We start from the raw sequence: 238466 nt of genomic DNA on the forward strand, positions 1-238466 counted from the left end.
CTGCGGGCCCTACCCCAGGGGGAGTATTCCGTGTCGCGCCCCCCAGCACGCTGGGAAGTCTCAGAACCCACTTTTCTGCCTCTGGAAATCAGACCAAACTTCTATACAAAAATCTTATATATACAGGGATAAGTCTTCTGTGCACCTTAGAATAAAGCAACGCATTTCAACTACTAAGAGATGACTGATAAAGCCAACGACACGGCAGCTAAAGGGAGAGCCTTGCGGGGGGCCTCGGACAGACCCCTCTGTGTGGCCCTGATTCTGCACATGGGGAGGGGAGCACAGCACGTCCAGGGGGCGTGGTGGAGCGGCTCAGCAGGGGACCCATCATCTGAAGCAGGCAATGGAGGGGCCCACACACCCATTCATCTGACCTTAGTTCTGGAAATGCATTCCGTGGAGGCATGCACCAGCCCTGGGGCCCAACACTGGCTGGGGGGTCGGGGGACCTCCAGTCTGTGTGACCTGTCCCAGCAACAGGGCTGTGCTTTGTTTGGTGACACTGCCAGACCGGCTGCTGTCACACACACACACACACACACACACACACACACACACACACACACACGAAGCCATCATAAAAACGAACTGAGTTTTGGGACCCGGTCTTTGGCTGGCAACGTCGCTCAGATCATACCAAGCCTTCCATCGCCTCTCCCGTCATCCCCAAGATGCGCGTGCAACAGCTCAGACGACGCGTGCTCGTCTCTGGAACATTCCAAGGAGGCATCCCACGAGGGAAAGCGTTCCGGCACTGGCCGGGTGGGTGACTACAAGGCATGTATTTGCTGCACTTGAGAGGAGACCGTAAGGTAATGGCCGAGAGTTGAGGAGGTAGAGGGGGGGACACAGGAGGGGAGGACGTGGAGAAAGGAGAGAGCCCGCCAGGCCCACTTCAAGGTCAGTGCCCAAGAGGGGCGGGCGGAGGCAGAGGGATCCAGACTGATGGCCACTTTCACGCCAGGGGAGCCGCAGGCCGGACGCCTGCCATCAGGGGTCAGTCCTGCCATCAGGGGTCAGCCCTCGCGGGTCACCCCTCACAGGGGTCAGTCACTCCCCCGCTGTGCCTGGCACAAACCCGGGGAGAAGAGCCGTGGTTCCCAGACACCAGATGGGAGACGAGGGGGCGGCTGCAGAGTCTGCAGGAAAGAGGTCACACGGCGTGCGAGCTAAGGAGCCTCACACCTGCCACCAGAAGCCGCCCCTGCCCGGCTGTCGGTAACACTGGCACAGATTTCTCCATCATCTTTGTCTGCTTTCGGAGAGCGTGGTGGTCTCGCGGCCTCCAGAGAAACCTCTCTTTTCTGGGTCTCTTCACGGGACACACAGCCCATGCTTCCCCCAGGGAGTGAGCGGCAGAACCTTCTCTGCTTCAGAAGGAAGCCATCGGCCGAGCAGGCACGCTGCAGACACGTCCGTGCTGGTGTGGCTCTAACACAGCCGCGCAGAGCCTGCGAGGTCCCCAGGGTGCCCACAGCCCTGACCGGGCCTCCCGCATCCAGGGAAGAAGGTCCTGGCGCCGCTCTCCCTCCCTCCCTAAAACAGAAAGGGTCTCTTTCCTCCTGGAGCTTCCTGTGACTCCAGTCCCCGTCACACGGTGGGGACCCGACAGAGAGGCGGCGGGAGCCCCGGACCCACCTGGCCCGCCCTGAGAGACCCACGGCCCCCTCGGCCCCCCCACTGTGGGAGCACCCCCTACTCCGTCCCACTGCTGAAGAAAAGGCTCCCAGATGGTCGCCAGTGACTGCCCGGGGTCACTGGCCAGCTCGTGAGGTCCTTCTCTGCATCCGCATGTGCACCCCACCCTCTCTCTCTCTCCTGCCCGTCCGCTTGGTCCTATGTCACAGGCCTGACACTCAGGAGTACGGACAGTCACCTTGGATTTAGCCATGTAACCCCAGGGACGCTTTGGCATGTGGATGGGGGGAGCATTCAAGGCAGAGGGTGGGTGGGGAGGTCGGGCAACCAGATTCTTCTAACTGCTAGTTCTAGAGCAGCGTGGAGTGGCTCTGGGTGCTGCTGATGTCATGCAGGGTCATCGGGTGGGGTGACAGCCAGTCACTGGCCCAGGAGAGTGGCGGGTACCCTCAGTCCTCCTGGGGGGGTGCCTCGGGCGACCTCCCGTGGCCTACTCAGCGGTCATCTGCTCGATGTGGTCGCTCAGCAGCTTGTACTGCTCTGCAAAAGAAAACAACGTTAATTCTCAGAAGAAAGACGTCGACACGGGCAGGGAGGTCCTGCCCCCCTCATCGACCAAGCAGGCTCTCGCCAGGAACGGCGAACACTGGCTTCTGAAGACGGGCAGGGCCACCGAGCCCTTGGCGGCCAGCACACTGCACGTCTGGCTCCTGGAAGGGGGCTTCTCGGAAAGCGGGTGCCTCTCCTCGTGGAAATGACGTTGAGGCCGGGGAAGGCACCGTGCTGCTGGACGAACGGCACCGGGGCACCCAGGCCCGAGTCCCACCCACCGCACAGCGCTGCCTGGCGGGCAGGGGCCAGTGTGCTTGCCCAGCCCCGTGGGGCTGATGACAACATTCCGGGACGTTCCAGGGAAGCACTGGGCATTCTCCTGCCTCCTCAGGCCACTCCTCTGTGGCCCCTTTAATTTGGTGCAGGATGGAGGGCTTTTGTTTTTGTTTTTGTTTTAAAGAATCCCGGGTGAATCCAAATTCGTCTAAGTACTTAAGTGGAAGGCTTTTTAGGCCGCGAGGGAAAGTTTTGGTAGCAGGTGGGATGACCCACAGAGGCTGTCTGCACTAGCGGATTAGGGGAGCGGACATGTAACGCAGCCTCTTTCGTTACAGAGGTCAGAGCTTCTAGAGAAACCTCGAGACCCCCTAAGCCCGCCCCCGCCTTCTCCGCCTGTCCCCATACCTCTCATGGCAGTGTGGCTCAAGAAACAAAACCGGGCATACGGTGGCCGCTTAGGGGAGGCAACTCGGGGTCGGAGCTTGGCCACGGTCAAGTTCAGAGTCCGAGCGCCAGGTTACGTCTTGGTCTTTGGCGCTGTTCGTAAACACTGAGCTGGTAAGCGCCCCCCGCCCCGACCCCAGCCCACCCCACCCCACCCTGGCCAGTCCTGCTTAGCAGAAGTGGGTTTCCCGATGCAGTGACAAGCGTCCCACGCCTCTGCACAGAGAGGAGAACAGGACCGGTGAACCTGCCGGACAGTTTAGCACATTTCTAATTGAAACAGTGGCAACGCTTTGAGCGGGGTGGGAAACTCCCAGCAGGCAGAGCGCTTGTTCCTGAAACCTGACGCCCCCGCCCACCTCCGGCTCCCCCCCCCCCCCCCCCCCCCCCCCCCCCCCCCCCCGCTCACCCTCGTCCAGATTGCCGATCACCGCCTGCTTCTTCAGGAAGTCGCTGCACAGCTTTTGGTTCAGTCCGAACGCCAGCATGTTGTGAGTGAACGTGCTGGGGGAAAACACCCGTGAGCTAGCACCCTTCCTGTTCCCCAGGGGGAGGAGGGGGAGCCGGGGCCCCGACACGCAGCCCCCCTGAAGGTGCTAGAAGCGAGACTCAGCGGTGGCGTCCCCGGCCAGCCGACACCCTCGCCGCGAGACCGGGGTTAGGAGGTGCGTTCACTAGGAACCGGAATCCAGCCTCAATGTCACTCGTCGTGTGCTTTCGAGCCATTTGAGGACACGCAGCTACGACGACGTGGTGTCCCGGAGGCGTGACGCCGTCGGGGACGGCGCCCCCTCTGCCAAGCGTCTCCTCTGGGGGCCCCTTGTCACCGCAGCTGGGCACCACGAGGACGGGTCTTCCCGCAGGAGAGAAGCCCAGCTCGGCCCCGCCCGCCCCCACTCAAGTCAGGGTCCCCCCGCGGTCCCGCGTGGGGTGGCCGTCCCGGGCCCTCACCCCAGCTGCCCGAAGGTGATGTTCTCGTTGAAGCGCAGGCTGTCGTTTCTCTCCTCCTGGGTCATGTGGCACCACTTCTCCCTGAAAGCACAGGTGACAGGAGAGGGTCTCGGGACCCCGTCGCATCCCCAGACGCTCGCCCCCTGCCCTGGTCTACAGGTGCTGCCGGTGCCCGAGCGCGGCCTCCCTGACGCGGACAGGGAGCCCCGTCCCCAAAGAGCCGCTTGCTCTGCGTTCGCGCGACGCCTGCCCGGGTTCTGACACGCTGCCTGGGGAGCCCAAACACACACTTAATCGCCTCGTCCTTCCCGGGACGAGGAGACCCCAAAGCTCACACGCTTTCTACTGACCCAGAGGTGACGTGTGCTTTGTGCTCGCCCAGAACGTTCTCTAGGAGACGAGAACACCACCCTCCGTACCCTTCTCCGTGGTTCACGGATGGGAGGTCCCGGGCCCATCCGACAGGCAGAGAGATGGGCAGAGGGGACAGGGCCCTACCGGCGCCCCGGGGGAGCGGGCGTACAGAACCCATCGGGGAGGCTCGCAGGCTGGCGCCATGTCTCCAGGCCTCCCTGGCTCTTTGGTGGGGTCCGCACAGCCTCTCGTGGCCAGGAGGCCCGGGGAGCAGGGGAGGCTGGACGCGCCGAAGGCCACGCTGCCCTGTTAGGCGGGGTCTTGGCGCTGCTGCCTTTCCCCGCCCTGGCTTCCGTGTGGCCAAGGTTTAGGCTCCATGCCCCTCCCCAGAGCACACAGATAAGAGCCCGGTCTGTCGGGGGCCCCCGCACACCCACCGTCCCCCACGACCACCGTGAAGAGGCACTAGGCCTCCGGCACCAAGTGAGAGAGTAACGCGGTGTGCGTGTGGCTGCGCACGTGGAGGCCTGAGGACGGAACCGCCCGTCCCGTGGGGGGGGCACAGACACCAGCCCGCACAGCGTCTGGGGTGGGGAGGGGGTTCTCTGGGCGGCATTAATCCTGTGTCGCGACTGAGAGCCGTCTCCAGCAGCTCTCTGCAGTGTGCCGTCTCCCCCTCCCCTGGCGGGGCGCCCCTGTCTCCAGGGGACCGGGGTCCGTCCAGCCCCGGCACGGACCACTCCGTGCCCGGCCCCTCGGGCTGCCGGCAGGGGCAGATGCGTCTGTGGAGGAGACGCGCGTTTAAGCCCATCTCCCCTTAAAACTTAAGCTCTGGGTGATGAGTCTGACTCGACCAAGGTTAGGAGAGAGAGAGAAGCGGAGGGAGAGAAGAGGCGGAGTGAGGGAGTGAGGGGTGGGGGCAATGGAGAAGCCAAAGGAAGAGCAAAAGAACCAAGAACATCGAATCTTCGCTGCTCCCCACCCGCCGGGCCCAGGGCCACTCCGGCCGCTGCGGCTTAGTGGGAGGCCACAGGACATCAGGGGCACGAGAGCCGTGAGGGGCGGGGTCACTCCCCGTCTCCTCGTGCCGGTGACAGGACGCCCATGAAGAAACCCAGGCATGATGCTCATCCCATCCTGTTCTCCTTCCCACCCTTTCCCTCCAGTGGTCACCCTTAGGATTGTCCAGGCCCACAAATCCCCGTTCCACCATCGGGCCTGCCGTGTAGTTGCACAGGCTGTGCAGTGCACAACCCCACACCATGTAGGAATGACTCAGGGGCTCTGACCCTCCTGACCTGGATGCGAAGGTGATTCTTTTTGCCATGGCTAGGGCTAGAAGTGGCACATTTAATCTGACCTCTGAAGAACGAGGTGGGAGGTCATGAGCAATCCACTCATCAGGTGACGCCCGCAATCAAACCAATTCCTTACAATGGAGTTCAACACCCAGTGCTGGTCGAGGTCTCACAGCACACGGAGGGCAGAGCGTGTGTCTAAACTGCCACAGTGGGAATTTGGAGGTGAGCAACAGACACCTTTGGAAAAGGAGGCTTTTCCGCCTCGGAGTATCATCAGCCGAGTTTACCAGAAAGCAGATGGAATGCTGGAGGCCGCAGGTTGCCCAGGGACCCAGAGCCCACCCTCCCACCCCGATCTCGAAGGAACACTCGCCCTTCGTCCGGGTGAGGCCCGGGGCGTGTGTGTGCGGTGGGGGCGGGGGACAGGTCCTAGATGCGTGGGGTCCGACCACGTCTGCTCTGGGTGAGAGGGCCCAGGGGGCCCGGAGGCCGGCATCCCCTGGTGGGCTCCGTGCCGACCAGTCTGGAGGTGGCCGGGATGTTCCAGCCCTGCTGGGCCTCAGGCGCGGTGCTAAGAAGCCTTGCCCTCGGGAGGTCGTGGCTAGTCGCGCCCCCACCCACAGAGACTGGGGGAGTGCGGGGGGCTTTGTCCTAACGGGGGCATCCCAAGCCCAAGTGCTTCTTTTAAAGCCATCATAAGGCTGCCCAAGAAACAAGATTTCTCATAAAACAATAAGCACTAAAAATACATCACCGATTAAAGGAAGCACACTTTGGGAAGTTTCCAGCAAAGAAACAATCATTGTATCAGAAACCGTATTTTGAAGAGGCAGGCCTTTCACTCTGAAAATATATTACAAAACATCTCTGACAAATACGAAGGTCAAACGATTCAAGTCAGACCCCACTGTGGCTTGAAGGAAGCAGCCCTGTTCTAGGCCTTTCTCTTCAGGGACCCCCCCCCCCCACACACACACACGCACACACAGACTCCATGCCGCATGGTGGCCGGGAAGGAGGGGGCGGCTGTCCTCCCTCCCTGTGGCCCCTGCACACCTGGGCGCCTGGCCACAGAGAGGCAGGCGCTCCGCACCATCCATGGCTTCAAGCCGGGACCGGGTTCCCCGGCGTGAAGTCAAGGCGGGGGGCTCGAGGGCGGCTTAGGAAGGGCCGGAGTGGCCAGGGCAAGGCTGGAGTCGCACAGAATCGGACTTCGCGGCTCACTCTCTGAACCGACCCCGGGCCTTCTGGGGTCTCGAGTGCCCTATCTGTTTCCTCTTCCTGGTGCTCTGTCCTCTGCGACCTCCCACCCGTCGCCCGGCCTGTCCCAGGGCCGGGCGTGCCCCCGAGTCTGGGCTCCGCCCCCCGCGGCAGCTAGCGGGCAGCTCCCGCCCTGAGGCGGCCCTGGCGGGGACCCCGGCCCTGTTAACATGAACAAAGTCACGTGGACACACACCTCTTCTTCTCCTCCTCTCCAGCATCCCCTCTGGAGCGGCAGCAGAAACAGGTAAACAGAGGAACATGTCAAAGTCATGCAAGATATGTGGATGGAAAAAAGAGAACAGCGAAAGGGGAGCGTTATTACAGGCAGAAACAGAGAGACGCAGAGAGACGGGGTACTCGAGACCGTTCGTCCGCTGGGGGCCCGACAGCTACACAAGCGGCAAGAGGAGACCCCGTCCGCCTACAAGCATCTAAGCATTTCCTGCAGCCTGGCTTCCTGGCAGAGCGTGGAATTCTCTCTCTAGAATCTCCCGGATGGTTCCAGCATCTCCCCGCTCAGCGTCCTCCCTCCGCCTCCCTCGGGAAAGGCAGCCGCAGCACGCCGCAGGCCACCCCGCCCCGTCAAGGTGAGCTGCCCCCCAAAAAGAAAGGCTGCACTTGGGATCCCCCTGGTGCTAGCGGACCGGTCTTAAACGGCACGCACGTGCTCCCTCCTGCCAGGGAGAGTGACTGGGGGTGGGGTGGGGGTCTCCCCCGGTTAGAGAGGTTCAGGGGCTTCAGGGTCCCATGACTGGGGAGGGGGCCAATAAGGGGACGCGGGACGGGGAGGGCTCCGCCGCACTTTCCTGCCCAGCCGCCATACACAGTGGGCAACGTTGGCTCCCTGTGGCCAGAGAGGCAGTGACCTCCGGCCTCGGTGCCTCCGTGGAATGGTTTACAAAAGGGGTCTCCTGACGTGGCAAGACCGCCCTCGGGGACGCTGGGGAGGTCTGTTCAGGCTGCAGACCAGAGGTGCAAGCTGAACGTAGCAGCTGTGTCTCCAGACATCAGCTCTCTGAGCAGAGTCCGCGGCGGGGGCGGCCAGCCCTGCGCCCCACGGTCCTGTGGCCGCGGTTCGTGCTCAGGATTCTGATTTCTTACAGCGACAGGCAGAGCGGAGCCTGGGGGGTCCCGATGGTTTCATTCTGGGGGAGTAGGCGGTTTTTAGGAGGGTCAGGGCAAGTCATGCCAGAGCCCAGGGCAGAAAGCGCTCATGCAAGCTGCGGACCCCCACCCACGAAGCTGTGCGTGCCCAGGACCCTCCAGGCAGCTTGCAGGGCACCGGGGTCAGAAGGAGCTGAATGAGACACAGACGCCATGGACTCAGCCATCCTGCTTTCCTCTTCAGAAACCGGAAAATAAAGCCACTCCCTGGTCTTCTCCCCCAAGGCGAAGCGAGCCCAGGCGTTGCCCTACCTGGTGGTGGGAGACCGTTTTCTCCTCTCACAGTGCACAGCGTCAAAGAAAGCCGCGTTCCAGAACCTCAGCGTGTGCCTGCGAGACAGAGGTGTGCGTAAGTCCTCTCCGGGGAGGGCTGGGAGGCGGGTCTCAGCACACGGGAGGGGTAAGGACGCAGTGTCCCGCATCTGTAGGGGTTTCTGATGAGCCTCAGACGCGGAGCAGAGAAGAAATAAAACAAGCATCCGCCTTTGTCCCAAACCGAGGTGGCGCTCCTGGCTTCCGGCCAAGGGTCACGACAGCACCTGCACCCCTCTCCCAGGACAAAGGCGCAACGCGGGCGGTGTGTGGGCAGGACGGCGGCCGGGTGGGCGAATCCTGCATCCATCGGGCCAGAGCTGAAGTTACCACCCGCGGGGCACGGACGAAGGCCGTCTTCCGCTTCTGCACCCGCGCTGGGCCTCCCAGAGGAAGCGGGGCATTTGGGGGCACCTGCTGCCTTAGGTCAGGGTCTAGTAACATAAATGGGAACCCGGCACTGACAGGCCACGTGCAGAGAACAGACACGTTCCCAGGGACACACGAGTCAGAAACGTTCTCCTTAAAGAACCACGTGTAGGACGTGTGGGCCAAATCCGGCCACTGCCCCTGTTGGTGTCAGTCAGGTTCTACCGGAACACAGCCGTGCCCGGGCACGTTGTCCGTGGCGGCTTTTGCACAGCAACAGCGGAGTTGATTACTTGCCCGCAAAGCCTGAAATTTTTGTCGCTTGGCCCCTTCTAGAACGGGGTGCCAAGCCCGCTGCAGGTGATAAGGCAGCAGCCGAGCCGCAGCCCAGAAGGCCCGCGACAGAGCCCCGGACAGGTGTGACGTGGCCGGTAGCTTCTCCCTGCTTCCGCGGAACCTGGCCACGCTCCTGTGCCAAGTTCTCCCGGGGCCACACGGCGGTCTTCGAGGGAGGGGCGCGTGGGACACCCCGAGGGCTCTAGGTGCTGCTTCTCTGCCCGCTTGTGAGTGAACACAACCCAGGGACGGGGAGGCTCCGGAGGGACTACAGCAGCACAAGAGGTCAAACAGAGCAAATGACAGAAGGCAAGGTTTCCCCTGACCACCGGTCTCTCGTTGTAATGACGACTTTCGTCTCTACACGTACGGAGGAAATAGCTTTACTGGGATAGAAGTCACATACCGTGAACTCAGTCTTTTAAAGCAGACAGTTTCACAGTTTCTAGTGTATTTGGAGTTGTGCCACCATGACCACTAGCTACTTCCAGAACACTCCTCATGCCCCGTCCGGCACCCCCGTCCCCATTAGCAGTCTCTCCCCCCCCCCCCCCCCACTCACCTACACTGCCTCCGGGGACGTGCCTGACCTGAACCGTCTCCTACGAACGGCATCAAACACCAGCTGGTCTCTTCCATCTGGCTTCGTCACCGGGCTAACTATTTTCCAGGTCCCCCACGCTGTCACCTGTCAGTGACTCTTTACGTGGCTGAATACCGCGTGTCGCATTTCGCGTGTCCACGTGTGGACACTTGGGCCCGCTCCACCCTTCGGCTATCACACACCCATGTGCGTAAGGTTTGCCTTGAGGACCCATCTTGACTTGTTCTGAGCACACCGTCGCTCACTGGGTGACTCGACGCGTAACACTTTGGGGAACTGCCAGGCCGTTCTACACGGCGGGCGGCCCGGTTTACATTCCCACCGGCGCCGGAGGAGGGTTCTGATCTCCCCATGGCCTCACGGACACCTGCCGCTGTTCGCCTTTTTGATTGTGGCCCCCCTGGCGGGCAGTGACCGCGGTTTCTGGGGGAGACAACGGTGCCGGGGCTGCGGCCTTACCAGATGGGCTGCTGCTTCAGGTGCGTGTACAGGTAGATCTTTTCCCCCTTCCTCTCTTCCTCCGGGCTGCACACGGTCACTGCGGGGCGGGAGGCCGGGGTGAGAAAGGCCGACCATGGCTCTGGCTGCAGCCACGCGTTGGCGAGCCCCTCGGGGACCCTCCCGGACAGGGAGTTTGGTTCCTGAGTCCTCTCCCCAGAGAGGCTTTCCCCAGAAGTCCAACACGAAATGACCGACCGGGTGGAGAGAAGTCAGGGGTCACGCACGGCATCATATGCTGCCGGGGGGGGGGGGGAGGGGGGGGAAGGGGCCCAGATATTCACGGGCCACTCGGTGGGGCTGCTAATGCCCAGTGGCCGGGTCACAGGACCAGGGGCGCTGTGGTGGCCACACCCGGGCCCCCGCCGGGAGCACTCACCGGTCTTCTGCGGCTTCTCCTTGGGCTTGCCCTCCTCCTCCCTGGGGGAGAGACACCACAGCGGTGACAAAGTGACCCCCTGCACATTTTCTCAGCTCTACACTGCTGAGCCCGGATTATGTCTTGTAAGCGATGGGTACGTTTACTGCGACTGTCTCTGAAAAAGTGTCATTAAAGCAACCCTACGTTTACCAATTGCCCATCTTCCAGAATTAAGATGCGGCATTTAGGCTACCTTGCCCCATTTTCTCTGAATCCAAAGCTGCCTGCACCAGACGAGGAACGGAGCCAAGTCATGGTGGAAACCCGCCATCGGAGGTGACAGTGGGGACTGCAGGGGGTGGACGGGCACCGGGAACCCGGGCACTCTCTTGCTGACGTGCCCCCTTTCCTGGGAGGTCTTCACTTTGACACCCCGTTCTCAAGTGTCCCGACCCAGAAGGCTCCCAAGCTCCTGTGGGAGAACAGCTGTCCCGGGGACAGTGGTCTCTCCACCGCCCACTGACCCTCACCAGAGGGCTTGTGATCCCGCTCCTGCCCTCAGGCAGTTTCCGCACGCTCCCCATCAGTCCCCCAGGGGACACCTCTGCCCAGCAGCCAACCCAATGGCATTTGCAAAGCACAGAAAACTCGGGGTGAGGACTCACACGGGGCCGGCCGCCACGCTTCCTGGGAGCGGCTGGCAGGCCCCCAAGGTCACCAGACCCCCCCCTGCCAGGCCAGGGCCTCCCCGCCACCGCCACTGGCGGGCCGAACGCGCCCTCTGCCGTGGGTCCCAGAGGGACGCACACCCGGCGACACCTACTCTGGTTTCCTGACCAGGGGTCCCTTCAGCTTGGTCTCCAGCCCCCCGAAGAAGCCCTTGACGTTCTCTGTCTTGGCCGACGTGTTCTTCAGCAGCCGCTCGGCGATGTCCTTCTTCTCTGCCAGCCAGCTGTTGGCGGACTTGAGGTAGGAGTCGATGCTCCCCGCGGGTTTCTCCTTGGACTCGGGGGGCAGCAGCTGCGGCTTGCCTGGAGGGGGGAGAGGCGGGAGGGGGCAGGGATGGAACCACACTGCGTGGCAGGAGCCGTTCTGTGGCGGCGGCCGCGACACGCAAAGGCCCCCAGACGCCCGGGAAGGCGGAGGGTGACGCCTACTGTGTACGAGAGGGCAGCCAGGCACACAGGGGCTAAAAGAAACAGGTGAGGAGCCAGCCCCGAAGAAGCTGGAGGGCCTGAACCAGGAGCGTGGCTTCCCGGGAGACGACGGTAAATAGGCCAAGGCCCCCTGCAGCAAAGGGTCTCCTGCAGGACACGGCGCCCCCTACAGGCAGAGGGTCTACCAGAGGTCAAGGCGCCCCCTACAGGTCAATAGGTCTCCTGCAGGTCAAGGCATCCCCTACAGGCAAAGGGTCTAGTCGAGGTCAAGGCGCCCCCTACAGGCCAAAGGGTCTCCTCTGAGTCCAGCTGCCCCCTTCGGGTCAAGGCACGCCTATAGATCAAGACCCTACCTCAGTCAAAGATACCCACTTTGGGGCAAAGTGCCCCCTCAGGCTAAGGTGCTGAGTGTCCCCTACTAATGTAAGCTGCTCTGTGCACAGATGTGACTCAGACGAGCCGCGTCCGCTGTTCTTTGAGAAGGAGGAGCCACGGTTTGGACCAGGGGATCCCGTGGATGGAGAGCCCGCCCAGTGCTGGCCTGGCCTCGAGCGGAGGCCGCCTGACCAGCTGTCGCCAGCAGAAGCGACGCATGGCGAGGATGGGCAGCTGGGAGCGGAGAGAGGGCGAAGCCACGCTGCAGAGGACGTGGGGTTACAGCACGAGAGCAGACCCGTGTGTCCTGGGGGGGTGGGAAGGGAGGCCAGGCTTAGCGCTGCCCTGACCTGGCTCTGGTCCACACACAGGCCCCAAGTGGCCTTCTGCCTACGGCGGCCTGAACGAGTCCCTCTGTCATGCCCAAGGAACTTCACACAGGGAGCCTCGAGCTCCGATTACCAGAAAGTTCTAGCGCAATGAGCCAGAAGAGCTGTCAGATCTCGGGATGAAGAAGAACCCACACTCTTCGTGAGGGCCTCTCCAGCCCACACCCAGGGACGCTTTCCTCCCTAAGACCCTGGCCCGCTCCCCCCATCTCTCTTCAACAGCCATCCACCTCACATTTTGCTAAAACATGAAACTGATGTCCTCACATCCTGCTATTCCCGAATAGCAACGTCCCGCCAAACGAACCTATTCTCTCTCCCCCGAGCTGCTGGGTGGTCTCCTCCCTACCATGACCCTCGACACAGACCGCGTCTTCTCCTGTTTTAGGAATCTCACTCATCAGGTGCGATTGTTTTCTGGAAGCCTCACGCCTTTGCCTTTAATCGGGAGGAAACCCTCACTTGCTGTCACGTTACAGGTTGACAAGTCTGGGGTCTCCACGTTTGTCCCCACGGCCGCCGCGTCCCTGGGCCTTACCGATGTGGTAGTAGGTGAAGCACATGGTCATGAGGTTCTTGGCAGGCCCGAAGTCGTCCATCTGGTGGCACCTGATACGGGAAACGAGGCTGACTGAGTAAAAAATTGTTGTGCCCGGTTTTCTCCCTGCAAGTTCATGAAACAAGACCTGGACGTTTTGTAAGCACGTCCAAATTAATACTTCACTCCCCAGATGCTATGGAGAGGCAACAAAGATAATCCTCAATTAGGTGAGTTACCCACGGGCACACAGCTGGGGACGGCTGTGATCCTGGGCGGGAAGGCGTTCCTGGCCTCTCCCTCAGCCTGGCCTCCCTCCCTTCGAGGCAGAACAGGAAAGGCTCAGGACGCTTAATCCTACACACAGGAGCAGCGCCAGGACTGGAAGTCGGGCCTCGGGTCTCAGGCCAAAACCACTGGCCCCAGGCCATGCGGCCCTCCAGCCCCTAGTTCTCAGGAATCAGCAGTGAGTTAGAGGGTCCATGCTGTCCGTGGTTTTCGGTTACATCAGAACTGAAGTTACAGACACTGAAGTTCCTGAGTTAGGTCGGAATGACCGCGAGGGCAGTTAAGATGTGGACTACTGAGGGGCGCCTGGGTGGCGCAGTCGGTTGGGCGTCCGACTTCAGCCAGGTCACCATCTCGCGGTCCGTGAGTTCCAGCCCCGCGTCGGGCTCTGGGCTGATGGCTCAGAGCCTGGAGCCTGTTTCCGATTCTGTGTCTCCCTCTCTCTCTGCCCCTCCCCCGTTCATGCTCTGTCTCTCTCTGTCCCAAAAATAAATAAAAAACGTTGAAAAAAAAAAATTAAAAAAAAAAAAAAGATGTGGACTACTGGGCCCACCCCCAGAGTCTGGTTGTGTGGGCCTGGGGCAGTTGGCCTAAGAACTCGCATTTCTAACATACTGCCTTGTGAAGCTGATGTTCTGATGCTCCTGGGCCTCGGGACAGCACTTTGAGAACCAATGGGAATATGAATATCTCCCTGCCCTACGTCACTTGCTGAAAAATCTAATTAGTATACACAAGAACCTTTCTATACTCAAAAATGTTCTCCAGATGTAAAGGATTATCATTATTGTATTGTTCTTACTATGTTAAGATGTATGAGCTACACAGAGGTCCGGTCAACTCAGCAAGCGAAAGGGGGGGGGGGGGGCGGGAAATCTTCAAACAGGGGCCCCGTCTGCCGCTAGGAATGTGCACCGAGACAGCTGCAGATGTGACGGTGACGTCTAGCAGCACGTGAGCCAGGGCAGATGAGGGAGAGGAACAATCTACCATCCAGAGGGCATGAGTCGGAGAAACGCTGATATGTTCAGGTATCAGAACATCACAGAGCCGTCACAAATGCAGAAGTGCATGTGGGTGCAGTGCCTTTCCTGGAAAGACACAGAGTCTCTGGGGTGCACACCATCCACAGGAGTCATTGTCAGGGGGAAGACCGCAGGAGGCAGGGCAGGGCTGTATAAAGGGGATCCCCTCTCCATTTTAGGCGCTGTGCCTCCCTATCCTGTGCTTCTGCACTTTTCTTTCCCGTTTAGTTCCTAACCTTGGATGAGTATTATTTAAAAAAAAAAAAAAAGTCGATGGACTTTATCTAGACAGTAGGGTCAGGGCCAGTTAGCTTTCAATATAAAAAGAATATAAAACTTCACTAAACTGCCAATAAAATCATAAAAGACTATAAATAAAAGTAAAAACGAAAGACATTCATAAGCTAGATATTTTAAAAAAACTCATAAACTTTAAAACTTAGTAAATATTTAAAACATATTACAAGGTTTCTTTCTTTTCTCCCAACCACACACAAAAATATATACACTCGCAAAGCAATGGGGGAGATTCTGTGTTTCGGTCCGGTTGGAATTTGAAGGGAATTTCCTCCCCCCCCACCCCAATTTTATTTAAGGGAAAATTCAAAGGAAGTGGAGAATGAAATACTTCTGTCACCAAGCGGAACAGGTGCAATCTCTGTAAAATACGGATTCGTGAGAATTCCTATCGATGTGACTGGAAGCTGAGTGGTCTCAGTGCCGGTGAGCCTGTTGTGCACAAGACAGCTGGGCCTGCTTGGAAACTGCCCCCCCCCCCCACCGCCCCTTGCCAGCTCCGAGACCCAGAAGCCCCCCACGGGAGCCTGTCTTCAACTTGGGACATTCTGAGCAAGCGCCGGAAACATGGGGATCCTCCTTTTTACGGTCTTTCCCCTCCAGTCCGTGCTCCACGTTCGTGGGGGAACAGAGAGAGGTGAGGGGACATCCAGACACAGGGGGGCTAAGGGTCACAACAGCAGCTTTCTGCGGGGAGGAGGGAGTTTCCAAGCCTGGAAGGACAATGGGGACATGGGGACAAGCCACGGGGCTGCTTTGAGGCCATGATGACGGAAGGAGGGTAAGCGGGGGCACAAATGACTGTCAGATCGGGGCTTCCCCCCCACCCTGTCCTTTCCCACCCACGGTGCCTTGCCTCCCCTCCCCCGCATCGGTAAAGCTGCTGTCCCACGTCTCCAAGGCAGAGCCACACCCCCTCCATTTCATGCTGGGGGGAAGGAGGGGGGGCTGTCGCCTGCTCTGACGCAGGTCCAGGATGGATGACGTGGGTCTGGCAGCCCTAGAGCCCCGCGGCCTGAGGGGGAGAGAGCCCGTGACTCACTCACGTGGCTGCCTCCCCCACGCACACCCCCTGCGGGGACTACTGTGCTGTCTGTGATAAAAGGCTCCAGCGGGGCCTAATTAGCACGCAGGGCAGGCTGCACTCATCGGGTCCGATCCGATCATTAGGTGCGCGGTTGTCTATCTAGTTGGAAGCACTTCACGGCAGGAAATCAAGAAAACGCCACCGCCCTGCACAGGAGGGCAGGGTCAAGTGCGTGTTATCCCAGCCTGTCCCGAGGGCCCTGGCGGAGGGATCTGCTCAGGCCCGGGTGCAGTCCCCTAACCTCTCCTGCGGGGGGCCTGGGGGAAGGACCCAAACTCCCTCCCGCGAGAGGCCGGCACGGCCTTGCCTCTCGGTGGATGCCGGGATTTCCGAGCAGGTGCTGTAAGGCCTGGGTTAGGACGGGGCAGGACGGGGGTCGGGGGGAGACACGCTCGTACGACAAAGGCTGTGAGCAACAGCACGACTTACTCGAACAGGACGACGGCGAAAGACTGCACCAGGCGGTAGAAGGTCGCCTCTGAGACGCACTTGGAATTGCAGCGCTGTCCAGGAACAGGGCAGACGCGTCACGGGGGCGCACGTGGCACAGGGCTTACCGCGCCGGGCTCCGCTAGACACAGCTGGGCCCGCGAGCCCCCGGCGGTAGCAGCCCCGCCTGCGCTACGGAAACCGGAAACCGGGACCCCGAGCAGAGCGCTGGCCCAGACACACGACCGTCGCTCGGCAAAGCCCAAGCCGACGTCTTCCCACGTCTCCTCGGAAGTGTTAAGTCTAGGGATGCGACACATCCGCCCACACAACACAGAACAGTTTGGAGGGACTAAACCCCCCCAAAGGCAACACGGCCGATTTCTGGGTTGTAGATTTATGGGTCGCTTCTCTATTTTTGCTGATCTGCATCTTCTAATTTTTCTTGGAGCCACTAAATTGTGATAAAGACACTTTAAAAGCCGGGGCGCCTGGGCAGCCCCATCGGTGAAGCCTCCGACTTGGGCTCAGGTCATGATCTCATGGTTTGTGGGTTCAAGCCCCGCATCTGGCTCTGCGCTGACGGCTCAGAGCCCGGAGCCTGCTGCGGATTCTGGGTCTCCCTCTCTCTCTGCCCCTCCCCTGCTCACGCTCTGTCTCTCTCTCTCCTTCAAAAATAAACATTAAAAAAAAAAAAAATTAAAGTAAAAAATACTTTAAAAGCTAAGAGTTTAAGACACTTTACAGAAAAAAAAGGACCTAGCAGGTATCTACAAAAAAAAAAAATTCTTTTCTGAATTCACATGGCTGTCACTGCCTTGATGATGTTTGTAAAAACTGAATATTATGGGTTATTGAATAAAACTATGCATGGACACGGTCCACAAGCTTGCCCTTAAAAAACGTGTCCCGGGCACCTGGGTGGCTCAGTCGGTTGAGCGTCCGACTTGATTTCGGCGCAGGTCACGATCTCACGGTGGTAAGATCGAGCCCCACGTCAGGCTCCGCACTGACTGTGGTGCCTGCTTGAGATTCTTTCTCTGTCCCGCTGCCCATCTCCCCCACTCGCTTGCTCTCTCCCTCTAAAATAAAATAAATTGTAAGCAAAACACAACAAAGCTAACTTGTCTGTCAGTTCCCGCACTTCAAAGACCAGTTTGCTCACGTTTCTTTCTAGCGGGGGGCATCTACACGAGCTACTTTTCCCACCTCCCGCCATTCTAACTAGGCGTTTTCAGAACATCTTTGAGTAAGTTTTACTTGTTTTCCTGCTGGGTCATCTCCCTGGACTCTTTCCTCCAAAGTGGGTGAGGCAGACGTGGCCGGAGTGTCCCACATCGCCAGCACCTGCCGTCACCACCCCTCACCTGGGCGCTCACGTATCGAGCAAACCACTCCCGGCCTTTTCCGTTCTCACTGCTACAGTGCTCCCCAAACTTGGCTTTCTCCTCCTGGTCCAAGTCCTCCCTGAAAGGAACAGAGGAGAAGAAAGCAACTTTCAGTCCTCTGGAACAAACACGGCCACAGCAGGGGACAGGTGGGGAGGAGAAACGAGTAAGTACTGCCCTGCCCCCCCCACCCCTTTCCCAGCCCCGGCTCACCCCACCCTCAGGCGACCCCCACGAGGAAATGGGGTCGTTTCTATTTCAAAGACAGGAGACTGGCTCAGGGGACCAGACACAGCAGGCGAGTGGCAAATGGGAGCTCCATCCAGGCGTCCCGGCTCCAAAGCCCGTGTCCCATCCCCTCGGTCCCGCCTCCCGTGACATGGGAGCACCGGCCGGGGTCACGCGACCCTCTGAGGGCCTGGTTCTCTAGCTCAGCCGCCTTCCCACTCATTGGTGAAGTCAGCACAGAGCCACAGCACATTCCAGAACACCTAACTTGCTCAGCCCCAGCAGGACACACTGCCTTGATGCGGGGGTGACGGTCAGCTACCATGAGGACCCAGCCTGCTCCCCTCTCTGACGATCCTGGCTCTGTGTGTGAGGGAGACTGGGGGACCCTGGAGGGGGTGGGGGAACCGAACGCTCCCCCAACCTCAAACCACTTCTGATCACTCTTCGTGGAAAGCCGATACGCTACCCCACATGTAGAGGCAAAACAAAGGAGCGGCAGAAGGCTGAGGCTCAATCAGCTCGTGCGATTTTTCATTTATTTAAGGTTTTGTGGGAAACATCTTGGTCTCACTTATCCCAAAATACCAACACCAGATGAAACAGGAGAAGGTGCCAGCCGGTTTGCAGCGATTTCTGGAATGCTCTCGAAGACGCGTCCAGCTCAGCTGTCCTTGCTCCGCACTGCTGACGGGCTGTGGCAAATATAGATCGGCCTTCCCGACAGATTAGCAGGCTTCTGGGCTTTCTCCCCTTTCATTAACTGGGTGTGCTCAGAGGAAGCTGACTCATTCCAGTGTTAGTCAAACAGAATTAGGAGGGAGCCAGATCTGCTCTCCCAGAATGCGTTCAAAATCGAACACGAATGCATGTTGGGAGAGTCCGATATTCGGATTTCACTGAGCTCTTCCCTTTTTTCTTTTTCCTTTTCTTCATGTTTTATTATTATGTGTTTCAGAAATTTAAAAAGATTTATTTATTTTTGAGAGAGAGACAGAGCACGAGCAGGGGAGGGGCAGAGAGAGCCCGAGACAGAATCTGAAGCGGGCTCCAGGCTCCGAGCTGCCAGTGGAGAGCCTGATGCCGCGCTCGAACCCACGAACTGTGAGATCATGACCTGAGCCGAGGTCGGGCGCTGAACCCACTGAGCCACCGGGGGCCCCTGGTCTTCCCCCCTCTTCTAACTGCGAAGAAAATGGAGACACACCTGGCAAAGGCAGGCGTCAACCTTGCCAGATTACAAACAAGGGACCCAAAGCGCGGTAGGAAATAATGCCTCTCTGCACTGTGTCAACAGGCAGAAGTTCCTACTGTGTTAATAAAACTGGAAACTTGTCCTGTGGGGTCCTCAACTCCTCTCACCGAAGGGCGTGTACAGAGAGTGCAGAGGTCTGGTTAGAATGGAGATTCAGACTCAGTGGGCCTGGCTGGGGCCCGAGACCCGCACTTGCCCCAAGCTCCCGGGACGCTGACTCTGCGGGTCCACAGACCACAGACGGGAGGCAAGGCCGCCAGGGACTAGCGGACGGCCGGGACGCAAGGCAACGGCTGACGTCGGAAGCCCAGGGCTTTGGGTTTGCGCCCCACCCCCACGTGGAGATACGGACAAGTGGGGGCCCACCCACAGACACCCCCTCCTCCGCCTGATCCCAACCCCCCTCCGCTCCGTGTGTTCCCTTGCCAGGGCGCCTATTAACACGCCAAAAAACTGCGAAGGAAAGGCAAGAGAGAGGAGCAAGCGGGGCGCCTGGGGGGCTCGGTCGGTTGGGCGCGTGACTTCGGCTGGGCTCATCATCTCGCAGTTTGTGAGTTCGAGCCCCGCGTCGGGCTCTGTGCAGACAGCATGGAGCCTGCTTGGGATCCTCTCTCCCTCTCTGTCCCCTCCCGCACGCGGGCTCTCTTTCTCTTTCAAAATAAATAAATTAAAAAAAAAAAAAAAAAAAGAAAGAGGACCAAGGAAGGGCCCCCACCCTGGCAGCTGCTGAAGGCCCCGCTGCCCACGAGCATGAAGGGGAGTCTGGGAAACGGAAAGTTTCCGGCCTCACCGGCAGGTGCGGGAGCACAAGCCCCACCCCGACGGAGAGCCGCGTCCCGGGGGCTCACCCTCCAGAGAAGATCTTGTCCACGTAGCCGCGCATGAATTCCCGGAGCTCCTGGGTCTCCTCGTCCTCGGCTGACTCGGCGCTCTGGTTGGAAGAGAAGGACTCGTTGGAGGAGGAACGGCGGTACTGGTCCCAGGACGGGTGTGAGGGCAACTCGCCCATGTCATTCTCGCTGTCCGCGGACTCCGTGGTCTCGCTCTCCGAAGCCCCGTCGCCCTGCGAGCTGTCCCCATCCTGCAGCTTCGGAGGCAACGCCTCCAGGGGCGAGGGCGCCGCTGGCTCAGTCCCGAAGTCAAGCAGCGCGCCCACGGGCACCTCCGGGGCCTCCATGGTTTGGGGGGGATTCCAGGCGGACCGCGTTCCCGGGGACGTCAGTGGGAGCTCGAGGCCACGCCCACGAGCTGCTCGGGCGCTGCTGGCCACCAGGCGTCCTCTGGGGCGGCTCTCGCGCCCTAAGGCATCTAGAAGGGAAGGCACATCAGCGTTACCGCTACGCCCGCGTAAGGGGAACGCAGCTCTGAGACTCCAGACTCCACCGAACCAGCGAGGCCCCAAGATTCCCTGGATAGGGAACAGGCTCCAGACGTCCAGAATTCGGGACGTCTCTATATGGACATCATTTCGTCACCATCTACTTTGCTGCTACACGCCTGGCACGTGGTAGGCACTCGGTAACTCTTTGTCGAATAAACGCACGAATAAACACCAACGATCGGGATTCCTCCAAGCCCAACAGACTTCCGAGGCACCGGGCCTGCTGGCCCTCCCCCTGCTCTGGGCCGCCAGAGTGATGCCACTAAACAAAAAGGCTGACCCCGGGCCAGAATCAGAACATCACCAAGGACACACGGGCCCGCTCCCTGCCGTTGGAGTCAGCGGCCATGGGAGATGGTGTCGCCCAGCTCGGCGGGAAAAGCCGCCTCTGCTAAGCACGTGGGGCCCCTCGGCTGCCGGCCTGGCGTCTCTTCCCTCCCGGGCTCCTTTCTGAGGAGTCTTCCGCTCCAGACCCAGAACCTCCGCAGGCCGCCACACAGACGTCCCTTCTCGCGTCCCTCGCACCACCTCCGATGACTTCTGAGTATCATGTGCTGCCCCCTCCCTGCACACAGCGGGCTGGGGGACGGCGTGCATCTGTGGCGCCCGTTCCTTCTGCCGCTCCCCCTTCCCGCTCCGTGCCTTCTTCCCGCCTCCCCCTGCCCGGATGCCGTCCATCGCCCCGGGCTGACACAGCCCCACCTCTCCCGAGCAGCTCACGCCACCCCTGTTCAAAAGTATTCAGCGATTCCTCTGCGCCCCTCCGTATTTTATTTGCACCCGTTTGCAATTCCGTTAGCTTCACGGGTAGATATTAGCATTTCTGCTTATCCCTCTGGAGTAAGAGCCCCTGGAGCACCTGTGTAGCGATCCAGCCTCCAGCACGGTCTCGACTAAGGGAGTGTTGGCCGCACGTCTGTGAATGGGTGGACACAGCTGCCCGTGAATGTGCTCGAAGGGCCGGGAGGGTCCACGATGGGACCGGAACCTTCGCACCTAAACGGGGTCTCCTGGCTGCCAGCTGGGGAGTCACCCTCCGGTCCTGCGACCCTCCCTCCTGGGTGAGGAGCGGCAGACAGCTCAGCAGGAAGCGAGATCTCGCCCTCCTGCCAGGTCAGCTCCCCCAGACAAGAGCGACCTCAAGACTGGACACGTCCTTCTCCTCACCCTCGGCAGACCCCAAGCATCTAGCCGACAGGTGGCCAGCGACACGGCCGCAATGCGTCTCCTGAGTGTAATTCAATATCAGAACCGCCTTTGCTGCCTGTTAAGAGCTTGATGCTCACAAATCGATCACGGGCTCCTCCGAATTCCCCAGCCCAGGATATTTTTAAATGCCCTGAGTCAGGGAGATGGAACGCTGGCTCCTTGCTCTTGGAGTAACAACGACACATCTTCGGTAGAGTCCTACGAAGCTTGCGCTGGCCCAAAAAAGAGAAGCGAACATCTCCACTTAAAAGAACTTTCTGGGCCAGGGGAGAGCAACGTGGGGTTTTTAGGGGTTCAGGAGACAGCGCTACCACTCAGAGAGGCAGAGACTGAGGAGTGATGGTCTGGAGCTGGGGGCGGCCCTGACTCCCCTCCCACCACCTGTGCCCACGGGCTCTGCTCTCTGGGCCGGGGTCTCCCCGACTGAGACACTGTGGTCTAGCTTGAATTCTTTTTTTTTTTAAGTGGGCTTCATGTCCGACATAGAGCCCCAAATGGGGCTCAAACTCATGACCCTGAGATCAAGACCTGAGCTGAGATCAAGAGTCAAGATGCTTAACCAACAGAGCCCCCCCCCCAGGTGCCCCAGTCAGGCTTGAATTCTAAGATCCTTCTGGCCACGACCTCCTCAGATTCTCCAAAGCACAGAAGACCACCCCTGTAACAACACACTGGATGTTAAAAATGGAAAAATCACACACTGGCAAAATGTGTGCAGTCAGGATGACAGAATTGGGTCAGTAATATCTGTATCAGAAATCCACCCACCCCAACCCGACCAAAAACTCTGTATTCGAGTAGATACACAAACTATTCAAATAGGCAAGTCACAAAGGAGAAATACTATTGCTAAATGCTTAGGCCGTTCTTCAGCCAACACTAATAACCACACAGGCAGATAAGCAAATTAAAACAATTAGGTGCCATTAGGTACTAAGTTAGCAGAAACTTTAAAATGCAATCTAAACGCTGATGAGGATACGGTCAAGTTAATACCCTCAAGTAACCCTGACAATAGGGAAAAATAAGGCTCTAGAAACTATTTTCATTTATGTATTTATTTATTTGTCTGTTGGTTGGGTTATGTAATCTCCGCACGCACCGTGGGGCTCAAACTCATGACCCCAAGATCAAGAGTGCTGTGTTCTTTCGACTCAGCCAGCCAGGTACCCCCGGAAAGTATTTTCTATAGCTCTTACTTTTCTATTCTCTGATCCAAGAATTCAAATGCTAGGAATGTATCCTAAGAAAATAATTCAACTCAAAGCTAGTTACGTGGAGAAAAATGCTCCCTGTAATAGCAGTATTTCTTTTTTTATTTTATGTTGATTGTTGAGAGACAGAGAGAAAGAGACAGAGCTCGAAGAGGGGAGGGGGAGAGAAAGGGGGGGAGGCACAGGATCCGAAGCACGTTCTAGGCTCTGAGCTGTCCGCACAGAGCCCGATGCAGGGCTCGAACCCGTGAACCGTGAGATCATGACCTGAGCCGAAACTGGAGACTTTACTGACGGAGCTACCCAGGGACCCCAGCAACAACAGTATTTCTAATCCTGATAAATTGGGGGGGGGGTGGGATCTAAATACAGGAAACTGGCAAATAAATTCTGACAAAGTGATGCAACAGTAATCAGTGATGATGCAGTTGGAAACAATTAGAACGTGAGTGAATGATGTTCACTTCACAGCCAAGTAAACAAAACGGTCTGCAGTCAAAAATATTTCCTGAGCGCCCCGCCCCCCCCCCCCCCCCCCAACCCAGCATGCCGTCCTCTGGTCTGGCTGCTGCGAATATTGTAGGGCGTGAATTGCAATCTTCTTATGTAACAGTGAAGCATACGTACAGAAAAGGGCTGGAAAAGAAGACAAGTGCATTATAGTCCTGGCACCTTTCGATTTTGTTCTACATCACAGGGATGCAGTCTGTGAACAAGTAAAAATTCCGAGGGAAAGGGAAACAAACTTCCGTACCTTGAGACAGTGTCACGCGGTGGGACAGGCTGCACCCACGTACCCAAGCAGAACCCCCAGCTTCGGGGCTTGGTGATCAGATCGAATTATCACAGCTATTTCTGGTCCGGCCTGAGGCTAGCAAGCGGCTCTCCCAGCGTCTCCCTAGCTCGAAATTCTGGGAGTAGGTCATCCTTTCCCAGAAGCCTCCTCCGTGGGCTCAGGAAGGAGGGAGAGGCACAAAGGGGAGGGAGAAGTGGCGGGGGACCCAGTCCTGGCGCGTGAGGGCGCCGTGGGCCACAGCGTGCAGACCCCGGCCCGCTGCAGAGCAGGGCACAATCACCGCACACTGCCGGCCCCCAGGGCCCTCAGCCCAGGGATGCCGTCCCTCGTGGCAGAGAAGGCAGGGCTGCCGAATCCGGCCACAGAGCTCAGACACCAGGGAGAAGCAGCCGCCGGTGGTAAGGGCCTCGGAAGCATCCGTCTTCTTTCAGGAAGGACGCATAATTATGAGCCTCCGTGCAGGACAAGGGGACGGTCGCTCTGAACACACAGGATCCCACACCTCGCGTGACCGCCTATGTAGGGCCGGCCAGAGGGAGTGGGCCCCTCGGGAACCAACCGCACCGTCCCCGCTCAGAGCCACCAGGTGCGGCACTCGGGAGCGCGGACCCGGTGGCACCAGATCTAAAGAGCTTTCCGAAAAACTGCTGAAATGTACTACGTGAAATCCTCCAATTCCCCAAGGCGGGCAGCGAATTCGAATTCATTTCAAAACACCTCGTGGGCCAAAGAAAACACATCTGTGGATCGTGCCCCAGTGCCTTTGGAGGCTCCCGAACCCACTCCAGGGCCGCAGACTCTGAGACCTGGGGTTTTAAATCACAGCAGCATCGTTCCAACTACGCCGCGTGCACATTGAAAGTGCTTTTCTGTGGCCTTGAAGTAGAACAAGCCTTCCTCCGATCGTACTTACACTTCACTTCCTGGGCCTTGGGGCACAAAGTTTCCACCAATCAAATTAGGCTAAAATTCTAATTCGGGGGCACCTGGGTGGCTCAGTTGGTGGAGCATCTGACTCTTGATTTCGGCTCAGGTCACAATCTCATAGTTCGTGGGATCGAGCCCCATGTCAGGCTCGGGGCTAAGAGCACCGAGCCTGCTTGGGATTCTCTTTCTCGCTCTCTCTGTCCCTCCTCCGCTGGCACACACCCTCTCTCTCTCTCTCTCTCTCTCAAAAATGAATAACAAATAAGCTTAAAAAATGCATAAAAATAAGTAAATAAAATTCTATGTCAACCTATAACCCAAAGGCCTTAACCACCCAACCTGCTCATCCAACAGATATCTCTTTTCTTTTCGCTTCTTAGGTAGGTTTTACGTCCCACCCTGAGGTGGAGAGTCACACGTGCTACTCACGGAGCCAGCCGGGTGCCCTCAACAAATACTTACTGAGCAGCTACTATGCGCCAGCCGGTGCGCCAGCAGCTGGGGGGCCAGTCACGGATGAGGCTGTAAGGAGGATTTGGTGTTGGGCGGGCGCAGGCTAAGAGATGGGGCGGAGGAGATAAGGGGACGGGAGGGTAAGAGACACTTGATGAAACAGAAACCCAAACAAGAGCTTCAGAAGTACTGAGCGCTGCTGCGAGTCCCCAGGCGATGTCCCCGAGAGCGACGAGAAGGGCTTCTTTGGAGACGCGAGGGTCCTCTGACACAGGAGAGTGGTCCAGGCAGAGGGGACTTTGGAAAGTTCGGGAACCGGGAGGCTGAGGGACAGCTGTGGTAGGAGTTTAGGCACAGGCATCTGTATGCACAGGACGGGAGCAAAGGGGCAGGCGGGGGCAGGCCAAGGTCATCATGTTCTGACCTCCCCCCCCCCCCCCCCCCCCCCCCCCCGGCTTTCCCGCCCTGCCCTGCGGCCCCAGCTGCAGAAGGAACTCGGAAGGAGATTGCTTTCCTGTGGCTGCTCAGCCACATCCCCACGGGGCTTTGCTCAAACTCTGATTTCCCCAACCCGAGTCAGGACTTCTCCAGTAGGTGCACCTTGAGCAATCAGACGAGGCTCCCTGGGGGAGAATCCGGAACTTTCTGTAACTCTGCCCCTGGCCATCCACCTCAGGCAACTCCCTCTCTTTCAATGTCCCCGAGAACTAGCAGACGTGCTGCTCTTACAAAAAGAGAAGGGCCTGCAAAGTCTCGCTCACTCGGCGTCCGTGACAGGCTGTCTCACAATCACGTCCATCCAGCTCGTCCCTCATCACGCGACGTCAGCAAATCAAGCCTTGGAGACTTACTCCCAAGCACATAGCTAGGAAGCGACAGCGCCCACAATCCAACCGCAGGACCACTGCTCTTGACCACGAGGCTGGCCCCCTACAGCTCCCTCTGGGGGTACACTTCTGGAAGTGGGGTTGCTGGGTCAGAGCTTCGCACATTACTAAGGCTGACGATGGGTGCTACCAAATCACCTTCCCCGAAGTCTGTTCTGTGGCCACACACACTCGGTGGTTTTAGATCTGCACCCTCCTTCCACGTGTAAGGTCGAAACCCCAACGAGCCCCCAAATTCAGAACTCTGACTCATCTGTTTCACTCCGGGTTAAGTGCGGGGCAGCGTGCAAGGAAGGGTCCCCACACCAGGGAACTGGGACCCACGAGGCCAGCTGTGCCCCTGCAGCCAGATCGTCCCACAAGCCCCAGCCTCTGACGAAGGCGTCTGGTTTGAGTCCTTTGCCTGACGACTGACCCAAACAGAGAAAGCCAGCCTCCTGCCTCAGGGTCCAGCTCCCATCAGACTCACACTGGGAAAGTCATTCATTTTTTTTAAGTATTTTTTTAAATGTTTATCTGTTTTTGAGAGAGAGAGAGAGAGAGAGAGAGAGAGAGAGAGAGAGATCGAGCGAGCAGGGCAGGGGCAGAGATAGAGGGACACACAGAATCCGAAGCAGGCTCCACGCGCTGAGCCCTGGGCGCAGAGCCCGACCCGGGGCTGGAACTCTCGAACCGTGAGATCGTGGCCAGAGCCGAAGTCGGACGCCCAACCGGCTGAGCCCCCCAGGTGCCCCACATCCATTTTTTAAAAGATTTTCTTTTTAAGCAATCTCTACTTTGATTGAGTAGAGCGGGGCTCACAGAGAGGGGTTCTCGTCCTCCTGGCCCACGATGAGAGGGTGAACGAGAGCCCTGCTGTGGCAACGGTGACACGGACAACAAAGGACATCGAGGCCAATATTATCAGAAGAGCTGACGCTTTCCGAGGCACAAAAATACGTAAAAACGTTGTTTGGGACCATTCTGTCACGCAGTTGGGCAGTACTCTGTTTTTACTCCTACTTTAGAGACGGAAGTCTGGGGCTGGGGGAGGCAGGTGCATGGCTAAGCGAGGTCACGGGGGGGGGGGGGGTGTGGAACAGGACTACCTGCTGTTCTAGGAGCAGAGGTCAAAGGTCCCTCGCAGCTACTGCCTGAGCTCCTGGGACATTTTGACCTCTCTCCAGCCACAACTTGAATGTCACCTGCTGGCACCTCCCGTAAAGTAGTGAGCTAACCTCCCCACAGAAAATCTGCCTTGCTTTGCCTAAGGGCTTGCTTTGCAGAGGGCCAGTGCAAATCAGGAAAACTGCACACCCCTGACGGATGCTGACTGCTTTACTGAAAGTCCTTGACCCTGAGACTCAAGTCCTAAGACTTTCAAGCCCACCTGCTCTGTGCGAAACAGAGAGTCCAAACAGAGAGAAGGTGAGGGTCTTGGGTGAGAAGCAGAATATAAGGAACTCCCTCCTGCAGTCATCAGACTCACGTAAGCTCCAGGACTTAACCCTCTAATGATGGTTCACTCCCCAGACATGGGCATCCCATTGAATTCACACAGCCTTCTTCGCCTAGCATCAACTGGATGCCCTCTAGGCCTTTGTATTAAATTTTGTTAAGAAAATACAACCGAATAACCCAAGAAAAGTGTCCTTTCCTCCCCTGTGGTTGTGGACACAGGGTGCCCTGAAGCACCTGACTGCAGGAGCCAGAATGGGAGGGCAGGGTCAGTGTGACCGGCTAAGGAGGCCAGTGGCCCTTAGCCCCTCTGCACCGGGCCAGAAACGGGGCCAGGGCTCGGCTAGGAGTCGACCGTGGGTCCGACGGCCTCTTCAGACTTGGGCACCACGTTCTTTTCTGGAGCCACGTCTTAGCCGAATGCTGCCCGCCACTAGAGGGGACAGCCTAGCTAAGGGGGGGGACCCCCAATCCTTCCCACATGAGGCACAGCCCAAGGAGCTGAGCCAGGATGCTTTTAACCTGCAGCTGCGGTTCCCAAGCTGGTGCCGGGGCACCCCGGGATACCTGAGCAAACTCACAGAGGTCCTGTGGGATATTTCAGTATTTCGAGGAAAATACAGCAATACTGGACATCTTCCAGAGACAAAGCAAACTACTGGCCCGAAGCAGTTCACAGCTTCACCGTTAGCTCATGCTGGATTGCTTCCCGTGACCTCGTATCTTTGTGAAGCTGAATTTTCTGCAGTCTACCGCAACGAAAAGTATTGCGCAAAAGTCGACACGGGACAAGAAAAGAGAACGGCCACGTCCAGCGAAGAATGAAATAAAAAATAGTTTTTCTCATGGTGTAGTATGCTAACCAGTGGTCCCCCCTAAGTGTTCACGTCCTCACCCCCAGAACCTACATACACGGGACCTTACATGGCAAGTTGGGGGCCCTGAGTAGGGGAGATGGTCCTGGATGATCCAGGGGGGCCCACGATAACCACAGGGGTCCTCAGAAGAGGGAGGCAGAGGGGTCAGAGTCAGGGAAGGAGCTGGAACAATGGTCTTTTGCAGATGGAGGAGGGGCGTCGAGCCGAAGAATGCGGGCACCTCTAGAAGCTGGAAAACTCTAGAGACTTCCCTGGGGCCTCCAGAAGGAACCTGCCCTGCCCACACCTTGACATCGGCCCCATCAGACTGCCCCCAGAACTGTGGGACAGTAAATGTGTGAGGCTGTAAGCCACTGAGTTTGTGTAACTCGTTCAAGGGGCCGTAGGAAACTAACACAGACAGCCAGAATGCTGTTAGGACCTGAGGACCCACTGGGGTGCCTGGTGTTTGTTTTAGCCTAGGAGCGTCAGGACAAAATGAGCGAGACACTAAAGCGCTGTGAGCGTGGGGACCTCGGGCCCCGGGCCTGTGCACCAGCCACGTGAGCCTCGAGCCTGACGTGGGCCTCACGTGGATCCCTATGAACCCGACGTTTCCAGCCCTCAGTCGGGCTTGTGGGGCTCATTGGTGCCCATTTCCATCCATCACGAACACAGCATTACAGAGAAGTCTGGAAACAGAAGGGGGGATAAAGCCTCTTGAGGCCACGGCGCCCACAAAGCCCACGTCCGGGTCCGTGTATCCCTCTCTGGTTCTTCCATCGGTACCACAACCACACGAGGGAAATCTCGACGTTTGCTTTGCACCTAGCGCCTGGCTGTCCCTCTCCCGCCTGCAAATGAGCTGGTGACCTTGCCGAAGAGTCCCCTCTGGTCCACCGCACAGCCTTTATTTCAAGGTGGCCTCGCGGGAAGATCGACGGGGTTTGGCAGGAGCCAGACAAACCTCAGCTGAGGTTTCTGGTCTCCAGGGTGGTCTTGACATCGGTGAAGCAGATCAGCTATCAGATTACTGGCTCCCGGGTTGGTTCCCCTATGACGCGATATGATAACAGACGGTTTCCAGGAAGACTGTGCCTCCCTGAAGCTGCCCGAGCGGAGGACAGGGAGGAAGAAGAGAGAGCTAAACGCGGTCACCCTGTGGCGAATGGGCCTGCCATGAACACCATGGCTGGCGGTGCGAACCCCCCTCACCTCTCCGCTCGGGAGATGCTTCCAGATCCCCCCTCGTGCACCCTGCCTGCCACAAACAATCGGCCTCAGGGCCAGGGCTCTCCCTGCGGCTCAGGCTGCGTTTGCTCAACACCGTGCGTGCTCCCCCACGCGCCCCAACCCCCGCGGTCCCGAGTCAGAGAAGGACCCAGCGGGCCGGCCCTTGAGCCCCTCCGCACAGCTCGGTCCTCCGGCGCCCCAGCCAGACCTCGGCCACCAGCCCAGGCTGGTAGAAAGCACGCTTCCTGTTGCTCAGAACCTTTCACACACAAGACCACAACAAGGACTCTGTGTGCCTCTCCAGGGGCTGAGCAGCCCCAGGGCTTCTGACAAGCGAATCCGTTCATCGTCTTCGGGTGATCACCGACTTTGCCTCTGAACCAGGTAGAGAATTTTGGGCCTCTTGGCCGCGAGGCCAGAGTCATTTCAGGGAACAAATACATGTCAAGGAAGAAACGTCACCAATGTCCACTTAGATGTCGCTGCGTTTGGGCAGCTGTTCAGACGCAGATTTTCTCCTGGTCAGTGTGGACCCAGGGCAACTTACAGGCCCGTGGAATCAAGGGAACAACGACCTACGTTGGGCGAGGAGCTCAGGGGGGCTTCCTGGAGCGAAAGCAAAAAAGGGAACCTCGCTGGGCCATACAGTTCTTTTCGTTCTGACAGAGGCATCTGCAGGCTGACCTTTTCCCAGACACCGGTTTTAAAAATAAAACTGTCAAGGAGGTCCTCACGTGAACAACGCTGACGACTGTAGAGAGATCTGTAAAAGGCCTGTAGGCACTACAAGGCTCCGTAACAGAAGCAGAGATGTTGGAACGTGTATTTCTAAAGGACTCTCCATGAGACCATGACCTGAGCCAAAGTCAGAGGCTTAACGCGCTGAGCCACGCAGGCGCCCCGCTAAAGGACTCTCCAAAAGTCTGAAGGCATGCACTGAAGCAGCTGGGCACAGGTGTCCGTGTGCTTGGGGCACACGCCCCTGCAGGGCGAAGACAGGACGTTCCTGGCGACACAGGGAGGAAGCAGCACGAGCCTGGGGACGTTGTAACCAAGGTGCGCACGGGGGCCCCTTTCCCTCAAGGACCAGATGTGCCAACGGGCTTTGGGCAAGCACCAGACCACCAATCGCTCTGGCCGAATTCTCTCAGACGCCAACGTTCCGATTTTACAACCGGAATAGGAGCCGGGTGCTGCCGCTCCCAGTGGGGAGAGGACCGTCCTCCCGCTGACTCCCTCCCTCGGACGCGGGCAGCCGCGACCTCTCAGGTGGCCGCAGGGGCTCCGCTCGTGACGACGAGGACAGTGGCAGCTCCTGTTACGTCTCCGCAGCCGTGCGCGGTCCCACCTGGCTCCCACCCAGGACGGGGCGCTCACGGGCAACCCTCTCCGAGGGTGCGTCCGAGCCGGGCACCTGGCAAGAGCGTTCTGGCCCCTGCGTGTCCGGGCGACTGTCTCGTCAGCTGTGCCCCTTCACGGCCCGGGCTTGGTGACCTCAGGACCGCGCTCCCCCAGGGGGGCTCCCTGTGTGCCAGCAGCCTTGTCTGCTTTCCTCACTGTAGGGTCCTCGGGGCCAGGGCAGTTGTGGGGATCTCACAGGTCAGAGTTCAAAGGTGATCACAGGGCACAGGCTGCATGTGCCCAGGCAGCTGGCCCACCCACCCGGCCCTGATCACCCGCAAACACTTCCTCCAACGCCCTTGGCCTCCCTGAAGGGAGGAAGCAGCTGAAGAAAAACACCGCTGCCGTGTTTGTTTGTTTTTTTTCAATTTTTTAATGCTTATTCTTGAGAGAGAGAGTGTGTGTGTGTATGAGCAGGGGAGGGGCACAGAGAGGGAAACACAGAATCGGAAGCAGGCTCCAGGCTCCGAGCGGTCAGCACGGAGCCTGACGTGGGGCTCGAACCCACGAACCGCGAGATCGTGACCCGAGCCGAAGTTGGACGCTCAATGGACTGAGCCACCCAGGCGCCCCTCACTGCCCGTATTTTTACAGCTAATAGGAGGAAACGCGGTAGGATCACTACTGACTTTTCAGTCAATAAAGTTAATGAGGCGCCTGGGTGGCTCAGTCGGTTGAGCGTCCGACTCTTGGTTTCAGCTCAGGTCATGATCCTACGGTTCGTGCATTCAAGCCCTGCATCAGGCTCTGCACCGACAGCACGGGATTCCCTCTCCCTCTCTCTCTGCCCCTCCCCTGCTCATGCTCTCTCTCTCTCAAATAAATACAACTTAAAAAAAAATAAAAATTAAACATAAAGTTTATGTTTAATAAACTTTCTGAGCCTTTCTGCTAGGCTGCACGGTGGGGGAGGCACCCACCCCCTTCCTGACCTCAGTGGGCTTCCAACATAACCCAGGAGGCGAAGAAAATCGCATTCCACCAGCCAACTGAAACGAACAAACCTGTTTTCCGTGTTAGGTGCCCAGAGGAGTTCCCAGACCCAGTCTTTACGAAGTGCACACCTATTAGGGAAAAGAGGACAAGGATCTAACCGACTGTGTGGACGGGCAGGGGGCACGAGCACCACATCGGGCACGGGGGCCGGAGGACGCCCAAAGGCAAGGACAGTCTCGGGAGGCCGGGTCAGTTTCTGCTACGTAGAGACGGGAGGACAAGCACCCCGGGAGAGCGATCCTGTCGGCAGGGTCCTGACGTTTCCCGTGGGGTGGACCGTGGAACGCAGCCAGCTGCCACTGCAGCGTGACCCCGGGGGACACTTAACACCGCCTGGTCCAAATCTGAAACCGGAGGCTTCCGAGGCGCTCAAACCGAGGGGCCACGTGTCCAGAAGCGGCCTCCTTGGAGGTGGGCTTTTGTAATACGTCCCTGACCAGAAGAGTGCAGGGTGGAGGTCTGGGGAGGGGCAGAGGCGCCTGTGGCCATTCGGGATCCACATTCCAGATCTGGGATCCCAACCACACACCCTCCAGCCGTCCATCCAACGCAGCCCCCAGCTCCCCTGGGCTAGGACGTACCTGGCACGCTACAGGTGACACTGGACGGCTGTAGCTCCCGAGAGAGCCCAGGCTAACAGTGGACTCGGGGATCATGAGGCAGGAGCACGTGTGACACACAGGACCGCTCCGAGGGCAGAGGAGGACAAAGCTGAGCGCTGGCTACGGGGGGTGCGTGTAGGAAAGGGGCACCGGCGGGTGTGGGAAAAGAGCGTGGGCTCAGCCCAAGGCCCCGCACAACGCACACGCTTAGGGGTTCTGATGGGGCTGAGAGCCCACGCCGGTCCAGGGAACCGAGACTGAGCGTGTGGCTGCCAAGCGACGGATTACAGCTCCCAGCCTCTCCAGGGGAAGCCTCCGCCATCTCTCGTCTCCCAAGAAGCGATGATGACAGGCGGGGGAGGTAAGACAAGGACAAATGTCAACCCCACTTCTGGAGGGGAAGGCGGAACACGCTGTGAATGCATTAAGTGAGATGGCCGTGCCAGGGAACAGCGAGCGGTTACTAACGGCGTCGCTGTGGGAGCACCTCGAGGGGGAGGCGGTGAGGTCACGGTCTAAGCCAGCCTCATCACGGGCGCTGTTTGTGTTCCTTTCCTACTCGTAGATCCGGGGGTCACTGTGCTAAGTGTGCATCGGGGTTGACCTTCAGCGAGGTACTTGACAAATTCATCACAGCTGTGAGGGCGAAACGGACAGACGTGTCGGGGACACTGTGTGATTAGGCAGATGTACAAAGGCTGTGTTTCTTTGCCCCGAAAGGCATGTTTTTTTGCATTTTAAGATCTCTGAAATTGGATGTCTCATCAGTGCCCTCAGGCAGGCTTATCATGATCCACTGTCATTGTCTGGAGACAAGAGTGGACCCGCTTTTATTTTTCAAAGTAACTAAAAAATAAACTAAAAGAGTGCATAAATCGTAATCGTGTCCCTCACTGAATTCCCCCAAAGTGAACAGCCCCGTGTAACCACACCCCCCTCAGGGAGTGGAGCAGCATCGGTCCTCCTCCTGCCCCTCCCTCGGTGCTCCCGTCCTCCCCAAAGGGACACGGACGGGGTGCTCCATAAAGAGCATGTTGATGGCAGAGAGGATGATATTTTACAGAAACCCATGGACTTCAGAGGAACGGGTCTCTGCACGTAAAGGAGTTTCGGAAGTCCTTGAGCCAACATGCTCTGCTTCCGTCCCCCTCCTTGTAATGGACGAGAGCGATACGTGACGATAATCTATGTCGACGTAATTTTATTTTTTTCAACATTTATTTATTTTTTGGGACAGAGAGAGACAGAGCATGAACGGGGGAGGGGCAGAGAGAGAGGGAGACACAGAATCAGAAACAGGCTCCAGGCTCTGAGCCATCAGCCCAGAGCCCGACGCGGGGCTCGAACTCACAGACCGCGAGATCGTGACCTGGCTGAAGTCGGACGTTTAACCGACTGCGCCACCCAGGCGCCCCTGTCGACGTAATTTTAAAGGCATGCTTTCAATAAGGACAGAATAGAAAGTCTAAGTGATAAAAAGCATTGTGTGACAGTATAAATGGCAATGTGACCTTTCCTCATTGTGCATAAAATAACGGTGACTCTTAAAACCGATGAGGTCTTAAACTCAACGACACGTGGTGGCTGGGCGCACCACCCAGACGGTGCACCTGGAAGATGGTCTACCACTCCAGTCCGGGCTCTAACCTACATCTTCATCAATTACTCAAGCTCGAAGGTAAATAACGTGGTGACGGAGAATGTGCAGAACCCAAAGCCAGCTACCACAGGGGACGACACAATCGGGACCCAAAAAGCTCTCGGCAGACCTCAGTGGTGGGCTGCGTCTTAAGAGATGCCTCTCGATAATAAATCTGTTCGCTTTCTGCCCTTGAATAACTCACGAATTACTGGTGAGGGAGCCTGACATTTTGACAGAAACGTGCCCGATCCCAATCCCAAGAGGCACTGCATGCCGCAAGTCTACGTGTCTGACGCTAACGACAATAAAAAGCCGTGTTGAAGACAGTGGCGGACCCAAAGCAGGAGTGGTGGTTTCGCCACACCCTGCTTCCACTGGTCAGGATGCTCTCAGAACGTCGCATCCAATCCTACACCGCGAAAGGAATAATCAGCCCCTCTTAGGGCAGCAACGGCGGGTAAACACGTCCAAGAGCCCACGCGCGTTGTTCTGTTCAATCACGGAGTCCAAAGCAACCCATGAGGATTCCTTGTGTGGGGAAAAAATAAACTGGCAAAGGCATTTTTAATTCGATAAATGCAAATGCTTGTGAAGTCTTTAAAAAAAAAAAGAAAACGGAAGGAAAGAGAACAGCTGAAGATCTGGACAGGGTCCAAAAAAATAAAGACGAAATCGAGAGCCCACCTGACGATCGTGTCACGTGAGCAGCAGCGGGAAAGTGGAGGAAACGTACCCGGGGAGTAAGTCACGTGTGGGGGACAGGACAGGGGTCTTCAAATGTGTGAGGAGTGGGCACCTGCCCGAGGGACCAGATTATGTCTACGCGGCTCTGGAGGGAAGAAGAGAGTCTAATGGGGGAGGTCCACCAAAGCAGCAGTCTCCCCGGCCCGATGGTGCCCCCAGCCTCCTTCCCAGGGCAGCCGGAAGCAGAGGGCAGACGTCCGCTCGTCAGCAGGTTATCAGCAGGAGAGGCCCTTGGACCTCCAGGATTCGTGCCAGTGCCATTCCGAGATAACGTTTTATGACGCTTAATGCGGGCCTTACCCCACTGCAGCTGTCATAAAGGTTACATCCAAAGATGACCCGTATTTTATGACCTCCGGGAAGAAAGAATCATCTAAAGTGCCCACAGTGAACAGGAAAAAGACATGAGGGACCATCTGCTGGTTCCCCAGTGTGGTGAGAGGGTGAGACGGCTTTAGTTCTCCACAAAGACCTCCCCACGAAACCGTGACTCGGCCGTGTCGAATTCGATCCACTGTGACGGGCCAGGCGCTGTGTTATGTGTGGGGAAGAGCCATGGAAGAGACAAATGTCCGGCCTCGTGGAGCTTGCAGAAGGCTCCAGAACCGATTCCATTTCACCACACTGCCCCAAACAACCTAGTATCCAGGAGTTCCATTAGCCCCCCCGGGGGGGATCAGGGAGGCAGCGAGGGAGCACTCGGATTGCCCACCAAAGGCCCCTCCACAGTCCAGGATGCTAAATCTCGCAGTTCCTCACGAGTGGCCCTGAGTCCCGACACCAAAGTCACCTCCCACGAGCATCCGGACGGACATTTTGCACTTTGCTACCGTCTCATTGGTCCCAGGCACCTCCTCTGTGAACCGGTGAGCACTCTCATTTAAGGCGACGAGGAGGAGTTCGGTGACAGGCGTCTCCCATGAAGTTTCACTACTGATTCACTGAGTTGGTTCCAATATAACCAAATGTCAGAATTTACTGCAAAGCACACCCCTCCCTTGGTGAGCAGCTGTGCTTCTTTAATAAAAGGACACGGCTGACAATTTGGGGACAGCTGGATTCAATTTGGATACAGCCGGACACGGCCTTCCATCGTTTTGGACAATCTGGCCACATAAATTCGTGCTGCTCCGACCCCCGGCACGGAGAGAGCCACACTTAATCGCTGGATCGGGACGGGCTCCCTAAGAGATCTGGGACTTGGCCCCTCTCCGAAGAAGCCGGGGGAGGGGAGGGATGAACTGAACAAACGCCCGCTGTCTTCGGGCTTGGGGCTTCGCTCCCGTTGGCCCAAAGAAGAAACACGCACGCTGGACATCTGTGTCTCCGGGAGAAAGGGCTCTAGGCAAATCCTCCTGGACGCGGTTCACCTGGCTGGCGGTCACGGCGCTCTGCAACGTGGAGCTGGTCAGGGCTGCCCACACAGCTCTCCAACGGCCGCGTGCAGAGGGGACACCGCCGTTGGTCACAAGCAACCTGGCACAAGTTTCCTCCCCCTCCCCCTCCCGCCCCCCCCCCACACACACACACAATGCCTGCGTTAATACTTTCTTCATTTCCCTATACAAACACCTGCCTCCCTCTGGCTAAATCTCTTGACACATCCTGAACCTGCTCTTCAACATGGAGAAATCTGGAATTGGCCAATGTGTTATGCGGCCGTGTGTTCTAGAGGTCATTCGTGCTCTTTTGAAATCCTCTGTAATGTTGAAACGTGTTTAACAATATTTTAAGAGTCTATTTAGTTTGTCCTAAGGAAAGAACCCAAAACATGGCCAAGGAACCTACGCGCAGCAGGATAACAACGCAACAAAAGGAGCGACAATGTGACCGTAACCTAAATGCTCGGTGAGAAGGAAACTGTGCCAGTTCTGCTGCCTCACGGAAATGTCGCGGGCAGCGACGATGGCAGCGTGGTGTCGGGAAAACGCTTACGGTAAACGAAAACGACACGCAAAACGGAAAACCGAGACATAAATTATTCTCTCTGGGACTACAACTCTGCAAAAATAACGCAGGACGATGCCACGGCTACCCCGTCTGCCCTACGCTGTTGCTGGTGACGTCCGACGAGCTAACAACGCAAAAACAAAAACAGAGACCCAGAACCAAAACACAAGTCTGAGGCACAAATGGTGAATGGTATTCGCGTCAGGCATCTGCAGAATGTTCGGCACACGAACCCACAGGGAGACGGAAACCCTGAGGGCACGTCGGCATCACAGACCCGGGAAAGAAGCCACATCAGAAGCTGTGCTCTACAGTTCACACCTGGTCTCTGTTTTCATCTGGGTCAACGTGTGCAGATGGAAATGCGGTGAGACCGTTACGGGCATCAACGTCTCAGCAAAACAAGAGTTATTCTCGCAATAGAGGCTGCGCTTTATTTGAGTGAGCGAGCGAGAGAAAAGGAGACAGACACAGGTTTACTCTATGGGATTGGCTTCCCTATCGAGACGGAATCCGATGGCACCGCACGAGGCCACACACGCTGGCGACAGCCTGGGCACAGACACCCGATACCCCGGAGTACAGACTCTTTCCTCAGGCAGAAATCTCTCTCCGTGTGTACTTTTCCCAACAGCCCCGCGTGGACATGAAAGCTCCTTTGCTTCTGGCCAAACGAAACCGTTCCCTGCAACCCGGCAGGCTGAGCGGGGGCCGAGGAACCGCCTTGTCACTCCGTAAGGGCAGACACTTCCCAGACACCGAGGGATGGAAGGAGGAAATCTCGAGGGAGGGGGCCCCCTGCCTCCCTCACGGGACCCTGCAGGTCGGCTGCTTCTGTTAACATCTACCCACTCCTTCAACCTTTGTTCCCCTCTTTCTCCACACAAACCACAATTTTCCTGCACCGGATACACCCCGATTTCCTCACTCCTCGGTTTGATCCAGATTTCATTGTCGAATGCTTCTAGAACACACGTCTTCTGGCTTCCCCGTGGTCGCGAGATGAAGTGAGCACACCATGCCGTCTCACCCACCGAATGTGCCTCTGACACCCGGCCGGGAAGCATGAGCAGAGCGGCTCTCCGAGGTCTCTGCGAGGTCTCAGTGGCAGGTAGATGAGGGAAGCGCCAGCAAAGCAGGGGGGAGTCTGCCGGCTCCCCACGCCAGGACCCCTGCCTGGACGCGCAGGGGTCCTGTGTAGACAGCAGAGCCCCAGGGGAAGTCATGGGGTCCTGCTTGAGGAGCAGGGAAGGGGCCCCTGGTTCTCAGACACAGTGAGCCAAATCCCAGGGTGTTCCTTGTATCATGCCTCTGTCTTCTTGGCTCTTTGCACCCGGCCCCCCAGCGACTCGGCAGGAGCGGTGACAACAGCAGCTGAGGGGTCCACAGATGCCCAAAACGCTGGAGGCAGGAGCCTTCCTGTCCGTTGCAGGTGCCGCGCTCTCAAGTGGGTGAAAACCCACCGGATTTTTCTCTCTCGACCCTCCTCTCGCTTAGTCGCAGACACGAGCTAAGTTGCGGGGAGAGTGCAACAGAGCAGGAGAAGTAACACCCCCGCTTTCTGGTGCAAGGACCAAGGGGAGGAGGGTCCTGGAACTGGAAAGTCCTGGGAACATCAGGAAGAGGGAGGAGTTCAAGGGAACCAGCCCATAAAGCTGCGGATGTGCTCCTGGGCTCACCCCAAGAGCCGCACACATCCAGACAGAATCCGCAACAGCACATCGTAGACTCTGGGCGCTGAGGTTCCGGAGGGACCGCTGCCAGAGATCGCTGGCCACGGGGTGGCACGTGAGGCTTTGAAAACACAACTGATACTGAGGCCCACAAAAGCCGGTAGGGACTCAGAATCTGAGCACCTGGGCCAGAGTTTCATAATGTAGTATCTGAACAGTCCGGATGAATCCAAGAATGAGGAAAGTCCTCAACTCACATGGGAAAAGGGAATCAACAGATGATGCCAAGGTCAAGGTGACACACTTACTGGAATTAGCTAAGACTTCAAAGCAGTTGTTATGAAAAGAAAAAGAAAAAAAAACTCCAAAAGCGAGGAGTTTGGGGAATGAGGGGAATGATAAAAAGTCTCAGCAAAGGAACAGACGATACAAAGAATCAAATGGAAATTTCAGAACTAAACAAAATACAGTAACTGAAAAATTAAAAACCACTGGCTATGCTCAACAGCAGAATTAATAGGACAAAGGTAAAAATCAGTGACCACGAGAAGCAATCGGTGAAAATGACCTAATGTGAATAACGATGAGAAAAAAATGATTTTTTTTAATAAAATGAACAAAGCCTTGGGGACTTGTGGGACAATACTGAAAGACCTAGCGTTTGTGTCATCAGAGTCCCAGGAGGAGAGGTGAAAGAAGGCAGTGCAAGAAATCATTGGAGGGAACGAATGAAACTCCCCAAATTTGGCAAAGGACACAAGCCATCAGACTTCGGCAGCAATGTTAACACAGAAGAAATCCACAGCCACGTGCATCGCGATATACATCCTGAAGACGAATGACAAAGGACACATTGTGAAAGCAGCCAGAGAAAAGCAACACGTTACTCAACGGGGAATAAGGATTTGGTGAGTGTAGATTTCTCAACAGAAACTGGGGCAGCCAGGAGGGAGGGAAGCGTCGGTTTTTAGGTGCTGAATGAAAAGAGCTGCCAGGGTAGAATTCTATATCCAGCAAAAAAAAAAAAAAAAAAAAGGTTCTGGAATAAAGGCGAAGTGCAAACAGTCTCGAGAGAGTTTGCTGCCAGCAGACCTGCTCTTCAGGAAGTTATAAAGAAACTTCTTTGGGGCGCCTGGGTGGCGCAGTCGGTTGAGCGTCCGACTTCAGCCAGGTCACGATCTCGCGCTCCGTGAGTTCGAGCCCCGCGTCGGGCTCTGGGCTGATGGCTCAGAGCCTGGAGCCTGTTTCCGATTCTGTGTCTCCCTCTCTCTCTGCCCCTCCCCCGTTCATGCTCTGTCTCTCTCTGTCCCAAAAATAAATAAAAACGTTGAGAAAAAAAAAAAAAATTTAAAAAAAATAATAAAAAAAAAAAAAAAAAAAAAAGAAACTTCTTTGGGCAGAAGGGACCTAACACCAGAAGGATGAGGGCCATCAGGAGTGGAGCAAGTGAACAAAAACAAAAAAAAGGGAGGAAATCTGAGTAAATACAGGAAATTATTCTCCTCCTCTTGAGTTCTTTGAAATACGTTGGACAGTTGAAAGCAAAAATCGTAAGATTGGCTGATGAGGTTTTCAGTGTAAATGGACGTAACATGTAGACAACTACAACATGAAGGGAGAGAATAAAGACCCCTACCTCGTGGTGAGGTTTCCACTTCCCCCCTGAAGTGGTCAGATATTGATTCTAAAATAAACACGAGAAATTAGGTGTGCATACTGTAATCCCCAGAGAAAACACTGAAAAACTCAAAAGAAGCAAACAAACAGCTATGGTTCACCCTTGAGCAGTTCAGTGTGAATAGCAGGGGTTCACTCATGCACAGGTTTTTTCCAATCAGCACAGGACAGTATTGTAATATTGTCTTTTCTTTGTGATTTTCTTAATAGCGTTTTCTTTTTTGTAGCTTACTACGTCGTGAGAATACGATATATGATAGATATATAAACTATGTATTAATCAACTGTTTATGTTGTCAGTAAGGCTTCGGGTCAACAGTAGGTTATCAGTAGTTTGGTTTTGGGGGAGTCAAAAGTTATATATGAGTTTGTGTGCAGGGGGTTGGTGCCCCTACTCCCCATGTTGTTAAAGGGTCAACTGTATAAAGTTAAAAAACTCAATAGATAAAATGGGATGTTAAAACATTCAAATAATCCTGGAGAATACAGGAAAAGGGACACAGAGGAGAGAAAACTACATGGAACAATGAGAAAACAACAATAGAATGGGAGACCGAAATCCAAACTTATTAATAATCAGGTCAGGTATAAATTGTGCACACACACACCAATTAAATAACAGAGACGATCAGAATGGATAAAAAGACATGACCTAGCTACATGTTACCTACAAGAAATTCACTTCAAATATAATCCTATTAGATTAACAATAGAAGGAGACAAAAGAAATATGCAAATGCTAATCAAAAGAAAGCTAGAAAGGCTGTATTAGTAACAAAGTCTAGGCTAGAGCTAGGAGAACTGCCAGGAATAAAAGGGAACATTACATAATGATAAAAGTGTCAAGGCGTCAGAAGATGCAACAATCCTAAATATGCAGGCACTTAACAACAGAGTTTCAAAATACATGAAACAAAAATGGACAAAACTGAAAGGAGAAAGAGACAAACCCACAGTTGAAGCTCGAGACTTGAGGACTCCTCTCTGACTCGTCTATGGAAGCAGTAGACAGAAAATCAGCCGGGATACAGAGGAGTGGATCAATATCAACCACCTGGATCTCACTGACATTTATAGAACATTCCACCAAACAGCAACAGAATAAACATTCTTTCCAAGTGCACACAGCATATTCCCCAAGATAGTCCCCATCATGGCTTCTAAAACAAACCTTAGCAAATCTAAAACAACTAAATCACACAAAGCATGTTCTCTGACCATAACAGAATTAGACTAGAAATTAACAGAAGCACAGCAGGAAAATCTTCAAACATTCAGAAATGAAACGGCACACCTCTACACAATCCACTGGTCAAAAAGAAAGTCTCCAAGTACACGAGAAAGTGTATCAAACTAAATGAAAGTGAAAAACAACTAATTAGAGCCTATGAAATGTAGCTAAGCCAGTGCTAAAAAAAAAAAAAAAAAAAAAAAGACATTTACAAATGAAATTCTCATGCTAGATAAGAAAGGTCTCAAATCAATAGTTTATGCTTCTTTCTTAAAAACTAGAAAAGGAAGGGGCGCCTGGGTGGCGCAGTCGGTTGAGTGTCCGACTTCAGCCAGGTCACGATCTCGCAGTCCGTGAGTTTGAGCCCCGCGTCAGGCTCTGGGCCGATGGCTCAGAGCCTGGAACCTGTTTCCGATTCTGTGTCTCCCTCTCTCTGCCCCTCCCCCGTTCATGCTCTGTCTCTCTCTGTCCCAAAAATAAATTAAAAACGTTGAAAAAAAAATTAAAAAAAAGAAAAACTAGAAAAGGAAGATCAAAATAACCCAAACTGGGTAGAAGAAAGGAAATAAAAAAGAGCAGAAATCAATGGGGTTAAAAAAGAGAAACAACAAACCAATAGAATCAAAAATGTCTTTTTGATCATTCAACGTGATAACCCTCTAGCAAGACAGATCAAGGAAGAAAGATAGAAGACACAAATGACCAAAATCAAGAATGAACGGGAGAGACATCACTGGAGGCGTTGAAGACTTTACAAGGATGACAGGGGCACACACAAAGCCAAGAAGCTAGATGAGATGGCTAATTCCAATTCCTTAAAAATCATAAACTACACCTAAACTCACCCAAGATGAAACAGACAACCTAAATAGTCCTGTAACAATGAAAGAAATTGATAGACCCTTCCAAAAAAGGAAATCTCCAGGTCCAGATGGTTTCGCTGGCAAATTCTACCAGGCATTTAAAGAAGCAGCCCCAGGGGCGCCTGGGAGGCTCAGTCCATTAAGCATCCGACTTTGGCTCAGGTCATGATCTCGTGGCTCGTGAGTTCGAGGCCCGCATCGGGCTCTGTGCTGACAGCTCAGAGCTTATTCTAAAGCTTATTCTAAAATTTGTATGGATAAAGAAACAACACCAATTCTACACAATCTCTTCTTGAAAATGCGTCAGGAGCTAACGTGGTCCAATTCATTTGAGGCCAGCATTCCTCCACCAAATCAAAGACAGTGCAGTACAAGAAAGCAAGCCAGTATCCTGCACGAACACAGAGGCAAACATCTTAAACGTTAACAAATCTACCACAGGAAAAGAATGATTACGACGAAGTAGAGTTTATCCTGGGAATACCATGCAAAAATCAAACAATGTGATCTGCTTCGTGGACAGGAAACAAAGGATCAGATCAAGCAATGCGGAAGAACAGACCTGACAAGGTTCCATCCCCATTCGTGATCACTCCCATAAACATGGCAGAACACGGAAGCCTTATCTAGCGCAATGAGGCCAGGCAAAGGTATCAAAAGGCCTTGGGAAAAAATACTGGGACGGAGAAAACAATCCTTTTTATTCATAGATGACATACTGTTTAAGCAGAAAATTCCAAGGAATCTTTTTTTTTAAAAAGCATTTGTTTGTTTACATCATCTCTACACCCAACGTGGGGCCCAAACTCACGACCCCAAGATCAAGAGTCTCATGCTCCTTCGACTGAGCCCGCCAGGCGCCTTCTAAGGAATCTTTTTTTAAAAATCCCTAGGATTTTTGACTTTTGCAGGATAGGTGACTTTTGCAGGTTTGCAAGATACAAAGACAACATAAAATTCAGTCATATTTTCACATATTAGTAATGAACATTCCGAAACTGAAGTTAAAAACAGGATAGCATTTACAATAACTCGAGGGGCGCCTGGGTGGCTCAGTCGGTTGAGCGTCCGACTTTGGCTCAGGTCACGATCTCGCGGTTCATGGGCTCGAGCCCCGCGTCGGGCTCTGTGCTGATGGCTCGGAGCCCAGGGCCTGCTTTGGATTCTTTGTCCCCCCCCCCCCCCCCCCCGCCTCTCTCATACTCTCTCTCTCCTTCAAAAATAAACATTAAAAATATTAAAATTTATATGGATAGACAGAGGAACTAGAAGAGCTAAGACAACTTTGAAAGAGTCAAGTTGGAAGAATCATACTCTCTGATTTAAGACTTACTATGATATGTGTGGTAATCAAGACAGTGTGATGTCAGTGGGTGATAAACACACAGATCAATGAAACGGGACAGTGTCTAGAAACGGCCCCATACGAGTACAGCTGATTTGCTTTTGACAAAAGCAACTCAATGGTACAGCGATAGTCATTTCAGCAAGTGGAGTTCAAACAACTGGGCACCCATGGGCAGACAGAGACAGATAGATGATAGACACATAGATAGATAAATACAGAGACATAGACAGAGATAGACAACAGATAGATGAGAGAAGGAGAAGGATATATGACGGGGCGAAGAGTTCTTAGCCGTTCTTAGCCGTAACATCGACAGCACCATCCGTCAAAGGGACAGTTGGCAAACTTGACTTCATGACGATGAAAAGATCTTGCTGTGTGAAAATTGCTGTTCAGACAACGAAAAGGCGAGTTACAGACCGGGAGAAAATACCGGCGGGTCGCACGGCCAACGATGGACTTGCGGCCGGGATGTGGACAGAACCTCCAAACATCCCAGTGAGAAGCAGCGGCCGACTCAGTGGCACGGGGCAGGGGGCCAGACACGACGCGAAGACCACACGGAGGGGGAGTCGGCACGTGAAAAGGCCAATGTTTCAGCCGACGGGGAAAGGCGGGGTGCAACCGTGACGAGCTAACATCCGTTAAAATGGCTAAAACAGACGATCCTGAGAGCCCCAAGTGTTGACGACGCCGAGTAACTGGAACTCCATGTGGTGCCGGTGGGGATGCCAAACAGTTTGGCGGCTGCTGTGTGTTTTCTTAATAAACTTTTAGAGGGTTGAATGGTTTTAGATTTATGGAAAAGTCACAAAGATAGTGCCGAATTCCCACACAGCCCACATCAAGTTTCCCCTACCGCTAGCACCGTAGTTCAATGAGGCGCATTTGTCACTGTTCATGAGCCTGTACCGGTCCGTTCTGATTAACCAATGTCCCTGTTTTATTCCTATTTCCTCGGCTCTTCCCTAACGTCCTTTTTCTGTTCCAGGATCCTGTGTTAGTCACCCCGTCTCCCGAGATTCCTCTCGGCTCTGACAGGTTCTCACACCTCCCTTGGCTTTGAAGACCTGGACGGGTCTGAGGAGTGTGTGTTGGGTATTTCCTAGAATGTTCCTCAATTGGGATGTGTCTGCCATTTTTCTCGTGGCTACACTGGGATTACAGGTTTTGGGGACAGGACAAGAGGTAAAGGGCCACTGTCATCAGGTCATATCAAAGGCATACGCCATCGAAAGGACTTTGTGCCGCGGACCCTGGTCACCTGGCTTGGGCAGCCCCTATTTAAGAAGTGGGTAGTTACACTCTACCTGCTTCAGGGCAGAGGACCCACACACATTATTTGGAGTTCTGCATAGGAGATTCAGGTCGCTTCTTATAAAGTTAAACATCTATGTGCAACACGACCCATCAACGCCACTCCTAGGGTGTATTCAGTGAGAGCTTAGGTGACACAAAAATCTGCATGCAAATGTTTCTAGCAACTCTGTTGGTAATCGTCAAAGACTGCCACAACCCAGCGTCCATCAGCAGGTGGGCGGATAAACGAAGTATGGTTGCTTCTACGAGGATCTACCTCTTGGCGATAAAATCCCACTGCACGTAACGCCTTGGGTGAACCCCAGGTGCACTTCGCGGAGGGAAAGAAGCCATTCTCCGAAGTTCGCCTATGGTATGATTCCAGTTATAAGACGTGCTCCCAAACAGGGGCTTCGTTGGTTGCCAGGAGTTAGGGATGGAGTGGGTATGCCCCTTGGGAGAACCCAAGGAAGTTTGGGGGGGGGACGGAGAAAACGTTTTGTTACCTAATTGAACGCGGTAGCGGTTACACAAATCTACGCAGTTTACAACTTACAGAAATGTACTCCAAAAAAAAAAGGTGAATTTTACCATGTGTTAATGAAAAGGAAAAATAAAAGAGGTGGAAACAGCCAGCTGAGTTGCCAGAACGTAGTAGGGGCTAAGTAAATGTTAGCTCCGTTTTCTTATAAAAAAAAGTTGGGCCCGAGAGACCCAAGCCTTCAGCTGCTTGGCTGGCGCTCGCCCATCGTCCAGCCTGCTGTGGGTCCCAGAAGCCTCGGTTTCTCTGCCCACACTTCTCCCAGGCATCTGTTAAGGACTACACACCCACATGCAGGTTCTGACCCCGGGTCCCTGGGGCAACTGAGTCAGCCACCTCAATCTCTACCAACAGCCAACCCTAAAAGATGGCACCCGTCTGCAGGTAGGCTGTCTGTCCTCTGCAGTTTTTGCGCCAATACTCTCTCCCTTGGGGAAGGAATGGTCTCTCTTGCGTTGTGAGGAAAGCAAAAAACAACTGAGGATCCCGTACGCAGAGAGAGGCCAGACATGATTAAGGCAGGGGAGAAGGGCCTCCAGTGGGTAAACTCTCCAATTCTTGGGAGACAGGGTTGAGCATCAGGAAAGGAGCCAGAGAAGTGGGGAGGTCTACAATGCCAGAGTCCCTGCTTTTTCTCTGATTTTTTTCACGCTTCGTCTCCATGGAGGAAGCACTCGCGCATGTAGAAAGTACTCCGTGTGAAGTCAGCTTTGTTTTAAAACTAAACAGGCAAGAAAGACACTATTAGGAGAGTGGCCACACGTAGCAGGCGTGACCGCACGGTGGAAAGAGGCACAGGGCAAGAAAGATTTAATGAGGAAACCCACAGACATGACTCCTGCCAGATTCTCTACATAAAGCGCTAACAGCCTGAGACCAAAGTGAAGTTAAAAGCGACTCCCTGTGTCGGAGAAGCTAGAACACAGCAGTACCGAGCCGAGGGGTCCGGCTCGCTTCCCGAGGGCTGCCCGGCACCTGCCAACACTTCCTTCTAGACCCTTCCCTAAGTGGGTACCCCTGGAGGACGTGCCTCACCTGTCAGGGGTGCAGCCGTGCGCCCGACATGAGTACAAAGAGCCCAAGCCAGACGGAAGGATCAAGGTCAGTCATGCAGAGGCTCCATAGAACCGTGAGCTGACGGCTGGTCTGAGAAGGTGACGATTGTCTGTGCAGCATAAAGAGGCTAGAGCACAGGCCCACACACACAGGGCAGAACCCGGTCACCTCGTCTGAGGGAACAGTGACTGAGGATCGCGGAATCCTTGAGGTGGAACCCAAGGTCGGGAACTCCCTCCGCTGCGGTCTTAAAACAAGGTCACGGGCCTCTGCTCAAGCATCACACATAAGGGCTCTTTCTCTCCCCAAAGAACCGTGCTCATCAACACCCCTGCCCAGCTCCGGACCAGCCGTGGGGCAGTTCTGTCCCTCTCCTCGCACTGTCACGCCAGACCCATCCAGAAGTGCACCTGTTAGAGACCATCTACAGGAGTAGAGACGGAGAATTCCTTTCTTCGTGACCTTGTAGCAGTGGTAGGAGACAGACTGCTTCCAGAGCGGTGGGTAAAGTTGAGGTCTCACCCTTCAGCATCGCAACAAAGTCAACGCAGTCAAAGCCGCCCCGTTCGGGGCGACGAGGGAGAGGCCTGGTTTCTGAGTCACTGCCCTGAAAGCCTGTGACTTGCCCCGGGTGATACAGGAGACAACCACCCCGCCTCCCTGGGGGCCCACAGTCCTGGTGTGCACCGTGGCACGGGGTCGCCGCCTTCCTTCAAACCCACGTCAGCATCCGGCCCCTTCAGTACGACCAGACAAAGGCACTGAGCCGCAGAGAACCCGCCAAGCGAGCAGGAGGAAAAAAGACAAGCCTTCTGTAACCAGGGCCTCCTTCCTTCTGCACCGCTGGGGTTTTAAGGAAACAGAGATGAAAAACTTGCATACCTTCCTAAGGACACAAAGGTCCACTTTCAGGCAACTAGATGGACGTCCACCAGCTCTTGGCAGAACTAACCAAGCAGACAGAAGAGAGCGTGGCTTGCGAGCCATCAAGGGCAGCGCCCGCGTCCTCGGAGGCAATGTGGCTGTGGGGTCAGGGGTCACACTCTCCTTGCTCGGCCACAGCCTGACCCAAACCTCTGCCAGTCATCAGCCCGTCCCTCCACCTCAGGGCCTGGGCCAGGGACAGTCACACAGCAAGGCTCAGGAGAAGCCAGGGATGGCGGTCCCGGTTCCCCTGCCGGGACTGGGGATGAGCCAGGACCGTTTCCGGACCGCCACCGCCTCCACGGCCTGCTTTGTTTGTTTTCTTTCCCGGAGTGATCTGCCCCACTTCCTAACTGCTGTTCCTTTACTGAGCAAATAAGAATATCTTCCTAAAATCCCATTCCAGACTCTCAGTGTCAACCTGAGAGATCAAGTATGCTTTTTTTGGACTCAGAATCCCCGAAAACATGACACGGAGGAAGGTGTCATTTCAGCGAGTGCCTCTGGCCAGACCGTCCCTGCTGGGCTGTTCCAATGATCAGAGAGAGACAGAGAGACAGAAGGACAAACAGAGGGGGAGAGAGGGACAGGGAGACACACACACGAGGACATTCCATGCTGGATCTAATGACAGAGCGTCATTGATTCTGCAAAGTCTGAGATGTGAAACGAGAGGTCTTGCTTTCAAACATTTTAAAGGTTTTTTATACCACCCATTAGAGAAGCTATACCGAATCACATTTTTCGAAAATTTCTTCCTCTCACAAAGTTTGTATTTGAATAAAAGGATGGTATTTTCAGGGGCGCCCGGGGGGGTTCAGTCTGTTGAGCATCTGACTCTTGATTTCAGCTCAGGTCATGATCCCGGGGTCGTGGGATCAAGCCCTGCATCAGGCTCTGTGCTGAGTGTGGAACCTGCTTGAGATTCTCTCTCTCTCTCTTTCTCTCTCGCTTGCTCGCTCTCCCTCTGCCCCTCTTCCCAGTTCGTGCACACTCTAAAAACGTTTTTTATTAAAAAAAGAAAAAAAGGGGGCGCCTGGGTGGCGCAGTCGGTTAAGCGTCCGACTTCAGCCAGGTCACGATCTCGCGGTCCGGGAGTTCGAGCCCCGCGTCGGGCTCTGGGCTGATGGCTCAGAGCCTGGAGCCTGTTTCCGATTCTGTGTCTCCCTCTCTCTCTGCCCCTACCCCGTTCATGTTCTGTCTCTCTCTGTCCCAAAAATAAATTAAAAATGTTGAAAAAAAAAAGAAAAAAAAAAAAAGAAAAAAAGGATGGCATTTTCAGACACCTCAAAAGTTACCACTCTTGCCTCTCCTGTGCACACGTGGGTGTCCTGCCACACCTGAGTGCCGCTGTGGTTCCGTGTCCCGTGCTCTCTAGAAGGTCAAAGCCACACTTCCTGCTGCTGCTTTAGTTAATGCAATGGCGTGAGAAAGCCAAGCTGGTTTGGGCTGTTCTTTGCCACAATGCTAAATATTACCATTATGTAATGCTTTTTGATAATTACATGACAATTACAACTAACATTCATCGTGTGTTCACTACCCACTGGGCGCTGAGCTAACGCTCTCTGCGATAACCTGACCTAACGCTCCCGTAACATGTGGGCTAGGTCTGTTAGTATTCCTGTTTTTTTTGGTTTTAGAGACTTCAAGGCTTAGGAAGGTGAAACAGCTGTCTAAAGTCACAGAGCCAAAATGAAAGAGGCTAGATAAACCCAAGCAGAGCCAGACTCCACAGCCTTGCTGTAATGCAAGCAGGGAAGTGGGCCAATGTGGGGTACAGATGAGGACCCTCCAGACATCTGCAGGACACCGGTGTGGATCAACCCTCTCTTACCCATCTCTACGGGAGAAGATGAGGCAGGCGACGTCGGATTTAGATATTTATTCCACAGCATTTAAAGGGGTTGCCTAATTCCTATTTCAGGAGAGATCAGCAAACAAGGAAGGTTCAGCACTGTTCACCCACAAATGCTAGGTTTTCCGTGCCTACAGGAAAGAAAGCGAATGACTGAAAAATCCCAATACTAAAGGAGATGCTTAGAAAGCAGCGGGAACAGGGGCGCCTGGGTGGCGCAGTCGGTTAAGCGTCTGACTTCAGCCAGGTCACGATCTCGCACTCCGTGAGTTCGAGCCCCGCGTCGGGCTCTGGGTTGATGGCTCAGAGCCTGGAGCCTGTTTCAGATTCTGTGTCTCCCTCTCTCTCTGCCCCTCCCCCGTTCATGCTCTGTGTCTCTCTGTCCCCAAAATAAATAAACGTTAAAAAAAAAAATTTTTTTTTAAAGCAGCGGGAACAAAAGAGTTATGCCCTAAATAATTCTAGACCTTGTTTTGCTCAAATAAAATTCCATGATGTGAGGGGCACCTGGGTGGCTCAGTCGGTTGAGCGGCCGACTTTGGCTCAGGTGGTGATCTCGCGGTTCATGGGTTCGAGCCCCGTGTCGGGCTCCGCGCTGACAGCTCGGAGCCTGGAGCCTGCTTCGGATTCTGGGTCTCCCTCTCTCTCTGCCCCAACCCACTCGCATTCTGTCTCTGTCTCTCTCAAAAATAAATAAACATTAAAAAAAATTTTTTTTTAATTCCACAATGTGAGAGGGTCGGATGAAACTTTAGATTTCCGGGAGCTGGTGGGGGGATGGCAGACAGACAAGAAAGGGACAGGGAGGGAAGCTCAGGCAAAACACGTAAAGATCTAATAGAAGCCTGCTGGTCAGACAAGGGAACGTACCCCCAGCAGAGAACACAGCACCAAGCAGCAGGCGATGCCCCTCACACACACAGCTAATTAGACAAATTCAGATCTCGCTGGAGACGCAGGTAGGGTAACAAACATCGCCGACTCTGGTACAACTTTGGCTTGTATTTGCAGGTACGGGTAGTTGACTCTTTTTTAAATTTTTTTTTTTCAACGTTTATTTATTTGTGGGACAGAGAGAAACAGAGCATGAACGGGGGAGGGGCAGAGAGAGAGGGAGACACAGAATCGGAAACAGGCTCCAGGCTCTGAGCCATCAGCCCAGAGCCCGACGCGGGGCTCGAACTCACGGAGCGCGAGATCGTGACCTGGCTGAAGTCGGACGCTTAACCGACTGCGCCACCCAGGCGCCCAACGGGTAGTTGACTCTTAAACCAAATGGCGGGGGAGGTGGGGGCAAGGGCCGACCCCTCACGCGGTTGCAAATCTGCGGTTAACTTCTGACTCCCCCAAAACTTAACGACTCATAACCTACTGTTGACCAGAAGCCTTACTGATGGCGTAAACAGTCTACTAACATGTGTTTTATATGTTATGTGGATCATACGTACTCCTTTTTTTTAACTTTTTTAACGTTTATTTATTACTGAGAGACAGAGAGAGACAGAGCATGAGCATGGGAGGGGCAGAGAGAGAAGGAGACACAGATTCCGAAGCAGGCTCCAGGCTCCGAGCTGTCAGCACAGAGCCCGACACGGGGCTCGAACTCACAGACTGCAGGATCGTGCCCTGAGTTGAAGTCGGACGCTTAGCCGACTGAGCTACCCAGACGCCCCAGTGGATCATATATACTGTTCTTACAATAAAGTTAGTTAGATAAAAGAAAACACTATTTAAAAAATCATAAAGAAGAAAAAATAGTTATGGTACTGTACTTGTTTAAAAAAATATATATATATATACACATAGATATGTATCTGCATATATGTAACCGGTTCAGTTCAAACCCATTGAACCTGCTGTTCAAGAGTCAACGTATTCCCCAAAACCTGAAAATTGATATGTATATAGTTCATCACTTTTCTACCCCCAATAATAAGGGAGCTGAATTCTCTTATTTGGGGGGAGGGGACTTAATGTATCACGAGAATTAAAATGCATATAATTCTGTGCTCCAATCCTGCTTTGGAGTCTAAATGAGTATTTTTTCAAAGCGTAGCTGGCACATGTTTACGCGCATGTAACTGAAAAGAAATCAGTTTCTGCGCGGCTTTGCTCAGAACGTATCCAAATAGCTTTCAGGGGTCGCTTTGAGCGTATTGATCCACGGTTCTCGAGACACAGGCTTTTCCAGATGTCTGCTCTGCAGAATGCTAGCTCCCGATTTCAAAGGGAAGCTGATTTTCTTTCCTCTCAAGTGCTCTCACCGAGGGCAATTTTGTTGCATCTACACTTGTAGGAAAAGAACCAATAAGCAGGGGCAGGTTGAACCTGAGAGAGAGAAGGGAACAAAAAGATGGGGTCTGCACAGAATCTGTCTCGTCTGCAGAGACTCATACCCTTCCTGACGTTATCAGAGGCGACGCAGATGCACTGACCTACAGCAGGCCTTCTCGACGGCAGGGCCATCGGCGCTCGGGCGGGTCACTCCTCGCCGCGGGGGCTGTCCTGTATGTGTGCTGCAAGGTGTCTGCAGCATCTCTGGCCTCTACCCCTGGATGCCAGACGCACCCCGCGGGTGGGCCGGTCAAAAATGTCTCTAGATGTTTCCCCAGTTGAAATCTCTGATCTATATCAACTCCGAGCACCAAACATCGCCAAAGAATCTCAATCGGGTGAAAACCCCTCCTAGTGAAAAGCTTTGCTCTTTGGTTATCATGGTACCCCACCCCTCCCCCAAACAAACCCAATAAGAAGTGATCACAGGAGACCTTGGACAGACAATACATAAGTCTCTGTGCAAACAGTTAATATTTTTGGTCACAGGAAACCTTGGGCATCGAGTTCCTCTGATTAAAACTGGCGCCGGGGGCGCCAGGGTGGCTCAGTCGGTTGAGCGTCCGACTTCAGCTCAGGTCACGATCTCATGGTTTGTGAGTTCGAGCCCCGCGTCGGGTTCTGTGCCGACAGCTCGGAGCCTGGAGCCTGCTTCGGGTTCTGTGTCTCCTTCTCTCTCCACCCCACCCCTGCTTGTGCTCTGTCTCTCTGTCTTTCAAAAAACGAATAAACATAAAAAAAAAAAAAAAACTGGCTCCAAATGCACTGGTTACATGACTGGCTCTGAACGGTAAGGTGAGGGTCTCACGCATCCTGTCACAGGCTTGCTCAATCATTCAACAAATATTGCGCATGTGCCGTGGGCTAGGCATTGTTTCAGATGAACTAGACAAACAGTAGCCTAGCCCTCAGGGAGCTTGTGTTCTAGGCAGAGAACAAAGAGAATAAAGATATTATTACAGCCCATCGTACGTGCTGTGAATAACATAGAGCATAGCACCGTCTAACATAGTAGCCGCTCGCTACACGTGGCTAGTAAGCCCATGAAACTGTGGCTCACTGAGCTGTGCTGACCACATCAGATTTCAGACTTAGTGTGAAATGAGAATCTAAGATGTCTCGCTAATAATTTTTATACTGATTAGGTATGGAAGGGATAGTTTGGATACGGTGGGTCGAACAGAATCGATTATAAAAATTAAGTGAGGCTGTTTTCTTTGTTTAGTGCGGCTGCTAGCAACTTAATATAATACACGCGGCTCGCCCTGTATTTCTATTGGGCAGCGCTGGGCCAGGGAAACCAGATGGAGGTAGGCAGCTCCTTCGGCCTGAGGGGCCAGGGAGGGTCATCCTACCATCTGGAGGATCAGCATCCCAGCCCGAGGAAATGGCTCTGCAGTGGCCGTGAACCTGGCCCATTAAAGCAGGAGTGCGGCAGTGTGGCTCGGCGGGGGAGACCCAGGGAGGGAGGGAAGGGGCTGAGGCTATGGCACGGCTGCAAGCCAGGCACGAGGCAGGGGCTTGGAGGCCAAACTAAGGGGCTGGGATTTCATCCCAGGAGCAGTGGGAGAGCACTGGAGGGTTTACCTCCGGGGAACATCACGATCTGATCTATGCTTTGCAAAGATGCTACATCCTGGTGGCGGTGTGGGGACAAGAGTTGCGTTCGAGCAAGAGGAGAAGGGGTGGGTGGCACCGATCCCGTGGGACCCCTCGGCGTCTGGCCACCCGGGGCCAGCTGGCAGGATTCCTTAGAAGAGGCGAGGACGTGACATCAGAGATGCTACTCTTCTCCCATAGGAGAGATAAGTCTGGTTAATCCTACTTACGCGGAAATTTCGATTATATGTAATACCTCTTTCCTCCATAAGAGCAGATAAATGAGGTATTTTTGTATTATCCAAATGGAGCATCAGGATTCTCAGAGCGATCCTGCTGCTTAATGAAGTTCAGCTAATCTGCCCCCTCTCGGAGGAGGGAGGGTATTAGACTAGCTTGCCTCGGCTAACTGGTTTCCTACCTCCTCGTATCACCACAAATTGAGTTTTTAAAATCGGTTTGTTGGGGCGCCTGGGTGGCTCAGTCAGTTAAGCGGCCGACTTCGGTTCAGGTCATGATCTCGCGGTCTGTGAGTTCAAGCCCCGCGTCGGGCTGTGTGCTGACAGCTCAGAGCCTGGAGCCTGTTTCAGATTCTGTGTCTCCCTCTCTCTGACCCTCCCCTGTTCATGCTCTGTCTCTCTGTCTCAAAAATAAATAAACGTGGGGCGCCTGGGTGGCGCAGTCGGTTAAGCGCCCGACTTCAGCCAGGTCACGATCTCGCGGTCCGTGAGTTCGAGCTCCGCGTCAGGCTCTGGGCTGATGGCTCAGAGCCTGGAGCCTGTTTCCGATTCTGTGTCTCCCTCTCTCTCTGCCCCTCCCCCGTTCATGCTCTGTCTCTCTCTGTCGCAAAAATAAATAAACGTTGAAAAAAAATAAATAAACGTTAAAAAATTAAAAAAAAAAATAAAATAAAATTGGTTTGTTTGGTTTTTCTAGGTTTGTCGTTGTTTTGATCACATTCAACGTGTGTACTTCATTCCTGATATTTACTATTAACTCAAAATTGGGTTTTCTGTTCTCATGAGGCTTTCACCCCTTTTAACTGGGCCCTATTTTTGTATCTCGGCCACATGGGTTCGCCCCCAAATCCCCTCGCTCAACGGTGTCAGCAAACGGCAGCTCGCGGAGTTCATTTGCTCTGGTATTTTCCGTTTGCCGCCTGCTCCGCTGTTGCTAGGTTCTCGTCTTTTCCCCAGCTCGTTGGTCATATTTGCCACCGGTGAGTCATTTGCTCTGAGTCATGCCTGGCTGTGATACAAAGGCTAGGAAAATGCCTCCGAACGCACCTGCTTTGCGAAAGGACGTCACGGAGGAATATGGTGTTCTCCTAAGTGGACTCGGTGATTAAGAGAAAAACACCCCCCGCCCTCTCTCTCCCCTCCAGATGTGCCATTTCCTCCAGCACGTGCTGTAGATTATTCCTATGGTGGGACGGGTCTTGGTCATTCGTCTTGGGCGCCGAGAGGCCAGAGACCATTTCTGGAACGAGCCCAGAAAAGCCGAGGAGGAACGCAGGTGCTCCCGACGTAGCGCACCTGCTCCGTGGAACAAGGCCAACCCCCACGTGCAGGCCACACATGAACGCTCCCGTCCAGAGCTAGGAAGACACTGCTTTACCCGGGACTGCTACGCCATACATAACACGAGGGAAGGGGACAGCCGTCCCCGACCAGAGGAAACCAGGGAGACAGAGGAACCTAACGGGGGGCCCGGACCGGACGCTGGGACAGAAACACAAGCTGCCGGGATCTGCACGCCGACTCGGCCCTTGCAGGCGGCCTGACGGCAGGCCTCAGTTTTCTCATCTGTGCCGCTTGCCTCAGAAGCCCACGTTTCACATCACAGACACGTTTCTTCCGAGCACCTTCCTTCCACATATAAAACTCGTGGCAGAGGTGCCGTCATCAGCTCCTGACACATGGGACCGAATCAGCCCGTCAGGTGCCCACGAAAAGGGTTCTGGAAACACAGGAAGAAGGAATAGGAAGCGGGGACGAAAGCACAGCCCTCAGGGTGTGTGTGTGTGTGGGGGGGGGTGGCAGTCAGGGACATTACAGGGGCATCAGATCTGGAAGGGGACAGAGGAAACTGGTGGTGATGGGTGCCCCTGGGGAGGGGGTCGGGGAGGCAGAGGGAAGAGCCACTTTGCACCGGACATCTTTTTTTATCGTCTGAATTTTGTCCCATCTGCATGTATTACCTAGACCAAAAATTAATTAAATTAAATAAGGGAGAGAATGTCTCCCCGAATAAGGTGAGACAGAGCCAGAAATAAAAAGGTCTCGAAAGGCAAAGGTGCAAATGATTTCAGACATTTTGCTGGCAGCCTGCCCTGCTTTCACGCACCTTCCCCACCCCCCCCACCGGCCCTCAAAATGAAAGAAGTTTCTCTGCGAATTCCTGGATGGCTCATGCTCAGGACATCAGCAATACTTTTTCAGGCCATAATCTAAGGCACTCAACACCAGAACTCGTGAAGCCTTATGGAAAAGACTTTGGATCGCTGGAAAAGCCCGACAAGGGGAAATGCAGGTTCTCCTAATGTTGCGGCATGCATCCAAGCTGGCCACGGGCGGTCTAGTGCTGGGGTGACAGGGCTCTGCTGCCCCCCACATTTCTCTGTGCCATCGTGACAAGGACAAGGGAGGAAATGGTCCCTCCAGGGCTCCTGCAGGGCCATCAGGCATCCCCCGTCCTACCCTGGGCTTGCACTGCTAGTAAGACCTGTCCCAGCAGGCAAGGGAGGGCTGGGGAGGCCACGGGCCTTGCAATCAGATGCAGGAGATTCACCTTGTCCTCATGACCTCCGGCAAGTCACACAATTGCTCAGACCCTCGGCCTCCTCACCTGGGACACATGCAGATCACCTCTTAGCTTGCAAGTTGTAAGGACCATGATGCTTTTTTTTTAATACTTAAAAAATTTTTTTGTGTGTTTATTTATTTTTGAGAGACAGAGACAGAGCATGAGCCGGGGAGGAGCAGAGAGAGAGGGAGGCACAGAATCCGAAGCAGGCTCCAGGCTCTGTGCTGTCAGCACAGCGCCTGATGCGGGGCTTGAACCCAGAGACTGTGAGATCATGACCTGAGCCGAAGTCAGGGGAGGGGCAGAGAGAGAGGGAGACAGAATCCAAAGCAAGCTCCAGGCTCCGAGCCGTCAGCACAGAGCCTGATGCGGGGCTCGAACTCACGAACTGTGGGATCATGACCTGAGCTGAGGTCAGACGCTCAATTGACTGAGCCACCCAGGTGCCCCAGGACCATGATGCTTTATGTAAAAATATCCAAATCCATGCCATTATCCCTAAAAAGAACCCAGCGCCTCCTGCCAGTTTCTCCCTTTCAAATGTCACTGGATCTTGAAGTGAGAAGGTGTTATGCATTGAATTGTGTCCCCTAAAAAGATATGTTGAAGTCCTAACCCCCAGAACCTGCGAACATGACCTTATTTGGAAACAGGGTCTTTGCGGATGTAATTAAGATAAAGTCATAATGGAATATGACCAATTTGATGGTATCCTTAGAAGAAACAGAAACAGACACACACACACACACACACACACACACACACACACACACACAGCGAGAAGAACGCTCCAAGGCTAGACACACCAACGATTGCTGGGACCCACAAGAGGCTGAGAGGGAGGCACAAACAGATCCTCCCTCTGAACCCCCAAAAAGGAAGCAACCTTGTCAGCGCCTTGATTTTGGACTCCTAGTCTCTAAAACTGTGAGAGAATAAATATATGTTGTCTTAAGCCACCAAGCTTGTGGTGCTTTGTTACAGCAGCCCCAGGGCACTAGCATAAGTTATCTGGTTTTCCTAGTTATCTAATGCTTGAATTATCTTGCCCAATGGCTGGCTAGTCGGCCCGTGTCTGTCTCTAGCACAAGAAAACCAACTTGGTATCTACCAAGGCAGCAATCCCTCCCATCTTTGAAAAGATCTGTCACAAAAATCATTCATTCAACAAATTATCAATTGAACACCTACTATATGCCAGGCACGATTTGGGGCACTGTTGATACAGTGCTAAATGGGCAGCACGTAATAAAAGCATTCTCAAAGAAGGACATCTGTGATACTGTTATGAAGAAAAGAAAACACCATAAAGTAATAAAGTGGGTGGGCTGGGGACCAGGCAGAAACTATTTTAATTGTTAGGGAAGTTCTAAGGATGTGACATTAGAGCAGTTGACTTGAATGACAGGGAGCCAGCCATGGGGAAATCTGGCAGAAGGAACAGTGAGTGCAAAGGCCCTGAGGCAGTTAGAGTTTTCCTCGTCCGCCACCCGGAAGAGAAATGCGGTGGTTGTGAAACCCGAGGAGCTGACCCAGTAGTTTTGTTTATTTGACGCGGTATTTTATACGTGGCATCGTCTGGGTTATGGCGACTTTTATTTTATTTTATTGTTTTTTAAACAGGGCACAGTTGTTCTCATTAGGAAAGAACAAGCTCTAATCCCGCCTTCTAGATCTGGGCAGCGAGAACCGGAAAAGGACTTCAGGGTGGGTAGAGTGAGGCAGAGTGAGCTGGATGTGTGCAAGGCACAGGAAGAAGGTGGGACTTTTGTGAGTGGTAAGTGATGAAGCTGGAGACTCAAGCGAGGTCAACTAGCACTCACATAGCCCCCCCAAGTAGACCACGGTGAGAAGTTTGAATTCGCTCCCCAGAGTACTGGCAGGCCACTGGGGAGGGCTATGGTTCAATTCTGGCACGATAAAGGCCTTAAAACTGAAGTCTCTCTAACTTTAGACAGAGAGCTTGTGTCCTTGGGTTCTTGGGCCCCTATAAAACAAGTTTAATAAATGACAGCCCTAAACCTTCTGGGATCATGGCTCCCCAGGTTCTCAGGCTTACCCAGCCATGATTCATTCACCACTGTAGCAATTTCCAAGGACTACTCTTGATTTTTTTTTTCTATGCCCTTTGTTAAATGTGATGTCCAGAAAAGAACACGATGTCCTCAGCATGGAGTAGACTGGACCTCTATCACCTTTCTTCTTCAGATCTGTACATCTACTGTTGTGCCCTTTTAATTGTCATTCTGTTTTGTGCCACTGCCTGCTGAAACCGATCTCAGATAACCCCCCGCCCCCTCCCCCAAAGTCCTTTTCCGGATCTCACTGCCCAGATCTAGAAAGCGGGATTAAAGCTTGTTCTTTCCTAATGAGAACAGCTGTGCCCTGTTTAAAAAAACAATAAAAAAAAAAAAAGTCGCCATAACCCAGACGATGCCACATATAAAATACCGCGTCAAATAAAGAAAACTCCTGGGTCAGCTCCTCGGGTTTCACAACCACCGCATTTCTCTTCCGGGTGGCGGACGAGGAAAACGCTAAGGGCAAGTTTCCCTAGAATTGCCTTGCTCTCTGGCCCCACCCGGCTGAAGACACCTAGCCTATTTGGAAACACCAAGCCATGGAGCAAGAGGTCCCTTGCAATCATACTTCCTACTAGATTTCTCTAAGACGGATAAACAAATCTGAGTAGATGCGGACCCTCAGGCTTGGGGGGGATGTGGTGAAGGACACGGGAGCTAAGCTGACTCCGTGACTGAGACGGGCGGTGGGAGAGGACGCGCGGCCAGCCCGCGTGCCAAACCCGTCCCCCCACCATACCCCACTCCACAGGCCGATGGCAGGCTACTGCATCTGGCGTCCGATGGCTGGGTCTAACATTTCACTCTGCCCCCTTGTACCTAAGAGACTTTGGGCAGTCGCCTGGTCTCAGTTTCCTCATCTGTGACATGGGCACGAAACACCACCTATCATGCCAAGTTTATTGCGAAAATCAAGCGAGATTCTGTGCCAGAGCCCTTTGTAAAGTACTCTGTCACATCAAAGTGAGGGGTTATCATCAGCAACAGGGTTTTACTCCTCCCTTTGCATGTTTTTCCCCCGCTGCTGGTTGAATTTTCATGACTTTGTTGTTGTTGTTTTTTTTTAGATCTTCCCAGGTTGCTTTTGATGTTTCTTTCAACCTGATTATTTTCTTTTTTGAGGAAGGAAGGGAGGGGGGGAGCATGTAGAATGAGTCATTCCATCCTAAACCTTTCATAGGGTTTGTCCTAAAAGGTGTCCTCTCTTGGAGTCCCCATAAATCAATTTGCCTCTGAAGAACCAAAGTTAATTGTCATAGAGGGAATCACTCTTCTTCACTTTCTAGAATTCTGTAGCAAACTATTTAAGGTTTGTAATTTATTCACGTCACTGAGTGGTAGCTTTTGTCACTGCCCTTAGGTGTTACATTCTCAAATAATTCAGACTATCTGCACGTTGGCTGACGCAGGCCATACAAAAGACAAACACTGCAAAAACAAAACAACAACAACAAAACCCACGGAATGTATCCCAGAACCGCGCAAGAGGCTAGAGACGATCTGCTAATCACTAAGAGTGCTACATGTGAGTCCTAGCCCATCTTCAGTTCTTTTATGGAAAAAGAAAATCTCGCGAGGCAACTTTTTCACTGTCAATTGATCTCAGAAGCCTTTCGCCCCCTGTCCACAGGCGTAAGCAGTCCTACTTCTGAACAAAAGGTAACTAAAAACAGGTGACAGTGGAAGGGAGCGACTCTGAACAAAGCGAGCACATAAACTTCCACACAGAAACGTGTCAAAGACCTGGAGAAGCGCTCATGCACAACCAATCGCAATCTTCCTTGTGTTTTTTTCTTTGCTTAATTCCGCGGTTCTGTATCTTGGCTCCCCTGGCTCAGGTTCCGGGAGCGGGTGCCTCTCACCAAACGAATCAGAAACATTAGCGTTAGGTGACAGTGGCCTGGGGGGGGGGGGGGGGGGGGCAGCCTGGTCCCTGACAGCGGTCTGCGTGCCTCCAGCCCTGACTCACCTGTGCCAGCTCAGAGGCGAGCTCCTGCTCAGTCTGCAGCTCGGCACCCGTGCCCCACGCTGACCCACGGAGTTCCAGGAGCTGGCTGGCGCCCACCGCCAAGTCCTCCTCCCGAGTGCAATCCGGGGGCAACCTCGCGAAGCACAAACCCCCGGACGCGCGGGAAAACGCACCCGGCTCCAGGAAGACCACCGGCCGTCCCTTCCGGTCCCGGGGCTTCTGGTTCAGTCCACCCCGAACCAGCCCAGCTGTTGGAGCTCCTAGCGCTGCGCCTGGGCTGCCGTGCCCTCTGCAAACCTCTGTGCCTACTGACCCGCACCGGGGGACGGCGGAGCGCCGCGAAGGCACGCGCACAGTTGTCACCCCACCCCCACCCCGTCCAGAGCCCCAGACCCTATTCTCCCCCCCCCCCCCCCACACCGTACCTCCCCCGCCGGCCACCCGGGAGCAGAGACGCAGCCAACTCAAGACTGAACACACAGCTCGACTTGGCAAATGCCTTTCCCCTCCTGGTTCCGGGCACCCCCCTCCCAGGAGTCTGGGGGCTCTTCTTCCCCCAGAACCCAGGGGCCGACTCCACCCCAAAGCCACCTGGCGACAACCATCTGCCACCGGGGGGGTGGGGACCCCTTGTCCATCCTCCCCCAGGCGCTGCACTGCTCCCCCCCCCGCGGGCTCCCGGCTCCCCTCCCACCCTCTCCCCCCGGCACGCGCGGACCCCGCAAAAGCTCCCGACTCCCGACCCGGCGTCATCCGGCCGCCCCCTCCTCCTCCCAAGCCCCTCACCCGCCGGCCCTCGGAGAGCCCCGCGCCGCCCGGATAGCTGACGCGTCTCCCCCTCGCAGGCGCTGGCGGGAGCCTCTCTCACCGCGGCGGGCGCCGGCCGACCGGTCGGACCGGGGAGCGAGCGGGCGCCTCCGGGCTCCGCGCTGCGGCCACTGCGCGGGCCTGCGAGCCGGGTCCTTCCGAGGCGACAGCCGCGGGAGCTGTCAGTCAGCCGGCCGTGCCCGCCCTCTCCCGGCGCCGTCTGCGCAGGCGCGAGAGCGGCCCCGCCCCCGCCCCGCGCGCGCGACCCGAGAGCGGGTCACGTGACGGGGAGGGGCGGATGCTGGCTGCTGGCGCCCGGCGCCCGGGGCGGTCGGGGTCCCGACTCCGGCCCCGGATATCTCGGGGCCTCGACTGTGACTGGACGGGAGGCCTGGGCCCGACGTCCCCGGAAGCACGCTCGGAGTCCAACTGTGGATCCCGTTTCCTGGATCTGCTCAAAACTAGGGTTCCCCCCTGGGGGCCGGCCGTTCCGCGAGCGCAGGAGAGGGGGATTTGGTGATTTGGGTGGGGGGACCGGGAAGCCCTGGCAGGGAGCGGGGGGGGGGGGGGGCGGGTAGGGGGGGCGGAATAAGGCCTGGCTCTGGTTGCTTCCGGGCCTGGATCGTCTCCACCTTTAAGACGAGGATGTCATTTGCCATTTCCTGCCCGCCCATGCCAGAGTTAGGGTGAAGTCTTGACGTTAATGAACACACTTTTCAAACAAGTCAGGCAACGGTGCATGGTACATACAAGGGCAATCTGAGGCCTGATTTATTTTTTCAAAGGGGTCATCTTAAACGCTGATGGATCCCACTTCACTTGCACCAAAAGTTCTAGGCGAGTCTGCAGTTTTTCGGCGAATACAGTAAACAACTTTAGGCCCTTTGGTTTCTGCTGCTTCTACACCTCTAAAATTAAAAAAAAAAAAGAAAAAGGTAAAAATAGGAGTGTCTCCTATGGGAGCTTTTTCAGTTCTGGAGGAGGAAGTACAGAAACAAACTGACACCCACTCCCGATAATACTGGGGTTATGTCAAACTTGGTTCCAGCACCAGCAAAACAGAATATGTTTCCAGAGAGAGGACTCACGTTCTCCAAACACATTTCCACGGCTACATCGCAGAGCTCTAATGCCCCTTCTGGTGGCTGCTTGTATGAAATAAAGCCCTGTCTGGGGGCACCTGAGTGCTCAGTGGGTTAAGTAGCCCACTCTTGATTTCGGGGCAGGTCTGGATCTCATGGTTCAGAAGGCAAGGAGGGCAGCAGCCCCTGACCTGACTCTGATGTTAATGACTATTCAGTAAAGCTGGAAGATGGGAGCTCATTCAGGGTCAGATTCCATTTGGGGAACGTGTGACTTCTCCTCAAGAGATTCACATGAACCCTGTCTCTCCATGCCTCATAAAAGGTATTCTGATCTCGCCAGAAGGGTGGACAGAGGCAGATGCGTGGCCATTAAACAAAGATGGAGAGAAAGTAAGTTCTGCCAACCACAGGCCAGTGAACTAGATACGGGCGTGGGAAATATTCAGGACAGATTACTAACAAAAAACCATTTGATCCCTCAGAAGAGGAAGCACCGATGACCAAGCTGTGCTGGGTTAACCATATTCCTGTTGTGAAACGCACGAACTGCTGAATCAGGAAATCGGATAGAAATCGTGTATTTGGACCCGGAAGCTGTATGTATCAGGATTCTTTCAGTTGTAAGTGGCAGAACTCCATTCAAACTGGTTTTTCAAAAAAAAAAGGGACTACATCGGCTCACATAACTCACCTAAATTCTGGGGTTGGCCCAGCAAGATCCAGGGGCACCGATGATGTCATCAGAACTTGGTGTCACTCCCGCTATTTGACCACCTCCCTCGGAGCTGGCTTCGTTCTCGGATTAGGGGCTTTTACATAAAGTGGTCTCCAATAGCAACAGGCCTATGTTCTTTCAACTTAGCAACCTCAGGGGGGAAAGGACTCTGTCCTTCAGTATTTCCAGCAAGAGACCTAGGATTTGGTCTAAATGGGCCAACGTTCCTTGTGTGCTCAGCCCTTTGAACCAACCTCTGAGGCCAGGTTGTTGGGATGACGGGACTGGCCATACTTGGACACGAGTGAAGATAAGCTCCGCTCCGCTTCTTGGGTGAAGAGGGTGGGGAGGGCGGGTCCCCACAGGCAAATGAGGAAGCAGACGGATTCTGGGCAGGTGGCGGAATGCAACCAGATATCCAGGACAAAGCATTTGCTGACATTATCTCGTGATATTGTGCAAAGGTGGGAGAAATAGTAAGTTTATTGGATGGCTGAATCAATATTCACAAACCACTTTGAGTAGAGGATGGTTCTGGAAACCAATTACACAGATAAACGAGGTAATATGACTTGGCATCCCTTCTGTTTTCCGTTGCCTGTCGTGTCTATTTCCACCTCCCCTTTGTAACATTTTGCCACAAACGCTGTGGCTTTAAAAGGACATGGACTTAGTATCTTACAGCTCTGGAGGTCAGACCCTAAAATCGAGGTATCAGCAGGGCATCTTTCCTTCTGGAGGCCCCAGGGGAGGAGGGCCTCCTCGCCTTTTCCAGCTTCTGGGGGCCTCGTGCATCCCTTGGCTGGGGGCGCCTTCCTCCATCTTCAAAGTCAGTCTTCTTCTCTGTCCTGATGTGCGTATGGAGCGCAGGCCGGTTGTCTCATGGGACGCCTCTCAGTTTAGGTGTCTCCGACTGCCCCTTTGTCGTCAGGGAACACCGTACGGGCAGCAGGCAGCGGCACTGATGTGTGTCGTTGCATCAGGAGGTGCCTACGCCAGTCTGTCTCATCACTGCTGCTGCCGTTTGACCCATGGTTGAGACGGTGACATGTTTCCCTACGGTAAAGGTTCTCGTTTCTCCTCTGTAAATAATTAGTCATCTGTGGGAAAGATACTTTTAGGCTATTTAGATATCCTGTTTTCCTAATGAACTTTCCACCCAGTGGTTTGGCACCCATTAATGATGATGCTACGCCGGCCGCAAAGCGTGGAGGGTTCTGATTCCATGGCTCCACTGACATTTACGAGCTGACATTTTCCTGTCTCCATCCTTGCCCTTCTCCAGTCTGTTCTGCACAGGGCAGCAGGAGTGACCTGTAAAAACCACAAATGTGGGGTGCCTGGGGGGCTCAGTCGGTTGAGCGTCCGACTTCGGCTCAGGTCGTGATCTTGCGGTTTGTGAGTTCCAGCCCCGCGGCCGGCTCTGTGCTGACAGCTGGGAGCCTGGAGCCTGCTTCGGATTGTGTCCCCTTCAACTCTCTGCCCCCTCCCCCACTCACGCTCTGTCTCGGTATCAAAAATAAATAAACGCTAAAAAATAAAAATTAAAAAAAGAAAACCCCGCAAATGTGACCATCTCCTCCAGTGGCTTCCTACTGCCCTTCAGATGTGGCCAGAATCCTTCTGGTTGTTAGCACGACCTGGCCCTTCCAAGCTCTCCAGCCTGGTCTCCCCCAGTGCCCCTGCCCCCCACCCCGTCCTCCCCACACTGGCCCCTTGCAGAGCTTCAGAGGATCGATGCTGCCCTCTACTGAGGCCTCCCACCTACCCTTTTACCTGGAACCCTCTTCCTCCACCCCCAACACCCCCTTGCTTATCAAATACCCGTGTGTCCTTCGCATATCACAGCTGAAAGGAAGCCACGTGCCCCCCCCCCGGGGGGGGGGGGGCAGGCCAGCTTCCCAGGTGCACCCTTTTACCACATCATGTCCTTTGCCTTTATAGGAACACGCCTGTTTGTAACCGTGCACTTGTGTATTTGCTCAGTCTATGTGCTCTGTAACAGGCAGGGACTTTGTCTGCTTTTGCTCACTCGCGTGTCTGCAACACCTGACAAGGTGCCAAGCACGGAGTAGATCCTTAAATGCTTGTTGAATGAGCCAACAGGACAAAGAGAGTTTGAGCAGGATGGGCGGGGCCTTGCTTCCGGGCGGGTTGGTGATTGGGCCCTGGCAGCAGGAGCAGGCAGATGGCAGGGCTCCATATAGCCCCATCCTAGTGTGCGGCCTGCCCCCCCCCCCCCCTTAGGGGAGCGTGGTACAGCCTAAGGAACAGGATCTTCACAGGCAGACAGAAGGAGGTCTGCAAGCTAGCTGTGCTGTCCCTGCTAGGCCATCACTTAACTCTGAGCCTCAGTTTCCCCGGCTGTGCAAAGGGATCACACCAACTTCGGAGGGCTGTGAGGCTGAGGTGAGTCTATGGGGAGGCCAGCAGGAAAGAGGACAGACCTGCGTCTGACTCCTGGCCCTTCCCCTCCTAGCTGTGTGACCTTGAGCCGCCGCTTAACCTCTCTGAGCCCGTTGGTTCCTCTAGGAAAGGGGCCAGGCACAGTGTGCTCACTCATTCGTTCAATGTAGTTTTCTTGGTTGATGGACGCTGGGGAAGCACTAGCGGACAAGAGCAACAGAGCTCCCCGCCTCTCGTGAGGCTTGCTCTGCAGCAGGGGATGGACCGCAGCGGAAGTGAACGACGTATGGCGTTAGCGGACACGTGACAAGGAGCGAAGCAGGGAGGGGGAAGTTTGAGATGGGGTTCCAGGGAGGAAGGCGCCACAGGATGAAGCCCTAAAGGGCATGAGAGAGCCATCGAGGCGACAGAGACCCGAGCCCAGAGTGTGGCACCCAGTAGGTCCTCCATACCCATCCACTGGCCATTCGCCTTCCCCACTGAGCGGGGGCCCCAGCAGGCTCCACCCACAGCCGGGGGCGAGGTGGCCCGAGCAGAGGAGCTCAGGACATACCACTCAGGGCTCTTGAGACTCTGGGGGCCTCATCCAATACCCACGCGTTGTGGATGGTCAGCTTTCTAGCTTCCCTAATTCTGGCTGTTGCATTCGATACCACAGAACCCGCGGGAAAACATAAGGCAAAACCCAACCCCCCTTGCAGAACGAACCTCTGGTTTTCCACTGTACAACCTCCGGAAGTGCCCGCCTCTTTCTCTCTCTGCCGCTGTCTACTTGCGGAAGAGCTGGAGGAACACACAGCTGGCACCGGGACCAAGACACCGAGTTTTATTAGTAGCCCGGCACCCCCCCTCGCGGGTAACACTTGCCCCGCCACGTGTGCCCATACCAAAGACCAGTTTTGCCGGGAGTCCGAACCTTTTATTGATGGAACCACGCAGCACGTACCGTCTCAGGTCTTGCTTCTTTAACCCAACACGTGTTTGTGCGACTGGTCTCTATTTTGTACGGTAGTCCATTGTATGGGTACGCACCATTTATCCATTCTGTCGGTCACGGACATTTAGGTTGTGAACCGTCCAGCAGGTGTCTTCCGGTGAACACAGGTCCGTGCACGTGCGGCTTCGGCAGAGACTCCCAAGTGCCGTAGGAGGGAGTTTAACGATTACCTGTCCCCCCCCCAGCAGCGGATAGAGGCTCCGAGTTATTCCAGGTGCTCGCCAGGGCTCGGTGTTTCTTCATTCCGGCCATGTTGGTGGGTGTGTAAACATTTCTCTGTGGTTTCAGTCTGCGTTTCCCGGACGTCTAGTGAAAACAAGCACTTTTTCACGTTTTGGACAGTCTCTTCTGTGAGGTGCCTCCCCACCTGCTGGAGCATGTTGACTCGTTCAATTATATTTTTGTGTCTCTAAAAATAAACACACGGCCAGAAAGTTAACAAGTCACACGGGTGCCTGGGTGCTTCAGTAGGTTAAGTGTCCGACTCTTGATTTCGGCTCAGGTCACGATCCCACCCTGCGTGAGTTCGAGCCCGGAGTAGGGCTCTACGCTGACAGCGCGGAGCCTGCTTGGGATCTTCTCTCTCCCTCTCTCTGCCCCTCCCCTGCTCTCTCTCTCTCTCTCTCTCTCTCCAAATAAATAAATAAACTTAAAAAAAAATCAATACGTTACATGCCCATTTCTTGTGTATCTGTCCAGGGATAGCCTACGTACATATAAACGTATGTATCTCCCCACTCTGCTTTCTTACACAAGAACACGCAGTTTTACACAATAGACCTGATATAGCTTGAAGACCAGATATCTGAATTCGTGAAAACACGCCTCATTTCCTTTTTACAATTGTAAAGCACACTGTTCCCTTTTGTGTGCGCAATGTTTTTTTTTTTTTTTTTTTTTTGCAACGTATTTTACCTAATATATTCACAGGCTTACAGGGCACTGCCAGTCTTTTGCTTCTACAGCGTGCTACCGTGTGAACTCCAGGGCAAACAGCTTTGTGCACGGGGGTAAGGCTACCTGTAGGAGAAACTCCTGAGGGGAACTGCTGGGTCAAATTTTTGTGGCTCATATTGCTATCTTGCTCTGAAAAGAGATGAACAATTTACAATTGCATCAGTCGGGGCTGTTTGCCAACAGAGCATTCCCGAACCTTTATCTTTGCAAACCTACTAAGTGAAAAGTGGCATGACCTTGTACTTCAGGTTTGCATTCATTCTTTGGACTGCAAATGAGGCTGAGCATCTTTCCATATGTTTGAATAGAGCCTTTACTTGAAAAGGGCTGCTTCCTGGGATAGATGGTGAGCTGGAACCTAGCTCCTGAAGGGTAAACAGAACTGACCCAGGAGGTGGGAAGTTTCCTCTCACTACAAGGGGAATGGGAAATATTAGGTTTTCTGCTCCCAGGGCCTCAGTGAAATCAGGGAGAGGCAAACACTCTGTGTTGAACCACAGTCTTAAAACAGGAAGAAACCTTGGAAATCAAATCTAATCTCCTATTTTATTTTATTTATTTATTTTTTTTAAGCAGTTCTTTTTTTTTTTTTTTAAACGTTTATTTATTTTTGGGACAGAGAGAGACAGAGCATGAACAGGGGAGGGGCAGAGAGAGAGGGAGACACAGAATCGGAAACAGGCTCCAGGCTCCGAGCCATCAGCCCAGAGCCTGACGCGGGACTCGAACTCACGGACCGCGAGATCGTGACCTGGCTGAAGTCGGACGCTTAACCGACTGCGCCACCCAGGCGCCCCTAATCTCCTATTTTAGAGATAAACAAACAAAAAAAACCCCTGAGGCTTGGAGAGGGGAAATGACTCGCAGAAGACCTTTTGAAAAAACATGCCAATTCTGTCGAGATTAAAAAACAAAACAAAACAAAAACCCTTGATAACAGTTGATTGTTTTTGCCAACTGCTGCTAAATACCGTTAAATATTTTAATGGATTATTTTATCGCGCCATTTCCTTTAGGAAAGCGGTGCACCGTCAAAGTTAATGATACACAAGATACGCCAGGATTAAAAGCACAGGCAATATAAACAAGTTGGGGACTATCAGAAGAATTATGGGGTGGGGATCCCTCTACCCTCCTTTTGTGCGACAGACTCTGAAATGGGCCAAAAAGATTATTAGGCGTCTTCAATGAACACTAGACATTGTCTGGCACACCCTTCTGGGTTATCTGGTTCCTGGGGGTCTTCTCCTTTCTTTAAGTTATTTATGACTTTACAGGCTGCAGAGGCGATGCAAATGATTCTTGTCCGTTGATATGAGGCATAAAGTCAACTCTGCCCGGTGGAAGTTCAAGCCAGTTCCGCATCTGTTAAGCAAATTTTCTTTTTTTAAAAGCCCTATTCTTTTAACTCGGCTCATAACAAAGATATCCCAAGCACAGGCCCGCTTGCTGTCACGGTGTTATTCAAAGACAATCATCCTTTCTTTCAGCCCAGGCAAAAAGAATTGGTCACTGATTGAAGGCCTCACTCACTTTCCTCCCTTGTGGAAACAAATCCCAAAACGAAGACAGCAGGAGATGGGAGGCTCAGAGAGGGTGAACTAAATTCACAGCCCCATTTTGAATACAGAGGTACAAGATACAGTAGCAAAAGTTTCAACTTTTAAATGCATCCCCCACCCTTACTTCCAAAAGTTTAGCCGGAGTGACTTTCTGGAAGCAAGGATGGTAAATGGCGAGAAGGTGGCTTGCACACAGGGAGATTCTGATAGATCCCTTGGCTGTCATTTCGGCTGTCATTAATCTTACAACGATTTAGCAAGCACTTACCAGTTTAAGAACAAACACTGAGCACCTACTTCCCAGCCCTGCGGAAGTCGCCCCCAATACTATAGGAAAGTCAAAGAAATAAAGCATGTGTCTACCTTCAAAGCACTTAGGACCTATCGTCCGGAGGGAATCGCTGGGATGCTCAGAGCGGGGTCCGGAGGCGCAGCGGACCCCAGCAGCCCCCAGTCCAGGGCGCTTCCCGTTCTCCCCACGCGCTTTCCGGCCCAATCGTTTCCACCCCCGCTCCTCCATTTCCCCATTTTCTGAGTTCTCGCTCCGCACACTGTACAAGCCACACCTAAAGCTGGCTCTGGGCCGCCCCCGCGGCCTCCGGGACGAGAGCGCTCCACCGAGTTTGACAGCCTGACGGCGCGGCTTGGACCGTGCGGCGGCCCGTAGCCCCCATCCTTTCCCTTCCTTTGGATGGAGCCTTTGATTTTGGCGAGAGGAGCTTTCGGCTGCGAGCTGCCTGCGGCAGAAAACTGTTAGCCCTTACGCCTCTCGGCTCCACGAAGACCGCGGCTCCAAGCCCCCACCAATCGCCTCCCGCGCCCTCTCCGCGGCCCGAGCGGCGCGGCCGGAACTGCGCAAGCGCGGCGCCGCTGACCCCGCGGGGTTCACTTCCGGGGGTCGCGCCGCCCGGCTCCCCAGGCAGGGCTCTGCGCTCTCGTGTCCGCTCGGCGGCTGCCTCCCTCAGACCGGGCCGGCGGGACGTGCTCGAGCCGAGCCGCGGGGCCCGCTCCGGCCCGGCCATGAGCGCGGCCGCATGATGCGTCCCTGCCTCGGCCGCTGCAGTCGCCGCCGCCGCCGCCGCAGGCCGGGAGGAGCCGCAGCGCCGGGCGACCCCGCCCGGGCCTCGGGTGAGTGCGGCGGGCCGGGCCGGGCCGGGGCCGGGCGGGCTGCTCACACCCCGGCCTCCCGGCCACTCCCTGTCCCCGGCCCGCCCTTCCTTCGGCCCCCCTGCGCCCTCTCCTCCGGACGCCGCGCTTCTGCGACCTTCCCGAGCTCCTCGGGGGCACCTCTGTGCCACCTCTGTGCCTGCGCTTGCCTTCCCTTCCAGGTGTCTCCTGTCACTCTTGATCTCTCGGGATACGGCCCGAATCGCAGCCCCAGGTTTTCGCCTGACCTTGGGCGTGACACTTAGCTCTCCCGAGCCGCGGTTTCCCCCTCTCATAAACTAATAACGGGGTTGTTGTTAGAGCCAAAGGAGAGAGTGGCTATAAAACCTTTCTGTAACCTGTAAAGAGTGCTTTATAGCCAGGCATTACAAAGGGCTTTCTTGAACTTCGCCCGTGGCTTCTCGAATGCTCCTGTTCTCCCTTTCTTTCTGAAAAGTTTGAATTATTCTCTCATTCTTCGCCCATCTTCCTGATGATCTTCCCTTCCCCCGATCAACGATCTTTGGTCGGGCGGGGGGGGGGGGGGGTGTGGTTGCCGGACTGGGCATCTGGGGCGATCAGGTCAGCCTTCAGGTCAACGTCTGCGTCTTTTCTTGCAGCCAAGGTTCATCCCTCCCGAGGCGTCATTGCTGCTGGAACTAAGTCTCTCTGCTGTTGGACCGACACACTTTGCTAGCTTACCAGTAACCAAGTCATTATGCTTCCTTTCGTGACCAGTTGTGCAGGGAGTCTGCTTAGTGTCTGTCCGTGCTGCTCATGTATGTATCTATTTTACTCTTACCGTCTCAGGTGGTCTAGAAACCTGGATCAATACACAGTTCTCCCTACACTCTTCCCCTCACAGACGAGGAGTTTCATTTCTTTGTTTTACAACCTGAACTCACCTACAGTCACCTTTTAAGAGGTCACCTTGTTAACCTTGCTGGTTAGGAAGTCAGAACTCGACTAAAGGGAAAAGCTCTTGGGGTATTTGAACAAACGGGGTGGAACAGAAGTGTTGAATTGCATTCCTTGAACACCCTGGGAGGTGTTCGAGGTAGAAGGGTTCGGGTTATTGAGGTTAGTTGGGCGTTGTGTATTTCTGGGAGTTAGACCGGTGGGTTCACCTTGACTTTTGAGGACAAGATGACGCCAAAGGTAGCTTCGTAAAGAAGTCATTCGACAGCCATCGGAAGGAACTCTTCGCACGGATGTCTCAGCTCAAAGCAAAGGGCGTAAAACGTATACAGAAATATTCCTGCCACCAGTGGCTCAGAGCCTGCCTCAGGTTACAGGGAGCAAACTGGATCGTTGCAGCCGTGCTAATCCATCCATGATAAAAGCAGAAATCCCCTTCTAGAAAAGGACAAGTGTTAGCAGGAACAGCACGAAAAGGAACTTCATTAAGAGCAGTCTGGATGCAGTCAAAAGTATGGATACGTTTCTGCTTTCTTACTGAAAGTGTTATCTGCAGGCTCGAGACTCTTACCGATAGTATCGTTTTCCGTAATTTGAGGCAGTGGGACTAGAAATAAGTTTGCATTGGAACCTAATGTGTTTGGAATGAACTGATGATCTGAGAGCTTCCCGGCTCCCCTGCTGGCGGGGCAAGTCTACAGATTATCTACCGGATAATTTTCCGGAAGTGGCTCCTAGGGATTATGTTTCTTAAAAACAGTGTTTTTACTTATAAAAATAATACAGCTCGGGGTGTCTGGGTGGTTCAGTCGGTGAAGCGTCCGACTCTTGGTTTCAGCTCAGGTCACGATGTCACTGTTCGTGAGCTCGAGCCTCCCTCTGTTTCTGCCCCTTCCCCACTCTCTATCACTCTCAAAAAAATAGTACGTTAACTTAAATAATACAGCTTATTTTGTATAAAAAGTGAAACACTAGAGCAGAGCATAAAGTGTGAACTCTCATTGCACTCCTTTGTGTCCCCAAAGCCAGTGTCCAGGGTCAGTATTCACAACTGGCCGCATGACCACTCAGCTGCGGCATCTGAGACGTGTTTAGGTCGACTGTGAGAGTGGGTCACTTCCAGAGTTTAGAGGGAACAGTCCTGTCAGACCACCCTCGCTTCTGACACCAGCTGCAAGTTTTGGGGTTCTCAAAACCACCTTCAGTTTTGATTGTTATTGAGAAGGACTCGCGGAACTTGCTGAAAGCTGTTAGGGCACAGTCGAGGCTTTTTTACAAGTAAAAGGTAAAGATTAAAATCAGCCAAGGGAAGAGGCTTCTGGCTCAGAGTCTGAGGAAGGAGCCAGGGTGAAGCTGGGGTCTTCTTCTCTCTCGGATCCAGAATGTGTCACATTCCTCGCACGGATGGGACGGCTCGCACGCGCGGGGCACTCCCAGCCAGGGAAACTCAGAGGAGCCGTGGTGCTTCGAGTCCTCTTTGGGGTTCCCTTTCATAAGCATAATTGGGTGATTCATCAATTGCCATGCTGATGCTGCGTGCCCCAGAGCCTCCCTCGGAACCACCTTGTCGGTCTCAATGGCGTGGCCAGCTCCCACCCGAAATCAGACTGTCAGCCGAGGACAAAGGCCAGACCTCCTTTTGGGCAAGGTTAAACTTTTTGTTACACAGGACCCTTCCTTCTTTCATGGTCCCTTTCTACTTAAAAATACACTCTTTTGCTTTACCACTGATGAATGGCTACCTTCTGGAGCATGGAGGAGACAGAGGCCACTGGGAGAATTCGCTCAACCTTGATTTTTTTTTTCTAGCTAAAATATCTCCCAATGTCCACCAGTCTTTTTCTTTCCTTTACCTCTGAGGAAGAGAGAATCCCTCTTCCCATTAACTCTGTGTCCGTTCTTTGGTCAGCCTGTTTCGGGACCGGCATTCAGTCATTTCCTCTTACTTTTGCCTCTCTGATTTTTTTTTCTCTTTCGCTGACTGCTTTGCCTCTGTCTACAAACATGTCTTTGTCTTGCTAATCTTAGCTCTGCTTACCACTGAGTTTTATTCCATTCTTGGAAAACCTTGTTAGAATCCTATTGTCTAATAAAATCCAGATCCTAATGGGCCCAAGATAATGCCTCACGTTGGCACAGCATCTTACAGTTTGGAAAACGATTACGTCATCCTCCAATCCCCTGTAGATAGCGGGGGCTTGGTAAGTGCTTGATCAATGGGTAATTTGGCTGAGCAGAGGGTGAGATTCCTCAACTTGGGGGAGACAGCAGGAACAGAAGCACAGGGGTAAGAGGGCATGGTGAGGGAACCGGCATACGCGCCGTGTGGAAGAGAGTGTGAGCACCACGCCTGAAAAGGAAGGGGAGCCAGGTTCAGTGGGGCCTTGAATGCCATGGGCAAGGCTGAAAGGTTTCGGACCAGACTGACTGACGCACCGGGTGATGTTTGGTGATGACTCCTGCAGCTGCGTGGAGGGTGGCTGGACCTCGCGACCGACCGTGGAGATTAGGATTCTGCAGAGGCACCTGCCGGAGGCCAGGTGCCTAAACTTGGTGGTGGGAAAGGTGAGAAGAGAAGGGGCCGAGCCCTAAGCAGGAGGTGTCCTCGAGCCTGTAGGGAGGGGTGGAGGTTGTGTGTCTAGAGGGCGAAAGGGACTTAATAAATACCGGTTGCCTGAGGAGTGCTCCCGGTACGTGGGAGGAGAGGAGGGCTCTGTGTTTAGCTGGTGCTTTGGAAAGGGTGCTGTTTGTTCACAGCGCCCAGTAAGCAGGGGCAGGCAGGATAGAGAGGCCGCCAGTGTCTCTCGAGACAGGCTCTTACAGCGTCAGTTCTGTGTTGAAATGTTTTGAATTCTTAGAGTTCCATAGTCCCTAATTCAGTTTATTCATTACAGAATGCGTTTTCTGACACCAAGTGCTCTGGGAGGCGGTGTATTTTAACGGAAGAGCATGGGCTTTGGAGTCAGAAGGTCCCACGTCCACCCTTCACTGGCTGTGAGCTCGGGCAGGTTACTGTCGCTGTAAGGCTGCATCTGTTCGTGCCTGAAGTGAGCTCATATTAGGGCCTTGCTCTTAGGCTAGCGGCCGGCTTCAAGGTAATGATGCATGTAAAGTTCCGGGGTGCACGGGGGGTGCGTAGTGATTGGCCTTTCCGATATCTTACATTGTCGTTAATTTGCGACTGAGAGCTAGCTACGTTAGCACGTCAGATGGTCCCAGTGTTTTGGATTTGGGCGAGTCTGATGTTGCGAGAGTTCACGTCATGTTAAACGAGGAACCCCTATTTAGGAAGATGTGGAAAGAGGCTGGGATTCGCCAGCCTGGGTCAGGTCCAGCCGTTCCCTGGGGCAGGACACCTAAGAGGTTTGGAACTCTGGTGTTCTTTGTGTCTCTGGATTTAGAATTCCTGAGGGTTCGTTTACCTTTTTGGGATCTTTAGAAAAAGCTTTCAGAGACAGGCTGTGGCTCTCGCGCAGGGATAACCGTGAAACCTCTGGGATATCGGTGAGCGCGTCCTTGAGGCCACTTCATCCAGCCCGTGCTCAGGATGACACCCTGGAAATGGAGATTCCCCCAGAAGTGTGGGATTCTCTCCTCCTCCCCTTCTCTCTCTCTCCCCTCAACCCTTCCGCACGTCTCCCTGACTGCTTTCCGCAAGGCTCCCAGACTCCTGACCGCGCCCCCGCCTCCCCCACCCCGGCCAGATCCCACCGCCTCCCCTCCGTGTCCCTGAGTCTTCTCGGGCACGCTCCTTGCCCCTCAGCTCACTGCACAGACAGGTGCAGAGTGCGCGGCGTCCTGGGGGTGTGCCGGGACATTGCAGGGCATGTGACAGCCCGCGAGGTGGGGAGGTCAGCAGGCTCCAGGTCAGGTAGAGCTTTAGACCACAGGGAGGCCTTTGGATGTTACTCTTAACGGCAGAGGCCCCTCGTTGGGTGGGTTTTTTTTGTTTTGTTTTGTTTTGTTTTTTAAATTTTTTTTTCAACGTTTATTTATTTTTGGGACAGAGAGAGACACAGCATGAACGGGGGAGAGGCAGAGAGAGAGGGAGACACAGAATCGGAAACAGGCTCCAGGCTCTGAGCCATCAGCCCAGAGCCTGACGCGGGGCTTGAACTCCCGGACCGCGAGATCGTGACCTGGCTGAAGTCGGACGCTTAACCGACTGCGCCACCCAGGCGCCCCATCGTTGGGTGGTTTTAAGTAAGGGAGGAGTATGATCTGATTTGTATCTGTGAAACCTTATTCGGGGTGGGCCGTGGGGTGAGGGAGGCAGTGACGGTAAAGACCGACCGGGAGTGCTGGGGAGGCGTCCTGCGGACTGCCTGGGGGAGGGCTCGTGGCCATGGTTTGGCTGGGCAGGAGGTGGAAGAGGGCAGATTTGGGCTGGTTTTGGAGATGGCGCCCACAGGACTTGCTGGAGGGTTCGATGTGAAGAGGTGGGGGGGGCAGGTGGGGGAAGAGTTCAGCGAAGAGTGACTCCTATGTTTTGACCTTGACAACTAGCTGGAGGAGGTACGCCCTACGGAGCTGCGAAGGTCCGTAAGGGTTTGGTGGGCGGAGGGGGTTGTTGGGGAGGATCTACTCAGTGAGGGCTGGTCCAGATGGCTGGATCTACTCAGTGATGTACGGTTCGTTTCGGAGCTTCCCAGATATGCGTATCATTAGCAGCAGTGTTTGTGGGCCTGAGAGCCCAGAAGATCCTTCAGAGAGAGCGGAGATAAAGGGAAAACCCAGGGCTGAGCCTGAGCACCGCCACCGAGGCACCTACAAAGAGGAGGACCCAGTAAGAGACTGAAGCGTGGCCTGTGGGAAAGAAGGAAAACCCAGCACCATCCCCCTGCACCCATGAGATTGGCTCCTGGTGGGTGCGTTTCTCCATTTGCCATCTTTGATCGGCAGCACCCAAGGCCTGTTCTAGAGCGGTTATGTATTTTAGTGTCGAAGACCTTCCTAGAAACCTTAAATAAGTTTACTTGTCACAGTGTGCATAATGTGCCAGCATATTATTGAGACTTGGCTTTACTTGGCTTAATATTCTGTTGGTTTTTTTCCCCCTTAAATGTTAATATTCTGTCTTTGGATTCAATAATTTGAGAAGATGGTGGTTTTGTACAGCATACATCATCGGTAGGGTTTGAAAGCACAAACTAAATCTTTCATGATTGCAAAATGATGGAAGGAACGTTTGAGAGCGTAATTGCCGTAAATACGCTACAGCACATTATGTGGCCACTCCATTCTTTCCTTCTTTCAGCAAGTACAGCTACGACTCTACGGCCTATAGTCCTCCGCTCCACCCTGGCTCACTTAGCATCCAGGATGAAGGTTGATGCCCCGGGACAGACGTGCTAGACCTTTCCCTTCACGTCCTTTCAGGTCGCAGCCTGTTTGCACAGCCACGTGCTGGAACTTATTTTTATCCCGAAGGGCCCCTCTGCTGAGCTCTTGGAACTGCCCTGCTGATCCAGCCTCCGTCCGACCTGGCCACCTTGTCACTTCCTCCAAACCCGGTTCTTAGTCTCACCAGGACCTCCAGCTCCTTAGAATTTTCTGCCAACTGGCTTGTCAGGCTTCTCCCCTTCCTCCTGCATTCCACAATGGGTCATTTCAGCTCAGGCCTTGCCTTTGACACCTGTTTGACACCTGGTTTTCCATTGAATCATCGGTCATCGTGGCTACTCTCCAGCCCCGCGTAAGCCTTTGGGTGCTGAGCTGGGCTCTTGGACGGCAGAGCAAAGCGGTCCCATCACGTTGTTAGAAAGTGGGGGTCTGCGGCACCTCGTGGGCCCACCACTTGCTCGGCTGCTCTCCCTGCAGCAACTGTTCCCCGATCTCAGTGGCTTCCTGCACTTGTAACACCCACAGCCCAATGGTTACTCTTTGCTCAGAAAACAGTGCTGTGGGGTGTAAACAGCTTTAGCTTCAGCCCATCTCCATGGTTTTCCATAGACCCCCTGCCCCACTGTTGCTTCCTCCTTCTCAGGAAGGGGGATCATCCCCCCCGAGTCTGCAAACTTGGACCCTCATCCTTCCAAAACACAAAAGTGCAGCAAGCCTAAATTACTTTTGTAGTGGCAAGAAAGTTCAGCGAAGTACAGAATTAGAAAGAAAAAAGAAACAGGAGTAAGCATGGCGAGGCCTCTTAGCTTATGTTTTCTTGGTCCGATATCTTAATTGGCTCAACTGTACATAAATATTTCATTCTGTTTCCATTAAATCACTTTGGGGGACGTGGTAGGCTTTTAAAAGCATGGCACAGTCAAACCAAGATGCACTTTGGTGACACCTGCCTGGAGCCCCTGCGGGTCCAAGGCGGCCGGTGTGCAAACGGGGACCCCGCACAGCCCGGGTTTGACCGCGCAGGCTACTTACGTGTGAATTTTTTTGATACGGTATATAATACCGTAAATGTGTTTTCTCTTATGACTTTCTTAACACTTTTTCTCGTGCTTCATCATAAGAATACGTACAAAAATTGTGTTCGTTGGCTGTTACCGTCATCGTGAGGCTTCAGATCAACGGTAGGCTGTTAGGAGTTAGATCTCGGGGGACTCCGAAGTTACCCACAGGTTTTTGACTGTCTGTGGGGATGGCGTCCCCAGCCCCGTGTTATGCGAGGGTCCGCTGTACCTCTTTAGGATTACCGTAGTGTATGAGATGGTGCACGAGAGCGGAAACTGGGAAACAGAATCCCCTCTGCTTTTCCTTCCAGCCGCGTAGATCCTGGACTTCCCGGCACTTTTGGAAAGCGCTTCTCTAATTTTCCCACCCCCCGCTCTCCCAGGCTCGTGGCCCTGGACTGAACCTGCCAGGGCGAGATCCCTGAGGGGCTCCTCCAGTGCCCGCTTCGCTGGGGCTGACTGCTCCGGCCTGCCTGCTCTTCCCCGGCCCTTCTGGCGCCCTTGCTGGCTCTTTGGGCCCCTTCCAGGGCTCTAGCCCCACACTTCTGTGGCCCCGCGGGTGGTCACGTCCGGTCCCCCTTTGCTCGTCCCCTCTGTGCTGGGGTCTCTAGGTCGGGGCAGGGGGAGGGCGGAGGACTGTCCGCCAGTGTGTTCCACAGGTGCCTGTAAGTCTGTGAGTCCCAGTCTCGGGCTCTCTCCCTGAGTCTGCAGCTCCTGCGTCGCGGAAGAAGCGGCCGGGGCAGCAGTGTTTCCGAGTCCCTGTCGCGTCCTTGTATTGTGCCCCCGCTGCCCCGTGCTGTCGGTCCCTGCTATGCTCTTTCTTCCTGGGCCTGGCTGTGAGGTAGGGGCGCACAGGCCCTGCCCCCTCTTGGCCCTGGCCTGCGCCTTCTCTGCTCTCGGCCGCAGCAGCCTCCTTCCACCCGGGTCTCACCTTGTTGCCAATTACATTTTAAAGCATCTGTTCACAAAGTACTGGTGCCTCCCATTCCAGCGGAACGAGTCCAGGCTTCCAGACTCCTCCACGGGCCGTTCTGAGCACCTCGGAAGTGGCCCCGGTCTGCCCGTCCCCTCTGCCTCTCCCCGCCCTCCTTCTCCCCAGGCCTGAGGCCCCGTAGCACGCCATGCACCTCTCCCACCCGGGTCTTCTCACACTCTTCTCTCCTGTCTGGGCCCTGCCTGTTGTCACGGCCCACCACGCGGTCCCCTTGCTTTCTTGACGCTTTCTCTGGCTCCTCCAGACAGAATTAGCTGCTGTCCTCCCTCTCACTTGTCACACTTGGCTCCTAATTTGGGGGTAACACTTAGCATATTATTTACCAGCCCCACTGCCACCTCTGCTGGTCTGTGAACTCCTGTGGGCTAAAGCTCCCGTCTGTGCTTGTGCATCGGGGGCCTGGTGTAGAGGGGATGGTGTTGGAACCGCCCCCCCGCCCCCCGCCCCCTTTGAATTAAGTAGATCTTTCATGGCTTGTGTTTGCTTCGTATGCTGCTTCTGTGCCTGAAGCAGAGTTGCTTATTCCTGCTTTTTATAGGTCATCAGTGGGTGTATGAATACTAAAGCCATAATGAGTTTAAACAGCATTGTAACATAAACATGAATACCAGAGTCTAGGGTAGACATTCTTTTTATTGCAATAGAGAAAGTAATTATATCATGATTTTTTTTTTTTTTAGATTTTATTTTTTTAAGTACTCTCGACACCCAGCATGGGGCTCACACTCAAAACTCCGAGATCAAGAGTCACACGCTCCACTCGCTGAGCCAGCAGGCGCCCCTCTTGATTCTTTTTTGTAGTAACTCATCACCAAGGAATACTGATGTCTTCCGTTCATTTGTTTTCAGTTTGTATTTGAGAACACATTTTCTGTTTATAGCCAAGGTAAAAAGCAAGGGAAGAGGCCAAGAACTTTGTCTGAAGGGACGTCTTGTCAGAGACGTCTTGGCTCCTGAGCGCAGCTTCTGGAGGAAACATCTGGCTGGAGCTTGGCTTCACTTGGCCTTTCCCACCCGGCACATGAACTCGCACCGGTTATTTTCCTCCTGTTCATTCTTTTAGTGAAGCGGAATTAATGTATGATGAAATGTACAATTTTAAGCGTACTGCTGATTGTTGGCTGTTTTTTTTTAATTTTTTTTTTTTAATGTTTATTTATTTTTGAGAGACAGAATGTGAGTGGGGGAGGAGCAGACAGAGAGGGAGACACAGAATCCAAAGCAGGCTCCATCCAGGCTCTGAGCTGTCAGCACAGAGCCCAACCCGGGGCTCGAACTCATGAGCTGTGAGATCACGACCCGAGCCGAAGTCGGACTCTCACTCGACTGAGCCACCCAGGCGCCCCTGTTTTGTTTTATTTTGTTTTGTTTTTTTAAGTTTTTTAAAAAAAATTTTTTTACGTGTTTTTATTTATTTTTGAGACAGAGAGAGACAGCATGAGCAGGAGAGGGGCAGAGAGAGAGGGAGACACAGAATCCGAAGCAGGCTCCGGGCTGTGAACCGACAGCACAGAGCCCGACGCGGGTCTCGAACTCACAGACAGCGAGATCATGACTTGAGCCGGAGTCGGACGCTTAACCGACTGAGCCACCCAGGCGCCCCGACTTTTGTCTTGACAGATGCTATGTCCCTCTCAGGATCCGGGGCATTTCCATCAGCTGAGAAGGTAACTTTGGCTCTTCTCAGTCATTCCCCTTGTGTTCAAACCCACTTTGAATTCTTTAAAAATAAATTCATGTTGCCTGGTTTCAAGGGCCATGTAGATGGCAGAACATTTTTTTTTTTTTAATTAATGTATTTATTTTTTATTGTACATCCAAATTGGTTAGCATAGAGCAACGATTTCAGGAGTAGATTCCTTAAGCCCCTTCCCCATTTAGCCCATCCCCCTCCCACAACGCCTCCGGCAGCCTTCTGTTCTCTATATTTGTATTTAAGAGTCTCTTATGTCTTGTCCCCCTCCCTATTTTTATATTAGTTTTGCTTCTCTTCCCTTCTGTTCATCAGTTTTGTATCCTAAAGTCCTTATATGAGTGAAGTCGTATGATAATTTGTCTTTCTCTGACGAATTTCACTTAGCATGATACCCTCCAGTTCCAGCCACATAGTTGCCAATGGCAAGATTTCATTCTTTTTGATTGCCGAGTAATACTCCACTGTGTATATACCCCACATCTTCTTTATCCGTTCATCCGTCGATGGACGTCTGGGCTCTTTCCATACTGTGGCTACTGTTGATAGCGCTGCTGTAAACATAGGGGTGCGGGGCGCCTGGGTGGCGCAGTCGGTTAAGCGTCCGACTTCAGCCAGGTCACGATCTCGCGGTCCGGGAGTTCGAGCCCCGCGTCGGGCTCTGGGCTGATGGCTCAGAGCCTGGAGCCTGTTTCCGATTCTGTGTCTCCCTCTCTCTCTGCCCCTCCCCCGTTCATGCTCTGTCTCTCTCTGTCCCAAAAATAAATAAATGTTGAAAAAAAAATTAAAAACAAACAAACAAACAAAAAAAAAAACATAGGGGTGCACGTGGTCCTTCGGAACAGCATACCTGTGTCCTTTGGATAAACACCTAGTTTAACTTTTTTGGATAAATACCCAGCAGTTGCTGGGTTGTAGGGTAGTTCTAGTTTTAGTTTTTTGAGGAACCTCCCTACTGTTTTCCAGAGCGGCTGCACCAGCTTGCATTCCCACCAGCAGTGCAAAAGAGTTCCTCTTTTTCCGCATCCTCGCCAGCATCTGTTGTTGCCTGAGTTGTTAACGTGAGCCGTTCTGACAGGCGTGGGGTGGTATCTCAGTGGGTTTTGATTTGTATTTCCCTGATGAGGAGTGATGCGGAGCATCTTTTCATGTGTCGGTTGGCCATCCGGATGTCTTCTTTGGAGAAGTGTCCATTCATGTCTTTGGCCCGTTTCTTCACCGGATTATTTGTTTTCTGGGTGTTGAGTTTGATACGCTCTTTATAGGCTTTGCATACTAACCCTTTATCTGATACGTCGTTGGCAAATATCTTCTCCCATTCCGTCGGTTGCCTGTTAGTTTCGCTGATAGTTTCCTTCTCTGCGCAGAAGCTTTTTATCTTGATGAGGTCCCACTGGTTCATTTCTGCTTTTGTTTCCCTTGCCTCCAGAGACGTGTTGAGTAAACAGTTTCTGCGGATGGCAGAAGGTTTTTGGGGTTTAGCCACGTTGTTGCAGGTGTCAGTAGCTTTTTCCCTCCTTGTTGCTGAGAAGTGTGCCGTTGCAAGAAGGTGCCGTAGTTTGTCTGTTCGCCTCCTGGTGCTGGATATTTGGATTGTTTCTAGTCCGGAAGATTATGAATACAGCTGCGTGAACAGTGCTGTCCGTGTTTGTGTTCACATTCAGCGTTCTCGGGTAAGTATCTCGAAGTGGAATTGTTGAGTCATAGGGTGGGTGTTTAACTGGGAGAAAGTGCCAGGCCGCTTTTCTTTTCGAAGTGGTTGCTGCGTCGGTTACTTTTTAAAATATATACGAGTAATTGGGGATTTGGTCTCATTGTGGAGATGCTGCTCTAAACGTGACGTCTGAGCAGTCTTGTATTTTGCAAAGCCAGCTTTACTTTAAAACCTTGTTACGTAAGCTTATATGAAAACAGTTCAAAGTATCATTGCATATTAATAGTTGGTTACCGCATAGCTATGTGAACAAAGTTACTGTATATAAATACCGTATTTTAAAAGTCTTCCCCCCCCCCCCCATTAGTTTCAGCAGCTTTGGAGTCACGGCCACATTTGTTCCTCAGAAGGGGCTCAGGGCTGGAAAGGTGCTAGGGGACAGTGGCCGGGATGGAGGTGGGAGGACAGGCAGGGGGGTCGTCGGGTAGGTGCCGAGGGAGAAGTGGCTTCTGAGGAGCCTTGAGGCAGGACAGTGAGCAGCCTCGCTCTGCTCTGGAGCGTCTGTCTGGTGGCAGGGACTGGGGGGCCCCCGGGAGAGGCGCCTCCCGCCTCCTGACCCCCGGCCCCTCCTCCTCCCCGACTTGCGCGCCAACCTCCCGCTGTCCTAGTCAGGGGTTTTGGTTTCGGAAGGCAGCACCGACGGAGGGTTTGCTTGAGCAGAATAATCTATTGGAAGGACACGGGAGAAAGAACGGACAGGCGCCGGGACGGTGGGCCAGCCGACTGTATTTTATGCTGTCTCCTGAGTTCTTTCTCTTTGTCACTTAGCTCTCCTTTTGGGAGAGTTCCTCACTCTCCTGTCCGATGCTGTTTTTAAAATTCTGTCACCATTTTTATTTTCAGTAACTAGGAAGTTCTCAGAATGTTCCTCTTTTGTTTCACAGATACGATTTCTTATTTCTTCTTAATTTCTCTCTCTCTCTGCCTTTTGCCTGTTCTGTGTTTCTTTCTGGGGCTCTAGCCTTTCGCGCGCCCCATTGTGGGCTTTTTTCAAAACATCTGAGCCACGTGTAAGCCAAAGAATTATGCTGTCCTCCTTGAACGCACACAGTGATGCGTGCCAGTCATATTTCAGAAAGACTGGAAATAAATGGACAGCTTGAAAAAAAAAACTAATGAAAAGATTCGTGCTGGGAATAAAGACTGTTTATGTCGGGGGTCCCGCCCACCTTGTTATCTTCAGGCCCTTTTTCTCAGGGCCACACACGAGTGCTTCTGCAGAGGCCACGTCTGGTTGCCGCCCGCGGGTGACCGGGAGCCAGAGGGAGACGCCAAGGGGGGGCGGTCTTTTCCTCCAGTAGGCGGTCCTCAGTCGGTTCCCTGTTTCCCTCCCTCCCCGTGGGCCCGGCATCCCCTGTCCAGCACCTCTCCCCTCGTGGTCTGGCTCTGTCCGGTTTTCTCTGTGATTCTCCTGCTGTGGCCACTAAAACCGTTGTCGGCTTTTGAAACGCAGGCTGGTCGGATGTGGCCTGGATTCTCCCTGGGGATCTTTCTCAAGAGGTTCGGGCTTCTAGACTCGCATTTAATCCTGGGGCAGGCGTAACGTGAAATCACTTCAGAGTTTACTAGTAGTGGAAATGCAGAGGAGCGATGACTTCGTCAGGGGTGGTTCCGGGTAGCGGAACTTTACGTGACAAGTGTGATGTTGGTTACACAGCTCCCCGAATTAATCCCGGCCTAAGAAATGCCGTGTACTTCAGTCGTAAGAGAAGTAACCTTTCTCATCAGATCTTGTTGTCTTTCAGATCCCGTCACATAGGACACTATGCACCTTCACATCCTGAAGAAAAGGCGCAAAACGTTCAAGTAATGCTTCGAGCTCGTTTGTGAGGTAAGCGAGGGGCCCTGCTGACGCTGACGCTGACTGCGTTCGTTGACGGGGCGGTTTGTGCGGTATAGACGGTCAGTCTTTGACCTGTGGGCTTCGGCTCGCTCGCCGCCTCTGGAGGGGGCTCCATGACGCAAACCCGTGAGCGATCCGTATGGCAGACGAGGTGGGCGCCGGGCGAGAATTAACGGGAAGCGTCGCCTGGATGGCAGTCCCCACACGTCGTGGCGACCCGCCGTGCCACCTGCCGCGTTCTGGGAAACCGCTGTCCCTAATGTGAGCATAAACAGCTCAGGTGCGGCAGCGTGGACGGCATCCCGTTAAATCGGCCGCTAAAGTCCAATGATGACGGTGCGCCCCCGGCTCGCCCGTCGCTCCATCGCGCTGCCTCCGGGTTCCCTCAGAGGTGGCCGTCAGGGCTCGGAGACGAGGGCGGTGCGGCCCTGAGCGGGGAGGGGGCCGCGCGCTCGCCCCGGCGGCTGCAGGCGGTGTCCCGTCTGCTGTCCCATTTCCAGCGTCTGCATGGCTTCTTCACTTCCTCCCCTCCCTTCCTGTGGTGTAAACACAGTGACTCGGCAGAACGCCGGCTCGTGCAGCCGGTGACCGAGCACCCGGTCTAGCCGGCCGCGCCCTGCCGTGTTCAGCGCTTGTTTTCCTGGACACGAAGTGACTTTGGGCTGTCAGGTTCTTTTCCCGTGGCCTTCGGCTGATTTGACAAACGTGGCACATCGGCGCCCTCCCACGGTGTCCGTGCGTCTGCGGCTTCTCCTGCAGGAGCACGCCTGTCACCGGTACCTTGCCGGCAGGGCCGAGCGGGACGGGCCCAGCGTGCGCCGTGCCTCCGGACGACCCGCCGGGCCCTGCTCTCCAACGGCCCAGACGCGCTCTGGCGCAAGGCTGGCCCGTAGCTTCTTGTCTTGCTGTCCGGCGAGCAAGCGCCCGCTCGTCACGGGGAGCGTCCTGCTCGAGGAGTGGCCGTGGAGCAAAACGGAGGCTGGTCTCAGGGATTCTCCGGCTTAAGGCCTCGATGTATAGTGACGATGCGCTAAGACTCTTTCATGGAAATCGCTATGAAACTACTTAAATCTGAGAAAGGGACCGGTCTCTTGGTGTTGCATCTGCCGAATAACAAACATGCCCTTGCCGGGGGCCCAACAGCCTGCACGCGGCAAACGGGCACACGGGGAGAAGGCCAGACCCTTCATGAGAGCCCGCCAGGGAGGGGAGATGCACAGGAGCTCCCTTAAGGCAGAAGGGGGTCTGCACGCCACAGGCAGCACCGGTGGGCGGGCCCTGAGAGTTCCAGGGACGGGAGAAGCTTCCAGTCACTGCCCGGGCACTGACAGAACTGGGCTGCACCGGGGGTGTGCGCCATCCTCCGATGGTCACGTCAGGTGTGCCACAGCCCTTCTCCCAGCGTGCCCCTCTGGGGAACGGTACCTGTCAGGACAGCTTGCTGGGGGGAGAGGGGCGCGGGGAGCTCGTCTGCACGGAGTGGACCCCCGGGAAGGCGCGCCGACGGGCCGGAAGGCTGGCTGTGATCTGTCCACTCTCTCTTGATCTTTAGTTTCTTGTGTGTCACTCAGAAAAAAACCTTCAAGCGATGTGTGTCCGACCTGCGAGCGGGGTTATTTTACGGCCTGAGGGAAATCGGGTCTGGCCTCGTGCCCGTGCACCGAGCTGCCTCCTGTCGGCTCGTCCTTGTCATCACTGTGCCGCAGTTGCTTCCGAGGAAGAGCCGCGCCCATCTGTAGGCCCGTGGGGGCCCGGCGGTGCCCTCGCTCCTGCTCCCACGCGGAGCGTCCTCGGGGCCCCTGACGGAAGGCCGTGGGTGTTTCTCCTTCCCGTGCACGGACACCAGGGCCAAGCGAACCCCCAGCCCCCCTTCCCCACCGCGATCACGAGCGCTCAGCCGCTCGGGTCGCTGTCGGGGCGTGCATTAGCGCGGCAGCCAGAGCCGGCCAAGAAGAGTCCGGGTTTTTCCGGAGTCCCCTCACACCCCGCGCGCTGTCCTGTAGCGGGCAGCGTGGGAAGCACGGGAGAGGTGTCCGAGAACGGCTCAGCGAATGGATTAACGAGGGAACGAGAGTGTTAAGACGCGAAAGCAGAGAGGAGCACCCTCCCGGAACAGCACAGAGCTCAGGGCGACGGAGGGGACACAGAAGCGCACCGCACGCGGGGGTCCTGAGCGGACGGGGGCCCAGGGCCTCCGCACAGACACGGCCTGGGCCTGCTGGCGAGGGTGGCGGCTGTGGCACGACTCGCTTGGTCTCCACCGCGGCTGGGAGGCTGCCTCCGGCCTCTTCTTTCCCTTATCTCTGTTCGTCCGTGGCTGTGGCTGGCCTTCGGCGGCTGTGTGCGCCTTGGGGTCACTCATGCCGTGGGGTGTACTGTGTCATAGGCTGTAAACTAGTCCCCGAGGTGAAAGATTTTAAAGTTCAGGTCTTGTTCCGTTGTTAATGTTCTTTTCTGCTGTGTGTGGACTGTCTCACGAGATGGTCCGGAGCAGACTAACCCGTCCGGTTTACCAGTGTGCACGTGCCCCCCCCCCCCCGAGCCTCATCAGCTCTGTCCCGTCTCCTAGGGTGCCCGGGGACACCATGCCGTCATCAGGACACCGGCTCCGGGATGTCGAGCATCATCCTCTCCTGGCCGAAAACGACAATTACGACTCTTCGTCGTCCTCTTCCTCCGAGGCTGACGTGGCCGACAGGGTCTGGTTCATCCGCGACGGCTGCGGCATGATCTGTGCCGTCATGACGTGGCTCCTGGTCGTCTATGCGGACTTTGTGGTGACTTTCGTCATGCTGCTGCCTTCCAAAGACTTCTGGTACTCTGTGGTCAACGGAGTCCTTTTTAACTGCCTAGCGGTGCTGGCCCTGTCGTCCCACCTGAGAACCATGCTCACAGACCCCGTGAGTACCCACGGTCACCCTTCATCCCCTCTCGTGTCTGGTCGTGGGGCACCACAGACCCCGTGGCGAAGGTGCTGTTCCTCTGGCCTCGGGCTTTTATTAACTCCTGGTACAGACGTGTAGCATTTTTGTGTTGGTTTTTTTTTTTTTTAAGTTTATTTGTTTATTTTGAGAGAGAGAGAGAGAGTGTGTGCGAGCAAAGACAAGTGGAGAAAGGAAGCAGAGGGGGAGAGAGAATCCCTAGCAGGTTCCACACTGTCAGCGCAAAGCCCAACGCAGGGCTCAAACTCGTGAACTACGAGGTCATGAGCTGAGCTAAAGTCAAGTCGGACGCTGAACCGACCGAGCCACCCAGGCGCCCCTATTTCTTTATGTAAAGCGGGTTCCACACCCACCATGCAACTCAAACTTGTGACCCCGAGATCTGCAGGCACCCCACTTATTTCATGTCTGAACTGGAGCATAAACATTGCTCAAAGTGGGGTCTCCATGCAGAAATGAAAATCCATCCCATCGGGCTGTTTGTGCAAATGTAAAGGTGTCCCTGAGTGATTTGTCAAGTTCCTCCTGGTTTAAATGCTTTGTTTCTCTGCAGATCAGACTGACAGCTGGGAGATCTGGTTCTAGATTTCACCACGTAACTAATCTTTTCTGTTGTCTTTTGACCAGAAGCAACTACTTGAACTTCAGTGGGCTAAATTGAGGTTAGATATGATCTCTAAGTTCTTTCTAGCTTCACAGTTCATTAATTGTTCTGTAATTACACACAGAAGCCGAGGCTGGCATCTCTTTCTAGCCTGGAGAGGGTCAAGGTCCTGCATGTCTGTGCGGCGGGGAGGGAGAGCTCCTTAGTGACCGCACTGGTTCCACCAGGTGTGGGTCGTTGACCCGGGAGGAAGTGACTGCGCCAGCGAGGTGTCCTCGGCTCAGGCTCGGGTCAGGGAGGGAGCCCGGCCCGGGTGTATTGTGCGGTGTCGACAAAACCAAGGTGCTGTATTGGGCTCCGTGTGGGAGCGACTTCCCTCAGAATAAAGACCTGACGCCGTGAACTGCCATCGGTCCCTGACATCCCGAAGGCCGCTGGATTCAGAATCTGTGCGTTGGGGTTGAGGTTCTTTCTCTGAGGTGTGAGACCTCCTCTAGGTAAGCAGAGCGGTTGAGGCCCTTACAGCTCAGCCAGGAGTCCCCTGCAGACCCTGGATCCAGGCTTGCTGCAGAGCCCGGAGGGGACGCAGAGGGCCGCTGTGTGGGGCAGGAGGGCCCGCAGGCTCAGCGGAGACGTTCCGGCCATCGGCATGCACGGCCGGGTGCTTGTGGTCCCTGTGGAGCTTCATTTGAAAACAGGTTCTTTTGAGAGCATTAAAACAGTGGTTTTAAACCTCGGGGGCAGGGGCTCCTGATTTGTGAATTACAGTCTTCAGGGCCCGTGTCTGTTGGTGGCGCTGTCCAAAGAAAAGACTGAGAAGTTAATGTCTTGTACAGATTTTTTTATAAACGAGATGAGGAGTTTGAGGCTGAAGCGATACTGATCAGTCCGCAGAGCGTGGTTTACGTGGACGCTGATGTGACTCTTGCTGTCTGAGCTCAGATCCCGGGGCTTTTCCCTGCTCTGTTCACTCGGTCTCTTGCCTAGTGGGGGTCTTGGGCAGAGGACAGCATTTATAGACCCGGCCGGGTGGGCAGCCCGGAGCGGCGCTGTGGGACGAACTCAGATGCATGGCCTCCCAGTGGCTTTGTAGCCTCACCTCACAGTCTCTGACCGCAGCCCACTCTGATGTCCGTCAGAGGCTCCGCACAGCCTCCCTCTGGGAGTGCAACCCTGCTCCTGGGCCCTGCGGTCCAGCTCCTATCCCGGCCCCCCTCCTTCTACAGAAAAAGGTCTCCACCCTTGGAGGAAGCCCCAACAAGGCTGGGGGGAGCCGAGGAGAGGTGGTAGAGAGGTGTGGGCAGGACGCTGCGTCTGTCCTGCACGGACACATTCGTTTTCCTGGTCGGGTCACTACAGAGAACGTTGGATGCAGTGTTCAGAGGGAGGGCCTTCCAAGGTCAAGGAGGAGTTTGGGGCCTTGGATGTCAGCATTTTAATTCGAATTTAATCCGTATACCGTAAAACTTACGTTTTTAAAGTGCATAGTTAAGTGGGTCTTATCCGGAGCTGTGAAACCCCCGCCATAGTCAGTTTTAGGACATTTTCATCACCCGGGCCTTTGTCTTGAGGCTTTCACTGCACTCTGGAGTTCCCAGCTTGCACCCCTGTGCCTGTTTTCACATGCTCCCTGCGCCCTGGGAGATGCATAAATGAGTAGGTAGGTCTAGGGGAAAGCCCCGTTCTCAGCTGCCCCTTGGCTAGGTCTTGGGGACCCAGAACGCATGACAGGGAGTTGGGATGAGATGCAAAGATACGGGAGAGGGAGAGGGACGCAGAATCACGTAGGGCCTCCTGAGGCCCTGAGAGCGTTGTCGCCTCCCCGGGGTTCTGGGCCAGGAACCAGAAGAAAGACGCCCTAAACACCAGCGGGGTCCCCCAGCCGTTAAGCCCCGCGTGAGGGCCGTGCGGCTGTCCTTCTGTCAGGAAACAGTCCTGAGGGATCTCTTGGAAAAGAGGGGCGGTTGTTGGGGTGTCTGCTTTTCAGAACGGTACGGCGGTGGGTCACAGTTTTTACTGGGGAAGGGTACATGTCTGTCTCATAAAAATGAAGGTGTGTGGAGTTTTAAAACTGGGTCCCTTGCCTCCTACTATGGAAACACGTGACACTGAACTGTCACCGGGAGCGTGTACGTTGCGGGGTTTGTAAGATCCGTATAGCGTTGTGACTACCGGATGTGTGGAGGAAACCTGATTAAAGACTCCAGATTGTGGTATGTAAATCCCCTAAAATTAACATCCTGACTTAAATTTTCAAAGCCAAAATGTGTTGAACCTTTCACTTTTAAGTCTTTCTTAAGGAGAAAATTGTAGCGTTAGGAAACACTAGGCTCCTGACCCGAACAGCTTCCCAGTGCTAGGATGGCCAAGGGACAAGTGCTTGTGTGTTGGGAGGTGAACTGAGGAGCAGGGAGGGCTGGGCTCCTCCTGCTGGTGCACGGGTATTAGGTCAGCCCTTGCCCCACGCAGCTTCGGCTCTTGTGCCCAGTCCCTTGCCGTCCCCGCCACTGTGTCCCCGCCACTGCTCACTGCCGCCTCGCGTCTCCTCGGCTCTGCGCTCCCTCCGCGGCCCCGGCCTGCACTTCCCAGCGTGCCTTTCTGCTCGAGGTGCAGGCTCCGTGGCGCCAACCGGTGGGAGAGGGGACCTCGTTCCCACCTTGCCACCGTTACGAGCCTCCTCCACGCCAGTGGGTCCCCTTTCTTCGTGCGCCCCGCCGTGGCTCCTGGAGTCCCGTCCCGCGGACGTGTGGTCACTGCGCAGCCCCCGGTGACCGCTGCCCAGGCCTCGCTGGCGCTCTGTCTCTTGCCGTATTTCACCTTGGCCAGCACGTGGGGCACCCCCGCCACTGCCCTCCCACCGCGGGGCCCTCCCCACGGCCGGCAACGATCCCGTCTCAGGGCCGCACTTGGCAGGTGTGTGTACGTGAGCGCCCGTGGCGAGGCCGGCAGACCCGGGCGCGTGACACAGCCTCGCAGACGTGAGAGAAAGTCCTTCTTGATAGCGTCCCGTGAGGGTTGCCCGGCTGCAGCTGATGGGGAAACTCTGGGCCACCCCGGTCACGTCAGCCCTGCCCATGAGAGCGCGGTGACAGGGAAGGGTGTCAGCAGAACACGCTGGCGCCCTTCGGGGACAGGCAGCGCCCTTGAGTCGGGAAGTCCTGACGAGTAAGCCTCGCCTCCGGCGTGTTCTGCGTAAAGCCAGGAAAGACTCAGGCGGCTGACCGGTTCAGAAAGGATGAGAAGGTGTTTCGAGTTCATGTGAATGCAGATGCCACTTTTCGTGGGAAGTGACTTCCGGTCCTGCCCGAGGGACAGTCACATCGCCGCACTTTACGCGGCGGCCGTGGCATCGCGCATCATCTGACGGCATCTCAGACCGAAGCACGTGCGCTCACTGATTCTGTTTTTGAGCTTTCCTTCCCTGGAACCAAAATACGTTCTTGCCCGCTACAGGGGGCAGTGCCCAAAGGAAATGCCACTAAGGAGCACGTGGAGAGTCTGCAGCTGAAACCCGGGGAGGTGATCTACAAGTGTCCCAAGTGCTGCTGCATCAAGCCTGAGCGTGCCCATCACTGCAGGTACCGAAGGCCCCGCCCCGGGCCCACTACCCCAAGCAGCCCCCCCACAGCACCCCTCCCCAGAACAGCCCCCTCCCCAGAGCAGCCCCCTGCCCCAAGCAGCCCACCCACAGCACCCCCTCCCCAGAGCAGACCCCCACCCGGAGGAGCCCCCTGCCCCGGAGCAGCCCCCCCACCACTGCACCCCTGCCCTGAGCAGCCCCCACCCCAGAGCAGCCCCCTGGCCCAAGCAGTGCCCCCACAGCACCCCATCCCCAGAACAGCCCCCTCCCCAGAGCAGCCCCCTGGCCCAAGCAGTGCCCCCACAGCACCCCATCCCCAGAACAGCCCCCTCCCCAGAGCAGCCCCCTACCCTGAGCAGCCCCCCCATAGCACCCCTCCCCAGAGCAGCCCCCTGCCCCGAGCAGCACCACCACAGCACCCGCTCCCCAGAACAGCCCCCCGCCCCGAGGAGCCCCCTCACCAGAGCAGCCCCCCGCCCCGAGAAGCGCCCCCACAGAACCCCATGCCCAGAGCAGCCCCCTGCCCCAAGCAGCCCCCCCACAGCACCCCCTTCCCAGAGCAGACCCCTGCCCCAAGGAGCCCCCTGCCTCAGAGCAGCCCCCCCCAACAGCGCCCCCTTCCTAGAGCAGCCCCCTGCCCCAGGCAGCCCCCTGCCTGAGCAGCGCCCCCACAGCACCCCATCCCCAGAATAGCCCCCTCCCCAGAGCAGCCCCCACACAGCACCCCATCCCCAGAACAGCCCCCCCCACATCACCCCCTCCCCAAAACACCCCCTCCCCAAGGAGCCCCATGTCCCGAGCAGCACTGTGCCCCGAGGAGCTGCCTGCCCCGGGCAGCGCCCCTCCACACCTCCTCCCCAGAAGACCCCCCGCCCCGAGGAGCCCCTGCCCCAAGCAGGACCCCCTCACCAGAGCAGCCCCCCCACACCCCCTCCCCAGAAGAGCCCGCCGCCCCGAGCAGCCCCCTTCCCCGAGAAGGCCCCTGCCCCGAGGAGCCCCCTGCCCCGGGCAGCCCCCTCCAACAGCACCCCTCCCCAGAGAACCCCCTCCCCAGAGCAGCCCCCCCACAGCACTCCCTCCCAGAGCAGACCCCCGCCCCGAGGAGCCCCCTGCCCCAGAGCAGTCCCCCCTACTGCACCCCCTCCCTAGAGCAGCCCCCTGCCCCGAGCAGCCCCTCCCCAGAGCAGCGCCCCCACAGCACCCCATCCCCAGAACAGCCCCCTCCCCAGAGCAGCCCCCTGGCCCAAGCAGTGCCCCCACAGCACCCTATCCCCAGAACAGCCCCCTCCCCAGAGCAGCCCCCTGCCCCCAGCAGCACCACCACAGCACCCGCTCCCCAGAACAGCCCCCTGTCCCAAGGAGCCCCCTCACCAGAACAGCCCCCCGCCCCGAGAAGCACCCCCACAGCACCCCCTCCCCAGAGCAGCCCCCTGCCCCGAGCAGCGCCCCCACAGCACTCCCTCCCTAGAGCAGACCCCGCCCCAAGGAGCCCCCTGCCCCAGAGCAGCCTCCCATAGCACCCCCTCCCCAGAGCAGCCCCCACACAGCACCCCATCCCCAGAACAGCCCCCTGCCCCGAGCAGCGCCCCCCACAGCACCCCTCCCCAGAGCAGACCCCTCCCCAGAGCAGCACCCCCACAGCACCCCATCCCCAGAACAGCCCCCTCCCCAGAGCAGCCCCCTACCCCAAGCAGCCCCCCCACAGCACCCCTCCCCAGAGCAGCCCCCCACAGCACCCCTCCCCAGAACGGCCCCCTGCCCAGAGTAGCCCCCCGCGCCAAGGAGACCCCTGCCCCGGGCAGCCCCCCCTCCCCAGAGCAGCCCCCCCACAGCACCCCCTCCCCAGAGCACCCCCTGCCCAGAGCAGCCTGTGTTTGCCGTGGCCGATACGACAGCCCCTCCTCCAGAGCAGGAGCCCCTTCCCAGAGGCCTCTTCCCAGCACCACGTTCTGTGCATCGGATGCGTGGCCTGGGGTCGTATGTTCTCAGTGCGTGGAACACCGACAGGTTTCTCCTTTTCAGTATTTGCAAAAGATGTATTCGGAAGATGGATCATCACTGCCCGTGGGTGAACAACTGCGTGGGAGAAAAGAACCAGAGGTTTTTCGTGCTCTTCACTGTGAGTCAAAGTCCTCACGTGCCGACTCGTGTTGCGTTCGTAACTAGAGCCTTGCCCGGAGCAGGCGAACTTATTGTCCCGTCTGACGAGGTTCTCCGGGACCCGTGTGATAAACCGTGCCGCGGTGGGTAGGACGCACCCCGGCAGGTGTGCCTGCTCATGTTGGTTTAGGTATTGGACGCGGTTTCGTCCTCACTCAGACGCCTTGAGTCACAGGTGCTAACAGCTGGGCGAAACGCGTCCCGTGTCCATCATGACCTCGGGTGGGCAGCCGGCAGCCACTGGGACGGATTCCTCCTGTCCTTAATTGTGACTGACGAACGAGACAGGGTCAACACGCCGACGTGGCCTTTGCTCCTAAAATATGTCATCGCTCCCTGAGTGCTAATCGGCTTCTGTCTTGTTCCAGATGTACATAGCTCTGTCCTCAGTCCACGCTCTGATCCTCTGTGGCCTCCAGTTCATTTCCTGTGTCCGAGGGCAGTGGACCGGTAAGCTTGGCGTGGGTTTCTTTCCCACAAGCGCCCGCCGTCAGGCGGAAAGGGAAACGCTACAGGAATCGACAAGTTCCTTTAAGAAGGAATACGGGTTTTAACACCACTGTTTTGCTCGTGGATCGAAGCCACATGCACAGAATCATCCTTCCTCAGTCCAGAAGTAGTTGGTGCTGAGTCGCTCTGCAGAGTGGGAGCCTGCCTGGAAGTCAGCATCCTCCCACCAAACCTTGTGTTTGCTTTCTGGTCAGCCAGCTGGGGGTTGTTCCGTGTGGTCCTCGCGTCACTGGACCCCCAAAGCACAGCGCGGCAGGAGCGAGTCAGGTGGGCGCTGACTGCCGCGCCCCAGACCGGCCGGCAGATCAGACGGACTCACCCCCGGGGGGCCTGCAGGGCTGTCCCCTCCCCTAGCTGTTGCTGAAGGTCAATACGCAGTTGAGCGTGCACGTGCAGTCTTAGCAGGAACCTGGGGTGACGGGGAAGCTGACCGAGAGATGGCGGAGTGGATCTGTGCCTGGAGGGGTGGCCGCCCCCACCCTGTGGTGAACGGCGAACGTGCCCGTTGACGGATGAGCCCTTCCGTCCGTCCGTGCCGGCTTCGGGGCCGGCACTGCGAGGACGCTCCTTTGCGTGGCCGCTGGGCCGTCCCATGCTTGGGGGGCTGCTGTGCTCTGGTGGCCTCTCACGGCCCGCTCTCTCTCGTTCACAGAATGCAGTGACTTCTCGCCTCCCGTGACTGTAATCCTGTTGATCCTCCTGTGCCTTGAGGGTCTTCTGTTTTTCACGTTCACCGCGGTTATGTTTGGTACCCAGATTCACTCCATATGCAATGACGAAACGGTACGCTTCCTTCTCCGTTGCGCTCGCCCGGCATTTGGCTTGAGTGAGTGGGAAAGGCCAGCGGCCACAATGGGTGCGAGTGTACTAACTCGGGAGGTAGGGCCGTCTCCATAAGCTGCGGCGGGCTCCCTGTGTTGGTCATTCCCGTCTGTGCGCCGTGCAGGTTCAGGGATCAGTTGATTCGAGAGTCAGCAGAGCCGGGCAGAGAGAGCCAGGCCGAGTCCCGATTTCTGGGAGACCCAGCCCCTAGACCAGCTGAGTGGGGGGCAGGGACCCGATGGCCTTCATGCCTCCGCCCTGGAGGGTCTAGGGCAGACACTGGGTAAAGGTGTGTAACAAACGGAAGGAAGGCCGGTACCCCGGCCCAGAGGACGCGCTCCGCCCTGCCACCACTATATGCGGGTGGCCCCCGGCCGGCCGTGTCTCATGTTGGTTTGGCCCGTGGCTGCGGCCTGGATGCACTCAGGAGGCCGCGGGGCCGGCCCGGCAAGGAAGGTCTGCTCTGCTGACCGCGAGGCCACACGTCACCTGAGCACGTGCCCGTCCCACGGAACCGGATCCCACACCGTGGCGGTTCCTCTGCCGTGACCGCAGGGCCCGACCCGCGCGTGTCGGGGGCTTTGCCGGTGCTGCCTGCCACCCACCTGCTCTCCTTTCTGCCTCCAGGAGATCGAGAGGCTGAAGAGTGAGAAGCCGACGTGGGAGCGGAGGCTGAGATGGGAGGGGATGCGGTCTGTCTTCGGGGGGCCCCCCTCGCTCCTCTGGATGAACCCCTTCGTCGGCTTCCGGTTGGGGCGGCCGCAGACCAGACCCAGGAAAGGAGGCCCAGAGTTCTCCGTCTGAGGCCCGTCGGCGGACGCGAAGGGATTCAGTCGAGTCCGGAAGGGCGGCGGCAGCTCACCTGTGACCAGTAGGGCGAACAGAACCGACAGACCAGTTGCCTGCAGCAAGCAGTTTTATGTTTGTAGTCACAGATGGCAGACTGCCCGCGTCAGCGACCGGGGGCCGGTTTCCGCCTGTACGACTAACAGAAGGTACGTGGCCGCGTGAAGAAGTGTCACGACCTTCCTGCACACTTAGGGTTCTGGTTCGGGACACTGCATTTTCTAAGAGGTTGTGTGGGGTATTACATGGGTTATTAAAATCCTGTGTCCTCAAGCTGCTTTTTTCAGTCATGAAGAGAAAAAAAAGTCAATCCAGTGAATGAGAATTCTCCAGCTTAACGGTTTCAGGGCGTTCCTGTTGGCCCTGGGATTCATTAGTGCGCAGCCTTGATCGAGGAGGGGCCCTGACACAGAAAACACTTTGGTCTCGATGAGCTTCGATACTTTGCACTGAGTTTGCAAACGATCTGTGCACTGAACGGTGAAGGTGGCCTTCGGCACGCGCCCACTGCCCCGAAGAGGCCGCTTCGACCCTGTCGGCAGGTCTGCGTGTGTGTGTGTGCGCTTGCTTAAGATGGGCGGTGTTGTTGCGGCGACCTAACAGGTAACAGCTGCGTGTGGCCGGCGAGCTGCTTTCCAGAACCCGAGGTTTCAGGGATGAGGGGAGAGCTGCCTCGGGACCCTTGTCCCCTGGGGCTTGTCATGAATTATGAATGTATTGCATTTTGGAGAATGTCTTGATCCAAAGAACAATCACTCCCGTGTGGTCCTTCGTTGCCCTCCTGTTTTGACTTTATTTTCCAGGTCCCGAGTGCGTGAGGGCCTCGGAACTGATGTTTTTTTTTTTGTTCCAGCCACATCAGGAGTGTCCTAACGGCACTTCGGTGAGAAGTCTCGTGGCGGCCGGGTACGCCGTGCGGCCGCGTGCCGCTGCCGGGGGTGGAGGGGGGCGGGCATGGCCACAGACACTCGCAGAGAGACACGGGCGGCACGGAGGACGTGAGGGGACCCCAAGACAGAGCCCCGGGACCCCGAGCCTCAGTCACTCGCAGAGTATTCAGGACGGCAACAGCTTTAGTTTTTGTGTCGTTCATGTTTGTTTTTCCACCCACGTCCCAAGCGATCCAGTAGGACCTTTGGTGCAGAGCTTAAACTTCCATCAGAAAGCAAACAGCTCCCCTCCGTGGGGACTCGCCTTAAACTTGCTCGGTCTGTACCTGTTTTGCGGGACTCCGGACGAAGCGGTCCTTGACAAAGCCCGAGGCTCTCCTCCAAGCCTGCCTGCACGCTGACGAGAGCCGGTGTTCCCCTCCCGGCTTCTACGCCTTTCCGTTCACCCTTGAGCTGGTTTGGGTTTGGGTTTTGGTTTTAACGAACCCGCACCCTGTCCTAGTCAGGCTTCCGCCCCTGCTGACGCAGATCCACGGGGGACCTACCCGAGACACGCAGCTGTAGCCGGGCGAGCAAAGCGGAGGGATGTCCCGGAGACGGACTGAGAGCCCCGGGGCAGGGGCCGTGTCCCCACCAGAGGGACAGGCCCCAGGGGCCCAGACGCGGCGAGCCGCCAGGAGTCGCGCTGCGTCACGCGTCTGCACATCCGTTGTCCGCGGTGGGCGTGTGTGTCCGGCTTCGGTGTGAGGCTTTTAACGTGTGTACCTGTTTATCAATAAAAAGTGGTCCAAGTGGTGGATTCCTGTGAGACTCGGCAAGTGTGTGCAGGTCCGGTGTCCTCACCGCCTCCAGCACCGCCCGTATGCGACGCACGGCGGCCCCTGCCGGCCCCAGGCGCTTCGGTAGGTGGCGCGGGTCCTCGCACACTGTCGCTGTCTTCGGTAGTTGGCTTCTCCCCGGTTCCCGGCACCCGCGGCCCGGCAGGTACCGTCACTCCCGCGGCGTTGGCCAAGCCCCCAAACGCTCCGGCGCCCTGACGAGCGGCGTGGGCCCTCGGCGCTGCCCTCGCGGACTTTGCCGCGCCCACACTTCGCATCTGCTCCGGCAGGGCACCTGGCGTCCCACTTCGCTTGGTTGTGAGCATTCCTGCAGTGTTTCTGGTGCCCTTTGAAATAAAAACACTTTTTAAAAAATCTGTCTCGTGGATCCAGAGCCCCGGCGCCTACAGCCTCATTCGACAGACGTAGCGTTTGTGCTCGAGGGAGCCACAGGCCCATGAGCGGGGCGGCCGGGCTGGGCACTCCCACCGCCATGGAGGGAGGAAGGGCCCGCGCCATCCCTAGAGGCGCCTGCTGGCATCCCAGACGGGTGGGAACACGGAGACACGGCCCTGAGCACAGACGCTGGGCCGGCGGCGACCCTCAGGCTCGCGTCCACGCAGGATTTTGCTGCCACGTGCCCCGTGTCCCTCCTCTAAGGGTGTGATGCTGACTCCGTCCACAGGAGTGTGACGGGTTAAGATGGAGAGGGAAAACATTATCCAAGTAGAAAGGTGGCTAATCCCGTCTTCCATCGTACTTGAACTCGTTTCGGCCGCCTGAGCGGAGAAGAGCGTCCTGCGGGTGGCCCGGAGTGGCATTCCGACGCTCTCGATGAAAGGGTAAGTGGCCTACACTATGGACCAGGGACCAGATTTAAGACCGTCTCCAATTTGAGCAAAGACAGCCCGAAGACACAAAGCGAAGATACACCGCTACAGATCTGCAACTGGTTTCGCTTTGTTGTTTTTAAAGCTCGCTTATTTAGAGAGAGAGGGAGAGAGAGAATCCAGGCAGGCCCCACACTGTCCGTGCAGAGCCTGACGCGGGGCTCGACCTCACGAGCCTCGAGATCATGACCGGAGCCAAAATCAAGAGTCGGACGCGTCACCGGCTGACTGAGCCACCCGGGCATGCCAGGTTTTGCTTTTGATCTGCCGGAGCAGGCAGGGCTCGGTTGCCAGGCTCGATGGAAAGGGCGAGGAGATGGTACGCACAGCACATCTGCCGTCTGGGGCACGCTGCTGACTTTCCCTTCCCCTCCCCTCTCGCCCCCTGTATCCGCACCCCGATACCGTACAACAGCTCGAGATGGCAGAACAAATGCTGCTCAACGAAGTAGGGTCCTGCGACGGGGTTTGTTCCTAGAGCTAACGGTGCCGTGTGTGTGCCCTGTTCCCCGTCACTAAGTCTCCCTCCGCCCCAGCCCGCCTCCCTGGTTACGGGGTGGTTCCTGCCTTGCCGCCTGCCCTGCTCCAGGAGCCTCGGCTTCTCCGGGGGTGCCGCACAGCCGTCCCGAGACGGCGTGCGCTCAGGCTCCCCGCCCCCCGGGGTCCACATCTGGATGCCACAGCTGCCCCAGCACATTTCTCTGCCAGTTCCCTGAGAAGGTTCAAGGTTGTCAGCACGTTAGCCTGTTTGCACATACCTGTATCCCACGGTCGTCTCGGCTGACGGGCGCCGTAAGCCAGACTGCGGGTTCTGATTCAGTCTTTCATCTGCTGAAGAGGGTCTGTGCCTCCTCGGATGGAACCCGATCTCCTCTGCTCAGGCTCGCGCACCCCTTCTGTCTCAGACACGTGCCTTTCACTTAAAAAAAAAATTTTTTTTTAAAGGTTTATTCATCTTTCAGAGACAGAGGCAAAGCATGAGTGGGGGAGTGGCAGAGAGAGAGGGAGACACAATCTGAAGGAGGATCCAGGCTCCGAGCGGTCAGCACGGAGCCCGACACGGGGCTCAAACTCACAAACTGCGAGACCATGACCTGAGCCGAAGTCGGACGCTCAACCGACTGAGCCACCCAGGCGCCTTTCACTTCTGGGGGCCGGGGGTACTGTGCTGGGTTACGTCTTTGCGAACTTCATCCTGTCCACTTTGTTTTTCTCCTACAGATTGAATGTTGCACTGCCTAGACTGGTCCTCTGATTTTCTTTCTTACCGTCTATTCTTTGTTTCTTGGAAATATCCTTAACTTTGTCTCCTAGGTGAATATTTTATTCAGGCAGTGGTAGTTTTAATATCCGAGAACCTTTTGTTTATCCTTTGTTCTTTTCTCCCTTTCTTAAAAAAAACAAAACAAAAAAAAAAAAAACCACCCAGCTTTTTTTTTTTTTTTTTTTTTTTTTTTTTTTAATTTTTTTTTTTTTTTTTTTTCAACGTTTATTTATTTTTGGGACAGAGAGAGACAAATCATGAACGGGGGAGGGGCAGAGAGAGAGGGAGACACAGAATCGGAAACAGGCTCCAGGCTCTGAGCCATCAGCCCAGAGCCTGATGCGGGGCTCGAACTCACGGACCGCAAGATCGTGACCTGGCTGAAGTCGGACGCTTAACCGACTGCGCCACCCAGGCGCCCCCCACCCAGCTTTTTAAAAACCTGGTTTTAGGTTTACAGCAAAACTGTGGGGAACGTTCGGTGGGTTTCCGAATGCCCTTGTTCCCCACTCCCGGCCCCCAGCACAGGGCGCCTCTGTTATAGTGGTGAGCTGACCCGGACGCATCATTTCACCCAAAGCCCGTAGTTCACATTCGGGCCCACTCTCAGTGTGAGCTCTGTGGGTTTGGGAAAACGTGTAAGGACAGGTGTGCACAGGTATCTTTACTGCCCTGAAGAAACCTCTGGGCCCCGCCTGTTCATTCCTTCCCCTCCCCCCACCCGGCAGCCGCTCATCTTTACTGTCTTCATAGCTTTGTCTTCCAGAAAGCGTCGTGTCGTTGGGCTCAGACCAGACGCAGAGACCGTTCAGATTGGCTTCTGTCACTTAGTGACGAGCATACGCGTTTCCTCTGTGACTTTTCGTGGCTCGGGAGCTCATTTCTTTTTAGTGTGGAGTGATAACTTCGTTGCCTGGGTGTGCCGCAGTTATTTTAGCCACCCACCTCTGGAAGGGCATCTTGGTCGCCGCCCAGCTCTGGCAGTTACGAGGAAAGCTGCTACAGACGTCTGTGTGCGGGTTTCTGTGTAGACCTAAGTTCTCACCCCATGTCTTCTGCCCTGGAGTTGTGCAGTCGAATCCATTTTGAGTTATGTTTTGTGTAGGTGGGAAGGTAAGGGTCCAATTTTCATTCTTCCGCATGTAGATCTCCAATTTTCCCACCACCATTTGTTGAAGAGACTGTCCTCTCCCCATTATGCGTTTTTAGCACCCTTGTCAAAGATCAGCTGACCATAAATGCCTGGGTTTATCTCTAGGCTCTGTTCCGTTCCGTCGGGCTGTATGTTTGTGCTCATGCCATTACCATACTGTTTTGATTACTGTGGCTTTGTAATGTATTTTGAAGTGAGGAAGTGTGATACTGCAGCTTTATTCTTTGCTCTCATGATTGATTTGGCTATTTGTCATCTTTTCGTAGTTCTAGATGAAGTTTTAAATTATTTTTCTATTTCTCTAAAAAATGCCATTGGGACTTTGACAGGGATCACTTTGAATCTGTAGATCAATTTGGGTAGTGTGGACATTTTAATGATCCAATCCATGAACATGGGATGTATTTCCATTTGTGTCTCTAACTTCTTTCATCGATATTTTAGTAGTTTATACAAAGTTCTCCTTATAAGTTTATCCCCAGGTATTGTATTCTTTTTGGTGTAAGTGGAATTGTTTTCAGAATACCCTCTTCAGGTAGTTTGTTGTTAGTGTATATGTATGTGACTGATTTTTTGCATGTTGATTTTATATCTTCCAACTTCTATTACATTTGTTTCTTAGTTTTAACAGTCTTTTTGTTTTGCTTTATTTTTTGTAGAATCTTTAGAGTTTTCAATATATAGGATTATGTCATCTGCAGACAGGGACAGTTTTATTTCTTCCTTTCCAGTTTGGATGCATTTTACTTCTTTTTTGTGTTTAAGTGCTCTGGTTAGGATTTCCAGTACGATACTAAGAGTGGTGAAATGGGCATCCTTGTTCCTGATTTTTACTGCTGAGTATGATGTTAGCTGTAGACTTTTCACACATATATTATATTGAGGTACGTTCTATTTATAGTTGAGCTGTTTTTTTTTTTTTTAAATCATGGAAGGGTGCTGAATTTTGCCAGATACCTTTTCTTCATCTGTTGAGACGAGCGTGAGATCCTTAATGCTTTATTCTGTTAACGTGGCGAATCATATGAATTGATTTTTGTTTGTTGAACCACCTGTGTGTTCCAGGGATGACTACCGCTTGGTTGTGGCGTGGGGTTCTTTTAATCTGCTATCGGATTTGGTTGGCTGTTGTTTTGTCGAGGATTTTTGCGTGTCCTCTCATAAGAGATACTGGTCCGTGGTTTTCCTGCAGCGTCTGTGTCTGGCTGTGGTGTCAGGGTAATGCTGGCCCCATAAAATGAGTTTGGAAGTGTTTCCTCCTTTTCGGTTTTTCCGAAGAGTCTGAGAAGGATGGGCATTAATTCTCTCTTAAATATTTGGTAGAGTTCACTAGGGAAGCCGTCTGGTCCTGGACTTCTCTGTGTTGGGGGGGTTTTTGATTACTGATTCAATTTCAGTATTATTTACAGGACTGTAAAGACTTAATAAAATCAGAAACGAAGGCGGAGACATCACAACCAATGCCACAGAAGTAAAAACAGCCACAGGGGACTACTATAAGCAATCATATGGCGCCTCACTGGACACCGAGAAGAGAGCGCATTGCCAGAAACGTACAGCCTATCAAGACCGAGTCACGAAGAAACAGCATAGCCCTCAGAAAGAACCGACAAGGACAAGTGCCGGGGGTGTGTGCGGGGAACAGGACGCTCTGCGTGAGTGTTCCGGGGTGCAGCCGTGTTCATGGCACATATTTTGAGGAAGGATTTTTTTGGGAGGAGGAACTTGAGACCTCAAACTGATGAACAAGGAGCGTTTCCACTAAAGGAAATGTTTGACTTCACCATACTTCGTCTTTCATTCCTCTTCTCATTTTGATGGTCATCCTTGGGGACGCCAAGGAGGGAGGAAGGTGGGGGCTCCTACCCGGCCCAACAGTTCCCAGGGGAACCCCAAACAGACAAGCACCCAAGCCTGCTGCAGGGCACACGAACCTCCGAGAGCCTGAAAGTGGCCACAGGAACGTCTGCGAGGTGACGGGTCGGACGTGAACTTGGCCCCTGCACGTTTTCCAGGAAACACAAACACAGCAACTCTAGGAAAGACTGGACGAGCGCAGAGGTCCACGGTGACGTCACTCGATCCCACGGACGAGACTCGGTATCGCCACTGTCACGCTGCCTCCCTTCTCGTGTCTGCCAACCCAGATCCTGGAGGTACCCGGCCCGTCGTGCAGCCGTCTCTCTCGGGACCGAGTTGGGCAGTGGGCGCTCTGCTGCGTGGATGAGATTTTCTTCGGTGCCGCACATCCCAACGAGATGATGAGATGGGAGCAGGCTTGTACGTTCACTTAGGACCCTCGTGCCCCTTGGGTTCTTCTTAACAATGGTCCCACGCATGGGCCCTTGGGTGCAGAAGCTCAGTAAACACAGCATTATCCTGACTTCACGGTCAGGCTCGGCCGTGTCACGGGCACGACCTACAAGGTGGCGCGCCAGCTCTGAAATCCCTTCTGTGACAAGCTCCTAACGTGCGGCGACCGAACGCGACGTGCCCCTTGGCCACGGGGAGGCATGCGTGTGTGTGCAAGGACACTACCCACGTACAGCGACTGGCCCTCCGAAAACCCAGTGGCTTGTCTTCACCTGGCCAGTAGAATTTGCACGAGTTCTGAGAGGAGCTCCCAGTGCAAGGTTTAATAATAACGATGCCCAGGACACCATTTCGACATTTGCAGTTTCCAAGATGCCCTCCTGGACCTGATCGCATCTCAGTACAACCTTGAGGCAGATAACACCGTGCGCATTTCATACACCAAAAGACCGAGGCTCCCTGAGGTTACAGAAGGTCCTCACAGGGAGGGAAGGAGGAGGATCCCACATGGCCATTCTGGCTAGCATCATCTAGTTCTCCTCTGTTTTTATTTTTCTAAGTACTGAGTTTAAAAAGTAATAAAAATATCTTCTTTGTTTTTTATTTGTGTTAGAGAGAGAGAGAGAGAGAGAGAGAGAGAGACAAAGCACGAGTGGGGGAGGGGCGGAGAGAGAGCGAGAGAGAATCCCAAGCAGGCTCCTCATGGTCAGCGCAGAGCCCAACACGGGCTTGAACTCACGAAACCATGAGATCACGACCTGAGCTGAAACCGAGAGTCCGACGCTTAACCAACTTGACCACTCAGGCGCCCATAAAAAAACCCTTTTCTGAATAAACAAATCGAAAACAGTAACACGAATTGCATCTTTCACTGAGGTTATTTCAGTAATATTTTTAGCACATACTTCTGAACTGCAGAATATAGCCTCAAAACGCCATCGTTGTTTCCAGGCTGCATCAAGGCCCCGCGACCCCCCTGTGCGCTCGAGCGACGCCCGTCCACGTCCCCATGACCCCTTCCCTCCAGAGAAGCCTTTGTGTTGGTCCCCGCACGTGTGCAGGTGCTGGGCCCAACCCGGGATTTCTGGGCTCTGCTCCGATATTCAGACCTCATACTTTAGTGTCTGGGATGTGTGTGTCCACACCTTAACATTCCCTGGCTCAGACTCCAGACCCACGTGGTCTTTTCTCTGTGAGTTTAACGCAAATCCTGGGGAGGGTGGGGGCGGGGGGGGGACAGAGCTGGGTCAAGGGCCAGGACACGGCCACCACAGTCTTCATCAAAGCCTGCAGGAGCCAGCTGCGGAGAGAGGGCACCTGGGGAGAGGGAGGGCACTCTGGCCCCAAGGGTCCCAGGCGGTGAGTCAGAGAGGCTGCTCCAGGACCCACGGGTGGCTCCCGGTGGCCATTTATGTCTAACATTAACAGCAGCGACTTCATAATAATGTGAGAAGCTGGCTGACTTCCCAACTCACCTGGTCATCCGGAAGCAGCTCACAGAACTCCAGGAGCACCAATTTCTGCCGCTTACGTCACCTTGGTGGCCGGGTCCCTGTGCGGGCGGCCAGCCCAGGGGAGGGAGCGCTGAAAGGGAAAGGGGTCGGCTCTCAGCGTGGTATCAGCATCATGCCACCAGAGGGCACCACCAGACCACAGATGTCCCCGTGCCGCGCAGGCCACAGACTCCTAGCCGGGGCTCTTCCAGGCCTGTGGTCCACACACGCTTACGGACACCTAATGCCTACTGTGTGCCAGTGAGGCCTCTGCCCTCAGTAGACATCAGTATGACAAAGAGAATACAGTTATATACTGTGACTCGTGCTATAAAAGAACAGCAAGGAGAGGGAACATCAGGATGGACATCACGGAGAGTGAGAAATCAGGTAAGGGCCAGGGAGAGAACAGCCATGCAAAGGCCCTGGGGCAGGGAAAGGCTGGTTTACTGCAGTCTATCCACTAGGTTAGTGAGAGTTCCGTCTCTTTGACATCAACCCGGAACGGGAGCTGCTTAAAGCCAGAGAATGCTGGGGCGGGAGGAGCTGTTGGAGGCCCACATGGCCCAGCCTGCTGGGCTCAGAGAAGGTGCCCGGGGGCCGACAAATGCCCACACGAACGGTCGCCGGCCAGGGGAGGCAGAGGCTCGTCCGAAGCAGGTTTCCTAAAGCACAGGCTAGCCGTCTGCAGACAGGCCTCTGAAGACGAGGGACTTCAGACACCTTCCTCCGGGGTGGGCAGCCAGGGTCCTCGGTGGGCACACCGAGGGCAGTGGAAGCAGGGGTGACGTCTGCTGTGGAAAGCAGGGGACGGGGGCTGAGCAGCCAGGAGGGGTCCGTGCACGGCTTTTCTCCGACCTCAGTCTAGGTGAGAACCTGTCATCTGGGCAGCAGGGGCAGTGGCCTGCTGGGTGACCTGGGCAGCCTGCCGGCGAGGGCCTCCATTTGACACCCCAACAGCTCGGTGACCAGGCGGCGCCCGTGAGGGTCCCCGCTCCACGGGCGGATTGGCTCCGAGTGGCCGTGGAATGTGGCGGAAAGAGCCTCCCAGATGCGGCTACGGGGTTCCCATCCCTGCCACCTTCCAGCCGTGTGGCCTGGGGCGCCGCCTTCCCCTCCGTGCCTCAGTGTCCTCGCCTGCGAGATGATGGCTAACGGTTCTGCCTCGTGCGGTCTGCGGGGGGACTGGAGCCACGGGGCTGGCCGCGACGCCTGTGCGCGGCAGGTACTCGAGAAACGTAGTGCCCGCTATGGGGTGGGGGCTTCGCGGCCGCGCAAGACCTCACGCCCGCCCGCCGTGCAGCGGGCGGTTGGGTTCCTCGTCCATCTCTTTCGCCCTTTTCTTGGTTTTTCCGGACTAACCCTGTGTTCTCGCCTGAGATGGTCTTGCGGGCTTTTTTTTTTTTTTTTTTTTTAAACAAATAAAAACTCAAGCAGCTCAACAAAACCGAGTCCGTTTACAACAAAGTCCCACCAGAGCAGACGTTTAAACAGGCCACGGCTTAGGTCTTGAGAAGCCAGAAGCATCTCGATGTTTGCCCGGGCCTTTCTCCGCTGGGGGTTCTTTTCCACCCGCCCTCCCTTCTCCCAGCAGAGCCCGAGGAGGTGGGGGCGGCCGTCCAGGCGCTGGACCAGGGGTGGGCACTCTGCCCCCGGCTGCGGGAGACGCTGCGGGCCGGTGCTTGACCCGGATGTGGCCCCGGGGCTTTGGTAAAATACCTTGAGTGAGTCTCACGCGTACACATCAGGAAAGCTCACCTGGAAACGCAGAGTCACGGCTTCCCTGGGTCCCGGTTCCTACCTGGCCAACCTAGCTGGCAGCTGCTCCCCTAAATGCACACGCGCCCAGGACAGCATTTGAATTGTTTTTATTTTTATTTTTTAAAGTGAGCTCTGTGCACAGTGTGGGGCTCGAACTCACGACCCCGAGATCAGGTCGCATGCTCTGCCGACTGAGGCAGCAACGGCTTGTTTTTCTTTTGAAATAACGTATCAAAGCGAAGTTCGCGTGACATAAAACTAACCGTTTTAAAGTCAGCAGTCGAGTGGCATTCCGTGCCCTCCGAGCGTTGGGCACCCCCACCCCGGGGAGCCCCGCGCCCGTCAGCTGCCGCGACACTCCTCCCCCGCTGGTGACCACCCATCCGCTTTGCCTCTGTGGGTTTGCGCCTGCCGGGCGCTTCTTACAGACAGAGTCGCACAAGTACGGTCGCCTCCCTTCACGTGGCGCGTCTTCAGGGGCCACCCGCGTCGTGGCCCGGGTCACAGCTCCGTCCCCCGCCTCGACACGCGTCTACCCCCGGGAGCCCAGCCCCTGTCCCCACCCCACCGAGACTGCTGGCTCCCTGCAGCCCCGAGGGCCACTCACGCTAGCAGCTGGCATCCTCTCCGGGAGCACGGGCCCAGACGGCCGGCCACAGAGTGACGTCCTGGCCGGCCCCTGCCCGGACATGCATGCCCACGTCTGTGTGCACGCGTGCGTTACGCGACGGCCACATAACTGTCGGGCACGTGGCTGTTTTTCACTCGATGGTGTATCTTGGGGATCATGCCACACCCACGCAGAGACCCCCACCTTGTTCCCTGCTTCACAGGGTTGCACTGCACGGCTGCCACACCTACGCGGGAGGGAGGTCCCCGGCCCTCCACCACCGTGACCCTCGGGTGTGGGCCAGCCTTGCCCGCGCTCCCACACCCAGCCTGGCCGAGCCCTGGGCCCCATGCTGGATGGGAGAGGGAGGTCAGAGATGTCCTCTGGTTTCCTGGCCTCTAACCTCCCAGGACCAACGCCTGACGGCATTTGTACCTCACGGACAGGGGGGAGATGCCTATTAATTGAATGAATGAAAAAGTGAATGGCTCCTTCTCATTGTTTAAGGCCTAGATCAGATGTCACCTCCTCCACGAAGCCTTCCCAGGGTCTTGGCCCTTCCTCTGGGCCCGCGGGCCCCTATGCTCGGCACAGCACGTAAGCCCACTGGTTGTGGCCGATGGGTGCGGTGTTGGCGGCCACCACACTGGCTTCCACTGGTCCTGGTATCTTCCAGGGGTGGGCAGGACCCCAGCACAGAGCTAGGGGTGAACGGAGAGGCAACGATGCCCGGTACGCAGCCAGGGGATGAACGGATGGGGAAATTCACATCTGTCGTCATCAACGCCACATCTAAGCACAACGAACAGTTTCTAGGTCCACCCAGCTCTGCAGTCACACCCATTTTGCAGACGAGGAAGCTGAGGCTTTGAGAGATTCAGCATCTTGCGTGACGCCACACGGTTCCTGAGCGGAAGCCCGGCTGACCCAGGCTGACCGCATCTCTCCGGCTCTTCCCCACCCTCCTGTTGGGGCTGGAAGGGACCACAGGAGCAGAGTGTGCAGGGGATGCTGGGTGGTGAGCTGAGGTTCAGGGGGAGGCGGGAAACACGACCCACCTCCTGGCCCTCTCCGGGGTGCCGGCGTGGAGCATGAGGACAAGGGGGAAAGAGGTGACCCCATGGCCGCGTTGTGTTTGCACACGCTCTGTATAAGAACCAAGTCTGGGGACCAAGCCCTTGGCAGTGGGAGGGAAGGGGCTGGACAAAGAGCCAGCCCCTAGGGGCGCCTGGGTGGCGCAGTCGGTTAAGCGTCCGACTTCAGCCAGGTCACGATCTCGCGGTCCGTGAGTTCGAGCCCCGCGTCAGGCTCTGGGCTGATGGCTCGGAGCCTGGAGCCTGTTTCCGATTCTGTGTCTCCCTCTCTCTCTGCCCCTCCCCCGTTCGTGCTCTGTCTCTGTCTGTCCCATAAATAAATAAAAAAACGTTGAAAAAAAAAATTAAAAAAAAAAAAAGAGCCAGCCCCGAGGAGACCCACCGGACCGTCCTCAAAGCCATTCCCCCGCCCCCGGCACCTCCTGAGGCTGGGGCCGCCATATTGGCCCCAAAGTCCAGGTCATGATCTGCCCCCCTCACCGCTCCTTTGGGGACAGTGGGAGGGAGGAACCCGTTCACTGAAGGGAGACTGAGGATGTCAAAGGGCTTCGGCTAAAAGAGGAGAAGCAAAGGGGAACCAGGAGCTCTTAAGATGATGCGCACGCACAAGTACATCTACACGACGGGATCCCCCCCCCCCAATTAGAGGATGTCTTCGCCCACTCAGCTTCCTCCTCCTCCTCCTCCCTGCCTTCCAGAGTTCTGTTGTTCCCAGGCTGGTTCCAGATTTTAGGCAGAACTGGGGGGAAATAGAGGGAACCAGGACCTACAGAGGCAGGAGAACCCAGGTGAGGGTTCTCCCCCTTATTGTGGAGACTCCGGACCCTAGAGAAAAGCGATGGGAAAACCAGCAAAACCGGGGAGAGGAGGCCCATCTTCATCATCGAGCAGGGTTGAGGCCGGGGAGGGGGGTGCAAGGCCAAACACGAAAGCTGGATTTGGGAGGTGAGGTCTGGGGTCGCTGCAGGGGGGTAAGGGAGTCGTGGAGAAGCAGCCGCAGGATTTGGGAACCCTAATGGTGGGTTAAGAAGCAGATTCCCTTAGGGGCTCAGTCAGTTAAGCGTCTGACCTCAGCTCAGGTCATGATCTCACGGTTTGTGAGTTCAAGGCCCGCACTGGGCACTCTGCTGTCAGCACGCAGCCCGCTTCGGATCCTCTGTCCCAACCCCTCCCCCTCCCCCCCCCCCGCCCCTCCCCTGCTTGCTCGCTCACTCTCAAAAATAAACATTAAATTTTTTTTTTTTAATTTTTTTTTTCAACATTTATTTATTTTTGGGACAGAGAGAGACAGAGCATGAACGGGGGAGGGGCAGAGAGAGAGGGAGACACAGAATCGGAAACAGGCTCCAGGCTCCGAGCCATCAGCCCAGAGCCCGACGCGGGGCTCGAACTCACGGAGCGCGAGATCGTGACCTGGCTGAAGTCGGACGCTTAACCGATTGCGCCACCCAGGCGCCCCAAATTTTTTTTTTAAGTAGATCCCCTTAATGTTTCTAGGGCATTGCAAGTAATACTCCAGATTCCCTTGTGGATCACACTTGCCTGCAATGCCGTCCAGACTGTGCTATCTGGAACCCCAGCTCGTACTAGGGTCACATCCACAAAGCCCATCTCACAACGAAGAAATAACGTAATCCTTCACAGCTCGGAGAGGCTGGGGGTGTCATCATCCCACATCAAAGATGACAGAACAGAGGCACAAGGAGGTCACGTGTGTTGCCCAAGCTCACGGAGCTAGAAAGGGGCCAGACCGGGACAAACCCCGTGTTCTCCGGACCCCAAACGCTGACCTCTTTTCTCTACCCAGCTCTGCCCCTGGGGAACGATCCTATGACACTGAATTGTCTCTCTCTCTCAGAGTTCAGTGTTTGGGGCCAAACCTGAGTGAGGTTTGCTGCCTCTGAAAAGGTTGGCCTGACCTCAGGGCGCCAATGCCCGGCCACCAGCAAGGATCCCCCGTTGGTGGGGATGGGCTAGCGGGCAGGCTGTTCTGGACACAATTCAGTAGAGACTCAGATGACCCAACAGACACTCTGGCTGACTTCTGTGGTCGAGACACACGGGACAACTGCAAGGTGTCAAGGGTGGCAATGCCCAGCGTTGGCACGGAAGAGTGGGGGATGGGCTCCTCCAGTCTGTGCTGGTGGGCGCTTAAACGTGTACCACTTTTTGGAGAGCCGGCTCGACGCTGTGAATCCAATGACTTCAAAAACACGAGGTCTTTGACTCCGCAGCTCCACTTCGAGAAAACACAGCCCCAGGAAATAACCGTGCGCGATGTAATTATTCTCCTTCACGCGTCCGTGGGCCTCAGACGGAGGGCCCCGCGTGGTCGGTGGAGTTCGTATCTGACTGCTCGACTAGAACAATTTTCTCCCACAGGCTGGCTGTGCTGCCCCCCAAATGGGACGGCATGCTGGCTGCTTTTAAAAATAGCGCCTAATGAGGCATACAAATTTCTATTTATGTCGTGGGGCTCGGCTTCCCATTCCAGAAGCCACAGGATTTTCAGTCTGGAGCGGACCTTAGGGATTTTCGAGTCCAACACTTCCCAAAGCGTTATCGCCTGAGAGGGCAAGTTAAAGGGCGGGTGAGATGCTTTTGGGGAGCGAATGATCACGGGTGACAGGAAAGTGGAACCTGTTCTTCCCTGCAGGACTTCTCAGGGCCTTTGCCACACGATGGGCACTGCAGGCAGAGGGAGGGTGCGGTGTTTCTGAGCCATGTTTGGCCGCTGCCTTCATCTTCTGGGGGCTGCTGTGACAAAGGACCAAGAACTGGGGGTCCTGAAGCAAAGGACGTGTTCTCTCACAGCTCTGGTGGCCGCGAGCCCGAGATCAAGGCCTTGGCGGGGCCGAGCTCCCTCTCACGGCCCCAGGGGACGATCGGTTCTTGGTGGCCCCAGGCCACCAAATTTCCTCTTCCTACAAGGACCCCACATCTTTGCACCAGGGCCCACCCCACCCTAGTATGACCACCTCTAAACTTGACATGTGCTAAGACTCTATTTCCAAATAAGGTCACGTGTTACAGATGGCCACGAATGGTCGGGTCAACTGTTCACCCCGACACAGACGGAAAGCCCTCTTAGCCTTCTAAGCTGGGGAGGCACAGGAACACCCCCTGACCTGCCTCATTGGGACGGAACGTAGGGGCGGTGAGGGGGAGGGGCACAGGGACAGCAGCGGGGAGCCCCCGGTGAGGTCCAGGCGAGAGGAGACGTGGCTCGGGCCAGGCGGAGGCAGGTGCAGGTGGGGGGAAGTGGCTGGCCCTTGGGCTGCATTTTGAACACCCAGCATCTGAACGTGTGACCCCAGAAAATGAGGCATCAGGGGGTAGGGGCCCGAGACGTCAGAATGACAGAGGTGCCCTCAGGGGGGCCAGCTGGTTACCAGACAGTTTCAGGAGGTCTGTTTTGCCACCAACGACGAGCCAGTCCCCTAGTATAGCCGTCAGCCCCAGCTGCAGCCCGCTCCTGTTTCCAGAGAGGTCCCACTCCCAGAATGGCCCACGACGCCCCTCGGCCCCGAGCCACCTCCCATCTCACGCCCCAGGGGACTACACTATGCCTCGCACCGCAACTTTCTGCACCCCACGTGCGTGTCCTGTGGGACACGCCTGCCTCCCTGCCAGACCGGCCGGACCTTCCGCCGGTCACTACCCCTCTAGGGGCCTTGCTGTCCCCTTCTGAAATACGGGGTTCCAGGGCTGGAAGGCGGTCGTCTGGCGGTCGCCCTCCCAGCCCCCGTGGCTCTGCAGAAACAGCACCCCGCCCACACGCACGGGGCCCACAGAGCCTTCCCGGCAGGCGGTGTGTGCCTGGCCTGTTCTGGGGACGGAAGGCCGTACCCGGTCTGACCCCCCGCTCCAGGACGGGCGCCACTGTGGGTGCTCAGCAGACAACAGGGCCTGCACAGTGCAGGAGAGGTCACCTGGGTGGGGAGGCTCCTGTGGCTTCTGGTGGCTCTCAGTGGCGGTGCGGCTTGGGCTGGGCTGACCAGTCGGGCTCCAGGCGTCCAGTGGCCACAACCTCAGGCCTGGACGGAGCCCGCTTCTGTTTCGACAGGGCCGAGGGCGGTGTGAGCTCAGGGAAACGGGTCGCGCTGCCCGGGCTGGAGTCACCGACCAGCTCGCTGCCCCACAGTCGCCTCCCAGGCTCTCCACGAAGCAGGTCACAGAGCCAGGCGGCTGTCCTCATTTGAGCTCGGAAATTTCTTGACCTCTCCCCTCTGCCGGGAACTCCGAGGACTCGGTCCAACATCTGGGCGGGAAGGAGGCTGACCCGGGCGGGCAGCGGGAGACGCAGTTGTGGAGAGCTGAGCGACGGCGTGGGCGTGGGGAGCCCCCCGAGAGCCTTGGTTTTTCCATCTGGGAAACGGGGTGTCGCCGGCCGCCTTCCCTTCAGAAAAGAGCAGCTTAGCCCCCAACAATGGAGGAAGCCCGTAAGCTGTGGACAGAGGCCAGCCTTGCCCTTGGACGTGTTCAGATGGGAGGAGACCAGCACGTTCTCTCGCGTCCGTCTGAGCGGTGACCGGAGGGTGACAGCGGCAATGGGCGCGGGCAGGTCCCGGGGCTGTTGTAATAAAGGGCCACCAGCTGGGAGCTTAGCCCAGCGGAGGCGCAGTTCTGGAGGCGGGGGGTCTAAGGTCAAGGCGCGGGCAGGTGGCCCTCTCTCTCAGGGACGCTCGCTCGCTGCCCCGGCTTCGGGCGCCCCCGGCAGTCCTGGCATCCCTGGGCTTACCGACCTGTCACTCCAACCTCCACCTCCACCTCCAGTGTCACTTGCCCTCCTCCCGGTGTGTCTGTCTAAGTTCCACTCTTCTCAAGAGGACCCCGGTCACTGGATCGAGGCCCACCCTAATCCAGCACGACCCCATTCCCCCAGACATCTGCAAAGACCCTATTTCCAAATCAGGGCACTCACAGGTTTGGGGATAACCTGTCTTTCCGAAGGACACGTCCTTCTCGTGCTGACGGCCCCCCTGGCCATTTTGGGTGAGGGGGGACAGCCAGGCGCAGCCGGGGACCCCTGGGCTGTCCCACCTGCCCTCACAAACATACGTTCCGCGTGTTTCCCTCCCGGGGGCGGCCGGCCAGAGGTCAGCCAGCTGCCCGCTGGCAAAGCCAGGCCAGGGCTGGGCCGTGACCCGGGGACGGAGCCCAGCATCCCAGCGCCAGCCCCGCACCCAGGCCGAGTCAAGGATGGGCGGTGAGAGCAGGAACTCCCGGCAGAAAGAAACAGGTGCCTTTGCCTATCGGACCGCAGAATGGCTTGACCTTGTCGAGAGGGCCCCGTGTGACTTCCAGGCCATGTGCTCAGACCCCACGGCAGCACCAGCCCGGCCAGTCCCCTGGACCGGGACCGGATTGGCTCACGCGCTCCCTGGAGGCTGGCCCCGCACAGGGTCCAAAGAACACACTGCCCAGAGAGGTTTGGGGACCAGCCTGAGGTCACACAGCCAGCAGTCGGGGTCTATGCGACGGGCCAGGGGCCTTGCCTCCCGTCCTGCCAGCAGGAACCTCGTAGCCTTTATCCACCAGGATGGCGTCTGGCAGAAAAATCTCTGCACCCTCGCACGCCCATCCTGCCTGGGAGCCGCCAGGAGCTCAGGGCGGCTGGACTCCCCGCTTGGGCCTCTGGGGGTCACGTCACTGAGCATCAGCTTCCTCCGCAGCGACACGATCACGAGCTGCAAGGCCTGAATGGCCGAGAGGATTAGGGACCTCCTCCCAGCAAGCGGGCACACAATAGGTGCCTGGAAAAGGTGACGTTTCGATCTTCTATTGCTTCCGGAACCAGTTTCTGCCAACGTAGCAGCTCAAACGACACCGACTGTCCGCATCCTGGAGGTCGGAAGCTGAGCACAGGTCTCACTGGGCTCAATCAAGGTGTCGGCAGGGCCGGGTTCCTTTCGGGGGCTCCAGGGGACCACCCCACTCCCTTTCTAGCTCGTAGCTGGGTGTTTTCCTGGGCTCCTGGCCCTTGCAGCGGTGTTCACAGCCAGGAAGTATCTTCCCGAGCCTTCTTCTCTTTCCCTGATCCCAGCTGGAAAGGTTCTGGAATTTCAGGACTCAGTGGTTACCTTGGGCCCATCTGGGCCACCCAGGACGACCTCCGTATCACAAGGTCCCAAACCCAGTCGCGTCTGCAAAGTCCCTTTTGCCGTGTGAGGTCACATACTCACGGGTTCCGGGAATTGGGGCAAGGATGTCTGGCGGGGGGGGGGGGGGGGGTGTTTTGCTGACCACAGGTGAGTGGAGCTGAATTCCATCGAGCGAGGGAAGCCGGGCCTGGGCTCGGGCAGTTCTGTTTGGAGGCAGAGGATTCCACTAACACCAGCTCATTCAAGAACCATTTCCATCCTTCTGTTGTTTTTGACTCTCTCCAAAGAGGCTCTGTCTAGCCAAGGAGACTGGGTCAGGGCTGCCAAACCTTCGCTTCCAAATAAACCCTACTAGGAAATTTCCATGGGACCAGGCCCTTTTCTTCCCTCACAAACCTGCCTGAAATCCCAAGCCCAAGCCAGGCTTCTTGCGGAAAGGCCATCGGACCCCATGCTCTCCAGAATGGGGCTTTTGTTTTGCTGTTCGTTTTCTTTTGTTTGTTTTTCCACGTCAAGCTACGTGGCATGCAGGCAAAGCGAACTTGGTTTAGGACATCATCATCAACTTGGAAAGGGTTTTCCAGCCCTCCTTGTCAAGAGGGCCTAAAGCATCCCCGCCTAGGTTCTTTGGGGCTCCGTCCCCATTGCCTTCAAGGAGTGCTCAGCCGTCTCGCAAGCCCGGCACGTTCGCAGGGAGCGTGTCTTAGGCCAACACGCAGCCAGGCACACAAATCCCACCCGCCTAACGCCCTGCATCCCTTGACCTTGATTTACCAACAAAGTATTTACCAACGGGCTCAGTGTTGGCCGCTTCCGCGTGGATCAAATGCGTTTGTTTTGGATTTCAAACAGGTTGCAGGGACCGACATCATCCCGTGAGTTGGCCCCACGGTGCTGGTGTCCCCACTTTCCTGAGGAGGGTATGGGTGGGACAGGGGAGGGGACTGGGCCATGGCCACTCAGCTGCTAAGGGGCAGGGCTGGGGCTGGAGGCTGAGTCTCATCACTTTACGTCGTTCCAGTCTCTGGTGGCAACACTCTCTACGGTGATAAGAAATCTACGTGGTCAGGGCGCCTGGGTGGCTCAGTCGGTTATGCGGCCGACAACAGCTCAGGTCATGATCTCACAGTTCATGAGTTTGAACCCCGTGTCAGGCTCTGTGCTGACAGCTCAGAGCCTGGAGCCTGCTTTGGCTTCTGTGTCTCCCTCTCTCTGCCCCTCCCCTGCTCATGCTCTGTCTCTCTCTGTCTCAAAAATAAATAAAACATTAACAAAAAAAATTTTTTTTCAAAGAAATCTATGTGGTTTTCGTTCCAGCTTCCGGGCATAAGAGCTCTCCTAAAACCCTAGTAACTTCTTCATACGGGCATCTTTGTTTATCCCTAAGGAGACCGCTTCAACCACACCTGAGTCTATGCTAATGAGGTGACCCTTGTGGCCCCTGAGGAACCAGCTGGGCAATGAGAAGGCTGGAATTTGCAGCCCTACCCCCAAGCTCCAGGCAAGGGAGAGGGGATGGAAACTGAGTCAGTCACCAGCGGCCGGTGATTACTCCCATCATGCCTTCCTAACGGAACCTGTATAAACACTCTGAATGAAGGGGTTTGGAGAGCCTCCGGCTTGGTGAATGCACCCATGTGCCGGGAGGGTGGCACCCCCCAATCTCCATGGGACAGCTCGTCCTTCTGGACCTCGCCCTGTGCACCCCTTCACCTGGCTGTTCATTTGTGTCCTTTATAATAAACCAGTAAATGGAAATAACATTTCCCCGTGAGCTGATCCAGCAGATTCTCAAACCTGAGGAGGGGGCGGGGGGAACCCTCAAAGTGCAGCCAAGTCGGACAGAAGTGTGGGGGACCTGGGGACCCCCTGCTTGTGACTGGTATCCGAAGTGGGGCAGTCTTGGGGGTCTGAGACTTACACTATGGGGTCTCCAGGTAGCGTCAGGATCGAATTAAGTTTAGGACACCCAGCCGGTGTCCACAGTGAACTGGAAAACCCATTCATTTGGTGTCAGAAGTGTTATAAGTAAAAAAACAGATCCGTATTCCTTCGTGCATTTGCTCACTCAGTGTTTGGTAAGTTTGTCAAGTCAACTTTGTGCTGCTGATAAAGTGATGGACCAGAAAGGCACATTCCCTGTGCTCCACAGCCACGGCCCCCCGGGACCCTGCCTCCCAGGACCACTGTGTCACAGCAGGCATTCTGGGTCAGTTGGTATGGGGTGGGGCCATCCCTCGGGTAATTCTTTAAATTCCTTTTTAATTTAGGTATGTGGCAGGCTGAATAACGGTCCCCAAAGACACCAGGTCCCAATCCCTGGAACCTACACACATTAGCTTCCATGGCAAAGAGTTTCCAGATACAACTAAGGATCCTGAGATGCGTCAACGATCCCGGATCATTAGGTGGGCCCGAGAGCGATCACTTGTGTCCCTATAGGGAGGGAGAGGGAGATGCGACCACAGAAGCAGAGATGGGAGGGATGTGGCCACAAGCCGAGGACAGCTGTCAGCCACCAGAAGCCGGAAGAAATGAGGAAGGATCGTCTCCGAGAGCCTTCGGAGGGAGCACGGCCTTGACACCTTGATTTCACAGTTCCGGCTTCCAGAACCGAGAGAGAATAAATGCAGCTCTCTCACACCCCCAGGTTGATCGTATTTTCCTACAGCGATCACAGCAAACCAACACAAGGAAGGGCTTACATTCGGCGAGAGGCGCAAATCATCAGCGCACGACCCGGGCACATGTACCCACACGTCACTCTGTAGGCGACCACGGAACATCCCCAGCATCCCCGGGACGCACCCTGGACATAACTCGCTCTCCCCACCGCTGCCCGAACAGATTAGTTCTGCCTGTTGTAGGGCCTCATATACACGGGATCATACGGCGTGGGCTCTGATAGGAGGCTGCTTTCTCTCCGCTCACCATCAGTGAGATTCCCGCAGGTCGTTGGTTTTTTTCCTTCTCTATGGATATCATTCCACCGTACAAAGAGATCATAACTGGTTCATCTATTCTGTTGACGGGCCCTGGGGGGGGGGAGGAGACACTAACGGAGTCTAGCTGACGGAGGTCGGGGAGGCCGCTAAGCATCCTACTGCACAGAAGGCAGCACCTGCCCCCGCCGCACACACGCCCCAATGGCCAGGAGGCCTGAGAAACCCTCCTGCAGACCGATGTCACGACCGCGCGCATGAGTAACCCACCTGCACGAAAGCTGCAGCGCAGAGAACCCGGTTCCTGCGGAGAGGCGGGCCGGGCCGGCAGCGGTGAGGGGCGGAGCCGCGGGCAGATCTTTCTCGAGCTTTGTGGAGATCTTTCTCCAGTGGCCTCCTCCGCCGTGGGCCTTGAGCCGCGGCTCTGAGGCGACTCCCTGCGGCACAGGGGCGCTGGGTGCATTTCTGACACCGCTCCCCCGTTCTGCAGTTTCTTCCCGGGTCTGTTGGTTCCAGGGACACGGAAAGCCCCCCCCCCGGGGGGGGGGCGGCGGGACGCACGTCTTCTCAGGCGCTGCTGCCGAGGTTTGCTGAGCGAGGGGAGGAGTGGGCTTCCCACGCTGCGCTGTTCCAGGCGCAATTCCAGGCAGCGTGGCGCAGGGGGCGCTGCAGTGAGGTTGGCGTGTTCACCCAGCGGATCCCAGCGACCTCCGTCCGCCGGGGGATGCCTAACGGTGTCGCGCAGGCAATCTCCGGGCCTCCGTGTGCGGGGGCGATCGGCTGGCTGTTCACCCCCCCCTTTCCTCTTCCTCCTTCCACCTCTCCCAGCATCCCTTGCAGTCAGGTGCGGCCATGTGACTGAGTGCAGGTGGAAGCCGAGCTGCTCCTAAAAGCCTCCCACACCTGCTCCTCCTGGCTCTGGCCCTACCTGCCAGCTGGGAGCAGAGGGCGGCTGGTGGGTGGCGCAGCCACAGACAGGAACAGCCTGGTCCCTAAGTCCCCTGCTGGAAAAGCCACCCACCCTACGCCTGCTTGGTGCTACTGAGCGGAAAACAAACTCCGGTGTGCGAAGCCACTGAAATGTGGAGGCCAGCTTGTTATAGCAGCTAGTGTGTCCTTAACTGGCACCCCAGGCTTCCCCAAACTGGGGATCGGGTTGGTGCTCCAGGCTTCTCCCAACGGGGATCCAGTTAGTGCCCCAGGCTTCTCCAAACTGGGGATCGGGTTGGCACCCCAGGCTTCCCCCAAACTGGGGGATCTGATTAGCACCCCAGGCTTCCCCAAACTGGGGATCGGGTTGGTGCTCCAGGCTTCTCCAAACGGGGATTCAGTTAGTGCCCCAGGCTTCTCCAAACTGGGGATCGGGTTGGCACCCCAGGCTTCCCCCAAACTGGGGGATCTAATTAGCGCCCCAGGCTGCCCCAAACTGGGGATCGGGTTGGCGCCCCAAGCTTCCCCCAAACTGGGGGATCTGATTAGCGCCCCAGGATTCCCCAAACTGGGGATCGGGTTGGTGCCCCAGGCTTCCCCAAACTGGGGGATCTGATTAGCACCCCAGGCTTCCCCAAACTGGGGATCGGGTTGGCGCCCCAGGCTTCTCCAAATGGGGATCCAGTTAGTGCCCCAGACTTCTCCAAACTGGGGATCGGGTTGGCGCCCCAGGCTTCCCCAAACTGGGGGATCTGATTAGCACCCCAGGCTTCTCCAAACTGGGGATCGGGTTGGCACTCCAGGCTTCTCCAAACTGGGGGATCTGATTAGCGCCCCAGGCTTCCCCCAAACTGGGGGATCTGATTAGCGCCCCAGGCTTCTCCAAACTGGGGATCGGGTTGGCACCCCAGGCTTTTCCAAATGGGGATCCAGTTAGCGCCCCAGGCTTCTCCAAACTGGGGATCGGGTTGGCGCCCCAGGCTTCCCCCAAACTGGGGGATCTGATTAGCACCCCAGGCTTCTCCAAACTGGGGATCGGGTTGGCACTCCAGGCTTCTCCAAACTGGGGGATCTGATTAGCGCCCCAGGCTTCCCCCAAACTGGGGGATCTGATTAGCGCCCCAGGCCTCCCCAAACTGGGGATCGGGTTGGCGCCCCAGGCTTCCCCAAACTGGGGGATCTGATTAGCACCCCAGGCTGCCCCAAACTGGGGATCGGGTTGGTGCTCCAGGCTTCTCCAAACGGGGATCTAGTTAGCGCCCCAGGCTTCTCCAAACTGGGGATCGGGTTGGCGCTCCAGGCTTCTCCAAACGGGGATCCAGTTGGCACCCCAGGCTTCTCCAAACTGGGGATCGGGTTTCAAGTCCACTCCAGTAAGAAGTGATTCCTCCCCCAACAAGGACCCGCAAGCAGAACGAGGATGAGGTGCTGAGGCACCAGCGAGCAGTGTGGGACCCGGGAGAGGGCAGAGGCTGTGGCGGCAGCGGGCGTCTCCCGGCCATCGAAGAGGGTTGTCGAAATCCCCGGACGGGCGTTCAGAGGTGCAAACACGAGTGAACCATTCTTTGGTCTAGTTCTTGTCAACTGTAATACGTGCACATAATCACGTTAATTTACACATAATTGAAGTCACATTGGCTCTTGGGAAGCACACTTTCTACTCTGACCTGTCATGAAATCCACGCAAACTGAACTCAGCCTCTCACGGCAGGGCTCTGGCACCCCTAGCGCCCCACTGGTGTCTTGTCACTTGTGTTTCGTTGTCTGAGCCGTGGGACTCTGAACCCCGATACTACTTGGATCCCTCCCTGGCTTGGCTGTCCTGTGACCCTCCAGCAGGGTCACCGTGGGCCTCTCCCGCCGCGAGCGCGCCCACCTGCCCCCTGGGCCATATTCCGCTCTCCCCACTGGGGCCCCCAGAACTTCTCGAACCCAACACGCTGCACACAAGCTGTGGGAAGCAGGCCCTTCTGTCAGGCTCCTTCCCGGTCCCCACCAACGGCCTCCATCCCGTGTGACAGGGTCCCCAGTGCCTGTGTTTCCCGGGTTCCCAGAGAGGCCAGCGTGGGCACTGGAGAAGCGGGGTGCCCCTCCTCCCTCGCGGCTACCTCTCTGGTGGCCGAGGGTCTCCTCCGTGGCTCCTGCTCCCTCCCAGACCCCGGCACGCCTGTCCCTTCCTCCCAGACCTGGAGGTCACGTCTGGCACAGCTGAGCTCCGGTCACAGCGCAGCCCTCCGTGGCCTGCACGACCAGCTCCCCGCGTTCGGTTTGCTCTGTGGAAGTGCTCGGAGGAGCGTGTTTCCCGGGCTGGACCCCGATTGCCACATGGGCCTCCACCCCTCCCACCTGCCTCTCTTGACCCCCCCCCACCTCCTTCCTGCCTGGGATGCACCCGCCCTGCAGCCGCCCCTCCGATTCACACGGAGGCCAGTGTTCCCCAGGGTGGCACTTTACGGCAGAACACCCGGGTCTAGGAGCTCCAGAAGCGTCGTCACGTGCATTTGGACACCCGACTTTCAAGACCACTAAGGACTTGAGAAAAGCGCAGGAAGTTACTTTGAAGCTCAGAGCTGAGCCCGTAGCCCTTTGTGTCTGGTCTCCTGCCTGGGCCCACGCCGCATTTCATGGCTGGTTGTGACAGCAGAAGGCGTGCTGATGGGGGGGGGGGGGGCGCCCCCCAAAAGAAAATCTCTGACCCGCTTTATACCATTCCTCCCCCCTGGAGAAGTAAAGCCAGCAGCCAGCAAGTGACAGAGCGTATCCACGGGAGCAAATTTGCTGCAGAAACAGGTGATACGTTTGCCCCAGCGTGCCTGGTTTCTCCGGAAGGACAGAAGTTGCTGCTAACCGGGACGGAAACGGGGTGTGGGTGACAGGAACGCGGGGTTCCTGACCATCCCTCTGGCGTGTTATACTGGGCAAGGGCGTTACTTTCTGCAAATGGGGGCGGAAAAACATCGCATCCCTCTTTCCAAAAAGTCTGGTTGGCTCGATTCATCCTGTCTGAAACACAGGGAAAAAATGAAAAAAACAGCTGCCGAGAGTCTCCAGCTCGGGGCTGTGCTCTGCAGAGGTTCCCTGAGCCAGACTGAGCCCTGGCCTGCCGTTCGTGATAAGCATCTGCGGGCTCAGGCGGAGACGGGTCCCAAGCACACAAGGGAGGGTGTGGGTGCGGCCGCCGGATCTCCCGTCTTCAGGCTGCTGGGGGCTTATCTGCCTCCGGTAATGCGGAGGATTAGACTCGCCGTGGTCCCGTCCCTCCTCACTGGCTGGATGAGCACACTCATCTGAGGTCTGAGATCAAAGGTCGCAGATGACTAAAGGGACGGTGATCAGGACCCCTCCCTTCCCTGTCTGAAGTCAGACCCAGACCGGGCCCCTCTGGGGGAAACCCGGGCCAGGCAGACCTCCCATTGCCTGTATCTGCTGCAGGCAGCGGTCGGGTCCTTCTGGCGTGTCCTGGAGAGCCTGGCTTGGTGGCATGCCTCGGGAGGCTGGCCCCTGTGAGCTGTGTCCACCAGCATCAACAGGGCGGGCGTCCCAGAAGGGCTGTGTCTCCGGACTCTGCAAGGAAGGCTTAGAACTCCGGACTCGGTTCCTACAGCCTGGGGCCTCCCAGGAGCATCGAAGACGCCATTCCTCAGGCCGCCACCAGAGGGCACTGTCCAATGCCACATCACCACTCCCCGTCTGAAACCTTCCGGGGCTCCCCGCCGCCCTTAGGAGAAAGCCCCGATTCGTAAATCCGGCTTAGCGGGCCATGCCGATATAGCCACTGCCCCTCCTGGCTTCTTCTCACCTTCGCGCTCTGCTCCGGCAATAACGGCTGTCTCGCAGCCGCGGCCGCGGGGCTTCTGTCACCCCCACCCCCGCCCGCCCACTTGTCAGAAGGCTACTCCGCTCCTCATTCGCTCGCCCACTGGGCTCCCAGGCATCCTGTACGTTAGCCCTCCGACAGCAGGCCCTGCAAACGCCCCGATGAGCTTGCGTGGCCCTGAGTGGCAGCGCCGGGACCCTGCCCCCCTCGGCGGCACCTGCACGTGCAATTCAGTCGCAGATTGTGTCTTCCCAGCTAGACCCCCAGCGCACCTCGTCCTCGTCCCCGGACGCCCCAGGCCCCTACGAGGCCCGTGCAGCTTTGCGCACCGCTAGAAGGCTGCCTGCAGGGGGCGCTGGTGCCAGCCGCCAAACGCTTCTGGAGGCGGCTCTCCGGGGCGCCTACCCGGTCGGACCACCGGGGTTCAGGGGGTGCGTGTTACGAGCCCCAACACAGCCCGTCCTGATGCGTCCACCGCCTCTGGGAGCCGTTAATTAGCTAGTAACTGATAAATCGATAGATTTATATCAGGACATCATTTTTCTATGAGCTTCACAAAGTAACGGCTGGATGTGTATTTAATACAATAATTAAGTTGATGGTTCAGAGAAGGGCCATCCTTCCTCCCTCTTGTACTCACGAGATACATTTTCCCACTCGGCCTCAAATGTCACAGTGAGAGTGTCATTTCTTGGGCGTAGGGGACACGGGGGCCTGGCAGGGGGTGTGCGGCTTGGTGGCCCTGGGGTGGCATTTGAACCCCTTTCATGTGGGGGTCGCCCCGGTCCTTTCCTGCCCAGCCCCCTGTCCTGGCTTCAGCCCCGCCTTCTTCGTGGGGTTGGGATGCTGGGAAGCCAGGCTGGGAAGGCCCTCCCCTGGCAGCCAGGCTGGCCTTGCTGCTGCCCGAATCGGGGAGGGGAAGGGGGAGACCCATCGAGAAAAATTCAGCAGAAACAAATGTCTCAAAACAGTAGCTGGCCACACGTGAATCGTAACACTGGGTCAGAGCCGTGAATCAATTGTTCTGGGCTGTCTCTCCCCCCAGTCCGTGCCTCCACCGGACAAGCTGGCAAACAGAACCATGGCCATGGCAGACATCACAGATGGATCACAGCTCTCCAGGCAGGCATCACCAATCAATCTGGGTGAGCGAGAGAGTATCTGTTGGCCGCCTCTGGCCATCCTGTCGGACCTGATGTGTGTGGCACCGTGCTTGGCATGGGCAATAGGAGCTTGGTAAATACTTGTTCAGCAAATGCAGGATGACCCTGCTTGTTCCTAAGACGTAACCTCTGCTGACCAAGGCCACTGCTGCACTCCTGTGGCTGTGTAGTCTGGGCACTGAACAAACACACCTGGGCGGGGCATCGGGGGGGGGGGGGGGCTGAAACCCAGCTGTGAGCTAGCAGTGGCCCTGGCCGTGGTGCACGGCCCGGCGATCCCTTCCGACGTTCTGGGCCTTACCCGGCCCTGGGAGACGGGGCCCAGAAACCCAAAGCCGTCGGCTTCAGACAGCAGCCTCTGTTCCAGAAAACGGAAGCTGGGCGCAGAGGAGAGTCGTCGGGCCCGAGCAGGTCCCATCCACGGGGCCCTGGAGCCCCACGGTGGCTCTGGAATGGTGAGGAGAGTGGCGTGGGCGGGCTGACTGCCCAGCGCTCACCCCGCTGGGTGGCCGATGGCGAACCTGACCATCAGGGCAGTAAACGGAACCCACCTGGTTCCATGTCAACACCAGAAATCTCGTCCCCGAACCACGAGAAGCACGTGATCACAGCTCGGCTTCTCCAGGCTGATTTCCCCTCACTCTCTTCACTCACGGCTGAAGACGTTCAACGGGGAGGCGAGCCCCTCTCATTCACTTCATTCAAATGCCTGTTCCCCTTTTTGAAGTACGAGGAAGTCCCAGTTCACCAGTTCAGACCCAATGCAGCAGTTTCTGTCTCTTTCAAACCTGACCCTTCATCTCCCATAGTTCCACGCTTCCTTCTCACTGGCCCGGGGCCAGCCGGGTCTGCTTCCACAGCCCTGCAGGTGCGAGGCCTTGCGCAAAGCCAGCTCCAGCCAGGAGGACCAGGCCCTCCGCTTCCCTCCCCTTGGGAACGAGAGGCCACATCTCCTCCAACCTGAGAGGCACAGTCCACACTCTTAACATCTCTGAGTTGGTTTACACGTCGTACATCACTGTCCCACAGGTGGTGGTCGTGACGCAGGTGTCGTGGGCTGGGCTGTGCGACCACCGTGTGTCCCGAACTCCCCCCACCCCCCCCCCCCCCCGTTCAGCATCTCTGCAGGCAGGGGCGCATGGTCTCTCGACGTTGTACCATGTCATGATTGTGAAGTGGGTTTAAAGCTTTAGTCTTGACACGTGGACTCTCCTAAGAAGGGCGGCCGTCACCACGCCCTTGGTGGCGCAGAGAACGGGGACCGCGATCAGTCTGAGTGCAGAGGTGACGTGGAAGAGCCAGCGTCTGAAAGTGAAGACGTTTAGGGTCTTCCGCAACTCGTTGGTTTCTGCGGCGTTAGGCGTGCCCAAGAGTGTTATGTCTACGCGGAGATGAGTCAACAACAGCTCTTTTGCTAAGTGTCACATGAAAGCTGCATGATAAATGTCCACTAAAACTGGAACAGTACAGAGAGGACAACACGGCCCCTGTTCAGCGATGACACACAGATTCGCAAAGCGTTCCAGAGTTTTAAACAATCCACAAAGCTAAAAGACAGCCTCCGGAACGGGAGAAGATATTTGCAAATGACATATCTGACAAAGGCTTAGTGTCCCAAATCTATAAAGAACTGATACAAGTCAACACTCAAAAAAGCAAATAATCCAATTAAAAAATGGGCAGAAGATTTCAAGAGACAAAGCAGATGAACGTAAGGGAAGGGAAACAAAAATAATATAAAAACAGGGAGGGGGACAAAACAGAAGGGACTCATAAATATGGAGAACACACTGAGGGGTGGTGGGAGGGGGGATGGGCTAAATGGGGAAGGGGCACTAAGGAATCTACTCCTGAAATCCTTGTTGCACTATAGGCTAACTAAATCTGGGTGTAAATTGAAAACATTTTTAAAATAAAATTTTAAAAAAATGTACGTCAAAAAAAAAAAGGGCAGAAGGCATGAACAGGCATTTCTCCAAAGAAGACACCCAGGTGGTCAACAGACACATGGAAAGATGCTCAACATCGCTCATCGTCAGGGAAAGGCAACTCAAAACAGTGAGATCTCACCTCACACCTGTCAGAATGGCTAAAATCAACAACAACAACAACAACAACAACAACAACAACAGGAAACATCAGGCGTGGGCGAGGATGTGGAGACAAAGACCCCTTGTGCACTCTTGGTGGGAATGCAAACTGGTGCAGCCACTCTGGGAAACAGTATGGAGGGTCTTCAAAAAAGTTAAAAATAGAACTACCCTGCAATCCAGTAATTGCACTATTGGGTATTTACTTCCAAAATACAAAAACACTAATTCAAAGGGATACGGGAACCCCTATATTTATATCAGCGTTACGGAAGCAGCCCAGGTGTCCATGGGCAGATAGATGAACGGACAAGGAAGATGTGGCATATATACAATAGAATATTATTCAGCCATAAAAAAGAATGAACTCTTGTCATTGGCAACGACACGGACAGAGCTACAGAGGATAATGCTAAGCGAAATGAGTAAGAGGAAGGCAAGTATATGATTTCACTCATAGGTAGAATTTAAGAAACAAAGAAACAAACCAAGAAACAGACTCTCTGTTTTTAAAATTTTTTTAATGTCTATTTTTGAGAGAGACAGAGCGAGTGGGGGAGGGGCAGAGAGAGAGGGAGACACAGCACCCGAAACAGGCCCCAGGCTCCGAGCTGTCGGCACAGAGCCCGACGCGGGGCTCGAACTCACGAACCGTGAGATCATGACCTGAGCCGAAGTCGGACGCTTAACTGACTGAGCCCCCCAGGCACTCCCTGGGCTCAGAAGATTCTCGAAGCAGCCCCAGGCCTCCTTCTGTTAGTGAAAAGCAGAGCGGGATGGGGAACAGCGCTGGGCTCCCCGTCCCTGCTCTGCATTTCCGTTCCTGCTCTCTCTGGTCCCATCGACTGCCCACCCCTGGCTCCTCCCAGGTGGGGGGCAGTCCCGGGAGCTGCACTCTCTACCACACTGTGTTGGCCTGGCGGGTACTTGGGCAAAACCTCACGGCTCACCCCTAGCGCTCTGACACCCACGCAGCTTTCAGGGTGGAGGCTGCTGGGAGCAGGGCTCGTCCCAAAGCAGTTTTTCCGGGGTGACCACGTGGGGACACAGTCCACGCAGGTCACGGCTCACCTTGTTTGAGCCTCCTGGGGGCCTGGCCGGCCGGCTACTCACGACGAGTGTGACCCATCACCTGCTCCTCCCATAGAAACGTATCGAACACACACACACACACACACACACACACACACGTGCGTGCACACTCCTAGCCCCTAGAATGGTGCTCGGCACACAGTCGGTACACAGTAAGTGTCAATTTAGTGAACGGGTAAGTCATGAAATGGGTCCCCGTCGGTGGGAGGGCCCATCCACAGGGTTGAAGCAGCCGCGGTCCTTTCTGGCCAAGGCGAGACAGAACCCGGATAAGCTCGAGACAGAGCCCCAGCCTCTGGCTGGGACCATCCACTAAGCGCGGCTCTGCGGGTCCCACTCCGGATCTGCCCAGCAGCCTGGACGCGCACTCTCCCCTCTAGCGGGTGAGAGGAGAGCGGGGGGCTTATAGATGGCAGGTGGGCCGCGGGCAGCCCAAACTGGCTGGAGCGGGAGATCTTCTGAATGCCCCGGGGGATGAAAAGCCAGAGCTGGCCCGGCCCAGGCCACAGCTGAGTAAGCCGCAGGCAGGAAGTGTGCAAGGAGCCTCTTCGGGCCGGACGATGTCTTTTTAAGTGGAAACGTCAATCGCCTTTGAGAAGACTCCAACCCTGGGGAGTGGCCAGGTCTCTCCCTGGCCAACGGCCTCGGGCCAAGCGTGGGCTGACCCAAATCGGAGACCCGCTCCTACGTGGCACTTGGAAGCCGGGGGGACTTGAGGGGTCCCCAAGCGGGGCTGCGGAAGCTTTGGCCTAGGAGGAGGGGAGACTGCTGATTGATTATTCCCTTCCCTCCGTTCCTTTCTTCTTTCCTTTCCCTCCCCCTCTTCCTGTTTTTTTGATTTTTCCAGATATTTATTAAATGCCTACTATGTCCCAGATACTCTGCTAGGCACTGGGGATTTGGGAGTGACTGAAGAGAACAAAAAAATCCTGCCTTTGTGGAGGTTACGTTTTAGTGGGAGAGAGGGACGATAAAACAAATAAATGAAAATAAGCTTCAGAAAGCGCTCCGGGGAACAAATAAAGAGGGGAGGGACACGCAGTGTGGTGGGCGGCAGGGGGGCGGCTGCAGAACTCTCAGCTGGGGCAGCCCGGGAAGGAAGGTCTCACAGAGGGTGCTGAGGAAGTAGGATCACCGGGTAAGGGCATTCCGGGGAGCAGGCACAGCAGGTGCAAAGGTCCTGGGGCGCCGGTGTGCCCGACACGTCTGAGGAACTACAAGAAGGCTCAACTCACCCAGTTCCTTCTCTGGACTGTTGCAGAAACTTCCCCTTGTCCCACCGCTTCTGGGTTCTACGTCTCTGACCCAAGGACGAGCCATGAGTGTCCACTTCCCGTGTGACGCTGCTCTCCGTTCTGGGGACTTGGGTGGGGAAACAGACGGGTCTGCCCTCTCAGTGGTTACAGTCCAGTCCAGATACCGAAACTCCAGGTCTGGGTGGATGTACATGGACGTGTCTTCTCCGAGCTACATGACAGTGAGTCGCGGCCAGCAGACTCTTTTACCCACGCATCCGTGTGACAGAAGCAGCCCAAACGTCCCCCCAAAAGAAAGGGCGCAAATGCACAGCACCGACTGGGACACAGCCTGAAGGAAGGACACCCTGCCCGAGACCACGAATCCGACGAATCCGACGCTCCAACTCGCAGGGGCGAGTGGGCTCCGTTCTGTAAGATGAGCAAGTCCCACAGACCTGCGGCACAGCACAGAGCCCACAGTTAGACGTGCCGTGCCGTGCGCCCAACAGCGTGCTGGGAGGGTGGGTCCCTCGCTAAGTGCGCTCGCTCTGAATGAATGAATGAATGAATGAATGAAACCTTCGAGGCGATGGGCGGCCTGCGGCACGGATCGTGGCGACGGTTTCGCGGAGGTGTCTTCACCTCCAAACCCATCAAGGGGCACACGCTAAACACGGGCAGCTCTCTGAACGTCGCTCCTGCATCGGTGAAGCGGTTTAAAAATCCTTGGGTGGACAGGTCTCGAGAACAAGGACGTTGTCTTGCTTGACCGCGGTGTGCAGATCGAAGGCGGGAAACTCGCATGCACACCATTCTGGTATCCAATCCATTTCACTTCTGGTCCGGGTTCAAATCGCCCCAGCTGTCCTAACTATGTCCTCTGTAGCCGTGTTTTCTTTTTCTAAACCACATCACCACCCGGGGACCCCACACTGCGTTTACCTGCCATGTCTCCTGGGTCTCCTTTGCGCAGGAAGGGGGGCATGTGGCCTTCTTTTGGTCTTCCGTGGCATCAGTTTTCAAGTCTACAGGCCAGCTGTTTGGCACAATGTCCCTCGCTTGGGGTCTGCCTCAAAATCAGACCTAGGTTCTCACGTTCGGGGCAGGAATACCACGGAAGTGATGTTATGTCCCTCTGACCGCATCCTCTCCAGAGACGTGACGTTGGTTTGGTCTAATATTGATGACGTTAGTGTTTTTTAAAACCTGAATTGGGGGCGCCTGGGTGGCTCCGTCGGTTGAGCGTCCGACTCCCGCTCAGGTCATGATCTCGCGGTTCGTGGGTCCGAGCCCCGCGTCGGGCTCTGGGCTGATGGCTCGGAGCCTGGAGCCTGATTCTGATTCTGTGTCTCCCTCTCTCTCCACCCCTCCCCCGCTCACGCTCTGTCTCTCTGTCTCAAAAATAAATAAACGTTAAACACATTTTTTTTAAAACACGCAAATTCAAAAGTGTATTAGCCCCAGGAAGAAACCAATTCCTCAAAATCAGTTCATCAGTTCCCTGTAAAGCGGGAGGCTCGCAGAAAGCTTCTCTCTCGTGAACAGAAAATCACTGTGCTTTTGGTCCAAGATATGTTGGATTTCTCTTCCTCCTACGATGACAAACAGATGGAGGTAGTTGAATCTGGGAAAGAGCATGCTCGCCCCAAATGCGCAACATAAATACAGAAGCGATCACCAGAAGACTCACAGCCCATCCTGGAACAGGGCCCGTTTGTAGAATGACCATATGCTGTGTGGCCGGTGCTCCGGGACCCAGAGCTGGTGCCTCCGCCCGGGTCAGGGTGGGGCAGCCCTGCTCGGCTGGGAGCGCGCTCTGCGGAGCCACGTGGGGGCCACCGGCCTCGGCTCCCACCTGCCAGGCTGGCGTGGGTGGCCTGGAGGTTGCTGATGTCAGTTTGGACCGCTTGAATAGGCTTGGGTCTGCTTGTTGTCTCCACGGAAAAGTGACCATTTTCCCCTTTGTAAATTATAAATAATCTGTGGGGAAGTACTTTGAGACTATGAATATCCTGTTCCTCCAGACATTGTCCCCCGCGAGGTTTTCAGCATCCACGGATGACCACCATCGCTAGTGCATTTATTTGGAGGCAGATGTCTTAGTTGGCAGATACGTGGTTGCCTGGGAAACGCTTTCCTTCGAAGAGAGCGTCTCTTCTTCTTCATTTATTCACTCATTCCTTCGTTTTGCTTCTATGCATGCAGCATGGGTGCTTCCTCCATTCTAGCCGCTGCAGGGGGAATGCACAGGCGGACGGGTGTATCAGCTAGCTGTTGCTGTGTAACAAATCACCCCCCAACAGTTATCTGTAAACATTTATGATTGCTCATCGTTTCGGTGGCCCCGGTACTTGGGAACGGCTCAGAGGGACAGTTCTGGGTTGGGTTTCTTGGGGCCAACACGCAGGCGTGATGGCAGACAGAGGATCCACTCACGGCCGCCATGTTGGTGCTGGCCGTTGGAGGGAGGCCCCATGTTTCTCTCCACACGGGCTCTCCACAGGCTGCCCGAGTGTCCTTCTGGCATGACGGCTGGCTTTCCCCAGAGCAAATGACCCAAGAGAGGGAGAAGGAGGTGGGACGGCATCACTTTCGCCACGTCCCATCGATGAGAAGTGAGACTTAGCGAGTCTGGCCCCTGCTGAAGGGAGGGGAATTAGCCTTCACCTTTAAAGGTCAAAGAACGTGCGGACGGACACGAGCTCCTCAGAGATTATACACAAGGTCACCTTGTGACCCAGACATCCCCCTCCTAGGTATATACCCAGGGCAATGCAGTCAGGGACTCAAACAAGTGCTCGTACACGGATGTTCCCAGCAGCACCAATCACATCAGTGAAAGCTGGCCAACAGCCCGAGTGGCCGGCAACCGATGACAGACTAACCAAATGTGGTCTAGCCGTGCGACGGAATTCCATTTTGTCCTAAAAAAGAAGGAAGAGCTGACACATGCTACGACACGGATCCACCTGGAAAACCTCACGCCAAGGGAAAGACGCCAGACGCGAGGGGTCACGTCGTGTGTGACTCCACGTGTACGAAACGTCCAGAATAGAAAAATCCAGAGACGGGGCCTGGGGGGGGGGAGGGGCCTTACTTCGAAGGGAGGGACACGTTTTGGAAGTAGGTAGAGCAGAAGGTCGTACAGCGTCGTTAAGATCACTGGATGTCAGCTGCCGTGTCACTTCCGAACGGCTAATGGTGCGTGAGGTGAGTTTGCCTCGGGAAATTGCTTTGGAACACAAAACAAAAGCCCCCGTTGGGCAAGCCTGGGCAACGGGGAGACCAGTCGGAGCTGTGCGGTCTAGTGGGGTAGGGATGTGGGCAGAGGGAAGGCCGGGGAGGAGAGGGGTGCCCCGGATTCTGGAGGACGGGGCAGGCAGTGAGGACTGTCAGGGTCGAGCGCACAAAGTCCGCCGGCAGCTTCTGGAAGAAGAGTAAAGAGCTGTTTGTATGTTGAGTTTGCGGTGCTGGGGGCGGGGGGGCCCTCGTGGGGGTGCCGCGCATGGGAGCGTCTGCCACTGAGTGAGTCAGAGGGAGGGCACGTTCCACATCCATCTGGGGAAACAGGCGACATGTCTTGTCATCTGAAACCGGGCCTCCCCACCACATTCCGGGGGCCGAGCCCCCACGTCGGAGCGGCTGGCGTCTCGGCTCAGCCCGGCGGCAGACTGGTGAACGTGTCTGTGCTGGGTGGCACGGGGGCAGGGGGGCGTGGGGGTCTGTGGGCTGCTGGGGAGCTGTGCTCACGTCAGAGGCGTGTCCCAGAATCCCCTGTGCTTGGCCCAGCTGAGCAGAACCTGCCTCGTGTATGCGGGACTTGCCCTGGGGGCTGGAACCCGGGCACTTGGGCGCTGGACAGAACCCACTCCTTTACCCCCTGAACAGGGAGCAGAAATGCTACGGAAGATACCCAAGATTTAGAGAGACGTTTGGGGATCGGAGTGGACAATACTTTAGTCAATACCGAGCCTGGGATGTTAGCAGCCCAGGCAATATTCACGACCGTGTGAACCTGAGTCCCCGCCTAAGAAGGCGGGCGGGTGGGCAGTGGTAATCCCGTGGCAAGGTCTGGGGTATGTCGCGGGGTTACACGCTTGGGCTCAGGGTCAGATGGACCTGCAGCCAAGGCTGGCAGTCACTAGCAGTTTATCTGGGGGTCAAGTCACCCGACCTCTCTCTGCCTCGACTCTTCCTTCTGTGGAATGGGCTGCCCGCCAGAGAGCGCTGTGAAGACGCGCGCGGGGCGACCCCAGTGATTATCAGTCGTTACCTTTACACGACCGTGATACGCCTGGGGTCCCGGCCAAGCTTTATCTAACCCCCGTCCTGCCGACACCTGCTGGGATCATGACGATTCTCCCCATTTATTAGGCGGGGGGGGGGGGGGGGGGGGAGAGACGGTTCAGTTCAGGGGCAGTTTGGGTGGGTCACATGCATGTGATCCCAATACGTTCCAGAAGGGTCCGGTCTTAAAATGGCCACAGGGTTTGGGAACTTACAGAGCGAAGCCTCAGCTGTGGGCTCCAGACTCTTGCCGGGGCTGCAAGGTGCGAGCAGGTGGTTACTGACCAGGACTTCCCTGGGTTTGGCTTCAGTACCTCGGGGGGGAAAGCCACCTCCCAGGACAGGGGCTGGACAGAGCGGGTCCCGGTGGGCACGCCCACATCAGGATAACTGAGGGGGTTGCCGGTAGCCATCTGTGCCCGGGGGGACAGGGGAGGCAGGTGCCTGGAGAGGGCAGCAGGAGGGACCCATCAGCCCCCCTGGAAGGTCTATAGGCAGGGCCCAGACCTGCAGGTGTGGGACACGGACAGCCCGAGACCCCCGGGGAGGAAACTACAGGAGTAAATACCCACTTACGTCCTCCAGCTCCTGGTGATGTCTCCCACTGGCCAAACCCTACAGTACCCTGAGGGCAGCCGGCCCCTACAGGTGGGCCCCAGGACACAGAGGGTGCAGGACGGATCTAGACGAACGAGGACAGCCGTCAGAGCAAGCCCCACATCCTCAAAGGCCAGGCCGGGAGGGGCCCCACCGGGAGCCATGGGGACGGCAGGGTGGGCACTCCCTGGCCCCTGGCATCTCACACGCAGGCCTCACAAGGGAGAGGAGGGAAACCTTATCCTGCTGTTTGTAAACCTGAGAAAGCCAAACGGTCCTTCTTAGAAGCCAGGCCCGGATCTGCCCTGGACATCTGGAAAACGTTGCCCTACTCCCCAGTCTCCACTGACGGTCCTCTGCTAACGCGGGAGTGGGTCCGAGCCGACAGGGGCCAGGGCACCTGAGGAACGTCACATCCGATGGCCAGAGGGACAGCCGAGAGGCAGATCTCATTTGGATCCTATCCAACCCGAGGAGGATGGGCATAGTGTTCTGGAACCTTCATCCTGGTGCGTGAGGCCTCATCTGAGGCCTTCTGTCCAGACCCTCAGCCGGCTTCACATCCTAATACACCTCGAGCCCCTTCCCTGTCAGGAAGGCCGGCCCAGCCCCCTCCCCGCCCCACCGCCGCCCCCTTCAGCTCTCAGGGAAACACTCCCGTCTCCCCAAACTGGCTCACAGCCCGTTGTGAGCTCTCGGAGGCCCTGGTTAAATAATCCGTCACTGGTCAGTCCCCCGGCTGTCAGCCCCAGGCCGGGCAGGGCATGGCTCCTGGATCGCGTCCACGCCAAGCTTTGTAAGGGGCAGACACTCGGGTGTGTTGAACGAACGGATAGGTCACTGGAAACCCCAGAAACACAGGTGCTTCGCCTGCTGCAAATGTGCTCAGAGACACGCGGATGACAGAATTCCTCACTTTTCTTAGATGCGTTTTCAGTGTTTGGAAGGAGAACCACAACGGCACCGAAGCTACTTGTCGACGTGATGGGGACCGAGAAGGTGGTCACAGAAAAACCCTCTGCGGCTTCTGAGCTGCTCCCCTGTTCCCAAGGGGACCGAGGTTCCCCGGGGGAGGCGTGGCCACCCAGGGGGCCGGGCCGGGCAGGGGGTGCTGGAACCCGACATCATTCCGGGGAACTGTTTCCCCGCGTGAACCTTAGGCTGAGGCCTCAGGTCCCCGTCTGTGCTCCAGGAACCGTGGTGGAGAATTCTGTCTGCCCAGGCTTCCTTCGGGGGAGCGGCTGGTCCAAAGTGGGGCGTGCCTCAAAATGCAGATTCCCTGGGGGCGCCTGGGTGTCTCAATCAGTTAAGGGTCCTACTCTTGATTTCGGCTCAGGTCACGATCTCACGGTTTGTGAGTTCGAGCCCCGTGCCGGGCTCTGTGATGTCAGTGCGGGGCCTGCTCAGGATTCTCTGGGTGTTTCTCTCTCCGCTCCTCCCCTGATCGATCTCTCTCTCTCAAAATAAATAAACATTTAAAAATGCAGATTCCCGGGCATTGAGGATTTAGGAGGTCTGGCTAGGGACCCCCCCAACAGGAAAGGGCTTGGCAGAGCTCCCCGGATGGATGGCCCCATTCGTGGCCACTGGCCACTCTTAAGTGCTCACGTCTGGACACCCCTCGGGGCCACCTTGGTGGGTTTGCCTGAAGGAGCACACTGAGAATCAGGGTGGCCCTTATTAGCAATCAGATAAGCAGAATGGCTGACTCATCACCAACATCTCAGAAAGCCAGGTCTGGAAAATTTGTGTTAGAAAAAAAAAAAAAAAAAAGCTGAAATTCACAGGAAAAAGAGGGGAACGGGTTTTTCTTTTTTAAAGGCTGGAACCAATTTTGGGGTTAAACCAGCTGCCCACACAGATTGATTTCAGCTTTTCAAGCGTTATTCTATATGATTTATTTCCTGCTAAAGCATTTGACGACTATTGTGTACATGGTTTCCATTTATTCTGGAAAGACATCTCCTCCGGCGTTGGGGAGGTCCTACTTGGACCCAACGAAATCAAAAACAACAACAAATGGTTTTGATTTGGAGAAACAAAACCCACAAGAAGACAGACGAGTGAAATAAATGCTGATTCCAAAAGCAATCGTTAGACACTCCACAGTGAGTCACCCGGGGCTCCTCTGGCCCTCCCTCGGAGATCTAGGTCCAAGTTCTGCTGTGTGTCTTGGGGCAAATTACTTAGGCTTTCTGAGCATCTGTCTCCTCAACTCTGAAATGGGGACAGCAGTTGGAGCACCTCACAGGGAGGCTGAGAACATCACTGAGATTGGATACGGTACACGGCGAACACTTAGAAAACGGTCATGGTCATTACTCGAAAAACAACCCCTTCGAACCACCGAGGACTGGCTTCCCCTCCCTGGGCTCTAATACGTGGGTTCCTACTGCAAGGGCCCCAAAGAGAACGGGTTAACACCTGGATCCCAGTTTGGGACACGGAAGTGACTTATGACAGAAAAAAAAACAAGTGAGGCTCCAGGAAGGATAAGAGGGACCCATTGGTTCCAAGGGCGCACAGTCGTCTTCTGAGTCTAAACGAATCTTTCCATCTGGAAGGAAAGAAAGGTGCCTCCTTTAGGTTTGCAGACCTCGTAACTGAGTCACTCTGCACAGCCATGATAAAAAAGAAAAAAAAAATCTTGGAGAACGAAGAACTTTCCACCAGCGGATGTTAAGGCAGGATGCAACTCAGGTGTTGGGGAAGGGGTTTCTGGAAGGATCGTCAGGGCGGGAAAGGCCACCAGCATCGCAGACCGGGGTTGGGGCGGTCGGAAAGCTCGGGTTTTGCCACGAGTGTGGGGAAGGGGCCGCGGGCTGCCCTGCTCCGGTCCACCGGCACATCTGGGCAATAGGGAGACAGGCCGGGGCCGGGGCCAGGAGAGGGATTCAAGGTCAGCCCCGGCACAGCCAAGCGAAGCACAGAGGCACAAGGGCAGGCCAGGTCAGCAGGCCGGTGGCAGCCCCTGGGCTCCAAACCAAGCCGTGGCTGAGCACGCCGGCCAGAGTCAGCACAGAGATGCTGACTGGGCCTCAGAGAGCCCGGGAGGGGCAATCACCCCGCCTCTGCCTGAGGACAAAGGCCGCTCACCCTAGGCGACGCTGGGGAGGGGCTGCTGAGGGGCCGTTGGGGAGGCCAACGTGGCAGAGAAGCCTACGTGACCTCAGCGTCCGGGGAAGCACCCCGCGGCTCCGGCTTCTCAGCTGTCACGTGCGCTCTGACTCGAGGCCAAGCTTAGCGCGGGTCTGGAGGGGACTCAGGACAGGGACAGCCCCAGGTTCCAAGACCCTTCCCCACAGGACAGGGGCAGCTCACGTGGGTGGCTTAGTCTCCCCACAATATTCATGAGCCCCTCTGCCTGGTGTTTGAGGTCGGGCCCTCCGGATACAGAGCCTGAGACAAGGATTTGGTACGAGTAGTTTATGAGGGAATGTAGAAGGGGACAGATCAGGGGGAAGACAATGAGGAGGGAGGTCCTGGGTGCGCAGCCTGCTGGGGACCCCAGGGGACGACTTGGAGCGTCCTGCCTGAGGGGCAGCCTGCTGGGGACTTGCAGCGCCCTGCCTGAAGGGCAGGGACCTGGGGATGATATACTCCTGCTTGTCCTTCTTTGCTAGAGGGCCGCTCATGGGACATTAACTCCTCCAAGGGTGACCGACCATTCCAGTCTGCCTGGGACTAAGGCATCTCCCGGGTTCTCTGGGACTTTGAGTGCTAAAGACGGGAGTGATCTGGGCAAAGTTGGCACAAGTTGGTCACCCGGCCCTCGGGGGCCCCTGATGCATGCTGAACTTGCTCCTGAGGCCAAAGAATGTCTCAGACAGGGCACTTCAGGCAACAGGCGGTTGGCATGAACCACAATGGCGAGTTCAGAGGGCTTACTTGCGTCTGGGGGAGGTACCCAGCAGATCTGCTACACCAGATCAGTACCGCACCGCCCCCCCCCCCACCCCGTGAACCTGTGACTGCCCCACCCCCCATCCTTCCAGCCGCGTCCCCTTACTGACTAGTCACAGCACTCCAGGCAGCCGCCATGTTCCACAAGCTCTCCCGATCCCTCTGACCTCAGGACCTTTGCACCGGCTCGCCCCTTTGCCTCGAAGTCTCTCTCCCGGACACGCACGGAGGAAAACGGAACCTCCACGAGGCAAGTTTGTTGGGTCTGAGCAGTGCACGATTCCCAATGCACAGAACAGTGCCCGGCACAGAGTAAACATTTACCCACTGAACACTTGAATGAAACTCATAGAAAGAAAAGTCTCAAAGGCACCCGGCGACGAGACTCCAGACCTTTCCACCCACGGAGGTTGCCTGCTCCAGAGGACACGGGGGTGCTGTCCAATGTGGACGCCTGAGAAACGCTTGGAATTCTGACGCTTCTCTCAGCTGTTCTGCTGCCTCCAGCCCCGGAGCCTCCCCCGATCCCTGAAGTGGTCATTAGAGGGGACGCGGCCCAGGACCAGGATTTCCACATTCCTCCCCTTTAGCAAATCAACCTGCAGAACCTTGTCGAATAAAGCAAACGGTGTGCTTTTGCCTTCTGTAAAGCAGAGGTGGGGAACCGAGACCCTCCTGCTTCCCAGTTCCCTCGTGGGGAGCCCAGAGGACACCCCTAGAGACTCAGCACAGGGCAGACACAAAGCTCTGAGGAGCTGAGATCAGAGCTCCCAGCCGAGGGTCGTTACGTGCAGAGGCCGACGCAGAAGGTCTGAGCACGTCTGACCAGCTCCCGGGTGATGCCAATGGCCTGTGGCCAGGGCTTCGAGCATGCAACGAGGATGCATTTGGCAACGTCTCCCCTCTCTGCCGGAGTCAGGAAGGGTTGATGATCTTGCCCGTAGCTTCCAGAAGCTCAGCAGCGGTGGTGTGTCACAGAGAGGAGGCAGAGGCCCTTGGGGCCACCCGCGGTGTGAGAATCGAGGCAGCCTCTCAGGTACATTCGTAAGTCCGTGTGTCTCGGTTAGGGCACAGTGTACCCACAGTGTTGTCTGCTGTGACAAAGAGGCCCCCCGGTACGTTGGCTTAAACGAGACAGACAGTATTCCTCTCACCGTCCAGAGGGACGTGGTCCAGGGCTAGGAGGGCCCTGCCGGCCTCAGCACACGGTTTTTACCCCACCAACACAGACTTGGCTTCCCCCGCCGACGGCCAGTGACAGTAACGCGTCCCCCAGACAAGTCCGGAGGCCCCGCGGGGGCTCCGCAAGTTGCTCAGGGGAACAGTCAGTCCTCCTGCGGCCGCCTTGGACAGAGGGGACGCCCACCTGCCCCTGTGCCCACTGCCCCAGCGCTCGACGCTCGCGTCTCCCTGTTCCCTGGCAGGAGAGGCTCAGCCGTCCGGAGTGGCTCGCTCTCAGTGTCCCCCCCAGGGCCCCCTAAGCCCCTCTCACCATCCCCCCCAGCCCCATCCAGCAGCACCCGGCCGTCCACACCTTCCCCCAGACAGGAACCCCCAATCCTCCCGACCCCGAAAATGCAGCGTTCCCTCGCTCTGCCTCTTCCTCGAGGACTTCTCGGGAATTTTACAAGCGAGCAAATGTTTCACAAAGAAGTAACCGAACAAAGGACGCACGCGTCCAGCACGGTGCCTGCCACTTCCCTTCGTGACTGTCCTTCACGGTAAGGGTGTTACCACACTCCCCTTGCCCCTGTTTTGGGGAGGGACGTTGGAGGGGGGCGGGGTCAGGGCTTTCCCGAGGTCACCTTGCAGGGACACAGACGAGCCGGGGTTTGCATCCAGGTCTGGCCCGGCCCTAGTCTCCGTTGCCCGTTCTGGGCGGTCGCAGGAGCTGGCTGCACAAAACCACGTCCTCTCGCCGGCCTAAGCAGCTTGCCCACGTTTGCTTCCAGAAGGGTGGTCCTCAGGGTCCCCTAGGACCATGTCCCTCTTCTCCTGCGGGGGCAGGATACAGAGCTGGCACACGGGGCCTCGGGCTGGGTGGGGAGGCAGCCGGGCTCTGGCTGGCCGCCTGCTCCGGGGCCAGGACTGATGCATCAGCAAAGACACGGCCCGAGCCGCAGGGACAGGCTCTCCTTGGCCAAAGGACGCGTGGCCTCTTGCCCTGGCTGGGCCTGGCCGCTTTGTTCCTTGAAAGGAACCCCAGGAAGCTGAGGAGGAGGAGGCCGGCCTCCAGCCACGTCCCCTGAGGCTGTTTCTCATCCCTACGCTGGAGCAACAGCCTGTTTCCTGCCTCTGGGTGCGGGTGAAGGCCCAATGAGATACTGGCAGAGAGAGCATCTTGGAAACTCACTCCATTGAACACGTTCCTTCGTAGAGAGCCTGCGGCCGGCGAGGCCGGGGAGGCGGGGCCTGCAGACGCGTGGAGTGGGGGGCCACGCGGGGAGCTCAGCCCTCCAAACAGGCCCCCAGACTATCACAGATGAGCTCGGGAGCCCTGCGGTGCCTGGGCATTCTGGAAGGTTCTGGAGGGAGGGCAGGAGGGGAGCTGCGGCTGGAAGGATGACTGGGCAGCCAGCAGGCCGAGTCTGGAGGAGGAGCCGCCTCGGAGGTGGGAGCCAGTCAGAGCACCCGCTCCCCCCTGAGCCTCGGAGTCTGACCTGGGCCTGCTTCAACGCAATGGGTTTCTCCCAAGCAGCCGGCTGAGGCTCCTCACACGACAGTGGGGATGGAGGCCCCGGAGGGAGTGACCTGCCCAAGGGCACGCAGCCAGGACCTGGTGGAGCCTTCCCACCATAGTCCATGCAAAGGCCCAGGGGTGTGGGGAGCGGGGCTAAAGAGTCTGTGCTGGCAGATAGGGGCAGGCCCTGGGGGTGCCCCCTGACCCTGAAGGGTGTGGGAGGGTGATGGGAGGCCATGGGAGGGCCTGAGCAGGAGAGGAGACAGGGCCGCAGACTCCTTCAGCCCAGGTGGCAGGAGCCCCCCCCCCCCCTTTCCCCGGTGACTTTCCCTCTGGCCCGCTGTGTCTCTGCTTGGGCCCTCTCCTTCTGGACAAACATTTGGAACAGGGTGGGGACACTTCCTTCTGGAGATAAGGTCTGGGCAGGCCTCCCTGGCGGCTGCCTTCAAGGACAGCTGTGGATCTGGACCTTGCCTCCCAGGGGCCTGGAGCCGCTGGGATTTTTCTGATGAAAAGTCAGCCCCAAGGCCCTGAAGATCCTAGGGGCTTAACCCATCTCGAGGTCTGCCCGGTGTTTACAGACAAAATCCAACCCGGAAAGTCTGCAGCCTTTGAAAACAAGCCACGATTTGATGGGCTTGGCTTTGCTGTTATGGGGGCCTGACCTTGAACAAGGGGCAAGGGTCCCCAACTTGGAGATGGAATTGAGCTCAGGTACCTTTCCTAAACGTGTTTGCTTAGCAATTTGGGAAAAATTTAAAAGTTCATAGGTTACCTGCCACCCCCCCCCCCCATTAACAACAAAAATAGCTTTAGGGCATCTCCTGGGCAAAAACATGGTTTGTTTTGTTTCGTTTTTTTAACAGCTCTTATGAGATCTCATCCACCCCTGACACAGTTCAGCCACCGAACGTGTACAAGTCAGTTTTCGGCATATTCACAGTCACGCTGTCAATACAGTCAATTCTAGAACATTCCATCACCCTGGACCCCCAGGCTTCCCCTTCAATCCTTCTATGCTCACCAGCCCTGGCCCCCACGAATCTGCCGTCCCTGTGAATGTGCCTGTTCTGGATGTTTCAGAGCCACGGGATCATACGCTACACGGTCTTCGTGACCGGTTTCTCTCACGCAGCTGTCAGGGTGAGCCCACATAGCGTGCACCCGTGGCCCATGAACTATTCCATCACAGGACGGACCCCATTTTGCTTACTCATCGTCGCGGGTGCACGTTTGGTGGTTTCCCCTCTCTGGCTGCTGTGAACAGGGGCCAAGCGCAGCCGCAGACAGGTTCCTATGTGAACCTAAGCGTTTGTTTCTCTTGGATGCATCCTGCTTATGTGGCCGTGGGCGCTGTTACCGTCCCCACTGTTCAGGGACAGGAAGGGAGGAATCAGAGAGGTTGAGTCACCGAGCAGGGTGGCCCAGCTCGTGTGAGTGTGGAGCAGGGATCTGAGCCCTCCCTCCCGGTGGCCTCCCGACGGGTGGCCGCTATGCTGGCGCCTGGAAAAGGCCCCGTGGCTCCTTTTTAGCCACATCCATGCTCGTTGTAGAGAACCGGTAACCCTGAGGCCACGGTCTAATTCCTCCTCCTGGAAATCATCCCAGCTGGGTCACGACGCGGTGCGACCATGACTGACTCATCCATCCAGCAGGGTAAACCAACCACCTGGCCCGGCGAGGACAGAGGCCCACAGAGGGGGAGGCCCTGCTCTAGACCAGCCCCCCGGGAGCACGCTGCCCCTTCCGTGTTCTTCCTTATCTTCCTCAGAGCCGCATCGACACGTGTCTGGAAATCAATCACTGCTCCCGTCTTGCCTGACTCATCACAAGGGGTAGTTCCCAACGCGGAGCGGCGCCCCGAGAATCCCCGGAAGGCTTGTTAAATCCCAAGTGACCAGGCCCAGCCCCCAAAGATCCTGAGGCTGTCTGTCGGTCTGGGGTGGGGCCCGAGAATCTGCATTTCCAACAAGCCCCCAGTTGAGGCTGGTGCTGCGGGCCCGGGGTTCCCCACTTGGAGAACGTCTGCAGTACTGGGGCTGGTCCGCAGGGACCTTCTTTGTTTTTTGGGTTTTTTTTTTTTAATTTATTTTCTTCAATGTTTATTTATTTCGGAGACGGAGCACGAGTGGGGGAGGGGCAGAGGGAGGGAGACACAGAATCTGAAGCGGGCTCCGGGGCTCCGAGCTGTCGGCACAGAGCCCGACGCGGGGCTCCAACTCACAAACCATGAGATCATGACCTGACCCGAAGTCGGTCGCTCAACCGATGGAGCCACCCAGGCGCCCCGCGCAGGCACCTTCTTTGAATCATGAGTAAGATGCTTGGGCCTCTGCGTGGGCAAAACCGTGGGTGCGAAATTATTCCTGCCCCACTTGCGGACCTTTCTGGACCTCTGCCTGGTGTTCTATACACTAAGCAACACACTTATTTGGAATGAAGGAGAGGGGCTCCCTAGACGGGGGGAGGGGAGGGGTATTGCCACTTAGGGGGTATTAATCGGGACCCCGGGATCTAGATTTATAAACCGATCCCTGGTGCTCTGCTGCCCCCTGGTGGCGGGCAGTTCTGCACCACCTCCTCGGGGAGGCACCCCGTGGTTGCCGGCTGAGGCCGGAGTCCCTGCCCTGGGGACCTTCTTGCTCCTTCTTGCCAGCTGATCTCCTAGCAGTCATGTGTACTTTAGTAAGTTGCAGCCTTGACTGTCCGCTCCTGGGAGATTTCCACCTCCAGCCCACAGCTCATCGCGGCAGAGCAGGAAAGCTCCCCGGCGGTTCTGTGTTGCATATGCACCAGCGAAGCAAGGGGCCCGGCTGTCCCTCCAGACGCCCCCCCCCACCTCCGAGAGCAGCCATCTCCTCTGACCCTGGGACGCGGGACAACCTGTCATGTCAATGGTGCCTGAAGGCAGGGATGTGATGAGCTTTCCCGGGGGTGGGGGGCAGGGGGAGCAGGAGGACAGGCCGCTGACTGTGGCCGGATTTGGCAACATGCTCTTTGCCATCGTAATTAAGCTAAGGATCTCAAATGAGATCATCCTGGATCATCTGAGCGGGCCCTAAACCCAAGGACACGCGTCTTTATGAGACACAGGCAAGGAGTCAACACGGTCAGAGGAGACGCTGTGTGACGACAGAGGCAGAAACTGGGCGATGTGGCCACAGCCAAGGGACGCCTGGGGCCCCCAGGAGCTGGAAGAGGCAGGAAGGACCGTCCCTCAGAACCTTCAGGGGAGGTGACCCTGTGACACCCTGATCTGGACCTCTGGCCTCCGGAGAGAGGGAGAGTGTTCTTTTGTGGTTTTTAAGTGACGTGGTTGGTGAGCATTTGTAATGGCAGCCACAGGAAACTCACGTAATACATATCAGTGTATCTATACGTGTCTAACTACGGGAATTTCTATCTAGAGAGAGAGAGAAAACAGGTCCCCCTTGTGGATGGGTCGCATGGCAGGGAAGAGGACAATATCCCACCCGTGTCGGTGTTTCCCCAAGTGTGGCCGGGGGAGGGCTGGCGTCGCAACTGCCTGGGGCCTTTGTCAAAGATCAGGATCCCTGCACCCGCTCCCAGACCGATGGCACTGGCCTCCCAGGGCGGGGCCCCTGGAACGGGCATTGCAAACCAGCTCTCCGGGGTTTCCGATGGGGCCGGAGGTCTGGGGACCGGCGGTCCCTGGATGCGGCCGTGAGGGTGACCTGAGGACAGGTTGGAAGAACCCCATCACACAAGAGGCGTCGGGAACGTGTCCAAGGCAAACAGGAGGGGAGGCCATCGACGTGCCTTCCTCGAGGCTGGCGTGTGCTGCGGGCCCAGATGTCCGGGGTCACAGGGACCCAGCTCCACCCCGGGGTGCAGCTGCTCTAGGGGAGGGCCGGGGGCACACAGAGGCCGCTGCCGCGCCGATGTGCGCACTCAGCACGCTTGGCCTCCCCAGGGTTCTAGCAGCTGCTCCCTATCAGCCTGCTCCAGGAATTCCAGGCCCGGGCCCGTGGCCAGGGCCGACATCCTGGGAGCAGCTGGTAGGGTGGGCCGCGGGGCCATCTGGAAGATTCCAGGCCTCGGGGAACACTTATGTAACCGGTTCAGTGGGGAAGTTTGGACGATGGCTTAGCTCGGAGCCAAGGACAAACAGTGCTCCACACTCTGGGCCAGGAGGCACTGCGGTGGCACCTGGAGCCCGGGCCTGGCGACAAGAACCTCCTTCTCTTACTCCTCAGCCCCTCGACACCCCCTCCCCGCCCCCCAGGGCGCAGAAGAAGGCAATGGTAGCTCTATGCGGGCGGGGCGTCGGTTCCGTCCCGTCGTGTAGGGCTTGGCGCATAGTAGGTGCCCAGCGATGCTGGTTGAATGGAGGCATGCCCTTACCGCCAGTGTCGCGGTTACTAGGATCGCCGTGGTGGCTTTCTGAGAGACCGAGAGAGACACAGCGTGAGCGGGGGAGGGGCGGAGAGAGAGGGAGACACAGACTCAGAAGCGGGCTCCAGGCTCCAGGCTCCGAGCCGTCAGCCCAGAGCCCGACGCGGGGCTCGAACTCGCGGACCGCGGGAGCGCGACCTGAGCCCCAGTGACCACTACTGTTGCTCTTTGGCCAAAGCAGAAGAACTCTGTCCGCTAAGTTTCTTTGAGAAAGGGCAGTCGCCTCCCACGCGGGAGTTCTGGGCTCCCGGAGCGGGAGCTCAGCCCCAAGTCCCATGCGTCGCGGAACCCAGACCCCAAAGGCTCAGAGTCTTGCCCGCTCAGAGGCAGAGGGCGACCCGCTCTCACCACCGGGAGGCACGGCCCTTCCCGCACGTTTCGGGAGCAGGGCGGCGTCTCTCCCCTGATGGTTCTCTTCCCCAGATGGTTCCTGAACGTCAGGGCACCACCCCGCCGGGCCCCTTCCCTCAGGCTCGCGCTTTCAAAGCACCCCAGCCGTCTTCCGTCCTTCCCGAACAACCCGATGGCATCCGTGCCGGGGGCTTCTGCAAAGTGGTTTTTCCCTACCCGGATCCTGTCTTCTCGGGGCCAGAAAGGAAACGAAACAGAGCTCGTCTCCCGGCCTCGGGAGCCTGGGGAGGGTCACCTCTAATGTTTTGAGAAGCCCCGAGGCTGCAGGAAAACGCCTCCCAGCTCAAGCCGTGGTTTGCTTTGCAGGTGTCTTTGAGAGAAAGGGAGAAAGTGTAACAGGGAAGCTAAATTCAACAATGAACTTGGGGAGCTCAGATGGCAGTCCGCGGAGCCGGATCGAACACGGGAGCAGACGGCTCCTCCGGGGAAGCTCCGGGTGGGGAGGGCTGAGCCCGGCTGGCACACCCCGGCGGACAGGGGTGAGGCTTAACCGAGAGCCACCGCGTCCCTGCGCCGGGAGCCCCTCTCCCTGCCCCGCCCAGCCAGTAACTCTCAGGGGAAAAAACTAAACCAGGACCTCCGTCGGCGGCACAGATTTCATCAAATATACGTGCGTTTCCGTGCGTGGTTCTTCCCTCGTCACAGCATCAAGCGCACGATCATCGGTGACTATTTGGGAAATGGAGAAAAGTGAGAGAGGAAAACCGCCTGCTCGGAGGGGACCTCTGTTGACCGTTAGAGAATTTTCTTTCCGTGTTTTTTTTTTTTTTCACGCATGGTGAAGTACAAGAATATGTACTGTAGATCACGCTTCTTTTTCAAACTTCCGGTGACAAAGGAATTTTTTTCTCTCCCTCCCCAGCCTAGAGTTACCTGGACTGAGACACCGGATGACATCAGACTCTTGGTTTGGGCTCAGGTCATGATCCCAGAGTCGTGGGATGGAACCCCGCGTCGGGCTCGGCACTAAGCATAGACCTTGCTTGGGATTCTCTCTCTCCACCCCTTCCCCAAGGCGATTCTCTCCCTCCACCCCTTCTCCACTCTCTAAAATTAAAAAAAAAAAATTTTTTTTTTTAAATAGAAAGGAAAGAATTGGCTGGAGGTCTCTGACCAGGGCTGGGCGATGGCCTCCCACCTGGTTTCTGGCTTCTGCTCCGGACCCCGACAACCCATCTTCCACACCATCGCTGGAACGTGCTTGCAAAATGCAAATCTGATCACATCGCCGCCCCCCCCCCCCCCCCCCCGCCAGGTTAAAACCCGAATGGCTGTAGCCCACTGCTTCTGGGATCAAGACCAGATTCCTCCTCCAGGAAGCCCCCCTGTCTGCACACACACACAAGGGCCCCCACCAGGGCACCACCTTCCTTCCGCTCACCGCTGTGCTCACAGGTGTCTGTGGACCCGTCACCTGCCCTCCCCGAATCATGGCGCCTCTGGGAACCGCTCTGTCGGGGCAGAGAGCACGCGCTCTGAAAATGCACCGTGGGTGGAACGAATGCCAACGCTCTCCGCGCCGTGCGTGACCACAGCGTCAGGGCGGGGTTATAATTCACGTGGCAGGGGCAGGCCCGTTTTCCGGACCCCTGCCTTCAGGACACCCACCGAATTTAGGTGTTTGCCGCCCCACAGGCTGAGGACGGCGTGGTCGTGCGGATCATCTTCTCCGGGAGACACATCTGCTCCTTGGTCTAGGGAATTTCTGGAGCTTGGCGAGGAGGGGAGACTAGAGACCGCGAGCCCCTGAACCCCGGCGGGGTTGTGGGCACCTCCCCGCCTCCTGGGCGTGGGAAGGTACCAAAGGCACCCCATCCTGCTGTCCCTTCTCCTTGCTCGTGGTTTGGAGATGCCGTGGTCTGTCCCATGACGACACCAATCGCGGCCTGCCATTATCGAGGAGTGAGCCACCAGGGGCCAGTGTGTGTGTGTGTGTGTGTGTGTGCGTGCACACACGTGTGCAGAGTTGACTCTGCCTGGGGCCATGCTGAAGGACAGCTGCCGGGGGAGCCCGAGGCCACAGGTCCAGCCCGGAAGAGAAAATGCCAGACTCTTCCCATGGCCAGCCTCTAACCTCTAACCCCCCTCTCCTTGGCTAGAACTTTGGGGTTAGGTCCCGAGGCCCCGGGGCCGACGCAGAAATGTGACGCAGGAAGAGGCCACTGTGGGTGGCACGTGGAGAGCGTGAGGCGATCCCGAGCCGGGACCCATCGCTGCGGACACCTCAGGGTTTCCTGCTGCGATCAGTGTCCTTTTGGTTAGAAAAACAATCCTCCTCTTACCGAGCGGCAGGTGGTGGGGTTTGTTACCAGCAACAGGAGAACCCGCACAGTCTGGAAGGAAAGCAGGTGGCCAAGCAGGGAGATGGGGACCTCGTGCCACAGCATCTGGGCCGCAAATGGACAGAACGACAAAGCGTTCGAGCCTCGGAAGGATCACGGCTCTGCTCAGCATCGCCCCGCTGTCGCTGCAAAGGCGAGCCAACGCTCCGGGCCCTCTTCGTGTCTGTTCTGGAGACAAAGCTCTGGAGGCTTACACTCCAGACCCAGGGCTTGTAGGTGGCAGAGTGGGCTCGATTCCCTACCCGCTCGCCTGCACCTGCCGTGCGCCCCCTTCCGGGCGGTCCGAGCGGCTGGGGGGGGGTGGGGAGGACTAGAGCCCAGGGGGCAGGTTAAGGTTAAGGGCGGGGCCCTGGGTCCTCTCCCCCCGCTGTGGGCACCAGTGGGTCCCAGCCCCCGGTAGATGTCACCCCTCTTTCTTACGGGGTGGCGGTGGTGGTGTTTGGGTGTGAACCCCAGGGCTGCCGTCCCAGCCCCGAGGCCGCAGGCAAGCGAGTTATACACTCAGAGCTGGTTTTTCCACCTATAAAAAGGGCTAACTCTACCCACCGCACGGACTTGCTGGGAAACACGCGCCCCCTCCCCGCCTCCCCTAGCTTTTCCTCTCCTCCTGCACAAACTGTTCCCGGCTGGAAGCCTTCCCAGCTCCCAGCCCGCCCCAGACGGGGGCCGGGGGCCCCTCAGCACCCGCACCTCTGCTTTGGAGTCTCCCCGTCCTTCTCCTGTGTCTATGGGTTCTCGGAGGGCAGGGGTGAGTCTGCCTCTTTGACCACGGGTCAACTCAAGTGCCCGACACACACAGGTGCTTTTGTCCCCGTTGGAGCTGGCGGGGGGGTGGGGGGGGTGGGGTGGGGAGGGGAGGGTGTCCGGGGCACCTGTGGCACCTCAGAGCTGCCCACCCGAGCGTGAGGATGTCCTGCGGCCACTCGGCGGGCTGAGAAGGCACAGGTGTCCGTGTTGGGGACGTCCGTGCCTGAGCGAGACGTCCAGACTGCACTCGTGACGGCACGGGGTTTTCTTTTCTAGTCATTATACTCTGTAACTTTTTATTTTGGTGTAATTGCAAACCTGCAGAAACGTGTGTGTGTGTGTGTGTGTGTGTGTGTGTGTGTGAGATACTACAGCGACACAGGGGTCCCTCCTGTTCTGAAACACCTCCGTGTGGATTTCCTACCAACAGGACTCTGACCTACCGCAGCACGACCCGGGTCGGGGACACACGACCACTGGGGCGGGACGGCGCCTTTGGTTCCCTGTGAAACTACGGTCGCCCGACACCCAGCCCGTGTCGCGGCTGCCCCCACCCAAGCGCTCTACGGCCGTCCCCGCACCTGGGCCCGCTTGCTGTGGCTAAGCCGGGTCTCTCGTCCCCCTAATCCGGAGCCGTTGCCTCTCTTGACTTGTTGTTTTTGAAGAGCGTGTTTCTCATTTGGACCCGCGAGCTGGGAACCGGGACAGCCGTTCTGAGCCAAGTTTGGAGAATGAAGCGCGTTACGAAATGGATGCCCCCACGTCCGGTCGGCACCCGTGTCCTGCCACGTGGCTCCGGCCTGTGGCTGTGGTGCGTGCGAGGGTGAGGGTGGCCCGGCCCAGCGGCGAGGGGCATGCTTCCCCACCTGCCTGCTGAGGCTCAAATCCCAGGGCTGTCCCTTCCGGGCTGGGCGACCGTGGGCAAGCCGCTTACCCTCTCTGTGTCACGTGGAATGGGGGCGACACGGGCACCCACCCCGTGGGATCGCTCCGAGGACTGAGACGTCACTATTCGTAAGGAGCCCACGGGCAACAGCCAAGTGCCGCGTGCTGTCGTGAGCACCTTCCGCACAGTCTCAGGGAGTCCCTGTCACCCCCCCTGGGAGACAGGTACCGTGACTGTCCCCCCGGTGCCGATAAGGAAACGGAGGCACAGAGAGGTTAAGGTTAGGGAGCTGGCCCAAGGTCACACAGCTAGAAGGTCCACGCCGGGGCTCTAACCCACGGGCTGCTGACCCTTCGGTTACCCCACCCCCATCCGATGGTCCTGGGGTGAAAAAAGTCCGGGGGGAGGAGGGCTGATGGCACAGGCGTGAGGGCGTGGGGAGAGCATCCCCAGGAAGCGGAAGCCCCGAGATTTGAGACAGCGGGGGAAACCGAGTCGCGGCCACACCCGCGGGGGTGAAGCCCCGCTCAGGCGTCTACCGGCCGTGTGACGAGTCTCCGAGGCAGGTGGCTGCCCCGCTGGCACTCCGAGGGGGGCACTGAGGCTGGGCACACCACACGAGGCAGGCTGAGCTGGGACGCGGCACTGCGTGCGCGTCCCCAGCACTCCCTCCTCGGTCACCGAGGGCGGCCGGGTCTGTGCGGAGCCCGGCCAGGACCTGGCTTCCGCCTCTTGTCTGCACGTCCTCGGCCGGACGTTGGAACTCACGCCTCGGTTTCCTCCCGGGCAGGTGGGCACGACCGCTCCCGCGACGCGGGGCTGTGGTGAAGACCGTGGAGGCCCGGCAGGCTCGCCCCGGGGAAGAGAAGCAAGCGGGCCCTGTGCCGTGACTTAGCGGCCTGTTTGCCGCCGTCCCCGGGCGAGCGGGGAGGCCCCGGGGAAGGAGCGAGGGAGGAGGGCAGTGGTATGGTTCCAATTAAGCTGTTTATGCGCGTCCTTGTCCGGCGACAAATGTCTGCAGTGACGGAGGACAGTGGTTTCAGTTTTCCGTTTGGGATCAGACGTCTCGCAGGGAGTGGACGGTGGGTGGTTCTCGACCCTCAGGCCTGCTCCGGGCCACTGGCTCGGCCAGGGCGGGACGGTCCCCCCAGGCCTCGGCCCGGGGCCGCTCAGGGTCCTGACTGTTGTCCCTACCCACCTGGGCCCGCACACACCCCTGCGTAACAGCACCAGCTTGTTTGGGGGTAAGACCAAGTTCACGAGCGTCCACACCCATCAGCAAATGCTTCTGTCTCCACTGACCCATTTGGCCAGAGCGGGCCGTTTCCAGGCCAAGCCGGACAGGGAGGGCGGAGGGCTGCAGGCAGATAGGAGGGCCTGGTAATTTCCATCTTGATTTTCAAAGTCCCACAGAATGTGCAGGCGAGCCAGCGCAAGTCCGGCTGGAAGGAAGCTTGACAGGAAGTCTCTGCAGGGACAGCAGCCTGGGGTGGGCCCGCGGCCGTGGCTGGCGAGGCGCCTGGCCTCAGTGGGCCTCGGCTTCCTCGTCTGGAAATGTGGTGTCTAGACCTGCCTCGCGGGCTCATGAGGAGGAAGAAACGTGAGGAAGGAAGGCAGGGAAGGAGGAAGAAAGGGAGGGAGGAAGGAAGGAAGCAAGGAAGGAAGGAAGGGAAAGAAACAAGAAAGAAAGAAAGAAAGAAAGAAAGAAAGAAAGAAAGAAAGAAAGAAAAAAAGAAAGAAAGAAAGAAAGAGGAAGAAAAAGGAAGGAAGGAGGGGAAGAAACAGAAAAAAAGAAGAAAGAAAGAAAGAAAGAAAGAAAGAAAGAAGGAAAGGAAGAAAGAAAGAAAGAAAGAAAGAAAGAAAGAAAGAAAGAAAGAAAGAAAAAGAAAGAAAGAAAGAAAAGAAGAAAGGAAGGAAGAAAGATGGATGGATGGATAGATGAAGGAAGGAAAGAAGGAAGCACGGTGGATGGATGGTCTGGCTACAGGCTGGGGAATTCTGCAAGTTCTGGAAGGAAGTAGGGGAGGAGTCCCCGTTTCCCAGGCTGATCTGGGAGCTTCCTCCCACCTCCCCCACCTGGCTCCGGCACAAGAGGAGGTCACAGCTGGCCCTTCCCAGTGCCCTGCGCTCCTGTGAACAGAAGAGGGACTTGTCACAAGGACACCGAGGATCCCACAGGGCCTCAGGGAGGGCGGGCGGACCAGGCGCGAAGGTTCTGCAGCCGGGGAACCGACGCCCAAGGTCACGGCACAGAACCGGTCTGGTGGCACCCGCCTGCTGGGTGGCTGAGTGTGGGCGTGTGGCCCCGGGCAGGGGCCTGGACTCTCCTGTCAGTCCCAGGCCCGCCGTTGCCACGTAAGACACAGGAGACCCAGTTCAGTTTGACTTGCAGATAAACAATGAACCCCCAGAAGCCCCCACCGTTCCCCTGAGAGAGGTCTCTGGACACCAGCTTCCTTGCATCAGGGGCTCCCAGTTCAAGGCCAGGGGAACAGGACGCTTGGGTGTACCCTCGCTGCAAGGGAGTCTGGGAAGCGAGCATCAGACGCTGGAAGTCTCTCCAGGGGAGGGGGGGGCTCCGCCTCACGGGCTGGGGAGCCCCCCAGACGATGGCCGGCACCTGGCTTTAGGGTTGTCCTCCCCTCTCCTCCGGAGAGCCCGGGGAGACGGGCCAGATCCTCCCACATCTCTGTGTGTTCCGTGAGGTTTTGGCTTTTGCAACGCGAGCGTCCTTCCATCTCCGCCAGAAACTTTCATGTCTATTTACATACAATCCCCGCTGAAAGGAACTAGGGCTCCTTAGAGAAAACGGCTGATCCAGGGCCGGGGCGAGGAGAGTACGAGACGAGCCGGGAACATGTTGTCGTGCCAGAAAGTTGTGCCAAAACGGATAGGACCATGTCAGGATCACGGAGAAGCCAGCTGGAAGGCCCCCCCCCGCCCCCGCCCCGGGTGAGCGAACAGCGAAGGAGGAAATGATAGGAGGGCACTGTGTAGGCACGAAAGAGGACTCGGCGAGCCGTCCCGGGGCGTGTGCGCGTGCGTGTAAGGTATGCATATCACGTAGGAAGTACTTATAAGACACAAAACCCAACACGCGTGTGCGTGGGAAGAAACGAGGAAGGGGATGGGCCAGCATCTTGCCAACCAGTAAAGGTGGACGGCACAGTGTGATCGCAGAAGTTTCCATCGGGCAAGTTACCATCTGACAACTGCCCTGGGATATCGTTTCGGGCCAGAATGATCTCCGAGGGCTAACACCAGCCACTGAGGGCTTCGGGGGGAATGGGGCGTCTACACGGTCTGAACACACGTCTCCCCAGGTTAATGATCTGGAGGGTGCGGGCGGAGGGTGTATGGGAATTCTGGTGCCGTTCTCGCAACCGCTCTGCACGGCCGAAACGATGTCGAAATAAAGAGCTGAGGGGGTGCCTGGGTGGCGCAGTCGGTTGAGCGTCCGACTTCGGCCAGGTCACGATCTCGCGGTCCGTGAGTTCGAGCCCCGCGTCGGGCTCTGGGCTGATGGCTCGGAGCCTGGAGCCTGTTTCCGATTCTGTGTCTCCCTCTCTCTCTGCCCCTCCCCCGTTCATGCTCTGTCTCTCTCTGTCCCAAAAATAAATAAACGTTGAAAAAAAAAATTTTTTTTAAAAGAAATAAAGAGCTGAGAAAACAGGCGCCAAGCCTGGCTGGAAACTTAAAAGCCAAAATTCACCCTCTTGTTCTTGGGCTGTCCCTCTGGGGCCTCCCTTCCCCAAGGCCGAAGCCGGGAGGGCGGGTGCTGCCACTATATCATCAACTGCTAAGAACCTGAGGTCTTAGGACCAGAGGACCCAGAAAGTGGGGGGGGGGACCCCCAGAAAGGAGAGCGCTACAGCGGGGGCGCGTCCGAGTCTCCGCTGACCCTTGAACTGCGCAAAAGCCCAGAGCAGCGAAGGCCGGCAAAACCCAAACGATCTCGGCTGCAGGCCGTTCAGTGTCAGAATTTTGAGTCCAGGCCAAGTGAATTTCCCGCTCAAAGCGGAACAGTCTAGTCTCCCTGGTGCGTTAACACAATGCCGAGATACAACCTAAAATTACCAGACACGCGGGCGCCTGGGTGGCGCAGTCGGTTAAGCGTCCGACTTCAGCCAGGTCACGATCTCGCGGTCCGTGAGTTCGAGCCCCGCGTCAGGCTCTGGGCTGATGGCTCAGAGCCTGGAGCCTGTTTCCGATTCTGTGTCTCCCTCTCTCTCTGCCCCTCCCCCGTTCATGCTCTGTCTCTCTCTGTCCCAAAAATAAATAAACGTTGAAAAAAAAAAAAAAATTACCAGACACACAAAGAAACCGGTTTGCAGTGTCCACACTCGAGAGAAGGGGCCAGTGAACTATGGCTCGCAGAATGACCGTCTACTTTTTTTTTTTTTTAATTTAATTTTTTGTTTTTTAACACGTACGTCCAGATGAGTCAGCATATAGCGCGACAATGATTTCAGGATGACCTTGTTAAACGGCAGCATCTATTTGCAGCCCAGCCCGGACCTGGCACATAGGGGCACCTGCGTAGGTGAATTCCTTTGCCGCCTTCCCGTGTCAGGGGGGTGTTGGGGGCGGTGGGACGGGGAGGAAACCCCCTGGAGACCGCAGCCACCATGGCGTAAGGAGGTGAAAACAGGCTGCTTGCTGCCGGGCCGGCCCATCCCCGTCCCTCGTGGTGACAGCCACGGGGCACACGGAGACGTCTCTCCCCCGACCTCAGAGCCAGGCCAGGTGCCGACGGAGGGAGCAGCACGATAAACTTAAACTTTTTGTTGAGCTTATCTATTTATTTTGAGAGAGAGCGCGCACGAGCCGGGGAGGGGCAGAGAGAGAGGGAGAGAGCGAATCCCAAGCAGACTCCGTGCGCTCAGCACGGGGGCTCGAACCCAAGAACCGCGGGACCGTGACCTAAGATGAGACCAAGAATGGGACGCTTAACCGACCGAGCCACCCGGGTGCCCCTTAAGGATCCGGACGAGTTTTTTTTTTAAATTTTTTTTTTTCTTCAACGTTTATTTATTTTTGGGACAGAGAGAGACAGAGCATGAACGGGGGAGGGGCAGAGAGAGAGGGAGACACAGAATCGGAAACAGGCTCCAGGCTCTGAGCCATCAGCCCAGAGCCTGATGCGGGGCTCGAACTCACGGACCGCGAGATCGTGACCTGGTTGAAGTCGGACGCTTAACCGACTGCGCCACCCAGGCGCCCCATGGATCCGGACGAGTTTTTAAGCCCCCCTGGCGGTTCAGGACAGGTTTCGGTTTGGTGTGAAACACTGGAAAGTGGATAGGTGACCGACGGAAGGGACCCCACGCGTCATGGTGGCTCTAGGACCCCCTACAGAGCCACGAGGCCATTGTTCTTTCCTTCTTTTAGAACGAAGCTGTCACGGTCTCAGGATTTCGTGGCCCCACGTCACCGTCCCCGGGTCCTCAGGGCGCTCTGGGCAGGGCAGCGTCGGGAAGGGCAGGTCTATGCCAGCAGCCAGAGTCAGGGAAGGGGCCTTAAAGTCATTCCGGTCCGAGATTCTTCCGGCTTCTGCTTGTATTCTTCTAGGGACAGGGAGCTCACTCCCTCTCCAAGGGAGCCCTTTCATCTTTGGGCAGGTCTGCCAATTAGGTAGAGATCTGTCTCCCTGGGGCCCGCACCCGTGGGCGTTAGCTCTACCTGTGGAGCAACAGAGTAACTATGCGTGCACGCCAGGTGTGAGCACATCTCAAGCGTGGCCCCACCCAGTCCACATAACCACCCAGTGGAACAGACACCGTGACCATCGCCCTTTTACGCAGGAGGCCGTGATGCTCAGAGAGCTTCAGGAACTTGCCCAGCCTCCCACAGCCGGCGGAGTGGAGCTGGGATTCGAACTCAGGCACATCTGGGTCCTGACTCGTGACTCTTTGTGCCCCTACTACGGAAGCAAGTCTGCACATGTTCAAAACAGCCTCCGAGGCCCCCTGGGCCCTCTCTCTGCTCTTAGGGAGCCTTCCCGTTCTTCCAGTGGCTGCTTGGGACAAGCCTAGGAGTGGGCATGTGGCCTGTTCATGGGGAAGGGGATTTAGAACAGCCCCAGTGGGTGACACCGGGAACGATTTCTTCCCTGATGAGACGAACATCGTGGGAAGAAGGCCCTTCCAGTCCCGCCCAGCGACCTGTCTCAAGCCCTGAGCATGGGGACGGCGTGGGGGGGGGGGGGGGCCGTCCTGGGCACCGAGGAGGGGTGAGGATTTGTAGAGATGTCCGCCAGGAGCCCCCAGGAATCATCTGATTTACCCCCCCGGGCACCGGTGATCGCCGTGAGGCCCCAGAGAGCAGAGTGGCTTGTCTGAGGTCCCGGTGCCCGTAAGAGGTGGGGACAGCCCAGGGACTCCCCGGTGCGTGCTCTCTGCCGCCGTGTCACCTGGTGCTGAGCCCCCACGACACTCAGCACGGACTCACACTACTCTGCCCCGTCTCCGGTCACTTCTACGAGGAGGAAGCCGGCCCCCTCCTCGCGGCCGCCGCCTCCCCCAGCCGATGCTGCAGCTTTGACATGCGGAGGTTTGGGGACAGCGCAGGACTGAGGTGTCCCGGGACATCAGGACTTCTGGATGCAGGAGGAAGGGGCTGCAGATCCAGGGCGGGGGTGCGGGGGGAGGAAGCTTCCCGGTGGCCTGTGAGAACCGCCATCAGGGCACTTCTACGGACTTGACCTTGCACTCGTCAGAAACCAGCGTTCGCCCAACACCGGTCGCTGTCCAGTCTCCGTGAGTTGTGTGCTCCAGTCGCACAAGCGCTCGTGTAATATTTTTAATCACATCGACATTTTAACAGCCTAAATATACTCATTACGGAAGAAAGCTATCCCACCCTCAATGAAAAGAACGTAAACAGAGGTGACTGAGCACACAGAGGCAGAAGTGTGGACGGTGGACAAAAAGAGCAGCCAAGCCCCCGAAAGCCTCCCGCGACTGCCGCGTATTGGGACGCGCGGGAGCACACGGCTGCGATCTCACCGAAAGGGGCTGGTGTCCCCCCTCGCTCGCCAAGTCCATATGTTGAAGCCCTGACTCCCAAAGTGACTGTACTCGGAGACGGGACCTCTAAGGAGTTCATTAATTCAGGTTAAATGGGATCATAAGGGTAGGGCTCTCATCCGATAGGACTGGTGTCCCTCTAGCAAGAAGCGCCAGGGGCACCTCGGTGGCCCCGTCGTCGAGCCTCTGGCTTCGGCTCAGGTCACGATCTCGCGGTCCGTGAGTTCGAGCCCCCGCGTCGGGCTCTGTGCCGATGGCTCGGAGCCTGGAGCCTGCTTCCGATTCTGTGTCTCCCTCTCTCTCTGCCCCTCCCCAACTTGTGCTCTGTCTCTCAAAAGTAAATAAACAGTTTTAAATTTTTTTAAATAAAAGGAAAGCGAGCAAGCAGCAGCACGAGGGATGCACGCACAGAGACAAGAAACGGGGGAAGGTGGCCGGCTTCCCGGCCCTGCGGACGCCTTGCCCGTGAACGTGCAGCCTCCAGAACTGGGAGAAAATAAATCTCTGTCGTCTGAGCCCCCGGGTCCGTGGTGCTTGGTTGTGGCCGCCCGAGCGGACGAACGGCTGACACACAGCACATGCTCCGGGGGCGAGCAGGGTGTGCGTCACCGGGAGCTCGTGAAACGTGCAGGCGCCCGGGCCCCCGCCCAGACCCGCTGGGCCAGAAGCTGCATTTTGGCAGCCCCCATCCCCCAACCCATGCCCGGTCTGCACCCTTTAAGGCACACCCCTCCTGCCGCTTGTCAGGTGGGGGTCTCCCCGAGGCTCCAGAAAATACCGCAGGGACTGGCACCCCCGCGCCCGTGTGTCACGCGCGTGGTGTGCACACAGTCGTGAGGCGCCTCCGAGGTGGTTTCCAACGTTTTATTTCACAGACTGTTCGGGTGTGCCCGACGAGAGACACGTCACAGAGACACGTTAGAAATCAAACCGGGTTTATTGAAACAACAAAACAAAGGCAACGTGGTCCCCGTTCGTGCAAAGCACACACACACACACAATTTACAATAAACTTTTTGTACACAGGAAGTAGCAAAATACATCATTTTTCATAGAAAAAAGCACACATGTAAGCTGCGGGCTGGGTGAGCCTACAGACAATATAAAAAAAAAAAAATCAGAACACGGTGGGGGGCAAAAATCTGAAGGAAACGAGAACCTTTTCGTTTGGGGGGCAGGGTCAGACCCCGAAACACCGCTGGCCTGATTCGTCATCTTTTTGTGGGTCAAGTGCCCACGGGGGCAACGGGTCCTGCTAACACGCGAAATTAGAGATGGTCTCTGACTACAGGGGCCTTGCCTTCGTAGGCCTGTTTCCATCTTCGGAAGGAAAATGGTTCCAGTTTCAAAATGTCTGTGAGCACGGGAGGGACCAGTTCTGGTTCGGGGTAGGGGGGGAGGGGGCATCTGTCTATCCTGTTAGACGGGCTGGTTCATGAGACATTCGGGAACCCAAACGAGCCCCCAGATGATGGGCTGGACTCGCTCCGGAAGTTTCAGACTCTCCCTTGGGTGGGACGCCTTCACGGCCAGCCCCCCCCCCCCCGGGACACCCGCGGGCCGCCTCGACTTCTAACAAGCCCGGAGCCCCAGCAAAGCCACAGCCGCCAAAGGCCGGTCACAGAGCAGAGTCTGATGAAGCGGAAGTCCAGCAGCACAACCCTTAGAATCCAGAAGTTTCCAAGTACCCAGATCTTGGGCTGTAACGAGACCCGTCACTGACAGGCTGACCAAATTCTTCTGCTCTGACATTCGGGGTGGAGACGTCAAAACCTACGAATTACTAGAAGCCCACAGGGCACAGAGCGGGGAAGCGGCTACTTTCAGCTCTGCGCGCGCGCGAAGAGTTTCACGGCTCTCACCAACTCCCTCCGGCCGGAGGGAAGCCATTCACCTCCAGTCTTTGAATTTAGTCGGGATGCACTCAGTAGCCTGGAACTTCCTTCCCCGGGGGAGGCTTCCTTGTCCAGACCATCCCAGCTTTGCTTTAAAACAACCCCGACAAAACGAAACACGACAAAAAACCCGTCTGCCGGTCCCTTGGCCTTTCAAATATTTTGACGGCCAGGTGAGATCGGATTTGAAACCGGTGTTCCCAGAGGTGACCTGCCGGCTGGCCGGCCTGGGGGAGGCGGGGAGAGCGTCACCTTCTGCGGAGCAACGCTATTTACCAAAGGGTGTTTTCTTGCCCTGTGGGTTTTCGGTCTGGGCTTGTGAAGGACTTTTGTAAAGTGGAAACCAGAGAGCCCCACGCTCCTCAGAGCCGGAGGAACGTCTGGCAAGAGCCGTTCCACAAAAACAGGAAGAGAAATCCTTCTAGAGTGTTACTTCTTTTGCTGTTATGCCGCAGGACGGTTTCATAACCACACACGCCCCCCCCCCCCCTTCCCAGAGCTGCTAACCTCGGCGAGGAATGTACTGAGGAATCCATTCCTCCCGCTGCTAAAAACTGGGTCATCCCACGGATGGGGACTCTGCACATCTGACTGCCACTTTTTCAAGGCAGCAACGAAACAGTGGAACCGACGGGCGCTAAGAGTTTTGTTTTAAAACAAAAAAAAATTAAAAAGTGGGGCTGCCGACAGAACCGCTTGCAAAGCAAAGCCCCGGTGGGAAACATCGTGCATAAACCAGTCTGGGCTGGGGCGAGGGCCACGGCGGGGGTGGGGGTGGGGGTGGCGGGGGAGGGGGCAAAGAAAGGATCCTGGTTCATTTGTCCTCAAGGAGACCAAAGGTCACGGCAGCAAACAGACGGGCCACGCGGACACAGGGAAGGACGAAGACGAGATAAATCTCTGGGGTTACTGCGGAACCCTAAAGAAGCCAGCCCTGCCGTCCGCAGAACCAGCCTGTGCGAGGCAGGGTGCCGGCGAGGACGGGGACCAGGGCCGAGCCCGGGCCTCACGTCCCCGGCCCTTCGTTCCAGCCCATTTGTCTGACCAGCAAACATTAAACCCATTTTGGTCCACTGGTGGGGACGGACTGTGTTTTCAAAGTTTTTAAATAACCACCTTCCACTCCCTTCCTGAAACCCTTTGGATGTTCCCTAAGCCCCTTCCCGCCCCTGCCTGCCTCCCGGCGTGAGCTCCGGGTCCTGCCACGTCCGCAGGCCTGGAACCTTCCCCACCCCCCCCCCACCCCCCACCAAAGAGCACCGGGAAGGAGCACCTTGGCGACTGTCCCTGCAGAGGGGGCGCTCGGACCGAGACCCCGGCCTCAGCAGGGCCAGGCGCCGGCCGTCCGGCCGGGACCCCAAGGGCGCGGTTTCTCCGTGTGGTTTCAGACAAAGGCACAAAGGGTGTGACACTGAACGCCATTGACGGGAAGTTTCCCACCTCTCTACATCCCCAGCCCACCCCCCCCAAGGGACAAAATAAAAGTAAAAAGCAAAACCCTGAAGCCCTCTCGAAGACGCCCCCTTCTCCCGGCGCTGGGAATTCACTGCCTGACGGCAAAGATCCGGAAGGCCTTTCCGTCGCGAGGGGTCCTCAGGCTGAAAAAGAAGGCAGAGGCCACATTACCGCAAGGTCTGGAGGGCGTTTTTCAGGCAGCCGGGAAGGGGGAGCTGGGTGTCCCCTGGCCCCAGGGCGGAAGCATCGTGGCCCAGGGACACTTGCCCGCAACTGCTGGACACACGGCGTGCCCCTGCCAGGAACAGCTGGCAGGCTCCACTCTTTCCGCAAGCCGGCCCGGGGCGGGGGGAATCTAGGTCAGGCAGGGCCGCTAACTCGTTCGCCTTGAACTCCGGGAGTCGCCGGCCCCAGCCTGTCTGAACCGAGCGCACCCTCCGAGACCGCTGCCTGGCATCGGCTGCCCCCCGCCGGCTCGACCGGTGGCCGTCTGGCTGACCGATCGGCAGGACAGCATCATGACGAGGACGCCTGAGCCGCCGCGACGGAAACAGCACACGGGCTAGGCTCGCAGGCCGCACGCTCTGTACGCGCCTTTGGCCTTCTTCCCCGGGGGCTGCGCGACGGACCCTGGCGTGCAGGCGAGGAGGCCGAGGCAGCGAGAGGGAAGCAGGACTCCCCCGAGGTCACGCAGCCGCCCCAGGTCGCGCATCCGGTAGGTAACAGCCACCCTCTCAAGGCAGGGGTTAAATCCCGCAGCTAACTGAAGGCTTTCAACAGAAACAAAAGCAAGACAGCGCTGCTGATTGTAACAAAGCCACCAAACTGACCTCTTTTCGGTGTCCAGCCCAGTGATTGTTAGTGACTTTACGGGCTTGTGGAGTCCCCTCCACAAACACCCCCGAGAAAACACCACCCGCGCCCAGTTTGGATCAGTTCCCCTCCCACAGGCCCTGCCACCTTCCGTGCGTATAGACCGGCCCGTCCCGGACACTTTGCGTAAACGGAATCACACACGACGGGGCCTCGTGCCGCTGGGTCGTCTCGTGCAGCTTGGTGTCTCTGGGGCCCATCCCCCGTGGTGGCCTGGTCCCTGCTTCATCCCTCGTTAGGGCTGCGTAACGCGCCCTTCGGGGGACGGCCCACATTTTCTTCACCCATCCCCCGGGTGAGGGGTCTTTACACCCCGTCCGCTTCGGGCTCCCAGGGCGGAACGCTGCTGCGAACGTCTGTCGATGACGTGTCCGTAAGGACACACGTGTCGGCCAATTCTCGGGGACAGACGGCTAGGAGCCGCACCTGCGGGGTCACACGTTACGTGACGGCTCTTTCTTAAATAGCCGCCAGACGGTTTCCCAAAGCAGCTGCACCGCCGGACGTGACCCCCCCGCCCCTGCCGCACGTGAGGGGTGGGCAGGGTCCCCACGGTGTCGCCAGCACCTGCCGTCTCACGGCTTCGTAGGCAGCTGCATAGTACTCGGTTGTAGTGAAGCGGCAGCTGACCGGGTCCCTGTTCACGGACACTTAGCAGGTCCCTAATACTCCGCTCTCGTCAACGGTGCCACGGGGGGCACGGGACTTTCTGCACGGGTCTGAGGGCACCCGTGGATCAGCCCCGAGGACTAGAACGGCTGGATCGCAGGACACGTGCTTGTGCAAGCCGGGCGGCTTGCCCGACGGAAGGTTCCAGCGACCGACCAGTCACATCAACAACACGCCCGGCGGGCCCGTTCAGCCCACCAGCTGGCCAGCGGCGCGTGGGATCCGGCTTCTGGTTCTGGGCCATTCACAAGTAGGGAGGGGCGTCCAAACGGAGCTTTCATTTGCATTTTGCTGGTCCCCGTGAATGAGTCTGAGCAGAGGAGTAACAGCCCGGCCGTGACGTCGCCGTGACTTCCCGTGGGGGGTCTCCCCTCCCGCTGAGAGGGGCCCGGGTTGGAAACTGCGGGACCGAAGGGCCCCTGCGCTCTCAGACTTCTCGGCCAGGGCGGCGGTCCTCGGGAAGCAGGCCGCTCGGAATTCTTGCCTGTTTTCCCCTCGCCTCATGGCAGCTTCGTGCTCTTGGCTACCCCGGGGCTGAACTTCTGGAACGGGCATCTGATGGGAGCGCTTGGCGAGATGGGGCTGCGAGGAAAAGCCAGGCAGTCCAGACGGAGCAGAAGGGGGGGCCGCCGGCCTCCGTGCCAGCGGCTCCCCCCGACCGCGGAGGGGGACAGCGGCCGTGCCGGGGCCGCGGTTACCCCGGCTGCCCTGCTGGTTTCTGGAAAGCTCAGGTTCCAGGGCCCTCCTCAGGCCTCTGGGCTGCGAGACTTCCCCAGATCCTCTGCCCAGATGAACAGTCTGGAAGAACCACCCAGGGCCGCAAGGCTCTCGGCCATTCCTCACGGAGGGCAAGCCACACTGGGGAAAATATCAGGGCTCGTGTCTCTGACTTACTACTGTACGTTTTGCAAACGGGGCAGGGGGTTCTCCGCGTCACAGGGCCCCAAACGACCCAGGGACGGGGGGCCCTTCAGGAGGTCACCCGGCCAAGCACCCAAGGTGCCCGCGTGACTTGCCGACCCCCACCAAGCACCCCCATCGAGCAGCCTGCCCACGTCGGGAGCGAGGGCAGGCCCGCCGAACGGGACGTGTGTTTCTTAACACATCAGACCAGCGCGCGGCCGTCGCCCAGGGGGTCGGCACCACAAGTGTGGGGCTCGGCCGCCGTCTCAGGCCAAGAATCCCTCCAGGTTTGGGCTCCTCAAAAAAGCCTCTGGGTGGCTCCCCATCTGTTCGCGCCCCAAACGCTTACTGAGCTCCAGCCCTGCCGGCCTGCGGGCGGCTGTGCGGGTCTGAAGCGTGGGTGTGACTGATGGACCGGAAACCAGCCCGCCCGCCCTCCGGCTCTACACCTCACCCTCGATCCTCTCTGGACTACCTGGGTCGCCCAGACACGGAAGGGAGCGCCCGTCGCACAGCAACTCCGGGCAATGTTAAGAAAAGGGGTTTTAGGAATCCCTCGATGGGTTGTGAACCCATTTCTGAATTTGTTCATCCGGCCAGTGTGAAGCTGAACACCTACTGTGTGCCAGGCACGGGCCGCGTGCTGGGGACACGGGGTTAACGGGGCGGGTGGCGTTCTCGCTTTCACGGAGCCTAGGCTGGTGGTAGGGGCTAAACGGCTACGTAGCTGTTAAGAGATAATCCCAGAGAGCGACGGGTCCTTGGGGAAAACCACCCGGGGATACGGGATCAGAGGAGGGCAGGGGTGAGGGACACAGGGACATGGGACAGAGCAGCGTGGGGAGGCAGCAGCTGTAGACGCAGTGGTGGAAAAGCCCTGGTCAGGGAGGCGGCATCTGTGCGTTGGGCTGAGCGACAAGGAGACCCCCCCGCCCCCGCCACACACACGAACGGGAAAACACGCCAGCCGGGGGTCCGGGGTCGGGTGAGAATGGGTGCGACAGCCCTGGTCTCAGGGCGTCCCCAAAACGGAGAAGCCAGCGCGTGATGGGTAACGAGGAGGAACAAGAGGTTGGACGGACAGGCGGGGGTTGCATCAGCTGTGACCCTGCGAGGTAAGGGGAGGGGGGCTCGTCCTGGCCGCCCTGGAGGCCGCTGGGGGCCCATGTCACCAGGGGCTGATGTGCTGCTGTGACCAGCCCACTGAAGGGAAGTTGCCTTACGAAACTGTCGGGAAAGCACACGGGCTTGTGCAAAGATGTTCTCTGCTCCGTTGTTTATCACAGCAGAGAGCATGGGAAGCAGGCCGGATGTCCGTCAGCTGGGTTAGAAGCGGTGGTCTGTCCACACAGGGGGACAGTGCAGAGCCATCACGTGGATGACGGCGTGGCCACATCGGACGTGGCTTGGAAGCACCTTCGCCAGCTGTGGCTCGCTGGAAAAAAACCATTAGCCTGACAATACAGGGGGTCTGATCCCTTCTAGGTAAAAACAAAAACAAAAAAAACAATAAGGTGCTTGCGAACAGAAAAAAAATCTGGAAGGAAACACACCAGAATGTTCACAGTGGTTGTTTCTGGGACTGGGATTTCCGGAGGTGATTTCTTAACTTTAAGACACTTGGAGCAAATGATTTTAGGATTTTAATTTCTTAAGATTCGTTAGAACATTTTTTTTCTAATGCTTATCTCTTTGAGAGTGCAAGCTTGCAAGCATGTGCAAGCAGGGGAGGGGCAGAGAGAGAAGGAGAGAGAGAGTCCCAAGCAGACCCTGAGCTGTCAGCGCAGAGCCCGCTGCGGGCCTTGAACCCACGGACCGCGAGATCACGACCTGAGCGGCAGCCAAGAGTCAGAGGCTAAAGTGACTGAGCCACCCAGGCGCCCTCGTAACATCGATTTCTTAAAACCATTTTGAAATGGAGATTGTTTCCGGAGGCCTAATTTTATTTTGAAAAGAAGAACAGGAAGGAAGGAAGGAAGAGAAAGCCAACACGCAAGGCCCTTGCAGAGCTGGGGAGAACCAGAATTGGCGGGAGAAGCCTCGGGAGCCCCTCGGGCTGACTCAGCGCTCCAAGAGCCTCAGCTGTTGGCGGACCGTGACCAGGGCGCCCTGGGAAGCGTCCAGGGTCTGCGGCCTCAGGGAGTCACAACTCAGCCCCGGTTAGCGGTCTGCAGCCTTCCGGTGGCCACTCACCCCGACGCCCCTCCCCCCCCACACCATGTCGGCCCTGCCCAGCTGGACGACCCGACAATGCCACCGTGGTCCTTACGCAATCTTAGTGCCTGTGGCCCCTGCAGCCACCCCACGAGATCTCCAAGGTTCTCGCCACTTACGGAAAGTGAACCCAGGCTCGGCGAGATGACGCGATTTGTCCCCAATTAAACACCTGTTTCAGGTGCCACCAGGATGGGGACCCAAGAGGGTGGAGACCCCGGGACCCTCTCCTAACCGTCATCCTAAGCCATCAGGCTGTGGCCCTGCTTTCTCTGAGGGTGACACTGGCCCACCCCAGGTCGCGGTGGGGGGCTGGGGTGCGGGGAGCCCCTTGGGAGGGGAGGCTGCAGCCCCACGAGCAGCCGCGAACACAGGGCTGCGTCCTGGAGCCGCCGGTGAAGGCCACTCCGGGAGGGACCGATGGCCGCTTGGTCGCGCACACAGACTGCATGACGGCACAGCAGGGGATTCGGGGCAGCCTGTCCCCGGAGAGACCGTGGGCTCGCCCACGAGCTGGCAGCTCGCTCCACGGACTCACGGGACCCAGCGTCACAAGGACTGCGGGAAAGGAACTCCTGACCGTCCTTCCGGCTTTTAAGCGTGCGATTTCTTTTTTATTATTAAGAAATATCATTCCTGTGTGTGTGCACACACGCGTATTAATATGTATAAATGCACGCGTGTGTATATGTGTGCGTATTTTGTTTGTTTCAAGGAGGTGAAGCCTATTCTCCCAGAGTCTCACCTGTTTACTGATCTCTCAGGAGATTTCAAGAGTCAGAGTGCGGATCTCATCTGCAGGACCTTGGCCGATCCACTTTGCTGAGCCTGCTTTCCGCACAGGGTGTGTGAACGCGCCCTTTCCTTGGGGACGTTGGGCAGAGGATGTGAGTCTGTCCAGGGCAAGCGCCGGGTCGGGGCGCGCACCCAGCAGGAGCTCGATGGCCCCGAGCTGCAAATACTGTCCTTCCTCCTGAGTTTAAACCCCGTTCTCCCATCAGGGGAGGGGTTTCCCCATCAGTGCCTGGCACCTGGCGGGTACACGCACGGTGATGAACGCGTTAGCCGCACGAAAGCATCGACTCCGGGGAACCGTCTTCCGTGAAATGTAAAAATATTTCGGTGTAATACGAGCTTCATTTTGATTTTCATGTGCGTTGTCTGTATGGGGGGGAGGCTGGGGGAGGGGCAGGATGCCCTGAGAGGCTATGAAGGGGCAATTCACAGAGGTTAACCGTTGGGCACCTGTAGGGAACCCTTATTTTCTACTCCCTAGACTTCTTATTTAAATAAGTACGTACTTCTTTTCTAATAAGTACTTTTTTTTTTTTAATTTTTTTTTTCTTTTTTTTTTTCAACGTTTTTATTTATTTTTGGGACAGAGAGAGACAGCATGAACAGGGGAGGGGCAGAGAGAGAGGGAGACACAGAATCGGAAACAGGCTCCAGGCTCTGAGCCATCCGCCCAGAGCCCGACGCGGGGCTCGAACCCACGGACTGCGAGATCGTGACCTGGCTGAAGTCGGACGCTTAACCGACTGCGCCACCCAGGCGCCCCTCTAATAAGTACTTTTCAAGTTACAAACAAGCGTACCCGGGCACTAAAGGCTCACCCGGCCCCTCCTGTCTACAGTGGGGCGTCACGCGTACTAGTAAAGAGCGTGGGCGCTGGGGGAGGCGGCCTGGGATCACTTAACCTCTCTGTGCCTCCCTTTCTTTACTGATAAAGTGAGGATTCCTGGGGCTCCCCCCATCATGGGGCTCTTGGGGGAATCAGGTGTGCCAATGTGTGTATAGACCTTAGAAGGTGGGAGGGGAAAACCCACCGGTTTGCGAGCAGAGGGAGCCCGGCGCCCGGCCTTGGCCCAAGCTGGCGTGGGGGAGAGGGCAGAGCTCACCCCATCTGGAAGCAACAGCTTCGTGGTTCCGGCTCAGCTTCTGCGCGCACGGAGAGATTTTCAGACGCCCAACCCTTGAGAGTCCAGAGCCGGGGTGCCCAATATGGCAGCCGCCAGTCACAGTGGCCACGGAGCACCTGTGGCTCGCCCGAACTGGGGGGGGTGCTCTATGTGTGCAATACGCAGTGGACCCCAAGGTCTTATTTGAAAAAGAGAATGCATATTCTTTCGTAACTTCCTATTATACACGCTAATATTTTGACATCCCAGCTTAAATCCCACATATCCTAAATATCTCCTCCTGTTCCTTTTTACTGCGTCTACTAGAAACTTTAGAACCCGTGTGGCCTGAAGAGCGTGCCAGACGGGCCCCGGGAGGACGGTGCCCGGCCCACAAAAGCTGCTACACGGACTGTCTACCTTTGGATGCAGGTCCGTCCACACAGATGCCACAGGTACACACGGGTCGTGTCTGTTGACAACAAGTGACCAAGAACATTATCTGTCATTGTTGGTGCATTTCCCAATCTCTCCTTGTGAAACCTGCCTTTTCAAAATGGTCCCGGTCTAGGAAAAACTCCTGAACGGATATTCACGCAGACGTCCAGCTTCTTTCCGCGAATGTTCGGGCAAAGCCCAGTTCTAACGTCAAAAGCTCTTCCTGATAACCTTTCCTTTCCTCCGCTATCCTTCACGAACACGTGTGTCGAGACCGAAGATGCCTGTCCTCTTACGATGTCCCGGTTCTACAGACACCTCTTTCAAAACTTTCAGGAAATCCTCTTTTAGAAAAAAACAAACAAGAAAAAAACCCACCACTAAAACCCAAGTCACTTCACTTTACAGCAGAACCACCTTTGGCCCGTGTGCTGAGAATTCTGTTCAGGAAGCTTTTGTTTGTTTTTCTGGAGGATTCCCTACGTTTACAAGGAAGTTTGCTGTGAACAGGTCCCCGAGGGTCCAGCAGCCACAACTCCCTTGGGGACCCACTGTGACCGCTCTGGGGGCCCAGCAGGCATTTGGGACAGAGCCACCCTCCCGGCCCAGGCTTGGTTCCCACGGTCCCTAATGGGAACAGGCTCCGCGGAGACTTCTCAGTCCTGGCTCTGTGCAGAAGGTTGCTGAGGTCCCATCGAGACAAGGGGTGGCGGGGGGGGGCCCTGCTGGATGTGCCCAGCCCCCCGAGCCTCCCTCCGTCATAGTGATGCCCGGTGCCCTACTTCTGTTGTCATTTCTCTGGTCATCTGTGCCCCCTCTAGATGACAAGTCCCACAGGGGCAGAGATCAGGCCGTGTGCTCCCTGCTGGGTCCCGGTGCCTGGGACACGGTGCGGGCTCACCAAGTGACAGGGGAGGGCACACCGGAAAGATGGGGGTAAGGAGGGGCTCCTGGGCGGTGTTCTCCCTCCAGTCCTGAAAGACAGTCCACTGAGGCTCTCGCGTGCGTGTGAGAACCACAGCGCCTCGAGGTGCGCAACGACCTTGTAAGTTGCCGTGGCGACGAGGGCCACCGGCTTCACCGGGCACTCACGGTGAGCCACCGGGAAGTGCTTGGCACACACAACCTCCCCACAACCGCGTGACACAGGAGGGACCGAAGCCCAGAGAGACGCCCACCCGAGGACGCCCAGCTGGCGGGCAGGGGGAACAGGGTCCCAAACGCCATCGGGCCCCGCGTGCCCGCCTGGCCTCGCCTCTTGCCTGCGTGCAGGGTGGACCCTGTCATCTCGCTGCCCCGGGGCCCCGGGACCCCGGGACCCCAGCCCTGGTCCTGGCGCCCCATGAAAAACGCACCGAAAGAATGAAGTTTAACCACAAATGATCGGAATCCCGCACAGCGTGTGCCGGGGACACGACCGGCCGCCTCACGTCACCATCCCGCGTGCGCCAGGACCCCTGGAGGCCGTGTCCACACAGAGTGCCCAGCCCACTCCCGGACCTTTAGACTCAGCAGGCCTGGCGGGAGGGGCGGGCTCGAGAATCCGCTTTTCCAGCAGGCTCCCCACTGATTTAGATCCTGCTGGTCTGGGGGGCCGGTCTGAGACCCCCCCACCTTACCACTACCCCAGGGGGCAGGTACTATCACCTTCCCCTTTACAGGTGGGGAAACTGAGTCACAAGAGCGCATCCGAGGAGGAAGGGGAGCAGGATCTCAACTCTGCATTTGCCTAGAAACTCACTAGAACCTTCTGAACAGCCCAGCGGCCATCAGGCACTTCGGGGCCTGGGAAGGGCTGCCTGGAAGGTATTTATAATGACGGCAGCAACCCTGGCGGGTCCCTCAGGAAGAGAGAAAAATGACGGGTTTCCCGGGGTGGGGTTGGTTACAGCAGGGAAGAAGCCACTTTGGGGACCCGTCCCAGTCCCTGCCGTCCCCGGACACCCACCTGTGGGGGCCGCACGTGAAGCCGTTGCGGCCGCCCTCGGGGGGCCGCTGAGCTGCTCAGGGGTGAGCCGGGCAGAGGGCACGCGGGCCGGTCACCACGCTTCTCAGCAAGACCGTGTCCTCTTTGAGGGGAACAGAGCTCAGCAGAGCGGTGTCCCGGGATTTCTTTCCCGCCTGCCCAGGAAATTCCACCTAATCACTGCCTTGTTTCCCTCCCATTAAAACCAATGGAATTTCCCTTCATTAGGCTTTTCCCAAAAAAGGTGGCCCAGGCTAAAGACTATGCCAAGGCTGTTAGCTCTGGCGGTTCCGGGCTAAGGGCAGGGTTACCGCGGGGCCCCTGGGGGTCTGGATGCGATTCTGCCGCATCTCCACGTACAGCTGAGACTCCCCAGCAGGCCGGGAGGCCGGGAGGCCGGCACGGGCACCGAGCTCCTTGGAGCCACGAAAGCCCAGGCTTCAAGGTTCCCGGCAACTTTTACGTTCTAGATTTTATACTCTTTTTCCAAAGAAGGCCCCCTCTGGGCGCCTGGGTGGTTCAGTCAGTTAAGCATCTGACTCTGGCTCAGGTCACGATCTCGCGGTCTGTGGGTTCAAGCCCCGTGTCAGGCTCTGTGCTGACAGCCCGGAGCCTGGAGCCGGCTTCGGATTCTGTGTCTCCTTCTCTCTCTGTCCCTCCCCTGCTTGTGCTGTCTTTCTCTCTCTCAAAAATAAACATTAAAAAAATTTTTTTTTTAAAAAGAAGGCCCCCTCAAATATAAAATGTCAGCATTCCCCTCTGTTATGGGCTCAATTGTGCCCCCCGCCCCAATTCCTATGTTTAAGTCCCAACCCCCAACGTCTCAGAAGGTGACCGTATTTGGAGAGAGGGTCTTCAAAGGGACAACTAAAGTAAAAATGAGGTCACGAGGGTGGACCCTGACCCAATCAGACCGTCCTTAGAAGAGATTAGGACGCAGATTCGCACAGAGGGAGGGCCGCGTGAGGACACAGAGTTGGCCGTCTACACAACAGGAGAGAGGCCCCAGAAGGAAGCCCCCCACCCACATGTGGCTCGCGGACCTCCAGCCTCCTGAACTTTGAGGATAGAAATGTCTGTGCTCTGAGCCCCCCCCTGCAGCACTAAGAACAAATACACCCCCGACGGGGGTCTGCCCCTGGGTGGTCTGAGAGAGGCTGGTGCCTTGTGTGAGCTCACGGGGCTCTCAAGAGGAGGCCCCAAGACTGGGGCCTGAGTCCCCGGGCTGTGAAGCCTGGGACTTGGTTCCACGGACAGCAGGGCACAGGTGAGAATGAGCGGCATGGGCCAGAAACCGGTCTGGCAGCCCGAAGCGGCGCTGGGACCCCTCGTGAAGAATGTTCTGGAAAGGCGTACCCAAAGCCTTTGACGTTTGCTCCAGCAACTGAAGCAAACGATCGTGGCAGGTGCAAACATCCCCTGCAAGGCTGCTTACCACGGTGACGATCAGCCCCTGGGCAAAGCGCTGAACTGTCCAACCGGGAAGGGGGGCACGGTGCGCTCACCGGACGCAGCCGTGTGGCCTCGCCTGCAGCGACACTGGGAGCGGGTTTGGGAGCGGCCTCTGTGACCTACCGAGGGCTCGTCGCTCTCAGACGGGCACTGGATTCATCCTCCAGCAACCGTGTGAGGCCAGGACCAGTCTGGTCCCCCATCACGGGTGAGGAAACTGAGGCACCAGGAAATGGGGTGGCGGCTCACGGTCACAGAGCTGGTGAGCGGCAGAACCTAGTCTATTGGATGCCAGACCCTGGGCTCCTCCTTCCTTAAGTAACTATACTGTCACCTCGCTATAGAGGACCACCGCGTCACCACGATCTGCCCCCGCTTGTTCTGCGCGGGACGACGCACGCTCCTCCGTGCCCAGAAAAAGTCCCACCGCATCTCCCGGGTGCTTCTGAGCTTTCGTCAGAGAAAAAAGTTCTTGTTTTCAAAACAGAAAGGCAGAGAATTCTGGTGGGAATGCCCTTGGCTGGCCTTGGGTGTCGAGAGCCAGAAGACGCACCCCTACCTTTCAGACTGCACTCCGTTCCTGAGCGAGCCCACGTAGGCCTTCTTTTTGTCCACTGGCATCACATCCACGTAACCCCCGCTCTCCTGCCCGATGACTCCCGCGTGCACGGCCGTCTTACAGATGCTTGAAGTCTGGAAGCACAGAAGAGCCGCGATCAACATCGAGAGTGTCGTGCTCGTGGGTGAGGCCCTAATGCCATCGGCCAGCACTTGGTGGCCTGGTTGGGGGTGGGGGAGGGCGCTGATCAAGTTACGGCTAAGAAACAACCATCGCTTCCTTGATTCCCCCGGGGGTCTCTCCGGAGAGACCCGGCATCATTCATTCGTTCCTTCGTACGGCAAGTCTTTCCTGAGCACCTACTACATGCCAGGCACTGAGCTAGATGCAGAAAGTTCCGCAGGGAAAATAAAGACTCTGCCTTCAGGGAGTTGAGGGAGACCGACAAGTAACAAATACGCAAAATAGCAACTCTGCCTCCGAAGGAAATAAAGCCAGATCGGGAGACAAAGTGGCTGGGTTTGGAAGGGCTCTTTTCGGAGAGTCAATCAGGGCTTCTACTGCTCTTGGTGTGGTACCTGAGCTCAGATTTGGACGGCAAAAAGGAGGCGGCCACAGTCTGGGAACAACTCTGGGCAGAGCCACCCAGGCAGAGGGAGCAGCTTGTGCAAAGGCCCTGGGGCCTTTGCGTGACCTCGTCATGTCCAAGAAACAGAAAGAGGGCCGGGGAGGCCCAGACCCAGCATCTTCCACGCCGGTCAGGTGGCTCGCATGTGTGGCCGGGGCCTCACCCACCTGTACCCAGATCCGTCTGTGGGGCGCACAGCCCCCCCCCCCCCCCCCCCCCGCGGTCAGCAGGGCGAACACAGACTCTGGGCTGACCGTGCCCCAGGCCCTGGCCGACCACCTTTGGCTCTTATCTCGTTTACGCTTCCAGTGAGACGCCTAACCGCCGCTATCCCCGTTTCACAGGCCGGGAAGTGTGGGTTTGGGGAGGTCTGAGAACTGGGCCAGGGCCACGCGGGCAGCTAGTGGCTCCGCAGAGATTCCAGCTGAGGCCTGGCGGAGCACGACGTCTGTGCTTCTGGGGTCCGCGGGGTCACGGCCTCCAGAGACGCCCACACCCCCATCCCCAGGGCCCGTGAGGACGTGACCTCACGCGTGGCCGAAGGCCCCCGCAGAGGTGACTAACTTAAGGGCCCTGTGCGGAGACGAGCCTGTGTTACCGATGGGTCCACAGTCATCACAAGGTCCTCACGAGAGGGGAGGCAGGAGGGACAGAGCCAGGAGGCGGCGGCCCAAGCAGGGGTCGTGGGCGGCCTCTAGAAAGTGGGAAAGGCAAAAGAACCACAGGCGGCCCTGGAGCTTCCGGAAGGGACGAATTTCTGCTGGTGGCTTGACCCTGGCGAGACCAGTATCGGGCTCCTGACCTCCAGCCCGTAAGCATGTGTTGCTTTTAGGCCACAAAGTTATGCAGCTTCTAATCGCCCCCTGATAACAAAAAAGCTTCCACTGATGAGGCCCCTGAAGTGTGAGGATCTGCAAGCCTTCAGAAAAGAGAGTCAGCGGGAGATCGGCCCCAGGGACGTCTGAGAACGTTCGGCCAGGCTGACGGAGCCGCTCAGAGACAGAAAGTCAAATCATGTCCACGGGTCAGGCAGCTGACTCCGGTGCTGCCTTCGCTCGTGACCTAGTGACCTGTGGCCGTGGCCGTCACGGGGGCTTAGCCGGCAGACCCTGTGCGTGTTGAGAGCCGCCAGGGGGCCGGTGCGTTGTGCGATCGCGTGCGGTGCAGGGAGCGGAGGCGAGGCCGCTGCCGACCGTGTCCCAGCTCCGCAAACACCGCCAGGTGCCTGTCACCCGGCGGGAGGGTGGGTCTGGCCTTTGCTGCCTCCCAGGGCCCCCTGTCTGCACGGTGCCTGGGACCCAGCAATCACCCGTGAAGCGACTCGGGTCCCGACCGCTGGCCAACCGGGCCGGCACCTCCTCCGCGAAGAGGCAGGGCGGCCAAGAAGAATCCTGCACGGTCGTACTTTACGTGACGCGTCAGCAGGGGTCAAGTCCACAGACACAGCACGGGCAAAGGAAGCGTCTGCTGAGGTGCCCCTGGCCTGGGACAAGCAATCCGCCATCCAGCGGGTTCCTGACCCCAGACATGAGTGGGTGGATCGAAAAGGGCTCTTTGAAAAACCCCCGTTCGAAATCCTACGCGGGGCCGCCACCCGGTCCTGTTCCGAACCTGCCGAGCCCCCTCCAGGCTGTGGGCCCCGGCCTCCAACCCCAGGCCCTTCCAGAGAGGCCGCTGGTTTTGCAGAAGAAAGTCGCTTCCCAGTGGCAGAGGCCGCCCGGCACCCTGGGAAGCTAATACCTCGGCCGAAAGGGGGAGGGTCCCAGAGCCAGAGCAAACACCCGCACTAAGGCCCGGAGGACAGGACCGCGTGCGGGCTGTGACTCAGTCGCTTGAGTTACTGAAAGGCAGCTGCAGCCCTGCACGGCCCCATCTTTCCTCCGTCAAGAGGCGAGCTGGGCGAGGTGGGCTCCTGGGGACCTGTGAGGCCCCAGAGTGTCAGGCAGAACTCTGGGGGCCTCTGGGGTCAGCAAGAACTTCCCTGATTCTAGCGCCCCGTGCGGGGAAGACCCCTCGGGCTCAGGGAGGCCAGGACAGCTGGTCGCCCCGTCTGCACAAGGAAGCCTTCTTAATCCCCCTCCTGGGGAAAGGATCCGTCAGCCACCAGTTCCCAGGAAGGGTTTGTGCCCCGCCAGGATTCTGAACCAGTGCGCCTCCCTCTGTCTCTGAGAGAGACGGGGGGGTCTTCCAAAACGCAACGGTCAGTTTAGAGCCCCCCTAAACGCACGGTCAGTAGAGGCGAGCTCCACGAGTGAGTACCAACACGCTTACCGTTCTGACCACCGGGCAGAGCGGGCCCGCCGCTCGCTACGCTGACCGAGTTGCCAGATGTGGGGCCCTGATCCCGCCTCCCGCAGTCCCAGCCCACGGAGGCGCGTCCTCCAGGCTCAACGCTCCCAAGAGGCCATGCACGTTGCTTTTGTGCCCTCCGTGACGGCCCTTTGCCTCCCGGGCCCTGATTTCAGGACACCAGTTGTGACAACATCGAGCCCTCGGCCGGGAATGTGAGAACCTCACACCGACAGCCCGATCCTTCTCGACAGCCGAGTGGGGGTCATTGTGGGTAACATTTTGGAGCATGCACCACACAGGCCCCGTTGTGTTTCACACGCAGAAATGGAGACGTCTCTCAATTATCCTCCGTGGGAGGTGTTACTCTCTCTTCACAGCGAGAGGCCCCGGGAGGTTAAACGATTTGCCCAGCAGCCCGCAGCTGGCCAACAGCAGAGCGGGGACCCACTCGGAGCTGGCAAGCGGGACGCTACTTTTCACGGGGTTATAAGAGCCTGCAAGGGCTATCGTGGAGCTACTACGGGCTCCGGGGTTGAATGCGGGCTCCGTTAGTTGAGACAAATGGAAGCACCAAAATTGTCACGGTCCCCGTCACCAGTATCACAAATTCTAAAGCGGCTGTCATCCCAGGCCAGAAGCATCAGCATCATCTGGGAACTTACTCAAAATGCAGATTCTCTGGCTCTCGGCCAGATTTGGAGTCAGAAACGCTGGGGTAGGGCCCGGAAGTCTGTTTGCACAAGCCCTCCGGGGAATTCTGATGCATGCGTGCCCAAGTGTGAGGACATATCCAGCCACCGAGGGAGACGGGGAGAAGAGATAAGAAACTGAGGTCCAGGGTGGGGGAAAGGCTTGCCCGCCATCTCACAACCGAGTCGTAAACTCGCACCTTGACCCGGACTGTGCTCTTTGGGCTGCACCCCGATGTCTCTCCTGCCTGCAGCTCACCACAAAGCGAGGCGAGCAGGCGGAAACGGCAGCACTATGAGGCCCTTCGAAGATCTGGAGACAACTCTCCCAAAATAAATCTCTTAGCTAAACAGACATTTTCCAAAAAGGCATCATCATTTCCCAGAATACAGAGTGACCTAGAAACCGAGGCCAACAAAGAACCTCTAAAATGGGATGGAGCTTGCTTTCTTCTCTCCTTACTCGGCCAACCTCCTCTCCCCGTCTCCCCACCCTGTTCCTCTCTTTTCCCCTTTTTTCTTTCCTTCTTTTAGTTTCTGAACAGCTTAACATTGAAACATCGACTAACGCCACACCGTCACTTATTTATTCCTTCAACAAACATTCACCGAACAATCATTTATGTGCCGAGCTCCGTTTGGAGCACTGTGGTTGTTCCAAAAGCTCCAAAACCTAGTGAACAAGGCAAACACTCCATAGGGCTCTTCACCCACGTGCCTGTTCACATCAGTGTAATTATGAGTGCAGGTGCATTCAAGCAAGGCACAAGAGAGTGGGGAAAGGACAGAGTCTGAAGCAAGACCTTCCTGGCACCTCACCTTGGCCTGTGTCAGCTGTGTGATTTAGGGACAGCCTAAAGCTGTCCTGTAAGATGGGGACACCTAAGCCTGTAAGCCTGTAAGATGGGGACACCAATACTTAGAAATGGTGTTTTTGGGGCGCCTGGGTGGCTCAGTCGGTTAAGCGTCCGACTTTAGCTCAGGTCACGATCTCGCGGTCCGTGAGTTCGAGCCCCGCATCAGGCTCTGGGCTGATGGCCCAGAGCCTGGAGCCTGCTTCCGATTCTGTGTCTCCCTCTCTCTCTGCCCCTCCCCCGTTCATGCTCTGTCTCTCTCTGTCTCAAAAATAAATAAACGTTAAAAAAAAAATTAAAAAAAAAAAAAAAAAGAAATGGTGTTTTTAAAGAACCTAAAACAACAAAAGATAACTTTATAGTGTTAATTTCCATCAAGTTCTCCTTGCAGTTCTAACCTTCAAAAAACAACTTTATATGTTCAGCTGCTATGTTGTTTGGCGCATACAGATTTGATCTCATAAATCCGATCTTCATAAATTATACCTTTTGTGCCACCGTGCAATGAATTGTGGTGTCCCACTCAGTACGTTTAACCTTAAATCCCACTGTATCAGACAGCAATATTGTCACTCCTGCTTCATTGTTTCTCCGCATTTGGCTGGAATCACTTGGCCCTATCCCTTTACTTTTCAATCATTTTAAAACCAAAGTGTCTGTCTTTTAATAGCGGACTTTGGCTCAAACATTCACTGTAACAATTGATACACATTATTTTACTCCTTCATTAAACTTTCAAAACTCAGTTTGGGCTTAATGGCTTCTGAGAAGAAAAAAAAAAAAACTCATTTGAAGAGGAAAGGACAAAAAGATAGGGAAAAAAAAGGGTGAGCCATGAAGGTTGGTTTGACTTTACAGGACTTAGTGACCTCACACTTACAGAAATCTGGAATAAATCAGCAGGTGGAGGCAAAGACAAAGGTCGTGGGCGGGAGAGAACAATTAAAATGAAAATGGAAAAAAGTTGAGTAAAAATGTTAGCCGGGGATAAGCAACACTGATCTAATCATGAGATATTTAGATCTCGAAGATTCCTTGGACTAGAAAAATCCCAGCTGGCTCCTTCTACAGAGAGGTAAGCAACTTGGCAAGAAATCACACAGCCTGTTGGGCAAGGCTGTGACCACATTCCCATCTCTCGGGACGCCATGTCCCTCAACCTCGGGCAACTGGAGGGAACAGACTACGTTCTGGAGGATTCGCTAAGAAAACTCAGGCTGAAGCTTCCTTGCTAAAGTCAGTAAGGAAATACAGACAAACAGACTCCGGTGTGATAAGAGTGGTCCTCAGCAAGTAGTAAATTAGTGTCATTTGTATTTCCTCCGGTGTTTTTAGCTAGGCGGGTACGTAGCCAAAAAGAAACACCGTGAGGAGAGCGGACCGGTTCTATTAATGCGTCAGGAGAGCCGGAAAGGTGTTAAATATCCGGAAATGAAGTTCGTGATACAGGAAAGCCGGCGCGTCACAAATGCACATCAATGGGGAAGCAGGAGTCAATCGACCGAACTATGAGAACATGTGCGTAAGACGAGGTACGCCTGCATCTGTATTCGTGAACATACACGAGCGGAAGTAGTCGCTATGAACCGGAAACGAGGGCCACGGTTGCAGAAAGAAATGCTGTGGTCTAAAGTCAGCTAGAGAGAGACACAGGAATGAGATCTCGGGTTTCTGGCACCCAGACTTTGGAACGTGATTTCCGAGGGCTTAGCGTGCTTCGAGAGGTGGTCCCGGAAAACACCAGCATACTCACGTCTGCGTAGATGTTAGTTCCAAACACGGGAGCCCAGTAGGACGGCTCGTCTTTGCAGTGTGCCGGACAATGAACTCTGGAAAACAAGAGGCGTTTGTGCGATGGTCACGGCCAGCAGAAAACAGGTCCCGAGAAGCGGCTGGCCCTCCCTCTTGGAGCGTCAAGGTTTAACTACTTGGATGGGAAAGGAAACTACCACAGCGTGTACTCTCTGAGGAAAAAAATATATACCTCTCGCACCCTAGCGGTGGTAAAGATATCTTCCCTCTTCTTAAATCGTGCACACGGAATTTTAAAAGTCCGTACCAAAAGAGGCCCGCAGAAACAAGGTGAAAGAAAATAAACATGTGAGAGATGGGAATATGGGCTTGTCGGAGGTCGTACCTCCCATTTTTGGGGGTTGGCCAACTCATACCGGGAGTACATCACGGAGATTATACTCAATAGACTTTTTTAAAGGCCGTTTCCCTGCATGAGGGCGGAAAGGGCGGAGGGCCCTCACCTCAATGAGTCAGACTATTACAGAGAGGGGGCGCTGATAACCTGAGGCGGAAGAGGTTAGATCACCACTGTGTCGGTCAACCACATCCCTGCTGTGGGCCTAGAGGATTAGGACAGCACCTCAAACTGGAAATGGGTGGGCCCCAGCTGGTGTGAGAGATTCAGACCAGGGAAAAGCATGAGCCCCACCTAAGAAAAGGGTTTTTTTTTTTTTTTTTTTTTTTTGCCTTTATCTACAACGGTATGCCATGTTGCTGGAACCCAGGGACCAGGAAACCAACATGGCGTCCGGAAGCCATGTGGCCCCAAGGCAGGCAGGATCCCGGGAGGCAAGAAAGGCAGACAAAGGGACTGGGAAGTTAAAACAGTCCCGCGGGAGGGAGGGGACAGGAGTGGACCGAGAGAATATGCGTGTGAGATTTTAAAAAAGAAAACAGAATGTGGGAACGAAAACTCTTTCTGACTTTCTCTAGAACGGCTGGCCAGAAACCTCTGTTTTCTATACTTGTACTGTGTCAAGCTTTTCTTTTTGTTCATTTGTTCTTTCCGAAATAACTTCCTTGTGCTTCTCTTTAATATTTGGGTTTACTATCAAATAGTTAATAAGCGGTTGTGATCCTTGGAACATTCAAAGGGGATCAGCTTCGCGGCGGAGGGCCAGTGGGGGCCTGTGAGAGGGCCCCGAGGGGAGTGTGAACAGCAGAGGGGAGGAGTGGGGGGGTCCCCGTCCAGGGTGTGCCCCTCACCAGCAGCCTCCTGGGGCTCTTCCCTGCTCACACCTTGGGGGTCTCCACATGTTAGTTTTAAGGTCCGTCTCATGGAGGGAGAAGGGTTCACAGCTCCCGAGAGGACCTAACAGGTGCTTCAGAAGGAAGTGTTACCGGGAACCCATCGTTTTGTCACGAAACATCACCCTCCAAAAATCAGCCGGAGAAGGTTTAGGCAGCGCACGTAAAACCTAAGTGTGGTCCAGGCACAGAATGGAAACCACCGTGAAGAAGGAACCACCGACGTGCTCAGCAGCACAGGTGAGTCTCGAAAGCATTACGCAGAGTGAAAGAAGCCCCACGCGATGACCCCCGACGCAACATGACGCCGCCTTCTCTCGGCCCCTGTGTTGGCAAAACCAGACGCTGGACAGTCTCACCTTGGGCAGTGGGTCCCCGGCTTCTCGAACGGGCAGAGCTGAGCAACGGTGGTGTAACAGTCCAAGTCCTGCACTGGGGACAGGAACGCGATGGGAAACGGTCAGGTCGCTCGCAAGCCGGGGTCTCGGGCTACCCGCCTATGAAATGGGCTGCTGGACAACCGGGTCCAAGAGGCTCACTGGGCCTTTGGACAGAGGTGGGATGGGAAGCCCACAGGTGCCTGGCCCCAGCAATGCTGGCACCTCACCTCGGGCCCCTCAAGGGGTGACAAGCCCCATGGCCTGAGCGTGGCTACAGCACAAAGGTGTTACCACCCTCGATCATTCCTCCGTCGGACCCACGAAACCTTTCATTTGCTTTTCTCTTTTGAAGCTGTTCACCTTCCTTCTCTTCACGGTAGGTATTATTCCAATTATAGAGTTGGAAACAGAGGCCCAGAGGCCAAGAGACAACCCTGGGTCTGCAAGGGACACGGTGGGAGGCCAGGCTTCTGGTTCCCAGTCTAGCGATCTTCAAGGTCACGTGGGTTTAAACAACAGAGGTAAAAAGGGGCTCTAATACTGCCCACCTGTAGTCTCTGCGTGTCTTCAGCTAGTCTGGGGCTCGGCTAACTCTTCCGAAAGGGCCAGAGGGCAAATATTTAAATATTTCTGGCTTTGGGGGCCCGACGGACTACGTTGCAACCACTCAACTTCTGCTGTTATGGCTAAAACCAGCGACAGAGGACGTGTAAACGAATGGGCGTGGCTGTGTGCCAATAAAACTTTATTTACAAAGACAGAGGGCAGGCAGGATTCGCCCCTGAGGGTGGCAGATCGCCAACCCGTGGTCCCGCCTATCATTTGGGTGGGTCGGGGATCGATGTAGCAATCCAACAAAGGGGACTGGTTCACTACACCAGGGGCCGCCGTATCATGGCAGGCAGATGAGGTCATTAACACTGGGTTCATGGGCCGCCTGCGTGGCTCAGTCGGTTAAGCGTCCGACTTTGGCTCAGGTCATGATCTCACGGTCTGTGAGTTCGAGCCCCGCGTCAGGCTCTGGGCTGATGGCTCAGAGCCTGGAGCCTGCTTCGGATTCTGTGTCTCCCTGTCTCTCTGCCCCTCCCCTGCTCATGCTCTGTCTCTCTCTGTCTCAAAAATAAATAAAAGCATTAAAAAAATAATTAAAATTTTTTTTTAATTGGGTTTAGAACACCACTTAAAGGCACAGAAGTATCTTCCTGATACAGTATTATTTGAAGAGAAAAATCAGGTTACCAAACTTATGTAATTCTGTTTCAATTTTTGAAAGTGTATCAATGTATTACCAGGGCATATACTCGTAATCAGAGGGAAAACACCTTCAGAAGTATCCACCAAAACGTTCACAATGTTATCTGTAAGTGGCGGAGTCTGGTCAAATCCTTTTTTTTTTTTTTTTAAGGCGCCTTTGTATTTTTAAATTATCTGGAATGAATAGGCATTATTTTGTAATAAGGAGAAAAGCTGCTATGTGTTCTTATAAAGACACCTAATGAGATATTCTTGCATCCAGGGCCTGTGACAAGCCAAGAATCGCTTTCCCAAAGGAAGGGGTTGTCGGGCCAGCTTCCCGAGGAAGGTGCCGGGCGGGGTGCCCCTACATCTCGGCTCCCCTGAGACCGTCCCAGTCAAGCGCTCTTTCTGCACGACCAGAACCCAAGGCTCCGCTTGTGTCCGCAGGACGCCCCCCAGGGGTACGCCCTCCCCCGCCAAGCGAACGCACCGTAGACAGGATTATACAGCGAGGCCGGGGAGGGCACGGACGGGCCGCGTGCTTCCTCAAGTTTCCCCTCTGTCGTTCAGGGCAGACATTACTAATCTATTGAGGCCTGTTTTCTGAGGAGCCCAGAACAAGGCTGCAGAATCCTACTCAATACTCCACCCACCATCGCCAACCAACAGAAACAGACTCTCCGTCTACAACCTATTGGCTGCTCCAGACCCAGGCATTAGGACTTCTGGGACATTCAGCTGGGAACCCCCGGGGCCTGTGTCTCCCGTTTAGCGATTTAGGGCCGATGCCAGGTGCAGATACGTTTAGAAACTAGTTAAAGAATCAGCATCGTCAGGAACCTCTTTAAAAACCCTTTACGATGCTGAGGACCGCAGCGTTAAGAGGCAGAATTCACATTAAGGCAACAGCTCAGGAGAATGACATCTCCAGGGAAACCCAAGATCACCTGCGTATTACGGTCACGTAAAAAAAAAAAAAAAAAAAAAAAAAGACTGGCCAGGGGGCGCCTGGGTGGCTCAGTCGGTTGGGTGGCCGACTACAGCTCAGGTCATGATCTCGCGGTTCGTGGGTTCGAGCCCCACGTCGGGCTCTGTGCTGACCGCTCGGAGCCTGGAGCCCGCTTCGGATTCCGGGTCTCCCTCTCTCTTTCCACCCTTCCCCCCTCATACACTCCCTCTTTCTCAAAATAAACATTAAAAGTAAAATAAAATAAAAAAGACCCGGCCAGCTTACCTTTTACTTTGGACACCATGAACGAGCTGGAAGGCTTGTACCTGCTGGAGAAGAAAGCAGGAGGTTCAATGCAAACAGAATTGTTTCTAAAAGCGCAGGGTTGTTGAAACAAAGTGCCACGTTTGTTTCATTTCGGACTCAACTTTGTGTTTCCCTACTCGTTTCCCAGCAGCTTGAAAGCCCTTAGACCATTCTCGAGGGGGGTGTGTCAACCTACTTTGTGCCAAGAGCCCCTCGGGCAGGCTGGTGTCCTGCTCAGAATAGTGACTTTAAGATGCAGACCATAAACTTAAAAGGTTAACGGGAAATCGGTTATTGGTGGGATCGCTACCAAAGCATCAAAAGGAATGTGTGGGGCCCCTGGGTGGCTCCGCCGGCTGAGCCTCGACTTCAGTTCAGGTCATGATCTCGGGGTCTGTGGGTTCAACCCCTGCATCTGGCTCGCTTGCGGTCAGCAGGAAGCCCGCGTGGGATCCTCTGTCCCCCATTCTCTCTCTCTGCCCCTCCCCTGCTCACGCTCTCCCTCAAAAATGAATAAACAGGGGGAAAAAAATGAATCTGCCTTTGGGTAAGAGCTGCGCTTCCTCGCGAATGCACTCGAAGCAGAAACTGTCTTCCAACCACTGTCTTTCCGGGGTCGTGACGGCAGACGTTTGCAGACGCCTCACCCCTACTCCCGGTGGGGACCAACACTCCGCCAGCAGGAAATAACTATGTTTCAATTAGAGGTTGGAGAAATAAAGCTTCTGTTCTCTTTGTGTTGAGGTTGGCAGACTCCCTGGGACGCAAAGAACTGCCCTCCAGACGCAAAGCTGGCCGCCGGGAGGGCCCCGACGCGGCTCCGGGACAAGCTGTGCGGGCCACGCGGGGCGCAGACCCGGCCGGCCACAGTGCCCTTGGTGCCCCCGCTGAGCCTGGCGCAGTGGCTGGCGTTAGGTCACTGGGCCTCCGCGAACGCATTCTCTGCTTCTGTTTAGACATCCTCACTCTCGTGGTGACGTGGCCCCTGAGACCCCAGCTAAGGCAAAGAGGGAATCTTGCGAGCCCTCTTGAAGAACCAGACCTTTCAAAGGGGAATGACTCATGCGGTTTTTGAAATGTTCTGCGTGGAACCCCCTGGAACACACACAGGCGCTTTGGCCACTGTGACCCTGGCTGCAGAGGCGGGACGGGCCCTGACGCAGGGAGGCTCTCTTGATGCGAGGCACCGTGGCCCAGGGACGCAGGGAGCTGGGGCAGGGGCCCCGGTGTCCCTGCTGGGCCAGGCTCTAGGTGTCCTGGATGGGGGGAGGGGACTCCTGGGCACGAGGGGCCTTTCCAGGGGCGACACATCTTTCCTAGCGACTGTGGGAGAGCTGCGTCGTTTAAAAAACTGGCTGCCTACACCCGTGTGGACCAGCCGGGTCCTACCATGGCCCTCTTTCCCCAGCGAGACGCCGTCACCCAGAAGGGTGAAGACACCCGCCCAAGGTCACAGAGCAGGGGCGGGAGCACCAGGTCTGTCAAGAGTCAGCCTCTAAACCCAAGGATGGGAGGAAAAGCAGGAGTTGAAACTCAGCCGAATTAAACACTTAAACACACGCCCAGAAAAACCCACGCGGGTGAGAGGTGGTGAAACGCCTACGGGGTGATGTCTGAGCTATGGCGTTCAAGTTCACCGTGGCGGTTTGTTTCCCTGCTTCTTCATATCGTTCGGTACTTTTCAAAATTTCGACAATACTTTCATAACCAGGGACAAAAAAGAAAAAGAAAAGCGTTAAGGAATCCTGAGCACGGGACAGTTACCTCAAAGACTCCACGCCGTTTCTCTCAGACCTGACGAAGAAGGGGACCTTCCCGTTCCTGGTGACGTCCACCAGGCCACCTTTGGCGTCCAGGATCCCGTAGTGAATGGCGGCCCGGCATATGCTGGACGACTGGGGGCGGGAAGGGAGACGGTAAGTACGTCTGAAGTCACCTTTGTCCAGTCTGCTCTGGAGATGCCCAAGGTTTTGTCCCCAAGCCACAAAAAGCCAAAATGCCGGGCCAACGCTCACCCCGCTTCTAACTCCCGCCTTTCCCCAGAACACGTCTTTGTTCCTGGGTTGCTTATCTGAGAAAACCCATGCGAGGTGCTTTACGAACTAAGAACGGTGACAAACGGCCCTTTCTCCCCACGCAGGGAGGCATATTAACGCTCGGTCTAACATGGAGACTGACCTTCACGAGGGTCCACCCCGGGTCCCGAAAGTGGCTTTACTAGTCTGTGAGCCCGGAGACAGGCGCACATCAGCTCTGGGACGGAGGGGGTGGAAGGAAAAAAATCTCCTCGGGCCAAAACCAGCAACCTCCGTTCCAAACGCGCTGGGAGTCCACACGGGCCACTTACACTTTCGTAAAAGAGAGTTCCGAACACCGGCGCCTTGCTGCTCAGGCAGCCCGCTGGGCACTGGTACCTGATGGAGAAGAAAGCAAGTGATTCCCACAGGTGAACGTGTGTGCATGCAATCCCGCCAGGAATTCACCGGGGTTCTTCTCGTCCGGAAGTTCTATCACGGACACCAGAGAGAAGCAGGCTCCAGATGTTTTCAAGGGAGTCACGGCAGACCCAGGTGAAGTTCATGGTCACAGGAACACCATTGTGGATTCAATTTGACTTCGTTTTCATGTCTTTAACATTCATGTCATAGGGAGGGGGCGCCTGGGTGGCTCCGTCGATGAAGCGTCCGACTTCAGCTCAGGTCGGGATCTCACAGTTCGTGGGTTCGAGCCCCGCGTCGGGCTCTGTGCCGACGGCTTGGAGCCTGGAGCCTGCTTCCCATTCTGTGTCTCCTTCTCTCTCTGCCCCTGCCCCGCTCACACTCTGTCTCTCTCTCTCTCGAAAATAAACATTAAAAAAAATAATAAAAAGATTCATGTCAAAGGCAGAGACGCCAACCGATGGACAATTCACGGAAGAAAACCAAGTGGTTTCAAAGGCACCAAAACAAAAATCCTCAAACATCAGTCATCATAGAAGGCGCAAATGGAAAGGGCAAGCCTCTTTCTAGGTGTCAGATTCCAAGGGTTTTTTTTTTTTCTTTTTAGATAGGATAAAATTCAACGATGGTGTTCTTGCCCAGGAAAATGCACCTTTCCAGAAAGCCTTAAAAATGCCTATCCTTCAATTCTTAAGTTTTCCTTGTAAGCGCATAGCCCAGGCCAGAAGCCGGAAAGTCAGGCCCACGTACTGCACCAAAGGTCTGGAATCATTGAAAGACCAGGAAGAAGCCGGCACCGTCGGAGGGACGGCCTAACACATGTTTGTGCGGTCGTACGTTACGGTATGATGCATCCGCGAGAAATGAGGGTTTTGGAAAACATGTGACTTCGGAAAATCTTAAATGAAAACAGTAGCACATGAGGGGCGTTAGCTGTGGGAGCCTCCCCGGTGCCCAGAAAAAAGACCAGAAGGGAAGCTACATCAAATCTCTACGGATATCGCGGAAAGGCGGGGAATCTTTAGTTTTTTCTCTAAACTCTGATGCTGGTGGTGTTTTCCTGAATTACTGACGATACACGTGAATACTTTTTAAAGTCGGGGGAGAGGGGGGGAGGCCCGGTCAATACTATGACTGTAAAAGCACCGTGGACAGAAAACTGATGAGCCAGGGGATGGGCTGACTTCCAGGAGGCGAACCGTGGACGCTCCTGTGTTTGCAGGTGGGGGGAGTCGTAGCTCCCGATCAGAGGCCTCTAGTGGCCTTCGTGTGGCCGGACCCCTGCCTTCTCCCTGCTTGCAGAGGGTCCCATCGACCCCCGACTCCGGAACGTTCTCGAGGCTATCTGACGGATGTTCTCCAGCCTCGTCATTTTTTTCCCACTGACGACTCTGGCGTGATGTTCTCCTCACGAGCTCGCGGTACAGAAAAGCACGTCACCGCGAAGGGACAACTGGGCCCCACGGCCACGCAAATGTGCCCTCACGCCGTGCCCAGGTCATTCCGGCACCCGTGGTTGCCGCATTTGTTCATCTACCGACAACCCGACTGCTTTGACGTCTTCGGCACCTGCTGGCCCTCGAGCCACCTCGCCCTGGGATGCCCCGGGGCCACTTGCTAACGCTCCTGCCAAAGTCCGAGCAAAGCCTCCTCCTGGCACACCGAATTCCGAGTCGCCAGGGTTCGAAGCAGGATCTGCTACCTTCTCATTCTGGTGTGCGCACTAAACAGCACGATTCGCGTTCAGGGGAACGGTTGCCGGGAGCCACAGGCGCACGAGGCGGCTGGGCTCCACCACCGACACGGGCTTCCAGCCACGAGCCTGGGGTTGCGCGTGACCCCGCGGCACGTGGTGTCCGCTTGCTGCCCGAAAGAGCGGCCCAACGGCCGCCTTGCCAGACCCAAGCCCGGCCTTCCTGGCAATCGTTCCTCAGCGTCTGAGTGGACAACACGAAGTGAGCCCATCAGCCGGACGGATTCATTCAACTGCCGGGGAACATCCTGGTGGCTCTGACTCCAGTGGGGACTCGGGTTTCACAGCCGTGCGGCTGGATCTGCCCGTGGCCAACAGCGCCGGCTCACACGTGTCCTCCCACGGCCCCCGCCCTCCCCTGCTCTGCACGGGACCCGGGCCACCCCGCGACCCCCTTCGCGCAGCAGGTGGAACGGAGCCCCGGCCACGCACGAGCTCCGTGTCTACAGCGCATCTGCTCCTGGCACATCCACAGCCTGGGGATTCTCTTTGGACCAAGGACCCAGAGCATCCGTCACTCGGGCCCGTCCTCCCCACGAGGTGGGAGCCTGGGCCAGCTCCCTGGTCAAAGGCTATCAACCGGGACTGATTTTAGCCCTCAGGGAACGTGGGGCAGTTTCTGGGGCCATTTTTAGGCATCCCAGTTGGGGGTGGGGGTGCTCCTGGCATCCAGGGGGGTGAGGCCAGGATGCTGCTCGACGCCCTCCAGTGCACAGAACAGCCCCGCCCCAGAGAATGATCTGGCCCTAAACGTCAGGAGTGCCGAGGCCAAGAAGCTCGGGTCTAGGCACTACACAGTGGCAGTTGGAGGGAGCCCTGCGACGCCACGGCCGGTCTAGCCTATGACAGGGAACGAGCCTGCCTAGCATCCCGCTCGACCCGGCACAACCGTTGTGCTAAGAGTAGAGGAGGGCATTTTCCCCCGAGTCTCTACCCAGCTCGGCCCGGCTGGCCGGCAACGCACTGATCACGACGTGGCCCATGACGGCGGCACACGCTTCGAAGGGGGTGCAGGCGTTGGCCAGAGAGGGGTGCAGCCGGGCCTTACCTGTTGCACGTGGACCCTTTGCACTTGTCCTTCATCTTGGTGTCACAGCTGACAACTTGGGCTAGGAGAGAAGTGAGGAAATAAACGTCACAGAAGCAGGGGGATCGGTCTGAGTTAACAGACACCACCCCCCACTCCGAAGAACTTTCTGGAACACTCTGGAATCCGTGCCACAACCTGAGCAGGAGCAGTGCCCACTGGCTGCATGCTTCAGCTGTGAGGTTCCAATCCCTGACCTGCCCCTTTAGAGAAGCAGTGTGACCTTGGATATGTTCCTTCCCCTCCGTGAGGGTGTGTCCGCATACGGATAGTGGGGATAGGACCTTGGGTGCTGTTTCTGTCAGCGTTAACTGAGAACGCGCATGTGGCTTCGGAGGGGGGGCCTGATACGCACCAAGTGCCCTGAAGCCCCAGAAGGTTCTGGAGGGTGGGACTTACAGGCCTTCTCCAGCCAAGACAACTTCTGTCGACCATTACTTTCTTGTCTGTCTTACAGGGACACGTCAGAATCCTGGCGTGGGGTCAGAGTTTGTCAAAAAGACTTATTTGGGCGCCCGGGTGGCTCAGTCGGTTAAGCATCGGACTCTTGATTTCGGCTCAGGTCACGATCTCACGGTTTGTGAGTTTCGAGCCCCACGTCAGGCCCTGCGCTGGCAGCGTGGAGCCTGCTTGGGATTCTCTGTCTCTCCCTTTCTTTCTGCCCCTCTCCTGGTCTCACGCTCTCTCTCTCTCTCTCTCTCTCTCTCTCTCAAAAGCGGATGAACATTTACAAAAATCTTGTTTCTTGATTTGTCTCTCTTATTTAAAAGAAAGAAAGACATTTATTTTGTAATGTTAAATTATCATTTTCTTAACGGAACCGGCTTAGGGGAAGCAGAGAACCATGAGTGGACGACCCAGGCCTGTGTTGTGCTCATGAGAAAACACCCCTCCAGAGCCCCGAACCTTCAGGAAAGGCGCTACCTTGGGGAAATGGAGCACTGAGCTCCAGCCAGGGCAGGTGAGGGCATCGAGGGGCAGGAGAGGGGAAAGCCTGACAACACCCTGCATTTGGGGACTTCCAGGAGCCTTGGGGGGAACGCGGGTGGCACTGCGGTGATGACCTCAGAGCTGACACTGGGTGGCCCCCATTACTGCAAAGGATGCTCAAAGCAACCCCACGTGGGCCTTACTGTCCCCTTTTATGGATGAGCAAACCAAGTCTCGAAGGGGCCAGGGAGGGTCCGAGGCACCAGAGCCGGGCCCGGATGCCCGCCCTGCCGGCACCTCCAGGGGGACCCAGTTTCAGCCCAGGCCCCCTGCTGAAAGGGCAAGGCCTCACCTCGAAATACCTGCCTGGCGGGAAAGGCCCCCCAAGCACCACTCCCATAACGCTTGCTTTGGAAATGACTTAAAAGTATCCTTTTTGGAAAACGCCTCGGGGCGGCGCGTTTGTACCCAGACCCGCCCTGTGTCCCCACTGTCTGCCCGCTCGGAGCCCTCCCCGCCCCGCGGCGCCCCTCCTGGCCCCCCCCCCCTCGCAGAGGCGGCCCCCACTCACTCATGTAGTTCACCGCGGCCGCTTTCTTGGGCTTCGTGGGTCTGGTCACCCTCGGCTGGACCCAGACGTGCTTCTCTTCCGGGACGGGAGCCACCTCCACCTCGTTCATCTCGTCCGTTTCGGGTTTGGGGACGAAAGTCTCTTCTTCACGGCGGGGGCGGGGGCGAGACAGACAACACGAAGGATGCCACATAAATGCACTTTGTGGGGTGGCAGGGGCGGGGGGGGCGCGGGGGGGGGGGTGGCGCACGGAAACGGCAACCGGGAAACCGAACTTGCTTGCGGTTCGCTTTCACAAAGACTCGTTTCAGCAGCAGAGAGAAAGTTCCACGGCAGCACCGAGCCGGCCAGGGGGCATCCCACCCGCCCAGGCGAGGCGGCCGGCTCTCTGCTCGCCGTGTTTGCTTTGGACCCGGGGGCAGCCCCGACCAGAGGTGCGAACCCCAGTGCCCGCACCCGGGTGGTCACACTGGTTCCTTGTCCTACCCCCTCCCGCTCGCCACCACCTGCCCGAGGGCGCGGCTTCGGGGGGCCGCCTCCCCGTCCGAGCCCAAGCTGGCACGGTCTCCCCTGAGCTCCCTCTGGCCCCCGGGGCTCTCCCTGGGGGAGGGGCCTTCCTCGTCTGTGCGCCCACCGTGGCGCACGGGGCCCCACGCCGCTGTCCTCGGACCGCGCTATGCCCGGCCACCGGCAGGGTCAGCTCCCTTCCGCTCGCCTGTGAGTCCCTGCTCAACCGCGGCTTTCGGGCTTTCGGGCACCGAAGCCTCCCTGCCCGGCGCTCACGGCCAGCTTTTTCACATTCAAAGCCGAAGCTGGGTTGAGTTAGCCCATCTCCGGGTTAAACGCAGAGTTACGTCGCCCCGCTGCCGTCGCTTCTCCAACCTCGACCACGACCCCCGAGTTTTCAAACACGCTCAGTGGCCACACAAATTCCATTTCTCCTAAGGATCAGGTGCACCTTCGAGTTTGCATCCTGAAAGACAACTGCGAGCCACTCCTCAGAACCACCCTCAGGCCGCCACGGTGCCACGGTCCCAAACGGTGAACTCCAGCCGAGGCGCAGAAAAGTCTTGCCAGTTTTATTTCCTCGAGGCCTTGTCGAGGGCCGACTGATGCGTGCGTGCCTTTGCCGGGGAAGCCCTCCCACCTTCACAGCGTGCACACCCGTCCCCCAGGAGCGTCCGTGGACCAGAGCTGGAAACTGCTGCCTTAGAGCCACCCCCCACCCCCCGCCGCCCAGTGACGATGACATCCGGGGCCTCCCCGGCCTCTCTGTGGCACCGGATTGAAATTCAAGTCCTGGCGAGCGCTCACGAACCCCCTCGCCTCATTCCTGAGGAACAGCGACCTCTCTTCTCCAAAGGGGGAACCAAGTGTCTCGGAGCTAAGCAAAACAGGCATGCAAACGAGGGGCCAAGTGTCCCCTGCTTTTCAAGGCTGGGGCGCTCTGCACCTGTCTCCCTGGCCGGTCCCTCAGGTGAGGAGAGCGGGTGGGACTTAAGGGGGGGGAGGGTGCGGATTTAGGTCCAGAGCCGGGGTGCTATCCTAATGAGAGCTCTGTTCACAGGTGCGATGTCACCACCACCTGGAAACTCCCTGGGGCCAGGAGAGAGCCAGCCTGTTTCTGTCCCCCCCCCCCACCCCACACCCCACAACGGACATCCGGCTGTGCACCATTTTGCCCAAAAAATCTGCTGAATGAAGGATGAGCTAAGTCTTAAAAGAAGTGTGTCTTTGAGTTCTTGGGGGAAAAAGAGGAAAAAAAAAAAAAAAGAAAGAAAGAAAGTCCCGGCTGAGTTCAGAGACATTCAAGATGGGAATTCTGGAATTCGCCACTTGTAGCCAAAAGCTATCGGTGACGGCTTTTTACAAAGACCCCGGGTTTGCCTCTGCGTCTGGCCGCTGTTCCCGTCAATGTCGCTATTCAGGTTGGCCCTTCAACCGAAAGCCAGAGCTATCTCGGGAATGAGCCGGGGTTTCTTCCACTGGCCTGTAAGATTTTTATACCTCATAATCGTGGCTTTATTCAGCCGAATATAGTTTGCTAGAGCATCCGAAGCATTTGAGGCCTCACTATTTAAGCAAATGGGCAGACAGTCCTCGCCCTCAGACGCACACATGAAAAGAGGTGTGCTTACCCAGAGGACAGGCTGTATTTGAGCACATCCTAATTAAGGTGCCCCGCGTAGAGCAGCACAGGACTGGGGAAATTCCGTGCCCAAGGTCACTGCAAGGTTATGGTGCACGCTGTCCAGCCCTGGGGGTTCAGGGCACACGGCTGGGCCTACGTCCTCCCGCAGCTTCCTCCGTAGGTAGGGACAGAGCTCACGGCTAACGTCTTCTGAACACAAACCGTGTGACCGCCCGCCGGCTCGGCCCTTCCTCGGTGTGCGGTCCCGTCTCCCCAGGAGGCATGATCAGCCCCATTTCACAGACAGGAAAACCGAGGCTCAGAGAGGCTAAGCTACCCGTTCAAGCTCACACAGCTGAGGGTCACACTGTCCTTCCGTGAAGCCCATGTCCTTGGTCGCCACACAGGGTCCCGGTGTCAGGCTGGAGGGGCGGAAACTTCTCTCACAGTCTATCTGTATCCCCGCTCCATCTACCATTATAGGTCAAGGCCTTGCCAGGCACTCTCAATAAACGCTTATTAAGTAGCTTACGCAGATAAGCTGCTTTAGAGGAGACTTTCTGCGTGGTTGGCTGTGGAAACGGGGAGTCCTGCCAAGGGAAGTTGGGCGTCTTCCACCAAAAATAAAGAAACAAGTACAAAGGCTTCATTGGGTGGGTAACCGAGCATCTAAGGTGCCTTTGTGTGCGTTTGCTCTTTGAAAATGACCCTCTGGGGGTACCGGGGACATATGTATTCAGAACACATCTGCTACGGGACCCTGGAGGCCCCAGGGTGAACGGGCAGCTGTAACAACAGGTGATCAGGGTTCACGAGGGGTCCCCGTACAGTAAGACTGCAGAAGCAGGTGCACTGCCTGTGTCATCAGGGAAGCCTCCCTGGAGGAGGTGGGACGCCAGAGCCGTGTCTCCAGGAAGAAGGTCGGACCCCACGCAAGGGAGGGAGTGCCACCACACCTGCCCACTACTTCTCCGAGGGGTAAAGGGCCCGTTCGCCGAGCATCATGTGCCGGCGGCTGGCGGGAAGGAGCTCCCGTCCCTCTCTCTGCTTTCTCCCAGCAAACCGCCACAGAAGGAGTCTGTCGCTGTTACAGCTGGGGAAACTGAGGCACAAAGAAAGCCAGCGGTACGCCAGAGCGCGCACCGCCAGTGACAACACAGATGCCCCCCCCAGCCCAGGCGGCTGTGGCTTGGGCCCCTGGCGCCCCTCACGGAGGGGCTCTGAGAACAGTGCTCTGAGAACAGCCCTGTGATGAGATCAGGTTTCCGCAAAGAACAGCGGGAGAGCCAAGAGGCCAAGAGCGTCCCTCCCTCACGCTCCCCAAATCAGCCCTCGGGATCCGACGGGGGACTCACCCCTGCTGGGGCGACTGGAGTGCGGCCACAGGCCCTGCCTGCCAGGGACACGGGGAAGGCCGGTCGGGCCCGAGCGCCAGCCCCTGCCCGCTTTCACGTACCCCCGTGACCCCCACTTTCAGGCAGGGAGACTGAGGCTCAGGGAGGGGAGGCAGCCTGCCCAGGGTCCCACTGCTGGAATGCAGCGGGCGGGCTATTCTCAAAACTGGTGTGCGGGGCTCGTGAGTGCAGGACTCCGAGCGGGGACACCCAGGGGGGTTTCCCTAAAGACAAGGGTGTGGAGCCCCGAAGACAGAGAAGAGGGACGGGCCAGCGGGAGAAACCGCAGTTCGCAGCCTTTCTCTCTCCCAGCTCATGACCACACGGTCCTCACAACTCCAGGCACAAGTGTGTGCTCCGCTTCCTGCTCTTGCCCCGAGGCTGCATCTCCCTCCTCAGGAGGCTGTCATCCCCAGCCCCGCCGGATGACAGTCAATGCCCCCGCGGTAAGCCCCGTGGCATGAGCTATTCCCCTGGGAAGACACACGTCACTGCTCGTGGCAATGACCCCGCTGGACCTCTGTCCCGCCAGGTCTGCACGTCGTATCCCGGATGGGAGCAGAAAGGCGCTCCCGGGGGGTCACGACCTACCTCGGTAACACAAGTTGTTTCTGCAGCCGCCTCCGTAGCTGGGCGGGCACTCGGAGCAGGGCCGGCCGGTTTTGTAGGGGGCTTCTCCAATCCAGTTCCCCCTGCAGACAGACCAGAAACACCATCGGGGGGGGGCCGCCACCCCAGGGCCTGGGGCGCCCCCCCCCTCCCCTCTCCCAGGCTGTCTGGGGGAGGAAGGAGGGCATAGGCTTCTGGGCAGCTGCAAAGAGTCTAGAAAATTCTAGAAGAATCCCAGTAGTGTCCTGTCACGTCAGTGTGCGTGTCTACATACCCCTTCGGCCCCATGCCTGCCCGTGTCCTGCCCTACGCGACTCTGAACGCCGCGGGCCACCCCCTACCCAGGCCCCAACACCTTGGTGCTGGGAAGCTTCTGAGGTGCCCCTCTTACGCCACTTCTCAAAAGTTGGCAGAGGTTTCGTCGCAGTCTTTGGCCCCCAGATGGGCTCGTCCCTCCCCACCAGCCAAGTCTGCCCCCCATCTAGGGTTCCACATTTCCTCAAAGACGAACCACTAACGTTTATGGCCTGATGGCTGGGTGCCAGGTCCTAGGCCACCGTCCTGCGGGCAGACGATGGTCTTACTCCGCCAACAGGTCCTTGGAGTAAGCGTCCCCCCGACACACGAGGCCATCAGGTTTCGGGATCCCCCGCTTCTGCCCAAACACCACCCCCGAGCCCACCCTGTCAGCCCCCCCCCCCCCGGTCTGGCGCCCGGGTCGGCGTCCTGAATGGCCAGCGGCTCGGACTCTTAGGAAAGAGGCCGCGGACGCCGCAGGGTGCGAGGCGGCAATCAAAAAGGCCCGCCGAACAGCCAACACTGTGGATTAATCTCGAACACCCGGTGTTGAGCAGAAGACGCCAGGCGCGAAAGAGCCGATCTGCCTGGCCCGTTGCCGTGTGGGTCCCAACCAGACAGACTGACCGACGGGGAGGGATGTCAGAACGGTGGGCCCTCTGGGCAACACCCTGGGCCCCTGAAAACACTCTCCGTCCTGGGCTGGGTGCTAGTTCCATGAGTGTAGACGTATCATACGGACTGAATGTTTGCCTCCCCGCCGGCCGCTAATTGCGGCCCTCACCCCCAGTGTGGAAACGGGGCTTCCCAGGAGGTAAGTGGGGTTCAACGAGGCCACAAGGATGGGGGGCCCTGAGCCACCAGGACTTGAGTCTTTATAAGAGGAGACACTAGGGGCCCCCCTCCCTCCACCCTGCACGTACTGAGACGCCACATGAGGGCACAGGAAGGAAGAGAATCACCAGAAACCGGCCTCGACCCGGGGCGCACAACCCCTAGAATGTGAGCCCCCAGCCCCCGGCACTGGGTCGCGGCCGCCCGCACGGGCCGGTCCACGCAGACACGGGTGGGATTTATCGAGCCGCACGCTTAAGACCAGTGGGCACCGAGGACCCCGAATCGGTTTCCTAATGTGACAGATCATGAACACGGAATGTTAAAAGTAAAGGTCTGTCAATTATTAAAAAAAAAAAAAAAAAAAAGACTAGCGCGTACCATACAGACGTTATTCCTTTTGGGGAAAGAACAACAACAAAAAACCAGCCGGAACCAAAAACAGGCAGCACTTTTTTCTGCTAGGTTCTTCCGGTGGATTTTTTTTTTACACCAACAGTCAAATGGAAGTATCCCTCACCCGCCACCTGCCACCGGGCCGGGGTTGGGGGGGCGGGGTCCCACCATCGTGGGCCCATCACTGGTCTTTGTCAGGCCTGCGCCTCCCCCCGGCGATGACATAATCGGCCGGCCCTCAGGCCTGCGGGCTGCCGAGACGCGGCCGGCTCGGGCAGCGCCAGATGCTTTCACCCAGAGTGGCTATTTGCTTCCCGACCTTAGCGATGCTGCCCCCCACCCCCCGCCCCACGCCGCCTCCTCGCGGCCACTCCCGGCCCAAACCAAATAAGTGAGGTCATTTGTATTGCATTCGGTCACGGAGCAAGCACGCGCCAAGGGCACACCGTGCGCGCGGCTCGGTGCGAGGGTGGCGGCCAGCCCCGCGGCCAGCGTGCAAACCGCGGGCTCTCCGCTGGGAAGATCGTGCTCTGAGAATCGGCACGTATTTGAGGGGCAAAGGGGGTGAATGAGTGAAGGGACCAGTGGCACGCCGACGGTATCAGCATGGCGTGAGGAAGAAGGGGGCTGCCACACAGAGGTGCCACGCGGGCCTTCCCAGCAGGGGAAGCGTAAAAAATGCGAAAACCAGGTCTAGCGTGACTTTGTTTGCTAGAATGCTGTCCGCTGCGTATTTTTAGAGAAGAAAAAGACCAGAGTATTGCCATGGCACACCCCACTGGTTGGCCGGTCAACAGCCATTCCCACTTCCGATTGGTCGGACGGTCCCAGATGACCGGCAAAGCCAGTTAGGGCAATTTCATTGGTTAAAGCCAGCTGGGGAAATCTTGTGCCCCCCTCGTCTGTGAGTGGCCTGGTTCTGGCCAATGACATGAGAAAGTGGGCCGGGGGTGAGGAAGGCCTGAGAGAAAGCCCTTTTCTACCATTCTCTTCCCTTTAGTTTGGGGGGATGTGATGGCTGGTGCTCTGCAGCCATCTTGGGAGCAAGAGGCTAGGATAGCACAGCCGGGAAACAGAAAGAGCTTGAGTCTTCGCCGATACCGCAGCGCTTTTAAGCTACACCGGATGCACCCATCGCTAGGTGTGTCGTTATGTGAACTCGTGAAGAGACTTCACCACTCAAGCCTATTTTAGTTGGGTCCTCCATGGCCGGCGAGCGCATCCCAGCCCTTCCAGCCACGTCACGTGTTCTTACTTTGGAGAGTAATTGCACACGAGGTAGACCGCGTTCTCCCAGACATCTCCCCACACGTTCATCCTCGGGCAGGTGTTCACAGCACAGCCGACCTTGTTGGTGGCGGCCCAGACTATCTGAAAAGAGGACACCCGTGTGTCAGAGTTAAGGACGAGCCAACACGACGTGACCTCGATGTACAGGCTGCTGGTGCTAAAGGGGTATGATGTGAAGCGGGGAAGGACCAGATTTTTTTTTCCCCTCACCCCCTGAAGATCCCTGTTACACTCTCAGCTTCCGTACTTGGGTCACAAACACCAGCCCGGCCCGCCGGCGACACCTGGAGTTAACGCCACGTCAAAGAAAACAGCTGCGGCAACGGGAGTGCAGAGTTTCCTGGCTGGGTGGCCGTCCTGCGCGGCCAGGTGAGTGAAGGGGCTCGGGGGGGCGCCTGGAGCGTTACCTGCGTGTAGTGGGTGCACATGGGCCCGGAGCACCTCTCCGGACACCAGGGGTCGCACTCGTGGGGGTAGGGGTACGTGTAGTGCTTCACCTCGTCGTACCAGGACTGCACGTGGAAGCCGGGAGAACGGTACCTGCGGGGGCAGATCAGCCTGTCACGTCCCGGCCCCCGCACCCCCAGCAGACAGAGACCGCAGCAACCAGCGACACCACGCACGGGCAGGCGGGAGGAGGGGAGGCTCCGGGCAAGGGGCCGCAGATCCCGCCCAGCGCCTGTATCACTGCCGAGAACCCCGACTTGCAAGGGCTCCCCTTGCAAGGGTACCCCCGGGGTCCCCCTGGGCGCCAGGAGAGTCCCTGGGGGGCCCACATGCCACCTATGTGTGCGGGAAACTCCCGCCCGGCCCCCAGCGAGCCATTCTTTACGTTACAATCAAGCGTACATTTGGGAAAATATACGTGGCCCCTGAGCGCCCCATTTCCCAGATGTCGCTTAAAACACAGGTTGACGGGGCGCCGGGGTGGCTCAGCCGGTTAAGCCTCCGACTTCGGCCCGGGTCATGATCTCACAGTTCGTGAGTTCGGGCCCCGCGTCGGGCTCTGGGGCTGACGGCTCGGAGCCTGGAGCTTGCTTCCCATTCTGTGTCTCCCTCGTTCTCTGCCCCTCCCCCGCACATGCTCGCACTCTGTCTTTGTCAAAAATAAATAAACTTAAAAAATAAAAATAAAAAAAATAGAGCAACAACGCAAGTTGATTTCAGGCGTTGAGTCCGTTTAAGGTCAGTGCAGAGAACAACAGTGAGTGACTGTCCAGGTAAGGCTCAGATAGGACATCCACAGCGGCGGGGAAGGTCTGAAAGCTGGGAGATGGCTGGCTACGGGGGGCGCGCAGGTCCCTGGCACCCCCAAACAAGAACCCGGAGCCTCTCGTTTCCACGCGGTCACGGCTGGCCGCACTCCTGCCGGGGACCCCAGGAGTCAAATACGAGGCGGAAAAGGAATTCAAGACGCAGGAACCGGCAGTCAGAGCTCTGCAGTCACGTGGGCAGACCCTTTGGGGAACTTCCTATTTAGGGTTTTATCACCCGAGCCCTCCCTTGCCCCCAGGGGGAGGGGACGCCTGTCCCCACCCGGTCATCACCCTTGCTGGCCACTGCTCCGTCCGCTGGGTTGGCATCATTTTCTCCTTACCGGGAGAGAAAATAAACTGGATGTAAATCCCCAGTCACCGTCACCAGCAAGTCTAAGCAAAGCGGGTTCGATAAAGAGGAAAGACAAGAGGGGTCTGGCCGCGTCCACGAGCCCCGCGGTGAGCGTGCAGCAGGAGGTCTTGGAACACTGTCAGAACCCACAGCGAATGGTGGCGGTCAGCGACGGGGCTGGGGAAACGGCCTCTCTCCCGAGGGCCCACGTAGGAAAAGACGCTCGTGGCCACACAGCCACGGAGCGAAGGGACACTCTGGCCCGCCCGTTTCCCCGGAGCGCCACGGCCGGGCTGCCGCGGGGTCCCGGAGAACGAGGGGCTCTTTGTGAAGGCAGGAGGGCACGACGCACCCAGGAGGGGCGAGACCTTTGCGCCCTATGCACTGTCACACCTCCCAGGGGGTCTGATGCAGCTACGGCGGAGGCTAGGTCCCAGGACGGAACGGCTCACTTTGGGCCTGTCCGCTGGGTGGCCCGAAGGCAGCCTTTGCGACGACAGCCGAGACGGCTACGGAAGAGAAAACCTGCCTGACGTCGTCTGAGGAGGGAGGAAAAAGGATGAAAAGCTGTCCTGGCCACCGCCTCGACTGTGTAAAAATATGCCGGCCCACAGCCAGATGCTACGCCAGTCAAGTGCGGGCGGCTGAGCTGGGGCTGTGGGACGAAGGGCTTCCTCCCTGTCGACATTGTCTTTTCGTGCGACCGGAGGACGGATTTTATCAAAAGCAGAATTCACCCAAGGACAAAAAAAAAAAAAAAAAAAAAAGTGTGAATTCGCTTCCGTGAAGTCACGTGTCTGGGCCCCTCGTGACACCTGCTCCGATTCTGTCCCAGGAGTACCGCTCGTGGCCACGCTGAACGCGAGAGCCGGGAGCCATCTGGGCCGCAAGTCAGGCCAACCCCGACCCGTCCTTCGAGGGGACGCCTCAAGTCCAGTCCAACTTGTCAACGGTAGAGGCAAAGCCCAAGGGGGCCCTGAGCCCCTGGCTGGCTCTGGGTCCGGGCCTGGAGGACTTGGGGACACAGCACATCGTCCGGCTGGGCAGCGGGTCTGCGCTGACCCAGAAGACACGTTCCCCGCCCCCCACCCCCACCCCGTCCTCTAAGGAAACCAGCCGTCAGCCGGGCAGGGGCTCGGCCGTGCGCCCAGCTGACCCCGGGGAGGCCAGGGGGAGACATGTAACAGACCACCGTCAAGAGCCTCCTCCAGGCAAGGGGGCCTTGGCCGTGAGAGCCGGCCTGCCCCGGACAAGGAGGGGAGGAGGAGGGCAGCCGCTCGCGAGGCAGAGCCTGGCTGGCCCTGGAGAATGAGCAGGACTCAGACATCCGAGGGCGGAGAAGACCCTCTGGCCGGTCCCTGCAAGCAACGTCCCTGCGTTCCCAGCTCACCCAGCCGGCTCCCTCAGGAATCCTTTCAAGGACACGGAACGGAAGAGCCCGGCTCCAGAAAGCCCGAGCCCGGCGATCAGCGTCTGGACCGATGAGCAGGCTGGACGTGACAATGGACCGTGGCGGCCAGTTCACAAGTGAGGGCGGGACCGCGGCGGCTCTTACCTGCCCCAGTGGACGGCCAGGTTCTGCCCAAGGGACACCAGCAGACCGGTGGGCCCGTGCTCCCAGATGCACTCGTGAGCCCACGCCGCGGCCGACCTCTCCAGCTCCTCGTCCCAGGTCTGCAGGGGGAGGGGGCACGGGGGAGGCCAGAGTCAGGCACGGGTGTCAAGACAGAGCCTGCGGCGACACCCCACTTGGGCCCCAGGTGGAGCCGCGGGCCAGGGCTCAGCCCCTTGGACACCGCGTTCTGTGCACACGTCGGACGGGTTCCTGAGCCGGCAAGGGGAGAGCAGCAGGTCAGCCAGGAGCCCAGAGAAGCCGGGCCTCCAGCCGTCCTCACAGCTCCCGCCCGGGCTCGGACTTGCCGGGGATGCCGGGCAAGCCTGTGGCACCCACGGCCTCCCGGCCTCTGCCAACCGCCGTTGGCCTCATCCCCGCCATCGGGCAGATATAGCGGCCTGCGGGGCAGGCAGTCCCCTCTCTGCAGAGCCCCAGCCCCTGGCACACAGTAGGTGATCACTGAAAGACCATCGGCCAGAGTCCCGGGACGTGGCCGGGAACACGAGGCCGCGGGACCCCGGTACGGAACCCCCGCCAAGCTGAGCGCCTCCCCGGCCTCCCGCCCTGCCACCTCTTTCCAGCCTCAGTGACACAGAGTCCCTAACAGCCAGGGGCATTCAGACGTCAGACTCCTCTGTTGCCGACAGCGCCCTGCCTTTAGTGCCCACCGAGCGCTGTGCTGCTTCTGCCTGGGGTCCTTCTCCAACGCCCAGGCACGGCCCGAAGGGGGACGGGAGCTGACATCGCAGAGGCCACACGCAGTCAACATGGGACGGGCCTGCCTTCGGGCGGGTGACCTGCCTGCTGATGCCCTTTCCTTAGCAGATCTGAGCCCCCGCTCCCGCCAGGAGACGCCCCCCGTACTGTAGCATGATGTGGCACCACCTTCTTCCCGCCTTCTGGATTTACGGGTCACCCCCTCCCAAATACACTACGGAACCAACGTGGTGACTCCTTCTCCAAGCAGTGGACCACCCAATGCTCCGGGAAGGAAGAGACACCATGCGCCGGGTGGGGGGACACAGTGGGGACGGGTGGCAGCTCGCACCGAGACCTCTCTGGAAGCGGCCGGCCGGCTAAGGTCCTTCCCGGAGCCCAGGGAGGCAGGGCGGAGCCTGTGCAGGCACGGACCCCGCCCTGAGGGGTTTCTCAGAAGCTTCTCAGAAGCTCACTGTTTATTCTGAGCAGCGTGAACCCTGTGTGCCTTTGGTCCGGGGCCATAACGTCTTCTACAACTCAGCGGGGAGGCGCGCGGGGAGGGCGAGGTCACGCCTGGCAGATCTCGGGGGTCAAAGGCGTCTGAAATTCTGGCTGGAGACAGGCAGACTCCACACGTGGTCTGCACCAGGCCGCGGCCAAACGGGGACCCAGCCCTCCCCGCCCCTAAAAGAGGTTAGGTAACTTGCCTAAGGTCACACAGCAGGAAGTTACAACTTTACCAACCCAGCTTTAACTGGTGTCCAAGGCTGGGGATGGGGGGTGGGGGTCTCATCTTGTTCTGCACACGGTCACCAAGTGCCAGTCCTGCTCCACTAAAGTATTAATAGCTACTAAATTGATAACAGCAACGATATGTTAACACATATTTAGTCCTCATGCATCGTCTCATTGACTCTTCTCAACCACCCTAGGAAAAGGGGACTTTTACTGTCCCCGTAGCGCAGGCCAGGAAACGTTAACACAGAGAGGCTAACTAATCTGCCTGAAGTCACACAGCTACCAAGCCAGGAAGGCTGGCTCCGGAGCCTGTCCACTTATAAAACCTCAAAAGAGGGTGCCTTAACTCTTTGGAGATTGAAAATCCACCTTCCGGGGCACCTGGTTGGCTCAGTCGGTTAAGCATCGGACTCTGGATCTCGGCTCAGGTCAAGATCTCACAGTTCGTGAGCCCCGCGTCAGGCTCTGTGCTGACAGCATGGAGCCTGCTTGGGATTTTCTCTCCTCCCCCCATCCCATCTCTGCCACTCCCCCCACTTTCTCTCTCTCTCTCTCAAAATAAATAAATAAACTTAAAAATAAAACCACCTTTCAATGCTGAGGCTATTTCAAGGGACCGCAGCTCAAAGCCCCGGCAGGCAGGGCTGAGCCGGAAGCGAGATTTTCAAGACGTTTTCTCGAATTATTGCCACTTGTTTGTGTGGAAGCAGGATGCACAGAGGGGCAGCACCGGGGAGAGACTGGGACTCGTGCCTCCTTCCTTGCCTCGTGGCCCTGCTCAGAGGTGGCCCCGACCACACCCGTGAAGGCTCAGCTTCCCTGAAAGGCCGTGTAGACCCAAGGACCCAGATCCCAGCTCCAATCCTGAAGTCATGCGAGTAAACAAACACGAAAACATGCAGGCATGTTCCAGGCTGCACTGGGACCCTCCCTGCTGCGTAGCTAAGCCCTGCTCACTTGCGCTGAATCTCCCACAAGGCCCCTGGGCAAGCACGGGGCAGTGACGAAAAGACCAGCATAAACCTAGCCTATTCCCAAAAGGAGGCAGGAAGCAGATGGGATCCCAGGGGTTTGGGGCTCAGTCAAGCTTCAGGCCAAGGAAAATTCTCTGCTCCCTGACGGGCACCACACAGGGCCTTGGGGTGGGGAGGGGCACGGGAGGAAGACTGACCTATCCAGAGAGGTAGAGAGTGTCCCTTCCCCACAGGGACCAAGGCCAAACCACCAGGTCCTGGGAAGGATGGGGGAAGAGTCCACACCCAAAGCCACAAAGAAATCCGCTCTAATTCTCGACGGCTTTAACCCTAAAAAGGTCTGCATCAGCTGTCTCATACATCAGCATTTTGAAAGGGTGCCCACTCTTCCTCCTAAGATTAGCACAAACCCCGGGGCGCCCGGGCGGCTCAGTCGTTCAAGTGGCCGACTGTTGGCTTTGGCTCAGCTCACGATCTCAGTTTGTGAGTTCGAGCCCTGTGTCGGCCTCTGTGCCGACGGCGTGGAGTCTGCTTGGGATTCTCTCTCTCCCTCTTTCTCTCTGCCTCTCCCTGGCTCACTCCCTCTCTCTCAAAACAAAACAAAGATTAGCACAACCCCTTCCGAGTAAATGCCCGGGTGGTTTTCTTGAGGGAGGAAAGAAATGGTTTTGTAACAAACTCCCAGAGGACAGCCGTGCTCGGGGGTGCTCTGCCCACATGGCTAGCCTTTCACATGCCCTCTAGCCGGGGATGGGCCACCTCGGGAGGGCACAGACAGTGACGATGAGGGGTCTGCAGGCATGCGGGATGACCCCTGACCACGAGGGCCTCCTACGTCACGGCACAAAGCACCATGAAAAGGGACGGTGAAGTCCAGGGGAGGGAGACGAGCCGGGTACCGAGTGACGGTTGCTTACGACGGGTAAGGCATGAGGTGGGGACCAGACTCCTGGGGGACGGAGGGCCTGCAGCATCTTCGGGGGACCCCGAATGGCCTCTCAGGACAGAGGAGCTCCTGATCAGAGGCCCCGAGTGCCAGGCCTGAGCATGTGGGCTCCACCCTGGGCACACAGGGGCCTGGAGGCTTCTGGGCAGGAGACAAACCTCGTGAATGTCAGGAAGGTAAAAGGAAGCAGGGTTCAGGACGGGCCAGCGGGGGCCACATGGGAGGTGAAAAGCCCCAGGGCTGGTTGAGGTGTCGGGGGACAGGCACAGAGGATGGAAAATGCTGGAGAGGCCCTGGATGCCGGCAGGGGCCGTGCGGGTGCCAGGGTTTAAACGGAGTGCGGAGGGGTGGCTTTGAGCCTGGGTCCCGCAGTCGGTTCTGCCACGACCGGCTCTGACCTGGGGCCTCAGTTTCCTACTCTGTAAAATGGGAGGACAGCAGCAGCTACTTGATGGGGCTGGGGCGACCGGAAGCGGTGCTGGCAGGAAGGGAGAGGCGGGCGTGGAGGCAGGGCTGGAGGCACGGACTTGGGAGAGCCGGCTAACCTTCCACTCCTCCGTGTTGGATTTCCCCAGGGTCACGGGGGACCCTCCACTGTCCCCCGTCTGCCAGCCCCCTCACCAACACACACCCCATCTCTCACGGACTCGGCCCCCACTGCTGCTCCGACAGAGCAGGGTGGCCCGAGACTGGCCGGGGACCAAGCTGCGGCGTGACAACAGTGACCAGGGCCCCAGGGGTGAGCACCTGTGCCCCGCACTTTATGTGACGTCATCACACCGTCCCAGAGCCGTGAGAGGGGGGACTCTCGAAGTGGAGGCCGAGGCTCCCACTGGCTGGGGACACATCACGGCCACACACAAGGAGGCAGTGGAGCTGGGACTGGGCTCACCAAAGCCCAGCCCTTAGACGGCCTCGAGGACGAGCCAGCAGAGAGCCACGGGTGGGACCCGGGCCGGGCTGCTTCACGGGGAACCCGCGAGCGCTGTCTGGGTGTGAAGGACGGAAGCGGGGGGGGGGGGGGGCGCTCTCTCGCCAGGAGACCCCGAGCCTGCCCCCGCCCCCGGGACAAGAGCAGGTGCAGCCCAGGCCCCCCCGCGGGAGCGCGGCACTCACCATGTACTCCATGTTGGAGGCCGGGGGGTGCACCTGGCCCCGCAGCTTGTTGTGAAGCATGAGGATCTCCTCCTTGTCCGACCTGGGAATGGCCCTCCGGACCCGGGAGTGGGGCCTGTCCTGCTGGTATTTACTGAGCAGCTCCTCCAAGTGGGTGACGTTGGGCAGGAAGAAGCCCTGGGCCCCGCAGACCAGCAGCAGCAGCCCCAAGGGCACGACGCCGTTCAGGACGCAGCTCATGGCGCCGGGCAGGCAGCGGGGACCGGGGCGACGAGGCGGGCTGGGCTCCCGAGGCGGTGCTGGGGCGCGAGAGCTCTGAAGGGAAGCGGAGGGCAACAGGGACATCAGTCAGTATGAGACCAGCGACAGCGCGGGCTCGAACGGGGCAGAGAGCAGGACAGCCATCGCTCGCCCCGCCCTGCAGACGTGAAAACCGAGGCTCGCGGAGGCTCAATAACCAAGGATCCCCGCCCCCCCACAGACCATGATCCTCGTCCTGGCTTGTCGTCCGGTCCGAGAGGACAAGGCAGGGCTGGAGGGTGTGTGTTTGCTCACCAGGCAGAGTCGGTCAGTGACTGGGACCTTTACTGGGCATCTATCTCTGCGCCAGACCCCGGGACGCAAAGATGGAGAGGACACTGTGTGTCGCCTCAGGGAGCTCCCACTCGGGCTGGGGACAGAGGCGAGGAAACCCACAGTCGCCCCCGGCGGGGCGGACAGCGTGAGGGACGCCGAGCCGCCCCGGACCCCGAGAGGTTCCGCCCTTGCCTCAAGCCTCCTCTGGTCTCCCCCGACATGAGCAGTAACCAGTTCTCACCCATCGGGTTGGCTGGCTCTGCCAGGGGCACAACGCAGGGGGCAGGGAGGGACGGGAGGCACAGCCTGGAACCCAGGAGCCATGGGAACGGGGCAGTTCCCACTCTGACCCTGGAAACTCTCCAGGGTCCTGACCGAGCCTTGCTGCAGACAAAAATAGCCACCATCCGGCAGGGAGGCCCGGCTCTCTCTGGATCTTTCGCTCCCAGGGAGTTCCCTCTGGGGCAGAGCCCCGGAGACCGGACGGCACGTCAGTCCAGTAACGCAGACCCCCGGGGTCCCGACCTCTCTCCCGGGTTAGTGGCGTCACCATATATGAACATTTCCCAGCTGCAGAAGGCCGGCTGACAGAGATGCCAAGACGCTGACCCTGGAGACTGCCATCGGAGACGGAGTGAGAGCAGAGACCGACGTCACAGAGCGCCCACCGGGCGTCACGACCGCACCGGGTCTGTGCACCCCGGCAGCTCAAGGGCCAGGGCGCCCCCGCAGGCGCGAGGCGTGAATTGCTCGTATGAATCAACCGTGACTCGCCCGAAGCCCGGGTAGGGTCAAATCATCTGGGGGCCCCACTCAAATGACTCCCACACGGGGACAGGTAAACACACCGTGGGGCACTGGGCCCCAGGATCACACAGCAGGGCAAAAGGAACGACCCATGGCCATGTGAGCGTCAGCATAAACAAATCCCAAATATGACGTCGGGTTAGATAAGTAAGTTGTAGCGGGGAGCCTGGGTGGCTCAGTCGGTGGAGCATCCGACTTTGGCTCAGGTCAGGATCTCACGGTTCATGACCTCAACCCCTGCATCAGGCTCTGCGCTGACAGCTCGCAGCCTGGAGCCCGCTTCGCATTCGGTGTCTCCCTCTCTCTCTGCCCTTCCCCTGCTGACACTCTATCTCCCAAAAATAAATACACGTTAAAGAAAAAGAAAAAAAAAAAAAAAGAATGGGGCCTCCTGTGCCCAGGGCTCATAGGCTGGTCCTTCTCTGCCTGGCCCCCATGAGAATCCGTGCCTGGGAGACGCAGACTTGCCCCAGGTTGGGCCACTCACAGCACCTCGTGGGCAGCATGCCCAGGGCCCTGTTGGTTCTGAAGGTGTTTGGGCCTTGCCAGAGCTCGGGGGGCCTGGGGGTCCCCACTGGGGAGGGGCAAGGCCCAGGTCCTGATGCTCCAGCAAAGCCTGTGCTGCAGGGGAACCACAGGGACAGCAGGGCTGTGGCGCTGTCCCCAGACCCACAGGCTGAGGCCCCTAGCACCTCAGAGTGTGGCTGTGCTTGGAGGCAGGGCCTATAAAGAGGTCATGAAGTTAAGATGAGGTCACTAGGCGGACCCTCACCCAATCTGACTGCTGTCATCATAAGAGAAGGAATGAGGAAGCAGACAGCCACGGAGAGAGGCCCCGGGAGAAACCCACCCGGCCCACACCGGGGCCTCGGACCCCGAGCCTCCAGAACGCGAGAACTGTTGTTGGAGCCACTGGCCAGTGAGGCCTGGTCACGGCCGCTGTGGCAACCTCACACGTGTGCACCAGGCAATAAATGGATGAAGGGGACTGCGTTCCCGATTTCCTGCCGGCCGCTGCACGGAAGGAGGCAAGGGGGGCACGGAAATCAGGAGGCCGAGCCCCACTTCCCGGGGCCCGTGCGCGGCATCCGGCCTCCACGGCCCCGACAGCTCAAATCACAACTGAGTCTCCCACCCACAATCAAAAAATTAAACCAGTTTTTAAAACGAGACACATGCGTTGTCCAAGGCTGCTTGCGGCTTCCCGGTGACAGGCGTGCTCCCCGACCGACCCAGGAGGCTGACCCTGATGAGACCTACCTCTCGACGACTCGTCTTACCCACCCGATGAGCCAGGGGTTTGGGCTCTACTGCGCCCATTTCACAGGGGAGGAGACTGAGGCCTCTGCGGTTTCAGAAGTACCCAAAGTCATACAACAGGGGAGCAGACACCGTGGGCTTGGGACACAGCCCTTCCCTTGCACTGCCCTGCCTCCCCGAGGGTGGGCTTCCTGGAGGAGTTTCCGGCCCCACCCTGCCAGGGACAGGCCCCGCGACAGCCCAGCCTCAACTTACAACCCTCTTTCCACTGGCCTCTGGGTGTGACGGTGGTTCCTGGCCATGAGAAGGCGCCCATGTGTCACCCCCCAGGGGACTAAAACCTTTACATCACGGTGACCCTTCACCAAAATGCACCTCCATCACCAGCTCTGGTGGCCAGCCAACCTCCATCTGCCAATGTGCCCTTGATGGCCCCGTGCCAAGCTGACCTCCGACCCCCTGGCACGGACAGATGCTCTCTGATCCGGACCCCTGATTCTCCTGGGGTTGCTAAGGGCAAACCTTGTTTCTAGAGAAGTTCTGCTCCATTCTGTCATCCCTGGCCTGTTCCCACGGCTTGAGCCACGCGTGGGGGACGGCTGCCCAGCCCAGCAGAAGCACCCTCCGGAAGCTATGGCTCTCCCTTGCCGCAGTCGCAGAACCAAGCCCGTGAGGGTATGAATAAGAGTGGCACCAAGGTCTCACGAGAACATACCGGATGTCAGGCCAGCGGGGGAGGCGGGGAGGGAGACGGCCGGCATGACCCCAGCCTGGCAGAGGGAAGTCGCAGGGATCAAATTCCCACAACACTGCCCGGAGCTCTTAAATGCATCTGGAGTCCGTGTCAGGGAGGTGGCTGTTTCCCACCCCCCTTTACAGAAAGTAAAACCGAGTCCGGGAGACCCTGCCGGGTGTCTGTGAGGCAGCCAGTTAGGGAGGGAGCCAAGCCGTGACAACCAGCTTTCTGAAAGCTTGGGGGAACTTCCTTTTTTTTTTTTCCTTAATGTTTGTATTTGTTTTTGAGAGAGACAGAGGGCGAGTGGGGGAGGAGCAGAGAGAGAGAGGGGGAGACACAGAATCCAAAGCGGGCTCCAGGCTCAGAGCCGTCAGCCCAGAGCCCCACTTGGGGCTCGAACTCGCGAACCGCGAGATCATGACCGGAGCTGAAGTCAGAAGCTTAACGGACTGAGCCACCCAGGTCCAACACATGGCTGCGGCCGCGGTAGCAGCCCTGAAACCCACACGCCACCCCGCCAGGGCTCTGTGCACCTGTAGGGGATCAGCAGACCCTTGTGTTCCCGATCCAGCAACGGGGTGCCCTCACGGTCACCTCCCGGGCAAGGCCGCCCCCCCAAACCCGCCTCTCAGGAGCCAGTGAGAGAAAGAGGGCTTGCTCCGGATTCCGTGCGTCACCCTCGGGGGCTGCCTCTGCCGTGTTTGGGAAAGCCTGCCAGGAAGATGAATCTCCGCGCTGGGCTTGTCAGCAGTCAGCCGCGAGAGGCGCCAAGTTCTTCCCTCCTGCTCATGCTGTTCCCACAGCTCATCCCAAGGCCCCGACCTGCCCCCCCCCGCCCCGCCCCGCCTGGCCCAGGCCAGGCACATTCACGTCTGCTCTTTCGGTAAAGACTCAGCTCCGGGGTCACTGCTGAATCACACACCCCGGGACCCGTCGGGCTCATTCGCCGCTGAACCGCCGACATCAGACAGGTCGGTGCTCCATAAATATTTGTGGAGTGAATGTGTGGGTCTCCTCCTCCCGACGAGATCAGAAGAGCCGTATAAGGCCTCCGTGTGGCGCTGGCTTCTCGGTCGTCCCCCGCAGCCCGGGCATGTAGCTTCTCGGGGCCCCAGAGGCCACGTCCACAGGGCAGAGGGGAACGACAGGGCTTGTCTGACACTGGCGAGTCAGCAGTGAGCAAGCCGGACAGGTGTGCGGACGTGCTGACGCACCAGGAGGCTTCCAGAAGGCGGCGGCCTCTCACCTGAGTGCTCGCTGAGGAGCAGGGCTTCACCCCCCCGGCCTGGTTGGGGCCATGGGATGAGCCGTGTGCTGAGCAACGAATGAGACAACGAACCTGAGCGCCTCGTACGCGTTCCCTGTTATCATGACCACGACGATGCTCAATGTGCCACACAGCATCGCTTGGGGAAGTTTCTAGAAGGATGGGATTGATAATGGGGAATGGAGTACTGTTCTCTCTTCGTGACTTCACTGCACTATTTCAAAGCCCCGCCTCTGCCTTGACGCGCGAAACCGGATTTTGGAAAATTGCATTATGCGTGTGATGCTTGTGGGGGTCAAAAACTCTCCCCCGAGTTTGAAACACACTTTACTCAGTACGTGCCTTGAGCCGTGGCCACTTTCTCCCGGCTTTCTGGGTAAGCAGGTTCCAAGCCATCACGAGCCAGGTCTGGAGCCTGGCTGGCTCAGTCGGTAGAGCACGCGACCCTTGATCCTGGGGTCATGAGTTCGGGCCCCAGGCTGGGTGTGGAGCCTACTTCAAACTTTTAAAAATTAAAATGAACCCGGTCCGGGCATTAATGTTGACTATCTGGCCGGGAACTGCCTGTACATAGGTACACAGTCATTCCGATTGACAATGACCCAGTCACGTTGCCCGGACTGCCACGAAGCTCCACCCCCTTCCAGGGCCCAGCCTTCGCTGAGTTAAGAAGCCCTAGACCTCATCACCCCGTGTGGTCGTGTGGTGCCTGCTCGTACCATTTGTCTCTCCAGCTGGACCGTGGGTTTCTTGAGGGCTGGAACCAGCGTGTGTGGATAAATGTCTAACAACCGACACTCAAAAAAAAAAAAAAAAAATTCAGGGGCGCCTGGGGTCTCCGTCGGTGGAGCGTCCGACTTCGGCTCAGGTCACGATCTCGCGGTTTGTGGGTTCAAGCCCCGCATCGGGCTCTGTGCTGACGGCCCGGAGCCTGGATCCCGCTTCGAATTCTGTGTCTCCCTCCCTCTCTGCCCCTCCCCCATTCATGCTCTGTCCCTCCCCCCCTTCTCAAAAATAAACATCAAAAAATGTTTTCTTAGAATTCACCCTGATAAGTACTGTTTGCCAGTTCCCTTGGTATAAACATTCCCACTGTGGCCAATTTCAAGCAGCCCGTGTGAGGTCACTGGACATGGGATTTCTGGAAAGTCTCAAGCTAGCACAGCAGCACGTGGTCTTTCCATCAAAGAGACAGGACAGACACTAAGAACCTCACGGGCAGAGATAACAGGGAAGTTCTGAGTTTTTATTAGCCTCGTTTTCAACAGGACTCATTTAACTTAAGTTTGTGTAATTCGATGTTTGACGATGGCTGTGTTTAGCTGGCTCACGACCTTTCTGGAAATTTAACAAAACGTCACGATGCCGGCTGGCACTGAGCCTCGTTCCCCCTCACGCCCCAGCGGGTCTTAACTGTCCCACAAACGGTTATCCCAAGTACCACAGCCGACAGCCGGGGAGCGCGCACGGGGCGGCGCAGGGTGGCGGGTCCCCCACTCCCCGCACTCCGCAGGCCGATGGGATCACCGCGGTCGTCGGCCCCGTCTGATGCGCGAGGGGCCGGAGGCTCCCACACGAGCCACTTGCTCCGCAGTCAACATAGAACGCCCGTCGCGCCCTGGTCTCTGGCCCACCCTGGCCGTCGGGGCGGCTCTCCCGCCCGGCAGGGCACCTCTAGCCTCCGGCCCGTGCCAGCCGGACTCACTCAGTGACATACCGGCCCAACGGGACAGCAGCTAACCCGACAGGCCCGGGGGGCCCCAGCCTCTGCTCTTTCTCAGAAGCACAAAGAACTCAAAATGTGACTAAGGCCAAGGGCAGATCCCAGTCATACCCACAAACCACCCGAAATTCTAGGAATGGAGTGGTGGCCGGGAGTGGGGAGGAGGGATGCCCCGGCGTGTCTGGGGCAAATCCCAGAACGGGCCAGAAGCTCCAGGGAAGAGCGTCTGGGTGAACACCAGACGCCCCGGGCCGTGGAGGGGGGGGAAAGCGGGGGGTGAGGGGGGGTCTCATCCTCTGCAGGATCCAGTCAGTGTTTCTTAAACTCTTCTCCACAGGATCAGGGCTGGACACAGCGGGAGCAGGCCTGTGCCCTCCCCTGCGGCCACCCTGCCCTCAGCCCTGGGCTGTCCTCAACCCAGGGGCCAACAAGATCCTACAAGAAACCCCACTCAATCTTTTTAACACTACGCCGAGAACACACAAAATCCTGGGCAAAGAGAGAACTCATTTTGCAAAAAAAGAAACTAAAAATCAGGAGTGTTCAACGTCAACCGAGGGCCATTTTAAAGCGAGTAGACAATAAAATGCTATATTCTCCAAATCCCCTGTCCTTGACTCCTGGGGCCCCTCGTCTGCCTTCTTGTACACACGCGAATATTTAGCAAAGCCTCAGATAAACGGCAGGGAGCCTCCGGCCCCCAAGGACAAGCAGGCAAGGACCGCCCGAGGGCAGTGTGGAAAAGCGGGGACGTGGGGTGAGACCCGGGTTCGAACGGTGACTCCACCCTGCCGAGCCCCGTGCTGCCCAAAAGGTCCCTCAACCTGAGTCTCGATTCCTCAGGGGGACAATGAGGCCCTGAATTTCTCCCAGGGAGAGAGGATAGAGGGTGAGAAGAGGAGAAAAATAGTGGCTCCAGGGGTATCTACCGACCGACCGTGTCTTTCTTTTCTCCTCCCGGGTGAATTCAGGCATCTCAGATCATTTCTGCTGCAGGCCACGGGGCACCTGCCCAGCCTCCTGCCCGACATACACGATTCACTGCTGTCGGGTGACATCTGTGAGGGCGAGTCACAGCCCCCGGCTCTGGACCAAGCTCAAAGACACTGGGCACGAGAGTCTTACAGCACCAGGCTGTGGAATCTCCACACTGCCCTGCAGATGAAAGTCCCAGGGCAGGCCCTCAGGTGGCCACAGAGTCCTTGGGATAGTCGAGGCACACAAGGCAGTCTGCCCTCGAGAACCAGAGGAGACATCACGACAGACAGATAAGAAAGGCGTGAGGACACGGCTTGGAGAATGGGGATGGTAACGTTCGGCACAGGAGGGGACGGGGCCACTCTGGCTGCGGTGGACGGCAAGGTCCCGCTGAACTCTCAAGGCAAGGGAACACCACACAGCAGGGACCACAGGGACAAAGCCTAAGGGACGGTCACCGTCTCGGCATGACCGAGGACAGGCACAAAGCCCGCGGAGCTGGGGGGAAACGGGGGTCGCTGAGCGGTGCTGTTTACGTCAAGTTCAAAACCGGGCAAGACCAACCTAAGGCATCAGAAGTCCGGAAACGGTGGCCCCTGGGGGCGGGGCCGTGGGAGGGGCCTGGGGCTGGTCAGGCTCTGCCCTGGGGCGGGCGGCCAGCCGCCCCCCCCCCCCCCGGCCAGCACAGCCCACGAAGGGGTGTGCATTCCTCTCTGCCTTGTGAAACTTTAAGGAAACTTTTTTTTTTTTTTTAAGTTTGAAATCGCTCTGGCTTCTGTTTGAAGAATGGATCAAGGAAGCCCTGAGTGGCAGCTGCCCCCGGGGCAGGGCGGGGTGGGGGGGAGGTCGCAGGACAGGGGCCGCTCCAGGGCCTGGCCTCTGACAGCCCTTCAGAGTGCAGCCCGGATGAAACCCGGCGGCCGGCTGGGGCCTCCCACTTGGACCAGACACAGACTCTCGCAGACAGGGCGCAGTTCATCCCAAGTCTGAGAGGGCACTTTGTCCAGCGACGCCAAAGCTGAAAATACCTTTGGTGCCAGTGACGCCCGAGCCTTGAAGGTTCCCAGGAATAAACAGGGTTTTCAGCGGCCAGGCGCTTCCCCCCAGGAGAACAGACGGGCTGTGTCGGAGCCGGTCTGGGGGCGGGAAGGGCAGCGGCTGATACACACACATGCAGACACGTTTTCGGTGCCGTCCAGGGAACGGCTCATTGTTTCAGAGGGGGCGTGTGGGGCTCACACACAGCCGTGCTTCGAAAGCTCCGGGGCACCCAGGGCCCCACATGTGCCCTGAAGGAAGGTGCCAGAATCCCCAGGACACTCGATCCGGCCCCAGAGCAATGAGTGCCACCAAGCCGAGCCTTCTTCCGGAAGAAAAGCTAGGAGTCTGCGGAGAACTTGCCAAGGGGGCCTCTGGACCCTGCAGGGAGGTGGCCGCACTGGCCCCCAAGGGCTCTTCCTCCCGTCTGGCCGTGTGAGCTCCCTCCGGTCGCACCGGGCCCCGAAACAGAACCTTCCACGCGGCTCCACACCACCCACCCCCACTAGCCGGCCATCCCCACCCGGCCTCTGTGCTGGCGCCCCAGAGCCAGGCTTCACCCGCTTTCTAGGGCGGGAGGTCCCGCGTTCAGGCCTGCACCAGAGAGCACCGTTAAGACACGGATTGCTGGCCCCACGCCCCCCAGCCGCTGACGCAGGAAGCCCGGGGTGGGGCCTGAGAATCTGCATTTCTAACAAGTTCCCAGGGACGGCTGCTCCCCCGCTTTGGAGGGGGACCCCACTTTGATAGCCGCTGCCCCAGACTGTAACGGTCTCAAATCCCGTGCCCCACCTTAAACTAATTCAGCATTCCCCAAACTCCAATCCTCGGCAAACCCCGTTCCCCAGCTCTGCCCCACCTTCCCACCGGCTACCCGCGATGGGCCGTATTTTGTATTTTTCCTCAAGATGGCCCGCATGGAGGGTTCGCAGAAATGTACCAGTAAAAGGGAATTTTCGGTCGCCACCATCTACAAAGAACACGATCGATTCTGCCTTGACTGGAGAGGAGGAGTAAAACGTAACGTGTGGAAATCAGAACAAAATAAGGTCCTCCCAGCTGGGCATGAACGCCAGCCCCAAGCGTTGATGCCCGGGGTGCTCTGTGTTTGCCGTAAAGGGGAGCAGGGTGCTGGGCAGACGTTAGGGGCAGACAGCATCACCCACATTCGCCCTGACTGCAAAGGACAGCTCCTGGATGGGGGGCCTTGGCTGCTGGGTCTGTGCACAGGCTGAGTCACCTCGGGGACCAGTAGGGACGGCACCCCCCACTTTGGGGAACACTGTCCATTTCACAGTGATCTGCTCCGAACTGCACGCCCTGCAGCCTGTAGCAGGAAGTCCAAAAGCTCAGGCCGCCTGCAGGGAGACACCGGGCCACCCGGCCTGATGCTTAGATTCTCAAACCACACCAGACTTCTCACCATTTTCCCTAGGTGCCTGGCGCTTCCCCATCCCCAGGCCTTTGCACAGACACACGGTCCCTCTGCCGGGGGCGCTGTCACTTTCCCTGTGTCTGTTCCAGAAGGATCGCTCAGGCTCTGATCAAGTCAGTCCCAGCAGATGCCAGCAAGGTCCCAATCCCAGAGAGATCAGAGAAGGCTCTTTCCAGTCCAGGAGAACTTGAGAGCAGGCTCAATGCTTCCGGGACCACCTGACTACAAACAGAATGGAAAGGTCTAGGGGCGCCTGGGGGGCTCAGTCGGTAGAGCGTCCGACTTGGGCTCAGGTCACGATCTCACAGCTCGTGAGTTCCAGCCCCGCATCGGGCTCTGTGCTGACAGCTCAGAGCCTGGAGCCTGCTTCCGATTCTGTGTCTCCCTCTCTCTCCGCCCCTAACCCACTCGCATTCTGTCTCTGTCTCTCTCAAAAATAAATAAACATTTAAAAAAAAAAAAGAACTGGAAAGTTCTGTTCTTTTTTCCTTCTGGGATACCGCCTTTCTGCACTCACAACGGGACGCGGTCCAGAAATCTGGATTGAAAATGTGGGATTTCATCATTTATAATATTTTTTAAGTGATGGTCCAGAGGTTGCATGATGCGCATTAGGAATTTCTTTTTCCCCCGGATCCCGTGGTTTTGTCTAAGCTGACACAGCACCCGAGACAATCAGAGAAGAGAAATCTCCTTGGGGCTGAACCACAAGAAACCGTCTGTCCTTGCAGCCTTGACAAGGGGTGTCTGTCCACAAACACCCACAGTTGCACAGGCTGGGGCACAAAGTCTCAGACAGGATTCTCTGCCAGTTGCTGCTGTGACCCCGGGTGGAATGTCAGCACGTCCCCCCAAACACCCAGACGCCAGATTCCCCCGTGTCCACCGTGGAGGGCACTGCTCTATTCTGGAACGAGACGACCTATGTCGATGCTTCTTCAAGAAGGAAGCCAAGAAGGGAGAATGGGTAAATGAAACGTGGTCCATCCATGCAGTGGAATATCACTCAGCCACTGAAAGGAATGGAGCCTGACACACACTATAACATGGACGAGCTTTTTATGGGGCACCTGGGTGGCTCAGTCGGTTAAGCATCCGACTTCAGCTCAGGTCACGATCTCGCGGTCCGTGAGTTCGAGCCCCGCATCGGGCTCTGGGCTGACGGCTCAGAGCCTGGAGCCTGCTTCCGATTCTGTGTCTCCCTCTCTCTCTGCCCCTCCCCAGTTCATGCTCTGTCTCTCTCTGTCTCAAAAATAAATAAACGTTAAAAAAAAAAATTTTTAAAAAAGATATTAAAAAAAAAAAAAAAGATGGACGAACTTTGAAAGCATCACGCTAAGTGCATGAAGCCAGTCACGAAACGCCACACGTTAAATCATTCCGTTTACAGAAGACGTCCAGAATAAGCAGATCTGTAGACACAGAAAGTACATTGGTGGCTGCCAGGGGCACGGAGGGAGAAAATGGAAGAGTAGCTGCTAATGGTGGCTGTGGGGTCGCCTTCAGGGATGATGACAATGTTCTGGAAGTGGACAGAGGTGGGGGCTGCAGAAGGTCGTGAGTGTGCTGAACGTGCTGGACTGTATACTTTAAAACGGTTAAAATGGCGGGGGGGGGCCCCGCCTGGGTGGCTCAGTCGGTTAAGCGCCCGACTTCAGCTCAGGACATGATCTCGCCATTCCCGAGTTCAAGTTCCGCGTCAGGCTCTGTGCTGACAGCTCGGAGCCTGGAACCTGCTTCCGATTCCGTGTCTCCCTCTCTCTCTCTCTGCCCCTCCCCCACTCATGCTCTGTCTCTCTCTCAAAAATAAATAAATGTTTTTAAAAAATTTTAGGGGTGCTTAGGTGGCTCGGTCGGTTAAGCGTCCGACTTCAGCTCAGGTCATGATCTCACAGCTCATGGGTTCGAGCCCTGTGTCAGGCTTTTTGCTGACAGCTCAGAGCCGCGAGACTGCTTTGGATTCTGTGTCTCCCTCTCTCTCTCTCTGCCCCTCCCCTGCTTGTGCTCTGTCTCTCTGCCTCTCAAAAAAAGGAAGAAAGAAAAACAAAAAGGTTACGGCTAGTCCTACCAACCATCACCCAGATCTGTCCTACCCTGCCTGTTCCAGAACAGAGCGTGCTTCATTTAGGACTTTATGAGAGGCTTGGAATCCCCATCCCGTGAAGGTCTGACCATCTACTCAACTCCGTTAACGGAAGATAAAATGAAATGGTGCCTGTGTTGTATTTTCCTTGCTTGACAAGCCATCAGCCCCGTTGAGTGATGCTGGGCTTGCACATCTGGGACTGATCAAAAACCACTGAGTTTACAAAAAATAAAAAATAAAAAGCTTCCTAGGTCTGGAGCAAGCAGACACACAGGCACCTCCCATACGTAGTAAATTACACTGGTGACAGAGACAAGAAATGTTCCAGCTCCCACAGGCCGAAGAGGTCAGCATTTGAGGGTCCTGCCTCCGGGAGACGGTTTTCAAACGCAGCCTACAAAAGGCCAGAGACCCAACGAGGGGTCTTTGAGGGAGGGACGGAGTGTGGGACTTGAGCCAAGGCCCCAGGCCCTCTGCTACCAAGTCCAGAGAGGGGGCTCTGGGAGCCAGCACGGATCTGGGTCCCAGAGCAGGGTTCTCCGCACGGCGACACCGGTACCTGTCAGCAGAGTGGAGCCCGAGCCCTGGGTCAGGACAGCCCCTCTCCAGGCCCACCCTTAACCCGGGCAGGGATCCCGACCCCACATGGCACGAGAGGCCCTGACCAGCCGCAGCAAGCAGGCTAGCCACTGGATGAACACCTTCCTCCAGGATCTGGAGGGGGGCCCAGCCGGGGTGGGGGGGGAGGCAGGGAGGAGGGGGGCCAGCTGTCCCCTGCCCTGGCTGCGTCATGTTGTATACATGCCTTAATCATCCGAGACTCAGTCTCCTTCTTGTAAAAAGGAAGACAGTGCCCACCTCATAAGGAAGGCAGTGAGATCATCCATGTAAAACCCTGGGCACATCTGGCTCATTCTAAGTTTCGGTACCAGCTGCTGGTATTCTTATAAATGTCATCATTGCTGTTCCACTTCTACGTCTTAACAGACTCCGTTAAAAAAAAAATAAAAAATAAAAATCGACTTCTTTCTCCTCCCAGGGCGCATGTCACTGGGAACTTGGGGCTTGGGCTTAACTCTGCCGACAGTTTTCACCTGGAACCCTCTCGGACAATACGACATCTCGGGTCAGGTCCAGAGGGAGAGTTAGTGGCTGGGCAGAGAACTGTCTTCAAGGAGGCAAGACCCAGCAGTTAAGAGCACAGCGTCTGCAACCAACCAGCCAGCCGGCCAGCCAAGGGTCCTGATGCACAACCTTTACCTCTCCGAGCCTTGGTTTACTCATCTGTAAAATGGGGACCAAGAGGCCTCCTGCCCAGGTGTGTGCCAGGGGTGAAAATGCAGGGAGGTGGCATGTCCTGACACCTGCCACACCCATGCGGAAGCAGCCAGATCAGAGGCAGAAACAGAAAATCAGGTGCACAAAATACCAAGAGTCTCAGAAGGCCTCTCAGTCTATCTGGAGAAGAAGGCATGCCCCTCACCGCGTGCTGCTGGACCCTCGGCTCTCAACCTGGCCAACTGTGACCCTAGAAGACCCCACTGGGGTAAGGCAGGGTCACGTCATTCTACCAGAACACGGCACCCAAGTGCTCAAGGTGGAAGTTCACAAACCCACTTTGCAGGACAAGCTGGGCATTTGCACAGGCTCCCAGGCGCTTCTCTCGCCTGGAGCAGTAACTCACCTTTTGCCCAAAAGACGTCCAGCTCAAGTTAGACTTCAATGGGCGGGCACCAGCTAAGCCTTTTCTGGCTTGTCCACCAGCCGAGCCCTGGGCAAGGGAGGCTCTGACTGTCCCTCTGGGGGTCTCCCCAGGACGGCAGAGCCGAGCCCTCAGCGCTCAGGTCAGGAGCCTCTTCCCACAGCAGGAGTGTATGCAGATGCCCACTCTGGCCAAGAGACCCCCGCATGTGTTCCCAAACCCGCAGGCACTCTGACGCGCCCCGCGCCTGGACACCTCCATCTGGAGCTTTGGAGGCAGGGAGAGCTGGGCTCCATCCAGCCCTGGCTGGAGCTGGACAAACCCACTTCCCCTCTGACCCTCGGTGTCCTCATCTGAAATATGGGAAGAGAAAGGCTACCTGGCAGGTTTGTTGCAAATAAAACCGTGAAGGGGCGTGGCCCTGTAAACCGGGGCAGAACGCGCAGGCGGGTGGATGACCGTGGCCATCCACGTGTGGGTCGACACATTCAAACCCCTGCAGCATCCACGCCATCAGCTTTCCCTGTACTGACGCCCACACTGTACACAGGAACGCAACAGATGCTGGTGAACTGCGTAAGGGAGGCAAGACTAAATACCCGGGGGGCACCCGGAGCACGAATATGCGGTCAGACTAAATACCCGGGGGGCTCCGGGAGCACGAATATGCGGTCAGACCGTCAGACCGGCTTTGAGTCCCGACCCCCTCGCCTCCTGGCTGCGAGGTCGGGGGCAAACGTCTTGTCCTCGCTGAGCCTCAGTTTCTCCACCTGCGAAAGGCCACTCGGCCGGCCGAGCCGGGTTCCGAGCCGCAGGCAGCGCGCCCAGCACAGTGCCTGCGCAGAGTGAGCCCCAAGAGACGGCGTCTGCCCGGGGCCCCTTCACCTCCTCGGAGATGGCGGGAACGGATGGCAGCTTGGAGAGGAGAGGAAGCGAAGTCACACTTACCTCCGCAGGGCTCCCCAATCACCGGCGTCTCCCGTGTCGTGCAGCGGCAGCAGCGCGGACACGGCGGGCACGGTGGGCGCGGCGGGTCGGTCGCAGAGGCCGTGCACCGGGGACAGCGGAGGGATGTAGTGGACGCAAAGGCCCCGCGCGCCGCCTCTTGTAGGATCCTCGCGCCACGCCCCCCCGGCGGCCAGCAGCGCTGATAGGGCCGTGGAGCCGAGGCCCCGCCCCGGCCCCGCCCGTCCCGCCCGGAGAGAGCCGCAGGCGCCGATCCGGGCGGGCGGGGTAGGGGAGGCCCGGAGCAGACGACCAGAGATCTTGGCTGGAGGAGGACAGGACGCGGACGCGCGCAGTTTCTTCACTGAGACCATGAAAGTACCGTTTCCACTGAGCGCTTACTATGCGCCCGGCGGGGCGCCAAGCACTTTCCACCAGGAGTTTGCAAACTTACCAAATCCCATCTCCCTGTGGTTCAAGTGGAAAATGGGAACAGGGAAGTGACCTCCCGGGTTTGCAGCAAATAAAACCGGGAAGGGTGTGGGCTCCGTAAACTGTGGCACAGAATACACATTTGCTGAATTTACTCCCATCCTCCGCACGGTGGTAGGAAACTCCACTCATCACACGCACAGACACACACACGCACACACACGGCCACAGGCACACACACGTACACAAGCACATTCCCAGCGTGCAGATAAAGAAAGGAAGAAAGCCTCAAGAGATGGTCCAGACTGGGCACTGGACCTTCACGATCCCAGAACACGTTCACCGGAATCCAGTGGTGTGGTGGAAGTGGTCCCGTTTCACAGATCAGACAGCTGAGGCCTGGAGAAGAGAGTGCCCGGAGTCCCGCTGCCGGCCAGCAGTAGGCTTGGTCTAGCTACATTATGCCCGCAGGCATTTAGCGTCCTTAACCGGTGCAGGTTAACTACCTGGTCAATTTAGAGCCAGGAGAAACTGCCTTTGAAACACAAAAATCTAAGGCCCTGGCCAGCAGGTGAAGAAACCAAGGCTAGAGGGGCTGAGGGGCTGAGGGACTAGAGGAGGGGGTGGACCGACTGTGCGCGGACCAGGGCAGGAAGAGCCTGTCCTCATGGCGCCCGTCCCTGCACGAAGACCGCCAGGAGTCCGGCACTCTGCACCAGCCCCTGTGCTCTGAAGCACCAGCAGGGCGGACAGGCCCCTCTGGGATCTCCCGTGTCAGGGGCACCCGGAAAGATCAGAGCATATGGGGGTACACTGATGGAGAGCGAGTGGGGCAGGGACGAGGGAAGGCCCTTCGATGACTGGCAGGGCACGTGACGCACAGATTCAGAAATCCGCAACGCTTGCCCAGGGTTTTGGTGCAGCTCAAAAGCAAATAAAGAGCGGCACAGGCCTCCTGTTACCTTCGTCTGTTTCCTTCACTTTTCTCACTTTTGCAGCATCATGCCAGCTCAACGTTCACCTAATACTGACTAAGCAAGCACCTACTGTGTGCCAGGTTCTGTTCCAAACACCGTGGGGTATTCAGTGGTGCGCAGACAGGTCCAGAACACGTGCCCCACTTGACAAAGGACAAACCCCAAGCAGAAGAGATGCTTCTCAGGCACCGGGCCTCCCCTGACTCCCAACAATTCTCCAAGGCTGGTGTCGCTGTTGTCAGGAAAGGCACAGAGGCCATACTGCTCCCGAGGGGAGGAACTGGGGTTTGGACTCACGTTGCTGTCCCCTCAGCTGTCACTTCTGCCATACTCTCGGTCGAATCACAGAGCTTGCCGAGGGTCAAGGAGACAGGACGTCGGTCACACGTCTCAACAGCCGGAGATCAAAGCGTTTGCAGACGAGATACGTGACAACACACGGCCTGGCCCCGAGCAGACCCTCAACAGAAGAGAATCCATTCTTCTTAGAGGGCTAAGCTAAGTGGTCCAGTGGAATGGGCACCATATTTCCACCTCCATGGATGAGTGTCAATCCTGACCCCACCATGCACAGCTGTGTGTCTTTGCTGAACCCACTGGAACTCTCTGGGCGACAGCTGCCTCCCAGGGGACAGACTGAGTCCGTAACTCGCTGCTTGGTGCCATCGTTTGGAACCGGTCAGGCTGGGTCCCAATCCCAACGCCTCTGCTTTCCAGCTGCTGGCCTGTGCTCAGGTCCCCGTCTGTAAAATGAGGGTGACGACGATGGCATCCTTCTCCCTGTGGGCTGCCTTTAAAACGTTAAATCAGGGGCGCCTGGGTGGCGCAGTCGGTTAAGCGTCCGACTTCAGCCAGGTCACGATCTCGCGGTCCGTGAGTTCGAGCCCCGCGTCAGGCTCTGGGCTGATGGCTCAGAGCCTGGAGCCTGTTTCCGATTCTGTGTCTCCCTCTCTCTCTGCCCCTCCCCCGTTCATGCTCTGTCTCTCTCTGTCCCAAAAAAATAAATAAAAAAAAAAAAAAAAAAAAAAAAAAAAATCTTTAAAACGTTAAATCGTTTCAAGGTATAAATTAATTAAGGGAAAATAATTAGAACCGGATCTGGCCCATAGCAGGAAGCAGTTAATATCGTTGCTATTAGAGCCAACCAAGTAAAACAACAGACAGAGAATTGTGATTTTGGTGAACAGTTTTCCATCATTGTGCAATCTCAGAATCTAATTTCCACAAAGTAATATGCGAATTTGAATCAGATGATGTGTCATGGGGAATGTGGGTTCCTGAGAGGCCCTGAATGGGAAAGGGCCAAGATGTACCCGAGCCCTCGTGGGAAGGGACTGGCCACTTCTCTCCTTGGAACTCCCAGCCAAGGATCCTTTTTGCTAGCCCGGCAGGAGTCAAGTCATGGAGCATTTGAGACAGAGGAACGTCTTTCGGGCTATAATGGAGCATAGCCTGAAGAGGGAGCATGTATGCAAGCCTGTCCCGAAATCCAGAAGGTCCCTCCCTCTGCCCACTTGCTCTCAGAGCCCAGGTGGGCTGCTCAGAGGGCCAGACACACAAGTGCGGAACAGTGGGTCGCACCAGATGGTCCCGAAGGTTCCACCATTCAGAGCAAAGACCTGGTCTTTCCTTCCTATCTCGACGTGGTCACCACAGGGCTGGTGGGTCTGGACTCACACCAACATCTTCTGCACCAGCTGTTTTCATCAGAAGCTCTTGGGCTGGACATCAAGAGCCCAGGGGACTTCCAGCTTCTGGTCTGTTCCTGCCACACCCATTGAGCAGCTGCAGAATCGAACCTCACTGCGCCTCAACTGGCATGAAAGGCCGCTGACTATTTGAGACAAGGAGACGTGGAGGGGGTGCCATTTTGCGATGGGCATGGCTTTGAAAGAGGAACCAGAGGGTCATGAGCAACGGTGGTGACAATCGTGTGGTCCTCCGGGACCTCAGGGGGTAGGTTTGCTTGGCTTGCTAACAGAGGACAAGTTGCTGTTGGCAGGCAACTCTTTGGGGGCCGTGCAGGCCCTGCCAGTGGGGAGACCTGGGGCAAGGTCCTGACGGAGTGAGGTTGTAACGCGCGCAAGTCAGCGGAGGCAGAGAAGGGGCTTCTGGAAGGGTGGCAGCTTGCTATGGAACCCAAGGACAGCCAAGACCCTCAAAGAACCAGAGTCGGTCCTGGAAGGTGATGATGCTTCATGTGCATTTCTCACAGCCCCGATTTGGGGGCCCTTCCGCCCTCCCTCTGCAGCCAGGCCTCCTCCACCTCCTGTGGACGTGACCATCACACCAGCACAGCCACACCCCCCTACTTCCACGGACGGGTCAGGCTGGGCCCAGGCACCTCCCAGGCGTGAATCCCAGAGACAGAATCTAACTGGCCCTGTTTGGGAACGGACGTCCACCCTGGTCAATCGAGTGACACCCAGGCAACACGACCACGACGGCAGGCACCACGGGCTGGGGGGACGGGCCCGATGACCAGGCTGGTGGGGGTGGCCCCCGAGGAGTCTTCACATCCTTCCGAAAGGGGGGACCCCACTTTGTAGTTTCACGAGGCCCCCTGCTCATCCTGCTTTGACGTTAATCGTGGTCAGCCCACGCCAGCGTCCGAGACATGCCTGGGTTCCCGCCACCATCGGGGTTTCCGCGCCCTCCCTCTCCCATCTCCAGGCATCAAGGCCAGAGGACGCCACGACCATGACTGGAAACTCTTCAGGAAACCCAGCTTTTTTGGTGAAGGCTGCCACGGTGATTGCTTTCTCCCTGGGTCACGATCAGGCTTTTCCAGGGAGGCTTGGCCCGGAGTGTCACGCCCAGGGTGTGGTGTTTCCGGAAGATTCTAAACCTTTCTGTCAGCCTGGGAGGAAGCCAAGCCTCCGGATGCTGCTCATCTCCCGGGTCCCCCAGGGCCTGTGCTGGGTCCTTCTGTGAGCTGGGCCCCTGAGGGCAGCACCGCGCCCCCTGCTGGGGAGGGGCCCTCGCACACCTCCTCACGGCCCCGAGCTTCCAGATGCCCCGTGGGGCCTTGAATCTAAGCCCCATCACACCTGCCTTGACGTCTCTGTCCCCACCCCCCCCCACCCCCCCGTCTCCTCACCTGTAGATGGGAATACGAATAGCGCACGTTACGGTGCCATGGCCGGGAATGAGCTAGTAACGGTTGAGAATCCACAGTATCAACCCTTCTATCTTCGTTCTCTAAGTTGTCCACACTCCCGTTCCTATAAACGCTGTCCCTGCCAAGCATGACCCCCCTCACCACCCCACCCCAGGAAACAGTCAAATAAGTCAGTCTGTGGTCCACGTTTGAAAAGCAGGGTGCATAAGTACATCTGGTGACAGATGACCATGGATGGGGTGGGGGGGGGGACTGTAAGCGCCAGAATTTGTCCTCGCCCAGAACCCCGCGTCTGAAACCCAAGTGTCGGCAGGACCCGTATTCCCTCTGGAGCCTGAAGGCGGGGGACTCCTGCCTCCTCCGGTTTCTGTTCTGTTCGGATCTTGTCTTCTTCGAGGGATACCAGCCACGTACGATTAGAGCCACGGCAACTCTGATGGCATCTCACCTTATGGCATCTGCCAAGATCCTTCTTCCAAATATGGCCACGTTCTGAGGTTCCGGGTAGACGTGAGTTTGGGAAGGACCCTCCTCCCTCCACTCTGGACTACATGACCAAGAATGTGGCAGAAGCGATGCTTGCCCCTCGCGGAAGCCCCCCACCATTGCTGTCAGGAAGCCCAAGCCGCCCTGGGGGGGGAGGAACCAACAGCGGGCGGCAGGCCGGGACCCGCAGACGTGCCAAGTCCTAGCAGGTGCTTCGACCCAGGGACAAGCGTTAAGAACGACCTCGTCCTGGGGGCAGGTATTCGGGATCACGGTCCTCAGTTCCGTAACAGGGGTCTGGCGCTCATCAGGTCTTGCTTTCAACCCAGGCGGAAGAGGAAAATGTCCCTTCAGAAGAGAACTGCCCGTGTAAGTCGTCAGAGATCGTTATGACGATGGCTCCCAGGGAACCCTGCGTCCCCGTGTCCTGTCCCTTGCGTGACCCTGCCCCTTGGTGCATCAAGAGGTGGAGAGGATTTCTCTTGCGCGTGGGCTGGCCACGTGATTCACGTTGGCCAACAGGCCGTGGTGAAATGAGGGGAACCCGTTCCAAGCTTGGGACCGAAGGGCTGTGCAGCCTCTGCTCTCACGCTCTCAGACCGGGGACAGCTGTGGAGGAGCACAGTCCAGCTTCCTGGAGGTTGAGCGGCCACATGGAGGCAGATCAGGGCGCTGAGCTGTCAGCCAGCACCATCCGAACGACTGAACTCGGACCCCCAGCCCTACTCAAGCTGCTCGCGCGAGCCCAGCGAGACCACGGAAGGACCAGACTGCCACCCTACAGAACGTGAGAATGACACGGTGCCGTTGTTTGAAGCCCCTACAGTTTGGGATGCTTTATCGTGCAGCGAACGCTAAAAGACCTGTCATGGCGTGACCACCGTTGTCAAGGAGAGATCATTCTGAAGGCCGTCCGTTTCCCCTCCAAACAGCCAAGGCTCCAGTAAACACTCCTGGGGAATATTCCATGCTTCTGATATGGCATCCCCACCCCCACCCCTGCAAATTCACATGTTGACGTCCCAGCCCCCAGGACCTGAGAAGGGCACTGTATTTGGAGACACGTTTTTCTTTCTTAACGTTTATTTGAGAGAAAGGGAGAACAAGCAGAAGAGGGGCAGAAAATCCCAAGCAGGCTCCACGCTCAGAGGAAGGGGCTTGATCCCACAGCTTTGAGATCATGATCTGAGCTAAAATCAAGAGCTGGACGCTTAGCCAAGTGAGCCACCCACACGGCACAGGGAGATAGGTCTTTAAAAAGGTCATTAAGGAGGGGCGCCCAGCTGGCTCAGCCAGCGGACGTGTGATTCTTGATCTTGGGGTTGTGAGTTGGGGCCCCACACGGAGTGTAGATTACTTAAAAAGGAAAATCTTAGGGGCGCCCGGGTGGCTCAGTCGGTTAAGCCTCCGACTTGGGCTCGGGTCTGGATCTCACGGTTCGTGAGTTCGAGCCCCGCGTCGGGCTCTGTGCTGACAGTTCGGAGCCTGGAGCCTGCTTCTGGATCTGTGTCTCCCTCTCCCTCTGCCCCTCCCCCCACTTGCCCTCTGTCTCTCTCTCAAAAATAAACATTAAAAAAGATGAATAATAAAGCCTTCTTTAAAAAAGGTAATTAAGGTAAAACAAGTCATCCTCATGACTGGTGTGAAATCAATTTCTCTTGTTGAAGCCCCCCGGCGCCCCCTTCCCCCCGCCCCAGTCTGGCACATTGTCACAGAGCCCAAGCAGAGCCATGCAAGGCTGCGGTCCCACCTCCCTGCTTCTCCACACCTTTGAGCTGGAAACTTGAACTGACCTTGACTCAACCCCTGCTTTGTCATCAGAGGACAGGGAACCAACTGTTCCTTCCCTCTGAGGGCCCAGCTGGCCTCCAGCCCCAAGCCCCCGCCTGACGCTTAGGTGCCCACTCAGTCCTCTCAGACTAAGAGCTTACTTACAATACGGCCCTTGCAATCTGTTGTGCAGCCCACACACACACTGCAGGGCATGTGCTGTTTTCTCCCCCCTCCCTTGAAGGACCCGAGGCCCAGAGGGGCTGCTCATCCCGCATGCGTGCACAGCTGAGGCTGTGAGCCCCAGAACCTCCAGCCTGCGGTCCACCCCCGACATGGGTGCTCCTCCTCACCTCTGAGGTTCTGTGGTCGGCTGAATAACGGCCCCCGAGGAGGTCCCTTCCTGCTCCCTGGCCCCCGTGAATATTAGGTCACAGGATGCCTTCTTCTGGGGCTGTTGTGACCAAGAGCCGCAAAGGTGGGGCGGGGACAACAGAGCAACAGAAACTCGTGCTCTCCCAGCTCTGGAAGCCAGAAGTCCGGAATCGAGGTGTCGACGTGCTCCTTTCTCAGCTCCCGCTGGCCGTGGACAGTTGCTGGCGTTGTCCCCTCGGGCCCCGGTCTCTGTTTGCATCTTCGGGCGGCCGTGTTCCCGGTGCGCCCTGGTCCAGACTTCCCTTCCCTTCCGAAGACGCCGGTGCCTGCCTGGATCAGGGCCCATCCTGACCCACTGCGACCTCGGCTTGCTCCCATTTTCACACCTCGCAGACCCTGTTTCCTAACAAGGTCACGTTTGGGGGGCGGGGCGGGGCTCTGTTCTGCCACACACCGTAAAAGGGACTCTGCCGATGTGATTAAGGATCTTGAAGGGACGAGATTATCCTGCACTACCCCACGGGTCCAATGTGACCAGATGGGGAAGCGGGAGAGTCAGAGATCAGAGAGGAGGTGACGTGGGGATTGCAGCAGAGGTGGGAGCGATATGCACTGACGGCGGAGGAGGGGCCACAAGCCAAGGGACGTTGGGAGTGGGGGGGGGGGGCGCTCTAGAAGTTAGCGAAGGCCAGGAAACGGACTCTCCCTGGAGCCTCTGGAAGGAGCACAGCCAGCCCTGCCCACACCTTGACTTTGGCCCCGCGAGGCCCATCCTGGACTTGTGACCTGCAGAACTCGTTACAGGACGCGGACACAGACCCACGATCTGCTGCGTCTGCCAACGGGCACAGGGGCTGCAGAGCTGGGCCGGGGGCCCCTGCACCGCCCGTCGGCAGGAAAGCCCCACGGAGCAGCACAGCGCAGAGCGGCTTCCAGGCGGAGGGCTGTGCAGGCTGGGCAGCTCGCGGACCACACAGCACCGGCCTGGCCCGGAGTCATCCGGCTCCGAGAGGCGCCCCTTTACCAGAAGGGCCCCGGGTTTGCCCTTATGATTTTTCCAGTGATCTAGTAACACTTTCCAGATGCAAGCCCAGTCCCCCCAGTCTCAGCCTCTGCGTGGTCTGGGAGGTTCCTGTGAGCCACTCGGGGGGGGGTGGGGGGGGGGGGGAGGCTTTGGCCCTCGTGGCCGTCACGGCACCCCCCATGCCCTGGAGTGCCTGCAGGGTCCCGGTGGGCAGCAGCCGGCCTGTCACCATCTGGGGAGCCTGGACGCGCCTGCAGGAGCCCCAACAGGGCCGCGGGCAGAGAGCCCAGGGCATCCTCGGTGTCTCCCTGAGCCACCAAGCTCCACGCACCTCTCACGTGCGTGGAGGGGGCAGCCGCTCACTCAGAGGTGTGTGTACCTTCTGTAATGGGCGGGTGGGGCGGTGCGAGGAGAGCCTCCCGCCACTGGGTCTCCCTCAGCTCTCCCCTTCCTGAGATGCCAACGGGGGTGGAGCTTGGGGTCCTTGCGGTTTTGATGGGGGGACGGCCCACCCCCAGGTCCCCAGACCCATCTCTGAGGCACAGGAGCCAAGGTTAGTAATCTGGGGCCCTGCCGGAACAAGTCCCCACAAACGAGGGTGGGGGGCGCTCAAGACAACAGGGGTTTCCTCTGTCCCACTTCCGGGGGCCTGAAGTCCAAACTCAAGGCGTCAGCAGAGCCACGCACCCTCCAAGGACCTAGGGGAGAACCCTCCCTGCCTCTTCCAGCTGCTGGTGGCTCCAGGTGTCCCTGTGGCCACATCACCCCCGTCTCTGCCTCCGTCCTGTTGTAGCCTTCTCTTCCTACAAGGACACTCATCACTGTATTCTGGGGCCCACCCAGGTGATCCAGGACGATCTTGGCCTGCCTGAGAGCTCTGCTGCTGGCCTCACATCTGCAGACGCTCTGCCCAAGCAAGATCACATTCACCAGTTCTGGGAATTGGCGCTTGGATACATCCTCTTAGTGGCCCCACTCGACGCACTAGCGGGCTCGCCTCCGGCGGGTGTCCCCTTGCCAGGCTGCACGGGACGCGGTGCAGAGACCACGTCTCACGCCCGCTGCCTCCTCAGCATGAGCACAGGGCCCACAGTTGAAGGGGAAGGCCTTTTAGAAGGCCTCGTGAAATTATGTATTACTCATTTCAGCCAGAGGAAGGAAAGACAGACCTAGGAGATCCCAGCAGGACGGGCCCTCTCTGGGACAGCTTACAAGTTAAGACCGTGGGTTCTGATCACTGGACACCTCAGGCTTAAAGCCCAGCCGCTTTCTTAGGGGCCTGAGCCCCACAAAGTGGGGCTAACAACAATGTGAACCTCAGAGTGTTGTTGGGAGAAGGAGATGAGTTAATGCAGGTAAAGCTCCGGGTATGGTACCTGGCACACTGTTGGGCCCAAAATGCTCCCCCAAAATTGGTATGTCAGAGAGATGTACAGGCCACCCCAAGAACTTAACAACGTAAGAATGGAAAACACTAGTTAAGAGAAATAGCCTTTGGCCAGGGCAGTTTTGGATCATGGAATACATCGCTCCGGAGAAACAGAGGCTTAGCATGAGGGAAGGAAGGAGAACCACAGGGAAGGAAGGGGAGAGAGGTGAGCATGTCATTGCCGTTGGCTGAGCTTCTGTGCCATTACCTAGTTTCTTCCAAATTTCCAGGACTCTCCACTTTGTTCCTTTGAGGATTCCAACCATCGACACCACAACTGTGAGCTTAAGGAATAAAATGCTTCTGGTGTTAAGTGTATTCTGTTTCCTAATGGTAACCAGGAGCAAATCCAAATATGCATTGTCATACTGACCTTTTCCTTAACCAATCGTCTTGGAATTTGGTCTCATTATTTTAGGGAAAACCTCTCCTTTCTCTACATCCCCTAATGAACTTTCAACTTTGTAAATATCTGCAAGCAAATAATAAAGGTAAATTGGAATCAGACAAGCCCTGCAATTAATCCAAAAGAAGAAAAATGAGAACAAAGTATCAAAGGAGATGTGAGACAAACTGAAAACAAAGAACAAGATGGCAGGTTTGACCTCAACTAATATTTATATTAAACGTAAATGGTCTAAACAATCCAACTGAAATGCAGAGGCTATCAGATTGTATGAAAAGGCAAGGCATGATGTGCTGTCTGCAAGAAACCAACTTGAGATACAAAGCCCCAGACAGGTTAAAGCAAAGGGATGAAGGGGAGCCTGGGGGGCTCAGTCGGTTGGGCGTCCGACTTTGGCTCAGGTCACGATCTTGCGGTCTGTGAGTTCGAGCCCCGCGTCGGGCTCTGGGCTGACAGCTCGGAGCCTGAAGCCTGCTTCGGATTCTGGTTCTCCCTCTCTCTGTTCCTCCCCCTCTCATGATCTGTCTCTCTCTCAAAAATAAATAAAGAATAATAAAAAAAAAAAAAAACAAACTTTTTTTAAAGCAAATACTGTAATACTACCTTGCTGGGTTTACAGTGTGTATGGACCACAAGGGCACAAAGTTGAGGGGGGCAGGGGAGATAAATGGAAATGTACTGTTGCAATGTTCCTGCATGTTCCTGGAGTCATTCACTAGTAACCTCAACTAAGCTGCAGTAAATTAAAGATGCACAGTGAAATCCCCAGAACCACCCTGAACCATGATGGTGTTTTCCGTGGCCCCGGGGAAAAGCTTGTGAAATACACTAAGCAAAAAGTAGAGAAAAACAACATCATATCAGGGGTATAATCCTAAATACACAGGGGCACCTGGGTGGCCCAATCGGTTAAGTATCCTGCCTTTGATTGAGGCTCAAGGTCATGATCTCATGGTTCACGAATTCGAGCCCCAAGTCAGGCTCTGCATGGACAGTGTGGACTGGGATTCTCTCTCTCTCTCTCTCTCTCTTTCTCTGTCCCTCCCCCACTAGCTCACTCTCCCTCTCTCTCAAAATAATTAAAAAAAAAACAACAACTACATACCGAAATCCTAAATATATAAAAGGAACATAAAAAGGCTAAAAAGAAGGGCACCTGGGTGGCTCAGTTAAGCGTCTGACTTCAGCTTGGGTCCTGATCTCACAGTTCACGAGTTTGAGCCCCACATCGGGCTCTGTGCTGACAGCTCGGAGCCTGGAGCCTGCTTCGGATTCTGTCTCCCTCTCTCTCTGCCCCTCCCCTGACTTCGGCTCAGGTCGTGATCTCACAGTTTGTGGGTTCGAGCCCCACGTCCGGCTCTGGGCTGACAGCTCGGAGCCTGGAGCCTGATTCGGATTCTGGGTCTCCTTCTCTCTCTGCCCCTCCCCTGTTCGTACTCTGTCTCTCCGTCTCTCTCAAAAATAAATAAAACGTTAAAAAAAAAAAAAAAAAAAAGGCCAAAAAGAAATACACGGTCATGTGAATGAGATTATGGAATCGTTTCTTTCCTGCTGTTCCATGCCTGACAAAAACTGCTTACAGAGAGCATGTGTTGCTTTAGAGGGAGATGTGCAAAACAGGAAAATGAAAGAAAAATTAGTGGGAGGGAAGAGGAGAAAAAAACAAGAAGGGAGAGAGGACGGGCCAGAGGGACCGAAGGGAGGCATGTGGCAGGGCGTCCCGCAGAGGGAGGACAGAGTGGCACGTGCAAGCCGGGAGCTCCCCCCCCTCCCCCGCCCCCCCAGGGCACCGTTCAACGTAGGCTGACGGCGACCTGCCAGGACAGGGCATCCCGGGAACTTGCAGCAGAAGGACACCTACCTGTCCAACAGTCCGCACCCCTAGCTGCACCCTCTGGGCTCATTACGACCCCAGGGCAAAGGGAGGCGGGCTGCCAGCTATTCAGTAACAGCAGCAACCCGATCGAGCCCTTGCAGCTGTGCAAGCCCCCCCACCCCCGCCCCTGCCGTGACCTGTTTCTGAGATTCATCAAAATGACGGAGTCGGGGAAATTTCTGGCCCTACCTCCTTAGAACCGGACCTCTCTGAGTCAGTGCTGCTGCCCAAGACCGGGCCGGGTCAGCGGAAGGGAAGGTTAAGAAGTTCCCCAGAGTGACGTGGTTTGGCTCCATCCGAAAAGGAGCCAACTCCGGTGTGTGTCCGGCTTCCCAGAATTCTTAATCAAGCTCAGCTGGCCTGCTGTGTTTACCTGGGGCACGTCGGAGTTTTATTTTCTTCATCTACCCTAAGAGGCACCACGAAAAGGGCACCGTGTTGGAGTCTTTGCCACAGCGCTTCCTTGCTGTGTGCCCTTGGGAAAGTCACTTCCCTTCTCTGGGCCTCACTCTTCCTGCCTCTCAATGAGGTTCGTGAGCACGATCTACCCCACAGGGCTGCGGGGCAGCTACACGAGAGGACCGTGAAGTGCTTAGGACCTGGTGAGTGCCCGATGTGGAGCGTGCAAGCACGCGTTTAATGAGCGGTGGCACTCGCCGTGAGTATTAAAAATAGAGATTCTTGGCTGTGCGCGCATTCACTCCCTACATGAGTCATGCTCTGTGAGTGAGCAGAAGGAAGGAAATAACAAAGATGAAAGGCAAAAGTCAATGACACTGGAAAGAGAAAATGAGAAAAAAGCAATGAAACCAGAAACTGGTACTTTAAAAAAGACCAATAAAACTGGACAGACTTCTAGCACGATTGACAAAAGGGGGGGGGGGGAGAGATGGGGTGGGGGGTGGGGAGACACTCATGACCGATACCCAGAATAAAAGGGGCCTATCACCAGACCTCACGGACACTAACAGGGTAATGTGAGAACACTTTAAGTATCTCTATGCACATAAACTCAACGATGCAGATGAATGAGAAAAATTCCTGATAAAGCACAGACGACCAGAACGCATCCAAGATGAACCAGTCGCCCACGAGTCCTATTTCTTGGACTGTATCTTAAAGAAACTGAACTTGTAGCTAAAGACAAGAAATCTTCAGGCCCAGATGGTTTTACTGGTGAATTCTCCCAAATATTTAAAGAAGAAACAACACCAATCCTACACCAGTGTCTCCCAGAAAATAAAAGAGAAAGAAATCCTCATCAATTGATGTCGTGAGACCAGTATTATTCTGATGCCCAAACCATACGAAAACAGGACAATGTACAGACCAGTGTGTATCATGAACACAGACACAAAACTCTTCAACACATATTAGCAAACTGAATCCAGCATTACATAAAAAATAGAATCTACCGTGACCAAATGGTGTTTATCCCAGGAGTGCAAGGCTGGCAACGTTATTAGAAAAGGAAAAATAAATTGACATACTCCATCGTATTAACAGACTAAAGAAGAAAACACACGATCATATCAAAATTGGGGCAGAACAAAAAAAAGAAAAAAAAATTGGTGCAGAACAGCATTTGACAAAATTCAACACCCGTTCATGATAAAAACGCGCAGAAAGCAGAGAGAAGGGAACTTCCTTAATGTGACTAAGGACGTCTACAAAAATTCCTTAGTTAACATATACCTGATTATACCTGATGGAGAGAGACCAAGTGACCTCCCGTAGATTCGGAAACAAAATACACACACACACACACACACACACACACACACACACACACACTCTTACCATTCCTAAGCTACATTTTACTGGAAGGCCCAGCCAGCGAGATATTGCAAGAAAAAGAAACAGACTAGAACAGAAGAAACAGAACTGTCCCCGTTTGCATACATCACTGTCCACGTAGAGAATTTTAAGGAACGTGTAAAAGCAGCTGATTGAAATGAGTTGAGCCAAGTCTCAGGATACAAGGCCAACAAAGTTCAATCCTATTTCTATACACTCGCAATAAGCAAGTGATAACAGACATCTCAAAAATAACGCCATTTACGACTGCTCCTCCAAAATGAAACACTTAGGTACAAACCTAAATTTAAACATGATTGGTAGGTTTCCTGAAAGCACCCATGGAAGAAATCAAAGGCCTAAATAAAGGGAGAGGTACGGTGCTTATGGACCGGAAGATTCTACGTCACTAAGTTGCAAATTCTCCCCAGATTGATCTCTAGGTCTTGACACATTACCAAAGAAAATTCCAGCACAGTTTTTGTAGACAGAGGCAAGCTGAAAGTAAAGCCAATGGGGAAAGCAAAGGACCCAGAAGAGAGAAAATACTTGTGAGAAAGAGGAAGGTTGAACTTGCTCTGCACCTGTGCAATCTGCCCTCCCTCTGGGCTCTCCCACCATCCCCCCCCCACCCCCCCGGCTCTTATGCACAGTCTGCCCTCCCTCTGGGCTCTCCCACCCCTCCTCTTGTGCTGGGACCGGAGCGCATGCCGCTGCTTCCCTCCCAGTCCCGGGCCCCGGGCCCAGCGTCCTCCCACAGACTGTGACTTCATCAAAATGGGCGAAATTCTCACCTCCTTTCACTTCTGATCTCCCCGCAACTACAAGCCAATCATGGCCCTGAGCTGGTGCTCAGTAACGGTTTGAAGAATGAATAAATCCAACTGAAGCTGCCCCAAGACCTGATTCTGGTGATGGTTAACAGTGGACTCAGGGCGAGTATTTCTGGGCAGGGGGTGGGAGGCGGGTGGGGAAGGCTGTTTTGTGATGGCGGAGGTTTGCTAGATCAGCGACCCCCAGACCCCATCTGCACCAGCACAAATCCCCAGGAGAGGTCTCCTTAGCCGTTCACAACCGTCTACAGCCCTCCGAGCGGACTGGCAAAGCCCCTATAGACCTAGTTATTAAGTATCAACTGGGATTCAGGCTGGAACCATCCCGGGTTTGGAAAATGTTTTTCAGATCTATTTTCCAAGTGTTTCATGAAACCCCAAAGAGATTTTTCCCAGGCCTATTTTCCCCAGAAGCTGGAAACCCATAAGTATTTGAAGGAGAACTTAATCCTTAGGTTTACCCTTTTGTTTGTGCTGAGCTCACCCCAACGGAAGGGCACACGACGCCCGGGGCCTCGCACACCCCGCGTCTGAAACGTGCAATTAGACACTTGCCCTCCGGGCGCCCGCCGGGAGCCTCACGGCCCTTCTCAGACCAGCACTGAAGTCCAAGCAGGCACACGCTTGGCAGACGTGTCCCTGATTACTGGACGCAAAAGAAGTCCCCCGGGTCGCAACGAAACCAAACTGCACATCCTGGGGAACCGGGACCCTCAGTCTTCGGGAAGGGGACAGGAGGGGCTCCGGCTGGCCTGGCCTGCCAACTCCGGCTGGAAGACACAGAGAGAGGATCAAAGCATTTTTAAGCTTCCAAAAGTAAAAAACACCCATCGTAGAAACCTCGGGATACACATACAGATAGGTTCTAGCCAGCAACCTACAAAGACAAGCACTGGGGATGCTTTTAGACGAGGGTATTTGCTCTCGGGGCTCCGCCCTGGCCTTCGGGGATGGGCTCCGAAGGTGGCAAACGTGTCACGGGAAGGTGCGGTGGGGCTGCATGGACGTCGGCCCTTGGCCCCCTGGGAAAGCTTCAGGCCGGACACGGGTGGGGCTGTCCTCCCGGTGGCCAGCCTCATCCCTCCCACCAACTCCATCCAGAAAAACGGGAAACCGCTCTCTGCCCGTCCCACAAAGGCCGTGACATCGGGGTGGGAGCAAGCCGGAGGAGACGGGGTGTGCCACGACGGGCCGAACGGGGCGGCTCTGCCCAGCCCCGCGAGCTCACCTTCATTTTCCTTGTTTTCACCTGGGACTCGCGCGTTCCCCCTCTGCTCCAAGAGTCTGGGAGCATCAGGAGGACCCCGGGGGAGGACTCAACGGGACCTGTTTCGCCTGGCGTTTGACTACGCAGCGCACCTTCGATCGATGCTTTCAGGGCATTTTCAACCATGAGAGTTGATCACTTCGAGGGTAACGTGGGAGTCGATGCGGCATTACTAAAATACTGGCAGGCTCCGGCCCTATTTCCGTGACCTTAAACCTCCCTACTGTGAATTCTAACACGAGGGGACTCTGAGCTCGCCGAAAGGACTGCGCTAACCCCGCAGCGCGTTTACGACCGTGACGGGAGCGCCTCGACCGGCGTCCTCTCTCCCGGCTGGTAGTCTCGGAAGACTGGGTGACAGTGTCCGCTGACGTGCACTGTAGGGTCACCCCAGGACCTTGCACTTGCCCTCCTGAGCCCCCCACCCCCCCGCCCCAGAGAAACAGACACGCACGTGCACCAGAAGAGGACTGTCTTATTAGCTTCATGCGGCCCCTCCGTCAGCAACAGAATCACCAACACACTGTGGTCCTCCCACGTGGCTCATTTCAGAGAACTAACCCTGAGTAAAAGAAAACATTCAGAGTGCGTGGTATAGAATAGCATTTACGTGAAGGCCCAAACGGTCAAAGCTGTCCACCGCGGCAGTCCCCAACCGGGGGTGACTTGGGCCATGCAGGGAGGTATGCTGGGCTGTCACGACCCGAAGGGCTGGAAGCCAGAACGCTAAGCCCCCTAGGACGCAAGGGAGGCCACCCCTCGCCACACACAGAGAATGACCGGCCCCAGATGCCCACGGCGCCGAGCGGAGTAACGCGGGGACCCCGGGGAGCTGCGAGGGCTCCCTACGTGTCCGTGGGTGTGTCGGTACCCAGCCACCCGTGGAGCGGCACACCCCCCATCCCTGCGCTCTGTCCGCTGGGTGCAAGCTGCCCCCCCACCCAACCCCGCCAGCCCAGCACGGCGCAGCCTGGCCATCGCCCCCACTTAAGTAGGACAGGGCGTCTCGGTCGATGAATTACTTTTACTCAAGTGAAATTAAAGGGTTGGGTTGCCAGGTCTCCCAAGTCAAACACAAACCATATGAACACGCAGACTCGCGGCAGCCGCTCCGTGCTCTTTCTCAATATTTTCCAAACCACCACCGTCGCAACATGTAAAAGCACAGAAGCCTCTAGAGTTTACGCTCCGCCTCCCCCCCCCTACTCCGCGCCCAGCCCCGCCCCAAGGTTTTATTGCTTTGGCACCATCACTTCGGAGAGCTCATCATTTCCGTGAAAGGGGGGCAGGGCCGGGCCCACCCCTTCCTGCTCCACACCAGCCACAAACCTACACGGAGCCGTCAGCGCTGGTGGCTGTGCAAAGACGCAGTGTGGGTCATCTGCCCGGCGGCCCCCGGGGGTGGGGGTGGGGGGTCACTTCAGAAGAGCCGGCTTGCAGCTCAAGTCCTGAGCCATGACTTACTCCTGTCCCGTCCGGGGCAAGAGCGGGCCGGCGACCCCACGAGGAGGTCCCGCTGTGTGGCCACGGCTCCAGGAAGAGCGCACCGAGACCCAGACCCAGGACGCAGAGAAGCCATCGGCCCCGCTCACTCTGGTTTTCTTCGGGGGATTTTATTTTCCCTGTGATTCATTATTACCCCCGTCACCAGGACCGACCCCAACACACTGACAGAGATTCGGTTCGGAGAGAAAAACGCTCCGAAGGCACAGTAAAAAACGTGGGTTCTTCGGGCGCTGGCGACATAAACAGCCCAATGCCCTAAGAGAAAGGAGGCCACCGCGTGCTTGTAAACGACGGATGGGCTCTGGGGCCAACTGGACGGACACCTCCAGCCTCTAAAACGAGTCTCTAAGATGCAAACCATTCTCGGGTACTGAGACCTGCAGAATTCGAGCGAGCTCCGTCTCCAGGAGAAATGAGGCTCCTTCCTGCAGAGATGAGGGGGTTAGCGTTAACGAGGCTGGATTCGGCAGCTGGTGGCGAACACGGCAGCCTGGCACGGAGACCCGCAGACTCGTCAGCACCCCGAGGTGCCCCCGGGCCCACGCCCCTCCCGGCCTCCTCACTCGCACCCTCTCTCCTCCCCCTGCGCCTCCGCTCCCCTCCCGCAGCCTCACCCCTTCTGTGCCCTTAACTGGTCCCAGGACAGAATTAAAGCATTTTTTTTTTTTTTTAAAGCACATTTTGAAGTGTGTGCTGTGGTTACTGAATGAGAGGTGTGCCTTCTTGTTGTGAGCGTTGAGTTGAGGATCTTTATTTATTTGAAAACAAATCTTCGGTTGTTCCCAATCTTAGGTCGGACTCATCTTTGGTTTATTTTTCCTGTGTTCTGGTGACTTTGATTTTTTTTTTCTTTTTTTTAAGCCCCATTAGAGCTGTAAAGAAGAGTAGACATTAAAAAGACACAAGGCGAGGGGCGCCTGGGGGGCTCAGTCGGTTGAGCGTCCGACTTCGGCTCAGGTCATGATCTCACGGGACGCTCAGGTCATGATCTCACGGTTCATGGGTTCGAGCCCCGTGTCGGGCTCTGTGCTGACAGCTCAGAGCCTGGAGCCTGCTCCGATCCTGTGTCTCCCTCTCTCTCTCTCTGCCCCTCTCCCACTTGTGCTCTGTCTCCCTCTCAAAAGTAAATGAACATTTAAGAAAAACAACACAAAACAACACAAGGTGTGTGTGCAGCCAGGCCCTGACTGTGCATCTGAACCAAAGGGAGGCAGGGGTGCAGTAAACTTTCTACGGAGCTGTTCAGGAGGACTCTCCTGGGGCAGTCTGTGTGGGGTTGCCCACTCCCCACTCACGCTATATTTTAGTGGAAATGTGGCCGCAGCAAATGTGTCTCTGCCGCGGTGGGCCCAGACCAGGCAGGAGACCCCACCCAGCTGTCAGGGTAGAACAGATGCGTCCGGAATTGACAAGACGGCAGAATTCGAATGAGGGAACCGGAAGCAGAGTCAAAGCTAGAGGCGGGCCAAAGACGGAAGTCCAAAGGTGAGGCGTGAGCAGTGAGGCCCTGGCCTCGAGCCCTGCGATGATACCAGAAGGGCCACCAGCGCCCAGGGCTCACTGACCCCAGGGCCGTGCCGGGAGGTCACATCTACTAACTTGCCTGGTCCTGCCCCTGACGCGATATGGCAGCTACCCTGGCCATTTGATGGACCAGACACGGGGCCACCTCCCCAAGGTCACACGGGGCGAGTTTGCACTGCAGGCTGCCTCGTGTCCATAAGCCCGTTTTTTTAAATCCTTTTGTTACTTTGTTGCTTTTATTTCATCGCTACAAGCATCCGGGAGCTCATGCGCATGTTCTCTTCCATTTGGCTGCAACACCTACCGGCCTCTGCCATATTCCAATTTACTCCCGAGGGCTGAGCTCAGTAAAGCAGGGCTTGGACGAGGCTGGCGGGGGCACACCTGCACACAGGACAGGCTCCTGAGCTGACCCAGCTGGTGTAGATACGAAAGTACTGGGGCGCCTGTGTGGCTCAGTCGGTTGGGCGTCCGATTTCGGCTCAGGTCACGATCTCGCGGTCCGTGAGTTCGAGCCCCGCGTCGGGCTCTGGGCTGACGGCTCGGAGCCTGGAGCCTGTTTCGGATTCTGTGTCTCCCTCTCTCTCTCTCTGACCCTCCCCTGCTCATGCTCTGTCTCTCTCTGTCTCAAAAACAAATAAATGTTAAAAAAAAAAAAAAAGACTTTTTTAAAATGAATAAATATTAAAAAAAAAAAAAAGTACTCAAGGGGTCACCAGAGGACCAAACATCTTTACAGAAGCAGGCCTGGTCCCCACGAAGCCCTGTCTTAGCCACCAGCAACATCTTCAAAAGGAAAGGATCCAAGCCATAAGCCAAAGGAGAGTCAATGTCCCAAAGAGGGCAGAGGCAGGCAGGGCAGCTGGAGAAGGGAGCCTAGGGGCAGTAAGCGGGAGCACCCAAGGGTGACCGCAAAGGATGCCACGGTGCCCTGCTGGTCCTGGCCCCCAGGGGTCACCGTCAGCAGTGCAGGTGGCAGCTCCGTCTGAGTCCGCTGCCCGCACTGGGAGGTGTGACCCCAGGTGGCGGCGTGCGTCTGAATCCATGGGAAATGGGGAGTCATCCTAGAAAGCACGTGTCACTCGCTGCCAAGTTAATTCGCCCTTTTCTGAAAGCGCAACAGACACTCTGTCACTGCGTCACCCGCCAGGGGGACCCACTCGCTGGCCTCGGACGTGAGGGCGGGTGTGTGCCGTTCCCAGCTGAGGCACCAACTTACTCGTCCCGGGCCTGAAGCTGCATGTGACAAGAACAAGCAGCTCAGCGAATCCAGTCCTGCGGCTGTCAGAAGCCATCGGTACGTGGTCACCCGGGCAAAGAATGACCTGCAGATCGGCAGCGTGGAGGCACAGCGCGGGGCCCCACCGACGTCAACAGGCACTGAGGGAGGACAGAGTCAATTCGCATATCAGCAAGTAAATCCACATCGTACACAAGAGGTTTTCAATCTTTTTTTCTTTTCTCACGGTTGCGAGATCACGCCCGGAGCTGAAATCGAGAGTCGGACGCTTAACCAACTGAGCCACGCAGGCGCCCATCACTCTTTTTTTTTTTTTTTTTTTAAATTTTTTTCAACGTTTATTTATTTTTGGGACAGAGAGAGACAGAGCATGAACGGGGGAGGGGCAGAGAGAGAGGGAGACACAGAATCGGAAACAGGCTCCAGGCTCCGAGCCATCAGCCCAGAGCCCGACGCGGGGCTCGAACTCACGGACCGCGAGATCGTGACCTGGCTGAAGTCGGACGCCCAACCGACTGCGCCACGCAGGCGCCCATCACTCTTTTTTTAAAAGCGGGAAGAGTAACTTTTTCTTACGTCACATAGAGAATCCCCAAATTCTCTAAAAATACATGAAGAGGTTTGCTTTCTTTGAAGGACACGTGGGAAACGCAAGGGCAGTTCACCAGACCCAACCTCGGAATCCCTGGGTGATGCCGAACCCAGAAAACCACACAGACGGCTGCACAACACAGACCAAAACTCACTCTGGAGGCGCTGAAATACTTAAAGAGGAAAAAAAAAAAAAAAGCCTGTATTAAAAAAAAAACAAAAAGGCAAAACAAAAACACAGCGTTGAGGTTTATCCGGTTCCCAAGGATATCTCGGTTGTGCCGAGAACAACGTGAATGCTCCCCAAGGTCCGTCCGGGAACTCTGCAAATGCACACACAGGCTTGCGTCTCGTTGGTTTCGTGCGGAATAAACAAAGCCACCCTAATATTTTACTTGTTAGAAAACACACAAGAAACTTTGCCAACAAATAAACGGCAAGCGCTTCAAGAGTCAACCATGAGAAAGCGGGGCTCGTAAACAGAACATCAACACAATCACTCGGCGTGGAGTCCTAAGGTCAAAAGCGTCAGGACCTTGAATGCGGTTCTCTCCCCCCACCCTGCCCCTCCGCCCGCTTGTGCAGGTGCGCGTGCACTCTCCCTCTCTCTCAAAATAAAGATATAAACTCAAAAAAAAATAAAATAAAAAATACATAAAAAGCTTAAGCTCATTACTTGCTGGTTGTCTCCAAGGCAAGGTCACCTGATAAAACCCTCTTGTGTTCAGCAAATCAGGGCTTGTTAGCAAGTGATCTCAGCCACAATCAGGGTGCAGGAGACACAACCAGGTCTGAGGAACAAAACGTGTGTAATGGGGAGACATGGGCAGTACGCGCTGTCTGGGGGAAGCCCCTGCTCAACGCACAGCGACGCACCCTTCCCGTGGGAGCGGGGGCGCCAGACCAGAGACCGAGCGACTGCCTGACGGGGCCCAATGCGTGTTGGCTGGTTCATCATCTGCTCCTTAAAAGAACAAACGTCACCGTGTGGGTGACGGGCTGTGAAGCGAATGTCCTTTTTCCAGGGAAATACATTTTTCTCCAAAAGATATAAATAAGACGGGAATGGTTAGTTCAGAAGAGGAATACCAACACTTACGCCAACAATAAACGAATCCTTGGAAGCCTGCTGAAGAAAAGGCAGGCCTGCTTGGCGATGTACTTGACTGGATTTCAATGAAAATCACCTCGGGGCGCCTGGGGGGCTCAGTCGGTTGAGCATCCGACTTCGGCTGAGGTCACGATCTCGCGGTCCGTGAGTTCGAGCCCCGCGTCGGGCTCTGTGCTGACGGCTCAGAGCCTGGAGCTGCTTCGGATTCTGTGTCTCCCTCTCTCCCTGCCCCTCCCTCGCTCGTGTTCTGTCTCTGTCAAAAATAAATTAAAAAAAAAAAACATTAAAAAAAACATTAATAAGTAATAAATGAAAATCACCTCACATGTACAGCTAGCTGTAAACAGGTGGTTCTCCTGGACAGTTTTCGGGGCATGGTCTCCCTGGGGGCAGTCACCGAGCCAGCGCAGTGACAGAAAAGGCCCATCCCTTCCATCTGTCCTGATGGACCAAACAGACCATTAGACGGACGTGTCCGCAGCGGCACAACTTACTAACGGCGCAAGCTGGTCTGGAGGCTGTGCGGTGCAAAACCCGCGGGCTGACTGCGTTCATCCAAAGCGTCTGACTTTGACTGCAATCTCGGCCTCGTAACCAGGCATCCTGGCCAAGTGCAAACAGCCCGAGAGAGCGATAAACAGGAATTTCCGCTCAGAGAAAGGCGCAGGAGGGCGCGTGTGTTGATCACAAAGTTTCTGCTCGTGGTGCCCACGAGTCAGACCATGAGGATGCGACTGGTGATGCTGAGAAATGAGAGTGGGACGTTGCCATGAGCCACTCGGGCCGCTGGCCCGTGTGCCACGCGGGACAACGACAGGACCACCAACTCCGTTCTGAACGGGACCCGCATTCTTGGCTGCTGGGCACACATTCCAAGCAGGTGAGTTTCGTGACATCGTTCCCTGTAGGAGAACGTCCGTGTCTTGTTAGTGACCATTCACACATCAAAGACACATCTCCCTGTGATACGCTTCCCGCGACCCCCCCCCCACCGCCAGTACGCACAGAGGCTTAAGAGCCCCCTAGAAAGACGTGTCACATGCTGACAAAGGAAAATCACAGAATCGACGCCCCTCACACCAAGGTTAACGGGCCAAGTTCGAAGTGTAAATGACCTAAAACCAGGGAAACGGTCTACAAAACTTAAGAGAACACTAACGTGGCAGCACTAAATACTGAACCCAGAGTTCAAAATCTGAAGAACACAGACCCCACGGCTAACAATCCACTTGGGACCCCGGAAAACGTTGGATTTGCTAGAACGACCTTGTTCTCTAACCAGGGACAACATGAGAACTCTTGATTCCGGGGTGACTTCTTACTCTGCATACTCTCCCTTGGTGAGTTTACCCCTCTTTCGCTGGGTGTGCGGGTCCGTTTTTAAGCAAAGGAAACTGGGAAGCTCTGTCTCTCTCTCTCTCTCTCACACACACACACACGCACACGCACACAATCAGGGAAGGCAGGTGTTCTCTCTTTCCTACAGAGCTGGAGTCCATCTTCCAAACAAACGACATACGGACCCAAAGGCCAGGAGGAGCCCTTTGCTGGCCGTCAAACGGCTGTACCGGGAAGTCCGGTGTCCCCCGGGGAACAGCAACGTCAAGAACCCATCCTACACTGACTAAGACCCCCAAGGCCCCGCGGGACCAACTCACTTCCACCGCGCTTGAGAGAGAGACTGGAGACCTTCCAAACAAAGTTCCGTGATACCTCGCGGTCACCTCCCAAAGATGTTGGGCTTGACGAAATCCATACCTTAGCAGCGTAAAGATCACACAGAAACCCCCGAACGCTATTTGGGGGGGGCGTGGTCTCATCTAAACACACAGGAAAACAGGTCCCAGCAAGGCACTGTTTCACCTCCAGAGGCCTATGAAAAGGCATTCTCAGACCAGAGGGCCTCGTCCTTGAGAGGGCACTCAGTCTGACTCACAGGGGACGGGGACAGTCCGGCGACAGAGACCCTCACCCTGCTGGGGGGAACGGGCAGCACTGGTTGGAAGTTGGTGTGCGTCAGGACAGAGAAGCCATTCGTGAGAGAGGACATGACCCGGGTCACGGTATCACAGCACAGAGCTCGATGACAAGCTCTACGACACAGCTCCAGTTGGTCCCCAGCTGGGGCAGTGTTGGGGGGGAGGGGGGTGGGTCGCCTCCCCAGAGGGAATGTGGACTCCAAACACCATATGCTCCTGAGAAAGGTCTGTTTCAATGAAAACCGAACCATAACTTGTAGGTCAGCCAAGCAAATCCGGATAGGGTGACGACAGGTGAGTGGGCTCCGTGAAAACTAAGCTCGGAGCCCGAGTGGCACACGGCTAGGCTCAGGACCACCGGCTGCCACAAGGAAGAGCTCGGGGGCGAGGCCGTGACCATGTAAGCTGGCTGGCTTGTCCAGGGATCCCAGTTCATTACCATGAAGGGTCTGCACGGGCTGGAAGCGGGACACCACAGGCACGAGAGCCACTGCGGGTGGCCTGAGCCC

General features: G+C 56.7%; 3 protein-coding genes, 4 long non-coding RNA genes and 1 other non-coding gene across 22 annotated transcripts; 2 read left to right on the forward strand and 6 right to left on the reverse strand.

The window, feature by feature from the left end:
* Positions 1–592: 592 nt before the first annotated feature.
* Positions 593–60887, reverse strand: KIAA0513 (KIAA0513 ortholog). Of its 5 annotated transcripts, none has more exons than XM_086688771.1 (13): positions 60741–60887; positions 19734–20193; positions 17382–17481; positions 16015–16088; positions 12889–12959; positions 11253–11460; positions 10448–10488; positions 10030–10108; positions 8202–8279; positions 6979–7008; positions 3868–3948; positions 3326–3420; positions 593–2181 (listed from the first exon to the last, which is right to left on the reverse strand). In XM_086688771.1, the coding sequence occupies exons 2-13, from the start codon at positions 20060–20062 to the stop codon at positions 2132–2134; spliced, it is 1236 nt and encodes a 411-aa protein (XP_086544897.1). In that variant the 5' UTR covers positions 20063–20193; positions 60741–60887; the 3' UTR covers positions 593–2131. The 5 variants fall into 5 exon arrangements, with proteins under 5 accessions (XP_086544897.1, XP_086544898.1, XP_086544900.1 ...); XM_086688772.1 differs by having other exon boundaries at positions 60659–60815; XM_086688774.1 differs by lacking the exon at positions 60741–60887 and adding an exon at positions 23444–23595.
* Positions 48479–50108, reverse strand: LOC147573319 (uncharacterized). The gene is made up of 2 exons (XR_015244618.1): positions 49592–50108; positions 48479–49292 (listed from the first exon to the last, which is right to left on the reverse strand). It is a non-coding gene; the product is annotated as an uncharacterized LOC147573319 (long non-coding RNA).
* A 4809-nt stretch (positions 60888–65696) lies between the features above and the next one.
* On the reverse strand, positions 65697–69230 carry LOC112857589 (uncharacterized). Of its 2 annotated transcripts, none has more exons than XR_003223324.2 (2): positions 68765–69214; positions 65697–66291 (listed from the first exon to the last, which is right to left on the reverse strand). It is a non-coding gene; the product is annotated as an uncharacterized LOC112857589 (long non-coding RNA). The 2 variants fall into 2 exon arrangements; XR_003223325.2 differs by lacking the exon at positions 65697–66291 and adding an exon at positions 67769–68204 and having other exon boundaries at positions 68765–69230.
* An 81-nt stretch (positions 69231–69311) lies between these two features.
* Positions 69312–96266, forward strand: ZDHHC7 (zDHHC palmitoyltransferase 7). 9 transcript variants are annotated; one of them, XR_015244621.1, is made up of 11 exons: positions 69312–69529; positions 70168–70326; positions 83016–83101; positions 85683–86013; positions 90113–90237; positions 92262–92358; positions 92768–92849; positions 93562–93692; positions 94359–95180; positions 95431–95483; positions 95697–96266. XR_015244621.1 is itself a non-coding variant. In XM_086688779.1 (10 exons), exons 5-10 carry the CDS (start codon positions 85699–85701, stop codon positions 94533–94535), a joined length of 927 nt encoding a protein of 308 aa, XP_086544905.1. In that variant the 5' UTR covers positions 69312–69529; positions 70168–70326; positions 73360–73560; positions 83016–83101; positions 85683–85698; the 3' UTR covers positions 94536–96266. The 9 variants fall into 9 exon arrangements, 6 of the variants coding, with proteins under 6 accessions (XP_086544905.1, XP_086544903.1, XP_086544907.1 ...); XR_015244620.1 differs by having other exon boundaries at positions 94359–95483; XR_015244619.1 differs by having other exon boundaries at positions 95431–96266.
* On the reverse strand, positions 86443–126648 carry LOC147573320 (uncharacterized). Of its 2 annotated transcripts, none has more exons than XR_015244622.1 (4): positions 126237–126648; positions 103381–103489; positions 97934–98094; positions 86443–87455 (listed from the first exon to the last, which is right to left on the reverse strand). It is a non-coding gene; the product is annotated as an uncharacterized LOC147573320 (long non-coding RNA). The 2 variants fall into 2 exon arrangements; XR_015244623.1 differs by lacking the exon at positions 126237–126648 and adding an exon at positions 110796–112405.
* Positions 123245–123351, forward strand: LOC147573321 (U6 spliceosomal RNA). The gene has a single exon (XR_015245189.1). It is a non-coding gene; the product is annotated as a U6 spliceosomal RNA (small nuclear RNA).
* A 27806-nt stretch (positions 126649–154454) lies between the features above and the next one.
* Positions 154455–214361, reverse strand: CRISPLD2 (cysteine rich secretory protein LCCL domain containing 2). Its single transcript, XM_086688783.1, has 15 exons — positions 214217–214361; positions 199661–199975; positions 195128–195246; positions 192372–192504; positions 191930–192045; positions 189130–189230; positions 185014–185157; positions 183474–183534; positions 180582–180648; positions 179999–180129; positions 178214–178257; positions 175723–175795; positions 174075–174150; positions 167859–167992; positions 154455–157029 (listed from the first exon to the last, which is right to left on the reverse strand). The coding sequence occupies exons 2-15, from the start codon at positions 199898–199900 to the stop codon at positions 156975–156977; spliced, it is 1494 nt and encodes a 497-aa protein (XP_086544909.1). The 5' UTR covers positions 199901–199975; positions 214217–214361; the 3' UTR covers positions 154455–156974.
* A 14703-nt stretch (positions 214362–229064) lies between these two features.
* Positions 229065–230974, reverse strand: LOC147573322 (uncharacterized). The gene is made up of 2 exons (XR_015245126.1): positions 230461–230974; positions 229065–229509 (listed from the first exon to the last, which is right to left on the reverse strand). It is a non-coding gene; the product is annotated as an uncharacterized LOC147573322 (long non-coding RNA).
* Positions 230975–238466: the final 7492 nt, after the last annotated feature.

Source organism: Puma concolor, chromosome E2, assembly GCF_028749965.1.
Source record: "Puma concolor isolate L17-30 chromosome E2, mPumCon1.1.hap2, whole genome shotgun sequence".
NCBI classification, from domain to species: Eukaryota; Metazoa; Chordata; class Mammalia; order Carnivora; family Felidae; genus Puma; species Puma concolor.

What these genes read in the sequence shown, in the direction of transcription:
- KIAA0513 (XM_086688771.1), bottom strand. Translation starts at nt 20,062, where the DNA reads ATGGAGGCCCCGGAGGTGCCCGTGGGCGCGCTGCTTGACTTCGGGACT. An exon ending in GACAAGATCTTCTCTGGAGG is followed by an intron (nt 17,482 to 19,733) that starts GTGAGCCCCCGG and finishes TGTTCCTTTCAG; the next exon opens with GGAGGACTTGGACCAGGAGG. An exon ending in CTTCACCTACTACCACATCG is followed by an intron (nt 11,461 to 12,888) that starts GTAAGGCCCAGG and finishes TCCCCCCTCCAG; the next exon opens with GCAAGCCGCAGCTGCTGCCC.
- ZDHHC7 (XM_086688779.1), top strand. Translation starts at nt 85,699, where the DNA reads ATGCCGTCATCAGGACACCGGCTCCGGGATGTCGAGCATCATCCTCTC. An exon ending in GAGCGTGCCCATCACTGCAG is followed by an intron (nt 90,238 to 92,261) that starts GTACCGAAGGCC and finishes TCTCCTTTTCAG; the next exon opens with TATTTGCAAAAGATGTATTC. An exon ending in CCATATGCAATGACGAAACG is followed by an intron (nt 93,693 to 94,358) that starts GTACGCTTCCTT and finishes TTCTGCCTCCAG; the next exon opens with GAGATCGAGAGGCTGAAGAG.
- CRISPLD2 (XM_086688783.1), bottom strand. Translation starts at nt 199,900, where the DNA reads ATGAGCTGCGTCCTGAACGGCGTCGTGCCCTTGGGGCTGCTGCTGCTG. An exon ending in GAACTAACATCTACGCAGAC is followed by an intron (nt 167,993 to 174,074) that starts GTGAGTATGCTG and finishes CTGTGCTTCCAG; the next exon opens with ACTTCAAGCATCTGTAAGAC. An exon ending in AACGGAGTGCAGTCTGAAAG is followed by an intron (nt 157,030 to 167,858) that starts GTAGGGGTGCGT and finishes CTTCTTTTTCAG; the next exon opens with CCTGAGGACCCCTCGCGACG.